The sequence below is a fragment of the Urocampus carinirostris genome, chromosome 13, assembly GCF_059441175.1.
Source record: "Urocampus carinirostris isolate Australia breed hairy pipefish chromosome 13, RoL_Ucar_1.0, whole genome shotgun sequence".
In the NCBI taxonomy this organism is placed as follows: domain Eukaryota; kingdom Metazoa; phylum Chordata; class Actinopteri; order Syngnathiformes; family Syngnathidae; genus Urocampus; species Urocampus carinirostris.
The window spans coordinates 3,207,678-3,427,348 of NC_142361.1; the positions used below are offsets into that span (position 1 = coordinate 3,207,678).

The 219,671-nt window shown below is 39.8% G+C and overlaps 4 protein-coding genes, 1 long non-coding RNA gene and 2 pseudogenes across 16 annotated transcripts; 2 read left to right on the top strand and 5 right to left on the bottom strand.

Moving 5' to 3' along the window:
* Nucleotides 1-4,982: 4,982 nt before the first annotated feature.
* Nucleotides 4,983-100,716, top strand: kcnh1a (potassium voltage-gated channel, subfamily H (eag-related), member 1a). 4 transcript variants are annotated; one of them, XM_088351940.1, is made up of 14 exons: nt 4,983-5,324; nt 10,239-10,265; nt 13,576-13,699; nt 27,822-27,928; nt 28,537-28,665; nt 40,756-40,874; nt 41,400-41,792; nt 51,681-51,707; nt 58,455-58,612; nt 62,601-62,872; nt 76,758-76,957; nt 79,327-79,579; nt 89,646-89,842; nt 92,257-100,716. In XM_088351940.1, exons 1-14 carry the CDS (start codon nt 5,252-5,254, stop codon nt 93,106-93,108), a joined length of 2,931 nt encoding a protein of 976 aa, XP_088208066.1. In that variant the 5' UTR covers nt 4,983-5,251; the 3' UTR covers nt 93,109-100,716. The 4 variants fall into 4 exon arrangements, with proteins under 4 accessions (XP_088208066.1, XP_088208068.1, XP_088208067.1 ...); XM_088351942.1 differs by lacking the exon at nt 51,681-51,707; XM_088351941.1 differs by lacking the exon at nt 10,239-10,265 and having other exon boundaries at nt 79,309-79,579.
* On the bottom strand, nt 69,718-69,861 carry LOC148353501 (U2 spliceosomal RNA; annotated as a pseudogene).
* On the bottom strand, nt 86,933-87,051 carry LOC148353502 (U2 spliceosomal RNA; annotated as a pseudogene).
* Nucleotides 100,717-100,922: 206 nt separating the features above from the next.
* Nucleotides 100,923-104,998, top strand: LOC148353503 (uncharacterized). Its single transcript, XR_015852553.1, has 4 exons — nt 100,923-102,047; nt 102,152-102,322; nt 103,916-104,172; nt 104,325-104,998. It is a non-coding gene; the product is annotated as an uncharacterized LOC148353503 (long non-coding RNA).
* Nucleotides 104,999-105,847: 849 nt separating this feature from the next.
* hhat (hedgehog acyltransferase) lies at nt 105,848-159,660 on the bottom strand. Of its 8 annotated transcripts, none has more exons than XM_088351837.1 (13): nt 159,515-159,660; nt 159,251-159,425; nt 158,487-158,643; nt 158,348-158,412; nt 157,382-157,495; nt 157,092-157,286; nt 154,309-154,524; nt 154,026-154,200; nt 152,974-153,124; nt 140,289-140,324; nt 127,985-128,186; nt 116,957-117,101; nt 105,848-106,306 (listed from the first exon to the last, which is right to left on the bottom strand). In XM_088351837.1, the coding sequence occupies exons 3-13, from the start codon at nt 158,596-158,598 to the stop codon at nt 106,224-106,226; spliced, it is 1,494 nt and encodes a 497-aa protein (XP_088207963.1). In that variant the 5' UTR covers nt 158,599-158,643; nt 159,251-159,425; nt 159,515-159,660; the 3' UTR covers nt 105,848-106,223. The 8 variants fall into 8 exon arrangements, 7 of the variants coding, with proteins under 7 accessions (XP_088207963.1, XP_088207962.1, XP_088207964.1 ...); XR_015852552.1 differs by lacking the exon at nt 105,848-106,306 and adding exons at nt 109,508-112,525; nt 112,646-112,896 and having other exon boundaries at nt 158,487-159,425; XM_088351836.1 differs by having other exon boundaries at nt 158,487-159,425.
* Nucleotides 159,661-176,312: 16,652 nt separating this feature from the next.
* myoz1a (myozenin 1a) lies at nt 176,313-192,634 on the bottom strand. 2 transcript variants are annotated; one of them, XM_088351944.1, is made up of 7 exons: nt 187,089-187,192; nt 186,975-187,002; nt 183,868-183,951; nt 183,567-183,754; nt 183,248-183,497; nt 177,097-177,259; nt 176,313-176,856 (listed from the first exon to the last, which is right to left on the bottom strand). In XM_088351944.1, exons 3-7 carry the CDS (start codon nt 183,947-183,949, stop codon nt 176,628-176,630), a joined length of 912 nt encoding a protein of 303 aa, XP_088208070.1. In that variant the 5' UTR covers nt 183,950-183,951; nt 186,975-187,002; nt 187,089-187,192; the 3' UTR covers nt 176,313-176,627. The 2 variants fall into 2 exon arrangements, with proteins under 2 accessions (XP_088208070.1, XP_088208071.1); XM_088351945.1 differs by lacking the exons at nt 186,975-187,002; nt 187,089-187,192 and adding an exon at nt 192,462-192,634.
* Nucleotides 192,635-199,335: 6,701 nt separating this feature from the next.
* Nucleotides 199,336-211,707, bottom strand: synpo2la (synaptopodin 2-like a). The gene is made up of 4 exons (XM_088351939.1): nt 211,606-211,707; nt 206,021-206,172; nt 205,190-205,893; nt 199,336-202,299 (listed from the first exon to the last, which is right to left on the bottom strand). Exons 1-4 carry the CDS (start codon nt 211,705-211,707, stop codon nt 199,745-199,747), a joined length of 3,513 nt encoding a protein of 1,170 aa, XP_088208065.1. The 3' UTR covers nt 199,336-199,744.
* Nucleotides 211,708-219,671: the final 7,964 nt, after the last annotated feature.

Below are 219,671 nucleotides of genomic sequence, written 5' to 3' on the forward strand. Positions count from 1 at the left end.
TCCTGGAGCCCATCCCAGCAATCATCGGGCAGTGGGCAGGGGACATCCTGAACTGGTTGCCAGCCAGTCGCAGGGCACACGGGGACAGACAACTCACTCGCTCAGTCACACCTAGGGACAAATTGGACCGGCCAATCCACCTGAAATGCATGTCTTTGGAATGTGGGAGGAAACCGGAGTGCCCGGAGGAAACCCGTGCGAGCACGGGGAGAACATACAAACTCCGCACAGTAAGGCCGGGAGCTGGATTTGAACCCACGCAGGAGGTTCCCACGACCTCAGAACTGTGCCGCACACGCGCTAACCACTGCCCCGCCGTGCTGCCCACATTAGGAACCTTTTTCTTCTTATTTTAATTTTTTTTTCTTTCTTTTCATTTTTAATTCCTCTTTCTTTTACCTTGTTTGTCTATTTTTATTTCTTTTCTTCGATTTTTTTTAAATTTTCTTTGTTTCTTTTCCTTCACTTTTTTCTTTCTTTGTAGAAGGCTGGTTCAAGAAATGTTTATTTGTTTGACATCAGATGAGGCTCACCTAGAGGGAGCTGACATGACTGTCGGCCATCTTGCTGCTACGGGTACCCTTAGAAACAAAAGCTTTGCAAAAGACTTGGCAAAAAAATGTGAAGAAAAATGGTAAGTTTTGTTTCTTCATTTTGAGTCTCTGTGGTTTGTATTCTTCTTTGTACTTTGTTTGCAGTTGCTAGACAGTGACATCTAGTGGTCAACTAGTACAAACTGTCACTTTAACTGTAGAAATTATCAACTTATTGTGTAAAATGGAAACACCAGACTGACAGTGAGGTAAAATAATCTTAGAATAGTATTTATTGTCATTGGTTTAAACATTGTGAAACATTGTATGCAACAAGATTAGACATGGCAAGACTGCAAAAGAAGGCAAAAAAACCTCTAGAGAATGACCAAAAGTTTGCAATGAAACATTTTACGGTAACATTAGAAGCATAAAAAGTCCTGAATAAAATTGCATGATACATCTTTTCACAGTTTTGCTTGCTTGTTCCGGGTGGTGATTGCTCTGAGCCTGTTTGTCCTTGTTTTAATCTACCTTTAGCCCTTACCAAAGGGCACCAGGGTATGATAAGCGTCCCTTATAATGTGCGGCGCATCATAAGGTGGCAATGTCCTACAGACTGGGCAGAGAGCAACCAATGATCTTGTGGGCTGCGTTGGTTACTCTTTGAATGTTTTTCCTGTCTGCTACCGTGCTCCCAACTTTTTTTCCTGTGCTCCATTTTTAATTAGTTTATCACCTATTCCGTACAGGAGCCCTGCACTTTTCCATGGCAACCACCAGATTCTAATCTTTGCACATATATATATATATATATATATATATATATATATATATATATATATATATATATATATATATATCATCTCATCTCATTAGCTACACCGCTTATCCTCAGTAGGGTCGCGGGGGTGCTGGAGCCCAACCCAGCAATCATCGGGCAGTGGGCAGGGGACACCCTGAACTGGTTGCCAGCCAATCGCAGGGCACACAGGGACAGACAACTCACTCGCTCAGTCACACCTAGGGACAATTTGGACTGGCCAATTCACCTGAGATGCATGTTTTTGGAATGTGGGAGGAAACCGGAGTGCCCGGAGGAAACCCACGCAAGCACGGGGAGAACATACAAACTCCGCACAGGAAGTCTGGAGCTGGATTTGAACCCACGCAGGAGGTTCCCATGACATGAACTGTACCGCACATGCGCTAACCACTGCGCCGCCATGCTGCCCATATATATATATATATATATATATATATATATATATATAAATTGTCCCTAGATGTGACTGAGCGAGTGAGTTGTCTGACCCTTGTGCCCTGCGATTGGCTGGCAACCAGTTCAGGGTGTCCCCTGCCCACTCCTCGATGGTTGCTGGGATGGGCTCCAGCACCCCCACGACCCTACTGAGGATAAGCGGTGCAGCTAATGAGATGAGATGATATATATATATTTCAAGGGACACAGTAAAAAAAACAAGAAGATATACAGATAACTAATGTTTTTTATGTAGATATTTCCTGTATTAAACATTTTTTTCTTATTTATAAAAGCCTTCTGAAGAAGAATATTGACTCTCTTACATAGTGTCAGTTCTGTACGCCGGCGCCCATTCTATGACCCAGATACTCTCTTTTCCATTCCACTTTTTACAGACCACCCCTATGGAACAACCTATGGCAATTTCCTGGTCAGTGTTCTTTGACTGGTTTACATTTTGTTTCGAAGCCAAGGCGGGAAATTATAGTTTTCTATTCATCAATGACTGAACAGACTGAAACCACAGGATGTAAAACATCCTAGCTGAAGAACAGGCAGCTTTCAGGGTGGGAAAGAGCACCACAGAACAGATTTTTAATCCGCGCATTTCAACATCACTGGAAAAACCTACATCACGCCTTTGTGGATTTCAAGAAGGTGTTTAACAGAATATGGCAAGCCACCTTTTGGGCCACCATGTGGGAGTACAACATAGACTAGAAACTAGTTCGGATCATTGAACAGCTGTATGCCAAGGCCAATAGTGCGGTAGAGATCAATGGTAACATTGGAGAGGGGTTTCAAACCACAGTTCTTGTGGGACGAGGCTGCATTCTCACTCTAACTTTATTCAACATCTTCCTGGACAAACATGGAGGTACAGCCATCATCGGGGGACACAACATTACTAACCTCCATTTTGCTGACGATATTGCCGGACTGGCAGAAGAACAACAGGAACTTATCAATAGGAGAGCTCGTCAATCACTGGACAAAGCATTGACCCAGTATGGAATGGAAAATCATCACAGAAAAAACAAAAGTAATGACCGACAATCCCCAAGGTATCACCACAAAACATCAACAACCACCACCAAGAGCTTGATCCTGTTGCCATGTTTAAATATCTTGGACCTGTCATAACAGAATAGGGGTCAGAAACAGAAATCATGGCCATGATAGCTTAAACTATAGCCCCACTTGCCAGACTTGAACCCATGTGGAGGGACAAGAACATTGAAGTGAAATCAAAGATTAAACTCACTTAAGCGCTGGTTACTCCCATTTTCCTCTACGCTTGAGAGACTAGGATTTTCACAGCAAAACTGGAAAGGGAAATTGAGGCCATGAAGATGCAGTGCTACAGGAATCTTCTAGACATCAGCTACAAAGCTCCTGTGATAAATGAAACACACTCAGACGGCACATTGGACCCTACAAAGAACTGTTGCGCAGACTACAGTGTCATCAGGACTGGCACAGTGCAAGGGGCCAGCAGGAGAGGAAGACAGAAAAAGAAATACACACAAAAACATATGTAAACCCACGCACAAAAACGAATGTAAAATCATACAAAAATGTGCGTTGTGCACCGCTTTGACCATCAGTAATAGTATGAAATGAAAATGAAAATTTATATAGCGCTTTTCAAGTCCATGACTTCCCAAAGCGCTTTACATTGTGCTTCACATTTCCCAATAGCGGCCATGATCTGTGCAGCCATGTAAGGCGCTAACCTGCTTATTGGGGGTATTGGGGGTTCAGTGTCTTACCCAAGGACACTTCGGCATGTAACACGGACAAGCCGGGATTCGAACTGGGATCCCTTAATCCTAAAACGATCGCTCTACCTCCTGAGCTACTGCCGTTGTAAAAGTATGTTTACGGTAGAAAAAAATAGTTAGTTAGATTACCCTGTAACTGAAAAAATAATGCTGTTACCTAACAATGTAGTTTATATAGCTATTCCCAACATGTGCCAGAACACAGCTTGTTTCCTAGGAAAAAATAGAGAAAACAACAAAAACACTAACTGCCACCCAATGGAAAACCACTCAAGAGCAGTGTTGGGAATAACCCTGTTATAAGTACCGCTGTTACTCAACGGCGTTATTTTTTCAGTAACGATCCAACCTAAAAAAAAAAGATTCCGCCATTACAACGCCGTTACCATAACTGACGGTCAAAAGTGATGCATTACTTTGAATACATTTTGACCAGGCGTGTTGGCATGGTCATGTGTTTGCTTTCGTGTCACTTCCAAGTAAACCATAAACTACAACTGTAAACAAAAAGGGTACACTGGACATGCTCAATAACAGTGGGGCATTATGTAGTTCCTATGTTATTAGGCACATAACATCACACAGAAAGAGAGATTGGATAGTCACTTTATATTATTTTAATGTTCACTTTTGCTGTGAAGAAAATTTTAGAAATGCATTTCCTATTACGACTTGACCAGTGTTTCAGATTGTGAGAGTCTGATTTCTTTATTTTACACTGCAGTGTTAAACGTACTTTATATTGAGGAACTGTTTACTTTTGTTATGTGAAAGTACTTGAATCACAATAGCATATGTCTACTTGAGCATTTATTGATATTGCAATTCATTCTAAACAGTGAAACCCACTTGGTTTTGTTTTAGTGTTTTCTTGTTGTGAACAAAGTACTTGAAGTACAGTAGAATATGTCTACTTGACCAGTTGTCTCAGGTATTTTATTAAACTCACATTTTATTGTTTACTGATGATTGTGATTCTATTATTCATCCTTTTCTTGTAAATTTTTATGGCACTTTAAGTTTAAGATTGTTGCTGGGGAGGTGCAAGAAATATTACAAGGCTCTATAACACAACTATCTGTCTGTTCTTCTCTATTTAACTTGACTGTTAATAAAATTTCAAATTCTTCGACATACAACTTCTTTTTAACATAACAGATACAGTTATTTCCCTTGTAACTAGTTACTTTGACAATAGAGCAATAGTGTTACTAACGCAGTTACTCTTTGGAAGAGTTAGTGAGTAACTATAACTAAGAGTGTGTGCACACTTTTATCCTGCAGGTGTCACTGTGGCCCCTCTTCCCACTCCACGAGACGTGGGCGGGATGACGAGGGGAGACAGGAGGCGGAGGAAGTCCCCATACAGTCGGGGAAGCCCCTCCCCACATCCAAGTCAGCATCTCCAGCTCTCTTTTTCTCCTCCCTGGCGATGATGCTGATGAAGCACCGCCGTACCAGTGTCCCAAAGAAGAGCCAAAAGGGGACCCGTAAGAGGAGCCTCAAAAAGAGCCACAAAAGGAGCCACAGGAGGAGCCAGAAGGGAAGCCAGTAGGGGAGCCAGAAGGGAAGCGAGCATCTGCCGCACATGCAGCAGCAAACTCAGCTACGTCGCAGCACCATGCATCGCATGGACCTTAGCCCAGAGCAGGACGAGTGAAAGCGGCAGGATGGCAGGGGGCCGCAGGGGACTTGTGGCCCCTCAGAATACTTTTTTGGAGAATATTGTCAGGCGCTCCAACGGTAAGACTAGCTTTCTCGCTCTCCCCTGTTTGTGTGCGTTGTCTGAATGCCCGTGCGCATGTGTGCTGAGTGTATTGATCCATTGAGTCCCAACATATCCACTGCCACAGAGTAATTAGCGACTCGTTTATGATGGGTTTAAAGAGTAAATACACAGTTTTAATAATGCTGCAAATTAAGATCAAAACCCTTGCAGCCACCATTCCCCTCAAAACGGGTCACCACACCCTATCAGTACATCTCAAAAATATTTTCTTGTCAATACCTATAGATAAAAATATTTATTTGAGTTTTGTTAAATGGACAGGGTGTAATATTTGACCACTACATGCATAACTGTTAAACTCAGGCAATTGTTCTCCTTACTAACTCATTCAGTGCCATATATCAAGTCAAGTCAAGTCACATTTATTTATACAGCCCTTAATCACAAAAATGTCTCAAAGGACTGGACAGGATTACAATTACACAATTACCTGATCTTAAAACAACATGCGGGCAAAGAACAACTCAAAAACCTCAGCGTGAGGGAAAAGAGAAACCCTGAGAAGGGGCGTCACAAATGGTATAGATGAATTTTCACGTGATTTACTTTTTTTAAATTTTCATTTATATTTTCTCTTTACTAGTGGCACAGATGATTAAAGGAGGCAGTAAACATAAGGGGTTGCCATTAAAAACATTTGTAAGTATGACATTTCCCACTTATAAAACACACATTCAAACCTACTCAAAACCCCCCGACTGAATATGTAGTTAAATAAAATAAGAAAAGGGATAGAAATATAGTAAGAACATATACAATCAATAAGTAATAACAGTAATAATCAATTTCATAATGAAAATAGAAATAAGAGAAGAAAAAAAACCTAAAACAATATATATATATACATTGAAGTAAAAATATTTGAAAAAAAAAATCAAATCTAGAGTTCTAAATATAAAAATAGCGTAAAATTGATTGATTTATTTTTTAAAGTGCCGTTTTTGGACAATGGAGTAATCACAGAAAAAAACAGAATATAAACTTCTTATAAATTTAAGAAAAATCTCACAATACTAGTGGGAACATTTTTTAAATAAGAAATATTTTGTGACAATAGGGTACGATTATTTTTTACAATGTTAGTGTATTTTTGCTATAAACTGAAGTAAAAGTATCATTAAAATTGCAATTCCCCTTGAAAAATGGTTCAGTCCATTCCATTTCTAGTACCTTATCATAGTATTTCTGCAGTCAAATTTTTGCAGAATTTTCCATTGTAGAATTTTTGTAGTATTTCTTTAATCGTAATGTTCTTGTATTGCTGTAGTAAAACTGTAGCTTTATTTTTATTATTATTTTTCGTAGTAGTTCTGCAATTGTATTTTTGTCGTATTAGCATAGTCGAACTTTTGTAGCCTGAAAAAAATATACGGCTTCTGTAGGAAGATAACATGACACAAATATTCTTATTGTTTTCCAATAAATATATATAACATTTGAAGTGCAGTTTGCTTAGTACATGACAAGTTGTATATATATATCTCTATCTATCTATCTATCTATCTATATCTATCTATCTATCTATCTATCTATCTATCTATCTATCTATCTATCTATCTATCTATCTATCTATCTATCTATCTATCTATCTATCTATCTATCTATCTATCTATCTATCTATCTATCTATCTATCTATCTATCTATCTATCTATCTATCTATCTATCTATCTATCTATCTATCTATCTATATATAAAGAGGGAGAGAGAGAGAGGGAGAGAGATAGGGGAGATAGGTTCGTGGATATATATACTGTATGTACATATATATATATATATATATATATATATATATATATATATATATATATATATATATATATATATATATATATATATATATATATATATATATATATATATATATATATATATATATATCATATCATCATCATCACATGCAAAATGTAAAAAGAGCAACTTTATATGAGAACTCTTTGAATCATCAACGGATGAAAGACTGTTCACTCACTTGCATTAATGCATTTTTAATTTCTTGCATAATTACACAAGAGCAAAACAGGTCTCTGGTGTATCTTATACAGACAGTAATGAATATGTACAGGCTGCTCTCAATTTTACCATATACACATGACATACAGAAATAAGTTAATCATTGGACTATGAGGTCGTTTGTGGTAAGTGTTAAAACTTTAGCCAGGCCAAGGACGGCCTTTGTATACCACATAGTTAAAGAGCAAAACTTACTAAATAATTTTTTTTTCTCGACTTCACACATTCGTGTCTGCCTGCATTCAACTCCCTGGACCAGACAGTGTAATTTGATAAAGAAAAAAAGCTGAAATGAAGCAGTTCAGCTGAGGACTTTTATTACAAAGTTACAAAATAAAATATAACAGAGTATCCTCAGGGGCCAGTGATCAGGATACAGTCATCCTGTCTCGCCCCTCCCCTATAGGAAAAAGACATGGATTTGACAAAATAGAGAATGAAACTTACATTGGCTGTATTTTTTCGGGAACAGAAACTTTCACAAGAAACCTTTGTTCAAACAGTATCTGACTGGCTTTTCTAACTGGCACTTGGAAACATTACTGGGAAAGTACAGAGTTAGAAAGTACACTTCATTGAAATATGTGTATAAGCATAGGATACTTTTTCAACAACTAAAAGAGTAATGTGTATATCAAAGTAATCATGTTATGATTAAATGATTAAACTAATGAAATTGGAAAACTCATGCGATCGTGACTACATACTTAGTGACGCATTTTAATATTGTAATTAGCTACGTTGGTTTGTACAACTTTTGTTCCTTTGATCGGAACGCTGGGAAAATGCTCACATTCATCCTGATCTCTACAGTATGTGTGGATCTGTGAGATCTGGAATTGGCAAAATCTACAAAAGAGGATGAAAATCCATCTTTTCAAAACAAAAGACAATGGGACATTGGGTGGTCAGCGGATTAGTGGCACTAAATCTGGATTTCATGGGAGCCAAGAGTGCTAATCTTAAAGAGCGCTAGCTGCTTAGGTGGATGGATGAAACAAAGTCCCACACTCGTTTGAGTTTTTCTTGTTGTCTTTTGTGGCATTTTATCTTCATGATTCTTTTTTGTTTGTTTGTTCTACCTACATGCATTACGAGTGAACCTGACTTCCCTTGTTCTGTTATAAGGGCCTATATCATGGGTCGGAAACCTATGGCTCGCAAGCCAGATATGGCTGTTTTCATGAGTACATCTGGCTCACAGATAAAATAATACTCATGAAAATTTCCTCTGTAATTTTCCAGTTCTGATATCAGAGTTCGTACAATCCTTGAATATGCTTAAACTTTAATGTTGTGTTTTCAAGGTCAGAAAAATGCTTAAATTTCCTGTGAGGTGCTTAAAAATGCTTGAAATTGTTGCCATTGCCATGTTTCTTGGCAGTCCGACTAAATGAAAAAGGTGCTTGAAAATGACGCGACAAGTCTGCTCTGGTAGGTTTTCATTATGGCGTTGTGATACGAAGCAGCACCGTCCCCTACTGGTCGCACCCAAGATGAAAACTCTCTTTTTACACACTGAACAGTTATAAAGTTGAACAACAACACAAAGTCCCATAAAGTGTAAAAATTCTCGAGAGGGGTGACCGACATAAAGACAAACACATACACAAAAACAAAGAAAAGAAAAAAGGAAAAAAGTAGCAAAAAACACAAAAAATTGACCATGGCAAACCCAAATGCCCAAACACCCATACAAGTTAAGCACCTCGGCACCAAAGTTGGTCCTGCTTTTGTTCCTCCAGATGAAAATGCAAAACAATCAAATATAAATTATATATATTAAGTCTTTGTGCTAACCAGTTCAGGGTGTCCCCTGCCCACAGGGCGATGATGGCTGGAATGGGCTCCAGCACCCCCGCTACCCTAGTGAGGATAAGTAGAGCAGAAAATGGATGGATGAATGGATGTGCTGTAAATAAATGATTGAATGCAAAAAAAAGAAAAACCTAACTACTCGACCCCCCCGCACCCTCCCCCCGCCCCAAAAATAAATACAATATGAGGAAAAAAAAGCAAAAGATCAACAGTCTCTAAGATTAAAAGATTGAATGCACTCTGCTTCAGAGCAATCAATATCATCAAAATTAGTCCAAATTTGAAAGATGTTTCTGTTTTTATACATACAGTACTGTCTTTCTGATTTTGTCTTCCATATCTAATGCGATTATTATCCAACACTTATAGAGCCCTTTCCGTGTTTGTAAACAAGTATGGCGTAGCTAGGCTGTGCGTGTATTGTTGAAGCAGAATAGCTGAAATCATGTCAGTTTATAGCAGCCCATTGACACAAAAAGATCATAGATCATCTATAGGAACAATGTAAACAAGCACAAAGTATCTGCTAGCAGCTAAGATATTGACTTTATTTTAGTCATCAAAGTCAAAAGAATAAAAAACAACCTTTTGGCGCTGGATTTCTTCCTCTGAAAACAATATGATAAGGTATTATTTATTCTTTGAATGGTACTGGAAAGATTGAAAAATTGTCCTTGAGAAGCTTTTTAAAAGTGCTTAAACTTGGTCATAAAAAAGATGTACTTGAATGTGCAACATGAACGTGCATCATGAACGTGCTTGACAGAGGCTGCAAAGATGACACAAGCCAGAAGTGGCAGACGCGAGAAAAAAAGTTAAAAAATCCGTACAGCTCCTTTGAGTTTCACCTTCTTCAAGTTGTAGTTAGGCAAATAGTATTTTGTCTGTCACAATTTAAGAACCATATTTACTTCCCAGTTTTCTCATTGTTTTGTATGTTGGCACGTTTCACCTTTTCCTTTTTGTTTTGGTCACACATTCAACCCGATGTTTGTCATATGAATCTGTTAACTCTTGTTTTTCTTTTCACAAATTTCAGTATGGACACTGTCACATAGACAGACAGGTAGTACGCTCTAAACTAGCTTCCAATGTTTCCCTGACACTATTTATTTACCGTACGTTACCGCTTTCTTTTCATTGCAGTGTCTCATTGAAATGTTCTATACCAATATAAATGTTGATCTACAAAAAGCTCACCAATTCCTGAGCTCTAGTCATAAAAAAACAAGTTTGCCTCAACATTAAAAAAATTGGTTTCGCAAGAGTAACATCCATCTAATCGTTGTAAAATAACATGTTGGCATGGAACATTTTGTGCATTTTATTGTGTTTTCATGACTTAAGTTAACATGATAAAAGAAATGTGAGTTTTTGTAAGTGTGAGTGTTAGTATCTATGTTCATGTGTGCTATGAATTTCAAAATGTGCTCCTCTTGTCCTTTCCCTTTATGTAATTTGTGTTCATCCAAAGATGCCTCTTTTTGATTTCACACCAAACCTTTTTATTTTTAGTAACGTTATTTTCTTTTTGGAATGGATTCGCAAAATAAAAGTTTTCAGCAAATTTTAACAATCAATAAATGACAGTTCAAAGGAACTTCCTTGATGATAAGTTTGTAGTTTAGTACACGCTCAAAATATCAATACCGCAGATAAGATAACAATTATGGCAAAACATGTATTTTTTTCATACCTCCCTCTTAAGTTTGTATAACGTGGTGAGTTGATTCAGGTGTAAAACTGCCTTAACTCAACTAGTAAAATAAACCACTTAAAGCATTCAGTTTCAAGCCCAGTTTGTGAATACGATATGTTATGTATAAAAAAGATCCCTTGTCATACGTGATTACAATATGTAGGGTAGGCCTCTAAAGTAGCCTAAATGATAAAGCAGAAGACTAAAAACAAAAGTAAAAATTTATAAAAAAGTTGAAATCATTTTACTGTACTGAACTCATACCTGTCAACCTGTACGTTTTTGCCGTACAAAGTACGTTTATTATGCATTTTAGGACGTGTACCACGTACAAGAAAATCTGTACGGAAAAACGCTAATTTGTCAATTATGGGTACCATCCGGTATACACCGACTATCACGAAACGGCAAACGAGTTCGCCGCGGTAGCCTATATCTCGGTATCGTTTTTTTCGTTGCAAACGAAGCGAGCGTATTGATGCTACTGTGCGCATGCGTCTGCCGCCTGGGGATTTCCAATCATGCACCATTCCGTGGTAGTTGTGTAGTGAAAGGAAGTCCGTCTCTTTTTAGAGAACCGGCTTTTTCGGCTCAACTCATTAAAGAGAGCTGGCTCTCAAACGGCTGACCTGCTTTGATGCATTATATTACGAATTATTATGTTGTATAAAGAAGTTAAGAAAAAAGGAAGTACAAAAGGAGAAAATGAAAAAAGACAGGTTTGTGGTTATCCCTTTAATCATTATATTACCAACAATAATTTAATGCAGAAAATGAATTAATAATTTGAATAGGAAAATGTATTATTCCACTTAATTATATCTGCATGTATTTTTTCCTTCTACAGTGAACGTTCAAGCTACTTAATTTTTGAACTTTTTTATAATAAACCTTATTCGTGTCGAGCAACTCAGTATCTCACAACAAAATGTTACTTAACAATATGTATGATATAATGAAACACATGTACAATATAACATGTTGAACTACATAAATAGACAAGTTTGAAAAAAATATGGTGTAAGATTATTTTGTATTTTGTAAGGGAAAATACGACAGTTTGTAAGGGTATGGACCTCTGGAGGTTGACAGGTATGTGAACTGGCTGACAAGAGAAAGTCTGGACCCTGCCCTAGAGCCAAACTGAGTTTTACTTACCGTATCTGGTTTAGTGAGAATACAATTCGGCAAATACGGCATGGTAAAGTTCGATTTGTGACCGTATGACACAGACATCTTTATGTTTTTATTTCACATTTCTGAATTATCTTGTCATTACTGTAAATGTGCCATTACGATTATAAATATCTCTAATAAAATATGCTTCAATGCATTTCCCAATGTATGGCAAAGTGAAATGATTTGATTCAGTCCAGAAAAATGCACCAACATCTGTTGAATTAACCTTTTTAGACTGAAGAAAAAGAAAAATACCTTCCCTAGTGAAAAGAAATGTCCATACTAGGGGTGGGCAAACTTTTTAAGTTGCGGGCCATATTGGGTTAAAAAAAATATTGCTTTTTTTATATACAGTATACCTTGACAATACTAGTGGGAAAAATACATTTAATAAATACTTATCTTTATTTCTTGTGTTTTAAAAAAAAATTGCAATTTTTTGCACATTTAAAAGGCAAATAAAAAATGACCCCAAAAAATTTTTTTTTTGAGAATTGCAGCAATTTATGTTTATGAATTCAAAACAATGTTGATATTTACAAATCCATAATAAAAATGTAATCTTTTACTGGATTATACTTTAATTTTACTTCACATTTTTTATGTTATGTTCTGCAGTTGTGTTTATTTTTATTTATAAATTTTAGTGTTTCCTCATTTGGGGTGCCCACACTGGTAGGGGGTGGTTCAATGGCTGAAATCCTGAGGCCATCTGCTGTCATCCCTATCAGTGTGGATAAGCCTCCCTCAGGTCCCTTTCCTCACATGGTTAGTCTGTGCCTTATCATTATTCACATTTTATTTCTATTACTCTTTATTTTGTTTGGATTGTATTTTCACTCTTATGTGTGTCGTGTATTAAGTGTTTTGGGTTGTTGAATAAAGGAGATGATTTTATTGTCTTTTTGTACACGGACTGTTTATACAAAGCTCTTTGAATGGCAATTCATTGCCTGAAAAATGCTTCAAAATAAATGTACGTAATTTGATTTGTTTGGTTTAAAATAATAAGAATTACAACAAGGTGGTAGACGATGTCCCCTTTTAAATCACTAAGTTTGATAATGTGCATTGAAAAACTCAAAATGAATTCAGGTAGCTCAGAATTTGTATTTTCATAAAATTGAATCAATACCTTGATACATAAAATACATGAGAAAAATAGCAAATAAAGAGAAATTTAGTCATTTTTTAAAAACCAATTTATACATATTTGGAACATTTTTGTTTGTTGGGCTGCATGTACTATGGCAAATAGCGAACTTCAAATGAAATATGGCCGATGTAGATATAAGATCCTTTTCAGATTTTTACTTTACAGATGCTTGAAATCATTTTGAGTTGTGTCCTTTCCTCTCCTATAGTACACCCCAAGTATTTGCTTTTGATCCCGGTCAATGCCAAATATTTCCGACCAACTTGAGTTTTTTAAAATGCTAACGACATTAACTTGGCAAGTGTTTGCCTCCTCTGCTTTTTGTCCCCTCGGGCCGAGCAGACACCAACTTTGTGCTGGGAAACGCTCAAATTGTGGACTGGCCCATTGTCTACAGCAACGACGGCTTCTGCAAACTGTCGGGATACCACAGGGCCGAAGTAATGCAGAAGAGCAGCACCTGCAGGTAGGCTTTCCTTTTAATAATAATAATAATACTAATAATAATAATAATTCACTTCATTTGGTACCCTCATTAGTGTCTTCCCAATTGCCTAATTGTCGATTATTTTATATCATTATTATCTTTTCAGTCTTTATCATGTGATTATTTTGTTTGTCCTGGCGTGTCATGTCTATTCTTGTTCAGAGTTCAAATGGGTGCTTGAAATCCTTGAAAATGCTTGAATTTAAATGTTGTGTTTTCAAGGTCATAAAAATGCTTGAAGTGCAAAAAAAAACCATACAAAACAATATGATTAAATAACACTCAACAGTTAACAATATAAAGTGAGTTGTAGAAATTAAATCGAACTCCAATAGTCTGTTGTAGAGTTGTGAATTCCGACTCTTTTTAGAGAACCGTCTTTTTCGGCTTGGCTCACTACAAAAATTGGGCTCTTTCAGCTCCCAAGGGCCTCTTTTAGGTGTTTTTTGTTGTTTAATGAACATATTACTATTTATTATGTACTATTATGAATGACTTAAAAAGGGAAACATTAAAATAGAATTAACACTTACACGTTAACAATGAAAAACACCATGAACATAGAATTAAGATACAGATGCTGCCCTACTTACGAATGAGATACGTTCCGGACAATTTTTCGTAAGTTGAATGTGTTCGTAAGTTGCTTCAGTACTATATTTTGTATGGAATGTATGTTTAAGGTTGATAGAAGGCTTGTAGAAGTAACCTGTATTGTTTGTACTAGAAAATAAACATTTAATAAGATAATATGCTCTATAAAGATGAATAAAGTTAAGTTTAACTTACTTTTGGAAGATGAGCTTCAAGAGTTAGGCGACTTCCTCCTCCGTGGTAGAAAGAGGCGAAAAAAAGAGGTCCAACCATTTTCTCAGCCGCATCAAACTTTATTGTTCCACTTTCATTTCAAAAGAAACGGCTCGCCTCTTCTTTACACTTTAGAGCAGGGGTGTCAAACTCATTTTAACTCTGGGGCCACACGATAGAACAAACATTCTGTCGGGGGCCGGACTAGTAGATTAAAGAGAATGAAAAAGAGATACAGAAATAAGAGAAAGAGGGTGGGAAAAGGAGGGAGGGTGGGACAAAGAGAGACAAAAGAGATACAAAAGAGAAGTCATGAGAGGGGGAAAGAAAGCGAGCGGAAGAAAGAAATCCAAACAGAAATAGAAAGACAGAAGAAGAGAAAAGAAAGCGCGAAGGGTAGGAAGAGAGAAAGATAAAAGAGAGAAAAGGAAAAAAGGAAGTTAGAGCAAAATATGTTAAAAAGATACAGAGAGAGAAAGAGACAGAGCAACAAAGGAAGAGAAAAAGAGAGACACAGAAAGTTAAAGAGACAGAAAGTGGGAGAAAAGAGGTGAGAGAGAGAGAGAGAGAGAGAGAGAGAGAGAGAGAGAGAGAGAGAGAGAGAGAGAGAGAGAGAGAGAAGAAATACAAGTACAGTGTCTTTGTCCGAGGCACCTGGCTTTGGCAACATGTAGTTTACATATTTCAACCTGCAACTCATTTTTCTCTTTTGCTTCTTTGAGTGCTGTCTTGCGGGCCGGATTCAATCCCTTAGCGGGCCTGATCTGGCCCGCGGGCCGCCTGTTTGACACCTGTGCTTTAGAGCAACCATATTGAATACATGCACGAGATATTAAACAATAAGTTCTTAGTGCGCTGCAGATACAGTACTGTATGTTTACACATGTCCTGTCTCTGTGACAAGAAGAGGAAGCCGGTGGATGCTGGGTGAGTTCTCACAGCGCCACACGCCGTTAGCGGCGGAAATAAGCGCTACAGTACTGTTCTGTACTCAGAAAAAGGTGGAAAATATTTTTCGACATCCTAACAAAAATGTTTGTATCCAACGTTTTTCGTAACTCGAATGGTCGTAAGTAGGGGAGCGTCTGTATGTATAAATCTACAGAGAAAATTTTAAAATACAAAACAATTTAAAGTCTTTAATACTCAAGAAATTCAAATTCAACAGCACATATTTGCTAGAGAAAATGCATTTTGACCAATCACATGAGAAAAAAATGTGTCTCGAAGAGAATCAGCTCCTGATTGATGGAGAGCCAACTTTCAAGACAGGGCTCATAGAGCCGTTTTGTTCGCGAACAGAATTAGTCGGTTTCCTCATTCACCAATTATCCTATTATTTAGACATTTAAGTTATGGTTAGCGTTTGGGTAGCGTTAGGGTTAGGGTTAGTGGTAGGGTTTAGGTTAGGGTAAAAGTATACGTTATAAGTGCTTGAAAAGTTCCTGAATTCGGCCATTAAAAAGGTGTACGAACCCTGTATCAATGAAGATAAAGACTATTCAATTCCAGTCAGTTTGGACAATTCAAATTTTAACACCAACTTTGAGTAATTCAAAGTAAATTCTCCCTCTCAAATACACGACTTGGCAAATTGTCCATTTACATAATAATCAAAATTTGAAGGGACAGTGTTCAATATTTTCTCTTGTGGTTAAAACAAAAACAATATGGATTTAAAAAATAAGCAAAAATACATGAACTTTGGTACGAACAAGTATTTTTTAAAACAGCGGTTGGCAACCACCGGTCTGTGGACCGGTACCGGTCTGTTGGTCGTTTGGTACCAGACTTATACTGTGTTGTGTATACAAGGGGTCTCCAATGCTTTTCAAGCTGAGAGCAACTTTTCGTTACTGATTAGCGCAAACGGCACATAGTTGGAAATGCGTTTCTAAAATAATATTGTTATCACTATGTTGTTACTATGTTATTATGTCAATTGTTGTAAGTTGGGTTCTGCATGGACAATGTTGTTCCTATAAAGACTGTACACTGCTATGCCAACAACAAGCCCTGGATCACGAGCGACATCAAGTGCCTTTTGAACCAAAAAAAGAGGGCCTTTAAAGATGGTGATCAGCAGGAGCTAAAACGAGTACAGAGGGAGCTCAGAGTCCAGCTCCGGAAAGGGAAGGAGCAGTACAGGAGGAAGTTGGAGAAAAAGCTGCAGAACAACAACATGAAGGAGGTGTGGGAAGGGATGAAAACAATTACTGGCTGCAGCACCAAGCAGGGTGTGGCTGTGGATGTAGGTGTGGGGCGAGTCAACCACTTTTTCAACAGGTTTGACCACTCCGCCTCATCCCCACCCCTGAGTACTGCAGCTGTCCCTCCCCCTCCCCCTCTGGACACTAGCATGGAAGACATTGTCCCTTCCCCTCCCCCTCTGGACACTAGCATGGAAGACATCCCCCCACTCAAAATAACTGCAGCCCAGGTGTGTGGGAGCTGAGGAGGGTGCGAACCAGCAAGGCAGCTGGTCCAGATGGAGTACCCCCCCGACTGCTGAAAGCCTGTGCGTCTGAGCTGGGTGACCCTCTACAGCGCATCTTCAACCTGAGCCTTGAAGAAGTGAGGGTCCCTCAGCTGTGGAAAACATCCTGCATCATCCCAGTCCCAAAGAAATCAAGACCTGAGGAACTCAACGACTTCAGGCGGGTCGCCCTGACATCACATGTCAAATCAAGTCAAGTCAAATTTATTTTTATAGCCCTTAATCACAAAAATGTCTCAAAGGACTGCACAGGATTACAGTTACAAAATTACACAATTACCTGATCTTAAACCAGCATGCATGTGATGAAAACCATGAAGCGGTTGCTGCTTCACCACCTGAGGCTACAGGTCCGTCACGCCATCGACCCTCTGCAATTTGCTTACCAGGAGAAGGTGGGAGTGGAGGATGCTATAGTATACATGTTACACTGATCCCTCTCTCACCTGGATAGGGCTAAGGGGGCTGTGAGGATTACATTTTTGGACTTCTCCAGTGCCTTCAATACCATACAGCCTCTGCTACTGAGTAGGAAACTGACAGAGATGGGAGTTAGCTCACACCTTGTAGAATGGATTACGGACTACCTGACAGGCAATACTGTACATCGGACACTGTGGTTAGCAGCACAGGATCTCCGCAGGGGGCCGTGCTCTCTCCGTTCCTATTCACTCTGTATACATCGGACTTTAAGTACAACTGTGAGTCCTGCCATGTGCAAAAGTTTGCCGATGACACTGCGATCGTGGCATGTATCAGAAATGGGCAGGAGGAGGAGTACAGGAAATTGATTCAGGACTTTGTCCGATGGAGCGACGCAAACCACCTGCACCTGAACACCACCAAGACCAGGGAGATGGTGGTGGACTTCAGGAGAACTAGAACTCACCCGGTTCCTGTAACCATCAAAGGAGAATGTGTAGAATTTGTCCAGACCTACAAATACCTGGGTGTGCAGCTGGACAACAAAGTGGACTGGACTGCCAACACAGAAGCTCTATGTAGGAAAGGCCAAAGCCGACTTTACTTCCTCAGAAGGCTGGCCTCCTTCAAGAGCAGTTTCAGCGACAGACTGCTGTCACTGTCTTGTACCACGGACAGACTGAAGAGATCTTTTCTTCCTCATGCCATGAGGCTCTTTAACTCTACCCGGCAGAGCAAAAGCCCACAAAAACCACACCCCCTACATTGCATATTACCGAATTTTATTGCAATATGTATTCTGTGTAGCACTATTTAGATATTCTATACAAGACGCCACAGTGGGCATTTGCACGTCACATTGGGTATTCGTATATTGTGTTCTTTTTGCTCTATTATTGTATTGTTCTCAGCTCAGGGATGCTGCTGGAAATGTGAATTTCCCTGCGGGGATGAATAAAGTATCCATATATCTATCTATCTAGACTAAAAGAAACCACCCAAAAAAAAATTCACTTTACTAGAAAATCACAATGACCCAGCACTGGTAAGCTATTCTCAGAGCAGGCTCGTGGGCACCTCAGCTTTCCTTGGGGGCACCCTGGTGCCTGCAGGCACCATGTTACAGACCCTTGGTGTTTAGAAACCCTAATGTAACCTTAATGTAATTAATTGATGATTTGAAAAATATCGTTGACCAGATTTCCTTAGCACGGAATGCAACAGGAATCAAACCCAGATCTGTCATGGTTGCCATGGCGCCCAATTTGTCCTCGCCGTGTGGCGCTAGGTTCTGTAACAGTTGCCACGGCGCCCAATTAGCCCCGCCCATTGACACCAGCTGAAACGCGTTGACAGATTGCTGCCGGACTATTTAAACGCGGTCTTGTGAGTCGCCTGGTGTCAGAGCGTCTGCGAAACTCCTGCTAGACTCTGTGTGATATGCTAAGCCCAGTGATTCCCTGTTTTTGCCTGTGTTTTGATCCTGTTTTATTTTCAGCCCGATTTGTTTGATTTTGACCATTCCGTCGTTCTGATTTCAATCTACTTCCACCACCATCGATCTCTGGATCGAGTGTGCGCGCATTCCTCCTCTCCCAATAAACTGTGAGCAAACGTTACGCGATTGGGATGTAATTTCAGTTTCCTGTCCTGGTCTGTGACAAGATCGCATATCCCATCTACTAGATCTCTAGAAATGTATCCAACATACGAATAGGCATTAGGTTTAATCTCATCATTACACTATTTCTACTCACGGTGCCACATTGTACAAAATTGTAATGGAGCATTATGGGAAAGGCTTTAGCCAAAAACTCATTGTACAATGCTTAATAGCAATGGCGGTCTCAGGCACGGGCGAGGCGGGCAGCTGCCCGGGGAGGCATTCTTTCTGTGTCACATGAGGGGAGGCACGAGAACTTAAATAAAATAAAAATAATAATTATAAATGTGCGCCACAAAGTGGTTTTGGTTTATCTAACAGCACATGACTTTGCCTCAAATGGGTGCCCCTTCGCTCCAGCTTTGACGTTTCTTTTTGCAGTGATGGTTTGCAGACAGACTGACACTCAAGCTGTGCGAGCAAGGAAATGCAAAGGGTAGGGGCTGCACCTGGGGGGCTGTTATGCATAGGGAGGATTTACTGAATTACTATACATAAAATAATTAGCAGTCAGATTCTGTCTTCCAAATAATGCACATTATTCATAACTTCCAAAATACAGGCTGTGCATTTTTCAGAACTGAGTGAAATGGAGGTGACTGGCCTTGCTGTAATCAGCATTAATCACGAAATAGGGGCGCAGATTGCTTATGATGATATTATCGATGATTTTGTTTTTCTTATTATTATACAACTACATTATCTTTAGTGTGTTTTCGAATGTGTGTGATTGTGTGATTTGCTGTATAAAAACATAAATCCATTTTTTTGTTTGAATGAATGAAAACTTTATTCGAACATCAAAATTAAAAACATAACAAAAACAATAACTCAACAACAAAATAACATTACATAATATGTTCAAAAAGGGGTAGTAAGAAGTAAATGCTTATATTACCTACCCCTTCATCTTGCCCACCAAATATACCAATGATATAACAGCAAACGTAATGATATTGATAATAACGGTTTTGATATAGGAATAGCAACAATAACACAAAGTTAACAAGACGCACTATTCCAAATCTCCCGCACCACTCATACCCCATCCTCCTCATCCCGTATTCCGCCGGGAATGTTCCTTTGTATCTAAACCTGAACAAGTGAATATTTGGACACCGTTTGATCTCGTCTTGCAATCCGTTCCAAAGCTTGACTCCACACACAGACACACACATACTTTTCCTAGTGGTTCTCACATTTGGGATTATGAATTCACTACAGCCCCTTAAGTTATGATTTCCCTCTTTCCGAATGAATAATTTATGGATGTTTTCTGGCACTATGTTTTTGCTGACTTTAAATAGCAGTTGTGCAGTGAAAAATTTTACTAAATCATCTAATTATAATAATTTGGCCTGCAGGAATAAAAAATAGTATGATATCGATATCCTACCCTGTGTTTGGTTCTAATTGCATGTTTTTGGAGGATAAAAAGGGGCTGTAGTGAACTTTTGTAATTATCGCCCCAAACCTCTGCACAATATGTTAAGTATGGAAGAACTAGAGAACAATATAATAAATACAATGCATTATAGTTTAAAAGGAATTTGGCTTTATTAATTATTGAAATGCTTTTATATACCTTAGTTTGTATGTGTCTGATGTGTGTTTTCCAGCTTAATTTATTGTCTATTATGACCCCTAAAAACTTAATTTCTGATACAGCGTCTATTGCAGCACCATCCATTTTTACTTTTAAATCTTGATTTGCCTTGCGATTATCAAAGAATATTACTTTTTTTTTACTTTACATCATCACAATTTTTGATCAATATTTGCCATATTATGTTTGTTGTGTATTTGTATTTACTATTTAAACATTAATTGATAAGTATTTGCTATTTTAATGTATTGAAGGTGGGCTCACCCAGGGAGTAATTTAGTGTAGAACCGCCACTGCCTAGTATTCTAATGGTCCAGTGCTTAAAATCCTTGAAAATATTTAAATTTTAATGTTGTGTTTTCAATGTTTGAAAAGTGCTAGAAATGTAGGTGAAGCGCTTGTAAATGGGGTTTTTAAGGGGTATTGTTATGTTTAAAATTGTTGCCATGTTTGTTAGGTTAGGTGTTAGGCTAGGGTTGGGAGCTATCGTTATTATTTCGGGGCATGGCTGCATGAACAGTCGGTGGTACAAAAAGGTTGCGGACCACCGTTTTAAAACACTCTTAGATCGAGAAATTACATTTACATAGTGAGAGCCTCACCTAAAAAGGAGCTGGCATAATTGTTCACCATCCTGCTGCTACGGGAGAACCTCCACTACCCCCAACGGTAAAAAGCTGGCAAAAGGTTAGACAATAAATAACAATGCTGTGATCCAGCACATCTTTGAAAAGTGGGATGAGGCTTTACACTGAAAAAAAACAGCGACCAAATGATGAAAGTGATGTATCTGAGTCGGCTCAGGAGACATCTTCTGCAAGCCCCTCCCCCAAAATATGGCCTGGAGAGGGATGGGCATCACCAGGCTGGACTTGCCTATGACAAACCACAGGAAGTGAAGCCTGAATAACATAGCGACAACATAGTAATAACAGGCTAAGTTGCTATTTTAGAAATTCATGTCAAACTGGGTGTGCTTGGCGATAATGCGTAACAAAAGTAGCTCTCAGCTTCAAAAAGGTCAAAGATCCTTGTACCACAGACTACACAGACATTGAATGGTTAAATAATATGCACTGTCCCTTTATTCAAATTCATTTAATTAATTGTCCAGCTCCGAATTAAGTCGATTCAACATCTATTTTTTCAGTAAAGGTGTTTTAGTGTGCAAAAATGTAACATGCAATGGGAAATACTTGTTTTGGAAGTGTGCTTGGTTGTTTACCTAAAAGGACGCAGAGTCTCTGAATACTGTACATGGACACAATCCTGGCTCCTGCCTGAGCTTCAGAAGACTTGCCTGGAACAACACCAATAGTGTGAGAGTATGTGTGCTCATTTTATTTTTAGTCTATTTTTGTAAGGAGGAAACAGACCTAAAAATCAACTGACTGTTTTTTAGGTGAGTCATTACTTTGATTTGTTTTGTAATCATTTTAGTCCTTGCTAAGGCCTACTCGTGCTCAGTCAAACTCAACCCAATTTTGGATAAAAAAAGTAATTTCACCCCAGCTTTCTCAGGTTTTTTAGACCTGGGGTGTCAAACTCTTTTTAGCTTGGGGGCACACGTTAGAAGAAAGAACTCTCATGGGGGCCGGACGAGTAGATTACAGAGAGAAAGAGAACAAGATAGCATGAAAGTGAAAGACAGGCAGAGAAAGACAGAAAGAAAATAAGAGAGAACAAGGGAGAGTAAGAAAAAGGGAGGGACAACAAAGAAATCTGTAAGGAGAAAGTGAGAGGAATAGAGAACATGTCACGGACCAGGACAGGAAACAGGAAGGGAGAACCCAATCGCGTAACGTACTTACAGTTTATTAGGGAGTGGAGGAATGCGCACACACTCGATCCAGGGATCGATGGTCGCGGAAGTGGATTGAAATCCGAACAAAAGAGTTGTCAAAATCAAACAGGCCAAAAATAAAACAGGATCAAACACAGGCAAAGTACTCCCAGTGAGCAATCTGTCAACGCATTTCAGCCGGTGTCCATGGGCGGGGCCAATTGGGTGCCATGGCAACCGTGACAGAACAGAGAGAACGAAATAGAGAGTGAGAGAGAAAACGAGAGAAAGAGAAAAGAAAAGAGTGCAAATTATTCAGAGAAAAAGCCAGAACAATTGAAGAGACATAAAAAGAGAAAGAGACAGGAGACAGTGAAGGAGAGCTAAAGAAAGAAAGAACAAGACATATGTACATATATATATATATATATATATATATATATATATATATATATATATATATATATATATATATATATATATATATATATATATATAAAGCTACGGCCGCCCCTTTGCATCACACACAGGACGCGGCGCACAATTTGAAGAAAATCTGAGACTTTTATGTGCGTCTTATGGTTGTGAAAATACGGTATTTCTAGGCCATCTGAGAAGGCCGTGCATGCCCTGACGGCCCACCACAGACGCATACTCATTTTCAACATCTGAACCTGCTTTCCTGAGCATCACAGATTTGTTTCTGGAGTCAGAAAAGACAAAGCCTGTCGGAATTCCCCTGTGCACGACATAGGAGCCGCTAGTGGAATTTTTAATTGACTTCCTTTGAAGAAAGTGGGCGCAAAAAGAGAACATTTAGAAAAAACTTTAGACTCTTCTGAGAAGTCAGCTCGCGGCGTTCAAATGCGGCGTTGTTCGTCTAATTTGGCTTTGCGTTTCATAACAAATCTGCCTGGTGCTATATTTAGATCAGGGCTTGTGTGCACGTCTTGTGGATAATATATTGAAATGAAATGAAATGAGCTGCATTTATATAGCGCTTTTCAAGTCAAGACTTCCCAAAGCGCTTTACAGTGTGCTACACATTTCCCAGTAGCGGCCGTGCAGCCATATAAGGCATTAGGGGTTCAGTGTCTTACCCAAGGACACTTTGACATGTAACACGGAGGAGCCGGGATTCGAACTGCGATCTCTTGATCCCAAGACGAGCCCTCTACCACTGCCGCCCCCCAAAAATATTAATCACAATAGGTAATATTCTGCACTTTTCACCCCAACAAAGCACAAAAATCAGGGGTGTAATATTCATTTTACCTTGGGTGCACATAGTAGGAAAAAAAGGGAAAGAAAGAAAGAAAGAAAGAAAGTAAGTTTGACAAAAAGAATAAAACAAATCAAGAAATGAAGGCAAAGAAAAATAGAGAGAAAGAGAAAGAAAGAGAGAGAAAGAAAGGGAGTAAAAAAGAGAAAAAGAAAGACAGAAAGGAATGAAGGGAGAAAGATTGAGAGAAAGAAAGAGAAAAAAACATAAAGAGAGAGAGAGAAAGAAATAATAAAAAAGAGAAAAGAAAAAGAAAGAGAGAAAAAAAGAAAGGATGAGAGGGAAAGTAAACAAAGAGACCAAAAAGGGGAGAAATAAAGAGAGAAAGAGAGAGAGAGATGGAAGAAGAGAGAAAAGAAAGAAAGAATGAAAAAGAGAGAAAAAAGAGAAATAATAAAGAAAAAAGAAGGGTGACAAAGAAAGAAAAAAGAGAGAAAACATTTGAGAAAAAAGAGAAAGAGAGAGAAAGGGATAACAAGAGAGAGAAAGCAATGAAGAGAGTACAAGAGAGACAGAGAAAACAAGAGAGAAAGAGAGAGAGAGAGAGAGAAAGACAGAAAGAAAGAAAGAAAGAAAAAAGGGAAGAAAGAAAGACAGAAAGAAAGAAAGAAAGAAAGAAAGTAAGAAAGAAAGAAAGAGAAAGAAAGAAAAAAATACGGCAAAACTTGCTTTAGGGCTGGCATCTGGCTTTATTGAAAACTGCATCTTGTTTTTTAACTTTCTTTTTTACCTGTTGAGCTTCTCTTAGCCTTGTGTCGTGGGCTTCAATTTGCCGGTGGGCCTGAACCGGCCCGCGGGCCGCATGCTTGATGCCTACGCCATAAATGCTCTTCTGGTCCTGCTCAATTTTTCATGCTGCAATCAGTCTCACAACCTGCGGGTATACCTTGATGAATAGCGTGTCATTTTAGGCTTTCTCAGGGGGAATTTGGGGAGGAAAGCAAAAAGCTTGGATCCAGATGGATGCTTTGGAAAAAAGTGTTTTAATCATCTGACGAATAAAGATTGGTATTTTAATTTGTAACCTACACCTTACTTTCGCCTAAGCATGGACCATACTGGGAATTTTTGTGGCAATTCAATTAAATACATGGTAGTACCAATAGCGATCCGATACAGATACTTTTTGCTTAGGAATGTCATGATTATTAAATATTTGAACCCTTAACCCTTGATTTAGTTTATATTTGGGATGTTGGGATTTAATAATTAAAATGTACCGTTTACCAAATTGTTCAAATTAGTTATCTGACTCCATTAACCAAACACAACCTACATTCACCCAACAATTTATGCACGCTCGTTTCTTGATGGAAAAAATGAACAAGAGAGCTGACATTTCCACACGGGGGCAGCTTTAATTTCTTTAGCAATTGAACTAAGTGAACTCCAGCGAATACTGCTGAAGTAGCGTCGTCGGAGTCTCTGGCAAGCCTTCTCTCTCCAGTCCTCTAGCTTCCCCTCTCGGCCCACGTCTTTCCGCAAGATGGTGAGCCGGCTCCTCCCATGGACTGTCAATGAAGCCCAACGTGAGCTCCACCACCTCGCCGTGATGTCTGGAAAACTCATAACAGCACCGAGCGTTTCTCAAAACAATGCCTGCCATCCGCCGTCATCAGGGCCTTTCTACGTCTGGATGTGCTGATTATCTTATCAGCCTTACGTCCCATTCCCGCCATTCCTGTAAACAATATTTCCTACCAGGGTGCCCTGAACTTTCACTGCTCATTGAATGAAGGCACAGTCAGTAAATAACTACAGCATTAAACTCAATAAATGTGACTTGTATTCAATCGTATAAAATCCTTTATAGTCAAATGTATAAAATCCTTAAGGGATAAATACAGCACAAAGATTTGAATCACCAATTATGTTTTATTTTTTTTCAAATTTGAAAAAACTACATTGGAAACTAACAGTATAAAAAAAACAAAATTAACTACTTCTATTTCGATGACAATTGCCAAGAGAGTCGAATCAAAAGTCAGCGATGTAATGAAAATGCAAATACTGCATAACAATGTCATCTAGAGCAGGGGTCTCAAACTCATTTGAGTTGGGGGCCGCTGGAGTTATGATCTGGGTGAGGTCTGGCCAAACGGGGTTTTACACAAGGACAGCGCTGATAAAAACATTCCACTGTTCCTAAAGGGAAAGTGCTTGATATTTGTCCTCTAGATGTCGCTGTAATGTGTAGTGCAACCAAAAATGAGTCCAGGGAAGACTACAAACTACAGAGACTGAAAGGGAGCAAAGAGCAACCTTTTTCTTTCAGCCTTTCTCAAAGAAAGACAAAAAGAAAGGGAAAAACATGGATTGTTTTTAAGGAATTAGAAATTAGGGAAGAAGAAATAATGAAAAGAGGCAAAAAGGGAAAAAAAGAATAAAAAGAAAAGTAGGGAAAATAAAGCAAAATTAGGAGAATTGAGAAAAGGAAAGAAAAAATGAAACAAGTAAAGAAAGGAATTGAAGAGAAATAATGACCAAAACTTAAAAACTGAAGTTTTCTCTCTTTTTATTTTCATTTCCTTTTTCTTTTCTCATTTATTTGTTTATTTATCTTCTTTTCAAAGGTAATAAGGTGCGTTTTGGTCACTTTGAGTCTCCGTGTTTGTCTTCTTCTGATGTGCTTTTAGCACTTGTTTACTAAGGCTCGACAGCATACAGTGACATCTAGTAGATTACCTCATGTGCAGTCCCTTCTCAAGGTTTCTTCATTTTCCTCATGTTGAGGTTTTCCTTGCCCTCATGTAGGTTTTAGATCAGGGGATGGTGTAATAATATTCTGTAGTTTGCAATAATCTGTGGTCTGTGAAGCCCTTTTAGACTCTGTGATTAAGGGCTATACAAATAAACATGACTTGACTTGACAACTAAATGGAAGGAAACCAAGAGGAAGGTCGTGATTGACATGGATGGATGGTGATATGAGTGCACTGGAGGAAAGAGGTCTAAATGTAGAGGAAGCTAGAACGCTTGTTGGTGATAGGAATGAGTGGAGAGATGTTGTGAAAGAATAGTGGGATGTTTGGACGCGTTCTAAGGGATGGGCAGGGCACCTGTATGATGCGGCAAGGGTAAACCAGTGAAAGCTGTCGGGCCCTGCTGTTGAACAGAAAAGTGTGTTGTGTCACCCTGACCAGAGTGACATGGCCGCTTTCTTGTGTCCCGTTTCATTTGGAGGGACGTAAGCATGACCAACTTGGGTGCCGAGGTGCTTAACTTGTTTGGGTGTTTGGGCATTTGGGTTGGCGATGGTCAAAGTTTTTTGCTACTTTTTCCTTTTTTCTTTGTTTTTGTGTATGTGTTTGTATTGCTGTCACCCCTCTCGAGGGATATGACCATGGTAGATAGATAGTAGATATATAGATAGACTTTCTCTTTTTTATATTTTTATTTTTATTTTCTTACTTAATTTTTTTTCGTTTTCTCTCTTCTGTTTTCTTCTTTATGTTTTTCTTTTTTCCTTTCTCGTTTTTTTTTTAAAGTTATAAAGTTTGGTTTCATCACATTGAGTCTCCCTGTGTTGTATTCTTCCGTTGTGCTTTTAGCACACATTTTCAGTTGTACGACAGAATACAGCGACATCTAGTGGGCAAATAATAGACACTGTATCTTTAACATTCATATTAAGGCAGGGGCTTCAAACTTTCACCAGGGAGCCCTTAATTTGAGAGCCATGCTTTAGATGCTCTTGACTTTATTCTAAAACAGTTATGCAGAAGAAGTATTTTATCTGCAGAATAAATATTTTACTGCCGAAAGGTTCTTTACTTCATTTATTTTTGTCGTCCTTAAGGTTTTACATTGTACGATTTACTTATTCACACTTGACTTTCCATAACTTTGTGAAATGGAAGATTTTTGAGTTGTTACGTTGTCGGTTACAGTTTTAGGTGCAATTTCAACCAGTTCAAGTACAATATCACGGATGTGTACAGTCATTATTTCAGATTGTAAATAAATTATAATAGAGGTCCACACCTTCTATATACTTTCTTTTATCTAGTCATCAGTCTTTATGTTTTTTTTTTTTGCAGCTTCATGTATGGAGAGCTAACAGACAAAGACACGACGGAAAAAGTGCGTCTGACGTTCGAGAATTACGAGATGAACTCGTTCGAAATACTTATGTACAAGAAAAACAGTAAGTATGCTGCATTCTACTTATAGTGCAAATGTATTCTAGGAAAGAATGCGGCTGAATTTAATGTTGACTCAGAAAACTTCCTTGCCACCTGATGCCCACTAGTTTACATTTGCATACCTGTCAACCTGTACGGTTTTGCCGTACCAAGTACTTTTTTTATGCATTTTATGACGAGTACAACGTACAAGGAAATCGTTACGGAAAAACGCAAATTTGTCAATGATGGGTACCATCCGGTATACACCGGCTATCACGATACGGCAAATCAATCGAGTCAAAGGAGTTCGCCGCGGAAGCCTCTATATCGGTATCATTTTTTTCGTTGTAAACGAAGCGAGCGGTTTGATGCTACTGTGGGCATGGGTCTGCCGCTTGGGGATTTCCCATCATGCATCGTTTAGAAAAAATAAATATGGTGTACGATGATTTTGTATTTTGTACGGGAAAATAAGACAGTTTGTACGGGCATGGAGCCAAGGAGGTTGACAGGTATGCATTTGTTTTCAGCGCGGAATTTTTGTGACATTTGTGATTGTGGTTATTGTGATTAAGGGCTATACAAATAAACATGACTTGACACTTCAAGCTGATCCTTTTGTTTCTAGGGACGCCTGTATGGTTCTTTGTGAAGATCGCGCCTATTCGAAACGAGCAGGAGAAGGTGGTCCTGTTCCTATGCACCTTCAGTGACATCACGGCCTTCAAGCAGCCCATTGAGGATGACTCGTCCAAAGGTTGGTAATCTGGCCATTTTATTTTAAAATCATTTACAAATGAAATAATACGAGCTGTCTGCTGTGTAAGATTTTCAAGTGACAAACTGGAAAAAAAAAACGACAGCCACCATCCCGCGCATCCATAATTTCTTTGACATGTTACGTATTTACATGGTCATTACAAATCTGTTACATGATGCCTTCAATCTTTTTATGAAAGAACACCATACGGTCATTAGCCTGAATGGGTAGAACCATCTGTTTCCGCATTAGCGATGATTTATTGTTGAAGAGAATTTTGGGGTTATTTTCATGTACAGCAAGTACGTCAGAGAAATAGGCTGTTTTAACTGAGTGCTGCTTTATACTTAAGCAAGCAGTCGCACTACCCCTGCTCGGAATATACTGGTCTACTTTTGATCCCAAGAGCCAAGAAGAAATCCGCAGGTTCAAAAACGTTCTCCGTTCGGGCCCTAATGCTGTGGAATGCTCTGCCCCCTGAGATTCGTTTTGCAACCTCAGTGGAAGTGTTAAAATCCAGGCTTAAAACACACTTAATTCTACATCTTATGAATGACCTTTGTTTTATGTTGATAATGTCTGTGTACTGTTGATGCCCTTGCAACATCCATTTCAGCCTGGTCATCGTGGAAGGGTGACGTTCTCACACAAGCTTTTATTTTACGGGAAATGGGGAGTCATGCTCGTTAGGTAGCCGGTCTGGCGTTTAAAGACCAGAAGCCAGAGACCGACGAGACCGATTCCAATTGCCCGAGTTGATATCGGACAGATGGGGTCAATACTGGACACAAAGTGACTGACAGGATAGATAACGGCTCAGGATATCGAAAATTAACAGGAGAAACTAGACGGGAACGAAAACAGTTGAAAATGATAAACAGGAAAAAACAGATGGAAACTAAACTGGAACCCGAAATTTAGCAGCACAACAATAAATGGGAACAATACCGGACTGGAGATATCACAGTAAAATAGGACCAAATCAGAACCCACGTCTTGTGGGGCAGAAGTTCGTTTGATGGGCTGACCCTGAAGCGAGAAAGCGCCGAGCTTTATATAAACAGAAAGTAAATCTCTCAACGAGCCGCAGCTGACACCACACGGGTGAGGCCAATTGGGCACCACGGTAACCGTGACACACACGGGCGCGGCCAATTGGGTACCATGAATGAATGAAAACTTTTATTTCGAACATTAAAATAAAAACAGGACAAAAACAATGAGTCAACAACAAAATAATGTCACATAACATGTTCAAAAAGGGGTAGTCAGAAGCAGATGCTTATTTTTCCTACCCCTTTATCTTCCCTATTAAATACATTTTACAAATCCTCCTTTTCTCTTACGTCCAATACAACAAAATCTCATGGATCTACTTATTACATAGGTCAGATATCAATAATTATAATAATTACAATAATCACAGATTTTATACACCAATCTCCGCATTACCCATGCCTCAACGTCATAATTCGCCTAGTTACCAAATGTCACCGTCGCACCAATGATAATAACAACAATAAAAATAAACATAATATTTATAATAACATTTATGATATAATAATAGCAACAATAACAACACGTTCACCATAGTTTTAAACGCAGTATTTCCAATCTACCTCATATCCCATTTTCTTCATCCCTGTATTTCGCCAGTAATGCTTTTTTGTATTTAAATTTGAACACATAGATAGTTGGACATTGTTTGATCTCATCTTGTAAATTATTCCAAAGTTTGACTCCACACACAGACACACACATACTTTTCCTGGTTGTTCTCACCTTTGGGATTTTGAATTTACTACAGCCCCTCAAGTTATAATTTCCCTCTTTCCGAGTGAATCATTTTTGTATGTTTTCTGGCACTATGTTTTTGTTGACCTTAAATAACAGTTGTGAAGTGAAAAGTTTTATTAAATCATCCAATTTTAATCATTTGGACTGCATGAATAAAATATTATTATCCTACCCTCATCTCATCTCATTAGCTGCACCGCTTTTCCTCAGTAGGGTCGCGGGGGTGCTGGAGCCCATCCCAGCAATCATCGGGCAGTGGGCAGGGGACATCCTGAACTGGTTGCCAGCCAATCGCAGGGCACACGGGGACAGACAACTCACTCGCTCAGTCACACCTAGGGACAATTTGGACCGGCCAATTCACCTGAAATGCATGTCTTTGGAATGTGGGAGGAAACCGGAGTGCCCACGCAACCACGGGGAGAACATACAAACTTTTGAACCCACTCAGGAGGTTCCCACGACCCCAGAACTGTGCCGCACACGCGCTAACCACTGCGCCGCCATGCTGCCCATATCCTACCCTGTGCATGGTTATTATTGCACGTTTTTGAAAGATGAAAAGGGGCTGTAGTGAACTTTTGTAATTATTGCCCCAGACTTCTGCACAATATGTTAGGTATGGAAGAACTAGAGAACAATATAATAAATACAATGCATTATAGTTTAATATCCATACTTTTAGGTTAATTAGTTCACGATTAATACAGGTTACCAAATCAATATAGTTATCATTTGAATAGAAAATGTTAGTGTCGTCTGCAAATATTACTATTTTCAATAGTTTTGAAACATTAAAAATATCGTTAATATATAAATTAAATAACTTTGGTCCCAGGATGGAACCCTGTGGTACTCCACAACAGATGTCCAAGTATTCAGATGACAATTCTCCCATTTTTACATATTGCTTCCTCCCCGTCAAATAACTTTGAATCCATTGCAAAGCCACTCCCCTGATGCCATATCTTTCCAGTTTTTTTAATAGTATATTATGATTAATGGTATCAAATGCTTTTTTTAAGTCAATAAATACTCCGACTGCGTATCTCTTCTTTTCTATACTATGGGTGATTTCTTCTACTGCATCAATAATTGCCATTGTTGCTGATCTGTTTGCTTTAAACAATATTGCCTTTCATTAATCAATTTATGTTTCTCTACAAATTGTTCTAGTCTATTTTTGTAAAGTCTCTGAACTGAGGAAGCAAAGATACCGGTCTATAGTTTGTAAAAATGTGCTTGTTTCCATTTTTGTATATTGGTATAACTTTTGCTATTTTCATTTGATTTGGAAATTTGCCTGTTAGAAATGATAGATTACAGATGTAGGTCAATGGTGTCACAATGCTATTTATAATTTGCTTAACTAGTACCATATCGATGTCAAAACAATCCATTCACGTTTTGTTTTTACAGTTGTTAACCACGTCTAAGATTTCTGATTCCGAAACCCCAGATAAAAACATAGTCTTGGAGTTAATTTTTATCAGTGACTCAAGTTGTTTATCACTGCATTCTGGGATATTTGCAGCGAGCTCTGGTCCAACATTTACAAAATAACTATTGAAATTCTCCACAACTTGATTTAAATTATAATTTTCACTGTTCTTATCAATAGAATAGTTTGGATATGCATTACTTACATTCTTTCCTTTTGTTATACTATTTAATATATCCCAAATACCTTTTGATATTACTTTTGTTATGATTTAATAAATTGGTATAGTATAATTTCTTGCTTGCTCTTAATATTCCTGTCAATTTGTTTTTATACGTTTTATATCGGAATTCGGCTTCCTCAGTTCTTAGTTTAATACATTTTCTATATAAGGTGTTTTTTTTTCTTACAAGCATTATATAAACCCTTAGTTATCCATGGATGGTTTACAGATTTATTCTTAATATTAGTTTGTCTCATTGGGCAATTTTTGTTATACTTGTTAGTGAATATTTCCAAAAATATGTCAAACGCACGGTCCACATCATCTGTACCATATATAGCATTCCAGTTTTGTTTAACTAAGTCATCATAGAGTGATATAATAGTCTCTTCAGTTCTAACTCGTTTGTAAACATAATCCTTAGTTGATTCTTGTCTAGTAACCTTTTCATCATACACTGTAAATATTGGTAGGTGATCAGAAATATCACAAACCAGTAATCCGCTGACGTTTGTAAATTCCAAATTATTTGTAGATATATTGTCAATGAGTGTTGCACTGTGTGAAGTGAATCTACTAGGCCTTAATATAGTTGGGTACAAACTCATACTGTACATTATATTAATACAGTCATCAATGTTTTTATGTTTGTTTGGATTCATTTGATCGATGTTGAAATCTCCACAAATGAATAGTATTTTGGCGCCTATTGTTGAATATTTTTTTTCAGCCCAGTTTGTGAAGGTTTCCAGATTTGAGCCCGATGATCTATATACACAACTGACTATAATATTTTCCTTTTTTCATTCATAATTTCTATTGTAATACATTCAAGTAAATCGGCAATGACAAATGACATGTTTTGTCTTTTTTTCGATTTGAATTTTTTGTGCACATATATAGCTACTCCTCCTATTTTCGTCTCATCTCATCTCATTAGCTGTACCGCATATCCTCAGTAGGATCACGGGGGTTCTGGAGCCCATCCCGGCAATCATTGGGCAGTGGGTAGGGGACACCCTAAACTGGTTGCCAGCCAATCGCAGGGCACACAAGGACAGACAACTCACTCACTCATTCACACCTAGGGACAATTTGGACCGGCCAATCCACCTGAAATGCACGTCTGAAATGTGGGAGGAAACCGGAGTGCCCGGAGGAAACCCACGCAAGCACGGGGAGAACAAACTCCGCACAGTAAGTCCGGTAGCTGGATTTGAACCCACACAGGAGGTTCCCAAGACCTTAGAACTGTGCCGCACACGTGCTAACCACTGCTCCGCCGTGCTGCCTCCTCCTATTTTGTTTGTTCTGTTGGCAACCATGGCAGAACCCCCCCCTCAAGGGACGGCTCCAGAAGTCCCAAAAAACAAAATACAGTGCTCGGCAGGCCGACGGGCGTCAGTTAAGGTGGGTCGACTGAAGACGGACGTGCAGGCAGACGAACGAGTCAGGCAGGCAGACAGGTATGCAAACGGACGAGTCAGGCAGGCAGACGGATGATTCACGCAGGCAGACGGATGACCCAGGCAGGCAGGCGGACAACCCAGGCAAGTAGGCGGACGACCCAGGCAGGCAGACAGATGACCCAGGCTGGCAGACCTGCAGGCAGACGAACAAGCCAGGCTGGAAGACGTGCAGGCAGATGGACGAGCCAGGCTGGAAGACGTGCAGGCAGACGGACTAGCCAGGCAGGCTGACAGACAAGCCAGGCAGGCAGACGGGCGGGTCGACGTACGATTCAGGCAGGCCGATGGCCGCGATGGAGAGGCCGACAGCCGCAGCGAAGAGGCCGACGGGGGACCTCAGACAGATCGGCGCCAAATTTTTCCAAAAACCCCATTCGAGGCACAGCAATTGCCATGGCGGGCGGGTCCGTGGGCTGAATGGGCAGGAAACACGACAGCACGGCAGGAGGAGAGCCCCGGGAGGCGGGGCCGTTGCCGACAGCCGATGCGATGGGAGCTCAGTAAGCTTAGCTAATTTCAGCTGCCGACGCCGACGATCTGTTCAATTTGCTGGAACAGCAGCTGAAGGACGGTGACGTCACTTGACACCTCTCCCCAATCCGCGCCTTGTGAGCATTCGCTGGGTCCATTTTGTGGTCAGCCTGTACTGTCAGAACCCAGAACAGGATCAAGACCCAATCACGTGACGTTCTCACTCAAGCCTTTATTTTATGGGAAATGGGGAGTCATGCACGATAGGTGGCCGGTCTGGCGTGTAAAGACCGATTGCAATTGCCCGAGTTGAAATCGGACAGATGGGGTCAATACCGGACAGGAGGTGACAGACAGGATAGATAACAGATCAGGATATCGAAAATTAACAGGAGAAACTAGACGGGAACAGAAACTGGATAAAATAATAAACGGGACAAAAACAGACGGAAACTAAACTGGAACCCGAAATTAAACAGGACAACAATAAATGGGACTGGAGGTATCACAGGAAAAAAGGACCGAGACATAACCCATGTCTTGTGGGGCAGAAGTTTGTTTGACGGGCTGACACTGAAGCAAGAGAGCGCTGAGCATTATATAAACAGAAAGTCAATCTCTCAACAAGCCGCAGCTGACACCACACGGGCGGGACCAATTGGGAACCACGGCAACTCTAACACACACGGGCGCGGCCAATTGGGCGCCATAGCAACCATGACATTCTCAAGGTTTCTTCAATCTCCTTTAGGCTTAGGTTTTTGAGTTTTTCCTTGCCCTTATGCTGGTTTTCTATCAGGGTGTGATAGTAGTCTGTACAGCCCCTTGAGACTTCTTGTCATTAAGGGCTATAAAAATAAAAATGACTTGTCTTATGTTCTTGAATATCATAGTTTTTTTTTTTTTATTGATGACAATTTCTTTTTCTATCTGTTTTCATCCTAGAAGCATGGTTACAATAAGTTCAAAAATTCACAGTCGAATTGAAATGAAAACCAAAAGAAAAAAAGGGCTGGCAGAAAAAAAATCGAACCTCATTTTTGTCCCGTCCCCTTAACTGTCTTGACACATTTCACATTTGTATTTTAAAGATAATAACAAAGAATAAAAAAAAATCACATTGTAGAGATCCCTCAATCCCTGCGAGGTAGCTTCGCACCTGCGTAAAAGCCTCCAAAGGATTAAACCTATCTCACATTGACGTGTACAACAGTAACAAAAAATATATAGATCAACAAAGAATAACACAAAAAACAACATTGCAGTTGAATACTTGATTTTTTTGTCATTATACAAAGTAAGATAACATTTGAGGGCTTCTCCTTTCAGTGTAAGAAAGCAATTTAGAGAGCGGCTGGCTAGCTGCGTGGTAGTATCAGGTATCCTCGGATGGACACAGATCTTCGATGATTCAAATAAGACCGTCCTGAATGTAGTTGTTTCCCACGAGTTGTGGCTCCATGTCATCCATTTCATAGGTTATGGACCTGGCGTTGGCAAGATACAGGGTCGGCAGGCTTTGAAGAGTTGTTAACTTTGCCATTAGCAGTAAGCCAGACCAGCAGCTCTTACCTTTTCCCAGACGCTGGCCGAGTTGCTTCTGGAACCTAATAATCCACGCAGCACTTGCTGGTGGTCACCATTTTGTTCTTTTTCATCGTTCATTTTCTGACTATCCTTACAATTAGAGTTTTTGATGTAACCAGCTGCTAAAAGCTATCGATCGCTAGGCTTCCCAGTTTGTTTACAGAGGCACCGCTGTTTAACTGACGGCATACACTAGTGACTAGCCTATCATGGCTGTGCACACAGACAGTCACACCAACCCACCACAAAGCTTCCTCCCTAATCTGTCCCACTGCACAAAATGCACAATACAATAATATTAATGACGAAAAAAGACAAAATCAATTTATTTAAAAATCTTTGAAGGCGTGAACAGGCGATAACCGAAGCGTAAAGAAGCGAGGGGATCTCTCTGTATCACCGTTGTTCAAAAGAACAATGTGCTGCTAGTCTGGGTTACGAGGGGATCGGCAATGGGCAACTCAATTTAGAGCCTCCAACAGACAAGAAACACTGAAACTGAAAACTAACCCTTACTTGCATTGAAGAACAAAGAATATTAGTTGGGAAGCTTTTAACGTCTCTTGAACCCAAACGTAACAACAACAAAAATAACAGCAGTTCAACAAATTCCAACTTATACGAGCACCTCTACACATGAAAATTTCGATACACAAGTTTATTTTTCTTAATAAAAATCTACCTAGCTTTAAGAAGGAAAATCGAGTTCACAAGCAGTCCCAGTTGCTACCACTAGAGCCTGTTTGATGCTTGTGACCGCTCACCACCATCAACTCGGTCCTGCGGCTCCTGTCATCAGGCACCTGAATCAACGCCCTTGCTTAAAACTGGTACCTTGCGTATACAGGCTTTTTTAATTGCTTCTCTTTAAGCGCCTTTGTTGGTAATAACGATGTTACTGACAAAAATATGTCTGTTACGTAACAGCCTTATTTTTTCAGTAACAGGTTAATCTAACTACCATATTGTCACAACCATAGTGCGCACCGTCTCCATAGGTGGTTCTATTTCTGTATTCAACACTACACAGGACGCACCGCACAGTAGGGCGCGTGTGCCCTCTGCTGTGGCTGAGTTACAACAACACAGACAAGCATACAAGTTAGCGTATTTTAAAATACACCGGAAGCAACACTGAGTTTTGTTGGGTTTTATTTAAGTATTGGTTAATAGTAATTTAAAAAAAGTTTGGCGCTCACATTTTTCACCGATAATCCATAAACCAGAACCGCTTTGGTAGATCTCCATTAAAAGCTTCACTTTCTTCACATTCAGAGTCACTTTCTGAAAGCTCAAACAAGAGACACATTAGCACAAGCGTCGACAAACCATTCTTTTCATTATAAACTGCTGCCAGTTTCTGCGCCACCGTCGTCCTGGTCTGGATGGAAAAATGGCCCTGTTTCGTGAAACAAAGCGCCACGACGATAACAATAATTATCAAATTGCTACATATGCTACGCCGTTATCATCCATGAGTACTTCTGCAAACAGTGGACGGATTTCGTGTGACGTCACGTGCCCTCTTCTGCTTTTGGGAAACTTGGGGTGGTTCACACGGAAGAAGGTATGAAAATCACAGGAGTATACAAGTTGCAATTATGTTGAAATGTGAACGATCTGACAAAAACATCGGATTTCACGCAAAACTGTTGTAAGTCTTGACCAAGGCTCAAACCTATGACCTGTGAGCCTCAGGGCGGATGTTCAAACGTAGGACCAACAAGCTAGTCTATATTTCCTGCACTGTATTGTATTGCATGATAAGATACCACAAGATTTGAAAATAATCTGAGACTTTAATGTGCCCCTTATAGCGGTCTGTTGCTATGGCTGCATGTTCAGGATCATGTCACCATTCAAAATAGCGACTACCCTGTAGTTGGATAGTGATTACAAATACAGTACAGTGTTTACTAATTGACAAAAGAAAAAACAAATGAAGGCTGCGCTGCAAAACATGTGTGCCCGATCTTTACAATCGCTAGTGTCTCTCAGTCATTGCTGAATGCCGCAGCAACCGACACGAATCGTTTGTGAACGAAGCGTCTCTTTAAGCCGACTCTTGGAAATGAACGGATGGAGCCGGCTCCCCAACAGCTGGTTTCCACTGAGACGCCTTTTTCCCACGTGATTTGTCAATATGCATTTCTTTGGGGTGGGATTCTATGTTGTTAACTTCACATTTGGTTTAGCATAAAAAATTGAAATGAATTGGCAATGTTGTTTCGTATTTGATCCTTTTTGGTAGTTTTATAAATGTTTTTGCATTATTTTCCGTGTTTTTCTGTGTTAATTTCTCATCTCATCTCATCTCATTAGCCGTACCGCTTATCCTCATTAGGGTCGCGGGGGGGGCTGGAGCCCATCCCAGCCATCTTCGGGCAGTGGGCAGGGGACACCCTGAACTGGTTGCCAGCCAATCGCAGGGCACACGGGGACAGACAACTCATTCGCTCATTCACACCTAGGGACAATTTGGACCGGCCACTTCACCTGAAATGCATGTTTTTGGAATGTGGGAGGAAACCGGAGTGCCCGGAGGAAACCCACGCAAGCACGGGGAGAACATACAAACTCCGCACAGAAAGTCTGGAGCTGGATTTGAACCCACGACAGGTTCCCATGACATGAACTGTGCCGCACAAGCGCTATCTGTGTTAATTTGTTTATATTAAATTGTCAAGTTTATTCTTTTTTTATTCTTTCATCTCTATTTTTTCCTTTTGTTATTGTACTGTCATCATTTTCTTTAGTTTAATCTACTCAACACTGAATATTTTGTACTCACTTTTTAACGGGGGTTACATAAGACCTCCATCAGTCCCCCCAACGTTGACCTCCTCATGAACATATTTTTAATACTTCGCTAAAAATATCTCTGCTCTTTTTATAGCTGTGATCAGCAACAGCAATAAAATACTGTATGGCATCATACCGGCATAACACTCTTTTTTTTGTCTTGCATGAAAGTGTGTTTACCAGTGCACGGGAGATAATGGCGCACTTTCAATGATGAAATAAAATGTAAAAGCATGAATTTGAGGGGAGGTTAGTGTGAGAAGGTAAAACGTATACAGTTATCTGGGTTTAATTCATTATGATTCCAATTGCACAATGGTTAACCCTCGTGGCATGAAGAGACATGTTTTTACATTTTCAGGTTTTTTTTGTATTTTCAATCAAACAGTGAACATTAAAAAGTTAAGAATTTCCTCGGGTTGTGAAAACATGTAGATGTTTTGAAATGGCATTGTGCTGTGATTTATATGTTATTGCCCCCAATAAGCAGGTAGGCGCCTTGCATGGCTGACTCCCTATTGGTGTGTGTGTGAGTGTGTGTGTGAATGGGTAAGTGTGAAGCACATTGTAGAGCGCTTTGGGAGGTCTTTATTGACTTGAAAAGCGCTATATAAATGCAGACCATTTACCATTTACCATTGCATTTCGGAGTCAATCACATACTATACAAAAAACACACAATGCACATTATTTGAACGTATAGGTATCCAATATGACAAACATTCTTTAATATATCATAAACCTGGGGTATTTCAATTCATTACCCAGGATTTTCGTATTTTTCTCTTTAGTACTGTAGAGTCAATTGTATGAATTGAATTTTTGTTGAGTGGTTACACAACTACGCCAGCAGGGGGCATTAAAGCCCAAATACTAGTGATTTACAGGCAAAACTAACTACAGTGGGATTTTTGGGGAAACAGCTATAGAAAAAAAATATCTATGAATTAAAAAAAGTCACCACTTTTAACTAGGATAATTCAACTCTAATTAGGTCATATGAAATAACCACCTAAACATTTTATGTATATGTACATGACCTGTTTACGGCCATACCACCCTGTGAACGCCCGATCTCGGGATTCTAAGATGGGTCAGCCCTGGTTAGAACTTGGATGGGAGACCACCTATGAATACAAGTCGCATTGGATGATGAAGGTATCAGGTTAATCCAGACAAGTGTGACTTAGGGTTATTATTTTAAGGCTTTGAGGTTTTTGTAAAAAAATGTTAGGACTGTGCGCTGTGGGCAAAATCAAAAGAATAATATTCAAAAATATACATGCATTTATTGCTAAGAACATGGCATCCTACCAGTAAGTGTGGGCAATACAAGGAATTTTGGTATCGATGAAATCCAAGTGAAAAGATGGTGGTATCAATCGATACCAATCAAATACCGTTTCTCTTTGCTTGGAAACGTCATGATCATTGAATTAATTTACCCTGCCCTTTAGTTAGTCTATAATTACATAATCCAAGTAAAAACATGGTAATATCGATTGATACCAATCCAATACCGATTTTCTTTGCTTAGAAACGTCATGATCATTGATTAAATTTACCCTGGCCTTTCGTTAGTCTATGATTACGATAAACACGGCACAAAGATTTAAGGTGTAAAAATGTTTTATCAAATAACTACATTACAAACTTTAACAGTGTAAAACGAATTATAAAAATATTTCTATTACAGCTATTTCAGAAGAAAAGCCAAAAGAGACAGACCAAAAAAAGCAGTAATGTAACACAAATACATATATTATATGACAATGGCAACTAAAATACCTTCGATTGCACAATACCTGTATTTTGAAAATAAAGTCAGTCGTAGGGCAGCACGGCAGCGCAGTGGTTAGCGCATGTGCGGCACAGTTCTGAGGTCATGAGATCGAACCTTCCTGTGTGGAGTTTGCATGTTCTCCCCGTGCTTTTGTGGGTTTCCTCCAGGCACTCCGGTTTCCTCCCACATTCCAAAAACATGCATGTCAGGTTAATTGGCCGGTTCGAATTGTCCCTAGGTGTTAATGAGAGAGTGAGTTGTCTGTCTGTATGTCCCCTGCGACTGGCAGGCAACCAGTTCAGTGTGTCCCCTGCCCACTGCCCTAACATAGCTGTGATGGGCTCCAGCACCCCCGCTACCCTACTGAGGATAAGCGGTGCAGATAATGGATGGATGGAAGTCAGTAGAACGAATAAGGGTTCAATTGTCTCTCATTGGCTTTGTTGCCATGGTGACAATGTGTTTACAGGTTTTTGTTCAACGAACAGTCACAAGACTTCCTTGCATGTTGCAGGCTGGGGTAAATTTGCCAGACTGACCCGAGCTCTGACCAGCAGCCGAGGGGTCCTGCAGCAGCTGCAACCAACCGTCCACAAAGGAGAGAATGTACACAAGCACTCACGCCTGGCTGAGGTGATTTGCGACTCTTTTCATGTTCATTCTTTCACATAAGTCATATGTTAAATCATGGGCGTAACTGGACGTTTTTTTAGGGAAGACTCAAATGCGGGACACAAGGGATGCTTATTTAAACAGCAACAACTTAAGAGGAGACGATCTTGAGAGGGAAACTTGAGAGGAGTGGCGAGAATCTTGAAAAGGAGATATGTTTTAAAGAGGGTTGGAGTGGCAGGTCTTGGAGTGGAGAAACTGGATCACGAGGGAATTGAAGGGGCAAGCCCTGGGAGGCGAAGCTTGTCATTTTTGTGTGTGAAAGTCTTCAGGAGTCAAAACAGTTCAGCAAAGTGAGTTGGGAGCTCTGGATATTTATAGAAGTGGCTGATTGTCTAATTGAAAACACCCGATAAGGGGAATAGTGAAGGGGATTGGAAAATGTGGTAAAGCTGCTGTCTTTTGGGCAGAAGAATGACTGCAGGCACCAAACCCTGACAAAATTAAGAAAAAATATACTCCAGATTGACAGTTCTTTGTGTACAGGTGCTTCAATTGGGTTCCGAGATCCTGCCCCAGTACAAGCAGGAGACACCCAAAACTCCCCCGCATATCATCTTGCACTACTGCCTATTCAAGACAACCTGGGACTGGGTCATCCTCATCCTAACATTTTACACGGCCATCATGGTGCCCTATAATGTATCCTTCAAGACGAAGCAGAACAACGTGACTTGGTTGGTGGTGGACAGCATCGTGGACGTCATCTTCCTGGTGGACATTGTGCTCAACTTCCACACCACTTTTGTGGGGCCCGCCGGCGAGGTGATCTCAGACCCCAAACTAATCCGCATGAACTACTTGAAGACCTGGTTTGTCATCGACCTTCTCTCCTGCCTGCCCTACGATGTAATCAACGCCTTCGAGAACGTCGACGAGGTGAGTCATCGCAACAAATGACCTAAAAAAATATTAGACAGATCTGGAATGTAGTTTCCATGATGTTCAGTGGGACAAATTTAAGAATTTGTTGTTGGTATCGGCACGCCCAGTTTGGACTAAATAAGCTGTTAGGGCACCTATGTCCAAGTAAAGGCTCGTTAATTGTTTTATTAGATGAAATGTATCTATGATTGTACATGGGTCTTATGGTCAGGGGGCAAATGCCACATAATTTTTTGTGGTCCACGAGATAATGCTGAGAGAAGCGCTAGGCAAAAAAGAGCCATAAAGACTTGCATTTTTAAATATGCCTATTTGAGCACCAGATGTATCTGCTTACTACCTTTACACAACCATAGACATCGAAACCCATTTCGATTATATTTCATTTACATTTAAAGTCACAGATGCTGTGTTTAAGGCAATAGGAAAAACACAAAATTAAACAAAATAGGTCCTGGATGTCTTTGCAGAGTTCTAAAGAAGCTTTTAGCTGCTTTCAATAATAGATCTAACAATGTTCACTTTTTCTGCCCTTTATTTATTTTTATTAGACCCCCCGTTAAGATGTTTTTTTACCATGTGGCCCCCAAACTCAATTTAGTTTGACACCATGCATTATTGGTTTATTGGCCAGGAATCATTGGGTATTTTCTTTCGCTGTACGGCAGGGGTATCAAAGTCAAACAGATGAAAGGGCGGAACAAGCAGTTGACCCAAATGCGTAACGTTTCACATTATGCCTTATCAAGGGATTGGGGAAGTCAGGGTAAGAGGAAAAGACACCAATCTGGTACTCGCTGGACAGGTGGAACAGGAAGCCCCCACGGCCGATGACAGGAGGCGAGGTGGACAAGCGGAGAGCAAAGCATGAACGGGTAGCCGGGACGGGAGAACGGAGCGTGGTCGGAGATCGGAACAATTCGGGGAGCCAAGACAGGAGAACAGAGCGTGATCGTGGATCGGAGCAAGTCGGAGCAAGGTGGAAAGCAGAGCGTGACCGGGTAGCTGGGGCGGGAGAACGGTGCGTGGTCGGAGATCGGAACAATTCGGTTAGCCAAGACAGGAGAACAAAGTGTGGTCGGGGATCGTTACAGGAAACAGGGGTCGTAATCAGGCAGGATACAGGAACAGGTCGCTTCCTCATTTAAATAAAATTTTGTTTTGACAAAAATCCATACAATACATGACATAAATGACAAAAAAAGCCCAAAATGCAAAGCAAAATACAAAGCAAAATCAATGACAAAATATATTTAAAAAAATACATGACAAAATACACGAACAAATACCCTTGAAAATCAATGATAAAATAAATGACAAAACACACAAAAATACACAACAATATACACATTAAAAAAACACAACAAAACCGGAAAAATAAATGACAACACCCAAAAACTACATGACAAAATACACAACAAAATACTCGGGAGAGCACAACAAAATACACAGCAAAATAAATGACAAAGTACATAGCAAAATACACCCAAAAAAAGCCTACAAATTACACAGCAAAATACACGACAAGTTAAATGACAAAATACACAACAAAATACACGACAAAATACACAACAAAATACACGACAAAATACACAACAAAATACACGACGAAATACATAACGAACTACACAACAAAATACACAGCAAAATACATGTGAAAATTCATGTGAAAATACACTGCTAAATAAATGACAAGATATATGGCAAAAAATGACAGAACACACAAAAACACTCAACAAACTATAAAACAGAATGCACGACAGAAAACACGACAAAACACATGATAGAATACACAACAGAATACACCAAAAAATACACAACAAAACGAATACCGAATTCAATACATGACAAAATGCAAATATGAATGAATAAATGCCTTTTGGTGTCATATATTTAGCTATTAAATGACTTAAGTTATTGTTCATTTATTTATATGACATATACTTGTAGTTTTCTATTTTTTTCTGCATCTATTTCTATATATGGTAGGATCACTCCATACATTGTAGTAGAAAGGGTTGTGCTTGTTTTTGTGCTTTTGTAATAGAGGAACAATTGTTGATCCAATGTTTCTGGTTGACACCTTACAACATACACCCACGCATGCTAACACAAGCACACAATGATTAAATTGAGCCAGGAGGTCCTGCACTTTTCATGATATCAATCCATCTATTGTGTGTATTTCAGTGTGCTGTGTGCTTATATTTTTAACGCCTGTGTTGTATTTGTGTGTGTGCGTGCTATAAATTGCAGTGCTAGCGTTCCGTCTCGCGGAATGTGTGTAGGGCTCTCTGGGGTGGCATGTGGTGTTATCAGACACTGTAAAGGGAGCGTTGCTAGCTTGAATGCACGAGAAGCATTTTGAGTCTGTCTTGTGTTTCCTCGCCTCAGCATTGTGGATGCTGACCAGTTCAATAATCAGTATTGGACACTTAACTGGACACGATGCAATATATCTATCTATCTATCGATCTACCTTGGTCATATCCCTCAAGAGGGGTGACCGACAGCAAGACAAACACATACAATAACAAAGAAAATAAAAGGGAAAAAAATGGCAAAAAAACACACACAAAATTTGCCCAAACACCGAAACAAGTTAGGCACCTCGGCACATAAGTTGGTCATGCTTTCGTGCCTCCAGATGACATGGGACACCAGAAAGCGGCCTTGTTACTCGGGTCAGGGTGACACAACACACTCTTTTGTTCAACAGCAAGGCCCGACAGCTTTCACTGGTTTACCCTTGCCACATTATACGGGTGCCCAGCCCATCCTTAAGAACACGTCCACAATCCCACTATCCTTTCACAACACCTCTCCACTCCTTTCTATCACCAACAAGATATCTAGCTTCCATTATATTTAGACCTCTTTCCTGCAGTGCACTCATAACACCATCCATCCACGTCAATCGCGGCCTTCCTCTTGGTCTCCTTCCATTGACTTCTGCTCTGTAGATTCTCTTCAACATTCGCTCCTCATCCAACCTCTCCATGTGTCCAAACCAACCGAGTACTCTCTTATCAACACGCTTGCTCAGTTCCACGACTACTCCAGTTCTGTCTCTCACAATTTCATTTCTCAATCCATCTTATCTTGTCACTCCTAAAATAATCCTCAAACACTTCATCTCAAAAACATTCAATTTCCATGTTGGTTCCAGATCAGGGGATGGTGTAATAATAGTCTAAAAAATAGTCTGTGTAATAACCTGTGAAGCCCTTTGAGACTCTTTGTGATTAAGGGCTATACAAATAAAAATGACTTGACTTAACTTGACTTCTTAAATCTGCGTTCAGGCTCCGAGTCTCTGCACCATACAACACAGTCGGCACAATCACACTCTCATACAGTCCCCTCTTAACATCCATAATCATACTCTTGTTGTTCATCACTCTCCTCAGAGCACCCAAAACCTTGCTTCCTTGATTCACCTCGCACTTCATTCCACCAACTGCAGCCACTTCACAACCCAAGTACCTAAAGCTTTCAACTTCTTCCAGCACCCGTCCATGCAACCTGATTTCTAACGTCATGCCCACTCCATCACGTGAACACTTCATCACCTTACTCTTCCCAACATTGACACATAACTTATGCCTATCACATACTCTTCCAAACTCCGTTACCAACCTTCTCAATGTTTCCTCAGAATCATCCACAAGCGCTGTGTCATCTGCAAACAACAACTCACTTACCTGCCACACTGTTCCACTGTTGTCCATCATCTCTACACCTCTGCCAAATAATCTTGCATTCACCTCTCTCACCACACCATCCACGTACACATTAAACAGCCATGGTGACATCACACACCCCTGTCTCACACCAGTCAACACAGGGATCCACTCACTTGTCTCACTCCCTACTCTTACACATGCTCTGCTGTTCATATAAAAACTCTTTTACTCAGCACAGACAACAAACTAAAACCTCTCGAATTGCTACATTCATACTTATCAGCTTTACCCTTATACAATGGCACCACACATGCACTACACCAATCAACAGGAACCATACCACTTAAAAAGCATACATTCAACAAGCGTACTAACCAGTCAATCATAGCTGTGCCACCTTTTTTCAGGCATTCAGCAGTACAACCATCCAACCCAGGTGCCTTCCCCCCTTTCATTTCTTTCACTGCCTCTTGCACCTCCCATGTTTCCACAGGCTTCACATTTAAACCACCCAAACGGGCATTCTCTCCATACCATCGATCGCCTCGACTCTCACTTCTCTCCCATCCTCCACATTTAGCAACTCCTCAAAATACTCTGCCCATCTCGTCCTGACTGCACTACCGCTAACCAGCAATCTACCATCCTCATCTTTCACTTTCTCTTCCTTTCCAGACTCACTGTTTCTTACTCTTTTCACTTCTTTCCAGAACACTTTTCTCCTTTCCTCAAAGTTCACTCTTATCTTTCGACACCATTCATCATGTCCTTTCCTTTTCGCTGCTTCCACTGCCGCTTTTACCAACCTTTTCTTCACTTAATATCTTTCATACGCATCGCCACTCTTATTTTGCAGCCACTCCTCAAAGGCACGTCTCGGTGCCCGCTTTGAGACTGGGAGGTCGCTGGTTCGCACCTCGGCCGAGTCATACCAAAGACTTATAACATTGGTAAAATGGCGGCGCCCTCTGTTGGCTGCGGCTGCATCGGCTCGCTACAACGGGTCAGGTGTATCGACATTTCGTTCTGTGTACATTGTTACACAGAATGACAATACAAAGGAAATTATTATTAATTATTAATTATTTTCTGCCACAGCCTATGATACCTCATCATTCCACCATTCACTTCCTTTCCTAATACCTCGACCAACTTTTCTCATTCCACACACTTCTTTTGCACTCCTCAACACTGCCTCTTTAAGGCACTTCCATTCAATTTCCACACTCTCCATTTCTCTTCTACTAATCCGTTCATACTCTTCCCTTATCCTCTCTTTAATCTCTTTCCTTTTTTGCCTTATTCAACTCTGACATTGTCACCTCTTCCCTCACACTCTTCTTATAACTAGCCCTCCACGATCCATCTATTCTCAGTTTCCCTCCACATAAAAATGATTAGACATACCACTCATTTCACCTCTGTAAACATGCACATCCAACAATTTACTTAACATCCCTTTCTTAACCACTACATAATCCATCGGTGCTCTGTCCACCATCTTGCCACTATCCTCTCTGACAAAGGTATACTTATTCGGGTCCCTCTTTTTAAACAATGTATTTCCAATCACCAACTAATTTTCCACACATAACTCAATCAATTTTTCCCACTCTCATTTCTTCCTGGTACTCCATATCTACCAATCACATTTTCAACCGTTTCATCACCCACTCTAGCATTCAGGTCACCTAGTATTACCACTATCCACCCTTCTTTCGCACTTGCCACACATTCCAAAAGTCCTTTCAAAACTCCTCTCTCTCCTCAGCGCTTCTTTCTGAACCAGGTCCATATGCACTTATAAACATCCATACTTCTACACCCCACTTCAACCTCACCTACATAATTTTGGAAGATATCTCTTTCCACTCCACCAGTTTTTCCTTTGCTTTCTCACTCACAAGCACAGCCACTCCTTCTCGAGCATGTCCACCCGTAACTCCAGACCATACATACCTCCAAGCTGTAATTCACCCATTCTTTTCATCTTTGTTTCAGTCAAGGCTAACACATCAACCTTCCTTTTAGTCATCATCCTTCCGATCTCCTCTTTCTTCCACTCAGTCGCTTTACTTCCACATCCTCTCACATGTAGTGACCCTATAACTAGGGTTTGCGAGACCTTTCGGTCTCCCGCCCCCCTTTCTTTGCCTTGCTGTCTCTTAGGGAGTAGAGATAGTCGCCTCTTACGACACACAGCGGACCATGGTGGGAGAATTCTCTTAACTCTCACAAGGAGAGGGCCCCTCACCACAGGACAAAAAAAACAGATCAGATATGATCGTAAATGCATGGGCAGTGTTGGGCAAATTACTATTAAAAAAAAGCAATTATATTCAGTTGGTAATGATTTCATTAAAAAAGTAATTCAGATACTCCCAAGATTACTGATAACAGACATTAGAGCATTACTCTAAAAGTAAATACAGTAGTAACTGGTTTTAAAATCAACCCATCTTTCAAATGTTTTGGTATCCGAAGTTTGTCAGACTAAAATCTTCCTCGTTATAAGATCAGTTTTCTAGTATCCCAAATCAATGTAAACTGTCTGAAACATTTTAAAAACATTCTGAGATCAAGACAGAAACAACATGGATCACTCATTTATAATGGTCCAGGGACACAGTGAGTGGAAGTCATGTAACTAACTTTTTGCATTTTATCATTTTTATTTCGGTTGTCGTTGTTGTATTTTTGTTACTGTTCTTGGCTATAAAGCTTTGTACTGTACAGTAACTTTATCTTTTGCATTTTTAGCCTTATTTCTTGTTTTATTTATACTATTCAGTATATTGCTGATTATTGAGTGAACTTTACCTGCAGGGCAATTGCGGTGGGTTTAATGGGAGGTTGGTTGCATTTGATGACCTTGGAATTTATTAATACTGTTTCGTTCCATTCCAATGAGAACACGTGTTTCGATTTACAACGGTTTCATTATACAACATTACTGCTGAAACCAATAAAATTCATAAGAAGATTTACCACTGTATCTAGTTACAAATGACCGTAACAGCAATTTTTCGGTGTTTGCAGTTAATGGGAGGGGGTTGGGGCAGAACCCCTCGCGAATTGTAAAAATCGGCAAAGTAGAAACCCCCTTCATAAATGCCCCCAAAGGGTCAAACTAACCTCGAGATGACATCCTTTCCGACTGAGAGTATAAGACTGTAACAGAATAACAACTATAGTTATACAAATAAAAACACAGGACACAGAATTGCAGTCTAATGAATGGTCTTTATTGTCATTATACAAAAGTACAACAGAATTGGTGGGCTTCTCCTTTCAGTACCAGAAAGTGATTTGGAGAGCAGCTGGTTAGCTGCACGCTAGTATCCGGTGTCCTCGAATTGAGTTGGGTCAACGCAACAATTAAAATACAGCCGTCCCAAATGTAGCAGTTTCCCACGAGTTGTAGCTCCAGGTCATTCGTTCAATGGGTAATGGATCCGGTGTCCGTGATATACAGGCTCGGCAGGGTTGGCTAAAGGGATTTCTTAGCCTAGCCAAAGCAGTAGGCAGGACCTGCAGCCCCGATATTGCCTTCTCCCCGACACTGTTTGTCTGGCAGCATACACCAGCCTATTACAGTTGCGCACAAAAAGAGTCGCACCCACCCAAAACACAAATTTTGGTTAAACAAGTCAAATTCGCAGTATATTCATGAACAAAGTAGGAGTTTGCCGTCTAAAATGCATGATGCACTTCTTATAACTTAAAGGGGGGTTGCGTACTTTTATTTATTTATTTTTCACCATGGTAATCTGCTTTTATCTCATTTTTATCATCGGTGTTCCGGCCACCGAGCGCATTAGGCTGGAGGAAAGGATTCAGGTGGGGGTGTGTGGTGTATAGTAAATCCTCGCTTGTGCTCGAGGTTTTCTTTAACTGTAGGATAAAAATTGGAAATTAAGAAAAGGGCTGTTTTAAATACAGTCTAAATGCGAACTCAAACACCCAAAAAGATTTAAAAAAATAAAGAGTTTATTTGAGTGCGTCTCACAGAGATACATTTGTTCACGCACAACAGAAGTAGCTTGAGAGGCTGCATGGTTATTTCAACCAGAAAATAGCATCAGCAAATAAAATATTTTGAACTTACATACCCTACCTTTAAGTCCGTCTTCAAGCCAGGGGTCTCCCAGCTGTTTTGAACTGAGAGCTAATTTTCTTTTTTTTTACTAAGGGAAAAGGCAAAGGGAATGAACTTTTATACAAATTTGAAAAATAGCAACTTAGCAATATAGCTAGCCAAAAGAGTAAAAAGCCAACTAAATAGCCAGATAGAAACCTAAAAATACGCTGGATAGCGAGCTAGAGAGGTCAACATTTAGCTTAATAACTAGCAAAAAAGATGAAATGTTAGCAAAATAGCATGCAAAAAATACAAAAAGCTAGCTAGCAAACTTGCCAGGTGGCTAAAAATGTGAGAAGAAAGCAAGCTTCAAAGTTAAGAGAGCTAGCTTGAAAAAAACTGCAAACTTTTTGCTTATTCGCTTTATCATAACCCAAAATTGGAATTTACTTTGTTGTCTGTCTTGTAGAATAAATCAATAATAAAAATGAATAAATACATTTGTTTAATACATGAATAGAATCTCATTCTAATTTCTTAATTAATTGCTTGAAAATATCAATACTTGAATATTTTTTTTTGTCCAGGAAGCCCATTTACTTGAATTTATTTATTTGAATTTCAAACATAACAATTTCTCATGTTATTAATATATTATAACAACATTATTACTAAGTTAATTATTAGAAATAGGATTAAATACACTCAGCCAACGTATTAAAAAAAAACATTTTACTAGAAAATCACAATGACCCAGCACTGGTGAGCTATTTTCAGAACAGGCAACAAGTTTGGGACCATTGATTTGAGCACTACATTGTAAATGTTTTTGCCAATTTATCCTGGGAGTCTTTTATCTTATTTTTGTCTCTCAGGTTTATTACATGTTGACCCTAGGTTCCATATCTAATAATTTTGCATACAGAATTTCACTTTGTTATTATCAATGAAAATCAAGACATATCAATTCAATAAAAGTCACAGCAATCTTCAGAACCTTGCCAAATGATGAGACGTTTGCAATTGCAATTTCAAACAATGGCATTGATAAACTTCTTGTCTCTGGGGCAACCTCCCCCACAATCTCCGAGGTGTCATTCCGTACCACTCTGCAAATTGTCCCTCAAAATTCTCCGAGGTTGGTCAGCAATTTGACATCCAATCAAGGATCTTAATGAGCAATGTGGAGAAACTGTGATGGCGAGGGAGGCGAGGCAGCCTTGATTAGCAATTTGCTTGTTCTTGGCCTTGGGTCAAGTCACATTTTTTGTATAGCCCTTAATCACAAACTGTCTCAAAGGACTGCACAGGCCACAATTACACCATCTCCCGATCTTAAACTGATATATGGGCAAGGAAAAACCCTTCCAGGATGACCGGCCTGCAATACATGTTGCATTGGGTAACAACACACAAAACGTTGTCAACATGAATTTAAAACACATAGGTAAGACGTAACATTGTCCAAGAAGTCCATGACAGCAACGAAGCAGATTCCCATCGCAGCCGGCCGGTCGATGCAAATAATGACACGCTTCAGGTCAAGGTGCTGGTCCGCTAAATCATTCCGATACGTTCCTCCTCCTCATTTCACCACCAGCCAGACAGCCGGAAAGGACGGGAAAAGAAAAGTATGAGGTCGGCATCAATCAGAAGCTATACAATAGAAGTGAGTCTTTATTCTAGTTTAGAACTACCACTGCGATTGCAGATCTAATATCTGGAAGGCAGAGCATCCCACAGCACTAGGGCCAGGATGGAGAACCCTCTCGAGCCTGCAGACTTTTTCTTGGCTCTTGGAGTCACAAGTGGACCAGCCTTTTCTGAGTAGAGGCTTCGTGCAGGAACACAGGGAAATCAAATCAGAGAGTTAAGAGAGGGCATGTCCATACAAGCATTTGTATGTTAGTAAAGTTGTAAGTTAGGTTGTTTTATCATCTTGTTTTGCTTTTTGTGTAATGTTTTTATTCATTATTTGATCATGTATTCATTTTTCTTTGTCTTCTTTTTCACCCCCCCTCCTTTTTTGTTGTTTGCATGACCCACAACACCCCCTTCAACCATCACCCCCTATGCTCTATGCCTGTTTGCATGCACGGAACGTGACGTGGGAAGAATTGGAACCGGCGAGCTGTCACTCAAGTAGGCTTCACTTTGATGTGAATATCATGATGAACAAGTGTTTCTCTTGTTTTGTACAAATGCACATGTATTGCTGACCTTGAAATTAATTGACTGTCGCCAGAGTGTGCATGCAATCACTGGACACGGAGTGATTCCCATGAAAAAGCCTTTATGAGATAGGAAGCCACTTTAGTTACAAAACTGATACGTTTATAGTTTAGCAGTAAAGAGAAAAAAAGCCAATTAATTTTGAACTTGCAAGGAGAACGGGAGAGGACAGTACAAAAACCGTCACAATGCCTAAATTCCAAACCTTTATTTTGATTGAATCAACATTTTGTATTGATAATTGCCTCCTATTGGTAAAACACGTAAATGATTAAAAATAATAATGATAATAACATGGACTCTCTGTAGTTTGTAATCTTCCTTGTGCTTTGTGGTTGCACGACACCAGGGGTTAGGGTTAGAGAGGGAAGAAAATAAAAAGAGGGTAAAAGAGGGAAAAATAAAGACAGAGAGAGAGACTGATAAATAGAGAGAGAAAAAAGAGAGAAAGATGAAGAAACAGAGTGAGAAAGAAAGGGACCAAAAGAGAGAAAAATGAGAGAGAAAAAATGAAAGAAATAAAGAAAGGGAGACAGTGAGAGAAAGAAAGACAAAGTGAGAAAGAGAAAGAGTAAGAGAAAAAGAAAGAAAGAGAAAGAAAGACAGAGCAAGAATGGAAAAAGAATGAAAAGGAGAGAAAAGGAGAAGGAAAAAGAGGGAGAATAAAAAAAGAAAGACTGGGAAAAAGAGAGAAAGAAACAGAGAAGGGGGGAAAAGAGCAAAGGAAAGAAACAAAGGGAGAGAGAGAGAGATAAAGAGAAAGAGAGAGAGAAAGAGAGAGAGTAAGTCATGTATACAGAAGGAAAAAGAGAGAAGAGAAAGAGAAGGAAAACTAGAAAGGGAGAAAGAGAAAAATAAGGAAGAGAGACAGACAGAGGGAGAGACCAAGAGAGAGAAAGAGAAAAAAAGAGATATAAAAAGAGATTGAAATAGAGACAAGGAGTCAGAGAAAGCAGGAGAGAGACAGAGAAAGAAAGAAGGAAAGCAAGAAAGAAAGCAAGAAAGAAAGCAAGCAAGAAAGAAAGAAATATGACTGATATACAACAAATATTTGGATATGGACATACTACAAAATACAACAGAGATAGTACAAAAAAATCCCCAAAATGTTTTTACAGTAATACTCCAAAAATACTATAATCATAAAACTACTGTAATAATACAAAAATACTATAAAAATACTACAGATACACAACAAAAAACTAATTTTGAAATTCAACATAAGTACTACAGAAATACTAATAAAATACTACTATGGAAATACTACATAAAATTAAAATATTACAAAAGTAGTAAAAAATATTACAGTAACACTACACAAAAACTGCAGTACTTCAATAAAAATCAGACTTCAGAAATACTACAAAAAACCTACCAAAAACTTAATAATTAATAATACTATTTTGCTCTGAATTTGGTTGTTTCAAAACCAATTTGATGAAACTAATCTAAAAAGAAGGCCAGCACGGCGGCGCAGTGGATAGCGCGTGTGCGGCACAGTTCTAAGGTCTTGGCAACCTCCTGTGTGGGTTCAAATCCAGCTTGAGTGGGTTTCCTCCTTGCACTCCGGTCCAAATTGTCCCTAGGTGTGAATGAGTGAGTGAGTTGTCTGTCCCTGTGTGCACTGCGATTGTCTGGCAACCAGTTCAGGGTGTCCCCTGCCCACTGCCTGATGATTGCTGGGATGGGCACCAGCACCCCCGCGACCCTACTGAGGATAAGCGGTGCAGTTAATGAGATGTGATGAGAATCTAAACAGAAGTATAACATTTTACATATGGCCCCTGGAGCAGAACATGGAATGAGTTTTAGTAGGTATGCAAATTAACAAGTAATATAAGGCCCCCAACTCTAATTTTGCTTAGTGCCCCATGAAGGCTTGGGGCGGTCCTGGGCAGATTCCTCCGGTGGAAGATACATTTGAGTGTCATCTGCAAAGCAATGTTGACTGATATTATACTTGTGAATAATATCACCGAACAGAAGCATGTAAATGCTAAAAAAAGGGAAAGTACAGAACCATGCCGAACGCCAAAGGTAACACTAAAGGGCTCAGAGGTCATATCACCGTATCTAACACAATGCGTCAAATAAGAGAGGTAGGATGATGAAGCGCCAGAGTCCATTGCCGGAAGTTCCCTTGTAACCTTTGATTATAATATGTAGGTTAAGTTACTAATGTAGGCTAAATGATAAAGTATAACACTGAAAAACAAAGCTACGAATTTGGAGTTGACATTCTTATACTGATCCGGCTCGCCTCAGAACAGAAAGTATGGATCCGGCCTCAAACCAAACTGAGTTTGACGTTCCTGAGTTAACAGATGTTTCATGCAGCTCTTGAGCTCGCCATGATCCCTGCTGACAATGATGATGTTACAAAACAAATAAGACTTATTTTTCATTCTCAAATGGTTGCGTGGTGTCCCAGAGCAGCAGGACACTGAAGTATAAAAGCAAACATTCCATTAGCTTCACACTGCAGCATGTGGAGAACTAACCCCTCCATTAAACACATGCTAACTTAGCAGATTCCATATTAAGTTACATACTTTAAATCTTGTACAAATCGCATAATTGTCACAGACATAAAACAGGACTTGTACGGCTACTTGAATTCCTTGAAAATGCTTGAACTTTAATGTTGTGTTTTCAATTTCAGGAAACTGCTTGAATTTTAGGAGAAGTGCTTTAACCACGCTTTTAAATTGAAAAAGTAATACTAAAATGTGGGTAAAAAAATGACGCCAATGGTTGCCCCAGTCCTCATTATCAAATTGTCATGTGAGGCATTACTGCCCCCTGCAGTCACATCCAAGAAGACAGTTTTATCAGACATGGGAAACCGTCCTTTGACTCGTCTCACTGGCTTTTTTGGCTCCCAAACAGCTTCTCAGATTTTTTTTCCCGTGATATATAATCAACAATAATAAAACATTATGCACCAAATTATTTAGTAATTAGTAATTTCATATGTTTTGCTTCTTGAAAATAGCATAGTTCTGTTAAAATAGTCACAGATCTACACAAACATTTATAAAACACAAATTTGTTTTAGATTTTTATACACTGAACAGATTTATAGCTGAAACACAGCACAAAATCCTCCAAAATGCAAAACAATGATATTTACAAATAAAAACATTTAACTCCTCTGTGCTCCAAGTAAATGATTGTTCGCTTTATCATAACCCAAGTGCAAAAAAAAATACTATTTATAATTATATTTTAACCTATTTAGATACAGATTATCTGTAAAACACGCAAAAATATATAAATTAAAATAAGTAAAGCAAAAGGCAAAATATCAGCAGTCTCAAAGATTGAAAATTGAATGCACTCTGCTTCGTAGCAATTAATATAATTAAAATGAGTTCAAGTTTGGCTCACTTTTCTGCTTTTTATACATACAGTACTTTCTTTTTTGGCATCCGTATTAAACTCAATTATTACTCAACACCTATAGAACCCTTTCCATGTTTGCAAACAAGTGCGTCATAGCCAAGCTGCGCTTGCATTGTTGAAGCAGAATGGCAAAATTAATGTCAGTTTATAGCTGCCAATTGACACAAAAAGATCGTAGATCATCGATAGGAACAGCACAAAATAGCACAAAGTATGTACTAGTAGCATAATAGCAACTTTATTTTAGTCATTAAAACCAACCCCCCAAAAAAACCCTTCTTTTGAACGGCGCTAAATTTCTTTATTTGAAGGTACTGGAAAAACTGCCCTTGAAAATGCTTAAAAAGTGATTCAATTTGGCCATGAAAAAGCTGCACCATCCCCGATAAAATGATTAGTTTTCAAAATAGAAGGCCTAAACCACGAGAACATGGTTCCAGAGATACTAATCCATTTTTCGGGCCATTGCGGGCCTCATTAAAAACCTTGGCGGGCCTGGTCAGGCCTGCAGGCCGCATCTTTGACACCCGTCAATTAAACCCTCAAAAATTGTCCATGGTAACCTAGAGAAAAATCTGACGGGACTGTATAGATCATCCCAGAAATATGGTTTCAAACCAGCCCAAAATGATGTCTTTAATAACCCTAAAAAAACAAGTTAATTTGGTTTGACAACCTCTCAAAACTGGGTCATGTTGTACAAAAACAAATGTGCAAAACGTACGTAAACACATAAAAGTATGTAAACACACAGACATACGTAAACACACACCAAACCGTATGTAGGCAAAAGACATACGTGAATACACCCAAAAATGTATGTAGACATACACAAAAATGTTCGTATACACATATTTAGAACAGCGTTATTCCCAACACTTCCTGTGAGGCAGACATATGACACTTTCCTTTGGGGAAGAATCTATTCCAAATAGTTTCATCTCATCTTGTTAAAATCTCGTTCTTCCGAGTGATTTTTCTTTCTCAGAGGGCAATGTGTCCTGTCGGACGCCGCTGAGATAGGATCAGGTGATGGCCACTTGTAATGCACACTGCATCCTAAACAGATGTCGCAACACATAGACATTTATTATTGTTGACGCATCAATGAACACAATCTTTCCGGAAGCTTCTTATTTCTCAAGGCGCCTCACATAGACTCAGGGTTCGTACGGGTCCTTGAAACCCTTGAACATGCTTGAATTTAAATGTTGTGTTTTCAAGGTCAGGAAAATGCTTGAATTTTGGGTGAAGTGCTTGAAAAGGCTTGAAATGGTTGCCATATTTCTTGGCAGTTTGACTCCATGCGCGATGCAATAACTAAAGAAAATGATTTAAAAAGTGCGAGAAAATGACGCCAACACACCTGCTCTGGTGGCTTGTCATTATGACGTTGTCATGTGAAGCATCACCGGCCCCTAATGGTTGCACCTAAGCGGACAGCTCGATTCAGAAAACTGGCTCTTTGGGCTCTTTTTCAGCTTCCAAACAGCTACTCAGATTTTTTGTATGTCCAAAGATTTTATTGATAATATACAAACATCATGCCCCAAATTATTTAATAATTAGTCATTTTATATTTTATGCATTAAATATTGATAAAAATATTGACAGATCAACAATTTTTTTTTAAATACAATAAAATTTTACACACTGAACAGATTTAAAACCAAACCACAAATAAATGATAAAATGCCCCCAAAAAGACTAACCAATTTAGCCACATATCCTTTTTCTTTCTTTTTTTTTTTTTTTTTTTTTAAATAAAGTAAAACAAAAAGGAACTGGTTGCCAGCCAGTCGCAAGGCACACAGAGACAGACATCTCACTCGGTCATTCACATCCAGGGACAATTCAGACCGGCCAATTAACCTGATATGCATGTTTTTGGAACGTGGGAGGAAAACGGAGTGCCCGGAGGAAACCCACGCAAGCACGGGGGAGAACATTCAAACTCCTCACAGGAGCAATCAATACAATCAAAAAGAGTCCAAATTTTCAGCTTTTTATTCATACAGTACTTTCTTTTTTTTGTCCTCCGTATTGAACTCAATTATTGCCCAACATCTATGGATACCTTTCCGTTTTTGTAAACAAGTGTGAAGCATTCAAGCCGGGCATTGAACCAGACTGGCAGAATTCATGTCAGTTTATAGCAGCACACTGACACATAAATATCTTAGATCATAGATAGCAACAGCTCAAAATAGCACAAATTATGTGCTAGCAGCAAGATAGCGACTTTATTTTATTTAGTTTTAAAATGTTGTAAGACATCCATAGAGAAAGAATGTCTTAGTGAGGGTGCTGTAATGCATCCATTCAGAATGCAGTGTGCAATGTGCATGTCCGTTGGAAGGGCCAGTGGTGTACATTTGAAATTTGGATAAAGCATAGAGTTGGCATCAAGGCCGAGCTGTAAATCTTTCTGCACATTTCTTGATTGAATCCTTTTTAGAGCACGCACATTCAGGTGTAGTGTGAGTGTCATATTTTTGTGGAAATACTTTGTCTTTATTTTGGTTGTACCTTTTTAGAATTTCTGTAGTAGTATTTCTGTAGTATTTGTCCCATGATTTCTGAAGTTGCATTTCTGTAGTAGCATACTGTAGTATTTTTTCGGTTTTATCTGTAATAGTATTTCTGTAGTAGTATTTTTGTAACATCTCCGTGTCACATTTTTGTAGTACAGTATTATTGTAGTATTAGTGTATGTGTATATTTTCAGCATTTTGATAGTACTTTTGTAGTTTTTCTGTCGTAGTAAATCTGTTGGGTTCTTTTTTGGTATTTCTGTAGTAGTATTTTTGTAGTATTACTGGATAATTCCTGTACTAGTATTTCTGTAGCAGCTTTCCGTGTCAAATTTTTGTAATATTTTTGTAGTATTTTGTAGTAATACTTTGGTTTTACTTTTGTAGCATTTTTGTGCAATTTCTGTAGTAGTATTTCAGTAGTAGTATTTTTTTTGTTTTTTTCTGTATTTTTTGTTGTATTACTGTAGTAGTATTTCTGTAGCATTTCCTTGTCACATTTTTGTATTCTTGTAGTATTGGTGTAGATGTATATTTTTAGTACTTGTGTAGTACTTTTGTAGTATTTCTGTAGCACAAAAAGGGGCTAAGTCCGTGGGCTATAGTTGGCCAATCACTGATTTATAGCCATGCATCAAGCTAAACATGTAACTTGTTAGGTTAGCATTCTTTACTAGGAAGGCGTGTCAGGTTTGTTATTTGTGTCTTTGTGTCTTAGGGCATCAGCAGCCTGTTCAGCTCCCTGAAAGTTGTCCGGCTCCTGCGTTTAGGCCGAGTCGCTCGCAAACTGGACCACTACATCGAGTACGGTGCTGCCGTGCTGGTTCTGCTGGTGTGTGTGTTTGGCCTGGCCGCTCACTGGTTGGCCTGCATTTGGTACGTATGCACGGTACTCTATTTTATGCATAATATGCATTGTAAGGGGGATCTCCCCCCTAAAAATAATTTGTAATATATTTGTTCATATATAGGCCAGGGGTTTCTAACTCATTTTACCCAGGAGCCACATGATTGAAAAGAAATGTCACGGAGGCCAGAATGGTATAAATTAAAGACAGAGAAAGAGAGAGGGAGAAAAAGATAGAAGTAAAGAGAGATATAAAAAGAGAGGGGGGATGTAAAGGGAGAGGGAGTAAGAGGTAGAGAGAGAGACAGCCAGACAGAAACAGAGAGAGTGAGCACAATACAGAGAGAGGTATAAAAAGGTGAGTTAAAGAGAATAAAACACAGAGAAAAGAGATAAAAGAGAAAGAAAGAGATGAAACAAGAAAGCGAGAAATGAAGAGAGAAAGAAAGTAAGAACAAGAGAGACTAAGGAGAGAAATAAAGGGAGAAAGAGAGTAAAACAATGAGAGAAGGGAAAGAGAGAGAGAGAAAAAAATAGAGGGAAAAAGAGTGAGCTTGAGAAAGAGAGTGAGAAAGAGAGGGAGTGAGAAAATGAGAAAGGGTAAAAGAGGAAAGAGAAAGAGAGAAAAAAAGGAGAGAGACCAATGGAAAAAAGGAGAGAAAGAGAGAGAAAAATAGTGAAGAAAAAGAAAGAAAAAGAGAGTGGGATGGATAAAAAAAGTGAAAAAAGGAAAACAAGTGTTCAGTGTGAGAAAAAGAGAAAATGAGAGAAAGAAAGAAAGGACGGGAAATAAAGAGAGAGAAAAAGACAAAAATAAAAGAAAGAAAGAACGAGAGAGAGGAAGCTGGACTTAAAGGAAAAACTCTCGATTTACCGGTAGATCTACGTTCCTACCCTCACTTATGGTCGTGAACTGTGGGTAATGACCAAAAGAACACAATACTGGATACAAGACGCTGAAATGAGTTTCCTCGGCAGGGTGGGCGGGGCTCTCCCTTAGAGATAAAGTGAAAAGCTCAGTCATCTAGGAGGGACTGTGTAGAGCCACTGCTGTATCACACTGAATTCATTTCACACACATATCAATTCTGAAAAATGTGCAGTAGTTGGCCTGAATTTTAAAAGTTATAAATAATTTGCGTTATTTGGAAAACAGGAGCTGCCAACTAATTATCTTATGTATAGTAACACAGGGAATTTCCCCCCATTTTAGTACAAAACTTTAATACAAAACTGCTTTGCGGCGCACATTTTTTTTTGTTCTCGTGTGTCAAAAAAGAAGGAATAAAAATATTTTTAAATATTTTTAAAAGTAAAAATATTGCCCGCCTTGCCAGTGCCTAAAACCGGCACTGAGTATGATTTAAAAGAACAGTCAACCAAAGGCAAGATAACCTGACTCTTGGAAATGTGATTGTACTGGCAAGGTTGCAGACACAAACCGTACTTAAATGCCTCACTCAAATACACAACAATGAGTGAATGCCTTACTCAAATGCATAGATAATCATGAAGTGTATTAACTACAACCAAATGAACAATTTGATGATTTAAATAATCAAACCGATAGAACATGAAAACTCTTATATTAATGACAAAAAATAGAATATTATACCACGGGCTATGCCTTGCCCAACCTCAATTTACAGAACATTCCTTTTAACACCTTTTAAAATGAACATAAGACCAAGTCGACAAAAAAAAATTGAAACAAAACTATATGAATTAGGCAATTTTAAACCATTTTATTTATATAGTTTAATCAGATTTTGGTCCAGTTGAAAACTTTTCATCTGAAAAACATGGCGCTTTCCAACGTTTTAGACATGAACAAGAATAAATAAAAAGGAGTTTTACAGTACATCATGGATTCTCAGTCAAAACTGACGGATGACTACCAATTCCAAAGAACATTTCTGCTAAATTCATGAAGCATCTTTATCCTGATCTGTGTGAAGCGCTTTGGAGGTCTTCAGTGACTAACTAAAAGCACTATAAAATGCTGTTCATTTACCATGATGCATTAAAAACTACTTTATTTTCCCAAGTCTTTTTAGTTCAAATAAATAAAATTATCATCATTAATGTTTCACATTTTTTAAGGATTTCAAAAATCGGATATATGACATTTTAATGCCAATTAAGGCCTTATTTGTAAAATAATTAATTCAATGCCTATTCAAACTTTTCAAACATATGCAGGAACCCTGTAAAAATGTAACATGAAATGAATCCTGGCCTGTTAAAAATAGCTCCTGTGCGCATTGCTGAAGAGCCGTGTTGGCGGTTGCTATGGTCGCATCGCAAGCGGAAGAAGGAATAAAAAACAAGGTTAACTGCCTTTACCTAGGATGACAGCGACAGTGTCACATGAAATCTCTTTTGTTTTGACTGTTTCCTTTGTGTGGTGGATATTTGGGTTGTGATGGTGTAAAGAGGAAAATAAATCTGATTTAAAAAAACCTTCTCGTACAATGTTGACCTCATCTCTTGTCCCCTTAACGTTTCTGTAAAATTCGCCTAGAATTCCTATCCAATACGTACCCAAAGTAAATTGAATGCTCTTCCTGAAGCGTTTGGAGAATGTGGACGGTTTTTTGGTCTATTTTGAAGGGTAACAAACTGAAATAATCACTGCAAGTGCTACTAAAATTAGGTTGAAACACATAGAAAATAAAAGGTTTTTATTCTTGTCTAATTGTTACTTATTTTTTGCAATCATATACCTGCAGATAATTGTACCACGTTTATTTTGGTGTCTGATTTTAATACTCTCTGAACATCTGCCTACAGTTCTTTTCATAATTTCATTGGCTAACCAATGTGTCAATAATCATTCGAATTAGTTACTACTGGTTAAATATATTCAGTGCTAAAGGAGGCAATGTCAGTTTTATTAATGCAGGCTAATGCGGGCTCTGGAGCGTGACAAAAAGCCAGCTTTTGGCCGAGAGTGGTGTCAATCAAAAGGTCCAAGGAAAACGCCTAGATTGGAAACACGTTGATGAGTTTACTTGTAAACGGAAGTTATGTGGTGAAACAGATCGATTGCAACAAGGAATGTCCAATGATGCAGAAATGATTTTAGGCTGATTTTTTGTGTGTTTCTGTTGGAATTATCGTGTATTTTGGAGTTGATATTTTACGTGATTGTTCACTGGACTTATTCAATCGTTAATTGCAAGTACAATTCTCCTTTTTGCCTAAACTTAGGTCTGCGGGGACCTTTGATATTCTAACAGGATTTGTAAGAGTGCTTAATCCTTAAACAGGATTTGTACAAGTGCTTAATCCTTAAATGCACGATTTTTGATGTGTACGATTGCAAAGTGCTTGGATTTTGGGCAAAGTACTTTTAAATGCTCTAAATTTTTGCAATGTTTCTCAACCAGTCTGCTTAAAAATGACACTGCTCTGTGGTGGCTTGGCTTTGCCATTGCATTTCTTTCTCCCCTGTGATTAAATGCACCTTGTATTTGACATTTACTATGGGCCACGCAAATAATTAAGGTTGTGTTCTCTAGTGGTAAATTGCATTGGGAAAAACTTCCTGCAAAGTTACATATTGATGTAATTTTTAACTCAACACCTACCTATATGGGGAAGATTGTCCCTAAAACAAATATATTCTCAACTTACTCAAGATATAAAATGTACATGTAAGATTAAAAATGACATATTAGTGGAGATTATTAATATCTGTGTGAAAGCAGAGTGGAAATTGATCAGGTTTCTGTAGGAACACAACCATGACACATCCTTAACATTTTCCAATACATCTAAATATACTGTATGCATTCCTTATAAGGCATATACAAAGCTCTGTTTTTTTTGCGGCTCCAAATTAATGCTTTTCTATCAAATTTTGGGTTGCCAACCCCTGGATTAGTTGTTGCACCTCTACTTTGAGGTAAGGAAGTATGAATATTCTGGGAATTTCTGCGCATACCCATCGACTGCTCTCCTTTGCTACTTAGGAAGGTTGAACCTGACTTTTGATATCGTCGCTGATTCCAGGTACAGCATCGGTGACTACGAGGTGATCGACGAGGAGACCAACATCATCCGCATGGATAGCTGGCTATACATTCTGGCCGAGACGGTGGGCACCCCGTACCGCTTCAACGCCAGTGGCTCGGGCAAGTGGGAGGGCGGCCCTAACAAGGACTCCGTCTACATCACCTCCCTCTACTTCACTATGACCAGCCTGACCAGCATTGGGTTTGGTAACATCGCACCCACCACCGATGGGGAAAAAATCTTCGCTGTGGCCATGATGATGATCGGATGTAAGTTTCCGACGTTCCTGATTAGCGCTTTTATGAATGAGGGGTTTGAAAATCCAGAGAATAGTTTCTCTATATCAGGGGTCTCCAACCTTTTTGAAGCTGAGAGCTACTTTTTGTTACTAATTAGCGCAAAAGGTTTAATATACATTTATAAAATGACAACTTCGCATGTGACAATACTAAAACTTTTTTTTCTAAATAATGTGTACCTCACACTGTCACGATCACCTGGATTGGGAACACCTATGCTCAGGTTTTGGCGCCAACAGCCAGGACAGCTGATTTTCTCTAAATCCCTGGAGGAACACACGCAGCACGTCCAACTTGTCCTTCGACGACTCCTAGAGAACTCCCTCTTCGTTAAGGCTGAGAAGTGTGAGTTCCACGCCCAAACCGTGTCATTCCTGGGGTATATCATCGTGGAGGGGAGATTGGAGATGGATCCTGCGAAGGTGTTGGCAGTCACCTCCTGGCCTGTCCCCACGGATCGCAAGAAGTTCCAGCAGTTCTTGGGTTTCGCCAATTTTTACCGACGATTTATTCGGAACTATAGCACGGTAGCGGGTCCCCTGACGGCTCTCACTAGCCTCAAGGAAACTTTCAGATGGTCTCCTGCGGCAGACAAAACCTTCTCTGCCCTCAAGGCTCGATTTTCGACGGCGCCCATCCTCCAAGTACCTGACCCGGGGCGTCAGCTAGTTGTTGAAGTGGATGCCTCGGACGTTGGTGTTGGGGCTGTTCTCTCCCAAAGGTCAGCCGAGGATCAAAAGATGCACCCCTGTGCATTCTTTTCATCTCGCTTATCCCCCGTCGAACGCAATTATGACGTGGGAGATCGTGAGCTGCTAGCAATAAAATTGGCCCTTGAGGAATGGCGCCACTGGCTGGAAGGGGTGCCAGTTCCGTTCCTAGTTTGGACTGACCACAAGAATCTTGAATACATCCGTTCTGCTAAACGTTTGAACCCGAGACAATCCCGCTGGTCACTCTTCTTCATCCGTTTCAACTTCACCCTATCCTACCGCCCCGCTTCCCGCAACGTCAAGCCAGATGCCCTTTCTCGCCAGTGTCAAAAGGACGACAATCATTCCCAGGGTCGGACAGCCATCCTTCCTGAGTCCCGGTTACTGGCCACTCTCACCTGGGACATCGAGGACCGCGTCAGGGAGGCCCTCCAAGACCAAGCAGGCCCCAGTAGTTGTCCAGAGGGGCGGCTATTCATCCCGGAAGCCCTATGGTCGGAGGTCCTTCAATGGGGGCACGACTCTCGCCTCTCCTGTCACCCGGGTGCTACCCGCACCAGCAACTTCCTGGCCTGACGTTTCTGGTGGCCCTCATTGGCTAAGGACGTCCAGGAGTACGTCGGGGCTTGCCAAACCTGTGCCCGGCAGAAGACTTCGAATCGGCCCCCTGCCGGATTGCTTCAACCTTTACCAGTCCACAGCCGTCCTTGGTCCCACATCTTCTTGGGCTTCGTTACTGGGCTGCCTGTCTCGGAAGGGATGGCAACCATTTTGACGATTATGGACCGGTTCAGCAAAATGGTCCACTTCGTGGCCTTGCCCAAACTTCCGTCCGCCAAGGAGATGGCGCAGGTGGTCCAGCTGCATGTCTTCCGCCTATATGGAATCCCAAAAGACATTGTTTTAGACCGAGGTCCTCAGTTTGCCTCGGGATTTTGGAAAGAGTTCTGCCATCTCCTGGGGGCCTCGGTCAGTCTCTCGTCCGGGTTCCATCCGCAATCTAAGGGCCCGGTCACATAGCCATTTGCGTCTGTATCGAGGCTAAATCACGGCCAGAAATTTCTGCCCGTGAAGCAGACGCTGTTGGACGCTTTGAGATCGCCATATAGACGAGATACAGCAGTGCTTTACTCGCGGTCGGAAATTCACACGCGGTTGGCCGCGCGAAAAAGTTTTGCGCTGCTCAAAACTTTGGACCACGTGTTAACCGCGGGCGGCACATGTGGTACACACGAGGCAATGACGCGGAAATGACGCGGAACGACGTGCTATGGCCGCGGCCAGGGAGTGGTTAAACGTGGGTATGACATGAAATTTCAGCGGGTAATCGTGGGTGGAGCACGGTCATAGCATGTTCTAAATCACTTTTGAGAACTGTTATGCACTCTACCGTAAAGCTTATTATGCAGAAATAAGTTTTTTGGTAGAGTGCATAACAGTTTCAATACGAGTGATTTGGATAGAAAAAGGCAAAATAAACATGTTACCTGCTCAAAAGTGATTTGAATACGGCGTGCATTACCGTTCGATTACATTCACAACAAATACAAAGACGGAATGGTTTAAGTTGTATTACATTCCCAACAAATGCAAGACGAAGTGGTTTTGGTTATATGTTCGCCATTAAATTCCCTAAAAGTGATATAAAAGTTAGATAAAACGAGGTAAAAGTGGTTGTAATAGCGAGGGGATGCAAATCTCGGCAAGGATGCATTTCTCGGCATAACGCCGGCTCGGCAGCTTTTATACCCGTGGTCCACACGAGAAAATGACGCTGAAATGACGCGATGAGGAAGCGGAACAGTCGCCGGCGTCTGTTTTGCGGGCATACCACCGATGAACAGCGGGTTGGCCAATTTTGCGCATTTTCCATCGCGGGCAACCACAGGCAAAAAAAAACGCAAAATTTTACCCGCGATACAGACGCAAACGGCTGTGCGACCGGGCCCTAATGGACAGTCTGAACGCCTCAATCAGGAACTGGAGACGGCTCTCCGCTGCCTGGTTTCCCGTGAACCTCTTTCCTCGGCGCAACAGTTGGTATGGGTGTAATACGCCAACAACTCCCTTGTCTGCTCCTCCACTGGCATGTCTCCCTTCCAGTGCGTCTATGGCTACCAGCCACCCTTGTTCCCCAACCAAGAGGAAGAGGTTTCCTGTCCGTCGGCTCTTGCAAATGCCCGTCGCTGTCGTCGCACTTGGGCTCAGGCACGGGCTGCTCTTCTTCGGGCCGTCCAAAGTTATTCAAAGGGGGCTAACCGAAGAAGAATTCCGGCCCCAACGTACCAGGTGGGCCAGCAAGTATGGTTGTCCACCAAGGACCTTCCACTCCGGGTGGAGTCCAAGAAGTTGGCCCCCCGATTCCTGGATTCCTGGGACCGTTTCCGGTGGACAAAATTATTAGTCCATCGGCAGTCCGCCTGTGCCTGCCCAGCACCATGAGGGTTCACCCGACGTTTCATGTTTCCTGCAATAAGCCTGTCCGCCAGAGCCCTCTGGTACCAAAAGTCATCCTTTTTCCTTTTTCTGGGGACTTCTGGAGCCGTCCCTTGAGGGGGGGGTTCTGTCACAATCACCTGGTTCGGGAACACCTGTGCTCAGGTTTTGGCGCCAACAGCCAGGACAGCTGATTGGCGCACCCTGTCCATTTAACTCCTCAGCTTCCGGAATCAAGTTGTCTGATTGTACTCACGCTACCTGTTGCCTTCATCTCAATAAGCCCGTACCTCTGACTCTTTGCCTGCTCCCTGTTTTCTTCTGATTGATCTCCGTTGCCGACCCGTTTCTAAAATTGCCTACGACCTGCCCTGCCCGTCTGACTCCTGAACTCTTTTCCGAATACTACCACGCCCTTCTTCTCCAGCCCCGGCCAACAACACTACGATTACGCCTGTCCGCGACCATTCCTGCCAAGCCTTCACCCGCCTGACAAGTTCCGTCAATCCGCCAACCAACGGATTCGAAGAATCCCACCTTGTCATTTCCTTCCTTTCAATAAAACCAAGAAACGAGCGCAAGTGATCCCAGTCTTCCTTTCGTCCTGTCTGACAGACACATTAATGTTTTTTTTAACATTGCTAGCCAAATTGTAATTCTTAGAGGTTTTTTTTTCAGAGGAAGTTGTAGAACTCATTCAAATAACAACGGAAAACTTATTTTGGCACAATTTGACCTTGCACATCAGACAGACTCCCTCTCTGTCCATTTTGTTAAAACTAGTCCTAAAACACATTTTTGTTTTTGGGCTTTTAATTCAAAAAGGTCACTCTGTTCCTCTTTTTTCTTGTTTTATGGTCTGATTTTTTTTGTTAATCATTTTTTTTATTTGTGTACAGCACTTTGTCTTCAGCTATGGCTATTTATTTGTTATTTTAATCTTTGTTGATAAAGTTGAGTTGAGTTGGTAGTTTTCTTAAAAGTCCAAATAACAACTATTCACAAACAAATATTTTGAAAGATATGCCAACGCAGAAGATAAAAGTACTCCAAAAAGGAAAATTAGTTATTAGATCTGTTATTACCAGGTTAATTATTGGAAGTAGGGTTAAACAGACTCAACCACTAAAAAATATTTTCAGAACATGTCCGCCGGGACCTCAGATTTTCCCAGGGAGCACCGAGGTGCCCGTGGGCCCAACATTAGAGACCCATGCTCTTTTCTTTGTACAAGTTTCAGAACAACAATTGGAAATGTGCAAGAACTGGGATGTATTTTTTTTCACCAAATCAGTCATAAGCTCTTTTGCTCTTTTGGGTCAAACAGATTCTCAAACCCTGTTTTAGATTCTCTTTCAAGGTAAGGCCCAAGTTAAAAGTTAGAATATGAAATAGTGTTGGAACCTGTGAAATGTACTTTGCCACAGTTAGGAAGTCACAAAGTGCAATTTCTATCACTGCAAGCCGTTAGGCTTTGAATACAGCTCTGGCGTCTGCCTACATGTGTCAGTTGGCCTTCAGCGTCTGTTATTCTTTCCTTCATTGGGCTCATTATCTTCAGTCGGAGCTGCCGCTGAATTATTAAGATGTGCCAGGCGTGATGCATGGCTCCTTTCTCATGCCGCCTCTAATAAAAACGTCTTGTAAAAAATAATACCGGCAAGAAAGCAGAGTGCAGGCTGGAGAGGAGCATTTTTGGATAATATGAAAGGTTTTACGCTGAGCAAAGCTGAGCTGAAGGGAGATAAATCCAGTCAAATGCCTTTGATAGGATACCAAGAAACACTATAAAATGATCAAGGCTATCAGTGGAGTGCATACAGCTACCAAAGACGAACGATCTCAATTGAGATGAAGCACCTCCCACATATGTGACAGAGACCAGAAATGGACAGTCCGGTGATCGTCGGTCACGGGTAGCAGATCGCTTGGAACGCGGAAGTGGCACTTCTGTGGTGAGCAAAGGCAGTGTCGAGAGCGTGGGAAGAACAGGTCCATGACCGGGACGGTGGAGCAGAAACGTAATCGAGTTCAAAAAAGGGGTCGGCGCCGGGAATCGAACGGGAATCAGGACAGGATAGAGTCAGGGTTGAAAAGGGCTTGCCTAGCGTGGGCTGATGTTCGCAGACGGACTGACAACCGGTGACAGGAAGACGGGGATTTGAAAAGAGATAAACAGCCAATCAGCGTCCGAATTAAGATGACTAATTATTGTCTACGAACTTCTCAAATTGTTACACAAAAATAAGTGGAGCAAATAATTCCAAAATTCTTGAGTTGAGATTGCATGCTAAAGTTTGTCATTGGTAAAAGATATGGGAGGGGCAAGTAATGATTAGAAGTAATGGTATCAGTTTCATTTGTTACATGAACTTTTTATGCTGTCTTCTTTAACTGCAGATCTAAAATATTTTGTATGACATCATCGGCCACACATGTCAAACTCATGGCCCGGTGGTGAAATGTAGTCCATCACATAATTTAAAAAATAAGCTGCAGTTTTAAAGATGTCCACTCTGTCACCAAAGCCAGGCGCCACTTCCAAAGCAACCATTTTTTTTCCCCACATTGTTTCCTCTTTACTTTGTCTTTCTCTCTGTTCTTTCTTCTAATCTTTTTCTCTCTACCTATCTCTGGCTTTCTCTATTTTGTTATTTTTCTCTGTGTGTGTCTTTTTCTCTCTCTCTTTTGTTCTGTTTCTTTCTTTCACTCATCATCTCTTTCTTTCTCCCTTTCTCTTTCTAACTTTCTCTCTCTGTCTTTCCCTCTCTCTCTCTTGCTTTTTCGTTCTCTCATCTTTCTAACTTTTTTGTCTTTCTGTCTTTCCTTTTCTCTTCTTATCCACCTTTCTCTTAATCTCTCCCTCGCCGTCTAATTTTCTCTTTTGATTTTACTCTGCCTATCTCCCCCTCTCCTTTTTTTGTCTTTTTAATCTACTAGTCCGGCCTCGTGATAATGTTTTTTCTACCAAGTAGCCCCTGAACTACAATGTGTTAAACACTCCTGTCATTTAAGAAACAGTAACGTTTCTTTTTACAAATGCTTCTCATGCAAATGTATTACTAAAGGCGAATAATACCGTCCACCAAAATTGAGGAAGATCTTCTTGAACATACTTGGTTGCTGCAAACTAATTGACCCAATCTCAATGTGCAATACAATTGTATACAGTGAAACCTCTACAGACGAGATTAATTCATTCCCAGATTATGCTTCCATCCAGAATTGCTCATATCTCGGGTAAATATTTCAATACAAAATAATTGTAAACCATTTAATCTGTGTCCCGGCCTTCATGAAGCATTTAAGCTAACCCTAAATAGCTATAAAACATGGACGATTTCTAACCCGCAGCCTGGCCACCAGTGAGCGGGTTGTTGCGGCGTTTCTTGGGCCTCATATCTCCACCCACAAGATTTTTGTTCCAAACACTTCTCAAATCTTAAATTGCTAGTGTCTTGAGTAGCGCGTGGGGTAAGGGTGGGGGTGGGGGTGGGGGGGGTGCTTGGTTGGGGTTTAAGGGTTATTGATCTATCTTCGTTATTCATTATCCATTATCCGTTATCGGTCAGTTCATAATACGCTACAAAGCCTAGGAGCCGGGACACTTACTCTCAGCCAAAAGGCCAAGCTAAGGTCCTAGCCCTAAAGCCTTGCTGCGTTCATTGCGAATGCACCATTCCCGGAGGTACTGCAATACCGGGCCGATGCGTGGAGTGGACAGAGCAAGCTCATATTCCATCTCCGAAATGCAAAAATCAAAGATAGTGACTTCATAGAAAGTACACAAAGGCCAAAAGGCCAAGCCAAGGACCTAGCATCAAGGCCAAGCTATGAACCAAGGTGCACACCAACACTTTTAAATTTCTTACGGCAGAGGTATTACTGTATTTAGAACAAATGTCTCAAATTGCGGTGGCCTGCGGGACCCTAGTTATAGGCCCCTGTCTTAATATAGGGTACTGGTGCTTAAAATCCTCGAATGATAATGTTATGTTTTCCAGGTCAGGAAAATGCTTAAATTTTGGGTGAAGTGCTTGAAAATGCTTGAAATGTTTTCCATTACCGTGTTTTTTGGCAGTCAGACTCCATATAAATTTTTTTTAAAAAAGGGCGTGAAAATGACGCAGACACGCCTGCTTTGGTGGATTGTAGTTATTGCGTTGTCGTGTGAAGCGTCACTGCCCTCTACTGCTCCTAGCCAAGAGGACAGCTCTATTAAGAAACATGGCTTTTTGGCCCTGCACACTGAGAAGAGCCATATTTGGCTAATTTTTCTGCTTTTTATATACACATACAGTACTTTCTTATTTTGTCTTTTCTATTGAACTCCATTATTAGCCAACACCTATGGAGCCCTTTCAGTGTTTGTAAACAAGTGTGACATATTAAAGCTGCACATGCATTGTTGATGCAGAATGGCAGATTTCTTGCCAGTTTATAGCAGCCCATTGACATTAAAAGATCATAGATCATAGATAAGGACAGCGCAAACTGTGCTAGCGGCAAAATAGATACTTTATTCTAGTCATCAAAGTCAACCAAAAAAAGGTTATTTTGATCGGCGCTGGGATTCTTCATTGGATGGTACTGCAAAAATTGAAAACTTGGCCTTGAAAGTGCTTTAATTTGGCCATGAGAAAAGTGTTGACACAAAAAGATCATAGGCAGGAAACGTTTAAAATGGCACAAATAAGTGCTAGCAGCAAGATATTGACTTTGTATTGGTTATCAAAATTAACATCAATAAGAAAGTTAATTTCTTTGAAAATACTGGAAAAAATGGCATTGAAAATGCTTGATTTGGCCATGAAAAAGGTGTAAAAACCCTATTAAAGATACTTATAAGAATGTTGTCGACCCCAAGCCAATAGTCTCTATGGCAGCAAGACATATGCATAGCTGTACCCCTCCGCCCACATCTCCATCCCCACCCCCATAGCCCCAATCCCCCTCCTAGCACTGTGATCTTCTGCTGGCAGCACCGGTATCCAGAGCTGACGATAAAAATAGAACACTATCGGGGCATCCATATTTCATAGACAAGCGCAAATGGACGACAAGTAAAATTGCATCCGCGCACGCGCATCCTCTTGAGGCTTGGAGGCCTTTTTTCCTAATGACGCTTTAATGGCGCAATTTCTGTCGAAACAGTGGCAGAAAATGTAGGCGCCCGCCAAATGAGCCGAGAAGGGGTTTTTTTGTACTTTGCCTCCTCTGTTCAGATAGTGACAAGAAAAAAAGGCAGAACGCTGTGAGGGAGGGGGGAGATAATCAGCCTGGAGCTGGCCGAAGGTGCAAGAACTTGATGGGCTAAGGCGCTCACTTGTAAATGGCAACGCGACGCCTTGTAGCATGCTGGGAAAGAAAAAAATTGCCACGCAGTTAGGGCCTTTGCAAACAAATATCGCATTGAAGAAAGCTGTGATGATTGAGGTGTCAACCCAAGTTGGAGATTTTGAATACAAAAGGACTAATACAAACATCTTTGACCAACCAAATAATCTGTGGTAAGAGCAAAAATGTTAGTGTAAACTTGAGCCCTGTTATGTTCATCTCATTCCAGGGGCCTCATCCTTCGGAGCACACAGACTAAACTGGCAAGCAGACTTTATTTACGGTCAGAAGGTTAACGGTTAAAGACTGTCAATACACATATTTAAACCAGAAAAAATACAGTGGAACCTCGCTAGTTCGTGGGACCACTTTCGCGGGTTCAGAGCTTCGCGGGTCTAAAAAATATTAAAAAAATAAAAATATCAAAAAATATTTAAAAATTAATAATAATGAAAAATATTAAATTAGAAATTACATTATTTTACAAAATTTGAAACCATAATATTCAATTAGAATTAATAATTGCATCATTTTACAAAATTTTAAAACATAAAAAAATGCACATACAGTAATAATGAAAAATATTAAATTAAAATTAGTGTATACTGTATACCTGTATACGTTTTTTTTAAGCATTTTTGATGGGGCGCCGCTACTTCGCGGATTTTCAGTTTTCGCGGGTGGTCTCAGTCCCCATTAACCGGGATAACCGAGACTTCACTGTAATAGCTAATTGTACCCACCAACTATGCAGGTATGTTGATGTGCGTCTCCGACTCACATAAATAAAAATGTTTTTTATGTAGCATTAAAGAGACATGGTGTATTATGTCTCCTAACGGTAAAACAAACGTCATTCATTTAAAAAAATAACTACTACAGTCATTTGAATAATAAACTAAAAACCATAGCTATCATATAAACGTGTAATTTTAAAATATTCAAAGGTCTTGAAATGTGTATATAACATGAGGCTCACTGATAAGTTCATACTGTTTTTAATATTGAACCCCTAAAAAGTAGATTTCGTAGGATGTCAGTTAGTTATTTTGAATAGTATAGCATTTTTCTGTCAAACAGGGTTTGTACAGATGCTTGAAATCCTTAAATTCTTCAGTGCTATAAATAAATGATGCAATGCAAAAAAACAACAACTTTACATTTCTCTTTCAACACAATTGACACAGATCCTCTAAAAAATGTGCAAAACTATACACTAAAATAAGTAAAATAAAAAGCAAAAGATCATCAGTCTAAGGAAAAATTGAATGCACTCTGCTTCAGAGACATCAATATCATTAAAATGAGTCAAAATGTGGTTTATTTTTCTGCTTTTTATACATTGAGAACTTTCCTTTTGTATTTCATATTGAACTTGATTATTACCCAAACCTATTAAGAGCTTTTCATGTTTGTAAACAAGTGTGACGTAGCCAAGCAGCACGTGCATTGTTGTTGCAGAATGGCAGAATTCCTGTCAGTTTATAGACCCCATTGACACAAAAAGATCATAGATCATAGATAGGAACAGCGCAAATTAGCACAAAGTATGTGCTAGCAGCAAAACAGATTCTTTATACTAGTCATAAAAGTCAACCCCAAAAAATACTCTTGTTTGGTGCTGGGATTTTTCATTTTATAGTACTGCAAAAATTGAAAACTTGGCCTTGAAAGTGCTTGAATTTGGCCATTAAAAAGTGTACTAACCCTGTAACACATACTTAATAAAGATAGTATCCTATTTTAAACTTTTTTCAGACACCTCAAACGACACAACCTTTAAGGCTTGAAAACAATTTAGTCCAACCCAAAAGAGCCCCACAAAAGACATGTTTTTGCTTCCTGATGTCTTCCACAAGCATGTTGTGCAACATCAGATCACAGGGATGGGTGTCTGAAGTCCTCGGGGGAGTTTGGAGTACTTTTTAATTAGCGATATTGTGTTGATTGTGCCAACAAACACAACACAGGTTACTGTCATCAGCATCAGAGGATAATTGAAATGTGAACCTGGCATGGCTCTCCGCCGACCCTTGTCGGCAAGGGCTAATTAGACCCCCATGCACATAGGAACACTTCGTATACCCCTTTGATCAGCTCACAGATGCCAGCCCACAGCTTCAGACGGCTTCAACAACTTGACCGATTTTGAACTTGAACGAACAGGGGAGCCTAAACCTCAGATAGGAAATTCCAACCTGTTCTACGACCCCTAGCAAAAAGTATGGAATCACTAGTTTTGGGCAAGCCCTCACTCAGACATTTTATTCTGTTGAAAAAACTCAGATCACAAACATGAAACAGTCGTAAGGTCATTCCACGGTGCAACATATTGGCACTCAGAAACTCTAAAATAAATTAAGAAAAAACATTGCAATTTTCAGTAACTGTGCAAGAAAATATGGAATCACTCCATTCTAAAGAAGAAAATATGGAATCACTCCATTCTGAAGAAAAAAACATGGAATCACTTCATTCTGGGGAAAAAACATGGAATCAGTTCATTTTGAGTTGAAATTAGGGACGCACTCAGTCAAATTCCTTTCTTCAATTGGGCACGTGGCTTAGATTAAGTCTGCTTATTAGGCTGGAGTCAAAAACGATGCAGTCATCACACCTTGGAGAGCTCCTGGACTAAGTGGATTGGCAAGAATCATGGCGCTAACAAGAGAGATGTCTTATGAGACGCAAGACAAGATCGTCAAACTTCCTGAAGAAGGTAACTCTACTCGTTCGGTTGCCAAAGATGTTGGCTGTTTACAGTCAGCTGTATCGAAGATTTGGACTAAGTACAAACAGCATGGAAAGGTTGTTAAAGTAAAGCATAATGGTAGGCCAAGGAAGACATGTGTACGTCAAGAAAAACAACTAAATGCCATATGTATTGAAAACAGAAAATGGAAGAGGAAATGGGAGGAAGTCAGAGTCAATGTATGTGACAGAACTGTGCAAAATAGCTTTCATATAGGAAAGCTAAACAGAAACCATTGTTGACGCTTAAACACAAAAGAACAAAACTGCAATGGGCTAGGGAGAGGCAATCATGGACTGTGGATATTATCTTCAGTGATAAGTCAAAAATCTGCATTGGACAAGGTGATGATGCTGGAACTTTTGTTTTGTGCCGTTCCGGTGATATTTACAAAGAGGACTGTCGAAAGAAAACATCAAAATTCCCACAGTCCTTAATGATATCTGCAATAAATGCACAAGTTTATATTGACATTTTGGACACCTTTTTTATTCCTTCAATTAAAAAATGTTCGGGGATGATGAACTTATTTTCCAAGATGGCATTGCATCATGCCACAGAGCAAAAACTGTGAAAGCATTCCATGGAAAAAGACGCATTCAGTCAATGTCATAGTCTGCAAATAACCCAGATCTCAACCCAATTGAAAACCTGTGGTGGAAATTGAAAACAATTGTCCACAGTAAGTCTCCGGCCTGCAAAGATGATCTTTCGACTGCAATCAAAGAGAGTTGACACCAGATTGATAAAGAATACTGTTTGTCACTCATCAAGTCAATGCCTCAGAGACTGCAAGTTGTCATAAAAGCCAAAGGTGGTGCAACTTAATAGTAGTGATATTGTTTGACTGTTATTACTTTATCTGTTTTCATGATTCCATATTTTTTTGCTCAGAATGGAGTGATTCCAGGTTTTTAATAATGCAAAAAGAAACAAAGAATATTTGTTATAAGTTCAAATAAAGCTTTAATGGCTCCCTGAAACATTTAATGGTAAATAAATTAGAATTTCAACATAACTCACTTAACGATTATTTTGTTTATACCAAAAATCAATAGTTTTGGAAATAAGATAAGGCTTAGCGGCAACTCGTGACAAGGTACATAAAACATAAATGGCTCCCTGAAACGGTAATTTACTATTTTAACATAAATAATATGACTATTTTTTTTTACCTAAACCAAAAATCAACAATACAGGAAATCTAAAAAGTCTGAGCTGCAACTTGTAAAATCTATATATATACTGTATATATGCCGAAGTCATATACCCCTAGTGGGAGGTGGCAAAGGTATATAAAAAACTTTATTAGCTCCCTGAAACTTTTTACAATAAGTGAATAAAAATGGCAATACAACTAACATGACTTAATCTAACTTAAAACAAAAAGTGCATCGAAATTTCAATGGAGCTCGCTTATCGAAAATTGTGGACACTCCTGTTCCACTTTAGCAGGCTTTTTATGCTCTCTTTTAATAGCAAACACACACACTTGATTGTGTGTATTGCTATGATAAGAGCTAATATATCAGTCTCCGCCTGAACGTTATTTTTTTTATGTCATCTCTGAGTTACACACACTCTTTTCTACCACAAACTTTTGAATAACTAAATACTCCTGGCAGTCTTGAGTCATAGTCATGGCCAAACTCAGGAGTTACCAGAGCTGCCACTGTTTACTCTGCTCCAACGTCTCTCTAACGTTCTAATACAGTATATAACTGCTTTAGTGACTCGTCTCCGGTCGCGTGTGATACAGAAGGCATGAGAAGTGCGAAAGGCTTGGCTGTATCTAAGTCTTAATAATAGGCCCGTCAAATAAATAGAAATGCCAAAACAGATATCACTCAAATTCCCAAATATCGGTGCCGATAATTGTCGCGCCCGATAATTCGTCGACCTATAGCAGTTGCCTGCCGGGGTGTGCAACTGTCACGTTGTAAACAGGGATTCCTGCTCGCCAAAGATACAGGATCGAAGTGACGTTTTGTGTTATATGTTACGATAGCAACCAGAGTGTGTTTCTGTTAGCACATTTGCCTCACAGTTCAGAGGTCCTGGGTTCAACTCCAGTTACCGGCCTCATTGTGTGGAGTTTGCATGTGCTCCCTGTGCCCTCGGGCACAACGGTTTCCTCACACATTCCCAAAAAAACACAACTGGGATGGACCAATCGGTCCCTGCGACCCTTTTTAGGATACGCAATTCCTAAAATTGAATGTTTTTTTTTGGTGCAATGTTACGAGGACATCCAAACGTTCCACATGACTTCCTAACGGATTCAAGCACATTATTACTAATAATAGGCCGGTTCGTAAAAGTTTTGTCCTGAACAGTTCCATCAGCTTCAAACTCATCTCTAATTCGAGTGATGGTAACTGATGGTGATTTGATAAACTCCCTTCTAAACTTTAGTGTTTTTTATACTTCCGTTAGCATTTCAGAATAAATTTTCTTTCCTTCAAAGTCAAGTCTGGTTGCCATCACTCGGTTCAATGGCTTTCTAAAATTCATAAACTTTATTCTTGGATAAGGAGTGACATTTTACAATGTCCCAACTGTGATTTTACTATTGAATAGAGACTCCTGATGACATTTGTTTCCTTCTTTCCCGCAGCTCTCCTGTACGCCACCATCTTTGGTAACGTGACCACCATTTTCCAGCAAATGTACGCCAACACCAACCGCTACCACGAGATGCTCAATAGCGTGCGCGACTTCCTGAAACTCTATCAGGTGCCCAAGGGCTTGAGCGAGCGGGTGATGGACTACATCGCGTCCACCTGGTCCATGTCAAGAGGCATCGACACAGAAAAGGTATGCTGCAACAATACCAATCATTTTACCTGTGCAAAATGTCCTTTTCCAAATTACTAAAAATACTTGTATTTTAACAGTAAATGTATCTAGTATCTACTGCAGCTGAAGCAGTGTAGTTCTATTGAGATCCTTTATTACAGTAAAACAAAGTACAACAATAACAAATAAAATAAATGAAACAAAAACAATAGAATATATTTTAGGCTAGTTTAGAATGACACGTCTACCAGAAAAAAAAGTATTAAGAAATTAACAGGCTGGTGTTTCTCAACACATTGGTGTGGTTTGAAAGAACATCTTAGTGCAGTGGAGTTTTCCCAAGAGAACTTTAATTCAAACACACAGGATAAGCTGCCCAATCGCAATAACTAAATTCTTCATTCAAATAAACCAGTAGTAAATCTCATCTCATCTAATTGGCTGCACCGCTTATCCTCAGTAGGGTCGCGGGGTGCTGGAGCCCATCCCAGCATAATCGGGCAGTGGGCAGGGGACAACCTGAACTGGTTGCCAGCCAATCGCAGGACACACGGGGACAGACAACTCACTCGCTCAGTCACACCTAGGGACAATTTGGACCGGCCAATTCACCTGAAATGCATATCTTTGGAATGTGGGAGGGAACCGGAGTGCCCGGAGGAAACCCACGCAAGCACGGGGAGAACATACAAACTCCGCACAGTAAGGCCGGGAGCTGGATTTGAACCCACGCAGGAGGTTCCCACGACCTCAGAACTGTGCCGCACACGCGCTAACCACTGCGCCGCCATGCTGTACTCAAATAATAATAATAATAATAATAGGTAATCATAAAGTGTATTAACTACAACCAAATAAATAATGTGATGATTTATATATCCAAATAGATATTACTGAAACACTGATATAATTATATATATATATATATATATATATATATATATATATATATATATATATATATATATATATATATATACATATATATATATATGAAGTGGGATTTTACAGTATACTAACAACCTTTAATTTGTGTATTGTTTTTTGGTTTTGTTAGTATTTGTAGGTAGGACCAAAACGTGGATACACATGCAGTATTGATATCTTTTTTTGGAGAGTAAAGGAAAACTAGACAATTCCCGCGGCAATTGTAAGAGTTGTGATTGATCTGGCAAATGTTGGTAGAGAACCGATAGCGTTGAGTTGTTTGCATTATGAGTTAGCATAAAGTTTTTAACTCAGAGAGATGTATTTGTATTTTTTAGCATAATTTGTAAATATGAAGTCGTTAAAATATAGCCATTACCAAAAATTTTTAACATAAAGGAGTTAGCATTTAGCTGATAGCATTACTTTTTAGCATGTATCCGTTAGCATAGCTCGTCAACATGTACCCATTATCATAAATTGTAAATATTAAGTCGTTAAAATATTTCCATTACCAAAATTTTTTAGCATAAAGAAGTTAGCATTTAGCCGTTAGCATCACTTTTTAGCGTGTACCCATTAGCATAACTCATTAACATGAATCCATTGGCATAATTTATAAATATGAAGTTGTTACAATGTAGCCATTCCCCAAATTTTTGGGCATGAAGAAGTTAGCATTGCAGACAGTGTTTATAGCTAGCTTGCGCTAATACTTGCCAGCCCAACACTTTGCGGACAGTGTTTACAGCTAGCTTGTGCTAATACTTGTGCTGGCTGCGCCAGCCCAACTCGTCACCAACAGTTTTTACAGCTAGCATGAGTAAGCATAGCATCAACCTTTCATCGCCAATACTAATCACCAACAGTGTTTACAGCTAGCTTGCGCTAATATTTGCCAGCCCAACACTTTGCTAGCGGCGCAAATAGCTGTTAGCATCCTCTTGCTAGCATACACTCTTTGGAATTCACCATTTACCTATGGTTAAAGGTAATGTGGGTCGGGCCCCCTCAAGCCACCCTGGACAGTCCCTGCTTAGTCCCTACTAACCTCTGGAAAAGCCCTCGTTTCCGTGACTACCAATAGAAATGAATGGGCCCATGTATTCCGGATGGGAGATTCTCAAAACCCATTATTCTGGATGGGGACTTTTTTTGGTCGTATCAAAAATCTGTATTGTCGCAGGAGAGTACTGATTCGGCCGGAATTTTTGGTATATGAATCGTTGGGCTACTCCAAAAGCTCTGGGAGGAGAGGCCCGTCAAAATTCGGCGGAAGAAGATGGATATAATAATATTATTGAATGTTTACAGCACTTGGCAATGTAGTTGTGCATTGCTGAAGCAATCACAACTAATAACAAAAAGCACTCTATTGGGAGAAAGGAATAAAATGAGGCAAAACATCACAGTTCAAATACTCAAGGCCTATAGTATTATAGTTTGTGTCTACCGTCCAGGTGCTGCAGATTTGCCCAAAAGACATGCGCGCCGATATTTGCGTCCACCTGAACCGCAAGGTGTTCAAAGAGCACCCAGCCTTCAGGCTGGCTAGTGATGGCTGCCTGCGGGCCCTGGCCATGGAATTCCAGACTATCCACTGTGCACCGGGCGACCTCATCTACCATGCAGGAGAGAGCGTTGACAGCCTGTGCTTTGTGGTGTCGGGCTCACTGGAAGTCATCCAGGACGACGAAGTGGTGGCCATCCTAGGTGAGTCGGAGTTTAGGAATGGACGTTCTATGGGGGGGAAAAATCACAGATTCTCATAAGGTTTTGCACACATTTGTTGATAATAAGTTTCACATTTGTTGCTAATAAGTCAGAGACTAATCAGTTGAGGTTTACTCAGAATTATTGCAAAATGGTAGTTATTAGCGTTATCACTCTAAAAGGACGTGTCAAGAAATGTTGCTTAATTTTATGACAAAGGCCTGTGTCCCGTTACAGGCTACGTCAGAGGTTGGCAACCTGGTCCTTGAGGGTTCTGCATGTTTGTGGAGGTTTCTCTTCTTCAACTGTGTGAATACAAATGATAAGCTCATTAGTAGACCGACAAGAGTATGTTTAATGATACTGGTGATTTGAATCTCAAGAGTAGCAGAAGAAAAACTTCTAAATTCATGGAGGACATGCAGCCCTTGGAGACCAGGTTGCCCACCTCTAGACTGATGAATTTAAAGTCATTCGAAAAAGGAAAACATAACTTACTTCAGGCTTTTCAAATGTTGATTACGTAGAACAAAGCTTAGTTTGTCTTCAACCACACTCGAGAACATAAGGTTGAAGATCATCACGGTTCATGGATCCCATAACTGCCTGGGTTATCAGGGCACCACTGAGGACCAGTGTTGGAAATAACCCCATTGGAAATAACGCCGTTAAGTAACATGTCCCCGAACACCTGACGCCGTTTTCATCCGACGCAGTTTTAACCTCTCCTCAGAGTTTTTTGGTTTATGTGACCAAAATAGTCAAGTCAGATTTATTTGTATAGCCCTAAATAGCGACTACCATTTAATAAGATCATGGTTACAAATATATTATTTACTAATGCGCCAAGAAACAAAAGGCCAATGAGGTCTTAGTCGCAACCGACTCCTGTCGTTTGCAAACAAAACGTATGAGCTGGCTTTTTGAAGTGAACGAGGGGACCAGAGGCGTGTTCAGGAGAGTGAGTGATTGCTATCGCGAGCTATCGCTAGCTTCTGAACGGCCAGTGATTATTGAGCGCTCGCGTGCCCGAGTAATCACGGGAGAAAGACCGCTTACTTTGATTTCCAACATGGCGTCGACAGTGCAGAAGATGGAGGATCTCACCCTGACGAGTGCTGTTGGCGATGTAATATATCGTCTTACATTGCCTGGTAATGTTTGTGAACAATGCAAGACAGGTATGACCCTTCCACTGCGTTTAGGATAACCTTAACTGTGTCAATATGCGAACTGTCGCTCATATCAGCCAACTCGCTCAAAGCAAGCTGTAGAACGAAATCCATTGTACTGTCGTCGGCCATTTTGGATCAGTAAGGCAATCACAGTGAGCGATTACAACCGTTCAGCAGTGCGCGGCAAGCGATTAACAAGAGACTTCATGTCTGATCACTCTCCTGAACACGCCTCTGGTTTTCACCAATCAACAGCTGGTTCCCTCTGATATGCCTTTTTTCTATTGTGGTTGCTCAATATGCATTTTTTTACAATTTTGTCTTTGAAATTAAATTTATTGATCATGAAAAAATTAAAACGGTTTTGTGTATCTCTTTTTGGAGATTTAAGAATATTTTAATTATATTTCCTATGTTTTTTTTAGAGTTAATGTCTTATAAATAGAGAAATATTCTTATTTATCCCTCTTTTTCTTTTGTTATTGTTTTTTTCTTTCTTTTATTATATATTTGTCCTTTTTCTTTATTTCTACCCCTTTTTTCAGTCATTCCGTGTATAATGTTATACATAATAATCGGTAATTTAGGGATTAACAAAAACAACCTGAAGAGCCGTTTAGGAACAGAAAGACGTCTTTTTTTCGTGAACCAAGCCAAAAGAAAAACGTTCTCTAAAAATAGACAGGATTCTCTTCAAGTAAACTCCGGTAAAAACGTCATTGCGGTGTTTTGTATTTGCTAAAAAAAAAATCAAATTCTCTGACATACAACTTCTTTATAAGTAACGGAAATATTAACTTTAGCTGGTAACTAGTTACTTTTATTATATAGAATTCAGTTACTAATTCAGTTACTTTTTGGAAGAATCAGTGAGTAATTATAACTCATTACTTTTTTCAAAGTAACAGGCCTAATACTGCTGAGGCCACCACTCTGGATAACCTTTCTTCACTGCAGACTGTTGTTTGGGTTGTGGCAAAGTTTGCGCCAGCCCATTTCTTGATGTTGTCAGCGCAGTTCTATTTATGTCTTCCTCTCCTCTTGCCCCTTGTGGTGTGTCTTGGGCAAGTACAGCCTCGCGGCGCCCATCCCTCTCCAGACTGAAAATACGTACATTGTCACAAATGCTGAAAGGTTGCTTACATAAATGACAATTGGTCAATCCCGAGGCCAAAAAAGGTATCTTGTCGGAAAATAAGTCAATCTGTAAACTAAAAAAGACCACAGGATCAACAGAGGCAATTTAGTGGCATTTTTGGAACTTTTTTTGTGTTCAAGCACTTTTGAAAGTACTCCCAATTGTTTTGAAAGGGCAGCATCTTGTTGTTTTCTGAGTCATAAACTTGTACTTGGTTACACGCAGCAGAACACTTTTGAGGACAATTTGGACTTGAATACACTTTATAGGTAATTCGCAATCCTTGCAGTGCTGTTCGGATAGGGCTTATAGATTGTTGTGTAATTAAGTGGCTCTGTTTTCGGAGTGCTGTGTTTCTGAGCGAAAATGGATCCTTTCGAGCCTTCATGGAGACTCCTGTGCAATCATTCTAAACTCCGAACAAGGCTTGAGAAAAGAGTGAAAAGTACAGTCAAAGGTTTTCTCTTCAGGTTGCATGTCGCGGTCCTGTCAGAACACACATGAGGACTGTTTGAACTTGTGTAGAAAACAAATTGTCTTTGAAAAGTTTACAAAGTAGGAGACACTTACAATAAGGAGAAAAGACATCAATGGATTTTGAATTTGCAAGGATAACATAAGAAGACTGTACCAACCCTCAAATAAGACATTTCGACCTACTCTAAAAGATCCAAAAAGCAGACATGGGACCAAGTCACACATGTGCAAGTCTCAAGTAAGTCTCAAGTCTTCACCTTCAAGTCCCAAGTAAGTCCCAAGTATTTTTTTCTTGGGCAAGTCAAGTCACAAGTCAAGTCCAAGTCAAGTCACAAGTCATAAAAACAGCGACTCGAGTCGACTCGAGTCCAAGTCACTAAGTCTCAAGTCCCCATGTCTGCCAAAAAGCACATTAGAGTTAAGTGGTGTGGGAATCAAAGAAAGGACACAAGATTGGCCTGTACTAAAGATTATGGGAATAGCGCATATTGGTCTAAATCATGAGCAACAGTGCAAAATGTCAGTCAAAGCAATCAAGAGTGAGCCAAAACAATGGACAACTGTGCGCAATAAAAGTCCAAATAACTTCCTATCCTGACATCCTATACTAAAAAGTAAGAGTGCGCAGGTATATATCAATATCGATATTACCGATACATAGCAAGTGATTTGATCGGAGCGTTACTATTGTCCAGGGATTGATACTTCAGTCCTCAACCATTTTCCTTAAAGCACCGCATCTCGATGTAGATAACACAGCCTCTTTCTCAATCAACCAGAATCCTTGGTCACTCTCCAAGTGGGTGGTTGACAGGTAAACTTTAAGCACCTCTCTCTAGCAGACCTGCTGCTGCATCTTGCCTGCAAGGCAGTGAGGGCTACCAACAACCACCAACAGCTGAAAATAGCATAGGCAAACAGGAAGTGCAGCGAGGCGTGGACTTTTCTCATGTACAGTAAGGGATAATGCCAGGTGTAATTTGTGTGGTTAAGTGATCTGCTACTGTTGCAATACCACAAATCTACATGAAACAAAAAAAAACTGTCCCTGCAGAAAGCAACAGGCTGCGATAAAAAATGTAAAGATATTACTGTTCCGGAAAATAACCCTCGAAATCCTTTGTCAGAGCCAATGAAAGACAATTGATACTTTACTTGCTTTTGTGACTATATTTTGAAACTTTATATATTTTAGTTCTCCTGTTGACTTTGTTATGAAATTTGTTATCAATTATTCAATGATCATGACATTTCTAGGTGAAATGTATCGGTATTAATCAATACTACAATGTATTTAATTGGATCGGATCAATATCAAAATTCCAAGTATCGCTCACCCCTAGGAAAAACAGAATCAATTATTTTCTTCTCATTCCCCTTTTCTATAGCACAGAATCAAAGAAAATATTTGAATTTTTTATTGCATAAAAAACAGAATAACATACATTAAATGATTTACTTAACAGTCTTATTGAAGATCGCTGTCTGTTTTAGCAGCTTACAACTTCATCAATTATTCCACCACACGATACGTAAGAAAGCCTATGCTTCTTCTAAGCTCCTTCGATCTCTTTCGCGAAAAAGTCGATACTCCCTTGGTGGCCCGGTGGGCCCAACCCCCAGTGATAAACAAGTTACTACCGTGGATCAAAATCTCATTAGCCTAATGGTGCTGAAGAAACAAACGCAACACAGAGGATAATGAAGGCCGGCAAGGTTGTGGGCAAGATCTTGTCCCTCGATGCTTAGCAGACTAAACCTGAAAACCTTACATGGTGGTGGGGGCGTAGCTGCTTAAAGGTAATCCTAAATTCTTAAACATACAAAATGCGAGGAAATGATACTGTCAGGGGTTGGTGCCTGCAGCTTTACCCCATTTTCCAGTACCCTTCTCTTTTCCTCTCCCCGTGTGTTTTTCTAACTGCAATCAGCCACCTTTACTTTAAATATTCTGGGCTCCCACCTCACTTTGCTTAACCGTTTTGTTCCTGAAGAGTTTCACTCACCAAAACAACAAGCTTTGCCTCCCTCAACCTCCTCCTTCAATTTTTTCCAAGTTTCAGTTTCGCCTTTCCAGGACCTGCCACTCCAACCCTTTCCTTATAGGTATTTCTTTTCAAGAGTGTCTCCACCCCAAGATTACCTCTCCACCCCAAGATATTGCTGGTCCCACACCCCCTTCTCGCCGGCTAAAGTCTTTTGTTGCCATTTAGATAAGCGTCACCCTACACGGGGTTAGCCCACACACTTGTGATAGATACATGGTCTATGCAATAAAATGTAAATATATTCAATTGGTATATTCCAATAATTTCCCGAGATACTCCATTTTGAAGACAGCATGTCTTGTTTTCGTCATCCTGAGATGTGACTTAATTGGAAGAACACCAGCACCCTAGCAGGCAAAGTCCCTATATTGTTTTACGTTTGTATAATCAAAGAAGTTTTAAGTTTTTAAGCAAAATTTTGGTAGTTTTTGTGGAGAATGCATAGGTGTTCTAATGCAGGTGGATGCAGTAATGGTGCAACAAAGGGCGAGCACCCAAAAAAGGGGCTAACTGGCTAAATAAAATGAAGGGTAGTAACTCAAATCACTTAAAAAAAGGCAGCCACATACTCGGCAAAAAGACGCAAGGCTAGCCGGTCAAACAACACGCAGTGAGCAGCCAGTCTAAAAGTGGAACCAACAACCAAAAGCGGAAACAGCTATGCTAACCTGCATTGGCTCCCTGTTAGCCTAAGATGCGATTTTAAGGTTCTCCTATTACTATACAAAATCATAGATGGACTTTCCCCCTCATATCTTTCAGATCTGATTTCCCCCTATGTCCCGGCCCGAAGCCTTCGTTCCGAGAGCGCCGGTCTCCTGGTGATCCCAAGAGCCAAGAAGTGTTCCGCTGGTTCGAGAGCGTTCTCCATCCGGGCACCGGTGTTGTGGAATGCTCTTCCCCCTGAGATCCGATCTGCAACCTCAGTGGAAATGTTTAAATCTAAGCTTAAAACTCACTTCTACTCTATAGCATACGAATAACCTAAACTTCTTATATGTAATAACTTGTGAAGCCCTTAGAGACTACTTGTGATTAAGGGCTATACAAATAAAAATGACTTGACTTGACTTGACTATCGACAAAAGCAAAGCTGGCTGAAAATAAACTAACCAAGAAACACAGGAAAACCGGTGCTAACGACAGGCTAGCCCGTCAAAAAACACGAAGTGAGTAGCCAGGCTAACTAGGAACCACCAACGAAAAGCGGCTACGACAATAAATGCAAAACTGGCTGGGAATAATCGAAAGAACACGGCAAAACCATATCTAGCGTCAGGCTTGCCCGGCAAACGAGTGCCAACTGGGAGCAAACAAAACAGGAATGTCCTCTGCACCCCTGACGCTAACGGAGAGCTAGTTGGACTATTGTAGAATAAAACAAAAAATCTTTAATGAGCTACAAGGACATCATCTCGTATATGTGAAATTTTTGTGGGAGTGCACAATGCGTATTGTTATGCAGGAAAGCGAGAATTACCGAATCAGCAGGAAATGTTTTTGGAATAACTATTCTTGTTGATAAAAATAACTAACAAGTTGATTACATTGTTATGTAATTGTTAGGTAAGCAAAGAGTATATAACTGTCTAATAAACGTCTGGGCTCTTGGTCAGAGAAGCTGCAAGCTGATTTACCTGGTCTTTTAGTGTTTTTCGTTTAAAAAGACGACCGGTCAAAACTATACAAACAGTGAAACACGTGGCGAAAAACATAAAAGCTACCTCTAAGCAGAAATGAGTGGTATGCCATCACTGTTCACTATAATCACTATCTGTTTACAAATATCAGTAGGAAGAAATTACGCATCTGCATACTGTGTGCTTGAAACAAAGCCACGGTAAATTTCTGCAGTTGTATTTTATTGTATTTAAAAACATCCCAGCCTTACCATGGTGATGTGATTAACAATGAGTTGCTGGCAGGTGGGGGATAAGAAGTCATCAATGAAAAGAATGCGTTGTAATTTCTTATCTGTTTTTAAAAAGTATAGAAGCGCATCTATTGTCACAACAATTGGGAGAGAACAATTTTATCAATGAAGATTACAGTACTTGTTACAGGGAAAAATAATTGATCATGGGTCAACTGGTCAATATATGTATGTATGTATGTATGTATGTATGTATGTATGTATGTATGTATGTATGTATGTATGTATGTATGTATGTATGTATGTATGTATGTATGTATGTATGTATGTATGTATGTATGTATGTATGCATGTATGTATGCATGTATGTATGTATGTACCGTAAATTCCGGACTGTAAGCCGCTACTTTTTCACCAAACTTTCAACCCTGCGGCTTATTCAGTGATGCGGCCAATTTATGTAATTGGAGCTCGAGTGGGGTTTTGGGGTTTTTAAGGGTTATTGATCTATCTTCGTTATTCATTATCCATTATCCGTTATCGGTCAGTTCATAATACGCTACAAAGCCTAGGAGCCGGGACACTTACTCTCAGCCAAAAGGCCAAGCTAAGGTCCTAGCCCTAAAGCCTTGCTGCGATCATTGCGAATGCACCGTTCCCGGAGGTACTGCAATACCGGGCCGATGCGTGGAGTGGACAGAGCAAGCTCATATTCCATCTCCGAAATGCAAAAATCAAAGATAGTGACTTACAAAAGGTAAGATTTAGACCGGTGGAATATATGCGCCGAGGAAGACTGCAACTTCTTGGCTTGTCTAGTGGCGAGACATCTTTCACTAAAACTGGCCGCATGCGAAAGGCAACTTTTTTGCAAGTCTGCGAGTGGATCCTGACAGCGTGGGGCAGCATCAAAAATTCCACTATCACCAACGGGTTCCGAAAAGCCAGTCTGCTGCGGAGAGGAGGGCACAGAATCAGGAGTGGATGGGAGCATGGGACGACGTCTATATGACACTGTTTCTTTCCGACACTGAGGAAGACGACTTTGATGGTTTCAGTCCTAAGAAGGAAGATGAGGACGGTTTACCGTGATTTTTACAAGAACGGTATGTTTTTTTAACAGACCCGTTTACTGTGTTGCGAGCGTGTTGCTAGCGTGTTGCTACCATTAACTGCCCGGATGAAAGTTATATTATTGTTACTAAAGCTTTGAAAACTCTCACGGTGTACCGTCTTTCTTTGTAAATATGTGTAATCATGTATAATATGTATTTGCAACTGTATATTTTTGTAATGTATTTATTTGTATTTATTTTGGACACTTATTCTGATATGTTTTGGAGGGGCGAATTAAAAAGAAAGGGCGTAACAAACGCGGGCTGACGGGAAGTGGGGACCGGTAAAGGTGAGTGTTTGTGGATACGGCGGACAATAGTGGATATATATTTTTCCCACCCTTACCTTTGGAAATATACACTTTTTTCTTTGGATTACTTTCAACGGGACCCGGACCCTGCCGGTCTGCATCAAACCTTAAGTACTGGTATCATTTTCCGTTCATTTTGTCGGCTGTGATTTTTGGACTGTGTACATTAATGAAGGATATTCAGTTACAATCGCGGGACTTAAAGTCGGGTCTGGGTTAATTTTGTGATTGTATTAAATTTTTTTAATGTGGGCGCATGTGGCTTATATACAGGCTTGTGTAAGTACAAAATCGGTTTTCCTCTTAAAATGTGGTGGGTGCGGCTTATAATCAGGTGCGCTCTATAGTCCGAACAGAAATATTATGACAGAAATGCTGTTACAGAAATACTGCTACAGACATATTGCGACAGAAATGCCGCTACAGAAATATTATGACAGAAATGCTGCTACAGAAATGCTTCTATAGAAATACTGCAACAGAAATATTGCGACAGAAATGCTGTAACAGAAATACGTCTACAGAAATATTGCTACAGAAATGCCTCTCCAGAAATACTGCTACAGAAATATTCTGACAGAAATGCTGCCAGAGAAATACTGCTACATAAATATTGCGACAGAAATACTGCTACAGAAATACTGCCATAGAAATATTGCTACAGAAATGCTGCTACAGAAATACTGCTACAGAAATATTATGACAGAAATGCTGCTAGAGAAATACTGATACAGAAATGCTACGATAGAAATACTGCTACAGAAATCTTATGACAGAAATGCTGGAACAGAGATAATGCTATTGAAATATTGCTACAGAAATGCTGCTACAGAAATGCAGCAACAGAAATATTACGACAGAAATGCTGCTATAGGAATACTGCTACAACATATTATGACAGAAATACTGCTACAGAATTACTGCTACAGAAATATTACGACAAAAATATTACGACAGAAATACTGCTACAGAAATATAACGACAGAAATACTCCAAAAATGCCACACAGAAATATTATGACAGAAACTGCAAAATACAACCACAGTAATACTACAAAAATATACTATGGAAATACTACAAAAGTCCAACTATGGAAACACCACAGAAAATACTACAAAAATAAAACCAAAGTAATACTACACCATTATGTCTGCCGAAATACTAGGAAAAATAGAACTACAGTATTACAACGCATATACTACAACAGTTCTACTATATGAAATACTACAAAAATACTGCAGCAGAAATGCTATTTGGTGTCAAGAATCAAATGGACTGAACCATTTCAAGGCATTGGAGTATTTCCGACGCTGCGTTGTTCACATTTTTTTTTTGTTTATCATGTATTTACCTAGTAACTTGTTCTTTCGTCATATTTTAGACTATCCTGTCCTTTAATAAGAAAAATAGTTTTGTCTAGCTATCTACCCTGGTCATATCCCTCGAGAGGGGTGACCGACAGCAAGACAAACATACAAAAACAAAGAAAATTTAAAAAAGGGAAAAAGTAGCAAAAACCACACAAAATTTTTTGGGGACCATGGCCAACCCAGATGCCCAAACACCCAAACGACTAAGCACCTCGGTACCTAAGTTGGTCATGCTTTCGTCCCTCCAGAGGAAATGGGACACCAGAAAGCGGCCATGTCACTCGGGTCAGGGTGACACAACACACTCTTGTTTTCAACAGAAGGGCAGGGCCCCACAGCTTTCACTGGTTTACCCCTGCCGCATCATACAGGTGCCCTGCCTATCCCTTAGAACGCGTTTAAATATCCCACTATCCCTTTACAACACCTCTCCACTCATTCCTATCACCAAAAATAGTTTTTAAAATGCTATAAAATTGGGTCGGTTATGCCAATGCTCGCAACACTACAGGAGAGGCCCAAATCCCAGTATTAACGTCCTTTTCCTTTTTCTACGGAGGCAAGGGCGACGTCTTTGGTGACGTATTCTGGAAGGAGGTGACGCTGGCTCAAGCCTGCGCCAACGTTCGAGCCCTGACATACTGCGACCTCCACGTCATCAAGCGTGATGCTCTGCAGAAAGTGCTGGAGTTCTACACGGCCTTCTCCAATCACTTCTCACGCAATCTGCTGCTTACTTACAACTTGCGCAAGAGGGTGAGTGACGTAGCTCGCCAGATCATTGGCTATATAAGCTGTGGTGGATAGTGATGTGTTGTCCGCGAACTGAGCGGCTCTATGAGCTGGCTCTCAGAAATGAACAACCTGAGCTGGCTCCCCACCAACCAAGCTTCTATTCGCGATAGTGGTGTGTCGTTCAAGAACCCAACTGCTCTATCAGCAGGCTTTTAGGAGTAAAAGACAGCAGCTAGTTCCCCACCAATTAATAGAAGGCTCCCATTACAATTATTAAAATACACAATGGTAGATGGCTCCCCTCTATTGGCGAAAACAATCCATGGCTCGCTGTGTGTTCAACTTTCAGGATTTGGACCGAATATCTGGACAAAAACATGAGAGTTAAAGAGATCAGTTCGGTTGAAGGCATGTTACAGAAAAAAATAAAACCGAGTACTCCGGGATTGTCATCAGGATAAAGTCACAAGCATCGAAAAATGGCTGACCACTCTATGGATTTTGACAGCGTATGATGAGATAAGTTAAGATAATGAGAACACCACTTAGAAACACTGTTGAGAAAGTACTGAATGAATGATAATGTGCTGTTTTTGTGTTTTAAGTTGAATGTTCTGTGCATGTATTGATAGCATCGTCCCTTTAAGAGACTAAGGAAGTTATATTAGAGGATGCAAACCAAAAAGTAGAATCACACGGTGATAAAATACAAGTCCAACTGCCTGTTTAGTCCAGAGACATTTGGAGACATCTTTTGTCATATGAATCATTGTCCGTATGTGAACCATTTTTATGTTCATATGGTCAATGTTGATGCTTTTTTTGGTGTTTTGGGATTGTTATTTTCATGCATTTTGTATGTGTGGAACAGCTGTGCAGCACGGCGGATGAGTGGTTAGGGCATCCGCAACACAGTTCTGAGACCATGAGATCGAATCTTCCTGTGTGGAGTTTGCATGTTATCCCCTTGCTTGCGTGGGTTTACTCCGGGCACTCCGGTTTCCTCCCACATTATAAAAACATGCATGTCAGGTTAATTGGCCGGTCCAAATTGTCGCTAGGTGTAAATGAGCAAGTGAGTTGTCTGTGTCTGTGCCCTGCGACTGGCTGGCAACCAGTTCAGGGTGTCCCCTGCCCACTGCTAGAAGATGGCTGGGATTGGCTCCAGCACCCCCGCGACCCTACTGAGGATAAGCGGTACAACTAAGTAGTACTACATGTTAAAAGGAAACCAGTGGTTTTGTTGATTATCAAACAAGTAGTAAATAAACATTTAATATGTGAGCACAAGTGCGCTAACATGTTTTAGGGAGTAATTTAATTTCTGTATGATAGACTGCAATCTTAGGGTCGGCTCCCATTTGAGTGTAACAAAGTTCAAAGTTTAAATCAGTTAGAAGTTCACTGTGGAGTGAAAAAGTAAAGGCCAATTTAATGTATTAACTTTTTATTTTTTTTATTTTGTGATGTGTCGTTCACAAACGTAAAGGTTCTATGAGCTGGCTATTTTAAATAAACTACTGGAGCTGCCTCCAAACCAGTCACAGCTTACTAACGGGTTCATGGTTTGAATCAGCTGGGATCGAGAAAATAATCCAACAAAACCCTGTATGACATGCGGCCCCATAAAACTGGGTTGCCCACCTTTTGGGATTAAGCAATCAAAAAATCTGAAGAGCTCTTTTAATTGAGCCGGTCCAAAAGAGCCGTTTCTCTCGAACGAGACGGAAGTCCCATCACTAGTGGTGGACAGAGACTGTAAATTGGCTCTGTATATTACAGGCGCTTCTCCTTGATTTTTCAAGCCCGGGATTGAACGAGCACAGTTGCAAGTAATCATTACCTCCATTCATAATAAGGTCACCCTGCCCAAGAGAGAGTGAGGCTGAGATTCAATTGCTGGACTATAATGAGGCAATCTCATCTGCAGCGCTGAATAAACGCTAGGCCGTTTGGGGGTAGGCAGGGGTGTGTTGAGTTGATTTGTTTGTGATGTTCTGCTATATTCCGATGCACATAGCTGTGAATGACCCCACTCCGGGGTGCAATGTGTTCATGTTCAGTTTCAGTCTCTACTTCATTGTAATTCTGGAAAATCCAAGTCCGTTTTTTGTTTTGTTTTTAATTTCAAACTGTCTTAACACATAGTTGTAGATATTGCCAGATATTAAAAGTTTGGGTTGTTTTGGAAAAAAAACAGGCCAAAAGTAATCACTCATACTAACATGATTTCTGACTCTTTCATGGCCAACGTAACCCAAAAATTTCAGGCGGCCTGTATAATACTTGGTCAGTAGAGGGTTAATATAGGGAAAAATTGGCTGAGGTTGACAGAAAAAGAAACAAGCTAATTTTCAGTTTCAAATTCAGTCTTTTCTCATTCTTTTCTGTACAAAAAATAACTTAATGATCAGCACGCCATAACCTCTTCTCAGATTGTCTTCCGAAAAATCAGTGATGTGAAACGGGAGGAAGAAGAGCGGCAGAGGCGGAAAAACGAGGCACCCCTCAACTTGCCACCAGACCATCCTGTGCGAAAACTCTTCCAGCGATTCCGCCAGCAGCGGGAAGCTCGCGCGGCCACGGAGAAGCCCGGCGAGGCCAACGACGTGGAGAAAGGCGCGGTCTACGTTGAGGTCCCCAAGACCTCCATTGTAACTACTACCAGCATCGTGACAGTGACGGAGAGCCCAGCCACACCTTCCGCGTCAGCACGCTCGCCCCCAAGTTCTGCCGCTTCGGACAAGGTGAAGCTGCAAGTCCCTCCTGCCACATCCCTAATCGGTGCACGAACTGTCACGGCAGAGCCAGGCAAAGTCAAAGGCTGGGGCCGCTTCAAAGAGTCCATGGCCAAGCCGGACAACTGGAAAACTGTGTCTAAGTCAGAATCCATGGAGACACTGCCGGAGCGGGCAAAGGGCCACGAGTCGCAACTTTCCCTAAAGAAGACTGACTCATGCGACAGCGGCATCACCAAAAGCGACCTGCGCCTTGATAAAGTCAGCGACTTCCGCCTTACGCCGCAGGACCGCAGTCCCGTGCAGCCGCCCGAAAGTCGCCGCTCCTTCTGCCCCATCCCTGAGCAGAGCCTGCAGGCTTCTCTTCAGGAGCTCAAGCTGGAGCTCAAGGATGACCTCAAGAGCCTGGACGTGCGTATGTCAGGTTTGGAGGCGCAGCTGGCCGAAGCCCTGCAGCTTTTGAAAGCCAGGACGCCCACCCCGCAAGCCCTCTTTGACATTTCCAGGCCCACATCACCAGAAGGCAACAAGGAAGACATCTTCTCTTGAGCGTCCGACTGACGTGTTACCTGCAAACAAGCCGACAACCTGTAACAGCCGAATGATTACAGGCATATTACGAAGCCCTGCTGACAAGAATGAAAGGGAGGTTGCCTTTTACATCGGGCATCCGAGCGCAGTCTATACAAGACGAGCGGGCCTCCTGTAGCGCGGAGCCGGAGCCTGGTTGCCAAGGGGGAACCCGGTACAGGTCAAACCCGAGCTGCCTTTTCTCTGTAGATAAGCACCATGCTCGAAACAATTGAGAGCTTCTGAAGTAAAAATGGCATGACCCGACGTTGTATGATGTACGGTTCCTTGCATGTCACAGTATAAACCTTTTCACCGTGAGGTTGCGTATACTACCAGGTGGCAAAAGCGCAAGTGTTCTCAAGGAAATAGGCACAAGCGAATGTGGAAAATGGTGGAAAACTGGTTAAAGGTTATGTATAGGATACGGGATAATTTACAATTTGTAATAAGAACGTAATGGAAACCGTTAACCACCATTGAGGGGCTGCCAATTGAAGTCATTCACTTGTTAAAATCGAGCGCCAATGGTTGTGAGTGCAATATTGTAACATTTGGGGTAAAACAAAGCATTTTTTTACCCTCTTCAATCGAAGAATGTAACAAACGATCAAAGAATCACAGCCTTCCAATCAAGATCGTTTTAAATCCATAATTATCGTGTTACTCCTATGATACACCAAGGTATTCTTAAATCACACTTTACAGATTATTGTTCTTGCACTTTACACGCAGTCGTAAACTACAGTATTTTTGTTGCTTTATTTGGTTTTTAATCTTTTTACTTCTCGTGTTGGTGCTTTTGAAGGTCTTTCTTTTCATAAATGTAAAGCATATAAAGTTATGCATATGAAATTTGATTTCAAGTCCCATGTAAAATTACTATATGATATAGACAAATGATGACTATATTCTCTAAACCAGATTTTTGTTTTTGGTTTAAATGTTATAGCTAAAATATTACTGATTCGCATTAGCGTTTGCTGTATTATTCTGAGACAGCAATAGAAAGCTTTTCAAACATACCCATGAGAAAACGTCTTCCAGTCAATAGCTGTAGAATTGGCTAGTCTACTCCCAGGTATATTTGTATCTTTGATATAGTGATGCAACAATATTGACAATACTGCAATACCGACATATCGATGTTTTTTATTTATTTATTTCTTCTTGTTCACTTCAGCAGCTTTTTGAAACCCATAGAACAAGACACTTTGCGCCGCTAAGCTAATCTGTGACATGACAATGACAAAGCCAAGCAAAATTTGTCACTGCCGTGTGTCTCTACCATATTGTGAGGTTTAAATTAATTAATTAATTAATTTTATTGTGACACTTTTATACTGTCAAATCCCTACTTCACTTTTAACATTTTAGGAAATGTACATATTTGGTTTCAATATACCGGTAAAAGTTAAATTTTGAGGGATTATATGTGCACCCCAAGACATGTTTTTTTTTCCCGGCCTTTTTTAGTTCATGTTGGCAGTAGCAAATAATCACTCTTCCAGCAGACCTCATTATTTTACAAGTATTCATAAAATGTTTTGCAAGAAGGATTCGTACGGGTGCTTGAAATCCTTGAAAATGCTTAAATATTAATGTTGTGTTTTCAAGGTCAGGAAACTGCTTGACATTTGGGTAAAGTGCTTGAAATTGTTGCCATTGCCACGTTACCTGGCAGTCCGACTCTATAGACCATGCAAAAAATGAGGAAAAAATAAAAGTGCGTGGAAATGACACCTGCTCTGGTCGTTTGTCATTATGGTGTTGTCATGTGAGGCGCCAACGCCCTTTGGTCGCACCCAAGAGGACAGTTCTATTTAGAATTCCGGCTCACTGAGAAACTCTTTTCCTAAACGGCTCCTCAGGCTTATTTAGCTGTTGGTATCTTATCAATAATTAAAAAAAAGAACTTTATGCACCAAACTATTTAGTAATTAATAATTTCACATGTTTCGCAGGGGAACCCAACATAAACATGAACTATAAATTAAAATGTTCACAAATCTACAAAAAAAGGAAAATAGATATTTTGGTAACTTTTTACACATGGAACAGATTTAAAATCAAACAACACAGAAAATGCAAAACAATAAAATGAAAATTAAACATGACCTCTTCAGTGCTATAAACGAAAAGATAAAATGCAAAAAACGAAAACAATTTACAATTTATTTTCACCAACTTAGACACAGACCCTCAGAAAAACACACAAAAATGATAAATTATAATAAGTAAAACAAAGGGGAAAAGATCATCAGTCTGTAATTTTGAAAGCACTCTGCTTCAGAGCAACCACTGACATTAAAAGGAGTCCAAATTTGGCTCACTTTCCTACAGTACCTACTTTATTTTTTGTCTTCACTATTGTACTCTATTATTACCAAACAGCAATTGAGCCATTTTCTGTGTTTGTAAACAAGTGTGATCTATTGAAGCTGCGTGTGCATTTTTGAAGCAGAATGGCAAAATTCGTGTCAGTTCATAGCAGCCCACTGACACAAAAATATCATAGATTGGAACATCTTAAAATAGCACAATGCATGTGCTTGCAGCAAGATACCAAATTTATTTTAGTCATCAAAGTCAACAACAAAAAATGCTGAATTTGAATACGGTGCGGATTATTCTTTTTTTTTGTGGCGGCACCGAGGAAAATGGTGAGCTGCTCTTTTCCACAATGCACGCAGTAGCAGGTTTTGAACATTTTTTTCATGGCTAAATTCAAGCAATTTTTTAAGATTTTCAAAGCCAATTTTCCAATTTCTCTAGAGCTATTCAAAAAGGTAATCCAATGTACGTAAAAATTTAGCCCTGTTGTTTGAGGTTACTGGGTGCTGCCTTTGGGAAAAAGAACCAGTTTTTTAAAAATCCTCAGCTAAATATAAGCTAGCAGCTATCGTTCATGGAATAGGGTTTAGAAAATCAAACTGAGATTTGTGCCCCATTTCATTAGTTTTGCTGCCGCTTATTTGGTCTATGTTGTATCACAATATCTTGCTTTTCTTACTGATAGCATTCGGTGACATCAAACTGTCAAGTAAGGAAACTACATTTTTCTAAAGTTTAACTTATGTGGACATTAAGGCATGCCAGTGTCATTTTTAAGCAGGCTTGTTTTATTTTTATTTATTTAATGTGTAGTCTATCGAGTCAGGCTGGTGAGAAAAATGGCAACAATTTCAAGCATTCTGAAATATTTTAAGCACCCGTATGAACCCTGAGCTGGAAACATTTATGACACCTTTTGAGAGAAAGTAGTCCAAACTTTTTCAAAAGTTATTTTTATCATAGATAACAGGAAAACTAGAGGTTTGACAGTACCTTTTGGATATTGACATCAATCTCATGATATTTCAGTTTTTCATCCACAAATCAAGTCCTCAATTTATACATCCAAATTGAACACTAGTGGAAGATATCTACCGTATCAAAAACGCTACACTTCTCTTTTCGCATCATTCAAATTCTAATTTAAATTCAAATTCAAAGTGTTTGTTGTCATATGCATAGTAAAGAACCAGGATTCCCTGCACAATGAAATTCTTACGTTGCTGTCCACACAGTTGCCCGGGTAATAGAACTAAGAAACTATATACATAAAAAAAACATTACAAATATTAAAAAGATAAAAATACAGGATTATCTCAAGATGAGTTAAGGCAATAAGATAAAAATCATCAGCGTCAATGTCTGAACGCTGAAGTTTCCTTTAATCCTCGAGGAACGATGAAAAGCAAATGTTATTTGGTTTATTACCGTGGCAACTACTAATGACAATAACACAAAGTCTGTGTTCTCCACAGTATAGTTGCCCGCGCTGTCGTCTAGAAGTACAAGGGCTCATATTTTACACCATGCAGTCCTCATTCGTGTTTTCTTTCGACACAGAGGTAAATATGTACTTGTCTTTGTAAACACCATCTTCAATGGTATCTAAAAATGGTCGTGAATGAGTTCATTCTTATGGCTGTTTAAGCCTGCCACTTAAAATTGTTCTTGACTTTGAGTAAGTGTTTATGAATCGGGAATGTTTTGTAGTATGGAATTTACAGGAAACAGTATCACCATAGTAATATTACAATATTACTACAAATGTACTCTAGAAATGCAACAAAATACCACCACGATTATACTAAAAAATACTACTACAGAAATACTACAAAAAAATTAAGATAGTAAAGTAATAATTCTACAAGAATACTATGAAAACCCTACAAAATATGAATACAGTAATACTACAAAAATACTAATACAGAAATACTACCAAAAATATTACCACAGAAATAATACAACAATGCAGCGGAAATACTATTAAATTACTACAAAAATATAACCATAGAAAAGTTACCACAGTACTACAAAAATACAACTACAGTATGACAACAAAAATACAACTAGAGTTATACAAAAACTCTCCAACTAGAAACGGTGCCGCTACGACCCTAGTGGTTAAGGGATCCACCCACCCAATAACACAAGAATACTATAAAAATACTACAGAAATATGATTACAGTAAGACTACAAAAATACATCTACAGTAATACAAATTTTCTACGATAGAAATTACATAACATTAATCAAATAATAATGCCGCAGAAATACTATAAAAATACTACTGAAATGCAACTACGGTAATACAGTTTAGCGGCAGACTTGACCCCAATTATCGTGATTAAACAGTTTCCAATGGTTGGGCATCCTAGATGACAAATGGAAGGCGGTTTTAGGAGCAAAATGAGATTTTAAAGTTCTTCCTACATACAGTACACACAGTCACTTAGCATGAAATCATGCATCAATTTAAACATTTTCATGTTAATATATATAATTTCGAGCATTAATCTTAGTGCACGATCAAATTTTGAAAGGCGTTCCAGCAGGGGTCTCCAACCTTTTTCAAAAGTCGGGCTACTTTTTGTTACTAATAAGTGCAAACATCCAGTTTGATAGGAATTTCTAATGTGGCAACTTAGCTAAATGGCTTGCTAAATATCTAAAAAGTAAATTGATGGTTGACAAGAAAAGTAAACAGATGAAAACCTAGAGGCGAGCTAGATACCTAGCTAAAACAGTAACTAGCCAGATAGAGAGCTAAAAAAAGGCTAGATAGCTAGCTAGAAAGAGGCCAAAATTTAGTTTTATAACGAGAAACGAAAGATAAATTTTTAGATAGATAGCATGCAAAATATGTTAGAATCAAGATAGGTACTGTAGCTTGTGAAATAGCTAAACATCTAGCAAGCTACAAAGCAAAAAAGGTAGTTCGATAGCTGGCTAAAAAAACGGCACATTTTTTGCTCATTCGCTTTATTAAACCCATGAATTGGAATTTATTTTATTGTATTGCCTGTAAAATACATCAATCAAAAAATGAATAAATACATTCGTCTAATACATGAATGTATTCTCTTAATTAATTGCTTAAAAGTAATTATAAATACTTGAATCGTTTTTTTGTCCATGAAGCCCATGAACTGGAATTCATCTATTTTAATTTCTAAAATAACAATGTATCATGCTATTACTATGCTATTACCAGATGAATTATCATAAATGAGGTTAAATAGACTTAGTCTATCAATAAAAACATAATTTTACTACAAAATCACAATGACCCAGCACTGGTGAGCTGTTTTCAGACCAGGTCCTTGGGCACCTCAACTGTCCTCAGAGCACCACGTTGGAGACCCCTGTGTGACAGGGTTAGGCAACAGAGGGGTATTTTTGGAAAAGAACATATCGATAATGTATTTATATTTTGTACTACTTGTTTGCATGTAAGCTTGTTTGTGAAAACAAAACAACAATCAAACCTTTTGTAGGTTACAGTGCATTATTCCTGATATTGAAACATGTTCGAAAGCAGCTAACATATTTCAGGTCGGTTGGATTGTCAATTTGTTATGCTATACATGAGCTCCACTGTCTCATCTCATCTCATTAGCTGCACCGCTTATCCTCAGTAGGGTCGCAGGGGTGGTGGAGCCCATCCCAGCAATCATCGGGCAGTGGGCAGGGGACACCCTGAACTGGTTGCCAGCCAATCGCAGGGCACACGGGGACAGACAACTCGCTCGCTCATTCACACCTAGGGACAATTTGGACCGGCCAATCCAAATTGGCTCCACTGTATTTTTTTTAAATGCCCCAAACATTCACAAGTAACCTCTCTGTATGAAAATGCAAATTCATTTTTTATGACTAATTGTCGTAAAATGAACATGCCCATGTAGCAGATGGTATTTTGTTCGGACACCGATAATCCACATCAATAAAAATCATTTCTTCGATTAAGACTGTGTGTGCGCTATTCCTTCTAGAACAAATGTGACTGTGGTAACGAATTGAATAAGAAGAAAAATATTTTTTTGAACATTTATGAGTATTTATTGTAATATTTAGCGCCTCCCAGTGGTAAAAAACTTAATTTATCACAAATAAATAAATACACAAAATATTGTATAAATGTGCATTTTTTCAATAATGTGTAGGTCGAGAAATTAGCATTTATTATATACAACTTGAGATTTACCTAAAGGGGGGTGACAGAAGTAACACAGTTCACAGATCCCTAACTACCTGGGTCATAGGGGCCCCACTTTCTGTGATGTGTCTTGGGCAAGTTCAGTCTGGCGGAACCCATCACTTTCAAGGCTGTTTTATTTGGTAATGATTTGCTGCCATGCAAAAAACAGACAGTACTATTTTCCATGGTTACTACTAGCAAGGGCTGCTTGCTGATCTGACTCAGATACAGCACCTATACTACTTGGTTGCTGTTTTTTGGTGTAAAGCATCTTCAGAGATGAGTTAGGCAGACGGCGGTGTATGATTGTCAGATTAATTTGGGATATTAATCTTTGGCTGATATGAGAGTCAAGGAAGATGCAGGTTTGATATCAACAGGAGGCCTCCAGTAAACGCAGGGAGAAAAACGGACCCACTCCTTTGAATGACTCCCCTTTTCTCCTCGTGGCCCAGTGACCTGATTGGTTTTATTTAGAAGAAGTCAAGCAGTTGTAAAAACATACCATGATGACTTTCCTGTATCCTTCAAAATAAAGACTGAAAGTATGCATATATTTTAAACAGAATCATATAAAAGAGTAGAAAAATAGAGAATAAGTAATAAACATAGTATGAACTCAAGTATATTCCATCAGAGCCATTTGTAACGTGAATAATAGAGATAATAGAGAAAATTACAAATAACTAGATTTAATATACCTTACAATGATAATACTGGTCCTGGAACCTAAATCACTGAGGAAAAACTACTTTAGGAGGTGCTAAATAATATACACTGGACCTTTAACAGTATCAGAAACATTATGAACTTAGTTACTTTGATATATGTGTAAACAACAGGCAGACTTGGTGCTACATTTACTTAATCAAATTGATTTCACAGTCTTGATCATTGGTGCAGCAGCACGGTGGCTGGCTGGTTAGTGCGTCCTCGGCAAAGTTCCGTGGTCATGGGATCAAACCTTCCTGTGTGGAGTTTGCATGTTCTCCCCGTGGTTGCGTGGGTTTCCTCTGGGTACTCCAGTTTCCTCCCACATTCCCAAAATATGCATGTCAGGTTAATTGGCCGTGGGAGGTGGCTAGAGTCAAGAACACACTTTACTCTCTGTGCCCCCTGGCGGCACAGAGCAGTACTGCAAGTCCCTTTTCGGCCCCCCAAAGCAGCAATAGGTGGTACTGCATCTCCAGATTTACGCTATCTGGCAGCCCGGGGGCAGTACTATAAGTCTTAAAATAACCGCCCCTAGCGGTCATAGGCGGTACTGCATATCCCAGTCCTGCTGGCTGCCTCACATAAGAAGCTTCTCTAGCAGAATTTGGTGATATTGCAGCTCCTAAGCGCCATCAGGCGGGCAAGAAGGGGTACTTTGAGTCTGTAAAATATGCGCCCCCTAGCAGCAAAAGGGGTATTTTGTTTGTTATGTGTTACAAAACCCTTTGAACATTAATCTTACTTTTTGCTTTCGAAAACCATTATTCTTGCTGCCATACTGCAGTCCACACTCTTCCGTGTCAGAAAAGAAGCGCCGTTCTTATATTATTCATTATATTAATATGGATAATTTATGTTTCTACATGACTTGTCTTTTATCAGGAAAGCATGCAGCAAGAGGGGCGAAAGAGAAACACCCCAAACGCTTTTTTACATAAAAAATTCAGCTGACTAAAAATAAAAATGTGGCCTCTCCTCACAGTCTAACTGATCTGCGGTCACATGAAGAAAATAACCTAGATAATTTGATAAATAAATCATTCCGTTTATCATGCAAGAGTGAGGAAACGCAGATATTCATTCGTCCTCTGTGATGTACTCATTTTTATAAAAGCTTTTACTGGGCTTGTAACATTAATGCAGGACATAGTAAATTTCATCACGACTCGGTGGAATGAATTTATTACCTGTGAGTGTAAACTGTGGACGTGTGGCCAATCCCATTGCGCTCAACCTCTGAATGTCAAACGAAATGTCTCATTACCTTTTTAGTCAAATGGTTTTTCCTGTGGTGTATCTTGGGCAAGTATAGCCTTGTGGCACCCATCTCTACACAGGCCTACCGGATCCTAAATCACTGGGTATTTTTTGGGAGTGACGATAATGAGGAAAAAAAAGCTTTATTCCCATTTTTCAATACAACTGGCAAGGTATATATATATTTTTAACAGGTCTTGTGTTCTTGTTTAGTGTAGTGATGGTGTTAGGGTCTGGTATACCTCCCACCTCAAGAGGGCCCCAACTGGCGTTTTGAATTGGGCACAGGTGAGTCCAATTATCATACGCCTGTGCCCAACTATCCTGATCCCTTTAAAAGGAGATTTTTGTCCAGTTAATTTTGTTGGGTCATTGTCATTTCTGAGTCCTGTGTCATTTCATTTTCACTGCCATGTAAGTATTTTTTTTTTAATCTTGTTTACTTTGATTCTCGCATCTTCCAAATTTCAGTCGTTGTTTCTAGTTAAAACTATGTCAAGGTTGTTTTTTGTTTCTAGTTTCCTGTTTGGACATCAAAACTTAACCGATGGTCTTAGGAAAGTGACGATTTTAAAGTTTAGTCGACACTCAAAATAAGCCGAGAAGACATCAATGGATTTTGAAATTGCAAAAAACAGAGAGAAAACCCAAGCCTCCGATAAGAGATTGTAACCTGTTCTAAAGTAAAGGTAAGATCTTAAACCATTATTCTTGCGAAATCCGGGCCAGGTCAAGCATAAAATGTTAATCGTTACGTTCTGGGCGGGCTTGTCTCTCGTAAATATTTTTTTTTTCCATTATTCACACGTCATTGTCACTCACTCGCTCTCTCTCTCTCTTAAAGTGCCACGCAACATTCTTAAAGACTTACTGCTACTGGTTAATGGGTTAATAGCCCAATTTTCAACACATTTATATGACAGATGGCCTTAAAATGTTCCCATCAACTCTTAAAAAAATCTGTCAATGATGGAAAATTGTCAGTTAACCTCTGCAGACAAAGAAGGTCAATTATTTTAGTCTTGTTTAACTTAGATTTAGTTGCAAAAGATGGGCTATAACCTATTTTCATGAATCACATCTCCTCCTCCCGAGTCCTCACAAATAAAATACGGAATGTTGGATTGGGTCGGGCTTTAATACCCGCAGGATTTTATTAGGTCCCAATCTCACCTGTTTTAAATTGTAATTGTCATTAAAGAGTTGTTGAATGTTTTTTGTTTTTTTTCTTCCACGAAAGAACTCAGCCAGAACCTCTCTAATCTCCTTTGTAGACGCCAGCTTCTCTGGTTTATCCCCTACTTTCCTTTTTGGTAAGAGGAATAAAACCTCCTTCGGAAAACACTGCAGTGGATTACTGCTTAAATCAATCTGCAACTTTGTGATCGGCACTCTCTGCTTAGATATACTCCTTGGTTTGGTCACTCACACAAACGCTGCACTCGTGTTTTTCCATTGTTTCTTGGTTTACTTTAATTCAATTTCCTTCTTTTCTCAGGCACCTTTCGCTTTCCATTTTCGGAACTCATGGCTTAGATCACTAAAAGGAGATGCTATAAACAGGGTTCATACACTATTTCATGGCCAGATTAAAACACTTTCAATGCCATTTTTTTCATTGTTACAGCAAGGAAGAAATCCAGCGCCGATCAATTTTTTTTTTTTGGTTGTCTTTGATGACTAAAATAAAATAAAGTCGCTATCTTGCTGCTAGCACATACTTTGTGCTATTTTGAGATGTTCCTTCCTATGATCTTTTTGTATCAATGGTCTGCTATAAACTAATTTGGTGCAAGATTTATTTTTTTATTGATGATGTATCTTAAAAAACAGCAAACAGATCAAAATCTGAGTCGAAATAACCGGCTCTTCTCAATAAGTGAATGAAAACAGCCATTTTTCTAAATAGAGCTGTCTTGTCAAGTAGTGTTTAAAAGGGCTGCACTGACCACAAGCTCTTACAGACTACATACTATTCCAACACCATCCCCCTGATCTAAAACCTACATGAGGACAAGGAAAAACTCATAACCTAGGCATGAAGATAACGAAGAAACCTAGAGAAGGGAACATGGCGTAACACCTTTGGGTGCGACCAGTAGGGAGCTTTGACCCTTCACATAATGGCGACATTTTCACCTGCATTTGTTTTTTCTTCGTTTATTGCATGGTGTTTTGAGTCAGACTGCCAAGAGACATGGCAACAATCTTAAGCATTTACAAGCACTTCACCCAGAACTCAAATTTTCTGAGCTTAAGCTCAACATTAAAATTCTTTAAAGATTTCATGCACCTGTACGAAACCTGTTACACGTTGACTCCAGCTGGCCCAGTGACAGCAAAGGACAGAGTAACTCCCGGCTGCGACAGTACTCCAAAGTGTAACTTGGCAGCTATAACTTGTCCCTCTCGATCACCTTAACCGAGATGAAGCTCACACTTAGCTGCTCCTTTTGAGAGGATTGGATGCTTAGCCCAGGCTCAATGTCGCCAACGCGATCATCCCCGACGACACGCATCAACTAATGGAGACTTAAAGGTATCACTCGTCCCTTTCGATTAAAACAAAGTGGCTGTGGCAGGACGCAAATTTTACTTTAACACGTCAAGCTAAAAAAACGGGGGGAAAGCCCTTTTTGTTTGTTTTGTGACAATTACATCCAAACACGATGCTTTAATTTTCTTTTCCAGTGCAAAATGGCTGAAAATGTGGCTTTCCTTAATTACCTTCCCAAAAAGGAGTTGGTGCGAGGAGTCCAGAGGATAAATGTCATCCATTAAAGTGTCTGGTGCCCCCCCCCCCCTGGCTGCAGCTCTTTGAGTAATACATCTCGTTATTACCGTCAGCTAAATTACATGTGGAGTGGCAATAATGATGCCAGTTGGGACAACGCTGCAGTTGCCGCATACCGGCAACCTTCCTGGGGGACTCATCTTGCCATTTGTAGAAATAAATGTAAGATTAAATACGTAACATATGCCATATAAATACATGAACATATAAATACATTCCGTTTGCTTTCATATTATATATTTAGGTAATCAAATGTAAACAAAATTACTTTATAAATCCTGATTTGTGTGTATGTGACTTATAGGCTCTGGAACGGCATAATCGATTTTCGTGAAAATGTACCCAGTTAGACTGAAGCCTCCGTGAGTGTCTTTAGCTAGGTTTTGTGTGAATGCACCCTCAACAAATACCAACAATATTCCAAAACATGGCCCAGCCATGCCGAATATTCTACTTGGGAGAGGTTGTTAGGGTCATGGTTTGTTGAAACATCTGAGTTACAATTAGACATTGAACTGAGCCAGTGCGACAATGGACATCACTAAATGGTGGTGAGAGCTGGTGAGGTGGGGCGTCATTATTTTTTGCGTGTTGGTGCACTGGGGTTTATCAAGGGCAGGGTCAATGCAGCTTGCGATCAGAAAATTTTGGAGCAACTCATGCTTCAATCTGCTGAAAAGCTTAATGGAGATGAAGATTTTATTTTTCAGCATGACCCAGCACGTGCTCACAGTGCCAAAACCACTGGTAAATGGTTTATTGACCATGGAGTTACTGGGCTCAATTGGCCTGCCAACTCTCCTGACATGAACCCAATACAGAATCTGTGGGATAATGTGAAAAGGAAGTTGTGAGACAACAAACCCAACACTGTGGATGAGCTTAAGGTCGCTATTGAAGGATCCTGGGCCTCCATAACACCTCAGCAGTGCCATCGGCAGATTGCCGCCATGCCGCATTTAAGCAGTAATTTCTGCAGAAAGATTCCCAAGTATTGAGTGCATAAGTGAACATAATTATTTAAAGGTTGACTTTTTTTGATTAAAAAAAAAAACTTTTTTATTGGTCAGATGAAATATGCTAATTTGAGATAAGGAATTTTGTTTTTTTTCTTACTATTTTTACCAAAATCAACAATAAAAGGCTTCAACTACTTCAGTTGTGTGTAATGAATCTAAAATATATGAAAGTCTAATGTTTATCAGTACACATCAGAAAATAATGAGCTTTATCACAATATGCACATTTTTTAGAAGAACCTGTATACTGTCTAATCTAAAAAGGAATATTTTTTTTTTCCCATCCGGCCAATTGCCGTTACAAAGATTTGAAACTCTTCTTTCAACATATTTTTCATTAAAATTGCAAGATGATTTGAACATATGAAAAACAGAAACACAAAGAACACAACTCAGACGGATCATAGAACACACAAAGATCGTACATTTTATTAACACATTTTCCTGATACATGTTTTATTTATTCAATTTCTTTATTACTGTAACTTTGAAAGTTCAAAATACTGCCGAAAACATGCACCATAACCATCATACATTGCATGATCCATGGTTTATTTTTCAAGTGCATTTTTTTGGACTATTGGAATCACGTGATTTGAAATGTGTACTATATGTTTATAGTGAGCTTGCTACTTATCTCCTTATATATAATATATATATATATATATATATATGCATGTATAAAAAAAAAAACACTCTTTGCAAGTCCTTGCTTACACCTTCACTTCAGCCAATTCGCATCGGGCCAGGTCTTGGCACGGATGATTTTTCGGTTTATTATGTGTGAGAATTCCACTCCATTCCCACCTGGACGAAGCAGTAAAGGAAGGCCAACATGGGTGGAGCTAACGTAGACCAGCCTGGTATGAGCAAAAGCACAAGTAAGAAGCCTATAAAATATTTTTTCGCTTCTAAATAATACTGCATGTAATGAGCCCATGAGTTGTCTGTGTTATATTTATAAGTAGGCAGCTTTTTGGCTTCACTTCATGAACGTGCACTTGCAGAAACAACCGCTTTTGGGATTTTTGTTCCCACATGTTGACAAGTGTTTGGGAGTCACAAATACAAATTACCGGTACATTTCCCTGAATATACACTGGAGATCAAAATTAAAGAACAACTTATAACAATTGAATATTTTGGAAATAATCCAATCTCCATTGTTACAATGAAATGACCTATTGTGTCCATGACATGTTACTACACACTAATGCACTGACTTCAATTAGAGACTACAAAACGAGAGATGACTTTGAGATGGGGGAAAAAAAGTGAAAGTTACAACAGTCAGCAATTAGTAAGATGTGTACAGGCTTCTGCTGTGAAAAACTTTAGCACATCTGCGGACACAGGATAGCACTAGTGTCTCACATTACTCGTGTGATTTTGATCCATTCTTCTTCCAGCCTCCTCCACAGTTCGGTGATTGCAGTGGGTTTCTTGACCATAACTCTGTCACCAAGGATTTTGCAGAGGTTCTCTCTTGGGTTGAGATCAGGACTCTGGGCAGGCCTTGCCATTAAATCAATGTTTTCACCTTCAAGGAACTTCTTGACCTTTTTTGCTGTGTGGCGTATTGTCCTGCATGAAGCCTGCAGGCTGATTAGGCGTTGAACACAAGTAAGAAACCATGTGCTATTGGAGAATGTTCTGGTACACATTTGCATTCTATTAGAAGCATTGAAGAGTTATCATCTGTTAGTAGGGAGTGAGACAAGTGAGTGGTTTCCTGTGTTGACTGGTGTGAGACAGGGGTGTGTGATGTCACTATGGCTGTTTAATGTGTACGTGGATGGTGTGGTGAGAGAGGTGAAGGCAAGTGTATTTGGCAGAGGTGTAGAGAGATGATGGTTAACTGTGGAACGGTGTGGCGGGTAAGTCAGTTGTTGATTGCAGATGACACAGCGCTTGTGGCTGATTCTGAGGAAACATTGAGAAGGTTGGTAATTGAGTTTGGAAGAGTGTGTGATAGGCGTAAGTTATGTGTGAATGTTGGGAAGAGTAAGGTAATGAAGTGTTCACGTGATAAAATGGGCATGGCGTTAGAAAAAATGTTGCATGGACAGGTGCTGGAAGAAGTTGAAAGCTTGAGGTACTTGGGTTGTGATGTGGCTGCAGTTGGTAGAATGGAGTGCGATATATTGCACGGAGTGTATCACGGAAGCAAGGTTTTGGGTGCTTTGAGGAGAGTGATTAGAAACAAGAGTATAAGTATGGATGTCAAGAGAGGACTGTATGAGAGTGTGATTGTGCCGACTGTGTTGTATAGTGCAGAGCCTGAACGCAAATTTGAGAAGGAAATTAAATGTTTTTGAGATTACGTGTTTGAGGAGGATGTTAGAAGTGACAAGATTGGATTGGAAATTGTGAGAGACATAACTGGATTAGTAGTTGAACTGAGCAAGCGTGGGGATACGAGAGTACTCGGTTGGTTTGGACACATGGAGAGGATGGATGAAGAGCGGATGTTAAAGAAGATCTACAGAGCACAACTAAATGGAAGGAGACCAAGTGGAAGGCCGCGATTGACATGGATGGTGTTATGAGTGCACTGCAGGAAAGAGGTCTAAATATAATGGAAGCTAGAGTTCTTGTTGGCGATGGGAATGAGTGGAGAGGTTTTGTGAAAGGAGTGCAGTTATGCAAGAGGTTAGAAAAGTCAAATCACACATGACTACATGTCGCTACATGTAATACAGGTTTTTGTACTATTTTCAAAACAACAGTAATAGTATAAAAAACTATACCGAGTCTCGAGTAGGTTATTTCCGTCCAGGTATTAACAGAGCACAATCAGAAATATTAAACATCTGTGTTAGTGGTCTCATAACCTCTACAAGTATTTTTTTGCAAGATGAGATGTGGAACTATGTGTATTTTTACTTTTTAATCACCTGCAACTGTCCCAAAGCAAATAAAGGTCTCTCTCTGTGTGTGTGTGTGTGTAGCAATGGGGATTGGAGGGGTTGAGGCCTTGCAACGTCTGCACTCAAAACACTAAAGTGATTTTGGCTTTGGATGTTAAAGCCCACAACAGTCTGTTAAAAAAAATAGAACTACAATAGACTTTTGGGATACTGTCCCCGCTTTACGATGTTTTTTTTTTTGTTTTTTTTTAACTTTCCGGTGTTCTCTTGGCCCCTCTTTACAGCATTTTCTTCACTGTACAACAAATTATTTTGCAACTTTACGACCCTAAATATGCTATTGGCCAACGTTATATAAAACATTCGTCAGCTAATAGTTTGCGCCACGGCATCATGAAAAAGCCAATATCCAATGAACTGAACTACTTCCCTCAATGTCTCTCTTTCTTCATTCAGGTGAGAATCTCATGTTTTTTTTTTTTTTTTTTTTTTTTAAAAACACTTTTAGAGTCAGTCATACAATACTGAATTTATCACCTTCACGCTGACCAAGGGTGGTGTTAATGTTTCGTTTGGAATCAAAGTAATGATATATATATATATATATATTATAGGGAAGCACAGCTGAGGTCATGGGATCAAATTCAGCTACCTTCGTGTGCAGAGCTTGTATGTTCTTCCTGTGCTTGCGTGGATGTTCTTTGGGCACTCCTCCCACGTACCAAAAACATGCTTGTCAGGTAATTTGGTCCAAATTTCCCCTAAGTATGAATGAGCGAGTGAGATGACTGTCTCTGTGTGCCCTGCGACTGGCTGGCAACCACTTCAGGGTGTCCCCTGCCCACTGCCCGAAGACAGCTGTGATGCACTCCAGCACCCTCGCAACCCTACTGAGGATAAACGGTGCAGATAATGAATAGATGGATGGATCTATATATCGTACATGTATAGGCAGTAGCTCAGGAGGTAGAATGCTCGTCTTGGGACGAAGTTTGACCCCCTCAGAGTAAATGTAAAAGTGTCCTTGGGAAAGACACTCAACCAGCAGGGAGGTGCTTTGCATTGCTGACACCTCTATCAGTGGGAGAGTGTGAATTGTGTGAAGCACATTGTAAAGCGCTTTGGGAGATGTTCAGTGACTTGAAAAGCGCTATACACAACCCCTAGCAAAAAGTATGGAATCACAAGCCCTCACTCACACATTTTATTCTGTAGAAAAACTCAGATCACAAACATGAAACAATCGTAAGGTCATTCCAAAGTGCAACATATTGGCATTCAGAAACACTAAAACAAATTAAAATAAAACATTGTAATGGTCAGTAAATGTTACTTTTATAGAGCAAGTGCAGGGAAATATTCGCTCGATTCTGAGGAAAAATATATTGAATCATGAAAAACAGATAAAGAAATAACAATCAAAATATATCACTAGTATTAAGTTGCACCACCAGTCTCTGAGGCATGGACTTGATGAGTGAGAAACAATATTTGTCATCAATCTGGTGCCAACTCTGATTGCTGTTGAAAAATCATCTTTGCAGGTCAGAGATTTGCTGTGGACAATTGTTTTCATTTTCCCTCACAGGTTTTCAATTGGGTTGAGATCTGGGTTATTTGCAGGCTATGACATTGACTGAATGTGTCTCTTCCCATGGAATGCTTTCACAGTTTTTGCTCTGTGGCTTGATGCATCGTGAGCTTGGAAAATAAGTTAATCGACCCCAAACATTTCTTCAAGTGAAGGAATAAGAAAGCTATTGGAAATGTCAATGTAAACTTGTGCATTTATTGCAGATTTGACCACAGCCTTCTCCCCAGTGCTTTTGCCTGACATACACCCCCATATCATTGAGGACTGCGGGAATTGTGATGTTTTCTTTAGGCAGTCCTCTATGTAAATCTCACCGGAACAGCACCAAACAAAAGTTCCAGCATAATCACCTTGTCCAATGCAGATTTATGACTCATCACTGAAGATAACCTTAATCCAGTCATTTACAGTCCATGATTGCCTCTTGTTAGCCCATTGCAGTCTTGTTCTTTTGTGTTTAACCGTCAACGATGGTTTTTGTTTAGCTTTCCGATATGAAAATCCTATTTCCTTAAACGATTTTGCACAGTCTGTCACATACATTGACTCTAACTTCCTCCCATTTCCTCTTCCATTTTCAATATGTATATATGCCCTTTAGTTATTTTTCTTGACGTCTACATGTCTTCCATTGCCCACTATTACGCTTTACTTTAACAACCTTCCCATGCCGTTTGTACTTGGTTCAAATCTTTGATACAGCTGACTGTAAACTGCACACATTTTTGGCAACCATACGAGTGGAGATAGCTTCATCAATGTTCATTTTACCTCTGAAAAGGGATCTTTCTTTAATTGGACCTGAAAACACCGCATAGCAATAAAAACCCTGCACAACCAATTAGAAGCTCCCTGCCCAAAAAAGCTCGCTACGGTCCTGCAGAGGCTCGGTGAAAAATATGAGGGGCTATTCCTAAAGAAAAAGGAAGTTGACTGTGGGTGCATTGGCCCATATTGAGTAGAAGCATAATGGCGGCGACAAGGCGAGCTCCCTGCCAAATAAAGATTGATGTCACTGTAAGTTTGGCAAGCTGGCCTCTATCTAGCAGATGTGTCCCTATTTAGGAGGTATAAAAAATAAAATGAAAACAAACAAACCGCCAAAAGCTGAGTGGAGCTGCATCACCTCTCAATGCAAGAGGTTCTAAAAGAATAAAAATACTCGACGGATGTTTTTTTAATGTGAGTACAGTAATGTTATTGGTATTTTTGGAGGTTTTCACTAGCTCAATTTCTATAAGCTTTCTTAGCAAAAGTGAAGTGTAAATTTAACAATTTCCATTACCATCTCTTGAAAAACCCTATATATTGAGCAGTTTAAAAGTGCGGCAGACCGCAGCCAATTTGTAAAACTCAGGTCCTCCTCTAACCCTTCTCCAGTTACCACAGGTATGACCTTTGGTTCTGTCCGACGCGCCCCCCTTCTTCATTATCTACCTCCTCGCCCTAGTCCTTCTGTAAATTTAAGATTTCTTTCCACTGCTTCTCAGTAGATACCAAACTCTACCTTTCCTGGAAACCCAAAGCCACACTCTCACCCCTGTCCCTCACCTCCTGCATTGTTTTCTATAAACTTTTTATGATTAAACAGCAATAAAACAAAATTTCTTCTCATTGGCACCATCCACCCTCACTAAAACACCTTCTCTCTCTATAGACAGTTCCTTACTCTTTCCCTCCCCTCAAGAGTATGGGTGTCATCCTTGATCGTACACTATCCTTTAATTCTCAAATATCCTCACCCGTTCTGCTTACCTTCGTTCCATCAACTGTCTTCTCCCCTCCCTTAAACCCTACACCAGGGGTGGCCAACCATTCGGCGACTAAGAGCCAATTTTTCGTCTGTGTTACTACAAAGAGCCACATCATGGTTGTCGACGGTGGCGAGTCGATTGTTTTATGTCTTTGTTACTAAAAAGCCACAATTATTGGGTACAACATAATCTTTTAATCATGTATGCACGCATACACAGATTTGTATCGGCTAGATCTGATGAAAATAACCACATCAACATGATAATATCAATAATTTTCAACAGTTAACATTGTGAGCACTGTTCTACACACAAAAACCTTCAGTTCAAGCATAACATATTTCTCTTACTTTGCTGCTTAGTGAGACTTCTGGCAATCCTTATGTTGAACAATCCTCTTCAAATCTATGTTGCATTCTGTTTCTGCTACTCTAACTAATTCTTTTAAATGAGTTTCAGTCAGAAGAGATCGATGCTTTGAATCCACATGCCGCAGGATGGAAAACACTCAGACGTACGTTGATCCAAACATTGATAGTATCTTAAGCGCAGCTTGTTTGATGTTGGGGTATTTTTCAATTAGGTTACTTTTCCAGAACTCAACTGTACCTTCTCTTATAACAGCTTTCAGTCGATCCTCCTTACAAATGTCAATCATCTCCAACTCCGCCGCAGCCTCATCTGTTATGATTGGGGCTTTCAAACAGTCTGTCTTCGCATTAGATGGGTTGACGAGGAACATTATCTGTGGTCTTTTCTGTTGTAGATCACAGAACCGGGTCACAAAGCTTTCAGGTTTCCAATCAGTGTTGCAAATCTGTCTTTTCTTTTTTAGGGCGGCGCTGATGACTTGCTTCCTACCTTTTAGCAGAGTTTGAAAATGTGTTAAATCTCCCTTTTCAATATTCGCCATAAACAGCTTGAGTTTATAAACAAATTCAAATAGACTTTGCATTAGGTCAGGCAGCATTTTTAACTTACCCTGCAGGGTAAGGTTCAGTCTGTTCAGGTGGCATACGATGTTGACTAAAAATGCCAGATCCATAATCCACTTTAGGTCTGAGAGCTCGGGATAGTCCTTGTCCTTCTCTTCCATGAACAGTTTCACTGCATCCAAAAGCTCAAAGAAGCGAGAGAGTACCTGGCTTTTTGACAGCCACCTCACAGTGCAGTGCAGTGGCAGGTCACCTGGAAGCCCTTGGTCCAGCTCAGCGATGAGATTCCTCAATTGCCTGTGGTTTAGCGCATGTGTGCAGATTAAGTTGATGATTTCCATCACAGGTTTCATGATGTTGCCAAAATTTAGTGATTTAGACACGAGTTGCTCCCTGTGGATGATGCAGTGGAAATCCCAAAAGTCTGGAAATGTTTGAGCTTTGCAGAGCACCACAAGCCCGTTCATGGATCCGATCATGGCTGGCGCTCCATCCGTAGCTATTGCGGTTAGTTTCTGTGTGGGTAGATTTGCTTTTGCATACGCAGCCATCATTGCTTATTTCACATCTATGCCACGGGTTCCGTCTTTTAATGGCACAATATCAAGGAGTTCTTTGATCGCACATTGATTTGACACAGACCGCGCAATATTGCCAACTGAGGCTTGTCTTGTATGTCACAGCTCTCGTCCAATGCCACACTAAAATATTCACATGTTTGAAGGTCAGTGTGAAACTGTGATTTAACAGCTGCATTAATATCGGATAGTCTTCGTTCCATACAGTGGCGAGACAGTTGAACATCTGATATGCTCTGTTTTAGTTTGTCTCCAGGAACCAAAATTTCAAAGGCGTCAATGAGGCATTTTTTATGAATTCCCCTTTGTTGTATGGCTTTTTAGCCTGTGCTATGTTCCAAGTTTACTGATACGATGCAAGTGTTACAGTCTCTTGAGTGTTTCATAATTTTTGGGAAAAAAATGCAACCGTTTTTCTCCCTTGCTTTTCATAGTTAACAATTTTTTCTTCCGAAGTTCAGTCCCTTTTGAAAATTCCTGTTTGATGTTAGAGTGGAGTGAGCTGAAGTGACGCTGAAGCGTTGAAATGTGCTAATGCAGCGTCACATATAAGGCAGATCGGCTTGCCATTATCTTATATAAAAAATATAAACTCTCCCACTCTGGCAAAAACATCCCATGTTCTTCACCATATTTTTGTTTGGCTGTGCTTTTTTTACCTGCCATTTCAAGAGGTAATTTCACGTAAATTGGCTACAATATGTTTTGTCAAGCAAATATTTTCTCGGCGCTCGTTTGACCTCACTCAAACAGGCTTACATTGTCTGTGTGCAATCTAGCTGTAGGGAAGGCAAATTACAGTGCCGGCTAAACATTTTTGATGCATGTCATGAGCCGCATTAAACCAGTTTATAACAGCACCTAAAGAGCCGCATGAAACGAGTTTAAGAGCCGCAAGTGGCTCGCAAGCCGCGGGTTGGCCCTCCCTGCCCTACATGACTGCCATCCTTGTCCATATCCCTGCCACCTCCAGGCTGGACTATTCTAGTTCTGTCCTCTATGGCCCACCTCTAAAGTCCTTCCATTAACTTTAGCTTGTCCAAAATTCTGTTGCCCGGATCATAACCAAAACCCCCTCGCCACCACATCACCCCTCCTTCAACAACTCCACTGGTTCCCGATCAACCAAAGAGTCACTTACAAAATCCTTATGCACACCTTTAAGGTCATCCATAACATCACCCCATTCTACATGTCCACGCCATCCTGCGCAGTCAAATCATCTCCCTTCATCTCAACGTTCCTGCATTTGTTTCAGCTCTAAGGGGAGCAGAGCGTCCGAAAGCTCTGCTCCCCAGCTCTGGAACTCACTACCACCTGACCCTCAGAATTCTGTCACCCTGTCCATCTTCCAAACCGGACTCAAATCCCACCACTTCAGACTCTCTTATCAAACATAAACTGGCTCACACGAGAACATCGAAAAATATCTGGACATTGCTGTGAATTAGATTTTGTATCATGTGCACATTTTTCTGAGCACAGGACATTATTTTAGTGGTTCTTTCCGCCGTGTGGTGGCGCTGTGAGAGGTCACCCAGCATCCACCCTTAAGAAGAAACCTGCTTCCTCTTCCTAGTTTGTGTGTAAACCCTCTATTCTGTTTCTCCAGCATGCTAAGAACTTTGATATTTTTATTGTTTAATACCTCGTGAATTCATTCAATATGGTTGGTGTAAAGAAGAGGCGAGCCGTTTCATTTGAAATGAAAGTGGAATAAGGAAGCTTGATGCTTTTGAGAAAATGGTCTGATCACTTTTTGTCTGACACTTTTTACCACGGAGGAGGAAGTCGCCTAACTGTTGAAGCTCATCTTCTAAAAGTAAGTTAAACTTAACTTTATCTTTATAGAGCATACTATTTTATAAAATGTTTATTTTTTTAGTACAAAACAATACAGGTTACATATACAAGCCTTAAACATACTTATATAAACCTTAAACATACGTTCCATACAAAATATAGCACTGAAGTAACTCACAAATAAATTCAACTTACGAACGTTCGTCCGGAACCTATCTTGTTCGTAAGTAGTGCAGTGTCTGTACCGTTTAAGCATGGTAACCAGTGTTTTATTTTGCAGTGTCAAGGGTGATTATAGCTTTAGTGTAGAAGATGTTTTTCAATCTACTAGTTCAAGACCTGATGGTCCTGAATCGTCTACTTGAGGGCAACAGTTCATACAAGTAATGTCTGGGGTAGGCACATGGAGAGACTGAATCTTGTCCATTGCTCCTTGCAAAACAGCTACAGCTTGGGAAAGTTGGATGAACAGTGTTTTTGAACAGCAGTCTTCAGCTCTGCACACAAATTCTCAATCAGATTTAGGTCTGGACTCAGTCATTTGAACATATGGATAAGTTTATTTGTGAACTAGTCCATTGTAGATTTGGCTGTAGGTTTTGGATAATTGTCTTGGTGGAAGATAAATCTCTATCCCAGTCTCAGGTTCATCGCAGACTAACTATTTTCTTCCAGAATGGTCCTGTTTTTGGCTCCATATACATTTCCTTACATTTCGACAATCTTCCCTGTCCCTGTTGAAAAATAGACAGCCCAAACGCCGAGGCTGCCACCACCATCTTTGACAGTGAAGTTGGAGTATTTGGGGTGATAAGCTGTGTTTCTTTTATGTCAAACAAAGCGTTTTGCATTGTGGCCACAATGTTCAATTTAGGTTAAATCTGACTGGAAAACCTTATCCCGCCTTCTTGGTGTGTCTCAGGTTTGTCGTGGCTAACACTAAATAAATTTCTATAGATATCTTCAAGAAATTGATTTTTCTTGCCACTCTTCTATGAATGTCTGATTTGTACAGTGTACAACCGGTTATTGTCCTAAGGACAGACTTTACCATTCAAGCTGTAGATCTATGCAGTTTTGATGTCAAGAGCTTGATAAAGCTTTTTGTATCCAAACTCTACTTTAAACTCCTCCACAACAGTATCTCATAACTTTCTGATTTGTTTCTTGGTATTCATTAAGCTGTCAACAGTACCCTGAGATTACCAGAGAGCAGACTGAGACGCGATTACCCACGGGTGGATTCTATTTATCAACATTGGGACAACTGTGGATCATTCATAGATCCTTACTAAGCTTCAGGAATGAGATTTTGCACTGAAAGTAAAGGAGCCGAGTTAAATTGTTTGGCCCACTTCTTAGTTTTTGATTCTTTATATAAGACCGCTTGATATAAAATTTAATATCCGAAAAATTGCATTCCACTTGACAATTGTCCCACTTGTTCTTGATTTTTGACAAAAAAACATGATTACTTTTGAGGCCTTAAATGTAACGAAAGGTTGAAAAGTTTTTGGGTCTGTATGTATTTATTTTGTATCTCATGTTGTTCCATTTTAGGTGTTATTATCCTATTGATATTCATAAGGTGTTTAATAAATATGACTGCCTGTAGTGAATTGTGACATACATATCTCTGAGTTACTGAGTAACTGTATAACCATTCCACTTTTGAGAAAAAAATATTTTTGACAGGTCTCGAAAAACACTTCATCAAATATTCCCAAAAAAGAATTCCAACCTTTTAATCATCACATTTCTTTTGTGTGATTTGAATTTTGAGAAAAACTAAAATTCTATAACAAAAGATTGATTGCATTGTTTGAGTGATAAGCTTTGGAAAGTTTCATGGGCCTCTTGCATTATTGTACGCAGCATGTCATCAAACTTTAATCTTTCCAAATGTACCTTTTTTTTCACGTACTTCACTGGAGCGACGGCAAATCAGGCAAATCAGCATGGAAGGCCGGCATTACCTTGAAGGAAGACACGCTTCCAGAAGATCCTACCGACGTGAATCCCCCCGAGGAAGAGCAGATTAGAGAGGATGAGCATGGCCGTGGAGAAGGCGCAGAGCAGTGCGGCACAGCGCCTCCTCGTTGCCGCGGAGGAATGCCGCTCCTGGTAAATCAGCGCACAAATAAGCCAAGTGTCGCGTGAAGTGGCACAATGCTGTGACGGAGACGCCACTGAGCAGCAAAGACAAACGCGTGCCAAGCCCCACAGCAGAGCCAGAGTCAAACCTTATTACCACTTGGAGGATCCGGGGCTTCTGACAGCGAAGAGGAAATTGGAAACTACCACATTGGTGCTTTGTGTTACACCAACACTTAAATGCAATTTGACCTTGCAAGGAAATTAAAGTTGACAGCATCATGAACCAAACCTTTTTAGCGAACAGGCAACTAAAGGGAAACCTAATGCTGCTATAAACCCTTCTATAACCTGCACAATTGATTATCTTATTTTGTGCTTTTTATCTTCATTAACAGTGCCATGAAAAAGTATTTGCCCTCTTCATGATTTTTGTGTTTTTAACACCAGATGTAATGGGCTGCACACCTTCCAAAAAGCTACATTTTTCACTAATCAGTCCACAGAATGTTTCTCCAAAAATCTTGAGGATAATCAAGATCCTTTTTGGCAAACGTGAGACGACTTTTTATGTTTTTTTTTTGACAGCAGCGGTTTTAGCCTTAGAACTCACCCATGAATGCCATTTTTGGCCCGTTTCTTTCTGATAAAGGAGTAATTTACCTTAACCGAGGCCAGCGAGGCCTGCAGTTCCATGGCTGTTTTTCGAGGTTCTTTGTAACCTGTTTGATGAGCCTTCGCCACACTCAGAGTGATTTTAGTTAGTAAATCACTCCTGGGAAGATTTAGATAGATAGATAGATACTTGATTCATCCCCTAAGGGAAATTCACATTTCCAGCAGCATCCCTGAGCTGAGAACAGTACAATAATTAAGCCAAAAGAATACAATATACAAATACCCAGTGTGACGTGCAAATGCCCACTGTAGCGTGTTATATAGAGTAACTAAATAGTGCTACACAGAATACATATTGCAGTAATATCCAATGTAGGTGGTGTGGTTTAATGTGGGCCTTTACTCTGCCGGGTGGAGTTAAAGAGCCTCATGGCATGAGGAAGAAAAGATCTCTTCAGTCTGTCCGTAGTACAAGACAGTGACAGCAGTCTGTCGCTGAAACTGCTCTTCTGTCTGGAGATAATGCTGTGTAGTGGATGCGATGGATTGTCCATGATTGACCTCAGCTTTTTCAGTGCTCGTCTCTCAGCTACTGTTGTTAGGCTGTCCAGCTCTTTGCCCACAACAGAGCTCGCTTTCCTAGCCAGTTTATTGAGACGAGAGGCATCCTTCTTCTTGACGCTGCCTCCCCAACACGCTGCCGCATAGAGGGCGCTTGCCACTACTGTCTCATAGAATATTTTCAGGAGCTTTTTGCAGATGTTGAAGGAGGCCAGCCTTCTGAGGAAGTAAAGTCAGCTTTGCCCTTTCCTACATAGAGCTTCTGTGTTGGCAGTCCAGTCCAGTTTGTTGTCCAGCTGCACACCCAGGTATTTGTAGGTCTGGACAAATTCTACACATTCTCCCTTGATGGTTACAGGAACCGGGTGAGTTCTGGTTCTCCTGAAGTCCACCACCATCTCTCTGGTCTTGGTGGTGTTTAGGTGCAGGTGGTTTGCGTCGCTCCATCGGACAAAGTCCTGAATCAATTTCCTGTACTCTTCCTCCTTTCCGTTTCTGTTACATCCCACGATCGCAGTGTCGTCGGCAAACTTTTGCACATGGCAAGACTCAGAGTTGTACTTAAAGTCCGATGTATATAGAGTGAATAGGAACGGAGAGAGAACGGTCCCCTGCGGAGATCCTGTGCTGCTAACCACAGTGTCCGATGTACAGCCCCCCTGTTTCACATACTGGGGTCTGCCTGTCAGGTAGTCAGTAATCCATTCTACAAGGTGTGAGCTAACTCCCATCTCTGTCAGTTTCCTACTCGGTAGCAGAGGCTGTATGGTTTTGAAGGCACTGGAGAAGTCCAAAAAATGTAATCCTCACAGCCCCCTTCGCCCTATCCAGGTGAGAGAGGGATTGGTGTAACATGTATACTATAGCATCCTCCACTCCCACCTTCTCCTGGTAAGCAAATTGCAGTGGGTCGATGGCGTGACGGACCTGTAGCCTCAGGTGGTGCAGCAGCAGCCGCTCCATGGTCTTCATCACATGTGATGTCAGGGCGACCGGCCTGAAGTCGTTGAGTTCCTCAGGTCTTGATTTCTTTGGGACTAGGATGATGCAGGATGTTTTCCACAGCTGAGGGACCCTCCCCTGTTCAAGGTTCAGGTTGAAGATGCGCTGTAGAGGGTCTCCCAGCTCAGACACACAGGCTTTCAGCAGTCGGGGGGATACTCCATCCGGACCAGCTGCCTTGCTGGTTCGTAGCCTTCTCAGCTCTCCACACACCTGGGCTGAAGTTATTTTTAGTGGGGGGATGTCTTCCATGCTAGTGTCCAGAGGGGGAGGGGGAAGGACAGCTGCATTACTCAGGGGTGAGGATGAGGCGGAGTGGTCAAACCTGTTGAAAAAGTTGTTCAACTGGTTGACTCGCCCCACATCTATATCCACAGCCACACCCTGCTTGGTGTTGCAGCCAGTAATTGTTTTCATCCCTTCCCACACCTCCTTCATGTTGTTGTTCTGCAGCTTTTTCTCCAACTTCCTCCTGTACTGCTCCTTCCCTTTCCGGAGCTGGACTTTGAGCTCCTTCTGTACTCGTTTTAGCTCCTGATCATCACCATTTTTAAAGGCCCTCTTCTTTTGGTTCAGAAGGCACTTGATGTCGCTCGTGATCCAGGGCTTGTTGTTGGCATAGCAGAGTACAGTCTTTATAGGAACAACACTGTCCATGCAGAACTTAATGTAGTCAGTAGTACAGTTTGCCATCTCCTCAATGTCCCCACTGCTGGACCCTAGCAGGACATCGCAGTCCGTACATCCAAAGCCCCTGTTCTCAGTTTTCTCCATTTCAGGATAATGGATCTTACAGTGGTTTACTGGAGTCCTACAGCCTTAGAAATGTCTGTGACCTTTTCTGGACTGATAGATTTCAATCACTTTTTCTATAATTTATTTCGGAATTTCTTTGGATCATGGTTTGACCTAAACAGTTCAGGCTCGAAAACCTTTCCAAAATAGCAGATTTGAAAAAAATTTGCAAAGAGGAATGGCCCAAAATTCATCCAAAGCGTTGTAATTACCAATTATAGTAAATGTTTGATTTCTGTTACCGGTGCCGAAAGTGGCCCAACTGACTTTTAGGTTCAGGGGGCAAATACTCTTTTACATTGGGCCAGATAGGTTTTGATTTTTCTGTGCCTCAATAAATGGAATCAACATTTCAAAACTGCATTTTTGTGTTTCCTTTGGTTGTCTTTGTGTGATCTTAAGATTTGTTTGATGATGTGAAACCTAAGTGAGTGATCAATATTGCTGGAACTCTTCCATTAAGTTTGCAGGATTCAAAGCACAGGAAAACTCTGACTAATGTTCCCTCTAAGCTGTAAACGCATGCAGTTGCACACTTCCCAGTTCTTCTCAGCGCACAAAGTACATCTATCCAGCGCATGAAGATCAGGGCTCGAAATTGCGAAATTCCTTCACTTGCACATTTGGCTAAAGTTATAGTACATGCGGGTGAAAATAATGCAGGCTCCCTCTGTGGTGAGTTTTAAATGCAGTATTTTGAAATGAATGGCAGCATGAAATTGAGTAAACAATGGAATGTACATGCCAGGAGAGAGGTGGAGGGGAACGATGGAGGAAGTTTTCACTGCCGTTGTACTGTTGGATACACCTAGTATGTAACATTCAGTACGTTTCTGACTTTACTTAGTGGGTTAAACATAGAGCTTGACATTTTTTGCATCAGTCGTGTTGTCAACGTCACAGGTGTTTCACTTTTCACATTAGTAACTTCATATAAAAAAGATTCTCTTTTTGGGTTGTACGTTTCTGAAAAATCTTTGTTACCTATAAAAGTTTGTCAATCTGTTTGCCAACACTGCGTTACCTATAAAAGAAGTGTAATTACATACTGCTCAGTATTGTGCAACTTACTAAATAAATCCACAAAAGTTTAGTATTACGTAACAAAGGACATGATTAAGAAAGATGAAAATCGAATGTATAAGTCGTTGTAAAAACCACAGACGTTTGCGGACAGTAAAACCTTTCCAATATTACATTAGACAACTCATTCAAATTTGAAAAACTAACTCGTGTTGCCAGAAACCCAGCAGAATATAACTTGATTTATATCAGGTTTTGGACATGTTTGATAATGATTTGGTTGCCGCATGCAATATTGATGTTGCTCACTGACATTGCAAGCAATGCTCAATGACTTTGTGTGAATGCTCAAACCTGTGGAAGATTAGAGGGATTGTTGCCTCTGACAATTTCAATTTTAATGTGATATAGACTGACTTACGTTTGATTTCCTTGATGTTAGGCTTTGCATAGCTGCCTCTTTTTGTTTGTTTTCCACACATTTTCCACGCCACCTTCAACATTCAATATATCATATTATGAACCCAGTCCTAACATGTAAAACTGAATATATTTGAAATTCAACATACCATCATAAAGTATATTTGGAAATGGGGATTAAACCATTCTGGAACTGCGGTGAGCCTTTCAATTTATATGCATAAAAATCTGTTTATCTAGGATCAGATATCTAACCGACTTTTGAATATATGTGCACTGTCCATGCATGGAAGGAGACCCCCCAGGACTCCATCCATCATCTCATTAGGAGCATGACTCCACGTTGTCAGGCATGTGTTAAAAGCACATGGGGGGCATCCAAACACCTGAGAATCATGTTGCTACAATGACATTTTGGCAAGATAGGCCAGTCTGTTGCCTCATTTTTTCAGTTTTACTGTGAAAATAAAGCATTAAGCTTTTTTCTTTATCGTGGTAATGCTTACAGTATTCAACTTGGGTTTTTTTGAATTTTCATTATCATTATGATTATTATTGATGCACTGAATTTTCTGCAAGCTTGTTTCAACCGATAATCAACCAAAAAATACAACAGGAAATAAAGAGAAAAAAAACCTGTTGCAAAGTCTTTTCGAACATGATGCAAGCCCTGCCAAGATGGCTTTCACCTGGGGGAGTTTTAGTACGACACAGCTGCTTATTTTTAATTTTGGACAAGCACAGGAAAGAGATGGAGCAGACCATTAAAACAGAAGCTATACCAAACGTTTGCCATAAAGACTATTTCCTAAAGATTGTGTGTCCCTCTGCTCCAATGTTTTTGGATGCCGCAGTCTGGACTTTGACTAATATTTACATGCTAACACTTATTAGCTAAATTATTATAGTTCAGCAGTTTTAACTTATGAACATATTAAGTGTGTAAAATTCAGTGTGTTTGTTGCCGAAGAAGTTTGGTTGGCGCTAGCAGAGATTAATTTACAATTATTACTTTACATTAGATGGTAGGGCGCCCGCTCCGAGACTGGGAGGTCGCCGGTTCAAGCCTCGGCCGAGTCATACCTAAGACTTACAACATTGGTACTCATTGCCTCCCTGCATGGCCCTCCGCATTAAGGGTTGGAATTGGAGGGTTTGGTCACCTAATGACTCCCAGCACAGCAGTTGGGTCTAAAATGGCGGCGCCCTGTTTGGCTGCGGCTGCATTGGCTGGCTACAGTTTACGGGTCGGGTGTATCGACATTTCGTTCTGTGTGCATGGTTACAAAGAATGACAATAAAAGTCAATTCTATTCTATTCCATTCATATGCACAAGTCACTGATTTGTAATCTGAGCAGATTGCTGCTGCTTCATCATCATCAGTTCACTCCTTCTTATGTTTTTGTCACTATTTACACTGCTGTTCATCAAAAGCTGAAATAGCCCCAACATAATTACTATTCAGGGCAGCAGTACAAGATCTTTTTCTCTTTATATTAACTAGCTACTATACTCAAAATACTAAGGCATAATGAACTTGCTTGCATATTTTGCATTTTAGATCTCTATAAATATCTGTTGCATTTTTGCAAATGCTTTTTGTCCAACTTAACCACACTCGCTGCGTTACATACAATTCCACCTAGTTAAGAGGAGTGAAATACTGCCTGGTTGTCAGAGTGCTAAGTACAATGACCAAGACCAAGTGAATGCCACCACAAGTCCCACTTCAAACTGTTCACAATAAACATATCCACATGCATCAAAATTACTCATATACATGAGAACTCGTTTAAAACTACAAAGCAATTGGATTAAAAATCCAGTATATTTACTGAATGCATAAATAACCACTTGAATTTCACTGCTGGCCTAAACTTGAAATCCTCTGTTTTAACCAATTTGTTCACAACCCAGCATATTGTAGTGATGAACCTACTTTTGCCTAGCATGCAGTCGGTTCTAGCTTCAAATCCCACAACTAGCATTACCGTTTTTTTGCCCTCTTTGATGTGAATCAATTTTATTTACCACTTAATGTTTTCACAGGGCAGCACGGCGGCACAGAGGTTAGCGTGTGTGCGGCACAGTTCTGAGGTCATGAGATCGAACCTTCCTGTGTGGAGTTTGCATGTTGTCCCCGTGCTTGCGTGGGTTTCCTCCGGGCACTCCGGTTTCCTCCCACATTCCAAAAACAAGCATGTCATGTTAATTGGCCGGTCTAAATTGTCCCTATGTGTGAATGAGCGAGTGAGTTGTCTGTCCCTGTGTGCCCTGCGACTGTCTGGCAACCGGTTCAGGGTGTCCCCTGTCCACTGCCCGAAGATAGCTGGGATGGGCTCCAGGACCCCCGCGACCCAACTGAGGATAAGCGGTGCAGATAATCGATGGTTGGATGTTTTCACAATTTAATAAGTTTAACAATTGGCTTTCACCCTAACTCTTCCAAGTCAAGTTGAAGTCCTCTCCTTATATTCTCAAAAAGCTAGAATAGCCTAGAGCAGGGCTCTAGAGCCATACAAGGAAGAATTTAAAAAAAATTAAATACTTAAAATGTAAAAAAAAAAAAGAGTCACACCATATATTTTAAGACAAAATTCAACAAAACCGCCAAACCTGTCTAGACAAAAGCTAACTCTTCAGCACATTTTATTTCACTGTGTGTCATTAGATTATTTGATCAAATCTATTAAATATAGATGCTCCACTACTTACAACCATTCGACTTACGAAAAACGGTAGTTACCAACATTTTTTTCAGGATGTCGAAAAATATCCGGACATTGCTGTAACTTAGATTTTGTATTCTGTGCACTTTTTCAGAGTACAGGCCATTACTTTAGTGCTTCTTCCCGCCGCTACCGGCGTGTGGTGGTGCAGTGAGAGGTCACCCAGTGTCCACACCGAAGGAGAAAACAGCTTCCTCTTCCTAGTTCGTGTGTAAACATACTGTACTGAATCTCCAGCCTGCTAAGAACTTTGATAATTTTATTGTTTCATTATCTTGTGCATCCATTTAATATGGTTGGTGTAAAGTGTAAAGAAGTAGCGAGCCGTTTCATTTGAAATGAAAATGGAATATGGAAACTTGATGCTGTTGAGAAAATGTTTGGATTGATTTTTTTCGGCCACTTTTTACCACGGGGAGCCTAACTGTTGAGGCTCATCTTCCAAAGGTAATTTAAACTTAACTTCATTTATCTTTATGGAGCATATTATTTTATGAAATGTTTATTTTTAGTACAAAACAATACAGGTTACTTATACAAGGCTTAAACATACTTATATAAACCTCAAACATACAAAATATAGCACTAAGAAACAAATTCAACTTACTAACGATCGTCCAGAACCTACAGTGGCTTGCGAAACTATTTGGCCCCCTTGAACTTTGTGACCGTTTGCCAAATTTCAGACTTCAAAGATGAAGATACAAAACTTTAATTTCTTGTGAAGTATCAACAACTAGTGGGACACAATCATGAAGTGGAACACACTTTATTGGATATTATAAACTTTTTTAACAAATAAAAAACGAAAAAGTGGGTGTGCAAAAAAATTCAGCCATTTTAATTTCAGTGAAGCAAACTCTGTCCAGAAGTTCAGTGAGGATCTCTGCATGATTCAATGTTGATCTAAATAACTAACAATGATAAATTAAATCCACCTGTGTGTAATCAAGTCTCTGTATAAAGGCACCTTCACTGTGATAGTCTCAGAGGTCTGTTTAAAGCACAGAGATCGTCATGAAGAACAAGGAACACACCAGGCATGTCCAAGATACTGTTGTGGAAAAGCTTAAAGCTGGACTTGGATACAAAAAAGATTTCCCAAGCTTTAAACATCCCAAGGGGCACTGTGCAAGCAAAATATTGTAATGGAAGGAGTATCAGACCACTGCAAATCTTCCAAGATCGGGCTGTCCCCCTAAACTTTCAGCTCATACAAGGAGAAAACTGATCAGAGATGCAGCCAAGAGGCCCATGATCACTTTGGATGAACTGCAGAGGTCTACAGCTGAAGTGGGAGAATGTTTCCATCGGACAACAATCAGTCCTATACTGCACAAATCTGGCCTTTACGGAAGAGTGGCACGAAGGAAGCCATTTTTTAAAGATATCCATAAAAAGTGTTATTTAAAGTTTGCCACAAGCCACCTGGGAGACACACTAAACATGTGTAAGAAGGTGCTTTTGGCAACAATGCAAGACGTTATGTTTGGCGTAAAAGTAACACAGCTCATCACCCTCAACACGCCATCGCCATAGTCAAACATGGTGGTGGCAGCGTCATGGTTTGGGCCTGCTTTTCTTCAGCAGGGACAGGGAAGATGGTCAAAATTAATGGGCGAATGGATGGAGCTAAATACCGGACCATTCTGGAAGAAAACCTGGAGTCTGCAAAAGACCTGAGTCTGGGACGGAGATTTGTTTTCCAACAAGACAACGATCCAAAACATAAAATAAAAGCTACAATGGAATGGTTCATAAAAACATATCGAGGTGTTAGAATGGCCAGGTCAAAGTCCAGACCTCAATCCAATTAAGAATCTGTGGAAAGAACTGAAAACTGCTGTTCACCAACGCTTTCCATCCAACCTCACTGAGCTTTGCAAGGAAGAATGGGCAAAAATATCAGTTTCTCAAAGTGCAAAACTGATAAGAGACATACCTCGAGCGACTTGCAGGTGTAATCGCAGCAAAAGGTTGCTCTACAAAGTATTAACTTAATGGGGCTGAATAATTTTGCACACCCACTTTTTGGGTTTTTATTTGTTAAAAAAGTTTAAAATATCCAATAAAGTGTGTTGCACTTCATGATTGTGTCCCACTTATTGTTGATTCTTCACAATAAATTACAGTTTAATATCTAGATGTGTAAAGTCTAAAATGTGGCAAAAGGTCACAAAGTTCAATGGGACCAAATAGTTTTGCAAGCCACTGTATCCCGTTCGTAAGTAGGGCAGCGTCTGTAATAATGCCAGAGCCTGTGTCCCGTATCAATATGTAAAAAACTTAAATCTGTCTCCTTCCCTAAGTTACTTAAAAGTGTTTAGCTCATTTTGACCTTCATTTTTGTCATAAAAAATTGATTCAAAACAAGGTGCAAGCAAAGTTCTTATGTAAAAACGTCACAAAATAATGTAAACGATAAGGATTTTATTGTATTTACCTTCGGCGCGGACTGCACTAAGCGAGAGAGCGAACGGAGTGCTTTGCGCTGTGAGCAGGGATCCGCCCACCTCTACCGCTCAACCAATCAAATTGCGTTCAGTGTTTTGGGTGTTTTTGGCTGTTTTTCCCTGTAAGTGACCAGAACTGGTCTGTTTTTAAAGTTTGTGGATTGGAGGGTTTCTTATTTTTTAGAGTTAAGTACATTCAGTAGGTAACATTGTAGTTTATCATATTTACATTTTAAAATGTTTTTCAGACCTTTCTGGCCTGGATTGGAGGGAGACGCGATGTGATTACAAGTAAAAGACTGAGTTACATTTAGACTTTATCTACCGTGCATTTTGATTGGATACACATTCTATACATCTGAGGGCTTTTGTTTGTTTTGTCTATATTATACAACGTGGAGACAGTACAATATACAGGAGTGTTTCTTAACTGGTGGGTCATGGACCCATTGTCAGTGGGTCGAGGGCCTTTTAAACAGTAGCTGGGGATATATCTTTGCAAATTCTAATTGACACCTGTACTTTTATATCACAAATAAAGACTGATAAAGTTTGTATACACATGCATGGCCCAATGCATATGCAGCGGATGATATGAATTATGGATTTTATTGTCTAGAAAACAAAACCACCAAAGTGAAGCGTATTAGATTTCATTTAAAATGCAGCTGATAGAACATTAAAGGGAATACTTATTATTTGAAGTCATTTTGGTTTTGCTGGTCATTATTTATGCAAGTATAATCTACTATCTCTGGTTCAAACAGTAAAATCCTTCCATTTAATACATCTGAAAAGTGGAAATGTTGTCTTGATTTGGATCGCAGATTGTAATTAGGTTGGGATCGTTGGTCCAGAAGTTGAGACCGCTTGATAACCTCTATTACATATATAACATATAACCTTATTGCATTTTTTTCAACCAATATTTCCCAGTTTACGTACGGTTTGATCCCACTAGTAGTTTTGTAACCTGATTGCAAGACAAAGATGTATCCTAATTAGATCAAGATTGCATTTGGTAGTTTAACAATGCAACTCTACACTTTAGATCATTCTTATCTGTCATCAAAGATTTAATAATAGTTAATTTAATAATAGTTATGGCTTACACAATTACACCTTTGTTGTAACCTAGTAAACTGTCTTGAAGCAACATTATCATTATCATTATATCCCTAGGACTCCACAGCTTAAACACTACAAGATTATACAAAAATGTATGACAAACAACCTTGATGGTGGTTTATGTGCTTGTCTAACTGCATATGTTGACAAAGCGTGTGTGCGGACAGTTTGTAACTCACAAAAAAGGAGCGAGCGATAGCTGAGCCAAAGAGAGCCCTCAGTGTGGTTTCCACCAGAATGCCCAACCAATTCATCAGGGCCCAACACTGTAGGTAGTCATGACCACCATGCCAAAGACAGACGAAGCCGAACGCCAGCGCAGTGGATAACATTTTACGCACCGGTCCATGATGCGAACCCCCCAGCGGCACGTAGATGTATCTGCAACGCAAACAGGAAATAAATGATTTAAATAGTCAATTAGATCTGTAAAAAATTAACATGCAAACATAATACAATTAGGGTTTCCCGGTACGTAGCCAATGACTCGCAATGATGCGAAGGAAAATGAGGTTAAAAATGTCTGCCAAGCATTTTGTATAGTTCAGAAATTTTTAATCAGATAAACGTAGCTTTAACGTCTGGAGCCACAACAAACCAAAAAAATAATCCTGCCCCAGCATAACAACTGTGGCCTCTGTGTTATGAATGATGCCACAGGATGGAAATATTTTTAATTCTCTGTGATTCATACCTACAAATCCTTCATCACCTCATGCTGTGGGCAAAGAAAGTTCATGTTTATAGTCGGGGGTACTTGGGTGTATTGCAATTGTTTTTATGTACTGGACTGTCTCAGAAAATTAGAATATTGTGATAAAGTTCTTTATTTTCTGTAATGCAATTAAAAAAACAAAAATGTCATACATTCTGGATTCATTACACATCAACTGAACTATTTCAAGCCTTTTATTATTTGAATATTGCTGATTTTGGCTTACAGCTGAAAAAAACTCAAAAATCCTATCTCAAAATATTAGAATACTTCCTCAGACCAAGTAAAAAATAATTTTATAACAGCAAAACTAAATCAAACATTTGAAAATGTCCATTGATGCACTCAGTACTTGGTTGGGAATCCTTTTGCACGGATTACTGCATCAATCCGGCGTGGCATGGAGGCAATCAGCCTGTGGCATTGCTGAGGTGTTATTGATGCCCAGGATGCTTCAATAGCGGCCTTCAGCTCATTTGCACTTGTAGGTCTGGTGTCTTTCATCTTCTTCTTAACTATACCCCACAAATTCTCGATGGAGTTCAGGTCAGGGGAATTAGCAGGCCAATCAAGGACAGTGATGCCATGGTCAGTGCACCAGTTACTGGTGGTTTTGGCACTGTGGGCAGGTGCCAGATCATGCTGGAAAATGAAATCCTCATCTCCATAGAGCTTTTCAGCAGATGGAAGCATGTAGTGCTCTAAAATCTCTTTGTACACAGTTGCATTTACTCTGGACTTGATGAAACACAGTGGACCAACACCAGCAGCTGACATGGCTCCCCAAACCATTGCTGACTGTGGGAACTTCACACTGGATTTCAAGCAACTTGGATTTTTGCTCCTCTCCAGCCTTTCTCCAGACTCTGGCGCCTTGACTTCCAAATGAAATGCAAAACTTGCTTTCGTCTGAAAAGAGGACTTTGGACCACTCTGCAACTGTCCAGTGCTTCTTCTCCATAGCCCAAGTCAGACGCTTCTTCCGTTGTCTTGAGTTCAGAAGTGGCTTGACCATGGGAATACGGCTATTGTAGCCCATTTCCCGGCCACGTCTGTTAACTGTGGCTTTTGATACCTGGACTCCAGCTTCAGCCCACTGTCTTTGAAGCTCCCCCAAATTCTGGAAGCGGCTCTTCTTCACAATTTTGTTAAGGCTGCGGTCATCTCTCTTGGTTGTGCAGCGTTTCCGGCCACATTTTTCCCTTCCAACAGACTTTTTGTGGATATGCTTTGAAACTGCACTCTGTGAACAGCCTGCTCTTTGAGAAATTTCTTTTTGTGTCTTACCCTCCTGATGGAGGGTATCAATGATGGTCCTCTGGACAGCAGACAGATCAGCAGTCTTCCCCATACTTGTGATTTAGTTTACTGAACCAAGCTGAGTGTTTTTAAGGCTCAGGAAACCCTCGTAAGGTGTTTCGAGTTAATTAGATGATTCAGGTGATTAGTTGAATAGACTACTTGTATACTTTTTCACGATATTCTAATATTTTGATAGGATTTTTGAGTTTTCTTAAGCTGTAAGCCAAATTCAGCAATATTCAAATAATAAAAGGCTTGAAATAGTTCAGTTGATGTGTAATGAATCCAGAATGTATGACATTTTTGTTTTTTTAATTGCATTACAGAAAAGAACTTTATCACAATATTCTAATTTTCTGAGACAGTCCAGTAAACCACTTTGAAAATGTTACCAGACCACTTATGAAGATAGCAAAACAAAGTCGACACAAAATTTTGTGGTTTGCTCAGACATAATTGCATAATAGTCATTGGTGTCATGGGAGTATGATAAAGTGATTAATCTATACTGAGAGTGTAAAAGAGTATGATAATCTACAGCAGCGCTTTTCAACACTTTTTCATGGATGAACTCCTGAATTTATAAATATATATAACAATTTTGTCGGAAAAATGTGGTTATATTTCCATAATTTCTGGTGAATAGACAATAATCTATATCAGGCAAATGTAACATTTTTGCAATTATGGCTGTAGAAGTCTCTCGTAGAGGCGCACATGAAGCAAGAACGGTACTGCGCTGTGGGTCATTTGCTTCGAGCCAGAGGAAAAATAACTTCCATTATATTTTGCTCCGTATAATTTTATTTACACCGATATGGTCACACCATATCCTGGTTTGCTAGTTTAAGATCAGGTAATTGTGTAATTTTGTAACTGTAATCCTGTGCAGTCCTTTGAGACATTTTTGTGATTAAGGGCTATATAAATAAATTTGACTTGACTTGACTTGACTTGACACCAAAATGTGTTTGAATTAAACTCCATGTGGTTTGCATTGTCGGGGCAACTGTCAAGTTTGGAGCAAGGATCCCCACTCACAGAAGGTGATACAGTAATGAATGAATCTAACAAAATGTATGCACTTCAGAGCCAGCTAAAGCCAATCAGCATGGAGTAAGCTCAACTGCACCCCACTACGTAATGTTACAAAGATAGCCATACAAAAAATTGGGCAATGGAGGAAATATCGATCATTGCAGATTGTGGGTGCATGGAATCAGAAATCGAAAACGTGACAAACCGTGCACAGTCCACGACCACACAAGATCAATGCACTTTTTGCGAGTATGTTCATTTGGGTAAATTTGTATTTTTGACTACTTTGCAAACAGCTTGACATTGACATTTTGCATTATACGTTACAATAGTGACCAGACAGTGTTGTGTGCTGCTGGTGCCCAGAGCCAGGACTAAACAGGGTGAAGCTGCGTTTCAGTTCCATGCAGCTAAACTCTGGAATAGTCTTCCTGATGATGTCAGACAGGCGTCTACTCTGACGGTGTTTAAGTCCAGGCTGAAAACAGCTCTGTTCAACTGTGCATACAACTGAAAGGGTTCTATCTGCACTCTTCATTTTTACTTTATTTTAATTCATTGATTTAATTATGTTTTATCTGTGGTTTTAATGCATTTTAAAAACCACATTTTAAATTTGTAATGTCTTTTCCTCTATGTTTTAACTGTACTATCCCCCTTGCTTTATAACCTTATATTCTCTGTTCCTTTATGTTCTTGTCTCATACCTCACTGTGAGTGTGTAAAACTGGAGTGTCATGCCCAATTTCGTTGTCACAATATGTTAACCCATTTTGTAACAATGACAATAAAGGTATATTCTATTCTATTTCTATTCTAATTGTGTGTTTTCAACCCGTCTCTTTGCCATTTCTGTAAAGCACTTTGAATTGCCTTGTGTATGAATTGTGCTATACGAATAAACTTGCCTTGCCTTGTTGGAACAGAGCTCCCCATGTCATGTGATGTTGGTGCGATGTTTAGAGACCAGCCAATGATGATTACACATTAGATTAAGACGTGTAAATATTGTCGTTATTATTATTATAAATGCTGTTCATTCATTTATTCATTTTCCACCCGATTAGGGTTGCAAGGGTGCTGGAACCCGTCCCAGCTGACTTTGGGCAGTGGGCAATGGTTGTCTCCTCAGGAAAATGTTCAACTTGACAATCAAGCTTCCAAGCATGTTTTTGGTCTAGCAGGAAACCGGAGTACCAAGAGAAAAACCCACTCATACATACATACTTCTTAAATGGAGCGTACTGTATATGTAATATCTCTATCACGTGGGGGAGGAAACCCCTGCCCCCAAAAAGAAAAGGGCACAACCATGCTGGACTTGCCCGTGAATGATAAAATTATATATTTACACTCTACTGTTAAAAAGTTTGGGTTAGCTTTTAAATTTGTTTCCATTATTTGACGAAAACAAAGTTTAAAAGTTTTTTTCAAATAAAATCATAAAAAAAATCATTATAGAAATTATCTACAACCTTTTAAATGTTTCAACTAAACTATTTAGTTTGCGACTCATTTTATTAGTTAACAAAAGTGACTTTTCGAGGAAAACACACTATTGTTTGTAAATGGTGTAGTGTTCCTGCTATACATATATTCACATTGCGCAAGAGGTAATGGAAGATATTAACTGCCAAAATCAAAAGAATTATGTATTTTAGAATTTAAAAAAAAAGACTTCAATTATAATATAACAAAAGAGCTATGATAGTCTAGCTAGACAAAAATGTTTATTTGTCAACACTTCCTGATTTTGACAATGAAAAAAATAAAGAAAAATGGAGAAAAAGGGGCTAAATTATAAGTTTGCAAGAAAGATTAATGATATTTTAGTACTGGAAAGCCACGCTGTCTCAGCCAGAGCTCTGCGGACACTGAATCCTGATCCGCAGAAAAGCAGCGCAACTGGTTTCGGGCAACCACGTTGTTTTTCTGTCTTTATTTTATTGGCATAATCTCACTTTTATGCAACTTTCTTTAATTTATTGCCTTAGTCCAGAGTGCCGTGTGTTCATGAATTCCCTTTGTAATTCAGTGCCTTCCAGGTGCTGCTGAGATGCAGACTCATTATCTAAGTGACCCTGCATGTTAAAAATTCCTGAAAGACGAGACAGTTTTTTTGTACCTTTGAAAAGAGCATTGGCAAGCAACATTAGGTGTGGAAGCAGATGGATGTTTACCCACAAAGGGCAGCAATGTATCTTGAGTGAGTAGAAAGCAGAAGCTTTTAACCAGGGATGCCAAACTTAGTTTGGCTGTTTTGTTGTGTGTGTCTGTATATTACGTGTTTTGGGTTATTGTCTTATTGTATACTGAATATTCTTACACAGCACTTTGAGTGGCAATTTATTGCCTGAAAATTGCTTTACAAATAAATTTCATTTGATTTGATGTGCGATACCGACTTTTTGTAAGCACTTTAAGTAAATGAGAGTTTAAATGTCTAATTGGTTTATCTAAAAGGCGCATCGGCCTGGATTCTGGGGTCCAACGCTCTTTCTCATATGAACTTCAATCCAAGAAAATCCAATTTGGCAGCCGCTTAAAGACACTCCAGCTGGCTTGATAGCCGTACCTTCCACAGGTAATGGAATGATGAATAAGGGGCCACTCAGCAGCCCACAGAGAAAGGTCTCAATGAGTCATGGATACACACCTACTCAGTCTTCTTTGGACCATTTGGGCTCAATCTTAAAGCCCGGTTATAAGCACTTTTTTGATGAGGAGCGGATGTGTGGCGCATTGTGTGTTTCTCATTTGTATAATTGCGAGAGATGCCATTAAGAGCAAGAGACGCGGGTCCGGTTTCAAATAGATACTGCGTGAAATAGAATGTTGCATTTTCAATTTAAATACTTTATTAATTAAAAACACCAATAGTCCATTGCCTCCTAAATAAGACTGAAAACAGAAACAAAGTCAGTCTTTGCTTGTGATGTGTTAAAATAAGGGCTGCAACAAATTAGTTTAATATTTAATCTGTCATTGACTTTGTCAATTAACTGAAAGAATAAATGAAAGTCTAATTTCAAAGATCAGCTTTCGAGATTTTTAGCCCAGTTATTGATTTGCTATCAAAATAGGCCCTACACCAGGGGTCAGGAATCTCTTCGACCCAAAGATCCATAGCAGCAAAATATTTGGATTTTTTTTTTCAAAGAGAACCGTACCATATACATTTTGAGGCAAATTTCAGCAAAACCGCCAAACTCGCTCTCCAAACAAAATCACAATTTTCTGTGCAATTTATTTCACTGTGTGACATTAGATGATTGAATCAAATTTATGAAATAAAAATAATGCCAGAGCCTTTGTCCCATATTAACAGATGTACCACTTTAAACTTGTATCACTCCCACAATTGTTGAGGCTCACTTTGAATTTTTTTTTATTTTTTTCCCCCTAAATAATAGTTTCAAAATGAGGTGAAAGCTGAGTTATTTCGTAAAAAAATATCACAAAATACTGTAAACGAGACTTCTGACATATTTACCTTTGGTTCAGACGGTGCAGACAGAAGAGTGCTGTGTGCATAGTTCACCCAATCAAATGTGTTGTAATCTCAAACAGCGTTTCTGTCTGATTACAATTTTTTCTGTAGGTTTTATCATAAAGTGTCTCAATAGTGAACCTAAATTGTCAAATGAGCTTTCATTTAAAAGATTCCTTAGCGACGTATGACCAAATTAGGGTCTGCTGGTGTGACACCTCAACTGTAAACTGTAGTGGGGAGTAAGCTCTTTAGATACTGGACCAAACTGTCCATGATAATAGTGCAAGGTCAGCTATTCATGAAATAAACTCGCTTCCGCGCTTATCAGATTTGAATAATATGAAAAAAAATGGCTAAGTACAATTAGATCTTGAGCCATAGGTTTCCATAAAAAGAGCATGTGAGGCATAGGGTCCCGACACCTGTCCTACACTAATTTTAATGACAGTCTGTGTCAAATTACATTAACCATAAAGAATCAATTACTGTGGTTTGTTTTAGTTTCCTTCCATCTACTGTGACATTAGACCCCTGCAAAATAACACCTAAGTGCACCAAATTTGAGTGTGTTTTTGCACCACCATCACTCGCTAATCACCATCGTTACTGTGATTGTTGTTGTTGACGCTGACGATTATATCCAGTAAGTTTTACACATATTCCTATTCCACTAACACAACTATGAACGCTAGTTCAAATGCTAGAAAAGAAAAAGTACATAATTACACTAGCTGAATTTTAAAATCTTTGGGGAAAACAAACAACATGAGCAACAACAACTTTGTTTTAATTGCTTTAATTTTGAAAGTTTAATGTAAGCACTTCACACGTTAATTATGGATTCATTTATTATTTTTTTACTAATTGATTTTTTACAAGAATCCTTCGATTTTCTTGCGTAAAACCCCATTTGGCCCCTATTACATTGAGTTTGAGACACCTGCACATTAAACAAAGCATTTGTAATGATTAGCAGTAATGTCCTGATTTTTTTATTTTTTAAGGAAGCACACAAGGGAGTGTTTTCTCTGACAAGCGTGTCACAGCAGTTTTAATGCTTCAAGGAGTATTGTGCTTCTACTAAGCGGATCACAAACTTCCATCAGGCAATGAGGTGTGAAGTGAGGCTTCCTTCATTAGGAGGGTTGGCAAACTGTTAGTAAAAATGAGATCCATCCAAATTGTGAGCTGGCAAATTGCGAGGGCTGCTCCATATGCACATATTCTACAAAGAGGACATTTTCCCTGGTTTGTCGGATAGAAAAAAGAATCAGGTTTGCACTTCCTATTATAAGCCAACAACACGTAAGCTCATAATCATGAGAATGCCTTCATGCAAATGCAGCACCCTTGTGTATTTATGACCAACTGTGCAAGGCAGCAGCAAAATGGGCCGACTCCGACCCAACTCAACCTTATTTGAAAGGTTTTTGAACAGTGAAATACTAATGAGTTTGATAAGTGGTCAAAATGAACATGTGCAAAAGTGACAAGTTAATCAAATGCAAAAAAATAGAAGGAAAACAATATTATTACTAACCTGACATTGATTAAAATGTAGTGAACATTGTTTACACAGAAATTAAAAGTGGTGAGAGGAGTCTTTTTTTGTTTTTTTTCTTCTGCAATACAGCAAGCCGGCAAAGTTCTGCAGACTGGCTAGAGAGCAGCAGATAATTCTCTGTGCTGAGTTGATGATTCTGTAAGGTTTTTCTGTCTGTAGCTGTGCTCCCAGCATACCAAACCATGATGCCATATGTCAGAATACTGTCAACTGTGGCTCTGTAGAAGGACACCAGCATTTTCCTGGGTATTTATTTTGCTCATGTTGGTTTCAGATCAGGTGATGTTGTCATGGTGGTCTGTGAAGCCCTTTGAGACTTTTTTGTGATTAACAGCTATACAATTAAACAAGATTTGAGTTTCCTACCACAGCTCTGGTGTTGGCAAATCAGGACAGGTTATCGCAGATATGCACGCCCCGGAGTTTGAAGAAGTGGGATCTGTCTACAGGCTCCATTGATAATGGGTGGAGCAGGGTCCGTTCGCGACTTTCAGAAGTGGACTATGAATTTTCAGAATTTTTTGGTGGTTTAGGAGTTTAGTTTTGAACACCAGTTAGTGTCTCCACCTCGTCCTTGTACGCCGCCTCATCCCCATCAGAGACAAGGCCAACCAAGGTGGTGTTGCCAGCATAGTTTACAATTGGGTTTGTTATGTAGGTCAGTGAACAATGCGAAGTACATAAGGTAAACAGCAGAGGGATCGGCACACATCCTTGGCGCAAGCCAGTGCTGACTTTTAGTGTGGAAGAGACAAAAGGGTTGGGTTTCACAAACTGCGGGCAGTTGGAAAGAAATGTCCATAACAGTTTATTGCTTTATTGGGTAAGCGGTTTGCCTGTAGACAAACAAGTGAGGGTCCTGTCCGGGAGGTAGAGTCTTTGATGTGCTGCAACACCACAACTCAGTGCACTTCATGACCTTAGGCAAGTGACCTGCCTGTATTCATTGAGGCTAAACAACGATGACTTCTTGAGGATGGGGATGATGGTGGAGGTTTTGAGGCAGAATGGAACGCTAGCCTTTTTCACGGACTGGTTAAAGATTGTGTCAAAGACCCCAGCCAGCAGTCCGTTCAGCACAGAACTTAAAAACCTTCCCTTAAGTACATTCACTTAAGCACCTCATCCATCCAGACCAACAAACCTTTCTGGGTTTTACATTTCTCAGCACAAGTCTTTCTGTAAAAGCTGATCATATTTAGTTAATTGTGTATTTCTCTGTCTTCTATGTTACAAATAATCCTGATGAGCTTGACTTATATTACAACTCGTTTTGTACTATTTTTGAACTGAAAGACATATATGACGTCCTTGGTTATTCCTACGCATGTGCGAACTTTGAACCGTAGACGTATGTGTGACGTCATTGATACTTTCTGCGCATGCGCACGCTTTTGAACAAAACCCGGCTGCAGCGCGGGAAACGCGTGAGACTTTGAATTAGTCTGCCCACTGCGCAGTGAATAAATTCTAAAACTACATTTGCCTCTCTTACTGATCACTTCAGTTTTAACCTATTACGAAAATATTATCCCTAACACTTTCTTTATGCTCTTTAAGTATCAGGGTACTGCTGCCAGTTTTTGGTGGTGAGGTGCAGGTGCTAATGGCCTGCTATCTTCAAAGCGCTAAAAAAGCAATTGAAATCATCTGCCAGTGAAGCATTTTTACCAACAAACACCTGGTTGTTGCCTCTGAAGTTTGTATTTGTAAGTCTTTGCCACAGACTCCTCGTATCTTTTCCAGTAAAGGGGTCCTCAATCCTTCTTGCCTAGGCTGCCTTGGCAACACTAATACCTCACTTCAAGTCAGCTCTGGTCATGCAGGAAAGAGCCTTGTCCCCCTTACCTGAAGAAGGCGTTACAGACTTCGACAAAATAAGGACACTTTTTGGTCATCCCACAGTTTTTGATTAGGAAAGTGCCTGATTCTTTTGATTGCTATGACATTATTCAGACGTGTTTTTATGTAAAAAGTATAGTGTCAGAGTACACCTGTAGGTCAAGCTTCTCAAACACCTCCCCCTATCTTTTTTGAAAGCAGCCCTGCAGGCTGTGTTCCCTCTAAGCTGCGCGCGTGCGCAATTGTGCACTGCTCGCACATTCTCAGCGCACAGGAAAATCTAGCCAGCGCACAAAAATGAGGGCTCAAAATTACTAATTAAGAAGCGACTTAAGTCAAAGTTACAGTGCATGAAGGTAAAAATGCACAGGTTCCCCTAACGTTGTGTCCTAAATGCGGTATTTTGAAGTCGAGTCGAATTAGAACGAAGTTGAGTAAAGTTAGTGGAGTTTGTCAATGAACCGGCTTCTTCGGCTCGGCTCACTAAAAGGAACCGGCTCTTTTGGGTCCTAAACGGCTCTTCAGGTTGTTTTTGCTTCTTTAATCCCAACATGACCAAATAGTATGTAAAATTATGCACAAAATGACTTAAAGGAAGGGGGGGAATAGAACAAAAAAGAAAAAAATACCAAAATGAAAAAGTAGTGAAAAGCTGAGAAAAAAAGAAACAAAAGGAAGAGAAAAAAAGAAGGAAAAATTTAGAAAAAAGCCAGAAAAAAAGAAAAGAAATAAATGTAGGAAAAAAAATAGAGAACAAAAAGAAAAAAAGTAACAGCTCGGAAAAAATAAACACAATGAGATTTTTTTTAAAGGATTTAAAAAAAAAGTAGAAAAAAACACGGAAAAAGAAGAAAAAGTTTGTGTTGCATTCAAATAATTTCCAATTATATCAAGTGAATCTTGTTACCAACATTGTACTTCCACTAAAAAATTTGATTAAGTACAGTTCTGTATCTTACAACTTATTTAGTCAACCGACTAAATAAGCCCCCAAAAATGTTGTTATGCGACAAAATATATTAGGAAATAAAAAGAAATGGATATCTTGTGAAAGAATTGTAAGAACAAATGACGTTTGTAAGCCGTACAACCTTTGCAATAGTACATAAGTCAATTCATTCAAAAGTGAAAAATAATTTTGCATTGCCGGAAACTCAGCAAAATGTAACTTGATGTCAAGTTTTGGACATGTTTGATAATTAATTATCTTGCCACACTTTGGATTATGGTTGCTCACTGTTGTTTCAAGCGTTGCTCACCGACTTTGTGTGAACGCTCAGACCCGTGGAAAATTAGAGGGAACATTGCCTGCAGGTAAGAGAAAGTGCCCTCAAGCTATGTTTAAATTTCCCTTGTCACAGCCATTGTTTTCCTCAAGAGGAGTGTATAATTTGGGATCACACTCGCACAGGTGATCGAAAACATCCGAGTAGCACATATGGTGCTATACAAAATGGTGCTATACACAACGACCAGTGTTTTATTTGGCTTGTTTACACTGTTCATGAAAGAGTTTATAGGTAGTACAGTTTTTAGGCACGCCTGATTAAAGTCCCCAGCAATGATAAAAGCTCAGTTGGGCTGCTGTTTGCTAATATTAACGAACAGGAGATTCAGCACTATGCCAATGTTGGCATACGGCGGAATGTAAACAGTTATCAAAATGAGAACTGTTAGCTCCCTGAGTAGATTGAAGGGGTGGCTAAACCTTTACACATGTGGGCTGTATTGGGTTTTACAATTTTCCAGTGGGCCCCCAGGCAAGAATAAAAAATAATGATTGATTATATTTCACTAGCCTTAAACCGAAATTGTTTTTGAAACAGTAGGTATTAAAGTAAAATGTATAAGATGTTCCTTTTTAAGCACAAAATTTGATCAAATATGCTGTATATGCTGATCTCAAATGGCAAAAACGCAAGTGTAGGATTTTTTGGCTCAACATTTGATTTTTATAGTAAAAAACTTAATTTTGTCTTTTTCTTGTTAATAAGATTCATACAATATAAATCCATTGACAAAGTACAGAAAAATATAGCTATCATACTTACATAATTTAAATGTTGTCCTTGAGCACAGTACACTTTAATTGAGAATAAGCTCATATGTCTTCTTTAAACTACATTACTGAAATTATCCAACAGCTGAGCAGGAAATTTTGCAACATGATAATGCAGCTAAAAGAAAATTTGTCAAATATGGCAATGACCAATAATTCAGCTCATTTTAAGTATTATTTTTCTAACTTTTGGACAATTTTCTGTGGCACATTAGACAAGGTTGCAAAGCACACTAGTGAGCCACACACAACACACTGGCTAAGAAACAATGCTCTAGCTATTGGTGGAATCAACTCACAGCACCTTATTTAGTCTTGATATTTCATTAAATTTGCTATTTCACAAAAACATTTTTTTGAGTGTAGATTGATGGCTTAAGAGACCGATGTTTGTGCAAACCAATGAATGGATTCATAAATACAACAAATTTTGAGTGGCAAGATAAAACATTCTATGAAAGGGCTCTTACCTGAGGAGCCATCGATACAGGCCCTTGTCAAAATGCCTATGAAAGTGGAGAGACAAAGGGAGAGAGGTGGAGAATGTTAATTGGATTCACACATATACATGATAATACCAAGAGCCAGGAACGCCTGAGCTCCATCCGTTTTATCATGCTCCCTGCTAAATAAACAGAGGCATGATTGGGTCTGCTATATTTATGCGAGATGCTCTCTCACACCCACACTTCTTTCAAGGCAGTTGCATCCATTAAACGCCGCCCATTTTGTCTGTGACGTCGGCTGAGAGTTTAATGTATTCAAGCTCAACGCACGTGGGATTGCAGTGCGTCACTAGTGGTCAGCATGATTGTGCTAACTTGTTTATCGAGATGAATCCTGCCGTCCATCTTAACATGACTTCTGCCAGAATCTACAATAAACTTTGTTTTAAATGGAAGGCAAATGAACTACGCATACCAGCTTCAGTGCGTCGCAGCTTAGCAAATTCTGTTTACATTTTCCTCTTGTAAGTCATCTACCTGGTTTCCAAAATAGTTTCAACTCATTAATAGCCATGGTTGATTATTTTTGTCGGGTGGTACCCAAAGGTTTGTTGCCACAGGGGAATATTTTGAAATTTTTAATTTTTAACAGTGCAGGGAGAATCCTTTCATTAAAAATACACCACCGCTCTTTCCAGCAACAGATCGTCAAAAAGAAGGAAACTCGAAAAACTCACTATTTGTCCTTCAAGACACACATTGGAATACCCAAGCCGCCTAATATAATGACCTACGCCTGCAATAGACAAAAATACACCCGCCTACCGACGCCGTCTCCACCCCGGTCTCCCCATGCCAAAGATGAACTGAACCGCAGACGTCTTCTCCACGAAAGTCGCATGCCTGTGATGGACAGCTTCAAAAATAGCATACCGGGCGTCTACAAGTGTGCTTCACGGACAACAATAATTTTTGGTTTGAGAAAATAAACAGCCTCTACAGAAGATTCAAATAACCCAAGTGTTAACTTGTAATCATAAGATTATTGATTTGTCTTTGTTTACTATATCATGATTCATGCTTGAGTTTTTTATGGTGTGTTTGATTAAATTGGCCCCATTTGGCGTCTAGGGAACTTTGTTTTGTTAAAGGTACAGTACCTTAGTAGGAACTCGTGTGGCAAAGTCCAATGACACATTTCCGGTGGTTGATGACGTCTCAAAGGCATTTAAAAGCAGGGGGCATGTTTTCCTTGCTCTCCAGGGCTTGCTCACCCATTGGCTACTTTTTTCCTGGGCTCAGAAGAGATGAGCGCTAGCTCGCTCGCCCACAGGCTCTCTTTCTCTTTTGCTCTCTGCTTGTCCACCACACAATAACTCCCGCCAAAGAGAGAGAGCCAAAACTTGCCTAAATCCCATGGTGTCTTCTTAAAGTAATATCAAGGAATATTTTCACAACTGCCGTTTTGGTGCTGGGGTCATATTTCCTAGAAGACGCCATAGAAAATCTCTGATCACGTGCTTCATTGATTGTCTTAACTTTCACCGTGTATCCAACATTTTTTTCAATCACCACAGAAAACCCCCTACCTTCTAAATGTCTCCATTTAAATTATAAACGTGCAAAATCTGTCTCCAGAAAGAAGTAATAATTTGACACGGATTTACTTAAACAATTAAGTAAATCTGTCTAAAAAATTAAGTCTTGTGGTGACGCTTTTACGTCTTCTGTTGTTTAATTTGATAACTTACAAAAATCGACGTTTCCACCGAGACACAAAATTAAAATCAAGCGAAACCAGCAAAGCATGAAAAATGTTTTTGTTACCCAGAGAGTCTGTAAAATTTAACCATCTATCAATCATTACCAACTGACTTCATCAGACTTGCAAAAGCAGAGCTGTTAAATTAATGTTAGAGACTGGGACACACAACAGGTAAAAAGAGTGCTCCAAAAAACTACATTCCCCACAATGCCTGTTGACTACGATATCAGTGAAGTGACGACTGCTATGCGCCACTACACGGCAGTTAAACCGTATCAATGAGTGGAATTGAGAAATAAATTATCCTAAAAATGGTGTAGAGGATTTTGTAATTTAAATACACAGATACCTCCACATACAACATTAATCCATTCCTGGATCATGCTCGTATGTAGAATTGTTCGAAACCCAACCGGATTTTCCCGATACAGGGATCAGAATTTTCCGCGGATCCGCGGATTTCCGCTGTTTTTGAACCCCAAAGGTCATTCCCGTAAATCGTCTAAATTCGATGAGAAAATAATTTGGGGGGGTGTGGTATGATACGTGACTGTTTCATCACCCCAAGTTAGCATTTAGAACATTGGTCGATAGGTTCGCTGATAACCAATCAGCGGAGCTTTTGTTCAGAGCATTGGCTTTCTCAAACATGGCGCTCCTTCCGGTCTTTTCAAACGGTGAAATGAGTGTTTGAAAAAGTAAATATGAAAATACTAAGAAAAGAAGACGAGGCTTTTGTCTCCGAGATTGATAAAGGAATCAAGAATAAATTTAAGTGGTCATGGCTGGAGAAGACTGTCACAGTAAACGTTAAAATCGGCGCAAAGATCGAGGAAGTTACAGAAACTTTGAGCCAGTTCATCGCAAAGTGTGATGTTCCAGGGAAAGCAAAGTGTCTATACTGTGTCGATCTGATCAATTATGGTACGCGAGGTTGTGTGGCACTGATCGATCATGCTAAAATGAACAAGCACAAAGCAAAAATAGCTTGCCGGCGATCAAATTACGCACTCGGATCCGCATTTAAAATCGGCAGCCACCGGTTCAACATTATTGGCCGTTTCAAATTCTTCCACTTCAAATACTAGCAGCAGTCAACCACTGGTTCCCCTGTGTGACAGAAAATCCCAATCTGAGGTATTTATAAATCTATTTATTTATGAAATGATTTTATCTTTTGTGTTTACACAATATTTAGAACAGGATAAACAAAATTTAAAATTTGTTATAAACATGATTAAAATAGATTATTTTGTATCATCATGATCATGTTCAATATTACAAATGCTTTTAATGTCAATATATTATTATTTTTTAATTATATATATATATATATATATAATACATGGTTTCTGTTTTGTTGGATTTAATTCATTCTAGTGCAATTTTCACATAGCAAATAAGATAAATGCTGTTGACTTCAGGGGGGCTTCGCCCCCCTAAGCCCCCCACCGAGCTCCGCCCTGGACCCTGGCTATTTCAGCTGAAAATGAAAATCTCCATTCTGATCCCTGCCGATACAAAAAAACTGAAAATTAATAATTCGTTCCTGGCTTCCCAGCTAACCATAAATAGCTTTAAAGAAATATCTTTCTGGTTATTAAAAACAGATAAAATTATCAATCGAGGATAAAAATACAGTGATAAGTACAATGATAATAAAGTAACTTTACAGCCTTGGAATACAGTGGAAAATACTCGTAAAAGTCAGGGAGACTTTTTCTTGGAAGACATCTCATATCTTGACTTTTTTTGTAGTATGAGTGTCATGTAGGTAGCGGTATTAATGTATTTAATTCATAACATACTAGATATGTGTAGTGACATGTTTTGAATGCAACTGTTATGTTTCTGACTGGAATATTTCTTGAATAAGAAATTACTTTAGATCAGTGGTGTCCAACATACGGCCAGCGCGCTGGAACCATCCCCAAAGGAGGTTCGATCAGCCCTTCAGGATAATTTAAAAGTGCAAAAAATGCACAAAAGACATGGAATTCGTATTTTTAATAAGATACAATTAGCGTATTGTCCACTAGGGGGAAGAATGGTGCTGTTTTGATCAACGCAGTTTGATGCAGATTTAAAGGGCAAATTTGCCTCCGTAGGTCTGGACAAATTTTATCAGTATCTACCAGCAGGGTACACCAAATTAACAGCCCTGGCTGCTAAAATTTTGTGCAAGTTTGGAGCAACATACTTTTGTGAACAAATATTCTCAGTAATGGGAAATGGTCTGCATTTTTATAGCGCTTTATAAGTCAATGAAGACTTCCCAAAGCGCTTTAGAATGTGCTTCACACTTGCCCATTCACACACACTCACACACACACTCACACACCAATAGCTGCCGTGCTGCCATGCAAGGCGTCATTCTGCCTATTGGGGGCATTAGGGATTCAGTGTCATGCCCCAGGAAACTTCGACATATAACACGGAGGAGCCGGGAATCGAACCTACGATCTCTTGATCATGAATATCAATACAACAAAAATGTCTTCAAAGCTCACAAAGGATCGCTTAAAAGACATTCTAAAGTGTCAGCTAGTCAGGACATGACACCTGGTATTGAAGCATTTGTACAGGTGTAAAAGATGCTAAATATCAGGAACAAAAACAAGTCCAAAATAGACTAACGCCTTTAAAATGCTGCCTTAGAATGAAGAATACAGCGCTGTGAATACAGACCCTTACTGTGGTGATTTAAAAAATGGGCAATTTAATGTTAGTCAGCAGCTTCACTACATAAAAGTGCGGTGGAATTCTTTATAGCATGTATGGTATAATTTTAATAGTTCGGCCCACTTGAAATCTACCGAGGCCATATGTGGCCCGCGATGTGAAATGAGTTTGACACCCTGCATAACATGAAGGGGTAGTACAAATATAAGTTGCATTTATAGGTTACATCAGAATAGAATAGAATATACCTTTATTGTCATTGTTACAAAATGGGTTAACATATTGTCACAACGAAATTGGGCATGACACTCCAGTTCACACATTCACAGTGAGGTAAAAAACCCAAGAAGATATAGGAACAGAGAAGATAAGGTTATAAATCAAGGAGGATAAGGTTATAGTTATAATTTACACAAAATTTACCAAAGAAATGTCGGCATATAGGATGTTACATACAGTTTGGTATTGTAGGGTTGTGCAATATGCATTTGGTGCAAAAATAGTCATCATGCAAAAATAGTCATCATAAGAAAAAACAGTCATCAGGTCCTTTTAGGACAGCCATTATGCTGATGTGGCCCTCGGCGAAAATTAATTTGACACTCTTGCACTAGAATGTGAATCTCAGATCGTCCTAATAATGTCTTAATTTGGACAGAAAAGGATGCCAACATTTTGCAAGTCATTTAAAACGTGGGCACCAAACACTTAAAACATGTACAATTATGACAACATGTCGCTACAGCAGATAGAAATTGCGTGTTGTCATTGTGAGAAAAGACAATGTAGTTGTCATGGTGAATGTCGAAGAGCACGTAAAACACAGGCAATTGTGAGCCATGATTGCAGTGCTCACTGTGCTTTTTTGGCTATATGTCAAAATAAAGGCTATGTTTTAAAAGTAAAAATTAATCTTAAAAAGCTTTAACTTTAGACATAATTGTTTAAAAACTTGAACTCTACAGTTCAAGCAAGTGTCACTGAAAGGTTAAAGAAGTTTTGTCTTTTAATTTAAAATAATGGTATTTTATTTGCCCTACAATGGCTTGGCATCTAGTCCATTGTAGGAGCTGACATCGTCCCTTCACCTGTGTCAGATGGGATAGGCCCCCGATAGCCTGTGACCCACTTGAAGTGTAAGCGGTTGAAAAATGAATGAATGTATTTTAAATTGACCACTATATTACTATGCAACTATGTTTTTCTAAACCACCCCCCAACTCATCAGTGCGAAATCCAATATCCTTCCACAGGACCGCAAACTATACGAGTGAAGTATTGACCCTTTGCACATGACGTCACATTGCTTTCTCTGGCAGAATGATAACCATGATGGATGGCAGGAGGCACTTGAGCGCATGGCAGTTGAGTTGCACCAAATACCAATAACCATGACAGAAGAATATAACCATCTCTTTTTACCATGGTGACTTGTTCCTGTACAGTGGGCATACTTTAAGTTTGATTTGGAATTTTATACCTTTTAATGAGGACAGAAGACGCATTGTTTATCTGCAGTCAACAAAAGGGACTGGTGTTGTGCCGAGGCACAAAAAAATAGATACGAAGTGTTGTGGTAAATACACTTGCATTTGTAGAATAGATTTGCATACATGTAGAAATGTAGAATAGATTTGCATACATGTAGAAATTTAGAAAGACTTGCTTACAGTTGTGGGAAAAGGTCGGGTAGACATCCTTGAAGATACTCTTGGCAGACATTAAGTTTCCTTGAAGATAGCGTGCAAGGGACGGGACGCTCTGTACTTGATACGTGATACAGGACCGCCTTTTGGGGTGTAATCGAAGCTTAATCGTCGCTACCAGCTTTAAAAACACTGTCATGTTCCCAGCTCTGTGAGATCTTCATTGACGCATCAATAAAGTGACATCTCCCTCCACGCGGCTGGCTCCTGTCCATTTTTCCTTATCCACTTATGAGAAGACTTTTCTCTCGATTATCGAACCTCCAATTTCTCCAACAGAAGTCGCTATAGTAATATTTGTGAGAGGGGACATTTTACGCCAGGGGCGTGTCTTAACAAGCGCAGCAAGGCGTTCCAGCTACGTAGAACTGGTAAGCATCAATACATTTATAAGCTTTGAGATCAGCATTTATGTATGGGGATACTCTACTAACAATATAGTGGTACAGATCATGTGGACAGAAGTCAGGCAGATTGAAGGATTCAGTTAGATGTTTAAATATTTCCGGAGGAAGACTGCAAAGGTCGGTAGCTAGCATTGCTAATGCTCGCCTCAGTTTCTCTGAATAGCGCCTTTTTGTGCCTTTTGACACGATGAGCTCCCTCATCGGACAGCTGCACAATATTTGTTGGACTAGTCATTGCCAATGGTGTAAATTAGTACAGCTTTTTTGTTGTTGTATACTGTTTACTAGCCTCACTCATTGTTTACTACAGTTTACTTACATCCGTCATGGTGTCATCAGGTGTTTAGGTCACATGTGTGCAAGAGTCAATCTTAATTACAGTGATTTATAGTGGTACAGTGAGAAATTAGAATACACTTGACACCAATGTTCCCTCTAATTTTCCACGGGTCTGAACGTTCACACAAAGTCGGTGAGCAAAGCTTGAAACAACAGTGAGCAACAGCAATCCCAAGTGTGGCAACTAAGTCATTATCAAACTTGTCCAAAACTTGACATCACATTACATTTTGCTGAGTTTCCGGCAATGCAAAATTATTTTCCACTTTTGAATTAATTGACTAATGTACTATTGCAAAGGTTGTACGGCCTACAAACGTCGTTTGTGTTTACAATTCTTTCACAAGATTTCCATTTTTTTTTCCTTGTGTCTTTTGTCGCATAATACTATCATTTTTAGGTGGCTTATTTAGTTGGTTGCACAATACAGAACTGTATGTAATCACATTTTTTAGTGGAAGTACAATGTTGGCAACAAGATTGACTTGGTATAATTGGAAATTATTTGAATGCAACACAAACTTTTTCTTTTTTTTCCCTGTTTTTTTTCTATTTTTTCTATTCCTTTAAAAAAATATCATTGTGTTTATTTTTTCCGAGCTGTTACTTTTTTCTTTTTGTTCTCTTTTCCTTTGTTTCTTTCTTTTCTTTTTTCAGGCTTTTTTTCAAAAGTTTTCCTTCTTTTTCTCTTCCTTTTGTTTATTTTTTTTCACAGCTTTTTCATTTTGGTATTGTTTCTTTTTTGTTTTATTCCACCTTCCTTCAAGTCATTTTGTGCATAATTTTACATAATATTTGGTCATAAAGGAGAAGCAAAAACAACCTGAAGAGCCGTATAGGACCCAAAAGAGCCGGTTCCTCTTAGTGAGCCAAGCCAAAGAAGACAGTTCTCGAAAAACTCTACTGACTTTACTCAACTTCGTTCTACTTCGACCTTGACTTCCAAATACCGCATTTAGAACACAACGTCAGGGGAACCCTTGTATTTTTACCTTCATGCACTGTAACTTTGACTTAATTCGGTTCTTAATTAGCAATTTTGAGCCCTGATTTTTGTGAGCTGGCTAGATTTTCTTGTGCGCGTAAAAGCTCTGGGTAGTGCGCAATTGCGCACACACGCAGCTTAGAGGGAACATTGCGCTGGACAGATTTTCTTGTGCGCTGAGAATGTGCGGGCTGTGCGCGATTGCGCACGCGTGCAGCTTAGAGGAAACATTGCTTGACACCATCCTAAATGAAACTGCAGATTTTATCAGATCTAAGGCGGCAACTATTAGTCAACGTTGCCGACAAAAATATCAATAATAGAAATAGTCACCAATGAGTTTCATTTACGTTTTTCTAACAGAGAGAGGAATCTGTATATGAATATAATCTCTGCTGAGAGTCGCACATGCACAAAAGCGTCTCTGTTTGGAACGGTAAAGTAAACAAACAGAAATAGCGGTGTCAACATCAACTGTGTCAAAACTTATAAAGTTTTGTAGCATTTTAGCCTGTATACGGCGAATAAAAATACTACTTACAAAGTTTGCATAGCAGACGTTGTGTATCATGGCGGCAGAACAGTAACGCATGAAAGTTTAAAATCACATCGGACGGTTGAACAAAACAAAGTCTGACTCGTATGAGTATGATTCAAGAAATGTTAAAGCCAATTTGGTTTTGATGACATGTATTGTTCATTAAATATGCATACATTTTGCTAAAAAAGAGAGCTTAAGGGTTATGCCGGACTGTGCATGACAAACGTGATAAAAATGTAATGCATGTAGTCTGAAGTTTGTTAAAACTGATTTTAAACAGTTCAGAATAGTTAAGTACTTTTGTTACAGACTTTTGACAACTGAATGTAGTTCACAAAATGGACATGATCTTTGTTTTTTTTAATGTTCTAATGCTGCCAATATGCCTTTTCTTGGTTTAGAGCAGAGGTCGGGAACCTATGGCTCGCGAGCCATATATGGTTCTTTTCATGAGTACACATGGCTCAGAGATAAAAACTACATCCATGCAAATCTCACTTGGAGCGGTCCAAATGTAATAAACCGGATGCAGTCTATTGCACACATAGCTGATGTAGCACTAGTAATGAAAATGGTTCGGACCAGTATACAAAGAGCATAGTCCCAGCTAGAGTTTACGTCAAGGTGTCTTACTAGCAGACCACATTTCAGCTTTATGTTGCTAAGGATTCCTTTATGGAAGCTCATTAAATAATTTAGGTTAACTTTTGAGACACTTAATTATAACAACTGTAACTAGCCAGAATCGCCAGCCATGCACACAAAGCAATTTGATTTGGTGAGCGGTAGGAGTGGGCGAAGCTATGACTAGTGCCATCTGCACCGAAGATAAACATGTCAGCATCCTCGTTTGCAGTATTCAGTGACAGTTTTACAAAATATATCTGCTTGCACCTTGTTTTGAAACCATTATTTATGGAAAAAATGTCAAAGTGAGCCTCATCAATCTCAAGTAATTGCAGGAGGAAGACACGTTTCAAGTGGTGTATTTGTTGATATGGGGCACAGGCTCATGCATTATTCTTATTTCACACATTTTATCAAATCATCTAACGCCACACAGTGAAATAAAATAGATTTTGTCTGGAGTGCGAGTTAAGCGGTTTGCTGAAATTTGTCTTACAATATATGGTATGGCTCTCTCAAAAATATGTGTATATTCCTTGCTATCATGGCTCTTTATGTCCAAAATGTTACTGACCCCTGGTTCGGAGAGATGAAAAAACATGTTTACGTGATGTTAATTTATTACTTATTTTCCCTTCACCAAAAATAGGTTTATTTGTGGATTTATGTCTCGAACTGATGAGCAGTGCCTATTTTGTTTTAGCATTTTATTTTTGTACAATATCATGTATGTTCAATAAAGTATTTTTTCAAATCAACTGCATGCTCAATTTATGAACAATTAATAATTATCTGATTATTCGACTATATACCCATCCATTATCTGCACCGCTTATCCTCAGTAGGGTCGTGGGAGATTATTCGACTAATCAATTCAAAAGTCAATGACAAGTCGACTATATTAAATGTACATGTTTGACTCATTTCCCTGCACTGTCCAGGCATGATGCTGTCACTGGTCATTTGGAAATCTATTTGACAAAAAGGCTGCAATATAACAAAAAGATTCCTAAACCAAGTCGTATTATTTTTAATGAGAACATCTACACATATCATGCTATAATGTTAAAAGCTAAAAGATAAACACTAAAGGGAACTATTGCCCGATTTACGAGAACGTCTACTTAGTAAGGAGTTTTGATATTCTGTGATATCTTTATCAAGAGCGCCTCCCACAGTGTAATGCCAACATTGGAGTGTGCTGACAAACCAAGGGCACTAGTAAATAGCCACTTCCCTGACTTGTGCAATATCTTCAATAGAGACCATCGAAGGAATGTATTACCGTATTTGTTTGTGTAAGTGTATGCGTGAAGATATTGCTGAATCAACATCTCACCCTCATACTCAGTTAAAAAAGGGGGAAGATAAGTCCTTGAGGTACAGATACAAGGTTTGGTCTTTGCATTGTAGAGGACATAGCACACTTTTTAAAGTGATCTCATATTGGTGGGGACAAAATGATTGCTCAATATTGGTGGGGTCATGTCCCTCCCATCCATGCCAAGACTAAATCGTTGTGCAGATGTCACGTGGAGATGACACTTAGTCTTGATAGCAGTTAATGGTAGTTGAGAAAATTTAATAAGGGAGTTGTGATATAGAGGGTTGCTACACCTTTTTCAAGGCCAACTTCAAGCACTTTTTAACCCCACCGACACAAACAATGTATTTAAAGTGGGTGCATGCAAAGGAAAAAAAATCTTCTTAAGTTTCATTTATGTGTTAACCAAGCTACTGTAAATATGAAATGGTCATTTGAGCCACCGTTTTTGCCCATTTAACCTGCTGTCATGAAAAGGTATTAAACTCGTTACTTACTCTACAGGGATTGGCGTTGTATATGAGGTAAAAAAGTTAAACACAAAAACTTTGACTTTGATCACTAAAATAAAACTGCTACCTTGCTGCTTCCACATACTTTGTGCTTATTTAAGCTGTTACTATCGACAATCTTTTTCTGTAAATCGGCTGGTGTAAACTGACAAGTTTCGCTGTTCTGCCTCAACAATGTGTGCGCAGCTTGGCTACATCATACACAAAACAGTTAAGCTAGTCCTTTCCGTGATTATCCTTAATACGACTGGAGCCAACCTACTTTCCAATTTCAAATATTTGGATCTCTTTTTGTTACCTTGCACCATGGTGTGTGTGGATTTGTTACACGTTTTAGCCACTGTTTGTATTTTCTGTTTTGATTTATTGGTTTTGATTGATTGACATTTTTGTCATTGTTCATTAAAACTGCAGCCTCCCAGCATCTCAGTCTATACGATTGCTTCTCAATTATTTTCTGTTGCACCCCCCTTGGAAAAAAACAAATTATTTCTGCTCAATTATATGATGCAAAATACGCTCGCTGGTTTACTTACTGTAATTAGGAGTCCCAAAGCGGCAAATTTGGGGTTGGCAACAGAAATAATGGCAAGAAATCGATTGATAATAACATAATATCGGTGTGGACAAAAAAAAAACAATTGCATGATATTGGTAGTAACGTGTGACCACCGTCAATGACGCCTGACGGTGCGTTTTCGCTGAAGAGAACTCAAGCGTCTTACCAGTGTGATTGGACTGTAAAGTCTTAAAGTGACCACATCATTTATTTGGCTTCATGCTGGCGGCTGCCAACATTTTAAATATAACAAGCACATTGATCTTTGCTTGTCTCCCAGTTTGGGCGCAGTGAAGATTCAGATTCAGATTCAGATTCAGATCTACTTTATTGTCATTCTAGTACACGTGTATACAGAACGAAATGTCGATGGATCTGACTCCCACAGTTTCCCTCAGTGTCCTTCAGTGTACAGATATAAATAAAGCTGTATTGTGTTATTTACCATAGTGCCGATAGTGCAAGAAGAGACGCTAACCAGATGTGCAAGATGGGCAGTCAGGTTAACAAGTCAGGTACACAGTACCATTATATTGTAAACAATAACACTGTAAGTAATAACACTGTAAGTAACAATAGTGCAGAGATCAAATGTGCAAGGAGTGGCAAGCTATAAAGAAACTGCCACTAGTGCAAAAGTGCAAAAGAGATATGTTCGTTCCGTCAAACTTCCTCGTTTTAGCTTTCAGAAGACTTATGTTTGTCTTTACCAAGTCACTTTTCGCCTGTCTCCTAATTCAAGATAGAGTTTTTCCCTTGACGTCACTTGAGAGTAATCTACCCTTCTTGTCTATACTTCATACTCAATACTCATACTCTGTGCAATATGCACTGAGCGTTAAGCTGAATGTAAACAAAACACTGCCAATGAGAACACCACAGTACCCTAGTGTATTGTAGGTGCAATTGCTCTAGATTCTGGGAAAGTATATAGAATAGAATAGTTACCCGAGGTCAAACATGCCCATGCCCATCGACTAAGTTCGCGCCCCACTATTTGAGAATCACTGGGCTACACTAATGCCAGCTGCCGTTAATCATTTAATGTGTGGTCTTTCAAGCCAGACTGACGAAAAACATGCCAACAATTTTATGCATTTACTAGCACTTCACCCAAAAGGTAAGAAATTGTCAAACCTTGAAAACACAACATGAAAATTCGAACATTTTCAAGGATGTTAAGCACACGTACAAAACCTGAATATACAGGAAAAAGGGCCCTGAAAAAGGAAACTAGGGGACGCTAAATCAATGAAACTTACCGCCACATGCTGGTGAAGCTGTACATAATACTGACACAGCGAGGCAGACCAGGAGGCACAAGCTGGTCCCAGGTGGCCAACATAGATGGAATACCGAACAGGACCAGATACTTGACATAGAAGAACTGGACCAGGGCCAGAGGCAAACCACCTTTCCAAAATAAACACTTTTATAAGATTTTATGTAAACATATATGAATCCTTTAGCACTTTCACCACCTTCAAGATAAATTGCAACATGGGCTAGAAAACGTATAGAGTAGTTATACCATCAATTCAAATGAACCAAAATCTTTATCTACATATATGAATGCCTTTCCTACTAAGAAAGAATATGCATATTGCTATTGTTTCTGTATCTTATGAGCGTAAAAAAGAACCACATTTCAGTTCAAATTCAAAATCCAAGCCTCAATAAAATGCAAATCATTACATACGAATAATGGAAAAAATTCAGTGGGAGCAATGATTGTCCGTGTTTTTTTTCCTCCCTAACATTGCATGTCATTATGTTCTACAACAATGTTTAAACATCAATGTTGCTAGATTTGCAGGAGAGAGTAGAGGGTGCTGTTATCACTGGTTCCCACATTTACGGGAAGAAAAAATATTTAATTAAAAAAAAAAAAAAATCGACTAATTCAAAATATATACTGTTTCACTATTAAACAAAAACGTTTTCCACTTGACTTGTTCTTAGTCCCTTAGTTAGTAAATCCACTTCAATGAACGTGCGAAAAAAAACAAACACATCGACCAATTTAAAATAATATTTAACTTTTAAACACAAGCCTTTTTTATTTGTTCTATCTTGCGCTCTCGCTCCCTCTCACAGTCTGTGTGTTGGCTTAAATAAAGGTACCAAAAAAAGGACTAATTTAAAATAAAATAAAAATAGGTATGACACTACTTTGTGTATTTTCACTTTTCGCGGGTGGTTTTGGTCCACATTATGCACAAAATATGAGGGATCTCTGTATACAGTATTTCTTCCAAAACCTAATTTATTAGGTTTGAAATGACTTTGTTTGAGAACAAATGCACTTTCTTACCCAAGGCCCACGGTGGTAAAATCTCTAAATAAGTCTCATTGGACTGAATGGCGTGCATGTACATGACGTGAATCATAAACTCTGCGATGCACCACCACGTCAGGATCCGCAAGGAACGAAGCAACAAGTAAACACCTGGTTTGCCCCGGTCGCTCTCCTCTGCAGGTTTCTGCATCTACAAGGCCACACAGCAACATCCATGAAGCGAACACACCACAGCGATTCTAACAACAGAAGGAGGTCCACGTGTGAATCCTCTTTATTCACCAAATCCGCTACTCACCTGTTCCACATAATCATTATATAGAACAATCGGGCCGTTGTAGAAAAAGGGATGGTAGAATGTGTACGACAATAGCCAGCAGAGCTGCTTGACAATTTCGCCATGGTTCAAAGGTTGCCTGCACTGCTCCAAACTAAAGCTGATGAGCCGAATTGAGCTCACAGCCAAGCTAAAGAGCAACAGGTAGTACTCATCATCGGTCTTGTACCAGCCTTTCTGTGGGAAATTCAGGGGCAAAGTTTAAAGTGATATCATCTCAGTCAGCGACAAAACGGTGGCTCGATCCCAAAAACTATTTGTGTTTTGTCTTTAGGGGGTTCACGGATCCCTTAACCACTAGGGTCGTCAAAGCACCACTTTGCTCTTGACAGTCAACTGATGTGTGCAGAGAAGGGATAATTGTGAGCTTGTCACCACACAAATCTTTGAGCTGTCCATTGTGTCCCTTAACTGGTAAATTCATTCTGTTTTGGGTTTAAAAATGTAAGCTTTTTGTAAAATTATCTGTTTAGTTGATCTGTTTTGTACTGGGTTGAAGATACTGTAATCACGTTCACAGCCCGTTGCAGGGTCAGCTGGTAGTTTTACCTGAACATCTAAGAAGATGAACCCAAAGTAAAACTGCAGCTGTACTCGAACACTTTGGAGTATCAGCAGTTTTGGTCTTTTGAGGTTTTCTCTTCTTCAGTCAAAATTTCTTAAGGTACTACTGACACTGAATTATTGAAGTTTGAATACACACAAAGAAGAAAATCGAGGTCTGCCTAATTTTTCTCAAAAAAACTGCCAGGAAAATTAATGTAGTAGAGTGGCGGGCCTAAATAACACAACAGGATAACAGCCCAAAGGCTTCCCCAGCTTGGCTTCAAATTTGATAACAATGCTAAAAGAAAAGTAAAAAATGACTGGAACGCTTCAACATACAAAAATGATCTTGGGCTCTAATGAAAGGTAAGACTTCCAGATTCCAAATAAGCTCAGTTAATTAACTTAATTATCACGATATACTGGACTGTCTCAGAAAATTAGAATATTGTGATAAAGTTCTTTATTTTCTGTAATGCAATTAAAAAAACAAAAATGTCATACATTCTGGATTCATTACACATCAACTGAACTATTTCAAGCCTTTTATTATTTTAATATTGCTGAATTTGGCTTACAGCTTAAGAAAACTCAAAAATCCTATCTCAAAATATTAGAATATCATGAAAAAGTATACAAGTAGGCTATTCAACTAATCACCTGAATCATCTAATTAACTCGAAACACCTTGCGAGGTTTCCTGAGCCTTAAAAACACTCAGCTTGGTTCAGTAAACTAAATCACAAGTATGGGGAAGACTGCTGATCTGACTGCTGTCCAGAGGACCATCATTGATGGAGGGTAAGACACAAAAAGAAATTTCTCAAAGAGCAGGCTGTTCACAGAGTGCAGTTTCAAAGCATATCCACAAAAAGTCTGTTGGAAGGGAAAAATGTGGCCGGAAACGCTGCACAACCAAGAGAGATGACCGCAGCCTTAACAAAATTGTGAAGAAGAGCCGCTTCCAGAATTTGGGGGAGCTTCAAAGACAGTGGGCTGAAGCTGGAGTCCAGGTATCAAAAGCCACAGTTCACAGACGTGTCCGGGAAATGGGCTACAATAGCCGTATTCCCATGGTCAAGCCACTTCTGAACTCAAGACAACGGAAGAGAAGCGTCTGACTTGGGCTATGGAGAAGAAGCACTGGACAGTTGCAGAGTGGTCCAAAGTCCTCTTTTCAGACGAAAGCAAGTTTTGCATTTCATTTGGAAGTCAAGGCGCCAGAGTCTGGAGAAAGGCTGGAGAGGAGCAAAATCCAAGTTGCTTGAAATCCAGTGTGAAGTTCCCACAGTTAGCAATGGTTTGGGGAGCCATGTCAGCTGCTGGTGTTGGTCCACTGTGTTTTATCATGTCCAGAGTTAATGCAACTGTGTACCAAGAGATTTTAGAGCACTACATGCTTCCATCTGCTGAAAAGCTCTATGGAGGTGAGGATTTCATTTTCCAGCATGATCTGGCACCTGCCCACAGTGCCAAAACCACCAGTAACTGGTGCACTGACCATGGCATCACTGTCCTTGATTGGCCTGCTAATTCCCCTGACCTGAACCCCATCGAGAATTTGTGGGGTATAGTTAAGAAGAAGATGAAAGACACCAGACCTGCAAATGCAAATGAGCTGAAGGCCGCTATCGAAGCATTCTGGGCATCAATAAAACCTCAGCAATGCCACAGGCTGATTGCCTCCATGCCACGCCGGATTGATGCAGTAATCCCTGCAAAAGGATTCCCAACCAAGTACTGAGTGCATCAATGGACATTTTCAAATGTTTGATTTAGTTTTGCTGTTATAAAATTATTTTTTTACTTGGTCTGAGGAAGTATTCTAATATTTTGAGATAGGATTTTTGAGTTTTTTTCAGCTGTAAGCCAAAATCAGCAATATTCAAATAATAAAAGGCTTGAAATAGTTCAGTTGATGTGTAATGAATCCAGAATGTATGACATTTTTGTTTTTTTAATTGCATTACAGAAAATAAAGAACTTTATCACAATATTCAAATTTTCTGAGACAGTCCAGTAATGCCTTGATATTGTTGCACGAAGATTTTCGACAAAAAATATTAAAGCCCAAAGTGATGCCAAGCGTATGTTTGACGTGATGCTCAAAACTTGAGAACAAAACAGTTTTACCCCAGTATTGTTATTGTCACATGCTGTTGCCTGTCAATGCTGAGGTCCGGCTAATATTTACTCACCTGAATATCCTGAAGTGGCTGGAAATGAAGTGTGCAGAGGAGCAGAAGGTTGCAGGTCCAACACAGAATCGGACTTCTAAGCCGAGAAACAGAAAATGAAAAAGCCACATGGAGAAGCAACACGGCTACACCTCTGAGTCCCAAAACACTGCAGGCTGCAGAGAGGCCGTAAACTGTGAGTGCCACAACCCGATACTGTTGACAGAAGGTGCAAATGTGCTTACAACTCAACTACCACATCCTCTTAAAACATTCATGAAAGGTTATGTGTGATGTGGTTCAATTCTAACCTGTGGGTAAAAATTGCGGTAAAATGTAGATATGACAAGATGTCCAATCAGAGTGCACAGCAAAGACTTCTTTGCCCACTCTGCCCAAAAGGTCCATTCAAAGTCCAACCCATCCTAATCAAAAAACAATGACGAATATAAATCACATTAATATGTTTGAATAAGGGTAAACGGGTCCATTATTTTGATAAGTGTAGGACATAATGCAAACATGGTGAGAGTTTTATACATATTGCTTTCATTTTTTTTACATTACAATAAGCCTAGCACTAACTGGAAAGGTGAAGACCTTTTATGGCTACTGTATTTTCCGGACTATAAGGCTAATCTAAAAACCAACATTTTGCCAGAAATTCGAATGTGTGTTTTGTTTTACAGTGTGCATTTTAACAGGAAATACAGTTAATTAAATCAGAAATTAATTGTGAAACTAGAATTCGTAATATTTACGTTCTAATACCTTTTTTTTCTGGTGTTTTGTTTTTAACTCATTCACTGACAGCCTCATTTAAATTGATCTTTGATGTCTGAAGCCATCAGCAGCCTAGCTAAAATGGCTCTTTGATGTATATACCTTTCAAAGGCAGCCTAGCTGAAATGGATCTGTGATGTCTATTGTAATCAAATTAAGTTTAGCTCAAGTAGATCAGTGACGTCTATAGTCAACAAAGGCAAACCTAGCTAAAATGGATCTTTTATGTCTATAGCGTAAAAGGCAGGGGATGAGTTAATGAAACCCTCATTCTGACTGTAGTTTAAATTGTATATGCCTCATAAATGAAAAAGGAAAACACCATCTCAGAAATATTTTGAGGGAGCACCTTTTGATCAGGTGTGCCTTTTAGTGTGGAAAATACGGTCAAATACTCAAAATGGGACCAACTTTACCTTGACCATCGTGACGGCACACGCTGAAAAGTACAGACCTTTTCATGAAATTTCAATATAATTAATTGAAAAGCATACCCTTTTGAATCTCTTGAATATCCCTCTTTCTAGTTGAAATTCTTGATCCAATCCAGCTTCGTGCACTAAAATAAAACCAGAAAAACAGTTCTCCTACTGTATTGACATGAAGCTAAAGTAATTTCAACTGTTATCGTACCTTTTGAGAATCTGTAAAGTTCATAAAAAGAGTAGAAATGGGAGCCAAAGGACATCAGCCAGTAGACAAGGAGCTCCGTCCGTGGCAGCGGTGCCCACTGGATGGCTGGCATCTGGTCAAAATCGCTTTGTTCCTTTTCGTTAATTGTGGGGCATTTCTGTTATTCCAGAATGGTTTGTTCAATTGTTTTTTTCTCTTGTCAAGTCATGTTTAATTGTATATCACAAAGTGTCTCAAAGGGGTGCAGACACTTCAAATGGTAAAGGTTTGTCAAAAAGTGTTTGAGTGATTAATTGTGGATGAATGTGGGCTCAAAATATTCACTTAATTTTAATAGACACACTATGTTATTTAGCTGAAATGTATGTTTAATGTTTTTGATTATTAATTTACTAACAGGGAAGTGGACACATTGTTGTTGGTTGCCAGGTAACGACAGACGTTTTATGAAACTTAAGTCCTTGATAAACTACGAATGTTTACGGTGGAAAAAGTATGCCATCAAACAATAAAATTAGATTAGATTATTGTTTTAAATTAGCTAGTTGGCCGTGTTTTTAAAAGAGAGTATCGTTGTTTTATTACAATAAATACGGCAACGAATTTCAGCATAATATACGTTAAATAGCGACACCTTTTGTGATTTACCTAAAAGTATCAATTGGTTGTTCATTTTGTATCTTTTAAGTCAGTACACGCCATGCAACAGTGACAGTAGGTTATGTTAAATCGTATATAAAGTGAAACAAAAAACATGGTCTCACTTCCTCTTTCTGTTCTTCGTTTACTTGGGTTTCATGCAGACTCAATTTGAAATGGCTGCCCCCTTCAGGCCGATGTTGGATCAAAGTAAAGTGTTAGGTAGCTCCCTATGATCCATGAGCGTGACATGGATCCTTTTTATTTCCAAATCTTTGATTTGTTGCCCATTTTTGCGCCCTAAGTTAAAAAAAACACATATATATTTAAGCCTGAAATGTTTCCCGAAAAAGGGAGAATCTGATTCTATTATTGATTCTCACACAGACCTATATGTTAAGGATGTCACAGAGTGTGCGGTTTCCTCATGCGTGCGAAGATAAGCAGGACATTGTGGTTCAGTCTTGAAGAATATTTTTTTCTTAACAGCAAGCAAACAAGAACTCGTCTTCATCCGATTCAACATGGCAATCATCTACACAGCACAACAAAAATATAGTGTGTACGTAATGACGTCACCCAATAGAAAACGCCTTACCGCAATTCCACGAGTAAGAGCGCCATAGGAGTCGACAAATCTCAACACCCCCACTGGCTCTTAGACTCTGTGGATTACCTTTGGAACACAATCAAAACCATACACATATACACATTGACAATTACGTCTTTCTTTAACACACGTAAACAAAAATCTTGTGCACATTTATGTGCCAAACAAACCCCGAGCAAACGTTTTCAATTTAGTAGCTGGTTTTGTCATTACATCAGCTATCATTTGCTCAGTAGGACAATATTGCAAAGTTATTTTCCCATTGTTTACACTTTCTCTTATGAAATGGTATTTAATATCAATGTGCTTGCACCTTTGCTTGTTGACTGGGTTTCTGGCTAGTGCAATAGTTCCCTGATTGTCTTCGTACACTATTGTCTGTGCATATTGATAACTGTCCATTCCTTTGAGTAATTGTTCTAGGTACAAACATTCCTGTATAGCTGATGCTAAAGAAATGTATTCTTCCTCACATGTAGACAGTGCAACTGTTGCTTGTTTTCTTGTCTTCCATGAGATTAGAGAACTTTCCTCACTTAGACTAGCACAATATCCTGATGTGCTCCGTCTGTCTGTTATATCAGATGCCCAATCAGAATCACTGTAAATTTTTAAACCTAGTTTCTCATTGTCATCGTGTTTGAAGCATAACTCCTTCTCTGTCGTACCTTTGAGGTATCTAAAAACATGCTTTACAGTGTTCCAGTGTACTTCTGTCGGTTCAGAAAAATACTGAGACAATTTGCTGACCACAAAGGTGATGTCTGGTCTTGTACATGTGGATAAATAAATTAAACTTCCCATTGCTTCTCTGTACTTCTTTGGATCTTTGATTCTCTCAGCGTCTTCTCTGTACTCTAGTTTTGGCTCGCATGGGGTCTCTCTGGACTTACAATTTTGCATTTCAAAATCTTTCCAATATTTTAGTAACATATTTCTTTTGAGACATTTTGACCTGACCATACGTTTGGCTGAAATCAATTCCCAGGAAATGTTTTAATTTTCCCAGATCTTTCATTTTGAACTTTTCTGTCAACATCATCTTTACACTGTTAAGTACACTCTCATTACTGGCCGCAATGATGAGATCATCAACCCATACCAATAAGATCACTTTTTCGTTTTCTTTCTCCCTTGTATACACACAGTGGTTTGCTGGATTTTGGACAAAACCATTTTCAGTGACGCATGTATGTAACATAACATTCCAGTTTCGACCTGACTGTTTTAAACCATAAAGAGATTTGTTCAGTTTACACACAAGTTTCTCACCATTTTCTGATCTTTTCTCATAACCTTGTGGTTGCTCTATATACAGTTCACAGTCAATTGGTGCATGTAGATATGTTGTTTTCACATCCATCTGGTGCAGGATTAAGTTTTCCTGTGCCACCTTTTGCATTATCACCCTAACACTTGTCAGCTGTGGGTGAAAATATTTCCTCGTAGTCACTTCCAAGTGTTTAACTGTAACCTTTAGCAACAAATCTTGCTTTATATTTCTCAGATCCATCAGTGTCACATTTTAGCGCATAAACCCATCTGCCCCACACAGTCTGTTTGCCTGATGGTAATTTGGTGAGGCTGAAGGTATCGTTTTCTTCCAAAGATTGTATCTCCTCGTCCATGGCCTTTTTCCACTGCCATGACTTGGTAGATCAGGGGTGTCAAAGTCAAATGGACGGAGGGCCAAATAAAACATTTGGCTACAAGCCGAGGGCCGGACTGTCCAATCTTTACTGAAACCAAGATTTAACCTACTGAAAACACAACAAATATATTACAATATGATTGGATAAATAAAGCAATATTTTCTTATGACTCTGTCAGTCATTTTTAATTTCAGCAGGCACAAAATACAAATGTCCTTTATATAAAAAACTCATAACATATCTCATAACAACAACTCATAACCATTTTCTATCATTCAATCATCATTTTCTCTGCTAAATAGGAGACAATTTTATCAAAAGACTGTTGTCCACGCCCACCACTGTTGTGTTGTCAGCATACTTCACGATGTGGTTTGTGGCGGACCTAGGGACGCAGTCGTGTGTCATCAAGGTGAACAGCAAGGGGCTTAGGACGCAGCCTTGGGGGGAGCCCGTGCTGAGGTAGATGACATCTGAACTGTTCTGACCTATCCGCACTGATTGGGGTCTGTCACAGAGGAAGTCCAGCAGCCAGTTCCGCAGGGGGGTGTTGAAACCCAGGAGTCTCATTTTGTCTACCAGATGTTGTGGGATGATGGTGTTGAATGCTGAACTGAAGTCCAGGAACAGCATCCGCACATGGGTGTTCTTCTCCTCTAGATGTGTCAGGCTCAGGTGAAGCGCAGAGGAGATGGCATCCCTGGTGGAGCGGTTTGTCCTGTAGGCAAACTGAAAGGGGTCGAATGAGGAGGGGAGACTGGAGGTGATGTGCTCTTTAACCAGTCTCTCAAAGCACTTCATTATGATAGGAGTCAGTGCAACGGGCCGGTAATCGTTGAGTGATAAGATCTGGGGTTTCTTTGGCACTGGGATGATGTTGGCAAATTTGAAGCATGATGGTACTTTGGCTTGGTCTAGCGAGGTGTTGAAAATGTCTGTTAGTACACAAGCCAGCTGATCGGCGCACTCCCTAAGTACCCGCCCCGGAATGTTGTCCGGGCCTGGAGCCTTCCTTGTGTTGACCCTTCTCAGGGTCTTCCTCACGTCAGATGAGTCCAGGTGGAGTGCTCTTTCGTCCTGATTTGGAACCGCTTTCGCTGCAGGGGTGCCGTTTTGTGCCTCGAACCTTCCAAAGAATTTGTTGAGGTCATTCAGAAAGTCCATGCTAGTGTTCTGCACTGGGGCGGTGGTTGGCTTGTAACTGGTGATGGCCTGAATGCCTTTCCACATATCCCTGGTGTTGGTTGTGCTGAGGAAACGTTCCTGGATTTTTTGACTGTGCGTTCGCTTTGCTAGTCTGATAGCCCGGTTCAGGTTAGCCCTTGCTGATAACAGCGCCTCCTTGTCACCAGATCTAAAAGCAAGGTTCCGTACTTTTAGTTGTTTTCGTATTTCAGCAGTCATCCAGAGCTTCTGATTGGCACGGGTGCATATAGTTTTGTTATTGCTGACGTCTTCTGCGCATTTACTGATGTAGGCTGACACAGAAATGGCGTACTCATCTATATTTATTTTGTTGTTGTAAGTGGCAGCCGATTTAAACATGTCCCAATCAGTGCAATCAAAGCAGTCCTGTAGTGCCTCCATTGCCCCCTCAGACCACACCCTCACCTGCTTCACTGTAGGTTTTTCTCTGGTCAGCAGGGGCTTGTATGCTGGAATTAGCATAATAGAAAGGTGATCTGATGAGCCAAGGTGGGGGCGGGGGGCTGCTTTATATGCACCTTTGATGTTTGTGTAGGCCAGGTCTAATGTGTTCCTACCTCTTGTAGCAAAGTTTACATGCTGATGGAAATGCGGGAGAACTGTTTTCATATTGGCCTGGTTCAGGGATGACAACGACCTGGCCTACAGAGAGGAGGTGGAGCAGTTGGTGGGCTGGTGCAGGGACAACAGCCTGGTCCTGAATGTCGACAAAACTAAAGAGATCATTGTCGACTTTAGGAAAAACCAGCCCAACCATGCCCCACTTTGCATCAACAACAAGGCTGTGGAGGTTGTCAGCAGTATCAAGTTCCTAGGGGTGCACATTACAAACAAACTCACCTGGTCCGTGAACACTGCATCACTGGTTAAGAGGGCACAGCAGCGCCTGTACTTCCTGCGGAGGATGAGGAGAGCCCACCTGCCCCCACCCTCCCTCATTACATTCTACAGGGGCACCATAGAGAGTATCCTGACCAGCTGTATCTCTGTGTGGTGTGGAGGCTGCAGCGCTACCGACTGGGGTAGTGTGAGGAGGATAACGAGGACAGCAGAGAAAATAATCGGGACTACACTTCCCTCCATTCAGGACATTGGCCAGAAGCACTGCCTATCCCATGCTAAAAACATTACCGGGGACCCCTCTCACCCCCATCATGGACTGTTCACTCTGCTAGCCTCTGGGAAGAGGTACTGCAGTGTGCGGTGCAGGACCACCAGGCTCCGCAATAGTCTAGTCCCCCTGGCCATTAGACTGTTAAATGGTCAATCTAACATATAGTTAACTTAAATCTAAACGGCTGCTAATCTGACTTTTTGCACTACTGGCAGTTTTTTTTATAGCTTGCCACTCCTTGCACATTGCTCTCTGCACTATTGTAATTACAGCGTTATTGTTACAGTGTTAATGTTACTGTGTACCTGACTTGTTAACCTGACTGCCCATTTTGCACATCTGGTTAGCTACTCTTCTTGCACTATCGGCACTATGGTAAAATACTATACGTAGCCAAAATACAATACAACATTATTTATATCTGTACATTCAAGGAAACTGTGGGGGTCAGATGCATCGACATTTCGTTCTGTATACACGTGTACTAGAATGACAATAAAGTAGATCTGAATCTGAATCTGAATCTGAAGATCTATTTTCCATGAAAAGCCGAAAAACAAGAAACACTCCCAGGACAGAGTCGGCAAACAAAAACAACATAGTCAACATAGACAATAAAGCTTTAAAATTCCCGAGGGGAACAACAAAAAACAAGACCTTCTTTATGTGCATATTTAACTTTTAAACTTGAACGGAGTAAAAACTTCAAATGTGTAATTGCACAGGAAACATTACTGTATTATTACTGTATTTACATACATTTATATACAGTACTGTATTACTACAACTCTACATTACTTGTTTGAGGCGTGTGTTTTGTTTCATGATGCCGTCTAATATTATACTCTTTCATCCCCGCCACACTTTCTCCACATAGCAGACACACAGGTTTTCCAGCTACCTCCGTGAACATGTATTCCAACTCCCACCTTGTTTGAAAGCCCCGGTTTTCAGTGTCCACCTTCCGTTTAGCCATTGTTGATGGGTATCTGTGGGCTAATTTTTGCTGTTATGCTAATGACTGCTGCTGATCGACTGCTGAATAAATCAAACCGCCTACCGCTTTGCTCCCGCTCGGCGCGTCCCCGTTGCATTGTGGGAAATGTAGAATTCATGCGTACTGCGGGCTGCTGGCTTGCAGCGGCCTGCGGGCCGGATCTAATAATATATTGATATCGTCACGCGGGCCAGGTAAAACCCTCTCGCGGGCCACATTAGGCCCGCGGGCCTTGACTCTGACATATGTGTGGTAGATGATATGGCGTCTTTGTTAGAATGGGGAATGTCACATATTGCTTTATAACAAGAGTCTATACAGGTCTGTAATCTGTCACCTGCATCAGTCAGAAAGTCAGTTTCAAAATCCTGCAGATATGCTGGTTTCTTTCTGCTCCTCAGTGGGTTCTTTCTTTTCACACTCACTGTGTCCACACCTGCTTGTGAACTCTCATTCTTTTCAGGTGAAAACCTTGAAGTAACACTCTGTACTTCTTGACCTAATACATTTTGCATTTTGACATCAGTATCATTTATTTTACTGTCATAAATCTCTCGTTGTATCTCTTTCTTGCCATAATTTATGCAAACGTCTGATGTCTGTGTTCCCTTTTCATTTGCAGTTTTGGTTGTGAATTTTACTAATCTGTGTTTTTGGACTCTTGCTGTATCTGGGTAGTACACCAGATAAGCTGGGTTGTTTTTATAATATATATATATATATATATATATATATATATATATATACCACAGCCATATCCCCCTAGTGGGAGGTCACTTCTGACTCTTTTTGGGAGATTGATTCAGAAGAAGGGATCCCCAGCCCCCTTGCTCAACCCAACTGAGGTGTTGGGAGTCATTAGGTGACCAAACCCCCCAATTCCAACCCCTAATGCTGAACGCCAAGCAGGGAGGCAGCGGGTACCAATGTTTAAGTCTTAGGGGCCGGTCACACAGCCGTTTGCGGCTGAATCACGGCCAGAAATATCTGCCTGTGAGGCGGACACTATTGGACGCTTTGAGATCGCCATACAGACGAGATACAGCAGTGCTTAACACGCGGTCGGAAATTCGCGCGCGGGTGGCAGCGCGAAAAAGTTTTGCGCTGCTCAATTCTTAAGAGCACGGGTACACAGCCTTTCACGGGCGTATCGAGGCTGAACCACGGCCAGAGATTTCTGGCCGTGAAGCAGACGCTGTTGGGCGCTGTTGGACGCTTTGAGACCTCCATATAGACGAGATACAGCAGTGCTTTACTCGCGGTCGGAAATTCACACGCGGTTGGCCGCGCGAAAACTTTTTCGAGCACGTGTTAACCGCGGGCAGCACACGAGGTAATGACGCAGAAATGACGCGGAACGACGTGCTCTGGCCGCAGCCAGGGCGTGGTTACACATGGGTAGGACGGGAAATTTCAGCGGGTAATCGTGGGGGGAGCATGGTAATAGCATGTTCTGCGCCTGTATCGCGGTGTTATTACGTTAAATTAGCGTGTTTCGCGTGTGACTGTCAAACGCCTTTCTCCGCGTATATACAGCGCGATTTGCCGAGCACACATCAGTTGTGCTCGAGACGTCAAGGGGTGTACATGTATCCCCGTCACCGTAGTGACCTCGTCTTAATCCATTTTTATTTCTTGACATTTCTTTTCATTTCATAACAAGATAATAAAATAAAAATGAAAAACTATTCGATCATAACATATTGGCTTCTTCGGTGCCATAGCTTGAAATCTTGATCTTCACGGTACTGTGTCTTGAGCGGTTATGATTTCTACAGCCCGGTGTTATGCCGAGAAATACATCCCTGCCGAGATTTGCTTTCCCTCGCTACTACAACCACTTTTACCTCGTTTTATCTCACTTTTATATGACTTTTAGGGAATGTAATGGCGAACATATAACCTAAACTAATTCGTCTTGTATTTGTTGGGAATGTAATACAACTTAAACCATTCCGTCTTTGTTTTTGTTGTGAACGTAATCGAACGGTAATGCACACCGTATATAAAATCCTCCCCCCCTCGCGTGAACGCGCATTCTGCTGCGCTTCCAACAAAAGCGATCGTATTCTATATAAAACGCTTATTAAAAGGATAAAGCGAGCTAATTATAACAATTGGGAGATCCTAGTCCATATAACGCGTTTATTTAAACAATAAAGTGCGATCGTATTCTACAAAATGCGTTTGTTAATGCGGATGAAAAAGTCACCAACGTCAATGCACGCTTCCAACAAAAGCGATCGCAGCAGAATGCGCGTTCACGCGGGGGGTGGGGGGTTTGCGTAGGAGTCGGATTTGGGCACAACACCGGCTCGGGAGCATTTATACCCGTGGTCCACACGAGAAAATTACGCGGAAATTACGCGATGAGGAAGCGGAACAGTCGAGCACTGTCTGTTTTGCGGGCATACCACCGATGAACAGCGGGTTGGCCAATTTTGCGCATTTTCCATCGCGGGCAACCACGGGCAAAAAAAAACCGCAAAATTTTAGCCGTGATTCAGCCGCAAACGGCTGTGTGACCGGCCCCTTAGGTATGACTCAGCCGAGGCTTGAACCACAACCTCCCAGTCTCGGGGCCATACCCCCAAGGCCACCCAGCTGGCCCTATACATTTCATGACAAATGCTTTAAATTTACATTTCTTGTTACAAGGCTTCAACAAATGATTATTTCATTCTATTAACCAGCAGGGTCGGGAGAATTACTTTAAAAATGTAATCAGATACAATTACTAATTACCTCCTGAAAAATGTAATCAGTACTGTATTCTGAATACTATAATATTATAGTAATGTAACTCAGTTACCTTAGATTAATTTTGGATTACTGCAATACCAAACATGCCAATTAAACACAAAATAAAGTGAATATAAATACAATTGCTAAATTTTGTTTGAGATAAATAAACAACGTAACCTTGAAAAAGAAATAGAGGAAACCAAGATCAGGGAGTTGCTTGTTCAGTTTACGGTTCACGGATCCCTTTACCACCTAAGGTCGTCGGGGCACCAATATGGACAAGTCAGGTCAAGTCAAGTCATTTTTATTTGTATAGCCCTTAATTCAAAGAGTCTCAAAGGGCATCACAGGCAGGGTTGGGTAGGGTTACTTTAACTTGATTACTTTCAATTACTTTTGGATTACTCAAAAACCAAATATGCTAATAAAAGATAAAAGGAAAAACTCAAAAAACCTCAACATGAGGAAAATGAAGAAACCTTGAGAAGGGACCGCACATGAGGTATCCCCCTTCCAGGATTACCAGACAGCAGAGGATGTTGCAATCGCAAATAATACAGAGATATTGTCCACAAAAAGTTTAGGCTATTCATATGCTATAGAGTAGAAGTGAGGTTTAAGCTTAGATTTAAACATTTCCACTGAGGTTGCAGATCGGATCTCAGGGGGAAGGGCATTCCACAGCACCGTTGCCCGGATGGAGGACGCTCTCGAACCAGCGGAACACTTCTTGGCTCTAGGGATCACCAGAAGACAGGCGCTCTCAGAACGAAGGCTTCGGACCGGAACATAGGGGGAAATCAGATCTGAAAGATATGAGGGGGCAAGTCCATGTATGATTTTGTATAATACTAAGAGAAACTTGAAATCACATCTTAGGCTAATCGGGGTGACTCTGGACAGCTTTCTCCACTGTTGACATTCCCTGGCCTGTACTTGGGTCGTGGCAGAGTTGGCACCAGTCAATTCCTTAATGTTGGCCCAGTTCCTTTTCGGCCTTCCGCCCCTCAGCCCCCCTTGGACTGTGCCTTGGCGAAATTTCTTGGTCAGTTCTGATGATCTTGTGATGTGACCATACCACTGAAGTTTTCCTCTGCGCACAGTTGAAAACAGTTGCTTGTTGGACTACAAGTTGTAGTCCAACAAAAAAACCTCACATTTTAACCCCTTAGTATAAAAATATAAATAAAACGTTCTCTTTCACATAGCGGATAAGACAGCTTTGTTTTAGTTTATATTAAAAGCACATCAAGAACCCAATAATGTTTTAAACACATTTCCAACACACCCTGGGACTTCGTCGTCTCTCTCTTTCTCTAGGGTCAGTAATTGAAATCATAAAAGACACAATTCATCAATAAAACCTTGATGTATTTGTAAATGTAAGACAAATGAGAATTGAGTGCATGCAATGAATAAATGGATGCTTGGATAGATGCAGTGGAAGAGGGCATCATCATTTGATTTCACGTTATTTCATTTGTTAATGCTCGGTTGTTGATGTTGTCTCGTTAGTTGCACTTTAATAACATGGCACTTTTTTATTAGTTTTGTGTTGTTTTTGGTCATCTAGTCATGTTTTGTAGTCAGGCACCTTGGACAGCTCCACAAGTGGAGGGGGACAGGGTCCTCAGAGTGCTGCGTGGGTGGGATCTGAATGAGACCGCAGAGAGAGAGGAACAAACAGACATGCCGGAGGTAAACAAAGAAAGCTAATGCGAAAGAGGAGAATAAAGAGAGGTAAAACTAACGCAAACGGGACTAGGTCCGTCTCATCTCTGAAAAGTAATATTTGGCTTTACATCAAAAAACAACGACGACCAAATGAGGAAGGTGCCGTATCTGAGTCATATCAGAAGACTTATCCTGCTACTGGTAAAGATGGAAACTAATACTATTTACCATTCTGTACAGGCGGTATTTTTTCAGTTAGTGCCGTTACAACAACGTTACCGTTAAGATGGTCCAAAGCAGTGTGTTACTTTGTTTAATAGAAATCAGCAAGGATAAGCGGGACAACCTCTGTCAGCCTTTTGGCATGTTTATTCACCAACAACACGCTAGTGTGAACACGGCTGACATTCAGCCTAACACAGCATCCACAATAACATAAAACATTACGGAGCGTGTGTGAAGACGCCATAAACGGAGAACTTTCTGCCATAATATCACAAGTAAGAGCGGTACTAAATTCACAAGACCCTGCATCTCATCTGGGCAAACTAGCGTAGGATTTTTTTCCTCAGTGGTTCCTACGTCTTCAAACACCAATTGTTCAAAAACTGCTGCTCTCTCCTCTTAGTAATGATGGCAAAATGAAGCTCTGTAAAGCAGTGAAGCCCTCAAGAGACATGCTCTACACACACGGTGGGATTCAAGATGATTCATTACCTTGACTACGACAGGAAAATATAGAACATCCTTGTGTAAAATACACTCTGAATCAGGGGCGTTACCAGGAGGGGGGCATTGCCCACTCAAGGACACACTCTGCCTACCTATAGAAAAGTGGATGTAGAACTGACGGCAGTCTGGGAAGCGCTCTCAGCCACTCAGCCATACCATATTGTGTATGTCAGCAGTCACTAGCGTGGACTCTCCTGCCCCCTACAGCACACAGTGTGTGCGTCAGTCCCCAAGGAGCAGCCTATCGCAGCATATAACTTTTTATAGTGATGGGAATTCCATCACTGTAACTGTCTGTTTCGGCTCCCAAGCGGCTTTTCAGATTGTTTATGTTGCTTTCATCCATATATGACAATTTATTATGTAACATTATGAACAAAATGACTTAAAAAGGGAAAATTACGGCAAAAAAGAAAAAGAAAGAAAATAACAAAGAAAAACAGAAACAAAAAAACTCTGGTTTCCTCCCCCATTCAAAAAACATGCATATCAGGTTAGTTGGCCAGTCCAAATTATCCCTAGGTGTGAATGAGCGAGTGAGTTGTCTGTGCAACGGGCTGGTAACCAGTTCAGGGTCTCCCCTGCCCACTGCCCGGAGATAGCTGGGATGGTCTCCAGCACCCCGGTGACACTACTGAGGATAAGCGGTGCAGAAAATGGATGGATAGACTTCAGTGCAAAATGAATAAACTATGAAATACAATAAAAAACGGTTCAATTTTTTAAAAAGCTAATCATGAAACACATCCCGAAAAATACTGGAAACGTTTTAAAATTATTTGATTAAAAAAGATAAAATACAAAAAACAACTATTTCATTACTGTCCAAAGTTAAAGTCAACAACCCAGAATCCATTGAAAAATCCAAATGGACCAATTACCTAAAAGATAGAAAATGTCTGAATGGAGCTGGCTGTGTACTGTTTTAAATACTGAAGCTATTGCTGGATGTGTTCGTTGTTGTTTATCATGCATTAACGATGTGCAAAGATTTTGTGTGGGGTAATAATGGTTGTGCCGCCCCCATCCATGCATTTGATGGGAGGTGTTTTTGGAACGTGGGAGGAAACCGGAGTGCTAACTTTTTTGTAACAGTTGAAGAGAAGTAATTGTACTCTTGGGTGCAAATTACATTTGAAACATAAAAAAAATATCTCACAATGGCAGCTTAATATTTACAGACTTTTTAAACACAATAACAGAGAAATTGTCATATCAACAAGTGCAGGGCTCATTTAAAATATGACAGTAACTATAAATGTTGATTGGCATACCTCTTTCTCCCACTCGCTTAGCGACCCGGGGACAGGATGCGTGGTGGTGATGTGCGCACTTGCGGTGTAGCGCGCTTTGTGCGTACCCTACAGTCCAACCCTGTAGGGCCCAGACCTGGGCACTCCGGTCCTGGAGGGCCATACGTCCTGCCAGATTTTGAAGTTTGCTCTTCTTTAACTCAGGTGATACAAATGATAACCTTGTTAGCAAGCTAGCAAGTGCTCGTTAACGATACTGGTGATTGGAATCACCTGTATTGGATCAGAGAAACCTCAAAAATCATGCAGAACATACGGCCCTCCAGGACCGGAGTGCCCAGGTCTGCTGTAGGCCTTCACTCCAGAATAATAAACAAACATAACCCCCCTCAATGAAAAATGATGACTTGTCCGCATTAGTGTGATGGGTGAAACTGAGATCTGGAGTGCAGGACAAAGGCCAGGTCTGGCTCAATGGCAGTAGTATTGATGCGCAAGATGTCTTGTAAGTGAGAGTCCGATAGCCGTCTCCTCACATGGCTCTTATTTAAGTTCATTACCGAGAATGTCTTCTCACAAAAATACATCGACCCAAACAAGCTTAGCATTTTCTTACCAAATGTAATATGCTCTGGAAACCTGTCCTTATTCAGCTGTCGGTTAAAGTTGGTGAGAGTAAGTTGCTGGTGCTGACCGCGGATCTCTGCGTCTAACTGCAGCTCAATGACCTCCAGCTGCAAATGGTCTGGAACATCATCTGTGTCCACAGAGAGAAAGGTGAGGAAAAAAGAGTGATCTCCTTCTTAATTGCTGCAAAGTCCTGAAAGCGTTGTTTAAACTATTCAGCCAGAGATGGAATATCTGCCGCGTACCTCCTTGTTTGCACACTGGCATCGCTCTGTGGGAATCTGACAATGTTTTTTTGCAGCGCTGGAAAGTATGCAGCGCTGGGCTGGGTCAACAACAGGAGTCTTTCCAACAGTTGCAACTTGATTCCAGGCCTTGACATGTGAATATAGTTGGCATATGACTGCATCTAGTCCTTGGAGACTGGGTTTGAGTACATTAAGATGCTTTGTAATGTCTACAGAAACCCCAAATCAGCCAGCCAAATAGGGTCACTTAATTCTTAATAGGTTGTCCTTTTTCGGCCAAAAACTCACTGATTTCTTGCCTAAGTGAGTAGAAACGTGACTGTGCAGAACCCCGACTGAGCCATCTTACGTCATTGTGATAGACAACATCTCCATATTCCGCATGAATCTCGCTGAGAAACTGTTGGAAAAGACGGTGGCATAGCACTCTGGAGCGGATACAGTTAATTAATTTAATCACCGGTCCCATAACATGTTCGTATTGGAGATGTTTAGCACACAGAACTTGCTGATGAATGATGCAATGGAGTTTTACAGCTTTCCGTCCTTCTAATTGCTGACGTTTTAGAAAATTGGGGGGCCTCACATACTAATTTTCTGTTCCTATTTGAGCCTCTAGATGGCAGCACTTAGAACACGCAGGTAACAGCGCTGCTGCTCAATGTATTACCGGTACATAATTCTACATGCGGGCCAGGCGTTATTGATTTTATGACGGAGGCTGTGGGCCGGATGAAAATTGACCACGGGCCGCATTTGGCCCCCCGGGCCGGACATGTCTGCTCTACACCGTGGGGCTTCGCCCTAACCACCCAGCTTCCATGCCACTCTATATGAAATGAAATGATCTGAAATGATCTGCATTTTATATAGCGCTTTTCAAGTCAATGACTTCCCAAAGCGCTTTACATTGTGCTTCACATTTCCCAATAGCGGCCGTGATCTGTGCAGCCATGTAAGGCGCTAACCTGCTTATTGGGGGTATTGGGGGTTAAGTGTCTTACCCAAGGACACTTCGGCATGTAACACGGACAAGCCGGGATTCGAACTAGGATCCCTTAATCCTAAAACGGTCGCTCTACCTCCTGAGCTACTGCCGCCCAATATATATATATGCACATATATATATATATATCTATATATATATATATATATATATATATATATAGATATATATATATTCTGCCAAATGGTATAGGCCTATACTGTCATGATTACTAATGTGACTCAGCTCAAGTACTTATTCAAGTACTTTATGTCAACACTGTTGAGCTGTAAATTTGCTGTAAAGCTGTCGTAAATATTTTAACAAAAAATGCATACCAAGTAGAGGAAAAATGCAAAAAGCTTTTGGTGTCTAAGACAAATTTTCCATACACAAAATATTCAAGTTCCTTATGTAAACATTGTAGAACACTGCACTCCTGCACCAAATTGATCCGAGGTTGTTTGTAGAGGTCTGCTGCCTGACTGTACCACCGCACCGGGGTGCTTGGCTTTAAAGTGATACATCAGAAAAGAAGTGCTACGATGGTCATTAATTTCAGCTTTGCAAAGCATACATATCACTTTCGCCCTGTCAATATTCCCATCCGGCAATGTTTTCAAGCGAAATGGTCCGCCTAAACGTGTTTCCTTTCTCTTTTGCATTGCTAGCATGCTAGGCCGCGTTGCCTCAGAAAACGAAAGTGACTTTTCTTCGTTTGTTGGAACAGCGCAGCCTAGCACCCAGGGGCGTGGCCAGGGCTGAATTTTAATCGTTACGTTAATATATTTTCACGCGAAATTAATAAATGAAAATTATAACGCAAATCGGTAATATGACATTTTCCCAGCCTTATATATATATATATATATATATATATATATATATATATTTATCTCATTATCTCATACCCGCAACCCTAATGAGGATAAGAGGTACGGCTAATGAGATGAGATGAGATTATATATATATATATATATATATATATAATTATATAATATTTTGTTTCTTTATAAATCTCTGAAAAGTGTATTAAGAGACTAACAGAGTAAGCATGTATCACTAATTGTCTTGTGTTACTTTTCATACAACTAGTGAAAAAAGGAGGTTAAAAAAGTGCTTATTCATTTTTAATTTTAAAACAATACTCTTTCTAAATGTTTTGGACGCAGGCGATCACGTTTATTTGCAGAGAATTACACCTGCTATTGAAAAAAAAAACTCTTTCACAAGGTACATGGGTGCAACGGCTAGTGATGGCAAGTTTGTAAATAATTGGAAGTGCATATTTCTGTGATTCCCAATGATGAAGGGGACTTTCAACTCTGGGGGTGTTTCTTTGCTGCTATTATTTCAAACCACACTCAAAGCTAGCCAATCATTTTCTGAATCAGTTACGTGGTACATCTGCTTTGCGGGACTTTAAAGGTCACCGCTTATGTCACCAACACTCACAGCGACTTGCGGTTCATTAACCACTCATCTAAAATACTCGGCACATGCTTTAGGGATTCGAGCCGAGGGGCACATCACTACTTGTCAGCTATTATAGACAGTGAAAGAGAGAGAGAAAGTGAGAAAAAGGGGGGGATGGTAGAGATGGAGGGAGAGAGGGAAAGGAGTGAGAGAGCCATAGAGAGGGATTGGATAGTCACTTAATATTGTTTTACTGTTGACTTTTGTAGTGAAGAAAACATTTTAAGTGCGGTTGCAGATTTCTACTTGACCAGTCGCCCCAGGTTGTGTATTTGATTTATTTATTTTTCACTGCAGTGTTAAACACACTTTATATTGTTGACAGTTTACTTTTTTGTGTAAAATACACACTAGCGTATGTCTACATGAGCAGCTGTCTGACTAATAATTGGGATTTGTTCTATAGAGTGAAACTCAAATTAAATTTTTTTACAGTTGACTTTTGTAGGGAAGAAAACATTTTAAGTACAGTAGCATATGTCTACTTGACCAGTTGTCTCAGGTTGTGTTTGATTTATGTATTTTACACCACAGTTGTCATGGTCGCCTTGGCGACCGGTCTGCCCCGCCCCCTGGGCACCAGCTGAAGCAGTTCAACTAATCGCGTGTCTGCTATTTAAGGCTGGATTGTGGGCTTTGCGGGTGCTGGCTCATTATATATATATACCTTTTCTGTTCTGTCATGCCTGGTCCTGTTTTGTTGAGTTGGAAGAAGCCTGTGTTTGCACGTTTTGTTAAAACCTGTTTTGTTCTGTCTTGTCCCTGAGTTATGGACAACTTTTATTTTGATAAATAAAAGTTCTGGATCATCATGCAATTGAGTTCTCCCTTCCTGCCTCCTGCCTCCGTTCTGGTCCGGTCACCCCGCCTTCCACTCCACCTCGTGACAGCAGTATGGTAGGGCGCCCGCTTTGAGACTGGGAGGTCGCTGGTTCGCGCCTCGGCCGAGTCATACCTAAGACTTATAACATTGGTAAAATGGCGGCGCCCTCTGTTGGCTGCGGCTGCATCGGCTCGCTACAACGGGTCAGGTGTATCGACATTTCGTTCTGTGTACATTGTTACAAAGAATGACAATACAAAGGAAATTATTAATTATTATTATTATTAAACACATTTTATATTGTTGACAGTTTACTTTCGTTGTATGAAATGTACAGTATCATATGTCTACTTGACTTGTTGTCTGAAGTTTCGAATGTTAAATTTATTTATTAACCACACTTCAGATTTTTTTACTGTTGATTTTTTTTTCTTTATCTTGATTACTGTTTATGTATGTTGCGCTTCAAGTGTAAAATATATCTGTTGCTGGTGAGGTGCAATAAATATTACAAGGTTCTTCTCTATTCCACTGACCTAAATAAAGCTTGGAAAATTTTGAATTGATTTACACACAATTTTTTTCTAAAGTAACGGAAATAGTTACTTTCCCCGGTAACTAGTTACTTTTACAATAGAGTAACTCAGTTACTTTTTGGAAGAAGTAGTCCGAAGCAGTGGTGGCCAACTCGGTCCTCGAGAGCCGCATGTCCTGCATGTTTTGGAGGTTTGTCTGCTCCAACACAATTCATGCCAATTTTCAGCTTGCTAGCAAGCTTTGTGAGAGCTTGATATTGACCCAGGTAATCGGAATCACCTGTCTTGGAGCAGAGAAACTCCAAACACATGCAGGACATGCGGCTATTGAGGACCGGGGTTGGCCACTCCTCAAGTAGTGAGTAACCCTAACTGATTACTATTTTAAAGTAACTTGTCCAACACTGGTCCCATCACTGCCTGCAACTACATGGTATCCCAGAGTCTTGTTCCAAATGAAAGATCCGATGTAAGCTCTCTGTTTGGATTCTATACAGTAAAAAGAAGTGTTGCTCATTCAGAAAAGGATTTATTTCTGATCAACAGCAGATGCAACTTTAACAATTTTAAGATTCTTACCTTGACAGAAATCAAATACTATGAGGTGCTTGGCATTAACAGCCCTTAAACATGTTGGCCTGCAAAAACTAAGTGACTTTACCATGTATATTCTCGTTTTCCTTTCTGAGCACGAACAATACTAGATGATGGCTATCTCGTAAAGCAAGTTTTATTCTCATCAAGCGTGAATGTGCATGCCACTGTGCACTGTATATGTTTTGCATGCATCTGTGCACGCTCGGCAGGCGTCAACGGAAGCTTGTTCAGAGCTCCTCGGTCTCCCCATCATAGAGTACGCCATCTAGCTCCACTTGGATGCTGCTGGGCTCGCCGCTGCAAACCCATCCGATGGGTGTGCGGTTGAAGGAAGGTCGCAGGCTGATGTCGTGCCCGTACACCAACGTGGGCTCAGCTACCACTTTCTCCGTGTCGGGCATTTGGAATTTCATGAGCTGTAACGCCTTTTTGAATCCGCCATAAGGCATAGCACTCCTGCCAATATGAGGCAATCATGAGTTTTATACTCGGAAAAGTTTGATGTTAATATATTTATAAACTAATACAAAGTCATTGGAAAATTTCTAGCCCCTTTTTAACCCAAAGCGGAACGCAACTCAAAGTTTTCCCCCCCTCTTGCACCATCTTACCCTCTAAATATACAGTACATCCGAATCACACTCATTATAAAATTATTTTGAATTGTTTTGGCCAAACACAAGCAGGAGGTTTCACCTGTTGAAACATTTGTACTTGCGCAGTTCAATATGATGAATTGGGCCAGGCATATGCCCTTTTAGTGTTGAGAGCAAGCCTTCATCACCCTTCATCGCTTTCTCCCATGGTGATATGTAGGTCGTCACGTGCTGTGTCTTAGATTTGTCGTCTTTGTTGCCATCTGTGAACGAAACAGTCAATGGCAGGAAAATAAGAAACACTGGAAAGTATTTTTGTTATTGACAAATAATTTCAGGCTTCTGTGAAAGTCTTGGTTTTAGTGAATGTTTTATGCCAAAATGTATTTATGTGTCACGAAATTTGAACTCATCCAGAATTCAGATTATTAGGAGTGTCCAAATCAGGTATTGATCTCTGAGAATGGGCTAGTACCAGCCAAATAATCAGTATTGGATTTCATCAAATTCAATCCATTGCAGCAGACATGACTTAATTAACACCTCCTCTCTCTGTTTTAATGTTCAATGTTCAATTGATCCAAATTTCTCACTGACATCGATGATTGGAACTAAAGAAATGTTGCTTTTTTTCCACTTGAGGGCCTGCTAGACTTTGTGTCTCTACTTTAGACTCAATACTTACAGTGTATTCTGTGCTTAATGCGCTGCGTGGAGCCTAAATGTAAACGAAACACTCCCAGTGCGAACGCCACTTTCCCCTAGTGTAGTGGAGGTGTAGGTGGGTGTTTGGAGGGATGCCTTAACCTCAAGGGGTGCAGAGGCACATTTTCCTGTGGTGTGTCTTGGGCTCATCCCTGTCCAGGCCAACAAATGTTTCTACCCGGTCTCAAACCGGGGACCTTTCGCAAATGTGCTAACTACAGCACTACAGAAACACTGCAATTGCACTTTATTTTAGAAAAGGTCAAAGGCACCCGGCCCCTCCTTGACACAGCCTTGCATCCCCTCCTTGACGAAGCCTCTATCTATCTCCATGCAAACATCCATCCATCCATCCATCCAACCGAGCAGTCTTCCCCTTATTCATCGACCTAACTGCTGCTTCCACCTCCTCCATCACAATGTCTCTCTCATTCAATTCACCAAACGAAGACATCTGTCCACAACGCACAGGTGCAACACATGCCTACCCCTCATCAGTCTCATTTAACTGCCCTTCTACCAACAGCCTGCCATTCTGATCTTAAACACTCTCCAACCGACCTGTCCGCCGCTTAGTTATCATCTTTAATTTCCCTCTATGTTCCGGTGCGGAGCCTTTGCTCGGAAAATGCTGGTCTACTTGTGATTTAAGGAGCCAGGAAGAGAACCGCTGGTTCGAGAGCATTCTCCATTCGGGCCCCGGTGTTGTGGAATGCTCTGCCCCCTGAAATTCAATCGAACTTTTTAAATCTAGGCTGAAAACACCAATCTATTCTGTAGCTTATGAATGACCTTTATTTTATGTTGACAATATATGTGTATTAGTTGTTATTACAACATCCATTACAGCCTGGTCATCCTGGGAGAGTGATTACTTCATGTCTGGTCTCCTCTTAAGGTTTCTTTATTTTCCTCATGTTGAGGTTTTAGAGTTTTTCCTTGCCCTCATGTAGGTTATAGATCAGGGGATGTTGTAATAATAGTATGTGGTTTGCAATGATCTGTGGTCTGTGCAGCCCTTTGAGACTCCTTGTGATTAAGGGCAATACAAAAAAACTTGACTTGACTTTACTTACTTGCAAAACATCTCTTTATTCTCCACAACTCTCAGTCAACTTCCTCTCCAATGTATCATTTGCCGCCTTTTTCACTTATCTTACTACTTGTTTTACTCAATTTATTTTCATTCTATACATCTCAAATACTTCCATCCTTCTGCAACCATTCCTCGAATGCCTTTCTCTTTTCCAAAACTGCTGCCCTCACAATCTCACCATTTCTCACTACCCTTTCTTACACTTTCTTACACATCCGCCAACCTTGCACATTCCACATATCTCAACTGCACGTCTTCGGACATTCCCACTCTTACTCCACTCCCTCTACAGATCTCTCCCTAATCATCTTAAAACACTCCCTTACTCTTCCCTCATACTCATCCTGCTTCTCTTGGTTTTTCACTTCTCTCGCATGCACTTTCTTTCCACTTACCACACACTCTCAATTTTGCGGCCACTGAATAGTGGTTAGACATTCCACCAGCTTCACCTATCAGTACAATCTCCCACACAACTTCCTACTGAACGCATAATCCATCAATGCTCTCTTAACCACTTATCCATCTGCTGCGCTAATCCATGTGTATTTATTGACATTCTTCATCCTAAATATTCTATTTTCTACCATTAACTCCCGGTCCAGACAATCAATCAGTCAATCAGTCTCTTGCCACTCTCATTCACTCCTGGGACACCAAATCTCCCAATCACGCTTCCATTCGCACATCACCAACTATGGCACTCAAATCTCCTAAAACAAACACATGACAATTCGCTTCAAACTGCAACACACATTGACACATTCACTCCAAAATGTATTCCTCTCTTCCTCACATCTCTCAGCACCTGGACCACACACACTCAGAAACACTCACATCTCTCTTTCCCACTTCACCTTAACCCACATCAATCTCGAGGAACCCTCCTCCCATTCCAGTATTCTCTCTTTCACTCTCTCACTGACCAATAAAGCAACACCTTCCCTAGCTCTCCCTGTACTCACATCTGACACTGCCTACCACATTGCCAAAACACACCTCACCACTCCCTCTCAACTTAGTTCCAATCAATGCAAAAACATCCAACCTTGTTCTCAGAAAAAAAAACTTGCAAACCTTGTCAAATTTAAACAACAAAAACTCAAAGCTAGTATTTTAATCTACGGCTGCTTTATATTGAAGTATTTTCGTTCTAACAATTGTAGATTTCCGTTTTTGTAAAAGTTGTCCACTTCCGTTTTTAGACGAGTACATGTTGATGATTTTGTTTTGATATTCTACATATACATTGTATTTTATGTGTAAAAATAAATTGCACAATTACATTTCTTGCTTTTTTGTGTCAAAAGGTTGGCGTGTATGGTATTGTGAATTAAGACAGGTTAGGGACACAGTTACCATGGCGCCCAATTAGTCCCGCCTCTGTGGCGCCAGCTGCGGCTCATTGACGGATTGGCTTTCCGTCTATTTAAGCTCAGTGCTCTCATTTTTCCTTTGTTAGTCCGTCAACGAACCTCTGACCCGCAATATGTGGGTTTCGACTTGGTCCTGTTTTCTTTTTGGTATTCCCTGTCCGGTATTGTTTCCGTTTACCTTTGTCTTGTTTAATATTGGTTTACAGTTTTGTTCCTATCTTTTTTTGTCCTGTTTATCTTTCTCTCCAGTTTTCGTTTCTGTCTAGTTTGTCCTTTTTATTTTCGATATCCTGTTTCATTATCTATCCTGTCTGTCCTGTCCTGTCCGGTATCAACCCCATCTGTCCGATATCAACTTGGGCAAATGGTATTGATCTCGTCGGCCTCTGGCTTCCTATCATTTCACGCCAGACTGCTGCCTAACGTGCTTGACTCCCCATTTCCCGTAAAATAAAAGGCTTGTGTGAGTAACGTCACGTGTTTGAGGCCTGATCCAGTTCTGGTTCATGACAGTTAGGTTCACTTAACAAATATTTTTTTCTTAACAATATATTTTTCTTTCCTTCGAATGGTTATTAGTGTGTCAATATGATAGACAAATTTTTGTGTGTAAATAGTATGCAGAATGCAACACTGTGGCACCTTGTCGTTTTCTCTTGAACACTTTTTCCCACACTTTTAAATTCCTTCTAACATTGTTTGTCAAAGACCGTTAAGTTTTCCAGTAATGTATGACAGAGATGATATTCTCATTAATACACATAGTCTAAATTTGAAGGTTCTTAACCCTGTCGGAGCTACTAAAACCCGCCAGTTTTTTATGCACATTCCCGAACCCTAGTAAGTTTAAAATGAAATCAAATTTAACACAAAGCTTTTCACTCAAGTCTGTGACTACTTGAGCCAAGATGTATTTACTCTTGTCCTTTATTTGTCACTGGTGTTAGATAGATAGATAGATAGATAGATAGATAGATAGATAGATAGATAGATAGATAGATACTTTATTCATCCCCGAAGGGAAATTCACATTTCCAGCAGCATCCCTGAGCTGAGAACAATACAATAATAAAGCAAAAAGAATACAATATACCAGGGGTCGGGAACCTATGGCTCGCGAGACACATATGGCTCTTTCTATGAGTATCTGTGGCTCAGAGACCAATTTGATTGCATGCAAAATTTCTCCATCTTGTTCAAAACCGGGATTGTCTATCCTATTCAGGTACACGTAAAGCCAAACCAAAGCTAAATGCAAAGGAAACACTTCGCAGTATATATAGGGCACGTTTTTCACTACAATTTACAGTCAAGGTGTCACACAAAAAAAGGGGAAAAAAACTCGTTTTGGCTGTACAACGCTAAAGAATCTTTTATTTAAAAGTTCACTATATAATCTGTGTTCAGTGTTCAGATACTTTATGATGAATCCACAGAACTGTAAATACGCCAAAACACCGGAAGAGAACTTAGTCATTTGATTGGGTGAGTGGGAGGGATGGGTAGAGCTATGCAAAAAGTACAAGCATTCCCTCCCATCTCTCGCCAAAGGTAAGCACATAAGGCTCCCTATTCTCAGAATGTTGTGACGTTTTTACAAAATAAATGCTTGCATCTGGTTTTGAAACCAATATGTATGAAAAAAAGGGTCAAAAGGAGTTTAACCGATCTTGAGTAATTGCAAGAAAGAGACAAGTTTAAAGTGGTCTGTTTGTTGAATTTGGGACAGGGGCTCTGGCATTATTCTCTTTTCATAATTTTTATCAAATCATCAAAAATAAATGTGCTGAAGACTAAGCTTTTGTCTGGGGCGCGGGTTTAGCAATTTAGTAAATTTGTCTCATAATATATGGTGTGGCTCTTTCCCAAAATAAAATTAATATTTTTTGCTTTTATGGCTCTTTGAGTCAAAAAGGTTCCCGACCCCTGCAATATACAAATACCCAGTGTGACGTGCAAATGCCCACTGTGTTATTTGAAAGCAGAATTTGGGAAAATGTACCTTCAGCCGTTGTTCCAAGCATCAGATTTGCCATCTTTAATGAAGCTGGCTTTACAAGTGTTTCACCAATGGTGTGTGGCCTACTGTACGCAACATCATCTGTAGATTGTTTTTTAGTGGCTACAAATCCACGTGTTCTAAGGGATGGGCAGGGCACCTGTATGATGCGGCAGGGGTAAACCAGTGAAAGCTGCCGGGCCCTGCTGTTGAACAGAAGAGTGTGTTGTGTCACCCTGACCCGAGTGACATGGCCGCTTTCTTGTGTCCCGTTTCATCTGGAGGGACGAAAGCACGACCGACTTGGGTGCCAAGCTGCTTAACTTGTTTGGGTGTTTGAGCATTTGGGTTGGCCATGGTCTAAAAATGTTCGTCTGTGTTTTTTGCTACTTTTTCCCTTTTTTAATTTTCTTTGTTTTGTATGTGCTTGTCTTGCTGTCAGTCACCCCTCTCGAGGGATATGACCAGGGTAGATGCATAGAAAAATCCAAGGGTAGGAAGAGTGGCCTTGTTAAATCTGGCTCTCTTTTACCTTGAATTCAGCAATCATTGAGTTCTTGTTTTCCCCATTTCAATGCAGTTTCTCAAAGTGTACCTTTAGTTTAGCCAGTGTTAAGATTTTTTTCACTAATCATTGAAAATCATGCAGAATAGGATTCTGACTCCCATCCCCTTCTGTGATACATGAGAATCCCTATCGTACATATTCATCTGACTTATTTTTCCCAGATATGGATTGGAATATGAAGAAAGTATTTACACGACATACTACGATGAGATTTACATTTTGGATCAATCCTGAGTGCGCAAAATTTTACACAACATTGATTGGCCAACCAATATCACGTGATAATTTACAGTTAGTGGCGGCCAAGCGGGGCATGTCCTCATGTATTGACATAATGAGTTGGTGTGTCTTGGCTTCCACAGCAGAGGCTTTACCGAAAGACTAACTAAACCCCGAGTGTTCAATCTAACCCAGGAACATGGTTTAAAATTAATTTAGAAAACAACATGTCAACATCCAGACCAACATTGAAGTAAAACTTATAGCATTATTGTGTGGATCTCTCACCTGATCTTCCTTGTTCTCCATCTTGACCATGTTGACCTTTGCCTTGTCCCCATGCGCTTCCACGGCCTTCACTTCCAACTTCTCCAGGCTCTCCACCCTTGCTCCCAGGCTTTGGGGCACCTCCCGCAAACACCATCCCTCCTCCGTAATGCAAATTACTGGCATCCTTGCTCAGGAGATACCCACCCAGATGTATTGTTTGGCTGCCTGTTTGCCCGCCCGTCATTGGGACAAACTTGGCCAACTCGTCCTAAAAGGATGACGGGTCAATTAATGGTTGACGAACAATTCCTGACCTGGATTATTTCCTCTTGGCTACCATGGAGTCACCAATGAAGATGTCAGGGTTGTTCTCATAGATGAACTTGTCTACTCGTTGCTGCCTCATCTTGAACATCTTGGAGCCCTTATTCTTGAGCAGCGCCAATTCTTCTAGCATTATGTCCTTTGGCACACCAATCTTTCTTCCTAGGTCGAACTCAGATATCGTCACAACGGGCTCGTACTCTGGACAAGTTTATTCATCACCCCAAAAAAACAATGAGGTTAATTATAAACTTTACATTATAGCGTTCTTTGTCAAGTTTTGTTGATTTGGTACTACAAACTATCAAACTTACCATCCTGAGAGATTTTTGTTAAGTCAACTATGACTTTGGTGGGCTTTCTTCTCCTGTTTGGGGTGGGTGTTCTTGCAGGCATGGCTGTTGGAAAGTGAAAAGTGAAATTGTGTTTTATTAGGACAGACAAGGAACAGACAGTGGTGGGCCCTCAGGGCTGGCAAGGCCTTCTTAGCTGGCCTAAAATATTTGAATCATCTGAGGTTAATTATATTTTGTTTTTGAATATCTTTTTAAACATTTCAAATTGTCTGTCAGCTTCTTGTCATTGCTTTTCCCCTGGTTACCCTGTTACAAGATGTGTCCTTTCATATTTAAGCATTTAATCAATCACAATTCAACCATGGCTTGTGGCCATGGTCAGAAATCTACCCTGAAGCCTTTACAGTCACTTATGCAGGCTCTGAGGCCTAAAATAAGTGACGATCAAGCTGTTGGTTAAACCAATCAGGTTTCGAGTTAGCAGAGCCAGGGCCCTTCAGAAGGCCAAGAGAAACGTGAGCAATTTTATAAGCAATGTTTGGCTAAGAGGCTGTAACAGAAGTATCACAACTAAATAGTGAATTAAAATATCCCTTTGTTCACTGTTCCTGTCGAACGGACAATTTCAGCCCTAAATTTAGTCAGTCAAAACGTATTCTAGAAATGCTACAAGACAGGCTCAACTCTCAGCATCAGCTTCGATAGTGATAGAAAGTAACTTATTGATGGAAGTGCACATGCCTATATTTCCAATAATATTGCAGAGGTTATTATTGATGTGTTTTTTGTGTGTAGTAGCTGTAGCTGAAGGAAATGTTTTAGAGACACAACATAGTTACTGAGGGTTTGATTGATTCAGACTTAGCAGTTCTGAAGACCTAGGTGTGAAATGGCTCACCATTCGGAATAGGAGATTCCGAATGGTGAGCCATTTCAGAAGCTTTTCTTGGGATCAAGAGGTAGCAGGTTCGATTCCCGGCTCCTCCGCGCTATATGCCGAAGTGTCCTTGGGCAAGACACTGAATCCCTAATGCCCCCGATAAGCCTTGCATTGCTGATGCTGCTATCGGTATGTAAATGGGTAAGAGAGAAGCACACTGTAAAGTGCTTGGGAGTTCTTCTTTGACTTAAAGCGCTACATAATTGCAGACCATTACTGATTGGCCAGATTCTGTAGGCTGACTGTGATGATGTGTCTTAAGAAAATGTCTTTGTGCTGGTTTACCAGTGATATAAGTTAACTCAAGGAGAAAGATAGTATAATTATTCATAGATTATTGGTTTCGTTCGACACTATCCTATATTTACTTGGATCATATCAATTCCAAAACTCCCAGTATCGCCCACCCTTAACGGATTTAAATAACTTCACAACCTTTCATGGGGAATCCAATGGTCTCAAAAATGTAACTCAGTGAAAATTATACCGGTTCATGAAAATTATTAGAAACTAAACAAGCTATGTTGGTATAAATCACTGATTTCATTTGAAGGAATCAATTTGCCCTGTGTTCCTCTAGTGGCACGAGCACGATAAGTGGATTAAACTGTGTTTTACATGATAGATAAACGCCAAGAAAATAGATGGTTGGATAATTGCTTTAGCCTTTTGTCCCCTGAACAGGTTCTGTATACTTTATCCATGGCCAAATTCAAACACCTTTTAAGCACTTTCAAGGCCAGTTCTTCAATATTTCCAGTACCTTCTAAAGAAGAAAATTAGTATTCTGGTTGACTTTGATGACTAAAATAAAGTCACGATCTGCTGCAAGCACATACTTTGTGCTATTTTGAGCTGGTCATAACTACGATCTACCATCTTATTGATGGGTTGGTAGAAACTGACATGAATTCTGCCATTCAGCTTCAACAATGCACAGGCATCTTGGCACTGTCGCACCTGAGACTGCTGATCTTTTGCTTTTTGTTTTACTTATTTTAATTCATTTTTTTTTGCATGTTTTTCAGAAGCTCTTTATCTAAATTGGTTAACAAAAAATAACATTTTGGATTTATATTTGATTGGTTTGCATTTTCAGGGACTTGTATTTTTTGTGTGTGCATCTGTGAATATTTAAATTTAGATTGAATGTGTTTTGCAGGGATTCCATGCAAAACAAATAAGGTTATTAATTACTAAATAGTTGGTGCATAATGTCATTATTATTGGTAATATATCTTTACATAAACAAAACATCTGTGGAGCCAAAAGAGCCACTTCATAAAAAAGAGCAGCAATCCCCATACTAGTCTGATAAACCTGCTCTCTTGGATGGGACGGTAGAAGGCAGTAACGCTTCACATGACAACTCGATAATGAGGACTGGAGCCACCATATGTGTCATTTTTACGCGGTTTCAGAAAAAAGTTTCTTCTTTTAAAAGCGTGGTCTATCTGGCAATGAAAATGGTTTCAAGCATTTTAAGCACTTTACCCAAAATTCAAGCAATTACCTGACCTTAAAAACACAACATTAAACCTCATGCATTTTCTAGGATATCAAGCACCTGTACAAGCCCTGAACTTGATTTTCCTCTATTGGTCACATTAGTTATGTTTTTGTTGTTGCCACATTTTTTTCTTGTGATCACATACACTTCTTGATTATGTTAAGGACATCTCTCTTGTAGAAAAACACACACTTTGAGTGACTGTAACACAACCCACAAAGCTATTTTTACTTTATCTATCCATAGCAAAGACACCCGAGTGAGGAGTAAAGACGTCATTAGACCATCGGCATGTCTCATGTAATCCATCAGCACGGAAAAGCACACCTCCAATGGAGTTCTTATTTTCAATCCCTGATGGCACAAAAATATTATAAGGTATAGCGTAATATTCGTAATGAATAAATTCATTTGTGCACTTCTGAATTTTCAAAGATTATTAGGAGGAGTCTCTCAGGTTTACACCCCTCAAAGCTTTTTTACTTTGTTTACATTCACAAGTGGCTAGAGTGGATAAGGTATCACATTTGGCCGATTCATTTGGATTTTTGAAGGTGCAAATAGATCTTTCTAACTGCCATGAAATTTAAATAGTTCATTCAGAAATTGTAACACAGTAATTAATTATCCGTTACTGCTCTTTAGAAAAATCAGAGGTCAGATGGTTAAACTTACCTAACGGTTTAAATAATCCCTTGCAGTGCTGAAAAGTAAGAAACTCAAAGTCACAATTTGACCAAAAGCGTACAACCGGTCAAATCCCGTTGCGGGTGTCAGCACGATACCCACCCTACTCTCTTTGAGGCTTGGGCTGCAGGTGGCAGCGCGGTGGTGGAAGTGAATTTTGAGGAGTATGAATTTAGATGGAGAAACTGCTTAGGCGTGGAGGGGTGGGTGGGCTTTCGGGGTTGGGGGGTCAGTCATTTGGCCTGCTTAAAGTGCTGATGGTGATATTAAGGGAACAAAATGATTCTCCCAGATGGGTGCAGAGCGTATATTTAGCAGCAGGAACGCAGGGAAGCCACATCGGTTATAAGATAACCCTGCGAGAAACGGCAGGCTGTGTTTAAACCAAGCACAGTGTGAGAGAAAAGTTTAGGCAAGTGTAAATGTGTGCACAGTTTCGACAACTCGTGTGTGAGCTAAAGCAAATGTGAACTAGGGCTGCAACAATAAATGGACGTTGTCGACAAAAATCGATAATAGAAAAAGTCGACAATATGGCTGCAAGTAACAATTATTTTCATCATCGCTGCATCTGTCAATTATTTTTTCAATGGTCGATGAATGGGATTTCTTAAAGGAATATTTCATTTCCTCCTCTTTGTTCAAATATTGAAGTTTTGGACAGATATAAAAACAGTGCACAAAACAATAATCCAACAATAAATCCAAGTGATTGTCAATTAACTTGACAATAAACAAATAACATCAAAATATATGCTACATTCGGCACGGCGGCTGTGTGGTTAGCACGTTCGCGGGACAATTCTGAGCTCATGAAATCGAATCCTCCTGTGTGGAGTTTGCATGTTCTCCCTGTGCCTGTGTGGGTTTCCTCTGGACACTCCGATTTCCTCCCGCATTGCAAAAACATGCATGTCAGGTTAATTGGCTGGTCCAAATTGTCCCTAGGTCTAAATGAGCAAGTGAGATGTCTGTCCCTGTGTGCCCTGCGACTGGTTGGCAACCAGTATAGGGTGTCCCCTGCCCACTGCCCGAAGATGGCTGGGATGGGCTCCAGCACCCCGGCGACCCTACTGAGGATAAGCGGTGCAGATAATGGATGGATGGATATATGCTACACGCCTGCAAACATGTAAGTTACTCTTTTCGTACAACCTTATCCAAAGAACAAATTATATTTGGACTTAAGCAACAAAAAAAAAAGCAATACATTTCATTTTATGTGTAGCAATTCTTTCATCCACAAAAATCAAAAAAGTATCCAACCTTTCAAAACTTTGTCGACAATTTATTTGGTTAATAATTTGAATATGATATGCATTCCCAAATGTAAATGATACATAACATGCTTAAAAACCTTCCCCTTGTGTAGTGTGTATGGTTAAATTCGTTTCATGACGAAACAATCACTACAACTTAAGTTCCATGCCAATTTTGTTTGTAATAATGAAATGTTTGATAAAAAAAATGTAAAAAATGTAAGATAACCTTTTTTTTAAATGAAAAAATGGTCTTGGCGCTCTCTGCTGGACAAAGTTGTACTTCAACTCTCAGCGTCATAACGTAATAGGCTGTGTTCTTGCATTAATACTTATTTGGTGGCTCATAAATCACGGGATACAATTGATTATCTAATTACTTACCAACACTTTTAATAAACAAATTAAATCGATTAATTGTTGCAGCCCTAGTCTACAATTAATTCCATTGTGGACTGTTGTTGCCAGGCACGTTCTTTGAATATAGTGAGGCATCTCTACATTAATATTATTTCTGCTGAGAGTTGCTCATGCGCAAAAGCAACTTCTAAAGTTTAGGAGCATTTTATCCTGAATACATTGAAGAGAAAGACTACTTGCAAAATTTGCAAAGCACAACTTCAGTATCATGGCAGTAACAGTGATGCAGTAATATTTAAAAAGCAGATTGAACAGTTGAACAAAACAAAGTTGACTCGTCTCAGTAAGATTCACGTTAACATTTAAGCCAATACAGTGTTTATGACACCCATCCTACATTTTATACACATACATTTCACTATAAAAGGGAGTTTGACCATTATGCTGGACCAAGGGTCGGAAACCTATGGCCCCTGAGACATGTATGGCCCTTTTATGAGTTCATAGGGTTTGCAGATAAGATTTGACCGGAGAACATTTCTCTGCAGTGTTCCAAAGTGGGGGGACTGGATCCCAGGTTTGGTGCATGCAAACCCGAGGCAACACACTGAACATGGTGGTTCAGTCAGAAGTATATAAGGCACTTTTTCAACCACAGTTTGCAGTCAAATTGTCACACCAACTTAGTCAGTTTTGGCTGTTGCTAAGGAATCTTTTTAATTCAAGCTTTAAACCAGGTAGGTTCACTTTTGGGATAATTTATCATTGAAAACCTACAAACGAAATGTAAACGGGTGAAAACGCCAGCAAACCACTCAGAGCAATTTAATGGGGTAGAGTTGGGCGAATCTCTGCTCGCAGGGCACTCCCTTCTCTCTCCGCTCAGTGCGGTCTGTGCCGAAGGTAAATATGACAGTATCTTTATAGTTTGCAGTATTTTGAGACATTTTTACAAAATATCTTTGCTTGCACCTTGTTTTGAAACCATTATTTAGGACAAGATTTACGGTCAAAAGGAGCCTCAACACTCACAATAACACACAATAACTGAGGCAAGGAAAAAAACATTTTAAGTGGTATATTTATATTGATATGGGACACATGCTCTGGCATTGTTATTATTTAATACATTTGATAATTTGATCAAAGCTAACACAGTGAAATAATATGAGCAGAAGAATTAGCTTTTGTCTGTAGAGCAGGTTTGGTGTTTTTTGTTGAATTTTGTCTTGAAATATAAGTATGAATGTTTAATTGATTAATATTTTCCACATTATTTATGAACTTCATGATAAACCTAAGAAAAAATAGTAGCAGATTATTCAACTGATCAATCCAATTGTCGGTAACAAGTCAAATATTAAAATTGCAGCCAAAATGGGAACCTTAAGGCAATTCAAGGCTTTTTGTGCTGCCAAGTGAAAGTCTGCGCAATTATAACTACGTACAGGAAGATACACCTGTTGTGGACTTTGTGTTTGAAATATGTTACAATTTGGTCTGGCTGCCCACCAAGCATTTATTTTATCAGTAGCTTTGTGTTTACCCATTTATCACTTATATTTTATCAGGTAATAACAGTGGTGGGCTGTCACGGCATAGAAAATATCTGAATCATTTGATGTAATGAAATTTTGGACATGAATACTTATCAAATAATTCCAAATAATCTGTCAGCTTTCTTGATTGCTTTCACCCTGGTTGCACTGCTTTCGTGTGTATACCTTCATAATTAAGTATTCAACTAATCACACTTCAGAACGCAATCCTTAAGAAAGACGAGACACAACAATATGTAAATTATACATATTACCTTTTCAGTGCAACAACACATTCACTATGAAATACAAGAACAAACTTTAAATATTTTGCCTCAAAAAAGCAAACCGTGATACACCCGAACAAACATGTACATATTTAAAGGTATGAAAAAAATAACTATTAAATTCAAAAAATTTTTTAACTTTTTATGGGTTTTTAAGGGTTATTTATCTATCTTCGTTATTCATTATTCATTATCCGTTATCGGTCAGTTCATAATACGCTACAAAGCCTAGGAGCCGGGACACTTACTCTCAGCCAAAAGGCCAAGCTAAGGTCCTAGCCCTAAAGCCTTGTTGCGATCATTGCGAATGCACCATTCCCGGAGGTACTGCAATACCGGGCCGATGCGTGGAGTGGACAGAGCAAGCTCTTGTCCTTCATTAAAGTCCACAGTCCAAAAATCACATGTACGCAATAAATTTAAAGTTAACAACACAGAATCCCTTAAAGAAATGCATACTGAATTGACCAATCACATCACACTTCAAGGAAAAAAACGCGTCTTAAAGGTTACCCGGCTCTGGATTGGTGAAGAGCCAGCTCATAGAGCTGTGACATTCGCGAACGACACATCACTATTAGGTCATTTAAATGGCTCTTTCAGGGGCGATTTTTAGGTTCCGAGTTTGGGGGTTGCTCAGCACCCAGAGTGTCTTATCTCTATCTCCTTTTCACCAACAACCACATACAAGAATATTTTAATGATAATCTTAAAATAGGAACTCGGTTATTTAGATAAGTATAAATGAATAATTAAATAATCTACCTCCTTGTTTTCAAACACAGATATTTCTCATTTTAATAAGTCATTTCCTCAGCTCCTTATCGCATCACATGGCTCTAGAACTGGTAATGATTTATGTTTGATAAATTGCCAGTAGATGGCGTTAGTGCCTTAAATCAACTCTTGGTTGGTCCAGGAATCTCACTTTCTATACGCAAGGGGCCCCATGTGCAACTTGGTTCACCAATGTGCAGTGCAGATGACAGGTAGAGCAACTCAAGACAATGCCCAAGTACTGGAAGAAAACTGACACAACTTGTGTTTTTAAGTGTTCACTTTAAAATTGTTATTTTTTTTAACCACTAGAAAGCGTTAAGTAATACACACAGTCCCTTTTAAAGCAAGGGTCTAGAACGTGGTGATCATGGGTACTAGGTAGCCCGCTAGGAACACCTGAGTAGACAGGTTTGGAAAATAGCTCACCAGTATTGGGTCATTGCAATTTTCTAGTACATTTAATTTCTGACATTTTGTTTAAGTGGTTGACTGAACTCCTATTAATTACAACTTGATAAGTCCATAGTTACAATATAATAACAAATAAGTTATTTCAGAAATGTTAATCTAAATAGTAGCCCTCCGAGCCAAGCAGTAACTAAAAGTAGCTCTTAGCTTAAAAAAAGTTGTTGACCCCCGAAATAGAGAGTGGGGAGATTTGTATGAAGAGTTAAGTTGTTGGAGTTGCAATTTACAAGACACATGCCCACCTGTTGTAATTAGTGTTGCACAAATCGCAATTTTATGTAAGACACATTTTTGCAGGAAACAGGCCTTTTGAAGGCACCATACCTGCAAGCCATGACATGAACTGACTGGACCAAGAACATCATTAGGATTGTCTGCTTTCACGGTGTCCATTTTATATCTGGTAAGTAATTGCTGTTATCTGGTTTGGATTCACTTGAAAGGCGGAGGCCTTGGTACGTGTAAGTAGGGTAAGTGTCGGAAATTATGTTTGCTACCAATGTTGCATGATCCATGCCACTGTTCGCCAGACAGCAACCAGCAGACAAATTGACTAGAGAATCCGCACACATGCCTCTAATCATCCACACCTGATACTGTAAATGAATGCACCGCCAGCTTCTACTTTCAGATTGTTTCTCTCCATGTGGACATCCTGCCTGTTGCTGTTGCCTGATTCCTGGACACCTGCCTCTAATAATCCACCCAGGACTTCTTCTATTTCGCCAGCTGTGAGTTTTATTCGGACTGTGATTTTTACTATAATTTTTTCCTCTCTCTTACCTTATGCGGAGCGCCTTTTCTTTTCTCCATTGCCTCCAATAAACTTGTGAACTCTGCTCATGTATCCGCGCAAGGGTCCAATCAGCAAAACATAACACAATACCTACTCTACACTGTAAGTTTGCTACTACTAGTGCAAAACAGATCTATAATATTAATAAAAAAAATTGCCTCAAAAAATGTGTGTTAAGCTTGGTTGGCTATGTCACATTTTTTTAAAACAGGAAAAGGGGTCTGTAGCAGCAGCATCGAGTGCCTCCCAAACAATCTATTGTTTATTTATTCATTTACCAAACTGCTTATTCTCACTAAGGTTGCAGGGGTGCTGAAGCCCATCCCAGCTGACTTTGAGTGGGCAGGGGGCACTCTGGACTGGTTGCCAGCCAATCACAGTGCTCATAAACATGCGACTATTTATAAACGCATCCATAACTTGTGACAATCTGTAGTCATGCAATGTTTTTGAATTGTGGGAGAGAACCAGAGTGCTGGCACAGGGAGAACCTGTAAACTGCACATGTAGGCCAGTCACTGGAATCAAACCTGGGACTTTCAAACTATGAGGCATATGTACCAACCAGTTAACCATCATGCCCCCTAATAATGAATTAAAATTACATGAATGCTTTTGAAAGGTATAGCCGTAACAATTGGAGTGTCAATGCATCCCTAGCATTTCTCTGGCCTTTTTTAACCACTGAATCGTCTTGATCACTGAAGTGTAGCTCAATTTCAGGGTCTTGGGTTGCATATATCTCATCTTTATTTATAGTATGGATTTTATTTTTAATTAGAAATATGAGCAAGTGGAATCTGAAGATTAAAATACTCGCTTATTTTAAACTCATATTTTAACACATTAGTCTCAAACTCATGGCCTGCAAGCCAAACATGGCCTGCCACATCATTTTTAGTGGCCGGAGTGAACTTCAAATGTCCGAGCGTCTAAAAGTAAATAGGTCAAAAGAGTGATTTTACCAAAATTACAATTCCCACAAAGCTTGTCGAAGACGATATCTGTGAAATGACGGCTCGGCACCAATACACGCCAGTATATCCATATTGATGCCGATTAGTGGAATTGATGAATAAACTATCCTTAAAATTTTCAAAACAGCGATTCCTCTATGTGCACAAGATAAATTTGCTCCCATGCTTAGATCTACAGTAGTATTGCTTGTATCCTGAGCAAATTTTCCCAAAACAAAAAGAGTAAACACCAATTCTTTTACTCCCGGCCTCCTAAAAGCATCCAACCAAACCCTGTGTAGCTATAAAACATCTTCTTGATCACTGAAAACACATTCAAATAGTAATTCAACATGAAAATGATAATAAAATTACTTTATAGCCCTGATTTCAGGTGCTAATGTCTGGAAGTTCTCATACCTTGGATTTTCTTCTATCTTTTGCAACATTTTCTCGAAATGGCATCTAGCATCTTGAATTTCTTGTCGCTCAAGATGTTTGTATGACGAGCTTATAACATGTCTGGTGACACATTTTCAATGTAACTTTCGTGTTTGTGACTTGAATAATTAAAAAAATCAGATTTACTTTGAATGAAGGAGTAGTCGAATTTTAACCCCTTAACGTTGCTGTAAACTTAGCCTAAAATCCCAATCCAAGACGTACCCAAAGTATATTAAATGTTGTCTTGGACCTTTTGGAGATTATGGACGTTTTTTTCTCTTTTCAAAAGTGTGGGTGAAGTGCTTGAAAATTCTTGAAACTGTTGCCATTCTAAAGACAACACAATAAATAAAGAATTTCTTTTAACGAAGTGCGTGAAAATCGCACCGACACGCCTGCTCTAGTGGCTTTTCATTATGGCATCACTTCCCCCTACTGGATGCACCCGAGAGGACAGCTCTATTTTGAAAACTGTCTCCATTTACTCGGCTCATCTTTCATGTCCCAAACTGCTCCTCAGATTTCTTTGTTTTTTTTTAAATGATATGTTATAATGAAACATTTAGTAACAAATTATTTAGTATGTTTTGCAGGAGATCCCTGAAAAATACATAAAATATACATTTAAAAATTCGCAGATCTACAAAAAAATGTTAAATACAATAAATCAATTTTAGCTATTTACACACTCCACCGATTTAAAGTCGAACAATGACAGAACATCCCAGAAAATGCAATACAAAATGAAATAATAATAACTATTGACTTGTACAATTATATTTTAACCAGTTTAGACACAGACCATTTGCTAAACATACAAAATATATAAATTAAAACAGCTAAAACGAAAAGCACGAGATCAGCAGTCTCTAAAATTGAATGCACTCTGCTTTGGAGCAATCATTGTCATTCAAATGAGTCCATATTTGGCTATTTTTTTGTTTTTTTCTACGAACAGTACTTTTTTGTCTTCCATATTGAACTTAAGTATTACCCAACACCTTTTAGAGCCCTTTCAGTGTTTCTAATTAAGTGATACAGCTTAGCTGCACAAGTATTGTTGAGACAGAATTCATGTCAGTTTATAGCAGCCCATTGACACAAAAAGATCATGGATAGTAACATCTCAAAATAGCACAAAGTAAAGTCCAAGCAGTAAGATAGCGACTTAATTTTGGTCATCAGAGTCAACAACAACAGAACGTACTTTTGATTTCTTCCTTTTAAGGTACTGGAAAAAAATGGAAAACGTTGCCTTAAAAAGTGCTTGAATTTGGCCATGTACGAACCCCATAATCAGTTTTTAAAACCGCTGCTGAAGCTTCTGTGTGGAGAAAATACTTTTTTTCTTTCAATGAGTGGAGATACAAGTGTTTTTGTTATCTGTTTCTGGAACACCCTCCTTTTTTCTCCTGATGAAAACTCCATATAAAGTTGCTCTCTCTTTAGATCAGAAAGGCCTTGTAGGAGGAAACATCAAACATGTTGTGGAAGATCACCAAGTTTAGTCATCCTTCTGCAGCGCTATGTTTCAATTACCCTATCTTGCTTGTTTTGACAGTTATCTCTTGTGGTAGCTTTGAGTAGGTACGAAAAAGTGGCATTGTGGGTCGGAAAATTGACCTTCCACTCTCTGCATACCATAGACGAGCTGCAGCCTCTCCTTGGGACCTGCATATACCTGCTATGAATAGGAGCCCTTAGTAGACCTGCAGGCAGTGGTGGGCTGTTAGGGTTTGTAAGGCCTTCTCAGCTGGGTCGTGGGGTTGCTGGAGCCCATCCCAGCTATCTTCGGGCAGTGGCCATGGCACACCCTGAACTGGTTGCCAGCCAGTCGCAAGGCAGACACGGACATATGACCCACTCACTCATTCACACCTAAGGACAATTTTGACCAGCCATTTAACCTGACATGCATGTTTCTGGAATGTGGGAGGAAACCGGAGTGACTGGATGAAGCACAGAAAGAACTCTACCCTGGAAGGGTGGTTGCTGGATTTGAACCCATAACCTCAGAACTGTGCCGTGGATACTCTAACCACTCAGCTGCCGTGCAGGAATGTCTGAATCATTTGATATAAATGATATTATTTCCACGAATACTTTTCAAATATTAAGTATTGTCTGTCAGCTTCCCTTCATTGCTTTTCCCTTGGTTGCACTGCTCTCAGATGTAAGAATTTAACCAATCACATTTCAGCCAGGCAGCACGGCGGAGCGGTGGTTAGCGCGTGTGCGACACAGTTTTGAGGTCATGAGATCAACGTCCTGTGTGGAGTTTGCATGTTCTCCCCGTGCTTTCGTGGGTTTCTTCCGGGCACTCCGGTTTCCTCCCACATTCCAAAAACATGCTTGTCAGGTTAATTGGCCGGTCCAAATTGTCCCTAGGTGTGAATGAGCGAGTGACCCGTCTGTCCCTGTGTGCCCTGCGACTAGCTGGCGACCAGTTCAGGGTGTCCCCTGCCCACTGCCCGAAGACGGCTGGGATGGGCTCCTGCACCCCTGGGACCCTACTGAGGATAAGCGGTGCAGATAATGGATGGATGGATGGACATTTCAGCCATTACTTGCTGCCAGGATCAGATATCACCTGGACGCCTTCACAAAGACTTCTGGAGGCCCTTTGGCATAATATCCATGTTCTACAATGCTGTTGGTTTAGCCAATCAGATTTCAAGTTGGCGACACCATGGCCTGCTTAGGGATTTTAGTGGCTCTGTGTTTGCTTTTAAGGACAGCTTTGACTGACTTTATTTGTGGGATTGTCTGATGTCCATGCCCGTCTGCAAGCCCTCTTTTCCTTGCTGCTTTAGTAAGAACTTTGTATTTATTACATCCTTGCCTTTTTAAGTACTGTTTATGTATTCCTTTCTCCTCGGATCGCTTTGTTTCTTCCCCTGATCCTTATTAAAGGTTGTCAACTTGATGCGTTTGTCCGCACATGAATCCTTTTGAACCAAGCATAACAGTTGTAGCAGACATAAGGAAATGTCCAGGGTTTCATAAACTACGATTGGGGGCAATAATGGAAGTATCCAAACAAATAGGAGAAGACAAAGTCCCGTGCCCACTACCACTGTTGAAAAAACATTTCCAGGCCTAATCCAAATGTAAAAACTATGAATTCGAGTTGGTGCAAGAGGGCCTGCTAGAAGACGTTGGGAACGTCATCAGGGGGCAGTAATGCAACAAAGTGAATGTGCCAACCGCGGTTAAACTTGAGGACGAGTTGCACAAGCAAATATATTGTTGTGTTGATTTAATAAGGTCAGCCCACACTGGTTGACGGAGGATAAGAAATTAATTTAGTCGCATATTTACTGTCAATGCGGTTTTCCTGGATATACTTTTCGAGAAAGGTCGGACAACTCCAAAGCCCATCCAATTAACCTGATTTGCAGAACCTAGCATGAAGAAAACACAAAATTCCATATTCTATTTGTGGGTAGGCGTTTTGGGCTGATTCCAGCCCTCAATGCGCGTCTAGTTTTTTGGGTGAGCATAGTCCCGCGTGGGAAACAGTCTATGCAAACGCGTGACACGTGTAGCCTGTCTTTTGTAACACACATTAAGCTTATCAAAACTGTATAAACATATTTTATATTTTTACATTGACCAATTATCTTCCGTTATTGACCGGTATTTTCAAGAGTTGACGAGAACATCTTAAGGCCGTCCGCTTTTTTGACAGGATGAAAATTGGACCAGGCAGTACGTCCTTAGGAGGCGCGGCACTTAGAGAGAGAGGAAGTGAGACAAAGAAGAACAAAAATGATTCAAAAAAAAAAAAAAGGAAGGAGGTGAGAAGCCCAGCCCGACCCAAACGTAATGATTGACAACTGGATCGGGCTTAAGATCTTCCCTTTGCTGAAGGCTAAGGTGTGAAATGCTTGGCCATGGTTCCATAAAACTGTAGTAGTATAAATAAAAACAAGTAGCACAAGTTGAGCATTTCTGAACCGATTTTATTAATCTCAGTGTCTTTATTTTCAAATATAAACATCTTCATACTTGTTAATACCCGGACATATTTTTAATTATTGTACTTTACGCTTTGATAGCCACAAAATAATAACATTTTGCACCCTTCACATCATTCATACAGTAAAAAATAAACAGATTTACCTCTAATGTTCACTCTATTTTCTTTTCAAGCATTATTATTCAAGAAAAACACATATCTAAGTGCATCAACTCTTATTCCTTATCCTTCCTTGTCATTTCTATAACATCTTCTGGCTGCGGGTGCTCACAACTTAAACATATTCAGAATCTTTCTTAAAAACAAAAATGTAATTAAATATTACATTATTTATTTGTCCCAAATGTTTTCATCATAGGAATCAAATCCAACTACCTGCAGCCTCTCATTACATAAAACCTTTTTGTTTGTGCTCACTGCAAATCAACCTCCCCTTTCATATTTTCATAAAAAATAAAAAGAATACACATTCATTCTAATCAAATAAATGTATCAGTAACACGTACTTGTAACAACCACTTTTGGCAGCTCTGACATTGTTGTGTTATGACACTATAATCCGACTAATAACTGAGACTAGAAAGGGAAGTGAAACAGGCATATCACAAACATTCTGCAGAGGTTAATAATTTCAGTTTGACAAACATAAATTTATATTCATTATTTCATATTTAAAAAAAAAACATTTAATTTCGTTACCAGGTCTATATTTTGCTTTACAGCAGGGGCGGCCAAACCTTTGAATTAAAAATATCCGCTCATGAGGACCCTTTTTTTTTGTTTTTTATTTATGAACGAATGCACATGCAGATATCGACATGTTTTTTATATTTCTTTTTAATACGATTTGACTCGTCGAATAGGTTTTGAAATGCTCACAATTAAAGCAAAATGATACATAAGGTCACTATTTTAAGTGCTGAGTTTGATATATAGATTAGTAGTATTTCGCAAAATTTTTTACGTGATTTTTGTAGTATTACACTAAATGTTTTTCCTGCCATATTTTTGTAGTAGTGTTTTTGTATATTAGTAGTATTTGATTTGATATTTAGTTCTGCAGTATTTCTGTAGTATGTTTGTAATACAGTACTTCTGTAGCTGTATTTTTGCAGTATTTCTGTCATAATATTTCTGCAGTAATTTGGTAGTATTTCTAATGTGATGTGTATGTGGTGTGATTGCTGGAGTATTTCCCTATTAGTATTAATGTAGTATTTTTTGTCGTTTTTTTGTGTTACTGTAGATATATTTCGGTAGAAGTAGTTTTTGTAGTTTTTCTGATGTATTATTTCTGTATTATAGTAGTATTTTTGTAGTATATTCAAAGTTTTTTTTTTTTCCAGAATAAAAGCAAAATAATACATTAAGTTCCACTGCAACTAACAACTTTTAGCTCTACGTTTGATATTTAACTTTGTAGGGTTTTATTCTTTTGTATTTTGTAGTATTTCTGTAGTGGTATTTTAGTACGAGACACACAATAGGACAATGGGGACAAAGCTAGCAAAGACAGAAAAAAACATTTGTTTAAAAAGTAGTACTGTATTTATTATTTATTATATTTCTATATTGTCATTGTGCTTTGATCAGTTTCATTCGGCGGGCTGGATTAAACAGGGGTGGTGTACAAATTGCTAGTATAGCAAACTAACACAATTATGCTTGTTACCTAACAGCATCATTAAAATAATTAATATGTTTGTATTTTGACCCTATACAAAGTTCAATATTAACAATGTGTTTAGGGTTGCTAGTTGATATAGCAGAAGACACCTCATTCCAATTATGCAACCATATATAAATAGTGATGGTACCCAATTTCTTTGGTAAAACAAGCAAACCAACACGAGGTAAAGGATGAGTGTAACCATGAATTTCCAATTCCTTAAAATCCCCCAGGTCTCCACACACAAGGCTGAACACCCACCTTGGAGGCAACAAAACGTGGTTTGGGTGCTTGAACTGGGTTGGACTTGAAAAGTTGCAAAGAAGAAACAATATTGAGCTCAGGAGCACTTTGGAACTGTTTGGCTGCCTGAAGGCCAGTATTGTAAGACATGGAACTGTATTGCGTTGCCAGACCAGTTCCTGGGTTCGGTGGAGACATGGCAGATAGTTTTGGAAGGCCGGGACATACACTTGTTTGGGAGGAAAATGAAGTGGATTCTCTGCAAGGGACTTGTGTCAATTGGGTTTCTGGGGCCAGGATCGTCGAACAAGGGGGTGGCGTGATCATGTCAGAATGATTCATACGCTCTCCAATACTGGTGGCTGAGCGTGGTGCGAGGACTTTAGGAACCAGAGTTGGAGCGGACATTGGTGTTGGTGTTGAGAATCTCTTGATCTCATAAGTACGGGCTGTTTTTATGGGTATCTGCTTCGGTGATGTTAATGAGCTGCCCACCATTGTTGTGTAGAATCCCTGGCTCTGGTTCTGGTAAGAAGGACTGACTGGGAGAGTAGCAGCACTTCCACTGTAGTTAAACATTGCAGAGTTGAGTTGGTAGGGCTGTCTTCTCAGGAAATCCAGGGCTTGAATGCCCTCTCTTTGGGATCCACCCCTACTACTATATTTACTTGTTTTGCCTGCATTCCTTTGAGGCCCTGTAGGAATAGACGGGGCTAGGAGTGGATTATACCCAATAGGTGGAGGCGCTCGCACATTGGAGGAGTATTTCCATTGGGAAGGATTTGAGCGGTTGGGGAAGTCCAGAGGTTTGGCTGTGCCATGCAGGGATATCTCCTGTTTGAAATTACTTTGTGGAGGGGCGTCCACTTCATACATACCTATATGGTTCTGTTTGCGGGCAAAGAGCTGAGCCCCCTTTCCCCCGGCTTGAATAACCTGTGGGGTCTCCTGCACAATCCGAGGTTTGGGTGCCACTTGAGGAGGTATTTTGCCTGTGCCACTTCCTTCCTGTGAACAGTCATAAAAATCTTCAGGGAATGGTTGGCCTCGCTTGTGATGTGTGGCTCTTTCATCAAAATTCTGCACCATAGTCAACAACTCGGGATTCGGAGAATGTTTCTTGACTTCCGGTACATTGAACATAGGTTTGGGTTTTCCTCCACGATTTCTGGCCTCAAGCAAGATGCCTGTACGACGTCCTGGGCCATAAACAGGGGTTGGAGCTATTGCTTCTGGCTCAGAAACCATGTGTACTGGTGCTACAGGTGTAATGGAAACATGAGATGGATAAGGAACAGCTACTGGCATGATTGGGTGACCAAATGCAACTTGTTGAATAGAACCAGGAAATTGAGAATTAGGAGGAATAGGTGCTGAAACCGTTAACTGTTGTGTAGCTGACACCATTGGCTGTGGTGAAGTATAAACCATGTGCTGCAATGGGGCACTCGACATTTGAGGCACATATTGAACGGGGTAAGCAGTGGTTAATTGTTGAGCTGTGTGTGTGTGTCTTGTTTCTGCAACAGCGGAACTTGTCGACGGGCTTAAGATGACAGAAGCCTGTGCTGTGCAAGTTACCAGACAGGGAGTTTTGGAAGACACTGGGGGACCAGGTGACAACTGTAACATGACTGATGAAGCATTAATAGGTGACCCTGGGACATTTGAAAATGCCGGTTGTGCAACCGCTGCTGATGTAGGTCGTGCATTTGTCTTTGTAACAGATGGTTTAAATGCCACAGGAGCAGTTGCAGCCCGGATTGTAATGAAGCCAGGTGTGAATGGACGTGCAGTTCTGTTGAGAACATTACTTGCAGGTGGTTCTGGTTCGGATGTCTCTACAGGTAATGGATTCCCGATAATCATATCTAAAGAGGCAGTAGCTGGCCTGGATCCCCACTGTGTATCCATTCTAGTAGTTGCACCTGTTCCCTGGGTTAGATCTCCATTAGACATGTTGAAGGTTGCTTGGGCCCTGTATACATCATTTTCCAGGGCTATATTCTCTTGACTGTCAGGGCAAAATTCCTCACTTTGCTCATTTTTTACCTGAGGGGCCCCTTGAGACTGTGTCTCTTCCACCTTCTTGGCATGCTCAGCAGCTCTTTTCTTTTGTTGCTCAAACAACTGTGCACCCTTCCCTGTAGTTGCATCCAACCCTGGACTCAGAGCCTCCTCATCCCTATCCCCACGGCCCTCGACACCCGCAGTTGCCCGTCTTTCAAGCATTTCCAAATAGTCACTGTCCCAAGTTGGGTCTGGAGCAGCTGAAAATCCATCTTCCTCAAATTCTGACTCGCTTCCTGGTAATACTCCATCTTCTTCTTGAGAGTCCAGGCACTGATCCTCATCTACACTACCAAAACTGGTGAGGGTATACTTCTTGGAACGCTGCCGTCTTTTCTTAAACATAAGCACCCCCTTGGAGTGAGGGTTGGGAGCGTCAGTCAGCAAGGATGCTATTGTTTTGCACTTGTTTCTGGCTTCCTTTACTTGCTTGTCCTGTTGTGTATCTCCTCGGTTAAGTTCTGTAAAATGCACAATCCACAGCTTAGTTTTTATGTTTATCTCATAAAATAGGCACCTATTGACCACGCACTTATTTTGTTAGAACATGAATTGGAGACACCAATATTTAAAATATGATGTACTGTATGTGCCTGTGCTGTAAATATAGAGATAAGGATTCACTGTGAGTAACTTGTTTGAAGATGGACATGTTGTTTGTTATGGTAGTCTTAAAGAAAAATTCCACCTGGAATGTTGCAGTAATTTCTGCATATAATTGCTAATTAGAAACTGCCTGGTGAGAAACCCCTCCCCTGGTCAACATAAAAATACATTTGAACTTTATTTCCATTTATCTGTAATACACCACAAAGCGCCCAGATGTCATAAAATGTGCCACTGAAAATTAGACTTCAGGGGATAACCTCAAACAGGCCTGGAAAAAGGACCTATCCTGTAACTTTGAAAATAAAACATGGGGTCAAAGGATTATGTAAGAGAAGAAAATATTCATTGTATTCAATATAAAATAACAATTTCACTCCGTCAAAACTTTTCAGACTGGGATGATTTATTTCAGATATGTAGCAATGATAGAGGAGATTCTTTATCGAAATGTTCTAAAATAGCACTACTATGGGAAAATGTTGTTGAATGTATGGAAAACTTTTTGAAATGTACTCTCCCGAAATCACTGAGAGTGAGTTTTCTTGGAGACAGAACTGTGGTGTAAATCTTTTTTTTAATACTCAGGCCAATTTTGAAACACTGAAGGCTCCCGAATAATCCAGTCATAAACATTTAAAAACACTGATGATGGACACAATTTCTTGTGAAATAATACTGAGGAGTATAAACAGGTTGAATGTGACTAATGAGTGATGAAATAACTTTGGAAACTTTTTATCCCAACCACTATCTGGAACGCCTTTCTATTCGTATATAAATGCACCACACTCTTCGTTAAGTATACTGTTATCCTTTACATTTTTACATGTTTACTTTTCTTTTTACCTTTATTTATAATACTGCCACTATCGCTGTTGCTTGGAACTTTTTACTGTATGTCGCATCTTATCTTTCAGTTGTTTTTATTTTAGGATTAGCGGAAAGATCATTTGCAGTTTAGTGGAGTATTATCTATCTGCACTTTATTGTCGTCCATATTTGTGCATGGGGGAGTGGGAAACAAAATTTTGATTCCTTGTATGTTGACCACATTCTAAAACATTCACAAAAAAATGGACTTTGACTTGACTTGACTCCATTCTTTTTCTTGTCAATTTTTGGTTTGTTTGGGGTGGGATTTTATTGTATTTTGTATGGAAAAACTATTAAAAACTCAATAGATATTGTAGATTAAAAACATATTTATCTGCTGCCACCCTGCATGCTTTTTTGCAAAGGTAAAACTGGGTAATTTTCTGTGGCACACAAGGTCTCAGAGCACACTAGTGGAAAAACCCATTTCTAAAGTAACAGCAGTGACATCAAATAGTCTCTTAAAGACACAGCATGTTTAAGAGCAGCGGAAGCTGCACAAGAGGCAAAAAAATCGTATGTTAAATCAAAACCATATCAATTTCTTAATGTGATTGTATTGGAATATTTTAGCAAAAATTGGTAAAACATGAAAAAAATTGTACAAGTTGACAGGTAAGCAGTAATTTACCAATGACAATGTTACTATAGGATTGTTTAGACCTAAGGAACTTCCAGCGCAGGCGAGGAATCGGAACATTAAAAAGACAGGCTGCTTTTGTCATCCTTCTTGACTGTGTCTTAACCCACAACAGGAGAATTTTGGGATGTCATGAGCTGGTTTTCAGCCGTGTATTGCAAACATGATAACAATAACACATGTGGTTGCTGATTTTTTTTTTTTTTTTTAATAAATATGATGGTAATGTTTTATTTGAGTGAGAGGAGACACTATGTGGATCAAAGGTTGACATTGTTCAAGATGAGAGCTACCTTTTGTTATTGATTAGCAAGAGCTACCCTATATATATATATATATATATATATATATATATATATATATATATATATATATATATATATATATATAAATATATATAAATATAAAATGAAAACTTATGTTATTACTATGTTGTTTCAATATCATTACCATGTTGTAGTTATTAGGCGTTAAGTCAATGACTATAAAATCATGTCAGTTAGAAATTAAAATTTATTAAAATTTGAAACAACCCATCGCTAGCTTTTTTCAAAACCTATCCACGGGCTACCCGGGTGTTCTTGGGGGGCTACCTAGAGCCCGCAAGGAACATGTTGGAGACGCATGATGTGGACGTATAAATTGAAAACTCACACCAAGTGGAAACAAACACAGATTGGTTTGTTGGAATTATTTTGGTAAAAAAGTTATTCAATGGAACATAATCGTCCCAAGTTGAAAAAAGGTAAAAACTAAATAACAGTAAGAGCATCTATCATCTGCAAATCAGTTTCACGGCCCGATCAAGCAATATAAGCAGCCTGAACTGAGTACCTCAGCTCAAAAAGGACATCAGATTGTTCTCGTGAAGCCTTCCCAAAGAGGTCCTAGACACACACTAAAAAGACCAACCCTGGAAACCAGCCTTGTCCAAAGTCTAGCCCAGGGGCTAGTTAGGGTCCATGATCAAAATTTTACTGGCCTGCTGCCTTTGTCATAAAATTAATAATATGTGGCCCCCAGTATAAAATACATTTGTACCCCAAAAAAATAAATCTCAGTTTCACCAAAAGATGGAGTAGCCCTTTGGCCACCTTGCTTTCTGTGGCCCTAAAATATTTTAACCTTACCAAATATGGCCCGCTTACTGAAACGTTTGGACATCCCTGCTGTACACCACCTTCCTAAATTCCTGCAGTGTAAAAACCTCTTATATTGCTTGACCTTACTTGCTTGCTTGGCTTTTTCCATGTAGGTTGTTGTAAGCTCCTCGTCAACAGGGTTATTCACAGGGCCCACCATAGGCACTAGCTGGCTACGGGAGCTAAGCATCCGTGCCTCCTTTGCTCTTTCAGGGGATACCAACGGCACATTAGCAAACTCCAGGAAGTCCTCATCTTGTTGTCGATCTTCTGGCCCCTGGTCATCTGCTGACGAGATGATGGAGGAGGTCTCCGTGGATGTCTGAGAGGACCACATTCCTGAAACAGCAGGTTGGTAGATCGCTTTCCTTTGTACAACCTCGGGCAGCCCTCTGTTTCCACCTATTACATGTCCTTCTGTCAAATTTGGATAAGAGAGTGCATCTGGGGCGCTGTCATAGCCACTCATCTCTGAAGTCTCTCCCCCCTCTGGGGAGGTCCGTACCATCACTTTACCTGTATTGGAATTGGGGCTGCGTCGTTTGGGACGTCGTTGTCTTTCGTATCCCGACATGTCTGCGTCACTATCAGTTTCGCCATAGTAAGCTTCGCTACCTGGCGGTGAAGTCAGGCCACTGATTTGGGAAGATCGGCTACGGTGAATCTCACGGATGGGGGCTTGCTGGAGGTCAGTGGGTGACAGGGTCTGCAGGGAAGCACGATACTCCTTGTCGATTCGTGGAGAAGGGGCGCGGGTCACAAGCACCACCGACTGGAAACCGGCAGGTACTCTGCAAATAGTAATGTTTTGACAATTGGTTTTGACATTATTGCATTTGAATAGGAATCAATAAAGAGAACAATTTGCAATTCTACTGGACTGTGAAGATTTATTTCATCAGTCCTCTTCTGTCCTACCGTTTAACACGAACGTGCAATATCCCTGGGGAGGCATCTATGAGAACCATAGCCTGTGCATGAGATAATGCATCACATGGCTGGTCATTGATGGATACCAGCTCATCTGTTTCCTTCAACCCAGCTCTGCAGGCTTTGCTTCGTTTGCGCACCTATGTCCGCAACGAGGAAAAATTGCAGTCATTTGAAAAATCAGTCTTATGTCTTCATACCAAATTGCAGTAAGTGCAGTTAATCACTATTTGTATTTTATTAGTAAAAAGAATCCGCTGAGATCATTTAAAGCTTGGTGTGGTGCTTTTCTACCATTTTAAAAACCATGCTCATGTACTGCCTTATGAACCTTTCTTACGGTGTCAAATTGATCTTTTACTTGCTTATACAGCAAATGGATATGCTTATTTGACAGGTAAGACTAAACCATCAGGCAAATCAAGTTGACACTGCACTTATTTACTGGGAAGTGCATTCACATCATCACTTGTTAAGTGAGTTATAAATTAAGTCATATCTACAAAATATAGATAAGAATTGGGTGGATTGGCAACTGGGTGGTTATCACGTCAGCCACACAATGCGGATGTCCAGGGTTTGATCCCAGCTTTTGACCTCCCGGGGTGGAGTTTGGATGTTCTCCCTGTGCCTGTGTTGGCTTCTACTAGGCATTCCGTTTTTCTTCAACATCCCAAAAACATGCTTGGCAGGTTGGTTGGCGGATCAAAATTTTCCGTGGGTCTGAATGTGCATATGAATGGTTGATAGTCTCTGTGTGCCCTGAAATGGACTGGCAACCAGTTTAGGGGGTCCCCTGCCTACTACCTGAAAATGGTTGGGATAGGCTCCAGTACTCCATGACCCTAGCGAGGCTACGCAGTGCAGAAAATGGATGGATACCTAAATAGTATAGAATTATTGCGGCAATAAGCAAGACCAATTATTCTTCACATTTTTGTCTCCCACCTAAACAGATGATCAACATGACCCTTAACAAAAAATTACTTCATTTTTACATCAACTCATATGATTCCTTTCTACCTATTACAAGTAATAGATTCTGCGGATTCCTCAGCTATTCCAGTTGACACATAATCCCACATCTCATTTTTAGCAAAGCCATTTTTATAGTGGATTGCCTAAGCCATGTGCACCCAGGGCGCCACCTATGTGCGACACCACTGGCAATCCGCATTTTGCTTTAGGTGTAATGTTTGCAGGGGCATTTTTTGAAGACAATCAGTGCGACGCAAAAAAGGACGTTGGATAGTACAGCAGGGGAAGTTACAGACTACAGTTGCCTTTTGGTATCAGCTGATTCAGGGGTCGGGAACCTATGGCTTATGAGCCATTTATAGCTTTTTTCATCGGTACATATGGCTCGGTGATAAAATCCTACTTTTGCAAATTCCTCAGTGGTTTTCCAATTCTGCTAAGCTCATTGTTGGATGTGGTGCGTGGACAGCTGAAGTTACTCTAATAATGCAAACTCCGATATATAAAGGGTGCATTTATACCTACAGTATAGAGTCAAGGTGTCACACCAACAGACCCCGTTTTTGCTGGACTACACTGAAGAGTTTTTTTTATATGGAAGCTCTTTAAATAATGTATGTTCAATGTTGACACACTGAATGATAAAACACAAAAAACTGTATTACCCACAAATGCTAGCCAAGCACACAGAACAATTTGATTCGGTGAGCGGCATGGGTGGGCAGAACTTGACAACATGGAACATCAAAATGATCCTCAATGATCCCCAGAAACTGGGAGGAAGACACGTTTAAAGTTGTATATTTGGTGATACGAGACACATATCATAAATTTGATCAAATCCTTTAACGTCACACGGAGAAACAAAATGTGCTAAAAAGTTAGCTTTTGTGTGGAGGTTTCGCTGAATTTTGTCTAAAATTATATAGCATGGGAGCGGCTTCACTGCTGAGTGGTTGCTTGTCCACAGCACAGTTCTGAGGTCATGGGTTTAAATCCAGCTACCAGCGACCCTACTGGGGATAAGCGGTGCAAATAATAGATGGATGGATGGATGGAATTGCTCTCTCTAGATTTTGCTATTATGGCTCTTTGGGTCAAAAAGTTCCCTTTATTCCCCAGGTAATAACGATATGAAACTGTGATTTGGTCCAATACTGTGATAACCACTGATGACAACAACAGAAAACAGTGTTGCAATCTGGCCCTATTCTTGACAGTATAATTTGTTCTGGTGATGTCAAAAGTACCCTGATACTCTTGTTCAGAAATATAGGGCTTTCATCCACTTTTATGAGATGCAGCTTTTATTCGCCATTTCCTTCTGCGCACTGGTAAATATGTGCTCGTGTTTGTAATCGCTATCTGACTATGTGGTCATTGTCATTTTGAATAGTCACAAGTTCTGAAAACACAGAATCAAGACAATTTAGAGTGGCACTGAAAACCACCCAGCTGAATATGGCTTCAGGTGTGCGGGTGATAGCACGTTTTCAGCTAATGGCGATGATGCCAAATTGCACACGTTAATGTAATCAATTGGTGCAGGGTTTTATGGTGAAAAATGATTCACATTGTCGTCAAAAAGCGCAACAGTACTGATTATACGACATGCCTTCACATACACACACACACATACACACACACACACAAACACACACACACACACAACAACACACAAACGCATACCACTGGTACAAAAATACACGCTCACTCACAAATAAATATCTAAACACGCAGAGTGATGGGTCCACAGGCGCAAACCCAAAATTCTTGGTGCCTATGCACCTGTTGGTGTTTATGACATGACCATGCTGTTCTTGCTTTTATGGGTGAAGAAGCAGACCAATTTAGGAAGAAGATACGCTGTAATTTGCCCTGAAAGTAGTTTGGTGTCCCCATATCTCTGTATAAACACCGAGACTACTAGATAAATAACTAAGTTGTTGAAGTGCGGCACTTATATAGGGATGTTGAAATTTCAGGTAATATTTTTTGGATTGACCTAAAATTTGGGACAACGTTTGTGTCTGAAATTAATTTGACCTGGTTATAGATACACTTGACTATTGTGGTAAACTTCAGGACCTACGTGCTTACCCGAAAGGCTTACCGTTAGGGAGGATGGTTACCGAAATGTTTTAGTGCGAAGTGCACTATGTGTTGATTCTGTGTTGGCAAGAGTTGCCAATTACTTCCTCGCCACATTGCTGACCCTGACATACAACTTGTATCCAGAAGCAGATGAAGAGGTGTCTTCCACACCACATTAGCCCAGCTCGCATCAGTAACGGTCATGTCTTTGATCATACTGCCTCGAGTTTTGGCAATGAGATCTGGCCGTGCGGTTTCAGCACAATAAAGCACTGTTTAACGTGTGAGGAATCGAGGACAGCTTGAGGTACGACTAGGTTGTATCGTACCTTGACCAGCTCACTAAATGTAGTGTTCTGCCACTTTTGCTTAAGCCTCCACAAAGTGGGAAACACAACACGTTTAAACAACTTTTGACCAGGAGGTTAAGCTTGCCGGATACAGAAGGACAAGCTCTGTGAAAGCTTCCTCAATGGACTGGGGGAAGACACTGGTGTTGACCTAATGGACAAAATGTTGTGATTCCTGGGCTCCAATGAAGGTGGCTTCATTTTCTTGCTCTTTTTATTATGGAAAATTTTGCCTCCTGTGCCTTTCATGATGGGCAACTCGTGACTTCGGACTACACTAAATTAGCAGAGGAGGCTGATTGGGTTCTTCTGGCTAAATGTCAGCTGATTTTACAGAACAGTGTGTCAGATGTACCTCAGGAGATAATGAACTGTGCAAACTCGATACCGATATTGAAAAGGGATAAACGAGGCCTCTGCTTCCATCACCGCCAAATCTCTATGCTGCATTCACCTCTGCACCTACCCTGAAGGCCTGAGAAACTCTCAATGCCAGCAGTGAGTAGCAGCCATAATCACTAGTTAGAAAAATAAGCAGCAGTTATAAGCACCGGTTGGAAAAATAACCTGTTTTCATAAGGGAGACTAGTCACCAGAAATGCAGGGAGTAGGTTGCCTTCTGGATGTTTGAAGGGGGAGCCATGTGACGGGCTTTCAGACACACTCAACCATAAGACTTAGGTTTAAAGTGTGTAGTTACTTAAATGTTCTGGCGCAATGTACGCTATGTGTTGATTCTATGTTGTAAAAAATAAATAGAGATGTGCTTGCAAACTTCACTGTGTTTTTCCTTCATTGCCATGACATCTCCCTACCAATATTCTTTGAGTCGTTGAATATCAAAAAATAGATTTTTGATCTATTATATAACAGCCAGTACTGATTTTTTTTTAATTTCATCTGACTTAAGTAGTTACTTTGTCAGACTCTTCTAGTCCATCTTAAATATGTCACAATTGGCTGATGACACTTATCAGGAATACATATTATAATTTATTCTATAGTCTGATTGAGATTAAAAGTAATATTTTTGTCAAGAACCAAACAAAGCTGTAGCTTTTTACTTGCTGTAGGGGTAATCTCAGGCATTCGTGCTGTCAACAGCAGTATTGGGGCAGCGGTATGGCTAAGAAGTGTTAGCAATAGTGTTTGTTGGTCTGCATTGAGCAGAATCCACCCTAAATTCCATGGCACAGTTGTGGAGAAAGATGGGAAAAACTGTAACTCTAGTTTAATTTCGAATGTTACATTCAATGTATTATTTCGAGACACATTTTTGTAGGTCTTTGTATAGCTTTTAAATCTCTATCTGCACTTAGAACGGTCCTGAGTTGGGCTGACATGCCCCACTGCCCCAACCAAAGGTTAAGTTTGAAAGCCAAGGAACCATAAAATGTATTCATCCGTGAACCCCTCAAAAAATGTCCATCGAGCTAACTGTTTACTTACAGACAGCACGTTTTTCAATAATTGACTAAAAATCTTACATTAAAAATATTAGCTGCCAAAGTTGAATTGTAAAATCTCAACATAACATATTGATCTTTTCTGAACTCAATCTTACTTTTTTTGCACTGAGCTTAAATACCCTGTTCAACCCAATGACCCACTCTTTGACCAAACACAGAATTCTGCTCAGCCAATACTCAATGAAAAGCATGTTTCATTTGGATAATTTGAGATTGTAAAAGCTGTAAAAGATGTCATATGTTTTGTGTGTTAAAGGCAATAATTTTAAACAACAGGAAGACATTGATTCCTTGATATTAATATGTGCACGTTTGTATATTAAAAAGCAGAACATTTAAAACGAAAAATATTCAAAATAAAAATCAAGAGGCCAGCAGACCGCAATGCTTGCGTCATCCTAGAATCATTGCACCATGCGACATCTTAATCCCAAAATTTCCCGCATGTGTTTCCACATAAATGTTAGATAACGTGACAGTTTCAATCCATCACAGTACCAATGGCATGTCCACCTTATAAATTAAATTCGAAGATCCAGCTCAAAAAGCCGTTACGTTCATGAACGACACTTATTCCTTGCACCTTATACCACTTGTGTCAAACCTATAGCCTTCAACTTTCACTCACATAACTTAACTTGTAAAAAAGATCTGAATTTTCCTTTTAAAAGCTCCATCTTACCTTAGCCACCTGTAGTGGTTTATGATGTTCTACGCCGCCCAGCAGACGGAAGCCCCATGGCGCTCCTCCAGATAAAGTAATCAAAACTTCCTCTGCCACCATTCTGATGCTCTTTTTTATAACCTATTTTCTGTCTTTTTATCTTGCCCCTGTTCTTTTGATCTATTGTCGTTCCCTTGTGGGGGCCCTCAGTGCTTTTGCCCCATGGTTAGCGGCAAGGGCCCCCCTCAAAGGCAACACCCTACACTTTTCCTGCAATGCTGAACGCAGGTTCTGATGTTTTCCTTAGTCCAGCCCAGAGGAACACGCTCATACCTGAACGTCCACACACTCTCATACAAGCATACACGCACAATAGTGCTGGGAGGGGGTTCTGCTTACACCAAGGAATGCCTTTCCCCAAATGAGTAAGGGCGCAACACATGTCCTGTCACTCAAACCGGCACTATGCCTCTGAGCTCCTGATAGCCTCCTGAAAATAGATAGTCACTACTTCTCCTGCTCCACCAGGTCCTCTTACTAGACAAGCAAAAAAATAAAAATAAATCGTGTCAGAAATATCTAGTTCTGATGGATAGCTTTTCCCATAGTGATACAGAGAAGGCAGGTTTTCATAAAAAGGCTGACAAAGCAAGAGCCGTTTCTTCATAGGTTTTATTTACTGGATGTATTCTTAGCATACAATGGCTAAAAGACCATGGCTGTTGCAATTCACTTGTGCAAAGACTGACGTGCATTACAATCATTCTTATACAACAAGGACAGTCTATAAGATGGTTGAAAATCAAATACAAGTTAAATATACAGTTGAATGGTGCACTCTTCTACTCATGACAGCCTCATCATTTTCGGGAAAATAAATCTTGGTCAAGCAGCTCAACTTTTGTTCAGAAAATTCTTAATATTTTGTTAAAACAGACAACATTCCATTGTTAACATCCACGAGTACTTCCGCAAACATGAGCACAGTGTGTGTGACATCACATGTCCTCTCATGCCCATGCGGGACACTTTTGTGGCGTTCACACAGGAGATGAAGTTGCATTTAGTTGGAAATGTGAACAATCTCACAAAAACATTGGTTTTCACGAAAAATCAGTTGAGCATCAACCTCTGCCATCTGAACCTAGCCTTAGTGTGATCCTTTCAGGAATTTGCTAGTTTAGTCATCTCTCGATTGGGGACCAAGATACGGGAAAGCTGGAATGGAGCCAAGTGTGCTTAACAAAGAAGGTTTTTTTATTGAGAAAAAAATGGAACAACGAACAATAAAATGAAATGAAATGATCTGCATTTTATATAGCGCTTTTCAAGTCAAGACTTCCCAAAGCGCTTTACAGTGTGCTTCACATTTCCCGATAGCGGCCGTGCAGCCATGTAAGGTGCTAACCTGCTTATTGGGGGGATTATCTCTGAACAAATTAATAAATAAGAAAGTTATTCCCTTGGTTTTGGATTTTGCAAAGTTATATCAATTTTTTTGTCAAGACATTGCGGGGAAAAGCAGCAAGTAGTTTATTAAAAATAGCAACTACGTTCTGGGTTGAGAGCTAAATAGTTCTCGGTCTATTTTTAAGCAATTAGAGTATCTATGAACCGAAACACGTGACTTGTGGTTACCAACGCAAACTGAAAGCTTCTCTAAATGGCTGGATTTGCTGTTTATGATTTGAGACAGATGACTAGATTGTCGTGAGGCTGCTGTGACATCCATTCAGCTCCTTTGGGAAATCCTGCATTCAGGGCTGTCATCATTGAGCTTTTGAGATAAATGGAGGATTGAGTGGCCAGCATAACTTAAATGAAATGCATCTGCAATGGATATAGTATATTACATTTTTGTTTTGCTCAGATGAATAAAGTTTTCGGGTGCTCACAATAGTTCTGGGTGGGACATTATTATATAAGCACGGCCCATAGGTTTAGAACTTTCACAATCTGCAAAACATTGTCTGAAAAACAACACTTTCAGAATTGTGTGCACTGTGCTAAATACACACAAATTGTTAATTATGGTTTGACACTTGAATTTGTCCAATGACAGGTATTACTTTTCTGAACAAATCCAATATTTGCTGAACAGTCATCTATAGACTAGATAGATAGATAGATAGATAGATAGATAGATAGATAGATAGATAGATACTTTTTTCATCCCCGTGGGGAAATTCACACTTCCAGCAGTCTCCTTTGTTGTTTATTAACAGACTGTGCTGTTTTGGGCCATTTCAAAAATCCCTAAAATAAAGAAAATAGCACCTGTTGAGTTTAACGTTTAGTAGACACTCAATTCAGGAGTAAAGATGTTAAAGAATTTTTATCTTGCAAAAAAGAACAGGGGAATAAAGCCCAAAACTCAGATAATAAACTCAAACGTGTCCTAAAAGGCTTCCTCAGAGGCTTTTCATTTTAAGAAAATTCCTAGGTTACAAAAGCAGATCCGCACTAAAGGGTGTGATAATCAAAGAACAGCAACATGATTGGCCGATAGTGACAATGATGTTCCGTACACAGTAGACACTTGTCAAAACAACAAACAACGGTGAGGTATAAAGTCAAAAACACTCGGCATGTTTCCAATATTAAAAAAAGAAATCTATCAGCACCAATGTGTTTTGTGGACTTGGAGAGCCTTGTGAGGGGTGCTCCAGCAGTATGGGGTACTGCCTTATCAGGGCTGTACGGTCCCTGTACACCCGGTGCCAGAGTTTGATCCGCTTTGCTGGCAATATGCCGGATTCGTTTCCTGCGGGAAGTGGACCCTTTGTCTCCAAATCTGTTCATGACTTGGTGGTGAAGGGCTCCGGATTTGAAACCTCAGCATTGCATTTTTGCTTTTTGCAGATGATATGATGCTGTTGGCCGGCTCAAGCCGTGATTTTCAACTCTTACTGGAGCGGTTCTCAGCAGTGTGAAGCGGCCGGGATAAAGGTCAGCACCTCCAAGTCCGAAACCATGGTTCTCAGCCGGAAAAAGATGGCATGTCCTTTCCAGGTCAGGGATGAGATCCTGTCTCAATTGGAGGAGTTCAAGTATCTCGTGGCCTTGTTCACAAGTAAGGGTAAGAGGGAAAGGGAGATCGACAGACAGGGCAGACAGACAGACCGCCTGAAGACGGCCCAGTACATGCTGGAGAGACTTTGTCTCTAGGCTGGCCTGGGAACGCCTCGGGATCCAGTCAAATAACCTGGATTAAGTGGCTGGGTAACTAGCCTGATAAACCTGTCTTCTAGGATGCATCGGTAGGGGGCAGTAACGCTTCACGTGACAACTCGATAATGATGACTTGTGCCACCATTTGCATAATTTTTACGCACTTTTTAAATTTTTCTTCGTTTAAAAGTGTGGTCTATCGAGTCTGACTGCCAGGAAACACAACAATGATTTCAAGCATTTTCAAGCACGTCACCCAAAACGCAAGCATTTACACAACATTAAAATTCAAGCATTTCCAAGGATATCAAGCAACCGTACAAACCCAGTAAGCACAGGCTATGTTATGTTGAAAATTTAAAATGAATATAGTTTTGTTTTGTCACGGGGGTAAGGCAGTAATGGCTTTTCCTACTCTGCAAAAGTACAGCTATATTCATTGCATATACAGTATCCCGGGTAACAGACAATGAGTACATGTAAACATTGTTTAATTATGCTGTATTTTCCTTTGGGGCATGCAGTGGCCTTTAAAATGTTTTTACATAGTATGAGGCCATATTCCCCCACAGGGTCGCTAATGTGAACGCTGTGCTGGATGTGACCAATGATAGCTTCTCCCTTTGGCAGCTTTGCCTTGCAGCTGTCTCCGCATCTCAGGGGAACAGCTATGATCAGCCCTCCAGGTCAAACACTTGCAGGAAATGTCATCCTGTTTCCCTGTTTATTGGGATGCCATATCTACAGTGTTGTACACGTTACTTTAAAAATCTTTTTTTTTAAAGTACTTAGTTACAGTTACTTAGTACTGCTTAATTAGGAACAATTACGATATAGTAAAAGTATCTACTCACAAGGGATTGTAACTATTCCCGTTACTTTAAAAAGAAGTTGTATGTCAAATAATTTGAAATTTTCTGAGCTGTATTTGAGTCAGTTGAATAGAGAAGAACCAACAGATAGTTGTGTAATACAACCATGTTATATTAATTGCAAATCACCAGCAACAGATTTATCCTACACTTAAAGTGTCACAAAAATTTACAGGAAACGATGAATAATAAAATAACAATCAGTATTAAACAATATAAAATAACTTTAATACATTAAATCTAACTCTTACAACCTGAGACAATGTAGATAGTAGAAACTATGTCGATAGTTTAGCCCTTCTCTCTCTCACCTTTGGACACTCTAATGATATGCCTGAGTGCGTAACTGACGGGCACACTTAGCATCTCTCTCTACCTGGCCTGCTCCTGCATCCTGCCTGCCAGGCAGGTGAAAAGGCCGATTCTGTGGACCCTCCCCTACCTGAAGCTAAAAATGACAGAGACATGCAGGAAGCGCAGCGTGGTGCGGACTTTTTTTCAACCACAGTAAAGGACATTGTCAGGTGTAATTTGTACGGTGAATTGGTCTACTACTGTGGCAACACCATACATTGACATAACCACATGGGGGGAAAAAAAACTCTCTCTGCAGATAGAATCGGGCTGCAACCATTTCAGACTTTGTTTTCAAAATATTCTGCGATAGAAGCTATTTTCCTGCTCTAAATAAAATTGTTATACAGTATTAGATGTAGTATTAGTATATAGATCCGTTTCTTCGCCGCTTTTTGGTTTGACCTTCAAGGCTTTTATTCTGAAACAGTTGTAATATTTATATTTATTTTCTGTACTGTTAAGGTTTGTAATATAGTTGTTCAATAAAAAAAAAAAACATTTTTAGAGCCTAAAATCTATGTGCTGTGTTTATCATAATTATAAACTTACTCAAGGGGGAAGGGTTCAATTACTCAATGATTGTAACATTTCCAAGCAAAGGACATCACAATCAGATCTTTATCGATCAATTACTACCATGTATTTACTTGGACTGGATGGAGACCAAAATTTCCAGTATCGCCCACCCCTATTGCACAGTAATTGATGCTGTTACATTATTGACATTGTTGTACCTTTTAGGGGTGCATGCAAAGTTTTTTTTTTTTATATACCGATAACTCTGGACACCGATAACCTGATTATAAGCCACACCATCAAAAATGGCTCTTCGTGAAAGTTATATATATATATATATATATATATATATATATATATATATATATATATATATATATATACACATATATATATATATATATATATATATATATATATATATATATATATATATATGGGCAGCACGGTGGCGCAGTGGTTAGCGCTTGTGCGGCACAGTTCATGTCATGGGAACCTGTCGTGGGTTCAAATCCAGCTCCAGACTTCCTGTGCGGAGTTTGTATGTTCTCCCCGTGCTTGCGTGGGTTTCCTCCGGGCACTCCGGTTTCCTCCCACATTCCAAAAACATGCATTTCAGGTGAATTGGCCGGTCCAAATTGTCCCTAGGTGTGAATGAGCGAATGAGTTGTCTGTCCCTGTGTGCCCTGCGATTGGCTGGCAACCAGTTCAGGGTGTCCCCTGCCCACTGCCCGGAGATGGCTGGGATGGGCTCCAGCCCCCCCGCGACCCTAATGAGGATAAGCGGTACGGCTAATGAGATGAGATGAGATATATATATATAAGGTGCATGATATTAGAAAAAAAGATTACAAATGTATCCCATAGAAAATAAATAAACTAAAATAATCTAAAATAAACTGATTCATTCATAAATGATTAATGTATGTAGAAGCTTTAGTTGTAAATATGCATTTCGGAATTTATTAACCGTATTCCAGGCTATTTGAGGGCCCACTGGAAATTTGAGGGTTTAGGGTGTGCAATAGTTTTAATAGAAATATTTGTACAGATTTTGGGGGTGATAGACCAGTGCTTCTCAATCTGTCACAGCCCCCCTCTAGGAAGAAGAAAATCTCTGGAGCCCTCTAAGTGAGAGTGCCCCACCCCCTGGTGAAATGGAGGTGAAATTGTACTTTATTCTATGACAGTTAAAAATGTTTTAAAAACTTCCCCGAAGTACAATGAGCCCCCCTAGACAGAGCCTCGCGCCTTTGTAGGGGCGGCCAACCCCACTAATTGAGAACCACTGTGATAGACCCGCGTGGGGAAAGCCGGAATTGAGCCAAGGGTGTTTAAAGTAAGGGGGTATTTGAATAAATGATTGCATTTTATTTGGGCACAGCACTAAAAAACAACACTAACCACTAATTAAGAGAAGGGAACAACAAAATATGATATAAAAGTTATGAAACATTGTATGCGACCAGATTAGACATGGCACTCCAAAAGGACGTCCGGGACTGGGTCGACTCATGCGGTAAAAACATGCAATAGATACTTTGAAGAGAAAAAGGTTAAGAGTATCAGTACTATATATTACACAAATAAAAACCAAACATATTCATCTTAAGTATATTTACCCAGAATAGGTACAGTATATATTTATAAAAATATATATAAACATGGGACATTTTTAAGGTCATCATTCAATTCCTTCCATAAATGAATATTTTTTTCAAAGTTGTGCGAGAACATTGGACCTTGAAGTTCTGTTTAAATAATGAGTGCATACTTACTGTATCTACAAAACCAGGAGCAAAGTAAAAAACAAACAAGGGGCACAAAACAAATTACTAAATGTCCTACAAAATAGAACGTGACAAAGTTCAAATCAGAAACTAAGGCTAAAGGTGCTGGGAGACATATCAGACCACAACATGAAAGTGAAAATTGGTTTCCTCGGACATTTACATAGATTTCCTGTAAGTATTATTTATTTATTCCTGATTGATCTATTTTCTTATTAAACATTTTTTTTCTTTTTTGTGTTTAAGAAATACATTTATTTGAGAAAATCGGAATGTTTTTAAATCAGAGTTTTTGCTGTAAAACACCTGACTTGCAAAATCCATTGCAGCCTAGTCATCCTGGAAGGGGGATTACCTCATGAGCGGTCCCTTCTCAAGGTTTCTTCATTTACCTCATGGTGAGGTTTTTGAGTTTTTCCCTGCCCTCATGTAGGTTTTACATCAGGGGATGGGCTAATAATAGTCTGTGGTTTGCAATAATCTGTAGTCTGTGCAGCCCTTTGAGACACCTTGTGATTAAGGGCTATACAAATGAACATGACTTGACTTGACTCTGCTTCTAACGGCCTCCAGGTATACAGTATTGAGTTTAAGACCCCCGATCTATGGTGAAAATTTTAGGTAACGACTGGTAGAGAAATTATTTTTACTTTGAAAAGTACAGCAGCACTATCGTGTGGCAACAAATGCTCATTACAACTTTACCACAAAGCATTTAGTCGTTTGCTGCTGCATTCTTAAATAATAGAGCAGGTAATCGGTACATAAACTGCATTTCAATCGCGCTTTTTGTGTCACTGAAGACCTCCCAAAGCGCTTTACAACAATGTATTTTACACTTACCCATTCACACAATCACACGCACTCACTTGCACATTCACACGCACACAAAGAGGACCAAGGTGGGCCCCTTTTTCAGTCCGGGAGTTTTATACCCAAAGCCGGCCCACCCAAAAATTGAAGGAGGAATTTGAATGAATGGAACAGCAGCAACAACAGAAGCATTCTGATTAAAAATAAATTCAGGAATATGATGATAACTTAACAGAAAAAACTTTACCATTTTAATTCAAAGTAAAAAAATTAAAGATTCTGATATAGAAGAAAACTAATTTACTTGTGTAACTATGCACTTTCTTATCTTTATCTGCTTTTCCTTTCTCTTTCTAATTTTCCTTGTATTCTTTTGAGTCTTCTAGCCCTTTGCTTCCTTTTTATTTCTTTATTGTTGGTTCTTCTATTTTCTTTCCTTTTCTCTTAATTTTGTTATTTTTTTCTGTTGTTTTCATCAGTCTTTTTTTCTTTCTTTTTTTAGCTTTACTTGCCCCCCAAACGTAATTTGGTGCACAATTTTACAGAATAATTTGTACTATATCAT

Bases quoted from the DNA above. Each gene is read 5' to 3' on its own strand.
- kcnh1a (XM_088351940.1), top strand. From the start codon at position 5,252: ATGGCAGGGGGCCGCAGGGGACTTGTGGCCCCTCAGAATACTTTTTTG. The intron at 62,873-76,757 runs GTAAGTTTCCGA...TCTTTCCCGCAG, and splicing joins GGCCATGATGATGATCGGAT to CTCTCCTGTACGCCACCATC. The intron at 89,843-92,256 runs GTGAGTGACGTA...ACCTCTTCTCAG, and splicing joins CTTACAACTTGCGCAAGAGG to ATTGTCTTCCGAAAAATCAG.
- hhat (XM_088351837.1), bottom strand. From the start codon at position 158,598: ATGCCAGCCATCCAGTGGGCACCGCTGCCACGGACGGAGCTCCTTGTC. The intron at 157,287-157,381 runs GTTAGAATTGAA...TTCTGTCAACAG, and splicing joins ACCGCAATTTTTACCCACAG to TATCGGGTTGTGGCACTCAC. The intron at 153,125-154,025 runs GTAAGAAAGTGC...TATTTTGGAAAG, and splicing joins TTTACCACCGTGGGCCTTGG to GTGGTTTGCCTCTGGCCCTG.
- myoz1a (XM_088351945.1), bottom strand. From the start codon at position 183,949: ATGCCTGCAAGAACACCCACCCCAAACAGGAGAAGAAAGCCCACCAAA. The intron at 183,755-183,867 runs GTAAGTTTGATA...AAACTTGTCCAG, and splicing joins AACAAAAATCTCTCAGGATG to AGTACGAGCCCGTTGTGACG. The intron at 183,498-183,566 runs GTAGCCAAGAGG...TCATCCTTTTAG, and splicing joins TCTTCATTGGTGACTCCATG to GACGAGTTGGCCAAGTTTGT.
- synpo2la (XM_088351939.1), bottom strand. From the start codon at position 211,707: ATGGTGGCAGAGGAAGTTTTGATTACTTTATCTGGAGGAGCGCCATGG. The intron at 206,173-211,605 runs GTAAGATGGAGC...TTGCGGACATAG, and splicing joins AACCACTACAGGTGGCTAAG to GTGCGCAAACGAAGCAAAGC. The intron at 205,894-206,020 runs GTAGGACAGAAG...TACTATTTGCAG, and splicing joins TTGCACGTTCGTGTTAAACG to AGTACCTGCCGGTTTCCAGT.